General features: G+C 38.3%; 2 protein-coding genes across 11 annotated transcripts in view; one reads left to right on the top strand and one right to left on the bottom strand.

Annotated features, from left to right (window-relative positions):
- The first annotated feature begins 75,857 nt into the window (after positions 1-75,857).
- Positions 75,858-180,082, top strand: MME (membrane metalloendopeptidase). 10 transcript variants are annotated; one of them, XR_005241861.2, is made up of 25 exons: positions 89,461-89,582; positions 91,831-91,877; positions 93,957-94,126; positions 94,858-94,893; positions 124,066-124,227; positions 125,567-125,647; positions 125,746-125,841; positions 125,954-126,072; positions 127,821-127,886; positions 136,381-136,515; positions 138,477-138,578; positions 140,308-140,444; positions 140,554-140,647; positions 141,763-141,891; positions 142,679-142,777; positions 145,444-145,524; positions 146,853-146,956; positions 155,965-156,023; positions 162,455-162,574; positions 164,064-164,197; positions 164,304-164,369; positions 167,989-168,084; positions 168,418-168,494; positions 176,729-177,223; positions 179,383-180,082. XR_005241861.2 is itself a non-coding variant. In XM_008008655.3 (24 exons), exons 3-24 carry the CDS (start codon positions 93,967-93,969, stop codon positions 176,826-176,828), a joined length of 2,253 nt encoding a protein of 750 aa, XP_008006846.1. In that variant the 5' UTR covers positions 75,858-75,974; positions 91,831-91,877; positions 93,957-93,966; the 3' UTR covers positions 176,829-180,082. The 10 variants fall into 10 exon arrangements, 9 of the variants coding, with proteins under 9 accessions (XP_008006846.1, XP_008006849.1, XP_037858612.1 ...); XM_008008655.3 differs by lacking the exon at positions 89,461-89,582 and adding an exon at positions 75,858-75,974 and having other exon boundaries at positions 176,729-180,082; XM_038002684.2 differs by lacking the exons at positions 176,729-177,223; positions 179,383-180,082 and adding an exon at positions 168,651-170,023 and having other exon boundaries at positions 89,460-89,582.
- Positions 180,083-287,639: 107,557 nt separating this feature from the next.
- The window catches only part of STRIT1 (small transmembrane regulator of ion transport 1), a 3,432-nt gene continuing 2,713 nt past the window's right edge, over positions 287,640-288,358 (bottom strand). Inside the window, exons 2-3 of the mRNA XM_038002682.2 lie at positions 288,334-288,358; positions 287,640-288,240 (exon numbers count right to left, since the gene is read on the bottom strand). The exon at positions 288,334-288,358 is cut by the window's right edge and continues 74 nt beyond it. Of these exons, the coding sequence (XP_037858610.1) occupies positions 288,338-288,358 (21 nt within the window). The 3' untranslated portion in view covers positions 287,640-288,240; positions 288,334-288,337. The remainder of the gene's footprint in view (positions 288,241-288,333) is intronic.

Raw genomic sequence — 288,358 nt, 5'->3', positions numbered from 1 at the left:
GATCTTAGATACAGAAAATCCTAAAGTGTCTACCATAAAATTATTAGAACTGATAAATGAATTTATCAGTTGCAGGATATAAAATTAATATATACAAATCAGTAGTGGGCCAGGCACGGAGGCTCATGCCTGTAATCCCAGCAATTTGGGAGACTGAGGTGGGAGGATCACTTGAGGACAGGAGTTCAAGACCAGCCTGGCCAACATGATGAAACCCCATCTCTGCTAAAAATACAAAAATTAGCTGGGTGTGGTGGCAGGTGCCTGTAATCCCAGCTACTCAGGCTAAGGCAGGAGAATTGCTTGAACTCGGGAGGCGGAGGTTGCAGTGAACTGAGATTGTGCCACTGCACTCCAGTCTGGGCAACAGAGTGAGACTCCATCTCAAAAAACAAAACAAAACAAAACAAAAATCAGTAATGTTTCTATACATGAACAAAAAAATAGCTGAAAAAGTAATCAAAAATGCAATTTCGCACTTTGGGAGGCCAAGGTGAGTGAATCACCTGAGGTCAGGAGTTCAAGACCAGCCTGGCCAACATGGTGAAACCCCACCTCTATAAAAATACAAAAAAAAAATTATCCAGGCATGATGGCAGTGCCTGTAATCCCAGCTACTTGGGAGGTTGAGGCGGAAGAATCGCTTGAACCCAGGAGGCGGAGGTTGCAGTGAGCCAAGATCGTGCCATTGCACTCCAGCCTGGGTGACAAGAGTGAAACTCCGTCTCAAAAAAAAAAAAAAAAAAAATGCAATTCCATTTATAATAACTACAATTTAAAAAATAAAATACCTAGGAATAAATTTTACCAAGGAGCTGAAAGACCTCTGCAAGAAAAACTAAAAAAAATAAAAATAAAAATAAATAAATAAATAAATAAATAAATAAATAAATAAAAATAAAAAAATAATAATAATAAAGAAATTAAAGAGGATACAAACAAATGAAAAGACATCCCATGATTATGGATCAGAAGAATCAATACTGTTAAAATGACAATACTACTCAAAGAAATCTACAGATTCAATGAAATCCCTATGAAAATACCAATGACATTCTTTGCAGAAATAGAAAAAAAAATCCTAAAATGTGTATGGAAGCACAAAAGACCCCAAAGATCCAAAGCAACCCTGAGGAAAGATAGCAAAGCTGAAGTTATCATGCTCCCAGACCTCAAAATGTACTACAAAGTATAGCAACCAAACCAGCATTCTACTGACATAAAAACAGATACATAGACCAAAAGAACAGAGTAGAAAACCCAGAGATTAAACCAGTGCTTATAGCCAACTGATATTTGAAAAAGGTGCTAAGAGCCCTCACTTGGGAAAGGACAGTCTGCAAATATATAATGCTGGGAAAACTGGATATTTATATATCTATATATATCTATATATATCAGAAGAATGAAACTAGACCTTCACATTTTACCCTATGCAAAATTCAACTCAAATTGGATCAAAAACTTAAATGTGAGACCCAAAATGATAAAACTCTGGAAGAATACATAGGAGAAATGTTTCAGAACATCGGTCATGGAAAAGATTTTATGAAAAAGACTTCAAAAGCATAGGCAACAAAAGCAAAAATAAACAAATGAGATTATATTAAACCGAAAACCTTCTGCACAGCACAAGGAGCCACCAAAGGAGTGAAAAGACAACCTACAGAATGAGAAAAATATTTGGAAACTACTCATCTGACAGGAGATTGATATTCAGAATATTCAAGGAACACATCTCACCAGGAAAAAAAAGAAAATCCAGTTAACAAATGGGCAAATGATCTGAATAGACATTTCTCAAAAGAAGACAAATGGCCCACAAATATATGAAAAATACTTAACATCACAAATCATCAAGGAAATGCAAATCAAACTATAGTGCAGTATAATCTCATTCCAGTTGGTATGGCTACTATCAAAAAGACAAAAAAAGTGTTGATGAGGATGCAAGGAAAAGGAAACTCTTATATGCTGCTGGTAGGAATGTAAGCTAGTACAACCACTATGGGAACAGTATGGAAGTTCCTCAAGAAACTATAGAACTACCATATCATCCAGCAATTCCACTGCTAGACATTTATGCAAAGGAAAAAAATATTATATCAGTGACATCTGCAGCCCTATGTTTATTGCAGCACTATTCACAATAGTGAAGATATGGAATCAAGCTAGGTGTCCAACAACAGATAAATAAATAAACAATATGTGATATGTGCACAATGGAATAGTATTCCTCCATAAAAAATAATGAAATCTTGTCATTTGCAGAAGTACGAATGGACTGGAAGACATTATGCTAATTGAAATAACCCACGAAGAGACAGTGAGACATTACATGTTCTCAACTCATATGTAGATGCTGAAAAGTTGATTTCATAGAAGTAAAAAAAGTAGAACAGAGGACATCAGAGGTGGGGACAAGTAGGGGAAGGAAGGAATAGAAAAGAGCTGTTAAAGGATAGGTAGGAGAAATATGTTCTAGTGTTCTATAGCATTGTAGGATGACTATAGTTAACAATAACATATTACAAAGTTTCAAATAGCTAGAAGGAGGATATTCACTATTCCCAACATAAAGAAAAAATAAATATTTGAGATGATGGATATGCTAATTACCTTGATCTGATCACTATACATTGCATGTATCAAAATATTGCTATGTACTCCAAAAATATGTATAATTATTATTTGTTAATTTAAAAAATACAATGTCTTTTACAGGGTTAAAGGAATTAAAAGACCTTTAAATAAACATAATTATATTTATAAAAACAAAAAAAAAGAAAAATATTATACCTTATCTCCATTTAAGTGGCCAAAGGGCTTGTTTTTTGGTTTTTTTTCTTTGTTTGTATTTATTGCTTCAATATTTATTTACAAGCCTGAAGTGACACTTGAGGGTAATTATTTCCAGTCACTTGAGGGTAATTATTTCCTTTGTCAATTTACTCTTTTCCTTGATATCGTTTATGAATAGGTCTGAGAAAATACGTAAATGCAGCTATGAGGCTTGGGGCATATAAACTTTATTAATATCGTGTTTTTGTGGGGATTAGTTTCTCCAATTCCATAAGCAACCTTTTAAAGTGTAAGAATGTATAGCATTCCACTCAATGTTTAATGATCAGTTTCCACATTCTTTTTAACAACATATTTGCAATGAAATGAAACCAACCCAGATGTTTTCTTTATGGATAATCAGTAGACAGGCCATGCTCCCTCTTGTTTGATAATACTATCAGGATGTGAAAAATAAATCTTGGCAGAGCTATTGAGATAAATCCTCAAATGAAACTCAGATAAAGGCACATGTAAACTTAGTAACTTTATATCCTTTGCAGGGAAAATAAAACAAATGTAAAAGGATCCAACAAAAAATTTAAGACCAACCATTAAATACAATTTTTTTAAATGAAATTTCAGAAACACTGTCTTCCCAAGTGATTTCTGAAGAAAACGTAATTTAAACATAAATCTCTTTTGATAAGTGGGTAAGTTATAACACTCAGCACTGGAGTTTTAAAATGTTTTTCCACACGTCCTCTGATAAAACAGTTAAGCCTGAAAAAGACCCTATGAGATTTTTTATTGTCAGGTTTATTTATGTATTTATTTATTTATTCATTTATTTATTTTGCTTTGTAGATCCAACACTTACCAAATGTTTTTCTTATAATTAATTTTTAATTATAATTCTTTTACAATGTATTTCTGAAAAGGAAAAGAAGCATCAACCACTAAATACCTGTATTAGTACTCAGGCTGCACACTGGGCCTGGCCCATGAAATCATTTTTTCTCCTAGACCTCTGGGTTTGCGATGGGAGGGGCTGCTATGAAAGTCTCTGACATGACCTGGAGACATCTTCCCCATTGTCTTTGTGATTAACATTTGGCTCCTTGTTACTTATGCAAATTTCTATAGCAGGCTTGAATTTCTCTCCAGAAAATAGATTGTTCTTTTCCATCGCGTTGTCGCTGGGCTGCAAATTTTCAAAAGGTTTATGCTCTACTTCCTCTTGAATTCTATGCCGCTTAGAAATTTCTTCTGCCAGATACCCTAAATCATCCCTCTCAAGTTCGAAGTTCCACAGATCTCTAGGCCAGGGGCAAAATGCTACCCATCTCCTTGCAAAAGCATAACAAGAGCCACCTTTGGTCCAGTTCCCAAGAAGTTTCTCATCCGCATCTGAGACCACCTCAGCCTGGACTTCATTGTCCATATCACTGTCAGCATTCTGGTCAAAACCATTCAACAAGTCTCTAGGAAGTTCCAAACTTTCCAACATTTTCCTGTGTTCTTCTAAGCCCTCCAAATCATTCCAGCCTCTTCCTGTTACCCTGTTCCAAAGTCAATTCCACATTTTTGGGTATTTTTTCAGCAGCTCCCCACTCTCTGTGGTACTAATTCACTGTATTAGCCCATTCGCACACTGCTAATAAAGACATACCCAAGACTGAATAATTTATAAAGGAAAGAGATTTACTTGACTCACAGTTCCGCACAGCTGGGGAGTCCTCAGAAAACTTACAATCATGGCAGAAGGGAAGGCAAACACATCTTTCTTCATGTGGCGGCAGCAAGGAGAAGTAGAAAGAGAAGTCAGGGGAAAGCTTCTTATAAAACCATCAGATCTCATGAGCACTCACTCACTAACATAAGAACAGCATGGACGTAACTGCCCCATGATTCAATTACCTCCAACCGGGTCCCTCCCATGACATGTGGTGATTATGGGAACTACAATTCAAGATGAGATTTGGGTGGGGACACAGACAAACCATATAAATATCATAATTATCCAAATATATCAAAAATACTCAGCTTAAGTCATGGAATGGAGAATTAATGGGTAATATGCCAAATGTCGCCACTTTGTTTGAAGAAGAAGGATTAGATCACCAGTCTATTCCTCATTTCTGTATATTTCTTGAAAAATAAATATTGCAGTGGCTCAGACCTCAGACTTCAAGTCAGACAGCTGTAGATGTAAGTCCTACCTCTGTCACTGAGTACTGTGACATTGGATGAATGTCTACACATCTCCAAGCCTCATCTGCAAATGGAATGCTAATTATAACTCACTTATGAGTTTCTTATAAAAATTTAAAAAACAGAAACATGTAAAATATTTGACCCAAGTTCTGGCATATAGTTCAATAAACTGGCATAAACATTCAATACATGTCACTACTAAAGAGATTTAGTATTTATAAATGCTTTACATGAAGGATAGTTTGAATTGTCTGGGTATGTTCCAAGACTCTAGGTTTCATTCATTAAGAAATATTTAGCATGTCTACTATATATACTAGGTATGTATCTGTGTTGCTATACATCTTTTGTCTAAGTCATTATACATCAAGAATAAAGTTTTTACCAATTTCGCCTTTCTCTTCTCCTCTTTCTTTCACTAGCTTGTGCTTTCCTTTTCTTCTCCTCTTTCTTGGGATAGCAGTTCTGAAAATGCAACACTTGTTGCTATTGAAGAAAAATTTATAGAGAAAAGAAGTCTAAATACAATAACTGTTAGATTCTACCCATCAATGTTTCCAGGAGTCAAAGATTGTTACCCACCCTACCCCCCATACCTTACCATCACTCCAGAAAAATAAACCAATACAAACTGTTATTACCAGTCTGGGCCCTTATGTTAGTCTGCTAGAGCTGCCATAACAAAATACCAAAGACTGAGCAGATTATACCACAGAAAGTTATTTTCTCACAGCTGTGGAGGCTACAAGTCCAAGATTAAAGTACCATCAGTGTTGATTCCTGATGAGGACTCTCTTCATGGTTGATAAACAGCTGCCTTCTCACTGTGCTTTTCCATGATCGTTCTTTGTGAGTGTTTGGTGAGAGAGATCTCTGGTGTCTCTTTCACTTCTTTTTTTTTTGAGACAGACTCTCGCTGTGTTGCCCAGGCTGGAGTGCAATGTCATGATCTTGGCTCACTGCAACCTCTGCATCCCGGGTTCAAGTGATTCTTCTGCCTCAGCCTCCCTAGTAGCTGGGATTACAGGCACACACCACCATGGCTGGCTAATTTTTGTACTTTTAGTAGAGACAGACTTTTGCTGTGTTGGACAGGCTGGTCTTGAATTCCTGACCTCAGGTTATTCACTCGCCTCGACCTCCCAAAGTGGTGAGATTACAGGCATGAGCCACCATGCTGGGCCTTCTCTTTCACTTCTTTTGAGGACGTTAGACCTATCAGATTAAACTACCACACTTACCACTTCATTTAACCTTAATTACTTCTGTAAAGGCCCCATCTCCCAAATACAGTAACATTGAGAGTTAGGGCTTCAACGTATGAATTTGAGGGCAAAACAGTTCAGTTCATAACAGCTTGCTTTTTCCCATTACCAAGAGACCATATAAGTCCTTTCTCCCCCTATATGCAGGCATCTTTTTCGGAAAAGGTGCAGAGGAGGAAAAGGCTCATTCAGGGGAAGAAAGCGATGATAGATGTCTGAAGTGGTTCAAATAACAAATTTATTTTTTGCACCTTTTTAAACAAAAGGTCAGGATATTTTTGGAAACTAAGGCATAACACTGATTTCTCAACTGCTTTCTTTCCCTCTGTCTTAGTCAGTTTGGACTGCTCTAACAAATATACCATAGACTGTGTGTGTGACTTAAACAATAAACATTTATTTCTCATGGTTCTAGGGGCTGGAAGTCCAAGATCAGGATGACAAGTTCTGGCTTGCAGACTGCCTACTTCTCCATGGATACTTACATGGCAAACACAGGGAGCTAGCTAGCTCTCTGGCCTCTTCTTAATATTGCCTCTAAGGACTCCACTTTCATGGCCTAATTACCTCCTTAAAGCCCCATCTCCAAACACCATTACCTTGGGATTAGTCAACATACGACTTTTGAGGGGACACAAACATTCAGTCCATTGCATCCTCTAATGAACTCTTATAGCACTTTCCTGTTTCATAACACCTGTGGTCTCCTACTTTGCAATATTTAGTTGTTTACATGTTTCATTTTTTTTCTAAATATGCAAGTGTCTTGAAAATGAAATCTGTATCCAGTATTTTGTTCCTCATAGTAATTAACAGTGTTACAGAAAGCAACCATCCTGATTCGATGCACTTTGAGTCAGTGGCTACCATATGCCACACCACTGCAGTTTGATGAAAATTTCCTAATAAATACATAAATGAACTTATAAATAAATTATAAAACATTTAAGGATACTTGAAAAGCTGGATGTAATAATATTCTGATCTACCTTTTAGATATTTGTAAAGTATATTTAAATTCATCGTCACTCCTGCCATATATATGAGCAAACATATGGCTCAAAAATATTTTATTTTTGGCTCTACATTACACAGAAGTTTTGCCTGTAAAAATTCTAAATAGTCTCTTTCACAATGAGGGAAGAATTAAATTTAAATTGCCCAGCACTATGCCTGACACATACCCATTGCATGGTAAATATAGTAATTCTATGTACCACTGGATAGCAGATTCCTTGAGGGCAGGAACTGTTTTGTTTTGTTTTGTTTTAGTCTTTGTGGTGGTTGATTTAATGTGTCAACTTGACTGGATCAAGCAATGGGCTAAGCAGATAGCTGGTAAAACATTATTTCTGGGTGTGTATGCGAGGGTATTTCTGGAAGAAATTAGCATTTGAGGCCAGGTGCTGTGGCTCATGCCTGTAATCCCAGCACTTTGGGAGGCTGAGATGGGTGGATCACGAGGTCAAGAGATCGAGACCATCCTGGCCAACATGGTGAAACCCCATCTCTATAAAAAAACAAAAATTAGCTGGGCGTGGTGGCAGGCACCTGTAGTCCCAGCTACTCAGGAGGCTGAGGCAGGAGAATTGCTTGAACCTGGGATGCAGAGGCTGCAGTGAGCCGAGATTGTGCCACTGTACCCCAGCCTGGGCAATAGAGCAAGATTTCGTCTCAAAAAAAAAAAAAAAAAAAAAAAAGAAAGAAAGAAAGAAAAAAGAAAAGAAAAGAAAGAAAGAAATTAACATTTGAATAAGTAGTTTAAGTAAGAAAATTCACCCTCACCAAAGTGGGTGGGCATCTCTTGAGGGACCAAATAAAACAAAAGGATGTCCAGGCACGTTGACTCGTGCCTGTAATCCCAACATTTTGGGAGGCCAAGGCAGGTGGATTACAAGGTCAGGAGATCGAGACCATCCTGGCTAACATGGTGAAAATCTGTCTCTACTAAAAAAATATAAAAAATTGGCCGGGCATGGTGGTGGGTGCCTGTGGTCCCAGCTACTAGGGAGGCTGAGGCAGGAGAATGGCGTGAATTTGGGAGACAGAGCTTGCAGTGAGCTGAGATCACGCCACTGCACTCCAGCCTGGGCGACGGAGCGAAACTCCATCTCAAAAAAAAAAAAAAAAAAAAAAAAAAAGGACAAAAGAAGGGTGATTTTTCTCTCTCTTGGGAAGCTGGGACATTCACCTTCTCATTCCCTTGAACGTCAGTGCTCCTGGTTCTCAGGCCTTCTGACTCTGACTCGGACTTACATTTATGGCTCCCCTGGTTCTCAGGTCTTTGGGCTTGCATCAGAAGTATTTCCTGTTCTTCAATTTCCCAGATGACAAATCGTGGGACTTAGCTTTCATATCCCGTGAGCCAGTCTCATAATAAATTTCTTTCTCTATATCTATTCATGTCCTATTGGTCCTGTTTCTCTGTAGAAACCTAATATAATCCTCATAGCCCCAGAAGTTTGTCTCTAATTTAGCAGTTGTTCAAGAAATATTTATGGAATAGAATAAAACAGAACTGCCATCTGCCTGATTTCTCCTTTTAGAGTAGGAAAACACCACCTGAGTAGAGGATAACTGTGAATATAAAATGAAGCAATTGAAAGAAGCAATTAGGATGACTTGAGCCCAGGAGTTCGAGACCAGCCTGAGCAACATAATGAGACCCCAACTCAACAAAAACAATGTTTTAAATCAGCCAGGTGTGGTGGTGCACACCTGTAGTCCCAGCTACTCAGGAGGCTAAGGTGGGAGGATTGCTTGCTTGAGGAGAGAGGATTGCTTGAGCCTGGGAGGTCAAGGCTATAGTGAGCCATGATTGTGCCACTGCACTCCAGCCTGGGTGACAGAGCAAGACCCTGTCTCAAAAAGAAAAAAGAAGTAATTATTCTTTCTTTGGATGAGAACTGTGTATTCTATACTAGACTCTTACATATTGTCATTTACAAGCTGTCTCTTACGGTCCCAAAGAAATACCAGTTTTCTCTTTCAGAGCCGGGGTTAGCTCTCAAAAGTAGGAGCTAGGTTCCTCAGTGGATCTTCTGGATTTGAGGATAAAGTTTGGAAGTGCTTGGGACCATAGGTACAGGTCTGACTTGAGGACAGTAAACCAAGACAGGGAAGCAGCAACTGCTGTGGGGTGGGGAGAGGGGAGGAAAACAGGACACAGGAAAAACAAGCATAAACCACGAGAGTGGAGTCAGTGATTTAGCAGGACCCAAAGTTTTTATTGAGAAGATTTCCCTAGTTTTGGTTTTGGACAGATTATGTAGGGGCTTGGGGATGCTTAATTAATTATATAGTTCCATTTCCTTTTCATCATCTCACGTTTTTCAAAAGAATGTTTTATGTGTGTCTTTAGAATTGGTGAATGAACGAATCTTATTTTTTTAATACCTGAGATTGTCACTGAAGCATTGTCACACAATTTAGGCTTAAAAGTCTGACAGTGAATTGATCCTAGGTAAGGTGCAGGGCTTTTGTCTTTGAGAAAGCATCAATCAAGAAAACGTCCAGGAGTCACTGGACACAGCACTCTCCTGGAAGCCAGGGGTATAGGAAGATGCTGAGGCCCAGCATGGTCCCAGCAGCATACATTCTACAAGAGGCCAGAGATTTTTTACTTGGCAAAGCTTTAGTCCAGCTTCTTAATCTTCTGTTAGATCCTTCAGTGCACTTCATTGTGAAATCCAGTTTTAGCAAAAACAAACAAACAAACAAAAAAACAAAAAACCCTGCTAAGTCTATTTAGCAAGAACCCCTCAACCTCCATATCTGATCAGGTTCATCATCCTCCACCATCTCCCAGGTGACGTCTGATCACCCTGGCTTGTCTTAAGCAAGAGCCCTGTTGGGCAAGTTTAGCCAAAATCCCCCTTACTTCTGATGTTTCCTGTTAGTAATTTTCTATCCACGGACCTCCACACAGTTCCTTGCCTGTAAATTTCTATTCATTCCTGCTCTATTCAGAGTTGAGCCTAATTGCTCTCCATGACTGCAAGCCCTCATTGCAGTGGTTCCCTACACCTATGGCAATGGTCTTGAATAAATTCTTCCTTACCGTGCTGTTAAAAAAGAGAGAGAGAGAAAATAAAACGGAACTGAATATACTGAAAATATTGCTTAATATACAGCAACCTCTGTGTAACTATTCTCACTTCCTTTTAACAGATTTCCTCACTATTAGCATAATCTTGGACTGATCACAACAGTAGCTGCTTGTATGTATTTAGTCCTTGAAGTACGGCCAGCCTAAATCGAGAAGTACCATAAGTATAAAATACACACAAAATGTCAAAGATTTAGTTCAAAAAATAAACTCAATAGTTTTTAATATTGATTGCATGTTGAAATGACAATATTTTGTATATATTGGGTTAGAGAAAATGCTATTTAATTTTATGTTTCCTTCTCTTTTTTAATGTGGCTACTAGAAAATTTTGAATCTAAGAAGTAGCTAACATGGTATTTACATTGTACAGCACTACTTTGACCTCTTCACAGATGCAGATTATTTTGCCTAAAATTATATTCTACTATCATAGCATGGTTACAATTGTTGTAACCTACTAAAATGTTTAAAACTATATTTATATAGAAATCCTTTGCCTCTTAAACGCTTCTTCACAGGAGTAGAATGGGAATACCAGGTGCAGTTCAAACAATATATTATTTTAGCACCTATTTAAACAAATTATTGAATATTTTAGAAATTCACGGTGTGACATAAAATAGTCCAATTATTGTCACGTGATTTCTGAACAATTACTTCCTTAAAAAGCACCCAGTTGTGGGCCAGAAAAATTATAAATTCTGGCTCAGTGGCCTTAATATGGCATGCATGAATTAGAAACCAGGTATTTTATAATAACTATCTCTAAGAAAAATGAAATTTGGGTTCCTGTAGCAGCAAATTCTTAAGGAATTAAAGAAATAATGTTAAAATAATAAATTTTTATTTAATAAGCTTTTAGATACTGTTTTAGTAAGTTGATATCCACATGAATGGCATTTCAAGGTTGCTGTAAGCACTTGGGTGAAGAAAAAATTAGAATCTTGTATATTTGTTCATTAGAGATAGTGATATGTTTAGGCTTTGTGTCTCCGCCCAAATCTAATCTTAAATTGAAATCCCCATAATTTCTGTGTGTCAAGGAAGAGACCAGATAGGGTGAATTGAATCATGGGGGCAGTTTCGCCCATGCTATTCTCATGATAGTGAGTGAGTTCTCATGAGATCTGATGGTTTTAAAAGGGGCTCTTCATCCTTCACTTGGCACTTCTCCTTCCTGTTGCCTTGTGAAGAAGGTGCCTTGCTTCACCTCCATCTTCCACCATGATTGTAAGTTTCCTGAGGCTTCACTAGCCATGCTGAACTGTGAGTCAATATTTTAAACCTCTTTCCTTTATAAATTACTCACTCTCAGGCAGTTCTTTATAGCAGTATGAAAACAAAATAATACAGTAAATTGGTACCAAGAAAGTGGAGCATAGCTTTAAAGATACTTGAAAATGTGGATGCAACTTTGGAACTGAGTAACAGGCAGAGGTTGGAACAGTTTGGAGGGTTCAAAGGAAGACAGGAACATGTGGGAAAGTTTGGAACTTCGTAGAGACTTGTTGAAGGACTTTGACCAAAATGCTGACAGTAATATGGACAATGAAGTCCAGGCTGAAGTGGTCTCAGATGGAGATGAGAAACTTGTTGGGAAGCAGAGCAAAAGTGACTCTTGCTATGCTATAGCAAAGAGACTGGCAGCAGTTTGCCCCTGCCCTATAGATCTGTGGAACTTTAAATTTGAGAGAGATGATTTAAGGTATCTGGCAGAAGAAATTTCTAAGCGGCAAAGCATTCAAGAGGTGACTTGGGTCCAGCTCTGTCGCCCAGGCTGGAGTGCAGTGGTGCCATCTCAGCTCACTGAGACAACCTCTGTCTCCCAGGTTCAAGAAATTATCCTGCCTCAGCCTCCTGAGGAGCTAGGATTACAGGCACCTGCCACCATACCCAGCTAATTTTTTTATTTATAGTAGAGACAAGGTTTCATCACATTGGCCAGGCTGGTCTTCAACTCCTGGTCTCAACCAATCCACCCACCTCAGTCTCCCAAAGTACTGGGATTACAGGCATGAGCCATTGTGCCCAGCCAACTTGGGTGCTCTTAAAAGTGTTCAGTTTTATGCATTCACAAAGAGACAGTTTGGAATTGGAACTTATGTTTAAAAGGGAAGCAGAGCATAAAAGTTTGGGAAATTTGCAGTGTGATGATACCATAGAAGAAAAAAAAAATCTGAGGAGAAATCCAAGCCACTGCAGAAATTTGCATAAGTAACAAGGAGCCAAATATTATTTGTCAATACATTTGGGGAAAATGTTTCCAGGACAGATCTTCACTATAGCCCCTCTCATCATAGGCCAGGAGGCCCAGGACTAAAAAATGATTTCATGGGCCAGGTCCAGGGACTTGCTGCTTTGTGCAGTCTGGAGACTCAGTTCCCTATGTCCAAGCTGTGGCTAAAAGGGGCCAACATACAGCTCAGGCCATTGCTTCAGAGGGTGTGAGTCCCAAGCCTTGGCAGCTTATAAATGGTATCGGGCCTGTGGGTGCACAGAAGTAAAAAATTGAGTTTTGGGAACATCTGCCTAGATTTCAGAGGATGTACGGAAATGCTTGGATTTCCAGGTAGAGGTGTGCTGCAGGGGTGAAGCCCTCATGGAGAACCTCTGCTAGGGCAGTATGGAAGGGAAATGTGGGGTCAGAGTTCCCACACAGAGTCCCCACTGGGGCACTGCTTAGTGGAGTGGTGAGAAGAGGCCACCATCCTCCAGACCCCAGAATGGCAGATCCACTGACTGCTTGCACTGTGTGCCTGGAAAATCCACAGACACTCAACACCAGCCATGAAAACAGCTGGCACTGGGGCTTGTACCCTGAAAAGCTGCCCAAGGCTGTGGGAACCCACCTCTCACATCAGTGTAACCAGGATGTGAGACATGGAATCAAAGAAGACTATTTTGGAGCTTTAAGATTTGACTGCCCCACTGGATTTCAGACTTGAATATCCCCTTTGTTTTAGTCAATTTCTCCCATTTAAATAGGTGTATTTATCCAACAGCTGTGCCCCCAGTGTATCTAGGAAGTAACTAACTTGCTTTTGATTTTACAGGCTCATAGGTGGAAGGGACTTCCCTTGTCTCAGATGAAACTTTGGACTTGGATTTTTGAGTTAATGCTGGAATGGATTAAGACTTTGGAAGACTGTTGGGAAGGTATGATTGGTTTTGAAATGTGAAAGGGACATGAGATTTTGGAGGGGTCAGAGCAGAATGATAGGGTTAGGCTTTATATCTCCAACCAAATCTCATCTTTAATTGTAATCCCCATAATCCCCACATGTCAAGGGAGAGACCATATAATCCCCACGTGTCAAGGGAGAGACCAGGTGGAGGTAATTGAATCATGGGGACAGTTTTCCCTATGTTGTTCTGGTGACAGTGAGTGAGTTGTCACAAGATCTGATGGTTTTATAAGGGGCTGTTTCTCCTTCACTAGACACTTCTCTTTCCTGCTGCCTTGTGAAGAAGGCACCTTGCTTCCACTTTGCCTTCTGCCACGATAGTAAGTTTCCTGATGCCTCCTCAGCCATGTTGAACCATGAGTCAATTAAACCTCTTTTTTTTTTTTTCATAAATTACCCAGTCTCAGGCAGTTCTTTATAACAGTATGAAAATTGACTAACACAGAGAGTGACCTTCAAAACTCCCTTTATTTACTAAATATATTTCCATATATGTGATGGCTTTCTTTTTAATTTCTGCTGTCAACACTCTGAAAACCACTGACATCAGTTAACCTCAATCATTAGATAAGTAATCTGCATTAAGCACTTCATAATACATTTTTATATTAAATGCAGGAGTCATTTCTTCTTCCATCAGTACTAGTAGGCCACCCACTCCAATTAAATGCAATAATCAAGAAATATTTCTAAGTGGTAATATATATCTCTCTAACAGAGATATAATGATATCTCTTCCTGTGTCATCTGAAAAGGCTTAGATGGAATAAGAAGTTATTCTGTCATGGTTAAAAATGGAAGTTAAGTCTGAGAGGAGTACAAAAGTGAAGATACTAGTGAGACAAAATAATAAGTGCAGGGACCATTTCAAAGTAGAGCAATCATTAGAAGGGCAGAATAAAAGAAGGCACACTTGTCTTTTTTAAAAGAGAATGAAAAAGCATGGGTTCTCAGAGATGAGTTCTTTAACCCCAGACAGCTGTGAGCAATTTGTCAACCACTCTGAAGTGCAGTGTGGAGTCAACCCCAGGGTCTCAGCCACATGCTCCAGGTACTGTTTCCATGAGGCTAAAAGCACAAGAGGATATTCTGTCTCAAGGACATCCTAGCTGTCATTGCAGTCCAAAGAATATCAAAACAACTTAAAAGTAATTCTTACAAATTAAATAAGCTACATTAATAGGGATGCTCGGTGGATAGGAAAAAAATAGATCAGCAAAAGCTACCAAATAAAAGTGTCTACAGTGCAAAAATCACTGACTTTTGCCCTGGCTCTGAATCCTGGCTCCACAATTTACCTTCTCACCTTGGGCAATTCTTTTCACCTCTATTAACCTCAGTTTTCATTCTATAAAATGAAAGTAATATACAGTTTGTCCTCCATATTTGTGGGTTTGCCATCTGTGGATTCAAACAACCACAGATTGACAATATTTGGAGAAAAATAATAATTCCACAAAGTTCCAGAAAGCAAAACTTGAGTTTACCTCATACCAACTACTACAATGAATCCATGGGAATGAAGTGATGTATAGGCATTGTATTAGTTATTATAATTAATCTAGAGATGATTTAAAGTATGAGAGAATACGTGTAGGTTATATGCAAATATTGTGTCATTTTGTATAAGATACTTGAGCATCTGCAAATTTTGATATCTAAGAGCGGTCCTGGAACAAATCCCCCATGAATACCGAGAGATGATTGTACCTAGGATTTAAAGAAATCATGCTACTTAAAGGTTCTAGACTATAATAAGTTCCCCTTTTTTTTCAAGAGGAAGTCTTGTTCTGTCATCCAGGCTGGAGTGCAATGGTACGATCTCAACTGACTGCAACCTCTGAATTCAAGTGACTCTCCTGCCTCAGCCTACCAAGCAACTGGGACTACAGGCACACCCTATCACACCCAGCTAATTTTTGTATTTTTAGTAGAGATGGGTTTTCACCGCGTTGGCCAGGCTTTCAAACCCCTGACCTCAAGTGATCCACCTGCCTCAGCCTTTCAAAGTGCTGGGATTTCAGGCATGAGTCACGGTGCCTGACCACTAGACTATAACAGGTTCTTAATGTATTTATTAGTATCTTGCTACAAAAGGAAACCATATCAATAAATACATTGATTAAGAACTTAGGGAATTGTTTTGCATTCACTCTGACAGTCTTCATGATTTGGTATGGGAGAAATATAATCATCTAGAAACCTTCTGGATTTGTTCTTTGCTCCTCATGTTTCCTTCAATGTCAGTCAGACAAGGACCTGGAACTGGCAGAGCTAGCCAGGAAGGTCAATGTGATATATATATAACAGATATATATATATATATATATATATATATATATATAATGTTCTGAGATTGCCAAGATTTATGGTAAGAACAAATCTTCTATCCATTAAACTGTAAAAAACAAAAAATAAATTTGTGCTGTTGTACCTCAGACTGTAAAAGTTATAGCCACAGTGCATAATAAGTTCTTGGTTAAGATGGAAAAGGCACTAAATTTGTGGTTGGAAGACACTAACAGAAATGTGTTCTGATTTACAGCAACTGGGTTTGGTACTATCTGAGATTGTACCAACTGGGGTTCTTAGAATCCCCGGTGGATGTGGGGCAACTACTATATGAGCAAAAGTCTGAAGTATCCACTAGACTCCAAGCTCCTGGTAGAAACCTGTATTGGTCCATTTTCATACTGGTATAAAGAACTGTGCAAGACTGGGTAATTTATAAAGGAGAGAGATTTAGCTGACTCACAGTTCAGCATGGCTGGGGAAACTTCTAATCATGGCAGAAGGCGAAGAGGAAGCAAGGCACCTTCTTCACAGGGTGGCAGGAAAGAGAAGTGCTTGGCAAAGGAGAAAGGGTCTCTTATAAAACCATCAGATCTTGTGAGAACTCACTCACTATCACGAGAACAGTATGGGGGAAACTGCCCCCATGATTCAATTACCTCCATCTTGTCCCTCCCTTGACACATGGAGATTACGGGGATTATAATTCAAGATGAGGTTTTGAGGGGACACAAAGCCTAACCATATCAGAATCCCAGAGCAGTGTCTGGCTTCAATCACAGATAAGCTAGCTACACCCTTAGAATGCTGGGCTTCACCTCAGCCTCACTTCTGGTGCCAGTTCTGTTGCCCCTGGTTCCACCTAACTCCAATACCTACCCTGTTCATCCAATGCTATCAAGGATAGCCAGCCTTAGAAAATGAAGCTCCAAGGGCCGGGCGCGGTGGCTCAAGCCTGTAATTCCAGCACTTTGGGAGGCCGAGACGGGCGGATCACGAGGTCAGGAGATCGAGACCATCCTGGCTAATACGGTGAAACCCCATCTCTACTAAAAAAAATACAAAAAACTAGCCGGGCGAGGTGGCGGGCGCCTGTAGTCCCAGCTACTCGGGAGGCTCTGAGGCAGGAGAATGGCGTGAACCCGGGAGGCAGAGCTTGCAGTGAGCCGAGATCCGGCCACTGCACTCCAGCCTGGGCGATAGAACAAGACTCCGTCTCAAAAAAAAAAAAAAAAAAAAAAAAGAAAGAAAATGAAGCTCCAGAACACATACTATATTTACTTCAGTTTTTGTTATAAAAGAAGGGGGTGGGAGGGTGTTTAAGAACAGCAATGAAAAAAAAATGCCTTCCTTTATAACTCTGGGTTACATGTCTAAAAATTTGCTAGCAATGAGGAATTAATCTGTGAGAAAGTAACAAAAATACACATTTAACGGAATCTAGTGACATGCACAAAAGCATAATTGTTGCTGATTTATGAGTTTGAGGTCCTTTCTCTTTTCAGCCAGGAAAAACAGTCTCAACAGTTTCTGCCACCCTCCCATACCAAGGTGATTTTTCTGTATCTTCTTTGAAAATGTCAGTAAAATGCTGTAAACTGTTTGTTATATGCAATTGTGTGGAAACTAGATGTGCTGATTATAAAAATGAATAAGCATTTTCTATATGTACATGTGACAAAATGAAGACAAAACCACCTTGGAGTATCTTACACTTTCTCTGATTCTAACAGCCCTGAAAAAGCTCTCAAAGCTCCACAGTTGGTTTTGAATGTCTCCATTATTATTGTGCTATTGGGAGGCACACGTATCAGTTTATCAAGAGTTCTTAGGGCCGGGCATGGTGGCTCCTGCCTATAATTCCAGCACTTTGGGAGGCTGAGGCAGGCGGACCACCTGAGGTCAGGAGTTCCAGATCAGCCTGGCCAAACATGGCAAAACCCCATCTCTACTAAAAATACAAAACAACAACAACAAAAAAAAGTTAGTCGGGTGTGGCGGTGGGTGCCTGTAATCCAGCTACTAGGCTGAAGCAGGACAATCACTTGAACTGGGGAGGCGGAGGTTACAGTGAGTGGAGATCATGCCATTGCACTCCAGCCTGGGCAACAAGAGCACAACTCCTTCTCAAAAAAAAAAAAAAAAAAAAAAAAGGTTCTCATTGCTAGAATGTCAAGAAACAACAGCTATATTGTAGTCTTGATTGTGTGTTTTTTTTGTCACCATCTTTACAAGGCATATGGTAACATTCCTCAAGTTATCCAAACAAAGTCTGATATTGATTAAATACTAAAGTTCCTTACAATTAATGTTCATGAAGCGTGTGGATAAATGATATACATAGTGTGTTCTATGAAAACAAAATCAACAATTTAAGGGGTTTTACTTTTTTTTTAATTTTGAGTTTTGTTTTGCTTTATTGTCTCCATAGGTTAAATTCTTCCCCTCTATGACTTTTATCATAGTTATGCACGAATAACTATGGGTGGAAAGTGGCTTAGTGGAGGAGGGGAGTGATCAAAGGAAATCGAGTAAGCTATGTTGACTTATTTCATTTTAATCTTATTATCTGAAACCTCAAATGGGTAATCAGTAGGACCCTAAAATTTCTTCCAGGTTTCTGTAGAATGTTGTCTCCCAAACTCCCAAGAAAAGTCTTTCAGACCTTCTCTTTTTAAACCTTCCTGATCCTTCCTTCACTGTCAGCTGCTGAGCATACATCATACATCACTCACAGAATGCTTCCTCCAGGTAAATGTCCCCACCAGACCTTCAGACTCCATGCAGGGACTCCCAGCCTCTCCCTCTTCCTTCCGACCTTGTGAAAGGTCAACCCCTCCTCGTGTGCCTGGATTCCATTCCCTCTCACTTCACAGGAATGCTGTTCCTTCATTATCTGTCCTATCTCTGTCCTCACAAGCCTTTCCCTTTCTACCAGCTTATTTTCTTTAGCATAAGAACTTGTCCTAGTGACTCTTTGCTAAAAAACAAACAATCTTTCCCCCCAAAACCCTCCCTTATCTTTGATCTTGGTCTTCAAATCCTCTCCATTCCTGGGCTCCTCTCCTCTCAGTTGCTGACGAGAAATTAGAAGGTAATAACAGGATGATAAGCCTCATCACATTTTGCTGCTCTCCTTCATAACTAAATGTTCTTCTCTTTCCCGCCTCCTTCCATTTGCTTACACACTCACTACCCTACAGAACCTGGCCAATTAGTATAGGTGTCCTTACTGCCAAAACATATAATGGCCATGGCAAAATATATGACTTCTTTTGACGAAAAGAGTCAAACTGTATAAAATATTTGAAGAGATTTATTCTGAGCCAAATATGAGTGACCAATGGCCCATGACAGACCTCAGGAGATCCTGAGAACGTGTGCCCAAAGTGGTTGGGGCTCAGCCTAGTTTTATACATTTAGGGATACATGAGACATCAATCAAATACATGTAAGATATAACATTGGTTTAGTCTGGAAAAGTAGGACAAATCGAGGGGGCAGGAGGGACTCCCAGGTTATAGGTAAATTTTAAAAAGTTCTGATTAGCAATTAGTTTAAAGAGTTAATAAAAAGGAATGCCTGGATTACAATAAGGGGTTGTAGTGACCAAAATTTTATCATGCAGATGAAGTGTCCAGGTAGCAGGCTTCAGAGAATAGATTGTAAATGTTTCTTTTTTTCTTTCTTTCTTTTCTTTTTTTTTTTTTTTTTTTTTTTTTGTGACGGAATCTTGCTGTGTTGCCCAGGCTGGAGTCAGTGGTGTGATCTTGGTTTACTGCAACCTCCACCTCCCAGGTCAGCCTCTGGAGTAGCTGGGACTACAGGCACGCACCACCACACCTGGCTAATTTTTGTATTTTTAGTAACGATGGGGTTTCACCATGTTGACCAAGCTGTTCTCAAACACCTGACCTCGTGATCTGCCCGCCTCAACTTCCCAAAGTGATGGGATTACAGGCGTGAGCCACCATGCCCGGCCCTTGTAAATGTTTCTTACCAGACTTAAGGTCTGTGTTGATGTTAAATGCTGGTGTTTCATGAATTACAAAGGGAGTAGGTTAAAATGAGGCATGTCTGACCCTCCCTTCCTGTCTTGGCCTGAACCAATTTTTCAGGTTCGGAATGCCCTTGCTGAGAGAAGGTGTTCATTCAGATGGTTAGGGGCCATAGAATTTTATTTTTGGTTTACACTTCCCTTCGGTTTACATTTCCTCACCTCCTGACCTAGGCCACAGTAGCACCAAGACTTCCCTGTCCTTTGTGGGGTTTTTTAGTTTTGTTTTTTAGTTGCTTAAAACAACAGTTTATTACTTTCTTTTACAGTTCTGGGGCTAATGGACTCAACTAGGCAGTCCTTGTTCACTATATTTCATGAAGTTGTAAGTAAATCATGACTGTGGCTGGAGTCAGATGAAGGCTTCTTTACTCATACTTTTGGTGCCTGGGCTAGGATGGCAGGGACAGTTAGGGGTTTGTGGGCATCTCTCTCCCTCCCCTGGCCATCTCCTATAACACTCTCGCCTCCAGTGTCCCCAGGTGCCTTCTCCACACGGCTAGCTTGGGCTTCCTCATAGCCCTGGCAGTCTCAGGATAGCTAGGCTTCTTACATGGCAGTCGACTTCCAAGTTGCCTGAATAGAAGCTGCCAGGCTTTTGCTGAGCTAGCGTCCCAAGTCTAAGAATGTCACCATATCACACACTGTTGGCCAAGCAGGTCACTGAAGTTGAGAGAAGGGGAGTTAGACCCTGCCTCCCAAGGAGTCTCCTGCCTCTTCCCACAGTGGGGCTGCTCTTCACTCCAGATACCTGTGGGTTTCACTCCTTGTCACCCCAACACTATTTAAAATGATTCACCCACCTGTGCTCTCCTCCTCCTTCTGCATTTATTTTTCTCCACAATGTTTGTCCCTTCTTCCCACTTGTTGTCCAGTTCCCTCCCCTGGTGTGGACAGACTTTTGTTCATGACAATATGCCAGCACCTAGCAATGTGTCTGCCACACAGTGACTGCTCAGTGAATATGTGTTGAATGAAATGTGTCAGGCATACTTCTAAGGCTTTTATGTATATAGAGTTATTCAATCCTTGCAAAACGCCTATTGAGATAAAGAATACTGTTATTCATGTGATGTTTTTGTTTCTTTTTTGTTTGTTTTTTGATATGGAGTTTCTCTCTTGTTGCCTAGGCTGGAGTGCAACGACACGATCTCGGCTCACTGCAACCTCCGCCTCCCGGGTTCGAGCGATTCTCCTGTTTCAGCCTCCCGAGTGGCTGGGATTACAGGCACATGCCACCACGCCCAGCTAATTTTTGTATTTTTAGTAGATACAAAGTTTCATCATATTGGTCAGGCTGCTCTCGAACTGCTGACCTCAGGTGATCCACCCATCTAGGCCTCCCAAAGTGTTGGGATTACAGGCATGAGCCTCTATGCCCGGCCATTCATGTTTTATGTGGAGAATCAGAGACACATGGAGGCTACTTGTTTTGTTCATAAGCTTGAAAGCCAGGATTCAAACCCAGGCAACTGGGCTCCACTTTCGAATGCTTCTCAGGTTCAACAATCCCTCTTTGCCTTCATCCTACTCATCTCTCAGCAGCACTGGATGCCACCCACTCCCTCCTCCTTAAAACCACAGACTTCCAAGCTAGTTTTCACCTTACCCTTTGACTTCTGTCTTCCTTCCTTTTCCCATGGTGAGTTCATCAGTTCCCAGGAATATGCTGATGAATTCTACTCTCACCATGACATTTCCTGGGAACTTCATGTTTACATACTCAACTCCTGTTGGACATGGCATATCACAGCAATCTCAATCCTAGCGTGTCCACTGCAATCAAAACATGTCCCTTAATCTCTCTTGCCTCAATAAATGACACAACCACCCATGTGTACACTCAAGCGAGACCCTTAAGAGTCATTCTGATATCTTCCTGTCTCTTATTCCCTAGCCACAATATTCAGTCATCAAGCTGTGATGATTCTGTATTCCAGAGAATCTGCACACTTCTTTCAACATCTCTTCTGTGCCAGCTGAGTTCAGGTTACCTTTGCTGCATGCCCAAATTACTGCACAACTCTCTGACTATAGTCTGCCTCCACTCTTTTGCCTCCAAACCATTCATACCACAGTGGAGAGCAAGTGAGAGGCTTTCTTAAGATCTAAATTGTATCTTGTTACTCTTCGTGTAAAAGTCTTCCATGGAACATGAAATCCAAACCCTATGAGCTTCAGGTCACAGAGTTTATTAAAACTTGCCATTGTTTTATTTACTTTGAGGTTCTTATTTGTTTGCTTAGTACCACACTAAAATATAAACCTATGAGAGAAAGATGATTTATTCACTGTTGAGTACTCAGAACTTCTTATCATGACCTCATTGGGAGGGCTCAATAAATATTTTCTGAAAGAGTAATACAAAACTTTAAAATACTACACTTAGAAAGTACCCCGTACACGTTTGAATTTCAAAGTTCGTATTGCATTTGTTGGTCTGCTATAATTATTGGCCACACAGTTAATGTAGTTTAATGAGAATACACACAGTTATATATGGACTAACCCAGCCAGTGTAGCCAGCATAGCAGGTGACCTGTGATACTTTCTTCTGCCCCAACTGAAACATTTATTTTCAAACAGGAAAATATTGATTATCAGAGTTTTGTGAAAATATTGATTTATCATAGTATTATGTGTTTCCCTGCCAATATTTAATGTTTGATATCCATGAAAAGTCCAAAATGACTTATAAGGAGCAAATTACATACAAATATCCATATAGAGAGATAGCAAAATACCAAGCAGTACTAATGCATGCAGGTATAAATGACAGAGATATGTACATGAAATTGAGAAATTTGTTTTGTTTTGTTTTTTGAGACGGAGTTTGGCTCTTGCCTCAGCCTCCTAAGTAGCTAGGATTACAGGCATGTGCCACCACGCTCAACTAATTTTTTTTATTTTTAGTAGAGACGGGGTTTCACCATGTTAGCCAGGCTGGTCCCGAGCTCTCGACCTCAGGTGATCCACCCACCTCAGCTTCCCAAAGTGCTAGGATTATAGGCGTCAGCCATTGCACCGAGCTGAGAAAAGTTTTATTTGAACTAAATTCAAAATACTGAAAGATAGAGTTAACTTTAGGCAAGATACTGGGATCTGAAGAAAAAAACATGATTACCAAGAGTAACATGGTTTACAAAATGGGGATTTGGCCCTACCTAGAAACATTGATTATAAAAGGTATAAAGTGAAATGGGATGCATATTGGAGTGAAAGGAAATTAAATTCTGGGACACTCAAATCACTTAGCCAAAGAGAAAAGTCAATCTGGGAACTGCATAGGCCAAACCTGCCTCCCAGGTTATCCGTTCCTAAAATAGATAGCTACTAAGATAAAAAAAGCTACATACCTCCCTCACAAGAAATTTCCTTCTGGACAAAGGACAGACAAAACTCAAAGTCATCCCTCTGTTCACTGAGATAAATGCACATGTGTTGTCTCCTTTGGAAAGACTAATTAGAAACTCAAAAGATGGATACACAGTACACTGCTCGGGTAATGCGTGAACCAAAATCTCAGAAACCAGCACTAGAGAACTTATCCATGGAATCAAAAGCCACCTGCATCCCCAAAACTATTGAAATAAAAATAAAAATAATTCTTAAAAGAAAAAAAGAAGAAACTCAGAAGAATGCAACTGTTTTTCTCTTACTTACCTATCACCTACAAACCCCTGACTGACTTCAAGCTGTCCTGCCTTTCCAGATGGAACCAACATACACTTTGCATATATTGATTGGTATTTCATGTCTTCCTAAAATGTATAAAACCAAGCTGTGCCCCAACCACCTTGAGCACGTGTCGTCAGGACCTCCCGAGGCTGTGTCACAGGCATATGGCGTTCACTTTTTGGCAAAACAAACATCCTAAGTTGACTGAGACCTGTCTCAAATATTTGGGGTTCACACTGGATACTTTATGTACATTCATCCACACAGGCAGCTGTATAAGTAATATTATCCTTGACCACAAAGACAATGTCGGCTACTTTTTATCTGTCATATTGGATTCGGTAAGTATGGTTTGGTCCCTCACAAAACAGTAAACTCTCTTGTTTCTATGTTGTACCCCAAAGTCCTTGAGGCTCAATAAGTTTACATTGTTTTTTCATTTTTCAAAACCACATTATGAAGTAGAACAGTACTTCCTTTTGTTCTCTATAGTGGTGATTTCTTTCAAGGGTTATACATCACTGGGTCTGTCTGGATTGATGTACAATGCTTACAGTCTGAAATTCTCTGAGAAGTAGACATTATTTCCATATTGTGGTCTACAGTGGATTCCAATTGTTAGTTTTTATTTGCTTACAAGTTATTTCTCCTGACAAAGGCTATATTTAGCTGAACTATGTGATTTGATTTGCAAATCCTCCTCCCTCACACACACATATTTAAGTAATTGTTTCAAACAAAGGTTCACCCTCATCCACTTTGTAAGGCAAGCTGAAGGTATAAGTAAAGTGGGTGTAGCTGTGTTTGTTTCTGCATGTTAAGAAGTCCTTTAATATGAACAGTTAAGCAAATTCCCGTAGGTGAAAATTATTCCTATCATCTGGTTTATGTGTTTGATTTCCTTGCAGTGCAAATAGACAAAGCCCTTCAGAAAGCCACCCACACAGAGTAAAACTGCTATGATAGGGGTCACTACTTCTTTTGTTGTTTTCGGTGACAGTGATTCCAGATGATGGGCATACGCTAAATACAACTCCCCAGTAAATGAAAGTGTGCCATCATGCTAATTGGAACAAACCTGTAGCTCAGTCTAGACCAGCAGAAAAGCTGTTCAGTGAAGCAGCCCTGAACCTAAAGTCAGGAGATGAGAGGGTCTAGCCTGAGTCCTCCCCTTTACTTGCTGGGTGCCAATGCTTAAATAGCTTAACTTCTCTGAGTCTCCTTTGTGAAACTGGGTTATACTTAATGACTTTTATTGTTCCATGTAGTTACTTTTTAAATTCAACAATCAAAACGTTTTAATTACATTGTCTCTTTACATGTTGATAAGTTATTTGGTACTGGGTTTCAAGATGTGTATATCTCTTAGTGAGCAGAATAAGCATATATGTGTGTGTGTATATATATATATATCTCGGATTGTTCTTTTTTTTTCCTTTAATCATACTCCATTTGTTACCCCCAATGCCGTACTTTTTTGTCATCCAAGTCGTTGCTTTTTCTTGCTATATTGTATTAGTTTGCTAAGACTGCTATAACAAAATACTACAGACTGAGTGGCTCTAACAATTGAAATTTATTTTCTCACAGTTCTGAAGTCCAAGATCAAGGTGCCATCAGGGCTGGTTTCTCCTGACATCACTCTCCTTGACTTGTGGATGGCCCTTCTCTTGCTGCTCTTCATATGGCCATCCCTCAGGGCACCCCCACCCCTCGTATTTTTCTGTGTGTCCAAATTTTCTCTTCTTTTAACGACACTGATCATATCGGATTAGGGACCAACCTGATTACCTCTTTTTACCTCTTCAAAGTCCCTATCTTCAAATACAGTCACACTCTGAGTTACTGGGGGTTAGGCTTCAACACATGAGTTTTAGGGAGACAGAATCAGTCCATAGCATATGTAATCTTTTAAAAAATTATTCTTTTGTCTTATTTATTTTTAAAATTTTATTTATTTAAAAATTTCATTTTTGTAAAGATGGAATCTTGTTATGTAGACCAGGCTGATCTCAAACTCTTGGGCTCAAGAGATCCTCCTGCCTCCGTCTCCCAAAGTGCTGGGATTATAGGTATGAGCCACTGCACCAGGCTCAGAGCATATATATTCCAAGTCTTCTTTATATTAATACAGACTTTATCCAATAACATTTTAACATCATTTTAAAACATTTTATACTTTCAATATAATAATCAACATATACTTCTTCTAAACAGACTTTAAATAGTCACCATAATTTTAATGACATGAATCGATGCTTATAGGTCTTCATGAATCCTCCTAGCAGATATGTTCATTTTTTTATACTACAATATTTTCATAATTTATTCTTCCTTCTTTATGATACTTGAAAAAGAAATTTATTAATAGCTAGTCAGTTATGAACCAGCATCCCAGAATTCCTGGTATCATCTCTAGTATGATATAATCATATGATCCCAGTGGATGCCTAATAAACACTTGTTAGATTAATTAATTTGATTCTTTTGACTTATAGGAGACGAAAGGCCAGGAGAAATAGAGATCAGTATCTAGGAATCAAACTACTATTCACTGCATAGCACAGAGTAAAAATTCTCAAAAATTTTACAGCAACAAATGGGAAGGATAAGGCTCTCTGGTACATGTCCCTCTCATTGGTGGATGCACAGTTAAAGACCTCACTCTCAGCCAAGTACAGTGGCTCACGTCTGTAATCCCAACATTTTGGGAGACCAAGGTGGGTGGCTCACCTGAGATCATGAGTTCGAGGCCAGCCTGGCCAACATGGTGAAACCCTGTCTCTACTAAAAATACAAATATTAGCCAGGCGTGGTGGCGAGTGTCTGTAGTCCCAGCTACTTGAGAGGCTGAGGCAGGAGAATCGCTTGAACTTGGGAGGTGGAGGTTGCAGTGAGCCTAGATCTCACCACTGCACTCCAGCCTGGGTGACAGAGTGAGATTCTGTCAAAAACAAAACAAAACAAAACAACAACAACAACAAAAACCCTCACTCTCCTGATGCGGCCTTGTCTTCTGCACATATAAACCCTGTTCCCATTAGGGAAAATTATGGGCATACGGAGAGAATTCTGAAGGCAGTTTTTAGGATCTCCACAGGAATTATTAACAGTGTTAGTGTCTCCCTCCAGGGTTTTCCTGGCCTTTCAGCGATTTGGGGAGCTTGGCAAGAATAGCCTGGCCTACCCCTGCAGAGACCCACTCAACCTCATCGCTAGGCAGGAGTGAAAAGCAGAGTCGGTAGTCTTACTGATGTCAGAATCAAATTGGGGAGAGATTCTGGAGTCCTACATGTAAGAAGACATTTAAGAAATCCTATACCTTGACACAGAATGCTCAAGAAGTTGGGAGATTCCAAGAACAATTGCACTCAGAGGTTGGCAGTATTTAGCAAAGAATGACAGCAGTCTTGCCCTGAGTACTTTTACAGAGCACAGACCCACACTGCTTCAGCTCACTTCCTCTCCACAGCTTCCCAAGACAGGAGACTCAAGAACTCTTACCATGTCCATTTGACAGAGGATGAAGCTAAGGCTCAAAGAAGGTAAGGATTACACATGGTAAATTCAAAGTCACAATGAATAGTTGAGCAATTGCGGAGGATGCAAACCTAGGTCTGATGACTTCCTGTTTTGCCGTGTTTTCCCTAAGTCACGCCTCCTTCCTTGGGTGTCAAGTAGGAACTTGATATGTTTTGCTAATTAGTGAATCACCACCTTGCAACCATGTGTACAGCAACTGGATATCTTTTATCTGGGATGATATTATCTAAACTGTTAGAGCAGAAAACGTTGTGCAATCTCAATAAGACACCATGGTAAAATTTCAGAAAATTTCATTGCCTAAGAGATGTGGGCAGATTTTTTTTCAGAGCAATTGAGTATATTCAAAGATGTCTTCATTAAAATAAGAATATAAAATGTTAAATGTCCATTCCCTGGAAGTGAGAATAGCAGGAATGTAGATCGTAAACCACACATTTTTATATAGTCTGGTAAACTAGCATCAAAACAAAACAAAACAAAAAAACCCAACAAACAAAAAAAGTCTTGGTGTGGACAGAAACAAATAAAAAAAATCACCGAGTCTTTTGACCATCAACTCCCTAATGCTTAACCCAGTGCCTGGAAAAATGAGAGACCAACAATGAATTGGCTGAGGTAAGTTTAACAGTTAAGGACTTCCTAAAGTAATAGCTTCTTGAAAGGTTTCCCTGCTTTCACCTTTGCCCTGTTTCAGTCTCTTCACACCCTGCAATCAAGTAATCCTTGAAGAGTATAAACCTGAGCTTGTAGTTAGCATAGCTCTCCAATGACTCCCATTCTGTCTCACAGCAAATGCCAAGGTCCCTGTAACAGTTTACAAGGCCCTGCAAGATTGGCCTCTCTGTGTCTCTTCAAACTCATTTCCTACTCTCAGCTTTATTTACACCCCTCTATCCACTCTGCCTTTTGCTGTTCCTCCAACATACCAAATGCCAGATGCATAGTCACCCAGGGGCCTTTGTCCCTGAGCTGCTCATCCTCAAGATATTACTCACTGTTCACTTTCTTCAAGGTACACAATTTATAACTGAAACCACTCACTCACATGCTTTCTATTTACCCTCTCTAGTTGACTTTGCGCTGTAATACTTATGACTTTCTACTTCATTATTTATTTATTTTGTTTACTGTCTGTTTTGCCCCCACTTGAATGAGAATTCCATGGGAGCAGGAATTTTTGCTCATTTGGTTGTTTTTCCAGTGCCTGGAACACAAGTACTCAGTAAATATTTGTTGAAAGTAATACAGAGAGGCTGGGAATGGTGGCTCACACCTGTAATCCCAGCATTTTGAAGGCCAAGGCAGGCTGATCACTTGAGGTCAGGAGTTTGAGACCAGCCTGGCCAACATGGTAAAACCCCGTCTCTACTAAAAATACAAAAATTAGGTGGGCATGGTGGTGCACACCCGAAATCCCAGCTACGTGGGAGGCTGAGGCAGGAGAATTGCTTGAACCCAGGAGGCAGAGGTTGTGGTAAGCCAAGATCACGCCACTGCACTCTAGCTTGGGTGACAGAGTGAAACTCTGTCTCAAAAAAAAAAAAAAAGAAAGAAAGTAATACGGAGAAATGTTCTGAACTCAGTAAGATCACAGCTTTTATAGAGTGCCAAAGGAAAAGTTAATGAAGAAGAGAAAGATAAGAAAAAATGTTTTCAGAATAACCTAGAGAGAAATTATTCGGGCTTTAAAGTAAAACTGGAGCTAAATGGAAAAAGAAAGAGTGAGAGAGAAAGAGAGGGAGAAGGAGAGAGGGAAGGAGAAGAGATAGAGAAGGAGGGAGGGAGAAAAGGAGACTTTAAATTAGCTTAACAGGATGTGGCTGGGAGTGGTGGCTCACGCCTGTAATCCCGGCACTTTGGGAGGCTGAGGTGGGCAGATCACCTGAGGTCAGGAGTTTGAAACTAGCTTGGCCAATATGGTGAAACCTCGTCTCTACTGAAAATAAAAATTAGCCAGGCATGGTGGCATATGCCTATAATCCCAGCTACCGGGGAGGCTGAGGCAGGAGAATCACTTGAACCTCGGAGGCAGAAGTTGCAGTGAGCTGAGATCATGCCACTGCACTCCAGCCTGTACAACAGAGCGAGACTCTGTCTCAAAAAAAATAAAAAATAAAAATAAAAATAAAAACAGGGTGCATGCTGAGATACCACACTTCAAAGAGTGTTTTTCAAGGTGTCTCAGCCAGTTCAGGCTACTGTCACTGGCTAAGTATCATAGGCTGGGTGGCTTAAACAATTAAAATTTATTTATCACAGTTCTGGAGCCTGAGAAGTCCAAGATCAAAGTGCCTGCAGATCCAGTGACTGCCATCTTCTTATTCTACATTCACATGGTGGAGAGTAGAAGGAGAGGACACAAGCTCTTGTCACGTGTGTCCGTGTGAAGAGACCACCAACAGGCTTTGTGTGAGCAACAAGGCTGTTTATTTCACCTGGGTGCAGGTGGGCTGAGTCCGAAAATGGAGTCAGCAGAGGGTAGTGGGATTATCATTAGTTCTTACAGGTTTGGAATAGGCATACAAATTACATTCTCAAGGGCAGGGAGAACATTACAAAGTACTTTCTTAAGGGTGGGGGAGAATATATTGTATCAGTTAGGGTGGGGCAGGAACAAATCACAATGGTGGAATGTCATCAGTTAAGGCTATTTTCACTTCTTTTGTGGATCTTCAGTTGCTTCAGGCCATCTGGATGTATACATGCAGGTCACAGGGGATATAATGGCTTAGCTTGGGCTCAGAGGCCTGACAGCTCTCACACCTCTCTTCTTGTAAGGGCACTGACTTAGTCCCTTTGGGTTCCTATCACAAAATGCCAGAAACTGGGTAGTGTACAAACAACAGAAATTTTCATCGTAGACTTCTGGAGGCTGGGAAGTTAAAGATCAAGGCACTGGCAGATTTGATGTCTCATGAAGGCTAATTTTCTGGTTCATAAATGATGACTCCTCACTGTGTCTTCACATGGTGAAAAGAGCGAGGAGGCTCTCTGGGTTCTCTTTTATAAAGGTGTTAATCCCAATTATGAGGGTCAAGTCTCACAAAGACCCCACTTCTCAATATCATCCTCAAAGCCCCACCTCCCAATACCATCATCTTGAGGGCTGGCATTTTAACATATAAATTTGGAGGTGGCAGGGGGAGCACAAATATTTAGACCATGGCAGGCACTAATCTCAACGATGAGGGCCCCACCCTCATGACCTAATTACCTCCTAAAGGTCCTGCCTCCTAATACGAACATTGTGGGAAATAGAATTTCAACATATGAATATTTGAGGGACAGAAACATTGAGGCCAAAGCACAGAGTCTCGTCCATGGAGCCTTACAGATCAGGGAAGGAGTCAAACACAGACTTCAGCCCCCAGATCCATATCTGCCCCTCCGTTTTACATCTTCAATATTTTTAGTTTCTGGGTAAGATTGTATTCTTTTAAACAATGCCTTAGATTAAAAATAATCATAAAAGAGTAAAACTATTACCATAAAGTAAGTTATACAAGGAAATTCTTGAGAGAGATTTGCTGAAGACTACTGATAGAAAAGGTCAGGATCACAGAAAGTGGACTATTCTCTGCCTTCTCTCAACATCTAGGCTTCAGGTTCTAAAGAAGCTTGGGAAAGAGAGCAGAGCTAAGGCAAAGAAAAAGAACATGTTCTTTAGGGAAATGTGTAACTGAACTTGGTGTTGAGGTGGCCTGGATGATGAACAAGGGCTGGAAGTAGCAACAAAGAAAAGCTCTCTTCCAAAGACCGTTTGAACTTTTATTTGTGGAAGTGACTGTGCTGCGCAGTGAGTTTACAATTTCAGAGGACACCGAGATAAGAACACAAAGGCATTCTTGGAAATAACTCAGAAAACAAGAGTGGAGGATATGGGGAATGTGGTGGGTATACAAAAGTCTTGTAGTTTTTAGTGTTGGGAACAGTGGTGTGGCCTCCTTACTGAGTGATATTATACATGCTTTCATCCACAGTTCCTGTCTCATAAATCCCATAGCCCTTGTTATAATGTTGAGGTATCTTAGGCCTCAGAAACTGGCCTCAAAAGATAGGATCTCTCTCTCTCTCTGACACTTCCCTGCCCTCCTTTTATGTGCCTGAGGCAGGACTATTATCTGATTTTGGGTCATAAGACCCTCATTCCAGATAGCGTTCTGCCCCATACCCTGGGAGAAGGAATGCTCCACAGACAGGCCAAGAAGAATCTGAACAGACAGGCCTTGCTGGGTTTTCCCACTCGGCCTATGGCCTATTAGTACTAAATTATACCTCTTTGTCCAATCACGTTTCAACGTGATTGTTAATCATGCTTATCCAATGAAGTCTTCATAAAAGGTCCAAGAAGACAGGGTTTGGGGCCTTCTGGATAACTGAACACGTGGAGGTTTACAAGAAACTGAGTAAGAATTTATCCACGTGCCGGAAGGGTGGTGCACCCCAACTCCACAAACACGAAAGCCTCTGTGTCCAGGATCCTTCCAGACCTCACCTTTGCATCCCTTCATCTGGGTATTTATTTGTATCCTTTAAAATATCTTTGTAATAAACTGGTAAATATGTTTCCCTGAGTTCTGTGAGCCACTCTAGCAAACTAATTGAACCCCAAGAAAGGGCTGTAGGGACCCCAGTGGAAGCTTATTGGTCAGAAATTCTGGAGATTGGACTTGTGACTGGGTGTCTGAACTGGGTGGGGGAAGTCTTGGGGACAGAGTCCTCAACCTGGGGATCCAAGGCTATCTCCAGGTAGATAGTATCAGAATTGAATTAGAGGAAATCCAGTTGGTATCTTCTGCTTCATGTGTGGGGGAAAAACCCACATACATTTGGCCATAGAAGTCTGTGTCAAGGCCAGGTGCGGTGGCTTATGCCTGTAATCCCAACACTTTAGGAGGCTGAGGCGGGTGGATCACTTGGGGTCAGGAGTTCAAGACCAGCCTGGCTAACATGGTGAAACCCTGTCTCTACTCCAAATACAAAAATTAACCGGGCATGGTGGCAGGCACCTGTAATCCCAGCTACACAGGAGGCTGAGGCAGGAGAATCACTTGAACCCAGGAGGTGGAGGTTGCAATGAGCTGAGATGGCACCATTGCCCTGGGCAACAAGAGTGAAACTCTGTCTCCACAAAAAAAAAAAAAAAGAAGTATGTGTCGGTTGTTGTGGTGAGATCAGAAAAAAACACCCAGTGAGTGTTGTTTTTCCCACATTCCCGCTGAGTATGACGAATGTTTGTTGATGGTTATCACTGGAGATTGAAAACTGGGATTCCTTTTTCACCAGGAATTGGTGCCTGACATGGCTAGGGATACGCCGTGATGGATTTGTGACTTGCTCCTCTGAAAGCTGGCCCAAGGGTATACAGCATATGAATGTGGGGGAGTTTACACTACACAGGCTCTTGGCTGTAAGTAGTTCAGTTTCATTTTTTTAATTTATTACTAACTGCTTAACTTTAGTTGAAGCCTGAGAATCTTATCTACGCTGATACAACTTATGCTGTTATCATTTCACTTTATGCAGCTCTGAATCCACTCCCATGCCCCAACTTGAGGCTTAATTTGGTGTATGTAATGATTTATGTTGTTTTGACAAGAATAATAAATAGAGCTGGCAGTTTGAAGAGAGGACAATAAAGATGTAAATAAAGAAGGGGATTAATGCCATTCAACTTTAGCTTTATATATTGATATCATTTTACTTTTTCTGCTATATTATAACTGATATTATCAACATGTGTCTATTTTATTGATACTTTTTGCACTGATCTTGCCCTGATTTGGTCATTTTTGGTGAACAATTTTAGAAATATGAGCATAGCATAGAAAAAGGGACATCTGTCATAGAGATACATTTCCTATAAAGGTGCACACTTATATGCACATAAAATTATATATGAATGCAGGAAATGTCTACAATGAAAAATAAAAATGGTCCTGCCTATGGTAGAATTACTGCTGCAGGAAGTAGAGGGGAATTGCAGTGATATCTTTGGAAGCATGGGAAGGACCATCAATCAACTCAAAACCATGCCACATGAAAAATATCTGAAAAAGTGTGATTTTTCAACTTGGAGAGAATAGACCCACTGAACTTAATAGCTGTTTCCAAATATGTGAAGTCTGTCTCGCGGAAAGATCAGACTTGTTAGGTAGGGCCCCGGGGCAGATAGTGAGGGATGCATCTTCCTGAAAAGTGGATCAGAGTATTTGCAACACTCAAACCTCTTACTCTTACTCTAACTCTGAGAGAAAACCACCACCCAGGGTGCAGCCCAGCCTTTGCCACTATATGCCTGCCAACGGAGAGGAAACATAAAGCATCTACTCAGCCAACTGTGCCAGTGACCAGAGATAAACTCTGACGGATTTGTGCATTATTCTTCTAAACTTGGTGTCAGGCTGCACAGTAAATAAATTCTGGAGAATGCGGGGGAAATTTGTAGGCAAAAGTAGAGAAAAATTACAGATCACTTTGGGAGGCCAAGGTGGGTGGATCACTTGGGGTCAGGAATTCAAGACCAGCCTGACCCACATGGTGTAACCCTATCTCTACAAAAATACAAAAATTAGCTGAGTGTCATGGCGGGCAGGTGTAATCCCAGCTACTTGGGAGGCTGAACCAGGAGAATCTCTTGAACCCAAAATTTGGAGATTGCAGTGAGCCAAGACAGTGCCATTGCACTCCAGCCTGGGAGACAGAGCGAGACCCTGCCTCAAAAAAAAAAAAAAAAAAAAGTAGAGACAAAGTAGATACCAAGTGGTATCAGATTTTTTTTCTTTTTTTTTTTTTTTTTTTTGAGACAGAGTTTCACTTCACCACCCAGGCTGGAGTGCAACGGCACAATCTCAGCTCACTGCAACCTCTGCCTCCTGGGTTCAAGCAATTCTCTCTTGCCTCAGCCTCCCAAGTAGCTGGGACTACAGGTGCCTGCCTCCACACTCAGTTAATTTTTGTATTTTTTGTACAGATGGAGTTTCACCAGGTTGGCCAGGCTGGTCTTCAACTCCTGACCTCAAGTGATCTGCGTGGTGTCAGATTTTTGCAGAGACTAATAGATATCAGGTATCAGGTTTTAGCAAACCATTGAAATATTAATAATCCCCCCAAAAAAACCAAGCATAGAAAGAAAGCACAGATTCTTCCCCTCTTTTGCCAGTGTAGCCATGGACATTTTAACAGCAGTTACATTGATCTGTTCTGCTATAGGCGTGCTCCATGGATTTCCTTGGGAAAATGAAGCAAACAGGATCGAATGCTTAGGGTTTGTTTGTTTGTCTGTTTGTTAGTCTGTTTGTTGGGGTAGGGGTGGGGGGGGTTGCGGGTGGAGTTGTTTTAAGGAACACTTCCAGCTCAGTGTCCATCTATCTATTCACTGAGGCCATCACAACTTGTCAGTCAGAAAACAAATGGGTTAAAAGAATGAACTCCGGAGCCAAGGTTCTAGGGTTTAAATCCCACTTCTACCACTGATTGGCTTTTTTATTGTTATTATCACTAGTCCCTCAAGGTCAAAGACAGAGTTAGACCACTACTTCCCTGTAAGAAAAATAAGCCTCGGCCTAGCGCAGTGGCTCACACCTGTAATCCCAGCACTTTGGGAGGTGGAGGCGGGTGGATCACCTGAAGTCAGGAATTCAAGATTAGCTTGGGCAACATGGTGAAATCTCGTCTCTACTAAAATTGCAAAACTTAGCTGGGTGTGGTGGCGCGTGCCTGTCATCCCAGCTACTTGGGAGCCTGAGGCATGAGAATCCCTTGAACCTGGGAGGCAGATGTTGTAATGAGCCGAGATCGTGTCATTGGACTCCAGCCTGGGCAACAGTGAGACTCTGTCCCCCTCCCCCATCTCCCCCAGAAAAGAAAGAAAGAAAGAAAAAGAAGCCTCTTAAGTCATACCCTCATCCAACTATCCTGGTATCTGGGTGTGGCTCTTGGTAAATAAAGCTGTAGAAACACAAATGTCCAAAAGCAGGTTGATGATGTTTCCTAACTTCTTTTTCCTTTATGTCTTTAAACAAGAGTTTACAATAGATTTGCTACTTTATTCTATCCATCTACTCAGACAGTAATAATAGTTTTAACAAGCATTGATTCAAATGTTAAATTACCCAATAGATCTATTAGCCTGGGTATTTTGCAAGTACCTCAACTTCAACATCCCAGAAACTGAAGTCTCAGTCTTCTCTTTGCATTTCTAATATTTGTCAACATACTTAGACATTTCCAAAATCATTTTTGGTTTGGCAATGCTACCCTGCTAAATTTTTCTCAAATCCATCTCTTCCTTGAACTCATTTCAGAACTGCCCTGGGTCAGGGCTTCTTGATATATTGCCTGGATTCCTGCTCTAATCTCTCAATGCTTCCTGTCTCTCTCTTTTCTTCTATGTAACACTTCCCTCATCTACACAAGCATAAAGAGGAGCTTTCTAAAATGCAGATCTGATCTTACACTCCTATTTCTTATAAAGTCTAAAGCCCTGGGCAAGGTTTCTATGGTTCTTCATGGTTCCAGTTTATCTTTCCAGTCCTGCTCACTCCCTGTTGTGCTTGTTCAGCCTTGAAGGCTATTAGCGGATTTCTCCCAACCACCTTCCCTGCCCTCAGCACATACAGAGTGCCAGGGCCCTTCTGAACCTTTGCTCATGCTACTTGCTTTACCTGAGTGCTCTTTCTCCTTTCCCTGATCTGAAAACCTCTATTCAATCTTAAAGGCCCAGCTCAAATATTACTGTTGTTAAATTTCTTTGTGTTAGGATTTCTTCCACAGAATCCCTTAACACTGGGCTTAGATAGCATTTTACCATTTTAATAGCATTAGTGGTATAGCTGGCTAAAAGGCAACAGATTAAACACAGAAGTGGTTTACTCTGACAATTAGGTGCTTTTTAAACTATATGATTTATAGTTTTACGCATTTTAACCTTCGCAGCTAGCCCAATCCTAAGCATATAATAGGTACTCAAAAGGTTTGTTGACTGAATAAATGAAATAAATCTTTTACCTCAAATATATTAATATTTTTACTTTTCATCAGTACAATCAAATAGATATGTACATTTTTGCCTTGTTTTATCTGTTTACTAATTTCTAGCAATCTATTCATGCATGGGTAAATGTAACCCTAAAAAGATAATTCTGTCTTCTTTTTAAAATGGCAATGGACTCAGTGAAAGGAAAGGGGTGAGGACCATCATTTATTCATTCATTTGATGCCTGTTATCGTGCACCTTTCTAGGCTCTGGAGATTCATTGAAACAGTCAACATTTCTACTCTCCAGGATCTTCTCTTCTATAAAGATAGGACAGAAAAGAAACAAGTAAACAGACAAACAAGGTAATTGTGTTCCATGGTAAGGACTAAGAGAACCATAAAATGGATTAATGTGGCACAACCTAATTAGGAATGGGGAATACAAGAGATTGGGTGGTTACCTTGCCAATGAAGTGAGAGTTGAATGTTGAAAGGAGCCAACCATGTCATGATCTGGGGATAGAGAGGACAGTTGGGGTAAAGCCTAAGGACAGGAGTGAGGAAATGGCAGGAGGCAATGTGGCGGCTCATTATTAGCAAGGGGATCACCTGGTGTAGCAGATACTGTATTACCTGCTTTCCATGTTTCTACATTTATGTCTGATTATAACTTCAGAAGGCTATCCACACTTTATAGATGGAGGAACAGATCATCAGAACAAGATAGCAGACTTTTCCAAGTCTTGTATCTTGGAAATGAAAGGCATAATCATTCTAAATGAATTCTGACTGTCTCAAAAGTTTTGGATCAAATATCAGGCTAAAGTAAATTGATGTTTGATAGCATTACATCTTTATTGTCTATTGAAATGTCAACCTAAAGTAATCAAAAGGGTAAGCATTTCTTTTTAAAAAGAGTTCCTTCAAGTCTAAGTTTGCCTCTCTTGGACTTCTAAGGCTTTCTTTTTGTTACTTACAAGTTAGTTTGGGTTACAAAGACTTGATTTTAGTGTTTGAAATTTGATTTCTGGAAGTATGACAAATATCAAAGGTTTAAAACCCTTCCTATCAAAACAGAATCACAGGTTATGGTAAAAAAAAAAAAAAAAAAAAAAAAAAAGGGTCAATCATTTAGCCACAGTGATCATGTAAAGTTTTCACAAAAGATAAAAACTTTTAATCTTTGATAGAAAGGAGATCAAAGTTATTAAACAAAGTCCTAATAAACACAACGTGAGACCAACAGAATCTGTCTCTTCCTCTGTCCAATTTTTTTTGCAGTTCATGCAAAAGGTAAGCACAATTTTTCTTACCATTTTTTGTTAATACTACACAAAAATCTTGTTCAAAGGAGGAAACCAAATTTTACTTTTGTATTAGTGTATTATCAATACTAAAGCCAATTTTAATAAAACCTTAAAAACAAATCCATCCAATCTCAACCAACTTTGACCATATAAGACTTTCATAAATCTTTATGAAAACTTCTTAAAATTTTTTTTGTATTTATTACTTTCTCCAACATTTTAGATCCTTTTAGTTTTGTTTATATCATAGCCCTTTAATTTAAAACAATTTTAAATAACCTCTTAAACTAGACAAATTAATGTTTTACTCAAAAAACACTTTTTTGTGTTTTTGTTTTTTCTAAGAATACCTCTTTTTTATATTTGCAGACAAGACAGTTTTTCCCATATCTAGTATTTAATTATGCATATAATTAATTTAGCTCACAGCCAAGTCAAGGAAGTATCAAAAATATAACAAAATGAACAGGTTCATGACCTTAAAATATCTATTAGAAACAGTGTTACACTGTCTGACCAGTAGACCCTGGCAAAATGTCTGAATTATATTTAATGCTAACAGTTCTGAAGACATTTTCATGTTATTTTGGCAACAATTTTAAAACTAGTTCTACTTGCCAAGATTACTAAAATCATGTGAACCAGAAGGCATTTGAGTTAGTTTCTATTTTTCTGTTAACATATTTATGTACTTAATTTTCCTTTAAGCCAATTAATTAAAGTTCTTTCCCTTATTTTGATAGTGAAATATCACGTACTCATGACATATATAAATATACATATAGGCACACAGACAGAAGTAGATCTTATAGCTTTATAATCTTCTTCATTTACCAACTTTTAAATAGTTTTTCTCTCCCTTTAGACTATCAAGGCCTAAACAATTGTTAGTTAGGCAATCCTCAATTTGCATATCCAAAGACATGATTTTTAGGTGAACATTTACATCCCAAAGGCACAGAAATTAGATCTAAACACGATTATTTGTTCACACAAAAAAGGAAATAGGTGAAGATTCAATCAAGACAAAATTGTTGAGAAAAGTGTCTTAAGAATGGTAAATTACATAAACTTTAAGCCAATGTCTTCTTCACTATAAAAGTTTCTAGTAGTTTAGGTACAGGAGGGAGATGCCCTTACAAATGGAGATTTTTTTTATAAATGTAATTTTTTCTTTTATATAGAATTTCAAAATAGCCAGTTAAATGCCAGAAAGTCATATTTTGGAGACCAATCTACACTTAGGTGGTCTTTTCAGCTTTGCTTTTCTTTTTTTTTTTTTTTGGTTAGATTATTGACTTCAGGGTGTAGCCCTTTAATTGCTAAGGCAAAGAAAGCATTTTCTATATCTGTACTCAGTATAGATAACTCCGAAAAGAAACAAGAATACTTTGCCTGAAGTCCTATCTTTTATAAACACTTTATCCAGCTTTTTTTTCTAGTTTAAACCAAGAGTATTTTTTCAAGTGACTCACAAACCAATACGTCTTAAAGTTTATGACTTTAGCATCTCCAAAGAGGTGCCAAGAAATCCCCACAAGATATAGAATCACCCCAAAGACAGCTCAAAGAAAGCAAAGTTTTGCTAGCTGCAAATGGAGTACACGTCACATTTCTGTCTGGCTATATTTTCTACGATCTCAGCTTGTCAGCTAAGTGCCTATGCATGAAGGTCCAGAAGCCTTGTATGCCCCACAGATGGAGGGACCAGATACGAAAATCTGTCCATGGAAGAGAAAAAAAATCAATAATAAATGGGTACTCCAAAAGATAAAGAGTCATATGAATAATTTAGAACAAATGACACTGGTTCCCTGACAGGGAATTGATCCTGGGTCACAGTCATAGCAGCACAGAATCTTAGCCATAGACTGCAGTTTGGAATGCTTTTCTTTAAGTCCTACAAGGGGATCCAAAGAGGGAACTTTGAGATTTAAAGGATTTTAACTTGTTTCAGATCTGAGTTCAGCTGTAATGTTGCTTAGCTAATCCCTTGAATGTTAACATTTTACAGACATGTTAAGCTTTACATCTTCAAGAGCAGGGCATTTAAAGGGTGTCATCTGATATTGGGTCAATAAATCATTAAGTGTCATTTATTAATTCCAGTTTAGAAAAAAAATTGTTGGATCTGTAGTTTGTAATTTCAGCAGTTTCATTTTCATTCTGTAGCAACTCTGTTTGTTCCCTCTGGTCCAAATTTAAATACATTTTCCCCTTTTGAGAGAAAGAAAAGAGTGCAATATGGAATTCCAAAAATTTGCCTAAGAGATGTGTGGGAGTTGAGGGAACCGGCTGGAAGAGGTAAGTTCAGATCATAGAGGTAGAATAAGGAGCAGTTGGAAATAAAAGGGAGAAAGCTTTGAATGTCTTTTTAAATTTAGAAACAGTTTTAGGCAACCTCTTGTAAAGGAATGACTTTATCAGAATGTCTTTTAGAAGCTTCTAAGTACCATTGAAAAATAGCTCTCTAAGTTGTTTTGTTTTTATTTTATAGCCAGCTTTTGTTTTTATGTTTGTTTGTTTTGTTTTGTTTTTGAGATGGAGTTTCACTCTTGCCGCCCAGGCTGGAGTGCAGTGGAGCGATCTCGGCTCACTGCGACCTCTGCCTCCCGGGTTCAAGTGATTTTCCTGCCTCAGCCTCCCCAGTAGCTGGGATTACAGGTGTCTGCCACCACACTCGGCTACTTTTTTGTATTTTTAGTAGAGACAGGGTTTCACCATGTTGGGCAGGCTGGTCTCAAACTCCTAACCTCAGATGATCCATCCGCTTTGACTTCCCAAAGTGCTGGGATAACAGGCATGAGCCATCGCGCCCAGTCATCAGCTTTGGTTTTTAATTAAACATGCAGATAAACGAACGTAGGTATTTCCAAGGTACCCCATTTTCACTATTTTAGTTTGGGGTCTTCACAGCTTAAGTAAAACCATTTTTCTAGATATTGATGGGAGGTAACACCATAAATATTATACATAAATCTAACTGTAGTTTTTAAAGATAGATCTCTCCTTTAGAAGTACAATAGTCCATAATTTAGATTTTCCTTTTGAATGTCCAAAAAGATCTTGTAGGAGAAATTTTGGTCATTCAAGGAGAAAGATTAGATTTGTCAACTGAATCAAGTTTCAGAATCTGACCAGTTTTAAAGATTGCAAATTTTCCCTTAAGCCACAATTATTTCACTTTTTGTTTTTAAAAAGAAGTTGTTTCTTCTTGACCAAATTTCATACAACAGAAAATGTTGCAAACTCTAACAAGAAAGTCATTCAAAACCTCAGTAAAAATTGAAAATCCCAATCTGCAGTCAGCAAAATCTCTAGAAAACAACCAATGAAGCTCCTATCTTAAAAGCAGAACTTCAATTCCAACTCCATTGATTGTGAATTAGGTTGCTTGAATACAGTCTGAATCTCAAATCAAAATCAGGGAGATTTGAAATCTGAAAGGAGCCTCAACAGATGCCCACTGGTTCTGGCAAGGTCAGATGAACAAAAACCATTCATGCTGGGACCAAGTCTCTAACTGTGGGCAAAATGACAGGGATCACAGGAAGCTTGCTTCTGGTCCCCCTGCATCACCAAAATGTCAACCTAAAATAATCAAAAGGTTCAGAATCTAGTTTAAAGAGAGTTTATTCAAACACAAAACTTGAGGATAGACTATACGAGAAGAACAGATTACAAAAAATGGAAGTCAATGTTTTGGAGCCCAGAAGTTTGGAATCACTTATATGGACAAAGCTAGAGAAGTTTAACAGAATTTCAACATCTTTCTATGTAAGTCTTAATGCATAGTTACAATGATCTAATTAGTTGAGGTGGTCTTTTTCTTTTGGAAAAGGCATATTTAACATTCCATACTGAAGATGTAGCTGTCATGGAATCTTGTGTGGCATCTGGTCTGAGTTAGGTACAGGACAATAAAGGAGACAGTTAATCTATAACAAAGAACTGTGATTGGAAGAGGGGAGATCTGGCTTCTGTCTCTTTTAGTCATTTACAGAACAAGAACGTTAAAGAAGAGAGTTAAGCTATAATCTAAGAAGCAGAATTGCAAACATGCTATGTGACTCAGGCTCCAGGGCTTAACTTCCTCTTTGGCAGCATAAATTTAGTGTGTCCTGAAATTTTATTTTATTTCACAATAAACTGCTGTGAACATGATAAGAAGCAAATACAGTGAAATTCCTTAATATATTGCTGATGTTAGAATAGACAATATTGCCCACCTTCAAGTTTAAATCTATTATATTAAGCTTTTCTTTATGTGCAAGTTGTATGTTTCAAAAGCTGTTTTCTATTCATTTAAAACTATGATAGAAACTATGTAACAACAAGCTTCATTATAATGGAATTTTAATAGATCAAATAAAAATGCCTATTGGTATAAATACTAATAAAATTAAAACTCATGGTTAGATGAGAATATCAACTACTTGAATTTTTTACAGTTTACAGATAAAATAAGAGAGGCTTCAATGTTAAAAGGCAACATTTGTTGGCTAAACATTGTTTTCTATTTGATGTTAAAACAGTCTATCAGTTCTTCAAGGCTGAACTAGCAGATTAAACAAATAAGAAAATGCATTCACCAAGCAAATAGGGCATGTCAAAAGAGCAGGCAGTTTGTAGTGAATACAATAAATATATACCTTTGTTTTATTAAAAAAAAAAATTTAGTCCATTAGGGGTCAGTAACCACCAAAAGCCTAAATAAAATGTTGATAAAAATCCCATATAAATTTATTCCCTTGGACCAGAATAAACTTGAGGCAATATAGAATTCAATTACACCTACACTGGGAGACATTCCTTAAACCTAAGATACTAATAGGTTCAAAATTAGAGTATCATTCTCAATTAATATACGCAGCACCCTAGGTCAATTGCCTTAAGAAATTAGGCCACAGATTTTTAAAGTGTACACAGGGAAAAAGACTACCTCCAAAATCCTTTCTAAGAAGCATGCCTTCCTCCTCAACTTAACAATAAGACGTGAGTTTTGAAGACCTGATCTGTACACAAGATTAAAATAGAAATCCTTTACCTATATAGCAAGTACCAGAGCACTGTAGCCACAGTTTTCAAAGAGGATTTGGGTGGGTGTGTTTTCTGATCATCGAAGAAACTTACCACCAGTACATTTCTGAGTCCTAGGATGTACTTTGGTTGTTTTCTGAGATTTATTTCCCTCCAAGTATGCTTTTTCTGTGCAAGTGGAGATTCCCTGGCAATAATAAATAATTTACTTTATGCCCAAAAACCTCAACTTGATTTTAGGAGCAAGAGATTGGAAGTGATGTTTTTCTGGCCTTATGCAGTATCTCTCACTTTAGAAGAGGTACAGAGCCTTATTAACAAGGAAGAAAACAATTTACAGGGTTTTTTTGAACATGCCTTCAAGATCTGTGAATGATTAGATTTCAGAATGTTAAGAGGGAATATGATGCAATTGAGATTTTTATAAAGCACAAATGAAGGATAACTGGGTGTTTCATTTCGAAATAAACCCCTTAGGGTCTTAATAAAATATGTAGCAGTCATTACTTGATATACTCACTGCCTCTTCTGCCCCTTCCTAACAAAACTGGAAAAAGTTTAAAGAACTTCAACTTTATTTTACCCCGTGGGTCCTTGTCTGTTGGTCAGTTTGGAAATAAAGCCTAAAAAAACAACCAAAGAAAGTTTGAATTTACATCCAGGATAACAAACGAGTTTCATGTTTCCTGACAAATTCAATCAATTAGTGGTGGTGCCTGGAGTTCTGTGTTGAGCAGAATGACAAAGTACATTGGCTCAGTGAGAAAGAAGCCACGATGGATTATTTATGTTTACCATAGACTCAGGAAGGGAATGAACCAGCACTCATACTATGATTGGCAAAATCTGATAAAGACATTCAAAGAAATAATGGAGATGGAATATTTGTTTTAGAAATCATGATGGAGAAAAAATAAAACTTTCATACCAAAAAGGGAGAAAAGGGAAAATATGTGTGTGTGTGTTTTCCATGTAATGCTTCTAGAGCAGAGCCATTCATATATTCATTAAGTACATATTTATTTAGTGCTTATTTAATAATACTATAATGTCTGTAATATAAATATAAAATATTTCATATTTAATGTACTTACCTATAAAGCACATTAAATATAAAATATAAATTATATATTATATATAAATAGTAAAATAATAAATATGTATTGAGTGCATCATTCCAAGGTGATAAGAAACAAATTTCCCACCCTATTATCATCCATGTGATGAAAAATCAAAAAGCAATTGAACAAGTTAACATATTCTGGGGGTTATAATGGCTGAGAATGTTTTTTTAAAAAGCAAAGAAAGTGAACAGAGATTATGGAGTGAGTGATTTCATACGAAATGGTCGGGGAAGGCGTCTCTAAGAAGGTGGCATTTGAAGAGAACCTGAAAGAAGTAAGTGGCAGAGCTATGTAGATGGGGGCAGGTACCCAGTTCAGGAAGGAGTGATCTGGAAGTATCCTTGACATGTTTAAGTTCAGTATAGCTGGCCTATAGAGAACATTAGGGAAAGTGGAGGAGATAAGGTGAGAGAAGAAGTGGAGGGGAGAGGCTGCACCGGGGAGCAGATGATGAGGGGCCTACCCTCATTGGCCATTGTAAGAGAAGTGTCTCTTATTTTGAAACTAGAAAGTTGCCAGTGGAGAGTTCTGAGCAGAGCAATAACATGGGTGACTTGGCTGCTGTTGAGAAAAACTGTGGCATAAAAGGGAAAGGGACAAAAGTAAAAGAAAATACACCACTCAGGAGGCTGCTGCAATAATCCAGGCAAAAATGATGGTACCTTGAACCAGCATAGTTGTGGTGGAGGTGAAGAGAAGGGATCATATTCAGAATATATTGTGAAGGTAAAGCAGATGGAAATTGCTAATGCATTGGAGGTGAGATGTGAGAGAAAGAGAAGAGTCCAGGAAGATTCCAATATTTACGGCCTGTGCAACTAGTAAAATAGTTGTGTCATATGTTGAGATAAGCAGAATTGTGAGAGCAGCATTTTCAGTGAAATCACTACTTAATCTTTGAATCCGTTAGATTCTTTTTAATGTTTTAAATCAAATTTATTACATATAATTCACAAACAATAAAACATACCAATTTAAAATGTTCAGTTTGATAAGTTTTAACAGTTTTATGCTTTTATGTAACCATCACTGAAATCAAGATATAGAATTTTTTTATTAACCCCAACATTTGTCTTGAGTCCTACCCCAGTCAATTACCCAGCCATCACAGGCTCCAGGCAGCAACTGATCTGACTTTTGTCTCTATACCTTAAATTGGTATCTTCTAGCATTTCATATACATGTGATCATACAGTATGTAATTCTTTGGGTTGACTTCTTTCACTCAGAGTAATATTTTCAAGATTTTATATATGTTATGTGTATCAGTAGTTCATTTCTTTTATTATTATTTTTTTAGTATTGAGTTGTAAGAGTTCTTTCTATATCCTGGATATTCCTCCCTTGTCAAATACATGTATAACAAATATTTTTCTCCTAGTCTGTGGCTTGTCTTTTCTTTTGAATAGTAGAACTTTTAATTTTGTTGAAGTTTAATTCTTCAAATTTCTTCTGTGGTTTGTGTATTTAATTTTCAAAAAAGTTTTTTGCCTATCCTAAGTTTGCAAAATCTTTCTCCTATGCCTTCTTCTAGAAGTTTTACAGTTTCAGTTTTAAGTTTAGCTCTATGATTCATTTCAAGTTAGTTTTTGTACATGGTGCGAAGCTTAATTTTTTCCAAATGAGTATCTTCTCCAACACAATTTGTTAAAAAGAATTTACTTTCCTCATTGAATTGTCTCGGCACCTTTTTAAAAAGTCCATTGACCATAGATGTCAAGGTGTATTTCTGGACTCTCTTCTGCTGAATTCATCTGTATGTGTGTTTGTCATGCAGTACTGCACTGTCCTGAAGACTATAGCTTTATAGCAAGACTTGCTTTGACCCTCTAGTAAGTGGCAATGACTTATTGTTTTTACTAATACCTGGGTTTCCTTACCATCCATGGATTGTCTTCTCAGCTCTTTTACTATTTAAATGCACTAAGTTCTCTTTGTTGTAAAAACTGGAAGGGGTTTATGTTTTTCAGGTTAAATCTGATCAATAGAAACTCTCACAAAATTGCTAGGTAGGTACTAACAATTTTAATTATCCTCACTTTAGAGGAGGAAATTGACGTACAAAGAAATTAAGCAATTTGCCCTGTTGAAAGAGCCACAAAATGGTGGGGGCAAGATTCAAAGCCAGGCAGTCTAGCTCCAGAGCTTGTGCCTCTAAGCATCATTGTATATATGATATTCAAACTGAGTGAAATCACAGAGAATGGGGGTATGAAGAGGTCAGTAGACTGAGCCCAGGGGAACTCAATTGTTTAGGGCTCAGAAAGATGAGGAAGAGCTAACAAAGGAGGCTATAAAGAAGCACTGAGTGAAGGACGACAACCACGAGAAGGAATTGTCCTAGAAACCAGTGAAGAAAGTGTTTCAAGAGAAAGGACATGATTAACTATGCCAAATGCTGCTAGAAGGTCAAATTATGTGAGCATTGGGAAAACATTGGATTTGGCAACGGAGGTCACTGATGTTCTTGATAGGACCAGTTTTGGTAGAATTGTGGGAGAAGAGTTAGCTCAATTAGAGTGAGTTCAAGAGTAAATAAAAGGAGAGGAAATGGAGACAATGAGTATACACCACTTTTTAGCTGTGTATGTGTTGGGGAATAGGTGACAGCTGTGGGTAGGGAGGGGAGAGATGAAGTCAGGTATGTGTAATGAAACAGATGGTCTAATGAAAGAGAAAATATTGATGATGCAAACGTTGAAGACAGAATATCACACACTTTGAAGTGTTTCCAAACACATAGTTTGCTACATAGTGCCATATGTTTTTCAGTGATAAGAACATGGAGTGTAATTCCCCTTCCCACAAGAATGTTACATCACCCATATCAGATCTACATATGTGAGTTATTGGCCTCAAGTACTAGACTCCAAAATGTTTATAAAACCAAGGTTTTGGACAAACATATTGAGAGCTTAGGCCATGGCAGGACTATACTCTGTCAGCGCCTCTCTGAAGACTGAGAGCCCAGGGTGTGGCAGGACTACTCTCTGCCAGCTTCAAGCTACTCTCTGAAACCTTGCCCACCAACCCTGGCACTGCTCACTAGTGTCTAGGACCTTGCTGGTCATTGCAGATCCACACTGTGTTTGTCAAACTGTCTCTTCCAAGAACGGTACACCTCATAGAAAGGTACACCTCAAACTTTGATTACATTTTCAATCTACATAGGCTTGCTTCTAAGCTTATTGAGCAATTAGACTTTAATAATTGGATTCTAAATGAAATTAGAACTCATGATGTAGTTAATATATAGTAGTCTCCCTTTATCCTTGAGGAATATGCTCCAAGACCACCAGTGGACACCTAAAACTGCAGATAGTACTGAACCCTGTGTATACCATGCACAAACTTCTTTTTTCTTCTTTACAATTTCATGTATAGAAGACTCATGCTTACCATAGATCTTAGCAACCTCAGCATACATTTTTTTTTCTTTCCTTATTAAGTTGACAACTTTCCCCTTTTCACTTAAAGGTAGCACTTTATGACCTCTCTTTTGAACATCTGGGTTGCCTACGTCACTACTCTTGTGCTTTGGGACATGATTAAGTGAAATACAGGTACCTCATTTATTGAGTGTATTCCCGGTGATATTCATTCTCATTATTCTCCTCTACTTTGAGCATTGTGTGGAGGAATAAAAAAGAACTTCATTGTATGGCAACAAACCATGTGATTCATAAAACCACACTGTGATCTTCTTATTTTAACCACACAAAACACCCCAATTTGGGCAGGACCCAAATTCATGCCGAGACAAATGAGGAAGGGGGCCAGACCCAGTGCCAAGAGGCAGAGTCAAGTGCAAGAGGAGGAAAAATAGCCCATTCGTAATGGTAGGATAAGGCAGAGGATATAGGAGCAAGGTGGTTTGACAGACGTTGTGGTGGGAAGGTGTGAAAGTCCTCCTCTAGTGGCTTCTATTTTCTTGGGAAAATAAGAAGTTAGCTCATCGGTTGAGAGTGAAGAGAAGCAAGAAAGTTGTGGAGGCTTAACTAAAGTGGAAAAGGTATGAATTAGGAGACTGGAAATTAAATAGGTCAGGGGTATATTGTAGAATTGTCCAGTGGCAGCACTAGAGACTTGTTTGGGTTAAAAATCGCAAATTTAAACTGAGATTCAGTCAGCTGAAACTGAATAAGTACCTTTAATTTTCTAAATGGCCATTTTTTTTTTTCTAATAACATAGTTGGAAAAGAATAATAAGACAGATACTTGAATTTTAAAAACTGACCAAAGGAATCTCCATAAAATTTGCCAGTTAATCATGGTAGTGTATCAAAGATAATTTTCTGATTTTGTTAATTTCACTGCAATTATGTAAGAGAACTCCTGGATTTTAGAAAACAAACAATGAGGCATTTAGAGGAAAAAAGTATAATCATGTGTGCATCTTACTCTTAAATGATTTAGAAAAAAAAGTAAGTATAAAATGAAATATATGTACATTTTTTCCTTCCCCGTTTTATTACAATATAATTAACAAATGAAAATTATATATATTTATTGTATACAACATGATGTGCATACACCTTTTGAAATGACTAAATAAAACTGATTAATATAATTTTGAAACAAAGATAAATTTTTTTAACAAAATGCACATGTAAAAATAAAAGTCAGGGGAATATGTCCCTTATGACATTGAATACTTTAAACCCTGCTATACTGAGAGAAACAAAGCAAGACAAATCATACTAAAAACAAAGGAGAGGAACAAGCAAAATGAGTTTTTTCCAAGGCTACCTGGATAAATTCTTATACAGACTATTCAGTCTGTAAAGGGGGTGGTGGAAGGGGAGGTTGATTGGCTTAATGCAAGATTTCTTACCTTTAGCACTCTTGACATTTTATGGTCAGATAACTCTCTGTTATGAAGGTTGTCTGTGCATTGTAGGTAGGTCAGATGGTTAGCATCACCTCTGGCTGCTACCTCCTACACACCAGTAGCAAACCTTCTCAAGTTGTCGAAACCAAACACGTGCCCAGACATTTTCAAACATTCCTTGAAACAATATCACCCCAGGTAAGAACTGATGCCTGAACAGACACTTGCCTATGATGTCTATTTTTGGAATTTTAGAAGCTGTGATTAAATATATGTTTACATATACATACATACACACATACATATGTATATAAAATACACAAACATGTATTTATGTATCTATATTTACATATTATGCATTTATGTGTATGCATGTATACTTATACATATAGAAAAGGAGATAGAGAAAAACTGAGACAGAGAGAGAGTGAAAAAGGACACAGTAGATGTAATAAATGTTAATATTTGGGAAAATATGGTTTGAAAGTATCCAGGATTTGTTTATACTATTTTTGAAAATTTTCCATAAGTTCAAAATAATATCAAAAATGACCGGCCTATATTTGAAGTAAAATGCATTTGGAAAACTACTAAAGTCTTAAATTGTATTATCTTGATTCTCCCATATAACCTTATACTGTCATGATTCAGAAAATTTAAGAAACTATTACTCAGAATTTATATTTGAGAAAAAAAGTCAAGGCAAGACTGATGCTAGTTTATTTTCAATTTGTAGCTCAAACCATTAGAGAAAATCTGTCACTGAGATATAAATTTATATTATGAAGAAAGAACATAAATATACTGGTTGTTATATAGACTCTCTATATGTGCATTTTCCTCAAGATTCTCCCACACAACAAAGAACATCTTTCTCATCACAAAATTCTAGGAACCATCATTGATTTTTCTCCCTCACTCTCCACATCTAGTTCATCAGTAAGTGTTGTTGATTTAATCCCTCATATCCCTACTGAACCCCTCCCTTCTCTTTGTCTCTATAATCATCAGTCTGGTCCATGTCACCATGTCACTCCCCTGTAGACCTGTTTTCATTATTGCCCCTTCCCCCAATCCATCTACACAGCAACGAAGGTCATCTATTTAATATCACTCTTGTTTAAATGCTTAAATGTTCAGGTGTGCTAGAATTTTACAACATTGCACCTGTAGTCAACGATAATGTATGGTTCACTTAAAAATTTGTTCAAAGGGTGGATTTCATGATAGGTGCTATTACCATAATAAAACACAATTAACAAAGAAAAGAAAGCTATGGGGCATTTATTATAATACAAAGCTGGTTTACATCTTTAAAAATCTATTTTAAAGATTTTTTTCTTTAAAAATCTATTTTAAAGATTTTTTTCTTTAAAAATCTATTTTAAAAGGATTTTTCCATAAGATTAATAAAGCTAAGAAGAAAGATCAATCAAGACAGGAAATTGCCACTTTAATCTTGAAGATGGTGGTTCATATTTTCTTGCAGGGTATTTCGAGCATAGCATCTTACCAAAATCCCTTTTGGAAATTGTCATAAAACTCCAGGGTCTCTATTTAAATAGAAGTGCACAATGAAGTGGCTTAGAGAAATTAATGAAAACAATGAAGAAAGAGTTCAATTTTAATAGAAGATAAAGAGATAGAGTGGAGAGAAAGGCAGAAGATGAAAACTTTAAATTCTTATGTACCATACTTTAAATATCAAAGACCCAAGATCTGTATATGAACCTAAGTTCCTGAAAGGTATGGACATTTAGAGACAGAAAAGGAGATTGTCAGTAGCACGGTAATGTCTCAAATCTGGGACGAAAACTCTAAATGTCTCTAAGCTTTTATTGAATCACAAAGAAACTTCCCTGAGATTGGACTTTGTCATTTTATAAAAACTCTATGTAGCCTTTAAAGATTATTTTAACAAAAGAATATTTCAATTTAGGGTTTTAGAGAAATTAGCCAAATGGAGATGACGGTCTGAATGACCACGTTTTCTTCCATTTTCACTGAGATAACGTGCACAAACACTCAGGAACTCAGAGCTTTTCCCAATGCCTCTTTGAAATTTTCCCATTGTATAGATTTTGAACAATTGATGCAAACTAGTTTCTGACAATTTTTATAATGGAATTTCTTCCATCGGCTGAGTCAATTGTTTCTGTGTGTCTAGCTAATTGCTTTTTTATTTTAAGTGATATGGACCCACAATTTAAAAAAACCAGTAAGACAGAAACATATAATGAAAAGAAAATGTCTTTTCCTGTCATGCCCAGTCTTTCTTCTGAAAGGTAAGCAATTGAGAAGAGTTTCTTATAGATCCGTCAGGGAGTAGGAGAAAAGCACAGGCGTGTACACACACGTTTATACATATAGTGCATAACATTTTACACAAATTGCACTATATGCCAAAGACTGTTTGAATCTTTACATTTTTCAATTTGAATAACTTGCTAAGTTACCTTTCCCGGAGGTTGTGTATTTTATTTTTCTGCCAGTAGTGTATGAATGCATCTATTTCTTCATGCCCTCCCCACCATTGGATGTTAACAAACTTTTTGAATTGTGTTAATCTGAAAAGTGAAAAACATCAATTTGCTTTCATTGACTTTAATTATGAATGAAACTATCTTTTCACGTTTTTGACCATTTACATTTCTTTTTCTGCCAAGTGTTTATCATCTTTGCCTATTTTCTGCTGCATTTTATCTTAAGAGGCCATTCATGTAAATCCCGTGTAAATTTAGAAAAATTACCAGTGGTAGGTTATATATATATCACATTTGTAAGTATAGAAAAATCACCATTTGTAGGTTATGAACACTTTTCCAATATACTCACTTTTTTTGTTTTTTTAATTTTATTTTTTACAAAATTATGCTTAGAGTCTTTTCGTGGTATAATTTTCAACATTTTTTACCTTTTTCTTTATGGCTTTGGTGTTTTGTGCCCTTCTTAGAAGGTCCTCCCTATAACAAAATTTATGTATAAGTTTATCCAACTTTTCTTACTGTAAGTTTATAATGTTATTTTAAAATTTTTGATATACCCAGATATTACTTTAATATTAGTATTAGATAGGAATCAACTTTAGTTTTCGAAACTTCTAGCAAATTTTTGCAGTATTTCTTATGAACCTTTCTTCCTTCCTTCCTTTCTCTCTCTCTCTCTCTCATCTTTCTCTCCTCTATCTTTCTTTCTTTCTTTCTCTTTCTCTCTTTCTTTCCCTCCCTCCCTCCCTCCCTCCCTCCCTCCCTCCCTCCCTTCCTTCCTTCCTTCCTTCCTTCCTTCCTTCCTTCCTTCCTTCTTTCCTCCCTTCTTCCCTTCCTCCCTTCCTTCCTTTCTTTCTGTCTGTCTTTGAGACGGAGTTTCTCTATGTTGCCCAGGCTGGAATGCAATGGTGTGATCTCGGCTCACTGCAACCTCCACCTCCCAGGTTCCAGTGATTCTCCTGCCTCAGTCTTCCCGAGTAGCTGGGATTACAGGCATGCGCCACCATGCCCAACTAATTTTGTATTTTTAGTAGAGATGGGGTTTCTCCATGTTGGTCAGGTTGGTCTCGAACTCCCGACCACAGGTGACCCGCTCACCTTGGCCTTACAAAGTGCTTGGATTACAGGCATGAGCCACTGCATCCAGCCTTACGAACCTATTTTTCTTCACTGATTTGCCAACTTCATAATATATTAATTTCCCGTAAATAATTGTATCTATTACTGGACCCTTTATTATGTTTCCTAGGTATAATTATTTTATAGTACCAAATTCTTTTAGGTATTTTTACTTGATTAGACATTCTATTATCTGATAGACAAGTCTTCTGCTGTTAACTTTTCTGTTTCAAAATTGTCCTTGCTATACTTTCATGTTTACTTTTACGAATTTATTCTGTTAATATTTTGTCTAATTCATCCCCCCAAGCTTCTGTTATTTTAATGAGACTTTAGCATTAATTGCTAGCTTTGCAATGTTGACTTTACCTATTCATAAGCCAGCTTCCATTTTATCAATCTCAATGAAGTTAAAAATGTAGTCATAACAGTTTTATAAATTTTATACATTCCTCATTAAGTGTTTTTCTGTTACAACTATTATACATGGAATATTTTCTGCCTCTTTCTTTTTTCTTTTTTCTTTTTTTTTTTGAAACAGGGTCTCACTTTGTCACTTGGGCTGGAGTGCAGTGGTGCAATTTCAGCTCACTGCAACCTCTGCCTCCCGGGTTCAAGCGATTCTTCTGCCTCAGCCACCTGAGTAGCTGGGATTACAGGTGCACGCCAGGACACCCGGCTAATTTTTGTATTATTAGTAGAGATGGGGTTTCACCATATTGGCTAGGCCGATCTTGAACTCCTGATCTCAGACGATACACCTGCCTCGGCCTCCCAGAGTACTGAGAGATTACAGGTGTCAGCCACCACACTTGACTTTCGTTTTTCTCACATTTATTGTTTACTACTAGAGCAGCTTCTTTACTGTTAAGAAAGATTTATATTATTATTATTTTTTTAAATTTTTATTTATTTATTTTGAGACGGAGTCTCGCTCTTGTCGCCCAGGCTGGAGTGCAAGGGCACAATCTCAGTTCACTGCAACCTCCGCCTCCTGGGTTCAAGCGATTCTCCTGCCTCAGCCTCCTGAGTATCTTCTCAATTGAAATGTTTAAAGTATTTCTCCATTAAGCAGTTTCATTATGCTGGATTTTTGTCAAATATCTTCAACATCTATTGGGTTGGGATATTTTCCCCCTGTTAGTCCAATATTATGAAAAATTATATTAGTTTAATTTGCTAGCATGTAAATATAGTTGCATTCTTAGGATGAACTGCACTTGACCAAGAAGTAGAATTTCTTAATTGATCCACTTAATGCTATTTACAAATGTTTTAAATACATGCATATAAATAGTGTAAGTGAACTTGGTCTGTAATTTTTTTTTTTTTTTTTTTTTTTTGGTGGGAAGTCAAATTTTAGTATCTTTTTCTGCTCAAGTACATAGTTGAAAACTTTTCTTCTTTCTCTGTTCACTGAGATATTTTAAATCAGGTTGGAATTATCCATGAATTATCACTGCCCATGAAAACCTTTAAACTGATTTTTCAGAAAGTAGTACTTCTATGTTTTCTGCAAATTTCGTTTGATTTCTTTTTTATAAAAATACTTTTTTTTTTTTTTTTTTTTTTTTAAGACGGAGTCTCGCTCTGTCACCAGGCTGGAGTGTAATGGCAAAGTCTTGGCTCACTGCAATCTCTGTTTCCTGGGTTCAGGTGATTCGCCTGCCCCAGCCTCCTGAGTAGCTGGGACTACAGGCGCCTGCCACCACACCTGGCTAATTTTTGTGTTTTAGTAAAGACAGTGTTTCACCATGTTGGCCAGGATGGTCTCGATCTCCTGACCTCATGATCTGCCCGCCTCAGCCTCCCAAAGTTCTGGGATTACAGGCGTGAGCCACTGCGCCCGGCCTATAAAACTACTTTTAAGTGAAAGTATAAATGTCTAGGTAGTTGTGGTTTGGATCTTTCAAAATTAATTATTATTATTATTATTTCTTTTTGGTTTTGAGACAGAGTCTCACTCTGTCGCCCAGGCTGGTATCAATAGACTCTGTGGTGATCATCTCTTTTTTATTCTTGATCTTGATGGTTTATCTCCTTTTCTTCTTGATCACTACCTGAGAATGTCAATTTTGTTGGTCTTTTCAGTGAATCAATCTTTGGTTTTGTTAATTTTCTCTAGTCCGTTTTCTATTTTGTTGATTTCTGTTCTCATCTTTAATATTTTCTTTCTTCAACTGACTATGTATAATTTGCTCTTTTTCTAGCTTCTTAAGGTGGGATATTAGGCATTGACGTGAAATATTTCTTCTTTTCTAATACGAACATTTGAAAGTATGAGTTTCCATCTAAGTAAAGTGTTAAATTTATCTGTTCATTATGATTCAGTCAAAATTGTTTTCTTTTTTTTTTTTTTTTTTGAGACGGAGTCTCGCTCTGTCGCCCAGGCTGGAGTGCAGTGGCCGGATCTCAGCTCACTGCAAGCTCCGCCTCCCGGGTTCACGCCATTCTCCTGCCTCAGCCTCCCGAGTAGCTGGGACTACAGGCGCCCGCCACCTCGCCCGGCTAGTTTTTTGTATTTTTTTTTTAGTAGAGACGGGGTTTCACCGTGTTAGCCAGGATGGTCTCGATCTCCTGACCTCGTGATCCGCCCGTCTCGGCTTCCCAAAGTGCTGGGATTACAGGCTTGTGCCACCGCGCCCGGCCCAAAATTGTTTTCTAATTTTCCATATTCTCTATAATATTCTTTGAGTTCATCCTGTTTGGAGTTTGCTGAGCTTCTACAGTCTATAAATTTATGTCTTTCACCACATTTGGGAAATTTTAGCCATATTTTCTTCAACTAGCTTTTGTGCCTCTATTTCTTGCACTAACTCTCTAAGACTCCTATCCATGCGTGTTAGACTTTTTAATATTGTCCTATGTGTCCCTGAGAGCTGAGAGTTTTTTCCAACTTGTTTTCTCTTTATTCTTCAGGTCGGATAATTTCTTTCAACTTATCTTCAAGTTTACTGACTGGTTCCTCTGTCATCTCCTTGCAACTTGTGAACCTAACTATCCAGTAAGACTTTGAAAATTTGAATAAATTATACAGTCATGTGCCACATAATGACATTTCAATCATCAACAGATTGCATATATGAGGGTGACCCATGAGGTGATAATGGAGATAAAAGTTCACACTGCTGGCTGGGAGTGATGGCTCATGCCTGTAATACCAGCACTTTGGGAGGCCAAGGTGGATGGATCGCCTGAGGTGATGAGTTCAAGACCAGCCTGGCCAACATGGTGAAAAACCATCTCTACTAAAAATACAAAAAAATTAGCTGGGCATGGTGGAGGGCACCTGTAATCTCAGTTATTCAGGAGGCTGAGGCAAGAGAATCGCTTGAACCCAGGAGGTGGAGATTGCAGTGAACCGAGATTGTACCACTGCCCTCCAGCCTGGGCGACAAGAGCGAGACTTTATCTCAAAAAAAGAAAAAGAAAAAAAGTTCCTATTGCCTAGTGATATTTTAATTATCCTGACCCTGTGTAGGCCTAGGGTTAATATGTGTGTTTGTGTGTTAATTTTTAATAAAAAATTTAAAAAGTAAAAATAAGTAAACAGTTGTAAAAATAGAAAAAAGTTTGTTCTAAAGAAAAATAATTTTTGTACAATTGTACAGTGTTTTGTGTTTTAAGCTAAATGTTATTACAAAAGAGTCAAATAATTTTAATTTAAAAATTTATAAAGTAGAAAAGTTACAGTAAGCTAAGGTTAATTTATTACTGAAGAAAGAAACTTGTTTATATAACTTTAGTGTGTACAGTGATTATAAAGTCTACAGTAATGTATAATAATGTCCTAGGCCTTCACAATCACTCACCACTCACTCACTGACTCACCCAGAGAAATTTTCAGTCCTGCCATTTCCATTCAAGGTATGTATCCTATACAGGTATTCCATTTATTATTCTTTATACCGTATTTTCACTAGACCTTTCCTATGGTTATACATGTGTAGGTAAATAAATACTTGCATTGTTTTACCACTGTCTGTAGTATTTAATAGAGTATTTTACCACTGTCTATAGTATTTAATAGAGTAACATGCTGTACAGCTGGTAACCTAGGAGCAACAGGGTATCCTATATGGCCTAGGTGTCTAGTAAGCTATACCATCTAGGTTTGTGTAAGTACACTCTACGGTGTTCACACAACAACAAAAATCACCTAACAACACATTTCCCAGAACATACCCTGTTGTTAAAGCAAAGCATAATGGTGCTTATCACCTCTAAAATTTCTATTTGGTTCTTTTGAAAAAGACAAGTCTCTACATGTCTCATGAGACTTTCTCTCATTTCATTTTTTTCAGGAGTGTTCTCTCTACAACATGTTGCCTTAGTTATATTAGCTGCATTAAAGTGTCTGATAGTTCCAGTATCCAGGAAGAACTCAAGGATGACAAGAGTTCATTGTCTTTTCTCCTGATGATTAGACACACGTTCTTGGTTCTCTGTACATAGGATAACTTTTTAAATTCTGTCCTTAACATTGTAAAAGACGGGTTGTGTAGACTATGGTTTCTGTTGTAAGCATCTGTAGAAGCCAGTCTGATTCAGGCAGTAAGATCTGTCTCATTTCTGTGGGTGGTAATTCGAATTTCAGTTCCATGTTCGGAGCCTTTGTTAATCTGTTGTAGGTGTTGCTCATGTATTTATGGTTCATGGATTAGTATGAGGGAGTTTTGAGCAGTCCAGTTTTCATTTCAGTTATTTTATCCATCGTTTAGGTCTTTCCTGAGTAGGCTTTATTCCAGTGAGCATTATTCCTGAGTTAAAGCGAGAGACTAGTGCATGGAGATCAAACTCAGTCCCATTTTGAAACCTCTGTTATGTGCTAATTTGGTCTGACTTGTATATGCATAGATCAGGAGTTAGGTGGAAACCTGTGTAGGTTCACATACAGAATTAGAAAATTTCTCTAGCTTTCTCCTTCCTAACAATTTCCCCCTAACTCAATTCAGCTTGTGAAGTCCCTTTTTCCTGGTTTCTATGGGGCCTGCTCTTAGAGCAGAGTCACAAAGGAAAAATCAATTAACAAATGGGTAACTCACTCAATGTGGAACACATCATTCAGTTTTTGCTTTCTTTTACAATCTGTCTTCTTTTGTCTCTTTTCAGCGTAATTCAGAATTTTTATTTGTTGTTCAGAGTTTAGTATTGGGAGAAATGGGTTGTAGTGAGATTATTTTCTGAGATTTTGGCATTTAATGGTACCTTTCATACTTAAATGACAACAGAGCTTGAATACTGTTTTTATTAATTCATTTCATCAGAGCTCTAGAGACATTGCATCACTGTAAAATTAGAGGGAGTCTGACACTACCTGCATATCATTTTTTTACACCTGGATCCTCATAAAATTCTTCGTCCTTGAAGTTTAGAAAAGAATATTCTTGATGATGAACATTCTCCATCAGTTTTTCTTAGTACATGGTAGGCCTCTTAATCTGTGGTTTCAGTTCTTCCTTTTCGTGTAAAAATACTAATTATTTTGTCTTTGAATATTTTTCTCTATTCTAGTGCTTGGTTTATCTTATTCATGCATACTGAAGATCTTCATATAGAATTATTGTTTGCTCTCCATATCTTTTACATTGCCTCTAATTGTTTTAATCTCTGTCTGTCTCTTTCATATCAAATCACTGTTATTATCCCAAATCTTTCCTCCACTTCAAAAACTCTGTTTTTAACATGTTTAACTTAATTCTTACTAATTCTAATTTATTCATTAGTTCTGTGTTAAGCACCCCCAGTTTGGTGCCTTAACCCTGAAATCTCCCATTTTATTTCTTTTTATTGCTCCATTATTTTATTTTTTATTTCAATTTTACTGAATATGTTCTTCTTAATTTTTCTGTGGTCAGATCTCTCATGTACGTATAGTGGATTGAATAGTGTTACCCCAAAATGTATGTCTGGAAACCCAGAATATGACCTTATTTAGAAACAGTCTTTACAGATTTATTCAAGCTAATAATTGAGATAAGAGTATGCTGGATTAGGATGGACCCCATGTCCCAAGAGAGTACCCTTATAAGAAACAGAAAAGGTCAAACAGAAATTCTCAGAGAACAAAGCCATGTAAAGATCAATATACAGACTGGAGTGATATATTCACAAGCCAAGGAAGGCCAAGGATTGCCAGAAACCACCAGAAGCTAGGAGAGAGGTACAGAACAGAGGAAGTGGCTTTGGAATTAGGAAATGAGTAGAGGCTGGAAGAATTTTTGAGGCACTTTGTTGAAAAAGAAGTTTAGAGTGCCTTGAAGAGATGCTTGGTGGAAATATGAATGTTAAAGGCAATTCTGCTGAGGACTCAGATAGAAGTAAGGAGCATGGTAGAGAGATCTCCTATCATCTTAGTATATCTATCTATCTATCTATCTATCTATCTATCTATCTATCTATCTTTCTATCTATCTATCTATCTAGAGAGAGAGAGAGAGAGAGAGAAAACAGAATGTTGGTAGAAATATAAGCAAAAGGATGTTTCCGGTGTAATCTCAGAAGGAAATGTGAGGTATGTTATCAAAAAATGAAGAAAGAAAATTCTTGTTATAAGGTGACAGAAATTGTTTTTACCTTATTTTATTATTTTAACTTTTGTTTAAGGTTCAGGGATACACTTGCAGGTTTGTTATATACATAAACTCGTGTCACAAGGGTTTGGTTTACAGATTATTTCATCACCCAGATACTAAGCACAGTACCCAATAGGTATTTTTTCTGATCTTGTTCCTCCTCAGACCCTCCACTTTCAAGTAGACCCCAGTAACTAGCATTCTCCTCTTTGTGTCCATGTATTCTGGTTGTTAACTCCCAGTTATAAGTTAGAACATGTTGTATTTGGTTTTTTGTTCCTGCATTAGTTTGCTTAGGATAATGGCTTCCAGCTTTATTCGTGTTGCCGCAAAGGACACGATTTCATTCTTTTATATGGCTGCATCATATTCCATGTTATATATGTGCCACCTTTTCTTTATCAAGTCTACCATTAATGGCCATTTAGGTTGATTCTGTGTCTTTGCTATTATAAATAGTGTTGTGATGAACATATGCATGCATGTGTCTTTAAGACAGAATAATCTATATTCCTTTGGGTATGTACCCAATAATGGGATTGCTGGATGGAATGGTAATTCTGTTTAGTTCTTTAAGGAATTGCCACATTGGTTTCCGTGATGCATGAATTGATTAACACTCCCATCAGGAGTGTGTAAGTGTTCCCTTTTGCCTGCAATCTCGCCATTATGTTATTTTTTTTTGTTTTTAATAATAACTATTCTGACTCACGTGAGATGGTATGCCATTATGGTTTTGATTTACATTTCTCTAATGATTAGTGACATTGGGTGTTTTTTCGTATGCTTCTTAGTTGCATGTATGTTTTCTTTTGAAAAAATGTTTGTTGATGTCTTTGCTCACTTTTAATAGTGTTGTTTGGTTTTTGCTTGTAAATTTGTTTAAGTTCCTTATAGACTCTGGATGTTAGAACTTTGTCAGATGCATAGTTTGTTAATATTTTATCCCATTCTCTAGTTGTCTGCTTACTCTGTTAATAGTTTCTTTTACTGTGCAGAAGCTCTTTAGTTTAATTGAATCCCATTTGTCAACGTTTGCTTGTGTTGCAACTGCTTTTGGGGTCTTCATCATGAAATTTTTGCTGGTTGCTACGAGGTGACAGAAGTCTTGAGTGAATTGTGTTCTATAGTTGGGCAGAAAGCAAAACACATAAGTGATTAACTTGGATGTTTGAGCTGAGGATATTTCTAAGCAAAGTGTGGGAGGTTCAGCCTTATTTCTCCTTGCTGCTTGTAGAAAAATGTGGCAGAAAAGACATAAATTGAAAAAGAAACTGTTAAGCAAAAGAAACCAGAGTTTGATGATTTGGAAAATTCTCAGCCTATCAAATAGCATGCTCTGGAAGTAAGAACATTCTGAACAACATTTTGCTGAAAAGATCACATGTGTAACTCAATAATCAGATCAACCTTCTCAGCAGAATCCAAAAATTTAGATGACATTATTCAAGAAAATGTCTGTGGAGGACTCTTGTTCAATAGCATGGACTGCCATGAATTCCACGGGAAATCAACAAGGCTTTTCAGAATGCTACACTAGCAGAAACACTCTGTAATAGTTTATTTTCACACTGCTTTAAGACATACCTGAAACTGGGTAATTTATAAAGAAAATAAGTTTAATTGACTCACCATTCTGCACGGCAAGAGAAGCCTCAGGAAAATTATGATCACAGTGGAAAGCAAAACAGGCACATCTTACATGTGAGAGGCAGGTGAGAGAAATGAGTGCCAAGCAAAGGGGACACTCCTCATAAACCCATCAGATCTCATTAGAACTAACTCACTGTCATGAGAACAGCATGAGGGTAACTACCCCCATGATTTAATTACCTCCCATAGGGTTCCTCCCATGACACATGGTATTATGGGAACTACAATTCAAGATGAGATTTGGGTGGGGATACAAAGCCTAACCATATCATTCTGTCTCTGACCAAATCTCATGTCCTCACATTTCAAAACATAATCATGCCTTCCCAACAGCCCCCCAAAGTCTTAACTCATTCCAGCATTAACTCAAAAGTCCAAATCCAAAGTCTTATCTGAGACAAGGCAAGTCCCTTCTGCCTAAGAGCCTATAAAATTAAGAGCAAATTAGTTACTTCCTAGATACAATGATGGTTCAGGCATTGGATAAATACACCTGTTACAAATAAGATAAATTGGCCAAAACAAAGAGGTTATAGGCCCCATAGAAATCTGAAATCCAATAGGGCTGTTATTCAACCTTAATGTTCCAAAATAATCTCCTTTGACTCCACATCTCATATCCAGGTTATGCTGATGTAAGAGGTGGGCTTCCACAGCCTGGGGCAGCTCCACCTGTGGCTTTCCAGGATACAGTCCCCCATCCTGGCTGTTTTCACAAGCTGGCATTGAATGCCTGTGGCTTTTCCAGGTGCAGAGTGTAAACTGTCAGTGGATCTCCCATTCTGGGGTCTGCAAGATGGCAGCCCTCTTCTCACAGCTCTACTGAGCAGTGTCTCTGTGGGGACTTTGTGTGGGAGCTCCAACCCCACATTTCCCTTCTGCACTGCCCTAGAAGAAGTTCTCTATGTGTACACCTCTGCCTGGGTATCCTGGCATTTCTGTCCATCCTCTGAAATCTAGACAGAGGTTCTCAAAGCTCATTTCTTATCTTCTGTGTACCTACAGAACAAACACCATGTGGAAGCCAAGTCTTGGAGCTTACACTCTCTGAAGTAATGACCTGAGCTGTATCTTGGCCCCTTTTAGCCACAACTGGAGCTGAAGTAGCTGGGATGCAGGGTACCATGTATTGAGGCTGCACAGGGCAGGGGGTTGCCCTGGGTCCAGCCCATGAAACCATTTTTTCCTCCTAGGCCCCTGGACCTGTGATAGAAGGGGCTGTCATGAAGGCCTTTCACATGCCATGGAGACATTTTCCCCATTGTCTTGGTGATTAACAGTCAGCTCCTTATTATTTATGCAAATTACTGCAGCAGGCTTAAATTTCTCCCCAGAAAATGGGTTTTCCTTTCCTGTTTTATCATCGGGCTGCAAATTTTCCAAACTTTTATGCTCTGCCTTCTGTTGAATACTTTGCTGCTTAGAAATTTCTTCCACCAGGTACTCTAAATCATCTCTCTCAAGTTCAAAGTTCCACAGATCTCTAGGGCAGGAGTGAAATGCCACTAATCTCTTTGCATAGAAAGAGTGACCTTTACTCCAGTTCCCAACAAGTTCATCATTGCCATCTGAGACCACCTCAGCGTAGATTTTGCTGTTGATATTACTATCAACTTTTTGGTTAAAGCCATTCAACAAGTCACTAGGAATTTCCAAACTTTCCCACATTTTCCTATCTTCCTCTGAGCCCACCAAACAGTTCCAATCTCTGCCCATTACCCACTTCCAAAGTCACTTCTGCATTTTTGGGTATCTTCACAGCAGCACCCATTCTCTGTGATACCAATTTACTGTTTTAGTCTGTTTTCGTGCTGCTTTAAAGACATACTCAAGACTGGGTAATTTACAAAGAAAAAAGGTTTAATTGACACAGTTCTGCATGTCTAGGGAGGCCTCAGAAAACTTACAATCATGACAGAAGATGAAACAGGCACGTCTTACATGGTGGCAGGCGAGATAAGTGAGTATGGAGTGAAGGAGAAGCCCCTTATAAAACCATCAGATCGCTTGAGTACTTATTCACTATGAGAACAACATGAAGATAACTGCCCCAGTTATTCAATTACCTCCCATAGAGTCCTTCCCATGACATGTGGGGATTATGGAAATTACAATTCAAGATGAGATTTGGGTGGGGGCACAGTAAAACCATATCATACTACCAGCCTGGACTGAAAGGGGCAGAGATAAGACAAAATGAAAGAAGGCCACCAGATTTATGGGATTCTAGCAAGAAATGGGCTGATAGAGCTATTCAGTTGCAAATATTTGCTCATCTTTAAGAGAAAGGAAGAATTACTCTGAGGGCAGAACCACAGATATAAATATAAAGGCCAGAGACAGCAGGGTGACTACCATGGGCCCAGAAAACAGAGGATCAAGTCTCAGAGGATCATTTTCAGGCCTTGAGCCGAATGCAGTTTGTCCTGCCAATTTTTACACTTGCTTGAAACCAATAACCCTTTTATAACTTCCAATTTCTCCCTATGGAAATGAAAATGTTTATCCTATGCCTGTCCCAGTGGTCCACAGATGGAGAGGATTGCTAAGAATTGCCAGCAATCACCAGAAGCTATTCTCCAAAACTGTGAGAGAATAAATTTATGTTGTTGTGTTACCCAGTTTGTGGTAATTTGTTTCAGCAGCCCTAGTACACTAGTACAGTGTAGAATTTACTTTTATTTCTTTGCATTAATTTTCTTATATGATGGATTTCAACTATTGGATTTTTTAGGACTATGTGTCCTTCTTTAATCATTTTTATTTTAGTGCTTTTTATGTAGGCTTTATGCCATTCCTTTTTGCCTTAATTATTTTTCATTTGTTCTATTAAGACCTTCTGTTTGCTCCTAGATAATTTTGGAATATTCTTCCTTTCATGTTACTGAGAGGAATTTTTTATCCTTCACAGTTTCAATATGAGTATTTTTATATTTCTGATTTAGCATGAAGAGGAAGAGTGAAGTCAGGCTATGGACAATCACAGATAGATTACCTTGCCTGCGCACTCTCACATATAATTTTGTTAAAAGCTCACGGTATGAGAAAAATGGCTAGACTGGGTACAGTGGCTCACACCTGCAATCTCAGCACTTTGGGAGGCCGAGGCTGGTGGATCACCGAGGTCAGGAGTTCAAGACCAGCCTGGTCATCATGGCAAAACCCTGTCTCTACAAAAAGTACGAAAATTAGCTGGGCATAGTGGCTCACCCCTATAGTCTCAGCTACTCAGAAGGCTAAGGCTGGAGAATCGCTTGAACCTAGGAGGCAGAGGTTGCAGTGAGCCAAGATCATACCATTGCACTCTAGCCTGGGCAACAAGAGTGAAACTTCGTCTCAAAAACAAAAACAAAAGCAAACAAACAAAACAAAACAAAAGGCTAAAGACTTCAGTGAGTACCTCACAAGAGCATATCCAAATGACTGATTAACATATGACTAAAAAACACTGAGTTTCCAGGGTTCTAGAACAATACTAAATGTCATTGATTGCTGGCATAAATTAGTTAACCACCTTGAAAAATTGTTTGGAACATCTATCTATATGTATGGTAATATATCGTGTGTATGCTCTATGAACCAGCAATTAAACTTCCAGATGAATACTCAACAGAGGTGTATTTATGTGTTTACAAAAAGACATGTAAAATATGTTCATAGCATTTCCAAACTGAAAGCTGATCAAAGAACTCAACTGTAAAATGGAAAAAAACAAAAACAAAAACAAACATTGTATGCTCACGCAATGGAATACATACAGTAATAAGAATGGACAAACTAAAACTACACACAGCAATATATTAAATCTCACAAACATAATATTGAGCAAAAAAGAGATTTAAAAAATCTATTGTATTGGCCGGGTGTGGTGGCTCATGCCTATAATCCCAGCACTTTGGGAGGCCAAGGCAGACAGATCACTTGAGGTCAGGAGTTCAAGGCCAGCTTGGCCCAACATGGTGAAACCCCGTCTCTACAAAAATATAAAAATCAGCTAGGCATGATGGCATGCGCCTGTTATCTCAGCTACTCAGGAGGCTGAGGCAGGAGAATGGCTTGAACCTGGGAGGTGGAGATTGCAGTGAGCCGAGATTGTGCCATTGCACTCTAGCCTGGGTGACAGAGCAAGACTCCATCTCAAAAATATATATATATATATATATGTGTGTGTGTGTGTATATATATATAATTCCTCCATTTACATAAATTTCAAAAACAGGCAGAACTAATCTGTGAAATTAAAAGTTAGGATAATGGTTATTCTTGGGAGAGGTGGATAATGACTAGAAAGGAGCCCAAAGAGGTCCCTGAGGCACTAGCCGTGTTCTGTTTCCTGATGTGATTGCTAGTTATGCAGATGTTTAAACTTTGTGAATATTAATTGAGATGTATACTTATGACTTATTCATTTTTCTAATTGTATGCTATGACTCAACATTATAGGGTTGAATTATAGGGTTTTTTATTATTTTAAGTTCAGTGCCTTTAATTTACTCCTTCAGGTTAGGCTATTGTTTGTTTGTTTGTTTTTATTTTAACTGCTCTTAGGATGTAGCTCGTTAATTCGCTTACCATCACTCACCAACTGCCACTATCAACCCCATCCCACCTAGTTTTTCTTTTCTGTTTTTAACTACAAATTGTTGGTTCATAGAAAGGGAATTTGAATTCCACCTGCAGCACTCCAAATGCCTCTTCCCTCGGATAATGTTGTTTTATTTCCTCTTCTAGCATCCTTTATACTAGATCTCTGAACAGATCTAAAGATCAATTGATTTAGATGATTGTCATAATTTTTCAGACTTCTTTACTCAGCTTGCCCCGCCGTAGTGAGCGCTGATAGACTTGCCAGCCTCTGGTGCATTGGTAGGGAGTGAGTTACAAAATACTCTCAAAGTGTTTGATGTGTTTTCCCCAAGCTGACCAGATATTTCTGGCACTCGTTTTTTTCGTTTGTTTGTTTGTTTGTTTGTTTTCAAATTGTGGTGACTTTAAGAGGGAGGAGAAGAGAGAAGTAAAGGGAATGGAGATCAATGACATTTTTTAGGATTTAATTCATCTCCTCTCCCCATACTGTTTACAGGATGAGTGGGGGAGGAAATCTTCACTATGCCTGCCACATTTTGCTTCTCTTTTCCTGTCTTGCTTATATATCTATACATTTGATTCTTGCTGCCATACTAAATTATTTTTTTGTACATCTTATAGTTGTTGTTTTAAGCTTATTATTTATTTATTTTTGAAGAGAAAGGTCTATGATACAACTTTTTTCCACTATCTTTCCCCAGAAAGCACAGGACAAGTTTCTCTAAGAGCTATTACATATTCTAAGGTATACCAGTGGAGAGTCTATACAAAAACAAACAAACAGCAACAAAAATCAAAACAAAAAAGCCCTTGTATATACCCCTATAAATAATGATAATAATAATAAATGCATACAGTAAGTCAAAAATTTTAATGAACACTCACACGATATTTGACCCAAGGTGTTATATAGTAGAATTCGATCAGTTCGGATCCAGAAGTAAGATGAACATCTCCCACTCCTCAAAAGACAATTAAGCACTGCGTATTTTCTCCTTGAAGGTAATGACAGTATCTTATTTACTATTCCCTGCCCTAACCTCTACCACTAAGACTGTGGACAAAGTCCAGTTCTTAATAAATATTTGTGACTGAAGAACTTAATGGATGAATAAGAATGTTGTCTTAACAAATAAAATATAAACATAGCATGTTAATGTTAGAAAAAAGAGAAAAACAGAAAACGTCTCTTTACCATTCCTTTACACTTTTTAAAGCAATTTGATAGCATTGTGCCAAAGAATTAATACGCATTTAACTTAATAATTTAGAAAAAGAAAAACCTAAGGAAAAAATATTAAAAACGCAGCATTGGAATTGAATGTATAATAAAGAAATAAATAAGCTGAGAAAACCATAAACTGACTCTCAAATTAACAAATAAATAGATTTTAAGCCTCACCAGGAAAGGATTGAAAACTAAAGCTCCACATTGATATATTTGAAAAATCCTAATAGTTTGCCAATAGTAAATGTAATTTCGTAGTAAAACACCCATTTCCAAAACTACTTCATGAAGAATAAGAATCTGTGAACTTGTCGAAGTATTCTCTCACCCAAGGCACAGGTTCCAAATGATTTCATAACTGAGTTATTTTAAATTCTCAAGGAATAAAAAATTCTTCTTCCTCTTAACTATTTCCAGGTTATAGAAAAAGAAGGATCGGCCAGATGTGGTGGCTCATGCCTGTAATCCCAGCACTGTGGGATGCCAAGGTGAGAGAGGTCAGGAGTTTGAGACCAGGCTGGCCAACACGACAAAACCATGTCTTGGTGGTGTATGCCTGTAATCCCAGCTACTCAAGAGGCTGAGGCTGGAGAATCACTTGAAGCCGGCGGGCAGAGGTTTCAGTCAGTGAGCCAAGATCACACCACTGCACTCCAGCTTGGGCTACAAAGTAAAATTCTGTCTCAAAAAAAAAAAAAAAAAAAAAAAGGATCACTTTTAAGTGCACTTTATAAGGTTAGCATATTGATATCAAAACCTGTCCATAATGACATCAATGATATTTATAAAGAGCTTTCTGTATACCAAGAACATTGTAAGTGTTCTAGAAATATATATCTATTTATTCCACATAATACTTACAAGACTGAGCATTTCTCTCATCTTACAGATGAGAAAACTTAGAGAAGTTAAATAACTTCTCCAGGATTCCACAATTAGTAAACAGTGGGAGATGGAAACTAGGTAACTTGCATCGAGGAGATAAGCTATTAACCACTATTTTGTATGTTTCCCATAGAAAATGGAAACTATAGGCCTATTTCATTTATGAAGGATGATGCCACCATCTGAGATAATTTACTAGAAAGTTTATTTCAAAAGTATGTTAAATGAAAAAAAAGGAAACACATCTAAATCATGATGAAAGTAGGGTTTATTCAAGAAAATTAAAAATAGATTAATATCATTAGAACTATATAACTCTTAAATTCCCTTTTGAATTTTATGTAGCCTAATTAATCAGAAAAGATACACACACACACACACACGTATGGAACAGAAATTATCATTACTCATAAACAACATAATAAACACACAAATAAAATGAAAAAGAAATTAAACAATATGATAATTTGGTACATGGGTTGCTAAGTAGATTTTGTTGGGCAGGCAACTAAACCCAGAGTCTCAAAGTAGGAGTTGTTAATCAGTTGACTACTCTTTTGAACAATAACAATAAGGGTAGAAGGTGGCCACAAATACTTTACTTGCCACTTAAAATTACTTTGGCCTACTCAGTCATAGATTACTGACTCTAGGAATAGATCTTCATACCTGCCCTTTGGGAGACTGGGAACAAGAATAACATGCTGAGAGGTTGCAGCAAAATTACGATTTCACAGCTGTGAGACAGCCACTTTGATCTGCAAATGTCCTCCCTTTGGGCTTGCTGAAAGCTGAAACCCCATTATTAAAGATCCTTCTTGCTGGCTGGAAGTTTTCATACTGTGTTAAATGAAATACTTATGGTTAAGATGGTTTACTAACTTTCAAAAGGCATTTCTATCTTAGGACAGGTAATTAAGGGTAAACATACTGGTTTCTCTGGTCCTTAGTTTACTCATTTGTAAAATGCAGCAGTTTGAACAAGATAACTCACATTTTCTTCCAACTCTAACACTTCATGATCCTAGAGTCCTCACAGTCTTCCCTGTAAGTAGGTGCTTACTGTTGAGATGGAGCAGAAGTTCTGAGGCCCTCATGATATCAAGAAGGTGCAAAATGGTGAGAGTGGGGAGGTGTAAGGGCAAGATTCAGGGAGGGTGTCTCACTTTAGGCTGCAATAACAGAATACCATTTCTCACCACAAAGAATTGCCACAATAATTATTTTGTGGCTTCAACAACAAATATTTATTTCTCACTGTTCTGAAGGGTGGAAGTCTGTAATCATAGTGCCAGCATGGTCAGGTTCTTAGTGAGGGCCCTTTTTTCCTAGTTATGTTCTCACCTGGATTTTCTTGGTGAGTACCTGCAGAAAGACAAACAGAGAGAAAGCACTTTTGCTCTATTCTCTTTTTCTTCTTATAAGGACACAATCCCATCATGGAGACTCCACCCTCGTAACCTCACTTAATTACTTTCCTAAGACCCCACCTCCTAACAATATCCCTTTGGAGTTTTGGTTTCACTGTATTAGTTTTGGGTGGATGCAAACATCAGAGGGCTAAAGACAAATTCTAAATCTTTCAGAACTTTGAAGTATATACATTATCAAATGATCATTTGCATGTAACACTTTTAAAAAGTGTATCAAGTTAAAAGCAGCTGTATAAATTAAAAATATCAAGCATTCTTTACTCAGCTTTATTCTGGGACAGGAAGTCACAGAGAGGAAAGCTAAGACTTTAACAACCACATTAAAAACTTGTATTTGTTACTGATGTATATAAATAAAATTAATTTTTATAGTGACTTTGTATATCTCAACCTTACTAGATTTACTTATTAATTCTAACAATTTATCTGTATGTAGATTCCTTTTTTTTTTTTTTTTTTTTGAGACAGAGTCTTGCTCTGTTGCCCAGGCTGGAGTGAAGTGGCACAATTTTGGCTCACTGCAAGCTCTGCCTCATGGGTTCAGGTAATTCTTGTGACTCAGCCCCCTGAGTAGCTGGGATTATAGGCATCTGCCACACTCCCATTTAACTCTTGTATTTTCAGTAGATAAACGGTTTTGTCATGTTGGCCAGGCTGGTTTCGAACTCCTGGCTTCAAGTGATCTGTCCACCTCAGCCTCCCAAAGTGCTCGGATTACAGGCATGAGCCACCATGCCAGGCCAGTCATCTACTCTGTATGTTCTTTTACATTTTCTAGGTACATGTCATATTATTTGCAAATAACAGCAGTTTTATTTTCTTCTTTCCAAACCCTTTAACATTTTGATTTCTATGTATTGACTTACCACTCTAGCTAGAATTTCCTATTCAAAGTTGAATAGGAAGGGTGCTAAATAGCATCCTTGCCTCATCCTTGCCATTGTAATTCTATTGTTTTCTATATTTAATATTAATTTATATGTACCTATTTATTTACCTTTGCACTGTTCTTTCTGAAATTTCACCTGCATTCTTTTTTATCTGCAAGAACACCCTTTAATATTTCTCTTGGTTTGGATCTGTCGGCAACAAATGCTATTTAGTTTATGTTTATCCTTCAAAAACATATTTTTTCAAAATTTTGAAGGCTATCTTTTTATTGTCTTTGGACATCATTCTTCCTGTTGGAAATTCAGCTACCAGCCTTATTTTTACTTCTATGAGTTCAAGATTGTTCTTCCTTCATTACCAGCAAGAGGCAAACCTAATGCTCTGTGTTGAAATATAATATCAAACTAAACTTAGAATTATTTCACATTATTTTACATACAATTTCTAGCATTCAATCAAAACTAACAAGGCATACGAGAATAAAAAAGAATGGAAACAAAACTTTGGGGAAACAATAGGCAATAGAAGCAGGCAAGTATCCAGAAATAATGATATTATTGGAATACATTTTAAAATAATTATGCTTATTATGTTCTGAGACATAAAAGGCAAGCTTGAAAATATTGACACACAATGGAAACTTTAAAAAGGAAATAACTGGCTGGGTATGGTGTTTCACACCTGTTATCCGAGGCCCACGGATCACAAGGTGAGGAGTTAGAGACCAGCCTGGCCAACATGGTGAAACCCTGTCTCTGCTAAAAAAACAAAAATTAGCTGGGAGTGGTGGCACGTGCCTGTAATCCCAGCTACTCTGAAGGCTGGGGCAGGAGAATCGCTTGAACCGGGGAGGTGGAGGTTGCAGTGAGCCACGATCATGCCACTGTACTCCAGCCTGGGACAGAGTGAGACTCTGTCTCAAAAAAAAAAAGAAAGGAAAGAACTAAATCAAAACTAAATATATAATTAATAACTTTATTAATTATATAAATATATGTTATATATTTATGTTATAGAAATATGTTATATATTATATAGTTTGTAATGTATAATATTTATATATTATATATCATATGTAATGATATATAATATAAATTATATTATATATGATATATCATATATAATGATATATAGTATATATCATATGTAATGATATCTCATATATAATATATGAGATATATAACATATATCATATGTAAGATACATAATATATTATGATTATATACTATATATAATATATAATTATTATATAATAATATGCTAATATATAATATATAATTATATATAATATGGATGATAATACTATATATTATATAATTATACAATATGTGTATATAATCATATATCATATCATATATCAATCATATCAATTGTATTATATAATCATATAATCAATTATATTATGTATAATATTAGATATATAATTATATTTCATATATTAAGCACTATAATTTATGATATATAATAAATTATATATAACATTATATATTATTTATATATTATATATTTTGAACATACAATTATATTGAAATTATGTGCTAAAAAACATAAAATTATTCCAAGCCTAGTATGATCTTCCTCCACAGAGGATTTACGTTAGCTTTTTGCTAGTGATGAAAGACTAATAATCTCGGATTTCCTTAGTTCAATTTTAGGGATATGTACATTTAAGCTGGAATTCCATTTCTAGAAAAGACACGTTGCTTTCACTATACCCTATTCCTTAAGGCATGACCCTTTGGGGTTTTAAGAAAAAACAATGAGGGCCTTACAAGTCCTTTTCCTATTGGAAGGACCTAGGCTTCATTTTTTTTTTCCTTCTAGTGCTGTAAAGCTGTCAAAAGCACTGCTCCTTTTCCAGCTCTCACACGTCTCCAGGAATTGACAGATGACCGTAGAGAAAAAGTGCTCCAAATGGAGGTCTCACCACTTAAGTTTCCTTTTTCTCATGGATCTTGACCTCAGGTTTCATCACTATTTTATCATGTCCTTTCTTTTTTAAAAAAATCGTATCATATCATATCATATCATATTTTTTTAATCATGTCATATCTTTTCTTTTCTTTTCTTTTTTTTTTTTTTTTGCACAGTGGAGTTTTGTCATGAGTTGTGTAGTCCGCTATTACTCTTAAACACTTCTCTTTAATTCAAACTCCTTAGGTCTCGTGGTAATATATATTTTTTAAGTTTTCTCAACAATGATGTGGCTAGATAAAAGTTACTGACAAAGTGATCACAGAAATACCTTATAACTTTCAGCTTAAAAGAAGTCAAAAAATTTTAAATTATATTTCTATTTCCCAAAGTGTCTTAGTCCATTTTTTGCTGCTATAACAGAATACCACAGACTGAATAATTTATGAGAAAGAGAAATTTACTTTCTCACATTTCTGGAGGCTGGGAAGTCTAAGCTCAATGTGCTGGCACCTGAGGACCTTCTTGCTGCATCAGAACATGTTGGAGGGGCAAAGATAGAGTGAGAGAGAGAGAGAGAGAGAGAGAGAGAGAGAGAGGCTGAACTCATCTTTTTATAAGGAACCTACTCCCATGATAACATTAATCCACTCATAAGGACAGAGCCCACATGGCCTAATCACCTTTCAAAGGTCCCACTTTTTAACATCAGCACACAAGCCTTCCCCACTTAAACTTTGTTAAACTTTGGGAGACATATTCACACCATAGCATCAAGGTATAAATTGTGTAGAAATATTTATTTTTCAGGCACGATAAAATGATTTTTTGTTTATCATATGACTAATTTTCTTATGCTAACTGATCTTAGAAAATTTTTTACCATATCATTGTCTTACAAAGGATGCAATTGTTGACTGGCAAAGGCAACTAAAGCATAAAATAATCTTTAAGAGAAAGTTATTCAGAATCACATTTTATCATATGATGACCTGCTTCCTGTCAGATGGTTAGAATCTAATAGTTAAAAGTAAAGTCTTTAGCAACAAAAATGCCTATATTTGAATTCTAGACTTGTCACTTGTTGGGGCAAATTAATCTCTCCCACCCTTAGTTTCCTCATGTGTAAAATGGAAATAGCAGTAGTATATACTTAATCAGAGATATTTTGGGAAACATTGCTTAGGAATGATTTATTTAGCACAATGCTTGGTATGTAGTAAATATGTTATAAAGAGTATTCTTTAGGCCGGGCGCGGTGGCTCAAGCCTGTAATCCCAGCACTTTGGGAGGCCGAGACGGGCGGATCATGAGGTCAGGAGATCGAGACCATCCTGGCTAACACGGTGAAACCCCGTCTCTACTAAAAAAATACAAAAAACTAGCCGGGCGAGGTGGCGGGCGCCTGTAGTCCCAGCTACTCGGGAGGCTGAGGCAGGAGAATGGTGTAAACCTGGGAGGCGGAGCTTACAGTGAGCTGAGATCCGGTCACTGTGCTCCAGCCTGGGCGACAGAGCGAGACTCCGTCTCAAAAAAAAAAAAAAAAAGAGTATTCTTTATTAGCCATTATACTAGACTGCAATTTCTCAATCTTGGCTCTATTATTGACATTTTGGACTGGACAACTCTTTTCTAGTCAGGGGCAGGGGATGTCCTGTATATAATATGTCCAAAAGCACCTTGGCTTCTATTCATTAGCTGCCAGTAGCATCCCCTCAATGTGACAATCAAAAATGTCTACAGACATTGCAAAATTTTCCCCTTGAGAACCTCTGTGCCAGACCATTATATATAGAGAGAATAGTCATCATACTCAAATGGAAAGAATGTTAAATTTGGAATTAAAATACCTCAGTTAATTTTCTAGATATTCCCTTTATTAGTTCTATGAAATTCAGAAAATTCTTTGATAATTCTTCATCTCAGTTTCCCCACTATGCATCTATACCTATATACAGACACATCTCATTTTTTACACTTTGCTTTATTGCACTTCAAGATAGGGCATTTTTTACAAATTGAAAGTTTTTGGCAATCCTGTGTCAGGCAAGTCTATCAGCATCATTTTTCCAACAGTATGTGTTTACTTCATGTCTCTGTGTTAGCAATTTTAGCAATAAAGATTTCTTAATTAAGGTATGTACTTTTTTTTAGAGATAATGCTGTTGCTCATTTAATAGACCACAGTGTAGTATAAACATACTCTTATATACACTAAGAAACCAAAAAAACTGTGTGACTCATTTTATTATAATATTCACTTTATTGCTATGGTCTGAAACTGAGCCTCCAATATCTCTGAGGTATACCTGAATGCATATATAAGCACATATGTTACATAAATGTGAGTGTGTGTGTGTGTATATATATAGTGTATATAGGTGGTAGTTTTTCTTACACTGAAAAAGATCACAACTAAATAAACAGTAAATAAAAGCTCTATAAACTTTCTCAAAATTTCATTGGCCTGGTAAAGAAAAAAATAAACATTGTCTGTCAACAGACGGCCAATAACCCACACTCCAATTTTGAGTCCTACAGAAACAGAAAATTGGCCATCACATAACCTTTTACAGTTGAATTTTACTAGGAAGTTAGATCCTTGAGTCAGTGGGTAGACAAAAATCATGTAGAGCCAAAATAACCCTTGAAAACTCATTAGGAAGGTGCTAAATTGGAAAGTTATAACATACCTCTCAGTAATTAAAAATATATATCTAGTGTTCTGTCCCATATTTGAATAGATAGCTGTTTCTTTCAATGAGCACCAGATGAAGGGTTTGGCTCATCCCTAGGGAACAATTTTGTGTTTTTGTTTTAAAAATATATTTAGGGCCGGGAGCGGTGGCCCATGCCTGTAATCCCAGCACTTTGGGAGGCCGAGGCAGGTGGAACACCTGCGGTCAGGAGTTCAAGGCCAGCCTGGCCAACACGGCAAAACCTTGTCTCTACTAAAAATGCAAAAATTAGCCAGGCATGGTGGTGGGCACCTGTAATCCCAGCTACTCAGGAGGCTGAGATAGGAGAATCGCTTGAATCCGGGAGGTGGAGTTTGCAGTGAGCTGAGATCATGCTAATACACTTCAGTCTGGGCAACAGAGTGAGACTCTGTCTCAAAAAAAATTATACATATATAATATAACATATATATATATGCACTGTTATAACCCTCTGATTTGCAAAATATTCAATAATGAAGGCACAAGAGAGGACAGCCGTGCAGTCACAAAGGCAGAGATTGGGTGACTCATTAAGTGAGGCTAAGGATAAAAGGTTTATGTCTCATTTCTCTTGTTGGTTCTGAGACATATATGAAATGTGTGAAATAATGAGGAATATAACACACTGTTTGTGTATATGTTATTTATTGAACTGCACATATCATGTCGTATTTAGGTAACTCAATTATGTTGATGAGACTCTTCTGAATACTCTTTCACTCCTTCATGCCTGTGAACATGCTGTTACCTTCACTTGGAAAACTTTCCCTTCGGTCTACTTAATGAGCTCCTAGATATGTTATTAATTTTCCAGGGATGCTGCAACAAAGTGCAACTGGTGCTTAAAACAAGAAAAATATATTGTCTCACCATTCCAGAGACTAGAAGTCTGAAATCAAGGTGCTGGCAGAACTGTGCTCTCTAAGACTTTCTAAGGGAGAAACCTTCCTTGACTCTTCTGGCTTCTGGTGTTTGTCATCAACCTTTGGCGTCGCTTGACTTGTAAGTGCATCACTCAATCTTTGCTTCTGTGATCACATGGCCATATTCTCCCTGAGAGAAATAGTGTCTCTGTTTCTGTGTGTCTTCTCTTCATCTTACAAGGATACTAGTCATACTGCACAAGGGCCAACCTACCCCAGTATGACCTTTTCTTAGATAATTCCATCTGTGACAATCTCGTTTCCAAATTAGATCACATGATTCCAGGAAGGACACGAATTTTGCAAGGACACTATTCAACCCAATAAAGTATCCTTTGGCAGTTTCCTCAAAGACAGTCTCATTTCTGAAGTGTATGTGTGTGTGTGTGTGTGTTTTCTTTTAACCTACCACTTTGGACATTCTTTCATCAAGACACATATAGCTGTAGCTACTGTTTCTCTCTCTTCCTCTCTCCCTTACTAGACTAAGACTTAAGAAAAGGCAGCATTCTATTTATCTCTATGTCTTAAGGACCTACCAGAATGGCTAGCATATGTGTGTACTTAGTAAACATTTATGAAATAAAATGAATAAATTTCCTTTCCCTTAAGTCCTAAAGACCCTACAGATATGAAGACAAATGGGGACACCTCCCCCAGCACCAGCTATAGAAAAGTGGAACAGGATATAGTCACACTCAGCTTTCAACAAATAGCAGCTTATAGTTGTCTTTAACTTTTCTTGAAATCTATATGAATAAAGTGAAATTTTGTCTCTTTATCTGCTAGTACATAACAACAAAAACAGTTGCATAATAGATTCTTAGCAAGCACAAAGGTTAAGTTTTGGATTGCTTAACTTAAAACATGAGTTAGATGACTTACGCTCATGTGGAGCCCTGGGAGGTGCCTGAAATAGACAGGCGGTCAGTCACCCTCCAGAGCAGGCCCAGCTGAGGTAAAGTGAGAGGGTGGTGACTAATTAGGAGAAGCATTTCATACATAGTATGACACTGTGGTCATAAAAGACAGTGCTTTCAAATACGGGCTCAAGTTGTTGAGATATACACTGATGTTCCAGATTGTTGTAGTTTCTGTGCAGTGGAGCTGCTTCTCACATAGTCAGTTCCATGAACTGCTTTTCAGGGTGAGTAGGACGGGGATTTAATTATTTAAGTAATTCAGGAGTGTTTCACTATTCACTTAACAGAGCAAAGGGCTGTTAGACCAGGATGATATTCTAGATGTCGTCTAGTCCAATTTTCATTTATATAGAAGTGAAGCTAAGGTTTACAGTTAAATAAATATTCTACAGTCCAAAAATTAATTTTTAAAGAGCACTTAATGACAGAAAATTAGCATGTTATAGTACTTTTTTTTTAAGTATGTAACATTATGACAATCTAATTTTAAAAATGTGTATGAGCTTAGAAAAAGATTGAAAGAATATACAGTAAAAGGAAATAATCATAGATGTGAATATGCATGATTATTGTCCTCTTTTTTTTTTTTTTTGGAAGTTTCCTGTTTTCCATAAATAAGTAATGAGTTGCTCTAGTTGATTCCAGGGCTGGTTTCCTAAACTTGTTTGCTCACTCTCTCCTTGCCTGCTCATTGCCATCTCCTCAACCCAATGGTGAAGGCACCTCCTAGTAAACCCTAGTTTTCCATGGAGTAAGTATAGTTTGAAAATAATTGGGCTAAACATTAAATAATTTTTCCCCAAATTGAGTCATTTGTGTATTATGGTAACAACTTTCGATGAATCTGAATATCAATAGAATATTACTTATGTAATATGTTTTCTATCAATTAACTCATTTCCTTTAACTAAAATACATGGTGTAATGACATTTTATATCGCTGTCACTGGCTGACTGACTGAAAATCTATGTCACTTACTAAAAAAGTAAATACAATGAAAAAATACAAACAAAAAATCCTAGCTTGGTACTCTCAACTGCTGAAGACTTGAGACTAAGGACTGCTCTCTGTTGACAAAAGTGATCAACTATTATCACAGAGATGTTACACAAACATAATTTCCAAGTTGAGACTTTTTTCTTTACATAAGAAAATGAATCTAAAGAGAAGTCAAAATAGAATACCATTCTTATAGTGAGATTTATCCTTACATAATAACTCTGTATACCCCTACAACCATCTCACCTACTACCATTAGAACTCATAGCATGTTTTAGAACTCACTTATTTAGAGACTATAGAGGAACCATGAGTAATAAGGCAGAATATTTAGGCTGGATTCATATAATGTATTTTCTGGATGTAGATAATGTTGAAGAAAGCTATGCTTTCCCTGTGCTTGCAAATGATTCTCCCAGAGACTTTATTTGTAGTTATTATTCCAACAATTATTTGGAAGAAAACATGGGCAATTAAAAAAAAAAAAGTCTCATTCAAAGATAAAATAGAGAGACTTTTGTATGTTTTAAAAATTTGTATAACAGAGTTAGCTTTTGCAATTTATTTTCCTTTTTTTTTTTTTTTTTTTTGAGACTGATTCTTACTCTGTTTGGAGGGCAATGGTATGATCTTGGCTCACTGCAACGTCCTCCTCCCAGGTTCAAGCAATTCTCCTGCCTCAGCCTCCCGAGTAGCTGGAATTACAGGTGCGTGCCACCATGTCTGGCTAATTTTTGTATTTTTAGTCGAGACGGGGTTTCACCATGTTGGTCAGGCTGGTCTTGAACTCCTGACCTCGTGATCTGCCCACCTCGGCCTCTCAAAGTGCTGGGATAACAGGTGGTCTTGAACTCCTGACTTCATGATCTGCCCACCTCGGCCTCCCAAAGTGCTGGGATTACAGGCGTGAGCCACAGCGCCTGGCCCTTATTTTCCTTTTAAAATACTTTTCAAACACTCACCAGACAAGATATATGGATAACGAATAGACAGATGAAAAGATACTTGACATCATTAGTCATTAAGGAAATGCAAATTAAAACCACGATACACTATCATACACCAATTATAATGGCTAAAACTAAAAAGATTGACTGTACCAAGTGTTAACAAGAATGTGGGGCAAATGGAATGCTTATACAGTACTGGTGTGAAAAATGCTACAACCACTTTGGAAAATAGTTTGGCAGTCTGTTAAACAGTTAAACTTTACTGTCATATGATTCAGCTATTGCACTCCTAGATATTTACCTAGGAAAAGTGAAAGCATATGTTTCTATAAAGATTTAAAAATGAATTTACATAGCAACTTTATTTGTAATGGCCCCAAGCTATAAATTATACAAATTTCTATCAACAAGTGAATTGATAAACTAAGGTATATCCATTCAATGGAATGCTATTCAATAATAAAAAAGAATGAACTACTGCTACTACATGAATGAATATCAGCATAATTATGCTGAATGTAAAAAGGCAAAAAGTAGTATATACTGTGTAATTACATCTACATAAAATTCTAGAAAATGCAAACTAGTATACAAATGGTATACTAACAGAGAGGCAATCAATGGTTGCCTGAGAATAAGAGATAGGTAGGGAAGGGCAGCAGAGAGAGATTACCAAGGCACAAGAGTTACTTTTGGAAGGTGATGGATAAATTTATTATCTCAATGGGATGACTCTTTCGTAGGCATATGCATAATAAATGTCACATTTTATTAAATTATACACTTAAATATGTGCAGTTTATTGTTATGTCAATTATGCATTAATAACTGTTGAAGCCAAAATAATTCCTCCCAAAACTTGAATATTTTAGGCTGGTCTGACACGGTCACTGGTGTTACGGTATCAGCCACTTTTTTTTTTGTTTCTATACTTTTAACTACATTTCCCATTCTAACAGGCTTAGCACATGTAAAGTAGCACAAGTTTTATTAAATTAGGCTTAGCCGGCATAAAATCTGAAAATACAGAATTTTGCAGTTTCTGAACATCTGAGTGAGTAAAATATTCTGAGTTTCTATTTAATCGACCAGGAAAAAATGTGAACAATGAATTGAGATAAAGAAGAGATGAAATAGTGTCTTTCTAAGGATAATGTTCAAAATATTAGTATAATAATCCAGGAAAAATAAGAGAATAAAATTTCTGCTGGCTAATGTTGGCTTTGGAAATAAAATGTAGGGAAAAGGATTCAGGAGATCCTGTGGAGATCAAAATGCTGAGATTTGTAAATTCATTGTTTGTTGGGGAGTAACAAAGTACTCATCAAAGGCCACTGGGATGTGTCAAGCCTAGATGAACTAGAACAAGGCTGAGCCTGTAAAGTACATAAGTTCATGAGAGTATGGGTTTGTGAAGTATTCTACAAATGAAAGGAAAAGTGGGGAATACGTTGGACTAATTGTTGTAGGTTTGGGAGTTGTCTGCCATGAGATCAGAGTTGAAATAATGATATGCATAAAAACAGTCAAGCAAGAATTCCTAGAAAGAGAGAGATGAAAGGACAAGAAAAGATGCTTTATTTAGTAGGCAAATGGAGGACAAAGAGGAGGGAGAGACCAGCACAATGTTGTAGAAGCTAGAAGAACTGGAAGTTCAAGAAATAGATGTATTAAAGATTAAGAAATGTCATCAGGCTAGAAATAATGGAGAAAATTAAAGATGCTTTCAGTGAGAAGGATGAAAGAATTGATCAGCTTGGGGCAACTCAGAGTTAAGAGAGGTTTGTTAAGGCCCAGAATGACTGAGCTCACAAGTGAATGACTTGGAGGGAAGATGAACGTACCAGTAATTGAACAGCACTAACCTGGCCCTTTTTCTCTGAGACAACTTCAAATAATATTATTCATATCATTCCTTGCTATAATATGAAATTGTGCCTTAGCAATTTATTGGTGATATTACAGGAAGAGAAACATTGTACTTTATGGAGAATCCTCCTTACTTTTATTAATACCTATTTAAGTAGTGACTGGATAAATTAATATCACTCTGAATTCCTTAGCAGGAAGAAACTCACTGGGTTTCAAATGAGTAAAAAGCAATACCATCAAATTAATGAACTAGGAATAGGCTCCATTACCTTCAGCTATTTTAATACCCTAGTACTCAACAAGAATGTGACTCCCTCGCCCTTGTCCCTGTGATGTCGGTTGATGTCAGCAGAAGGACCTTATTGAGAACTACTTCCCTACCCAGCTCCAGAAGCAACAGGAAATGGGCATAACCACAGGGAACAGGAAGAGATTGTTTTCCCTTTGGAATGGAACTGCTGCCTCTACCAATAACCACTAGATAAGACAGGTGGACAAGGCAAAGAGACAACAACTCTCCTGTAAGAATACAGTTAGTGTGATAGAGACAAAAGCAAGACAATCACATTGTTTAATGTTTTTGGAGCTATTTTTCAATTATATACAACATCGTACTAGTCAAATGGGCCCTCTTAACGCTTTTATTTCTTTAATTTTTCTGGCCTAGTTTTAAAATTTGCAGTGCATTAATATGCATTGAATACGCTTTTGTGAAATAACATCCTAAATCACTATACTTGAAAAGATTTCTTACACTAAAAGCATCTTGTAACAAGGAGCAGTTCGTTTCTTTAGGACTTGGCATTGAGATATTTTAAACATTGTAATGAAAGCATACAACAGAAGCCACTATGTACATACATCTGCATAAACAGATCAGGATGAGTTTTTAAAAGTGTTCTTTTTGCTTGGACTTAAAGGATCTAGGTAAATACAATAATCTGAATTGGTAAGAATCTTTGTGGTAAGAATGACCAGCTGATAAAAAAGATTAAGAATAATGGGGTTCAAGATAAACTTTATCTTTGCAAAAGAATTGGTATGGTATAAAGCATAAATAAATAAAGCGCGGAACATAAAAGTCTAACATTTAGATATTTCTGTTTCACCTGGCACTTTTCCTGGAAGCATTATGGATCCAAGAGAAGTTGGGAATTGATTACATTTGGAATATGATTATTTCAAGTTAAGACACAAACTTTCCCACTCAGGAGTTGCTTAGAAGACGCATTTCTTCTTCTTGCTTGTCCTAGTTTTGATTATTTGGAATCAGCACCTCTGCCAAACATCAGAGTCAGAACGAACCAGATTTAAAGGTTAATCATGCCAAAATTGAACAGCTGTCCCCCTGAGAAAAATCTGGGCTGTTTGGGTTTATTCCTGTGGCTGCTACTGTGTAGTATTCAATACCCTGCTCTCGCCCCCAGAGTCAGGGCCACAGCTGTCCACAGGAAATGCATCAGAGAGGTCTAATGTGAATGAATCATATGCACATGTTCCTTGGTATGTGGTGATAGGTAAACCAAAGGCTCAAAATCAGCCCTCCCTCCAGGTCAGAATTGGTTCCAGGTTTGTGAATGCAAAGTATCCACACAAGTTGTGCTGTGAAACTACCCTCCTTTCCCCTTTCTCTATGTATTGCCAGTAAAGGAATTTTAGTGTGTTGCTGGGATGAAACACATAATCATCTTGGTGACATGAGGGGATGAGCATATCTCTGTAACTGAGCTTAGACACATCATACGCGTGGCAGGTGCAGCATGTCTGGGAGGGACTTTCATGCCCCACTGCATCAGCACATGGAACAGTGTAGCCAGGCAATAGGCCCAATTCCATGTTTGGAAATTTAATTTTCAGTCACTCAGCTATAGTCAGTTGAAAAACTGCTTAGTGAGTGACTGTTTTCAAATAATCGTTTGGTAATCATAGGGTATTTTTTCTTGAATGAAATTTGAAGGTATAATATTTCTGAGTCTTATTTGTCCCATCATCACAATTAATTATTGCATTTGGCATGTAACAAATATTTAGATGTTTTACCAAATTGTCAGGAGCAGCAAATATCCCATTGTATGACAGTAATGTTACAATTTCAACATGATGTCCATCATCCTAGCCACAACTCACCACCACCACTATCAGATGTTCCCTATCTCAGTAAAGTGGCAGATCTATCCAGTTGCCTGATACTATAGTAGTCATTCTGGATTCTTTCTTCTTTACCTTCAATATGAAAAAGTCGCTAAGTCCTATGGATTTACCTCAAAAATCTATCCAATTGCCTTAGATCACTTATTTATTTTTAAAACATCTCTCATAAGAATCACTGTCCGAGCCCTTTAACAGATCTCCTTGCCTCCATCCTTTCCCATTCTCCTCATTCCCATCAATGCAACATAGGCATTATAACGGACACTCCGACCTTATTGCTCCATTGCACAAAATTCCACCATGCCAAAAAGAGTAAACACTTTTCTATCACATGCAAATCTACTGTAAATGCTTGTTTGCATTTTTCTTACCCACTAAACTGTCGATTCCCTGATTACATAATCATTACATCTTCTGTTTTCTTTGTATCTGTAATAGTCTACACAGAGTTTTCTTGCTTTTTCATTCAACATTATTTTTCTCATTTGTTTAGCTGCAACTGGTTATTTTGTATTCTGTGTAGTTTAGCTGCAGTTGGTTTGTTTGGTTGGTTGGTTGGTTTGTTGGTTTGTTTAGGGCAGTTGGTTATTTTGTATTCTGTGTAGTATTCTATTTTATGAATGTATTACCATTATCTATCCATTCTCTTATCAATGGACTTTTGTATTGTTTCTACTTTTTTGAAAATTATTATAGACCACACTGCTACAGAATCTTACACATATCTGCAGGTTTTTTCTGAGACTGTGCACCTAAAGGTAAATTTGTTGGGCTGTAAGTCATGTGTTTCTTTAACAATTCTGGATAATATAAATGTTTTCTAAAATGGTTTACTGAAAGTTTACCAAAGTTTAGTTTTTTAAAAACTATGTTGGCCTATCAAAACTTTTATTAGCCTATAAAATGTAATGTTTAGAGTTATCGTTTCCATGGAAATCAATAGGCTCTCTCCCAGAAAAAGTTCATTTGCATGATTTTAAACAAGAATCATTTGTATTGTTGTGTTTCCTACAAATTGCTAAACTAATCCATTTTCATCACTATCTATTTCCAACAAGGACAACTTTTTCCAAGTTGTGGAATAGCTTGGTCAATGAAAAGTCAACCGAAGGTGCATATCCCAATAGAATCACATAATCTCTGGAGGATCCACTGGCCAGGAATCTGCAAACTACAACCAGTCAGCCAAATCCAACAGTGGTCAGTGGCCCATTTCAGAGCCTACAAACTAAAAATGATGTTACATTTTTAAGAACAAACAGACATTAAAATGAAGAATAAATAGAAATGACCACAGCACAGGAGATGCACAGTCTCATGAATTAATAAGTAAATGCCAGCTAGAACTCCAAATAAAACCAAGTCTTATTCACCTGACTTGTTATATACCACTAATAAGAATATCAATTTAGACACTAGTCAGTGCATAAAGTCTACTAAGCCTTGTACCTTACATTAGTTTGTTGTAAATAGAATGTTTTAAACAACAGTAGTGGGTAATAATAAAACACAATGGCATTAATTTTAGAAAAGAATATGAATTTGTACAATCTGCCAAAAGAGGAAAAAAAAAAAAAAACAGTGTCCTTGTAAAGAACAAAACCAATTATTCGCTGTCTTTTCAGTAGGATTCTGAGCATTGGCTAGCACAAAGGCAGTGAAACTTGCTCTGTATCAAGCCAGATAATAAATATTTTAGGCTCTAAGGATGATTTAGGTCTCTGTTGCATATTCTTTTCTTCCCTTTTTTTTTACAACCCCTCATTTAGGATATATCTATGTATTTATATCAATGCCAGTGTATCTGTCTACCTATAGGACTGTAGATGGGTCTTTTAAGGTTATGTTTTCTCATTTGTTTCTCTTGTAAAAATGCAATTAATTTTTTATTATTCATCTTATATCCAGAAATCATATTACTCTCTTATAAATATGAGTAAAATTTTATAGATTACTTTGATTTTCCAGTATTGATAATCGTACTACATAATTTACCATTATTTAATTAGTTCTGTCTTCTTTTCTATTCACTTCCCTTCATCTCTCCTTCCTTTTCCTCTCTCTCTCTCTCTCAATCTTTTTCCAACTACACCATCCAGGCCTTCTAACCCAATACTTACTATTGAACTCATATTTAATTTTAATATTGAAAGTAAAAGAAAGCTATCTTTGGTCATTTTTATGTACTACTGCATTCAGTTCACTTTCTTAGGATTTGTTGTTTTCGTTTTCTAACTTTCCAAGTTATATGCTCACCTCATTAAATTTTAGCTTTTTCCCTCTAAAATAAAATTATTTAAGGCTACAAATTTTCTGCTATTGATAGATACCTCGATTGACATATATTGTTAAGGAATATTTTTATTGCATTCAGTTATAGGTTTCTTCACTTCAATCATGATTTGCTCTTGCTCTTTATGTGTGTGTGTGTTTTCTTTCTTTCTCTTTCTTTCTTTCCTTCCTTCCTTCCTTCCTTCCTTCCTTCCTTCCTTCCTTCCTTCCTTCCTTCCTTCCTCCTTCCCTCCCTTCCTCCCTCCCTCCTTTCTTTCTTTTTTTTTTTTTTTTTCCAGAGTCGTACTCTGTGACCCAGGCTGGAGTGCAGTGGTGTGATCTTGGCTCACTGCAATCTCTGCTTCCCTCATTCAAGTGATTCTCCTGCCTCAGCTTCCTGAGTAGCTAGGATTACAGGCGCGTGCCACCACACCTATCAAATTTTTGTATTTGTAGTAGAGGGGGTGGTTTCTCCATGTTGGCCAGGCTGGTCTCAAACTCCTGACCTCAGGTGATCCTCCCGCCTCAGCTTCCCAAAGTGCTGGGAATACAGGCATGAGCTACCACGCCTGTCCAATTTATGCGTTATTTTAAGGCGTTTGTGTGCATTGTTTAACAATTTCTAGATGTATATGTGGTTTTATTTTTATTTAATCATGTTAAGGTCCAAAAATGTGTTATGAAAAGTCTTCAAGATTCACTGAAGCTTATTTAATAGTTTGGCATATAATCAACGTTTATAAATATTTCATAGGTGCTTAAAAAATGTATAGTCTCCAATTCTTAAGTGAAATATTCTATATATTTCTATTGGATTATCTTTTAATATTGTTATCCAGATCTTCTATATCCTTACTGATTTGTGCACTTGATTTATCAAATATTGAGAAAAGTGTATTAAAATCACCCAGTAACTTTGGCGATTTTACCCTTTTAATTCTTACATTATTTTTGTAATATATACTTAAAATTTATGCTACTAAATGTAATCAAGCTTAGAATTTTATCATCCTGCTGAATTGATTGCTCTCTTTTTTTGGTAAAATTTTAGTTTTATTACAATCTTGCTATACCAGCAATCCTTCAGTTATATTTGTTTGATGTATTTTTTACATTATTTTACTTTCAACTATTCTATAGCCTTATGTTTTAGATGTGTCTCTTTCAAACAGAAGGCAGCTGGATTTTGTTCATTTGTTTGTTTTATGCCAATCTGTCTTCTAACTGGAGAATTTGGTTCAATTATATTCATTGCAATTAATATATTTTGATTTATTTCTAGCATTTTATGTTATACTTCCTATATTTTCTTCTCTAATGCTTTTTCTTTTTCTGTCCTCCTTTAGATTGACTTATGTTTAATTTTGTTTTTCTCTTTCTGCAAAACTTGACCTCATGCACTGTATTTTTATCTTTTTAGTGGTTATATTAGTACTTTTTACATACATAATTAACCTAATGAAGTCTAAAGTATACAATTAATCAATATCATTATCCTTCTTTCCAACAATGTAAGTAAGGACTTCATTTTATTTATTTAGCCAGCGTCTCACTATGTTGCTCAGGCTGGTCTCAAACTTGGGCTCAAGTGCTTTTCCTGCCTCAGCCTCCTGAGTAGCTAGGACTACAGGTGCACATCACCAGGCCTGATTGAGTAAAGACTTTCGAGTGCTTTAATTGTAATTAAACTCTCCCAACTTACACACCCCTGTTGTCTGGTTTTTTAGTTGATCTTTTTTATCACCTTTTTTTTATTTTTGTTAATGTTTGCTTAGATTTATTTATGTTGTTACTATATTCTTTGCTTATCATTCTTTCTCGCATATCAGATCTTCCATAAACTATTACTTTGCTTCATAAATTCATTCTCAAGAAGTTCTTTTGGTTAGAGTCAGTTGTGGTAAGTTTTTCAGTTTTTATTTCGAACAGTCTAGCTGGGACTGCTTTACCATAAATCTTTAACCTGGAAATACTCAGGCTACACAATTGGTATAAATTCTGGCCCTGCATCCATCTGAAGTCTAGCTGAATCATGAATTCTTACAGAAAGTTTTTGTTGTAAGTTTACCAGCCTGAATCAGGACTGAAAAAAGCAAATATATTTATGTTTCTTGTGGGAGAGTAGGGGTAAGGAGTAGGAGCTGGGGCTGTTTCATTTTTTGTTAGCCCACCTTTTCACTTTACTCTGAACTAGGCTTTGTATGAAGTCCCTTGGCGCTTGCAAGTTCTGTTAAAGTGAAAGCTCTCGGTCACTGAAGTCCAGTGAGGCCTCCTGAAATGGATAGATACTACCAGGACATCCATATCCTTCCTGATTTTTTTGTCTGTGTTACAGGAAAGACATCTTGATCTCCCAAAAGAGGGTTCTTGGACCTCCTGCAAGAAAGAATTCAGGATGAATCCGCAAAGTGAAATCAAGTTTATTAGGAAAGTAAAGGAATAAAGAATGGCTACTCTATAGGCAGAGCAGCAGCATAGGCCGCTTGACTGAGTATACTTACAGTTATTTCTTCATTGTGTGCCAAACAAGGGGTAGATTATTCATGAGTTTTCAGGGAAAGGGGCAGAGATTTCCTGGAACTGAGGATCCTCTCCCCTTTTTAGACTATGTAGGTTAACTTCTGGATGTTGCTATGGTATATGTAAACGGTCATGGCACTGGTGGTAGTGTCTTTTAGCATGGTAATACATTATCATTCACAAACAATGAGCAGTGAGGACCACCAGTGGTCACTTTTGTGGCCATCTTGGTTTTGGTGGGTTTTGACTGACTTCTTTACAGTATCCTGTTTTATCAGCACCATCTTTGTTACCTATATCTTGTGCCAACCGACCTTCTATCTCATCCTATGACTAAGAATGTCTCACCTCCTAGGAGTTCAGTCCAGCAGGTCTCAGCCTTATTTTACCTAGCCCCTATTCAAGATGAAGTTGCTCTGGTCCAAATGCCTCTGACAGCTCCCTTTGTTTTTGGCTTCTAAGGTTTTCCTTTACTTGCCTCCTGGCTCAATGGTGCATATAAAAATGCACTATTGCATTTTGAAAGGACTTAAAAAAACTTCATCAAGCATTTGTGTCACACTGGTGGTTTTTAAGGATCTATTCTGCATATTGCTAGAACCAATGCATTCCATTCTTAATAACTTACGTGTGGTCACCAGGAGGACTACCTTTTCCTCCATTCCTATAAGTAGCCAAACTGAGTGATCTTGGACCACCTCAGTAAGCCTCAGTTTTCTAAATTTACTTACTGTAAATACTTGAGGACTCTTTATTAGATCCCTTAAAAATTTTATCTCAAACTTGCATAAACTTCTGGGAGGAGATTTAGCATTCTTGATTTAAAAACAAACAAACAACAACAACAACAACAAAAACCCCTAAGTTTCTAATGAACTTGAATGAAATCAAGATATTGTAAGGCAGGTGTGGGTAGTACAAGCCTGTAATCCAAGCTACTCAAGAGGCTGAGGTTGAAGGATTGCTTGAGCCCAGAGTTAGAGACCAGCCTGGGCAACACAGTGAGACTCTCATCTAAAAACAAAACAAAACAAAACCGAAAGAAAAGAGAAAAAGAAAAAAGATTTGTTCTGGGAAAACAGTTAACAATCCATACTGTGGACTATCAGCTGAAAGTCAGTCTAAAAATAACTTTAAGTAGGCATTGTTTTTTCTTTTGTCATACATTCTAAGTAAATCCTCCCCCCCCCCCCCCGCTTTTTTTTTTTTCCTTTAAAATGTCCTCACCGCCAGGCATGGTAGCTAACACCTGTAATTCCAGCACTTTGGGAGACCGAGGTGTGCGGATCACTTGAGGCCAGGAGTTTGAGACCAGCCTGGCCAACATGGAGAAATCCCGAAACTAAAAGTACACACATACACACACACACATAAAATAAGCTGGGTGTGGTGGCACGTGCCTGTATTTCCAGCTGCTCAGGAGGCTGAGGCAGGCGAATCGCTTGAACCCAGGAGGCAGAGGTTGCAGTGGGTGGAGATCACACCACTGCACTCCAGTCTGGGCGACAGCGCCAGACTCTGTAGGAAAATAAATAAATGAATAAATTCCCGTTGAGATGCTTTCCAGGGCGCTAGTCAAGCCCCATATTCTTATTTGTGGGAGTGAAAACACCAATATTTCAGGATTGTTGTGAGGACTAAGTAAGATGCACAGAGAAAGCGTAAATAGTCGTGAATAGCACTTGTTAGGTCTACACACTCCATTTTTCTCTATATTAATATAATTATTTAGAGATTGGCTAGCTTTTTGGGGAAATGTCTCTCCATTGTATTCCACTTATCTCATTAGCATGAACTACCTTTTCTCCTTGCTTTTCAGCTTTCTCTCCTATGAAAAAGATGGAAAATGTTTTAGTACAAGGGGACCCTCTCAAGCAGTAAATCATTTTGATATTAAAAACAGATAATTGCAAACCCAGTTTTACTTCAGTATGAGTTCCGCAGGGGAGTGTGAGTGTGTGTGTGTGTGTGTGTGTGTGTCTGTAATTACATGTGATTCAAAAGAGGAAAGGGATCAGTATTAAAGGTACTTGTATACTAGAAGCAAAAAAAAAAAAAAAGGAAGTTTAGTTCCTCTGAGCTCCTTGTTAATTATAGCTGCTAAAGGTAGCTTTTACAAAGAAACTGCCTTTGTGCCAAAAGTATTTATTTCCTTGTTTGTATTTGTCCCTTTGAGGAGGAATCGCTGTGTCTTGAGTAAAAGGGGTGCTTTGCTTGCCTGCATTAAACTGATGAGGGTCCAGGCGCATGATGGATGATTTCAGTAGGTAGAGCAGACACATTTTAGTTTATTTCTCTCTTTCTCACTCCCCACACTCAACCTCCGATGTACACACGTTACAAGATTCCCTGGAGTCAGGAGGTGGGAGCGGAGAGTTTCAGTACAGATCTTGACATCAGAGTATTCTGACCAAGAAAAAGAAAGAGGGAAGCGAGGTGGAGAAAGCAGGAGCAAGGAAAGAAAGAAGGAAAAGCGGAAGGACAGTAAGAAAAAAGAAAACGAAGGAGGGAGGGAGGGAGGGAGGAAATTTAAGTGAAGAAGGAAGAAAGCTTGGATTCAGGGAGGAAAGGGAGCGAGAAAGAGTGCGAAAGAAGAGCGTGAGAAGAGGCAAGCATTACAGTCTCCGGTCCACAGGAGAGAGATGGAGCCCTCATCAGCACTAGAGAATCCCAAAGAGCCAGTGTATTGTTTTCTTGAAAGCCCCGAAGCTAAGCAATTCCGAAAATGTTTAGCAAAGCCCTTTGGGGAATGGTGAGATGAGGGGTAGGAAGGATAGGACATTCTCATTGCCACCGCCCGCCCCGCCCCCCCCCCCCCCCCCCCCGTCTCCCCGGCCCCCTCACATGAAGTGACTGGATTTGGGAGACCTAGCGGAAACCTTCAGGTCACCCAGGGAACTGCTCCTCTCGCTGGTCCTGCAGCGGCGAGGCGGGGTGGCGGGGGGCGGGGGGGGCCGTGAGAGCGCCGAGACGCGCGGGGCGCGGAGATGTGCAAGTGGCGAAGCTTGACCGAGCGCAGACTGGAGCAGCCGCCTAACTCCTGGCGCAGGATCTACTGAGAGGTCACGGTGAGTCTCTGCGGGTGCGGGTAGGAGGGATGCCCAGGTGCCTCGACGCCCCCTGGCCCGGGAGGAGGCGGGTCCGGAACCTCCCCCTAGTCCGGCCTCACCCCGGAGCCCGCGCGCCTTGGGCGGATGCACCGACTGAGCGGCGCTCGGCGGGGCTCCCAGCCCGCCACTGCCACCCGGCCCCGCGCGCTCATTGGTCGGGATGTGTCGGCTCAGCAGCCTCCAACTTCTCCCGAATCCCACTGGTGAGTCCCAGGAGAGCGAGCTGAGGGAGAAAGGTCCAAAGGGCGCGAGCGCCCAGGGCGCTGGGAGCCCGTGGGACGGGCACGGGGAGGGCAGAGCCAGCCCAGAGGAGCTGCTGCCGGGAGGTGCGCTGAGCAGGGTCCGCAGCTAAGGTCCGGCGCGATCCGAGCGCCCAGGACCCTAAGGCGGTGGAGGAGGCGTGCCCTGGGAAGGAGCAGCTACTGGGACCTGAAGAGTGAGGGGAGGGAGAGGGGCCCGGAGGTTGACCTGGAGGAGGGCTCTGGAAGTCACGTCAGGTTGGCTCTTCAGGTTCATTTCCATAGTTCCCTGCGGCCTCTGCCTCGGGGAGTTATGTTTGGTTACCGAGATCCGCGCTACCAGATTGCACCGGGGCTGATTTGGGGGCTGGGAATTTGCCATTCTGCTGTACAGACACTGAATTTTTTTTTTTTTTAAAAGCAAGGTTTGTTTTCATTTTGGTTTCTGTCGGATTTTCTCATTTGTAACTCACTTTTCTATTTTTACTTTTCTTAACCGGAAGATCTTTTCATTATCCCACCTCTTCATCTTGCTTTTAACCTGATTTCCTATTATATAATTTATGCTTAAATCTCACAAGGGTTGGTCGGTGCGGGGTTAGGGTGTCCTTTTGTAGATGAAAGTTTAAGACTTCTTACTTAACTGGTTTCAATCTATTTGTATTGTTTCAAAATAAGGGTAATTGCAACCAAATATCCCTCTTTAGCCTCTTGATCAAGTCGAATTACAATATTATTAAACTGAAAACTAGTACCTGACTTGCAGCGTCAGCATTTGGAAACTGCTTATCGGCAAATCGACTGTATGAAGGCGTGTAACTTCATTCCCTGCCATTTTTGTGGGTTCCAGCACTTTAAAAAATTGGTAATTTTTTGGACTTAACGCTGTGTCTTTGGTTGTAGAGCAGCACTAACCAGGAGAGTAACATGGTTGGCACTTTGTGTCCAGAACTCCGTATTTCAGGCTGGGAAACACCTAATTAATGTCTGGGAAACAAGAAGATGATTTATCCTGAGTACCTCTGTCCTCAGCTTCTGCAGACACAGTCTAAATATGCAAACTGTTTCTCCTTCTTCCTGTGCCTCAGTTTCCATAATACAAACTGTAATTGCAAAGCACAGCTTCAGGAACCTGCAGATATAAGTTAATGTTATAATGTGCTATGAAGATGAAAATTGCTTAGCTAAGTCTAAGCCTGTAAGTCTATGAGATTTACTTTTTAACAAATCGGTTATTCAGGTTTCCTGCTTTGACTATCTGATATAGTTATGCTTATGCTCAACTGGTATAAGAATTGCTGCTTTACATTGCTTTGAAATTCAGCTTACACTTAAAATAGTAATTTATTCTCTTGGTAATGTCGAGCTGAAGTTTGTAGGTTCTTGTTATCTTACACCTCCTAATTCTCTATTCTCGTCTGTGGCAGTGTCCACTTTTTCGTTTAAACTTTTTATTTAACACATCTTCAGTTGAAGTGAAATATTTTAAGAATACAGGTATGTTTTTGCATACCCTGCTTTATATGGGACTACAAGCATCAACTTTGTGTGTTTTTTTTGTTTTGTTTTTTTTATTCTTTTGTTTACTTGTCCCCCTTACTCTTCTCTTAAATGGGATTAGGTGTGGTTAAGTTGGATATTCAGGTATCTGGGGGTTAGTCATATGTTCCACAGTGAGATTCCAGATACTGTCCCCTGATTTCTTAAAGAAAAATAGTGAACCTTCCAGAATTAACTGGAAATGAATGACAAAGTTAATTAGGAGATTAAACTTGCATCATTTCTGCTTGCGCTCAATGCTTTTGAAAAAACGCTACTAAGAGCAAAAGACTTCCTTTAAGAATTTACAGAGCATTTACAAGAGGGGGAGACGTAGGAACACCTTGTAGATTATTCAAAGATTATATTGTTTTGATGCAGCTTCTCTCACTGTCTTCATTTCTCTGTAACTGTTTCTGCAAACTTAGGTGCTGAACCATTAAGAGCCCAGCTGCTTCAGTACTCAGTCTTAAAGGTAAGGAGAAGCCAAGGAAAAGTAACTTACAGGGAGAAACAAATGCTTATCCACTAGTTTTACTACACCACAAGGCATGGAGTTGCCACAGAGCACCTGTAGTTTAGCCCTGAGGCTGCCCTGGTTCACCTCTTCACTTTACAGGGACACAGACTGCCATTTCTAAGGAAGAACTAAAAACACAAACAACAAAAAACGTCATTTTGTACCAATAAAACATTTCTCTACATTGCCTTCTGAAATATACAGGGGGAACAATATTCAGGAAAGAGAAATACTTTAGCAAATGTGCTTAATATTCAGATGTTCTTTAGGACAGTCATGAAACATGGGGAGACTGGGAGACTTATTATTGTTTACCTCTCTGTAAGGTGTCCAAAGTATTATTAAATTTGTTCCCATCTTTTCTTTGCCCAACCAATACACTATTAAAATAGGACTATAATCAATGCAATTCCATATCATAACCCCAGGGGTGGTGAGACTAAGCCAGCATGCCTTACATAACCATTAAGTAAGACATTTTAACCTTCAGATACATTACATTCCACTTTTATTGAGCAGACAGTTTTCATTGTCTAATAAAATGTTTTTATTTGATAGTCTGTCCTTGCTTATAGCCTCATGTAATCAAGGGGACAGCATGTTTAAGACTTTGTATCCAGAACCTTAAGGTCTAGTTGTGGTTCGCTTATTAATAATTCACTGGGAAGGGTAATTTCTAGTTTTCTGCTGGGTCTCCCCACCACACTTCAAATGTAAAATATGTTTCTTCTTTCTCCTATGCCTCAGTTTCCACAAAACACACCCTTAGAGAATGGTGCGTATTCAACAAAGATCTTTAACTGTAAGAGCATTTCTGAGCCATCCCTGCATCCAGGGACCAAATTCTCAGAGCAGTTTGTATTGAGCTATAAACAGCTAATCTGTCAGTTTAAGATGTTCTTTTATACAGTCATACAGCAAAATGGAAATTGTGTGTTCTAATCCTTGGAGACGGACTGATAAACTGTCACTAGGCCCCTGATAAAGTTTAATATTTAGGCTTATACCCCCTTAATTTTCCCCCTAAATTTCTGCAATAAGATCTAAATTAGCTTTTACTGCATGATGATACAGCTTTATTTTGAACAATGACCGAGTGTGTTCTTTCCAAAGAATATTGACTAGTTGTGTAGTCTTGAACACGTTGTCTGACTTCTCTGTGCCCCAGTTTCCCAATTCTTTATTCTCTTCTGTGGCAGTGTCCACTTTGTGGTTTAAAGTTGTTAACACATCTCCAGTTGAGGTGAAAGATTTTAAGAATACAGGTATGTTTTTGCATACCCTGCTTTACACAGGACTACAAGTATCAACTTGGTAACTTTTTGTATTATTGTGTTTACTTGTCCCCTTTACTCCCCTCTTAAATGGGATTGGGTGTGGTTAAGCTGGATATTCAGGTATCTTTTGGTACAGTGAGTGACCATTTTCAGAAAGTTGTCTAACCAGTTAATAGATACCAGTATCAGTAGTAGTAGTAGTAATTTTGAACTGTAAAAATAAAAGTTGTCTTTATGACTAAAATAAACTACCTCATGTGTTCATTCCTTTTGGTGTTTATCTATATTAATATTTCAAATTATTGCTTAGTCAAAACCTCAAGGTATTAGTCATTGGTTTTTGAGTTTATAAAGGAAGCCACTGGAGCAAGATATAAAATTAACCTTTGATGTTAGTCCAGAGTTCAAAAAGGTAAGTTTAAAGCTTTCTTAATGGTGGTATAGCAATTATTTGCTTATAAACTGCTGAATTAATCCTACTTGAGTATTTAACCAAGTCTTACTGTCTAATTTTGCTGAGATTTTCAGTGATATATCAAAACAAAACAAAACAACAGCAACAAAAAACAGAAAGTTGTGACTGAGACCTGTCGAATTCATTTGACTCTATAATCTTTGCATTCAGCAACAAAATTTTGACTTCTCAACAGCAAAAACATATTTCTATTTTAAAATGACTGAACTTTTTACTTTTATCCAGTCACATTACGCGTTTGGACATTTTCTTTTTTATCATTAGCATTTTCATTTTTTGCAGATTTTAGGTGATGGGCAGATCAGAAAGTCAGATGGATATAACTGATATCAACACTCCAAAGCCAAAGAAGAAACAGCGATGGACTCCACTGGAGATCAGCCTCTCGGTCCTTGTCCTGCTCCTCACCATCATAGCTGTGACAATGATCGCGCTCTATGCAACCTACGATGGTGAGTTACTCCCACACCTGTGCATCCATAAATGCAAAAGAGAAGGAAATCTTCCTCCATGCTTTTACCGTCTATCTAACAAATGTGTTAGGGATAGAGGCACTTAAAGACTGACAAAGAGATTCATTTAAAAAATGTAACATCAGTATGTCAAAACAATTAACTTGGAAGTACAGTGCCTTTTATGTTTGAGCTAAGTTATTAATTGCAAGTATATTTAGTGTGCTCATGCTTACTTATGAGGAATCTCAGGTATGGTTTTATTTGATTAAAATATACACAATTTTATGGCCAACTTTAGTAATAGTCATTAGTCAGTTTTTGTTATGTCATTGAAATTCTAAAGGGCTTCACAGGAATTTAACAAATTTAATTTGAGTCTTGGAAGTTTTTCAAAACTAGGATTAAAAAAGATTGATTGTTTAATGGTTAAAAAAAAATGATTACCAAGCAAAAACAACTGATTATTTCAATGTAATAGGCCTAGAGCTTAGTTGGTAGAGAAGATATAATAACACATTTTTCTTCATAATCAAAATTTTAAATTTAGATTTTACCTATTTTATTTTCTTATATTTTTTCTAACCACTGGCAATGATGTATAATGCTCAGTTTTTAGTTCTTGCTTTAAGAAATTGCTTATTTAATCGACAGTTTCTAAAAGAACAAAAGAAAAACAAATTTAAAAATGTGCGTTGCCAGTATTTATGCATATTCTCTCCTTTTTCTAGATGGTATTTGCAAGTCATCCGACTGCATAAAATCAGGTAAGAAATGGTTTTTACATGTAATAGTTACACAACTGATGTATAATATTGAAAATTAAATGCTAATCTTACTTTGCTTTGTTTACACTTTTATTCATTATAGATCAATTATTTATGTGTCTGGCTCTATAATCAAGGGAAATAAAATTATATTTAAGTAGTAGATTAATTAACTTGTCTACTGTGAAAAATATGTTACTATTTGCAACCCTGGGCTGTATAGCAGGGCAATAGAAAACTATTTCTCTATTTGTATGGAGCTTGCCATGCAGTTGAAGAAAGAAAATGAACACATATGAAATGGTAAGCGTTGTATCATTGTGTTAAATTTCTCAATGCACCTCACTAGGTGGGTGAGAAGAAGGGAGTGAGATGTAGCATGTAAATCTAGATGGAGAAGTTAAAATTTGGGAAGAAACTTCTTTTTTTTTTTTTTGAGACAGGGTCTCACTCTGTCGCCCAGGCTGGAGTGCAGTGACATGATCTCAGTTCACTGCAACCTCTGCCTCCCAGGTTCAAGGGATTCTCCTCCCTCAGCCTCCCGAGTAGCTGGGACTATAGGTGCCCACCACCACGCCTGGCTAATTTTTGTATTTTTAGTAGAGACGGGGTTTCACAATATTGGTCAGGCTGGTCTCGAACTCCTGACCTCAGGTGATCTGCCTGCCTTGGCCTCCCAAAGTGCTGGGATTACAGGCATGAGCCATTGCAGCCAGCCTTAAATTTGGGAAGAACCTTGAAGTAGGGCTGGAATTTAGATGTGGCAGTGCAGAAGAGGGAATTCCAAACACAATAGAAATAAACTACGTTATTGAGAAGTAGTAAAAATGTACGCTTGATAGAAGGGCGCATTGTGGAGAACCTTGAAAATCCATGTTTAGCCTTCATATTGTAATACAGGAGAAACAGATATTTTTGAACAGAGGAGTGACCAGGCCAAAGGTGAAAGATGATTCCGGGAATGTGAGGTTGGATGGATTGAGTGAAAAGGAGGGCAGGCAGGTGGGGGCTGCGTCTGTACTCCAAGTGTAAGCTAAAGAGGTTGGCCTGTGGTGAGATAAGAGTGCTATTGAGATAGTACAGAGGGAGAATTGGGTGACTCAATAGAACTGACTTGCTAAATAAAATGAATGAGTTGAGAATGATGCCAAGTTTTAAAACCCAAGGGACTAAAGAGAATGGTGGCAGCCCACCCAGAAAGAAAGAGGTCACAAGGTGGATGTGGATGTGTTTGGTCTAAGCCATGGGTAACAGCCCCATGAGAATAGACAGCAGGAAGGTAGAGGTGAGGTTCAAGAAGTTGGAATATGAATTTGGGATCTGTCAGTTTAAGAGTGATAGTGGAAGCCTTGGGAGTATTTGAGTTCTCAATAGAAGAGAAGAGGTTCAAGGGCTAAACTTAAGACAACATCAGTGATTAGAAGAGAAGAAAAATAAGTCAGAGCAGAAAACAGAGAAGTGTATGGAGCTATATAAACCCCAGCAATTAGAGTGTGGTGAAAATGGAAGTATTTCTTCTTTCATCAAGAAGAAGGAAGGTGGTAGCTGAGGGCAGCACCCTGGGATATGAACACAATGTTTGTGGCCTTTAACAAGAGATTCTAAACCTCCTTTCTAACATCTACGTGTCTTATAAGAGATAAATAAACTGCCCCAAATAATTTGAACCATTTTCTGCTGGATTTTTAAAAAAAATTTATTTATGTATGTATGTATGTATGTATGTATTTATTTATTTATTTTTTGAGGCAGAGTCTTGCTCTGTCACCCAGGCTGGAGTGTAGTGGTGTGATCACAGCTCACTGTAACTTTGATCTCCTGGGCTCAAGGCATCCTCCCACCTGAGCCTCCTGAGTAGCCGGGACTATAGGCATCTGCCACCATTCCTGGCTACGTTTTTTTTTTGTTTTGTTTTTGTTTTTTTAAGTTTTTTTTTGTAGAGACAGGGTCTCTCTATGTTGCCCAGGCTTGGTTTTGAACTCCTGAGATCAAGCAATCCTCCTACTTGTCTTCCCAAAATGCTGGGATTACAGGCATGAGCCACTGCACCCAGCCTTGGATATTCTTTACATGATTTTTTGTTATTCACTGAACTTTGCAAAAGAATGACGGGAAAATATCTGACAATTCTAGGTTATAGTCTAATGTTCTGAATCTATGCTCTTTGCTCTTTTTTTTTTGTATTGTTTTTTGATGTTTTTATTTGCTCTGGGTCACAAGTGCAATGGCCAGACACCCTGAGATGTGATGTGGGGAGCGTGAGGGAAAGTTGATTTAGATGTTAGCCATTTGCTCCTCAACATGGTACATTTTTCTCACAAATAAAGTTTCTTTATTCCCCAAGGAAATGACTGCACAGGTACCTTGGCTGGGGGATCTCCGTGGCCATATGGGAAAGTCAGCATGTGTCCAAGTTGTCAAAGTTAACATTTACTTCCTCCCCGGATCCTCCTATGCTTCCTCTCTCTACCAGCTACCCTATTACATGCTCAGGCTGTCCTGTTTTGGGAAACTTCCACTTACATATTGACTACTGAGGATTAATTCGTCTGTCTGCAATATACTTGACATGTCTGTCTCTTTGGTATCTTAATCTATAGCTCTCTTCTCTCACTATTTTTCTTTTTTCTCTTCTTTTCCTTGAATTTTATTTTCGAAGAAACTGGATTTTTTGACTAGGTAGGCATGTTTTTATAAACGACAAGTGATTTTGCCTCAGAGATCTAGGCAGGTTTTTCTTCCCAAGGAGCAATGTGACATTCAGAATCTGGAATCTTAAATGTGACTTAATGTTTAGAGGTATGGTTTTTAAATAGTGTTTGGCAAGTCTCAACTCACTAAAATGTATTTAACCTGTATCCTTTAATTGCAGCTTAGAAATCAAACCAAATGTATAACACCTTGCAGAATGTATTTTGGCAGAGAAATGTAAACAATAGAAATAACTTCAGTGGGAAACAAGGTTGCTGTATAGCTGTGTATTTTTCTTCATTCTGCTCTGTTGGTTCACAAGCCATTAGAATACTTGTTCACATTGGTAGTTACTGTTCTTCCTAGGAGAATAAATAAGATGACACACACCCTCATGGATACACTCTTCATACTCACACACACACACACACAGAGTCTTCTGCTGGTTAGGAAATCTTTTCTGCCACAGAAAAATACAACTATTTCTTTTAGAAGTCGTTGCAAATTAGGAAAACCCTAGAGGAAATCTTGGACAAAAGCAAGTATTGAAGAAGAGTGACAAGAGTAGAATAGATGGAAAGAAAAAGAAATAAGAAAAGAGAAGGCTGGGCGTGATGGCTCACGCCTATAATCCCAGCACTTTGGGAGGCTGAGGCGGGCAGATCACCTGAGGTTGGGAGTTCAAGACCGGCCTGACCAACATGGAGAAATCCCATCTCTACTAAAAACACAAAATTAGCCGGCTGTGGTGGTACATGCCTGTAGCCAAAGCTATTCAGGAGGCTGAGGCAGGAGAATCACTTGAACCCGGGAGGCAGAGGTTGCGGTGAGCCAAGATAGCGCCATTGCACCATAGCCTGGGCAACAAGAGTGAAATTCCATTTGCGGAAAAAAAAAAAAAAAGAAAGAAAGAAAGAAATACGAAAAGAGAGATGTTGAAAAAAATATAAAATATCTTACTAGCAAGTCTATAGGTCACTTTAAGAGAGTGGGGGGTTCAAACCTGAGCTCAGAAATTCTTGAGAATGGGAAAACGAAGTATTGACACTCCGGGTGCTTACATTATGTGAAAGATGGCCCCAACTTGAACCTTTCTCCCAGTGGAAAGGAATATCACAGCAAATGGACTTTTCTCTTCGATCCTTTGAAGTCAAGGAATAGAAGTCAAGCCATACCAAGACAGAAGTAAAATATTGCAGAAGGCTGTTTCAAATCTGTTTGGTGTTACGTATTTTAAATCTGAACATCTAGGATTTAAATATTTATGATGTACATAAAATAATGTTTATGTATACTTTAAATTAACTTGCCTGTATGTGTAATGCTTCAGTATAAAAGATTACACCAGACCTAAAGTAAAACAAATACCATTTAAGAAATAACATCTTAAGGCGGAGATCAAAATGCTTCAAAGTATTATTCATCACTTATTTACCCTATAAGGTTGTCAAAAACTTAGAGTTATAGAACTTGTATGTGATTTTGCAGACTTTTCCATATAAATCTAAATCCTGAAACTGACTTCCATTGCATTGTAACCTTCCTAACTCAGCTTTCAAGGAATCTTATGCTTTAAATCAGGGTTTCTCAACTCACTATTGATATTTTTGTGCTGGAATTATTCTTTGTTGTGGGTGTTATTCTGTGTATTATAGGATATTTAGCAGCATCCCTGGCCTCTACCAACTAGATGTCCAGTAGCAGTCTTCTCCTAGTTGTGACAACCAAAAAATGTCTCTAGCCATTACTAAATGTTCCCTGCAGGCAGCACAGTCACTTGTGACTGGGTATCCCTGGTTTAAATGGTCTCAAGATGTTATCAATGTTTCCCTCTTAATGGTAGGCAGGATAATGGCCTTTCAAAGATATTCACATCCAATTTCCAGAGCCTCTGAATATATTGCCTTACATGACAACATGCCTGTAATTCCAGCACTTTGGGAGGCCAAGGCGGGTGGATCACTTGAGGTCAGGAGTTCAAGACCAGCCTGGCCAACATGGTGAAACCCCATCTCTACTAAAAATTCAAAAATCCGGGCATGGTGGCACGCGCCTGTAATCCCAGAGGGAGGAGAATTGCTTGAACCCGGGAGGCAAAGGTTGCAGCAAGCCAAGATTGCACCACTGCACTCCAGCCTGGACGACAAAGCAAGACTCCAAAAGAAAAAAAAAAAAAGACAACAGAGATTTGAGGGGTCCGCAAAAGCATATGTTAGAAGTGTGGTCCTAAATTATCCAGAGACCAGGGTAGCCAAGTTAAGATGTGATTGATACGGTTTACTAGAGGGAGTGGGACCACCTCCACCTGTGTAGTCATGCAGGTTGTACACTGCACATTTGTGGATGGCAGCCTTCACAGACAGGCTTGTGGAACATGAAGACCTGGATGAAACACCTCTCAGAACTGTCCACTCCTTTTATTTTAATTCTGCATGTATCAAGAAAATTTTTGATGATTATTTAATTATTAATACAAGGAGAGGTAGCATTCTGTTACTTGAAAGATATTTTCAGTATGGTGAGATAATGCACAGCAGTCCCCCTCTTATCCTCTGAGGATCCCCAAGACCTCAGTGGATGCCTGACACTGGACTGAACCAGTACTGAACCCTATATATGGTATATTTTTTTCTATATATATACCTATGATATAGTTGAATTTATAAATTAGACATAGAGATTAATAACAATAATTAATAAAAAATAGAACAATTATGACACTATTCCAGCATCACTATTCTTATGGTTTGGGGTCATTAAGTAAAATAGGGTTACTTGAACACAAACACTATCATCTTACAATAGTTGATATGATAATAATGGAGAAGGCTCCTTCATGACTTTCATCACGCTACTCAGAATGGTGCGTGATTTAAGACATATGAGTTGTCTGTTTCTGGAATTTTCTATTTAATATATTGGACGGTAGTTGACCTTCGGTAACTGAAACCATGGAAAGTGAAACCACAGATAAGGGGGAGACTACTGTACGCACATGCTGATTTAATGATCAGATTTGTGTGCTTTGAGCTATGACCTTTGAACTGAAATGAAACTTGCAAATGTCTGCAAGGGCCACATCATGGTGATGCCCTAGGTGATGTATCTTGGCAACAGCTGGCCTTTCCTGGCTGCAACAAGGCATCTCTGCCTTCTTGCCTGTTAACACCTTGAAACCTCCATGATGAAAAACAGCACAATTAGGTAAATACAGGAAGTACTGATGGCTAACTCATGGGGGCTGCTGGCCCTGTAGCAGCCTTTTAGTGTAGGAAATGAGGCTGTTTCATTATGTGATTAAGTTTGGAAAAAATCCTTCATGGAATAAGAAAGCAGCAGACATCTTAGTATGAAGACCACTGAAGCACACCTTTGTTAATTTAAATGTGGCCTGTGACAATCTGTTTTGGGTGGCTTCCCTGGCACAATTCTCTTGAAAATGGTATAGGGATATTACCTTACATTTATCCAGTCAAAATTAGCATCTTTCAATCAGATCCTTTCCAAGAAAGGGAATCAATTATATGATAAATATACAAATGTATAACATGTGTTTTTTACTCTCCAGGGAAATTTTAAGGAAGTAGTACATCATCATTTTTTAATGGATGGTCAAGAAATTGAAAACATACATTAGTTGAATTAAGCAGTTGAAGGGAAAGAAAATTAGCAATGCCTGGTAAGCTAAGTGGTACTCCAAAGATTTGTTTTATAGCTTCGGAAATTATCTACATGTAAAGGGGGTGGATACAAACTAGCTTAGGTTGGGGTGAGAACCCTGGTTTGACATTTAACGTTTTACAATAAGAGACATAGAAAGATTCCTCTGTAGTTGAAGGATCCTGCTTTGTCCTACTCATAAGCAAATCCCTGGGGTAGCAAGGTGCTTTCTGGTAAACCTTTGATATAATATGAAGCTCAGGTTGATAAAATAGATTAATTGAAGTAAATTGAAAAATACAGAATTTTAAAAACCGTAAGAAGAATGTTGCACAAGCTTTTGAATCCTGTAAATTTTCATTCTTTAAGACCATTCAGAAAAGGAGATTTTGTCGGGGGCTGGTAGTGACTTGTTTTGATCCTATTTCTGAACTGACTGAAAACTAGAATACATTCTTTCTGTTCAAAACATCCTAGAAGGGCCACATATTAGTCAGCTCTTCTCCAGAGAACAGAACCAATGGTCTATATATATAAAGTCTCAATATCGAAAGGCCCAAGAACCTGGAGTTCTGATGTCTGATAACAGGAGAAGGTGGATGTCCCAGTTCCAGAAAAAACAGAATTTCCTCTCCCGCTGCCTTTTGTTTTATCTAGGCCTTCAGCGGATTGGATGATGCTCAGCCACAATGGCGGTTGAGTGTGGATCTTCTCTACTCCGTCCACTGATTCAGATGCCACTCTCTTCCATAAACACCCTCACGGATGCACCCAGAAATAATGCTTTAGAAATAATGCTTTACCAGCTATCTGGGTATCTCTTAACCTGGTCAAGCTGACACCTAAAATTAACCACCACAGGCTACAATGAAAAAGATAGTTCCAACTGTGAGTGAGGATGTGGAGAAACTGAACTGTCACTCATTAATGGTGGGAATGTAAATTTTAGTACACCTGGATCAACATGTTAGAAACATTTTGGAAAACAGTTCGACAGTTTTTACAAGACGTTAAATGTATACTTTCCAGACAACCCAGCAATTCTAGTCCTAGGTACTACTTAAAGTAAATGAAAACACATATCATCACAAGGACTTCTTTGTGATTGTTCATTACAGCATTATTTATAAAAGCCAAAATATGGAAACATTCCAAATGTGTATAAACAGGTGAATAAACAAAATGCCATATAGCTATGAACTATGATACCACACAGCAATAAAAAGGAGCAAACTACTGTTATGTGCAATGGTATAGATGAACATCAAAAACATGATGCTAAGTGAAATAAGCCAGACACAAACTGCATATTGTAAAATTCAATTTTATATGAAATTTTAGAAGAGGCAATTATAGGGGCAGAAGACAAATATTGATTGCCTGAGGCTGGAGATGAAGCAGGCATTGGCTGCAAATGGGCATAAGGGGACTTCTTGGGGTAATGGAAGTGTTCTAAAATTGGACTGTGACAGATTCTCAGCCTTTTGGCTAAAGATGAAGTGTAAATTGGATTGTGGTGATGGTTGCACAACTATATAAATTTACCGAAAATTAATCAGGTGAACTTTATGGTATACCAATTAATAACCCAACGCTGTTAAAAAAAAAAAAGCAAACAAAAATTCACCTTCATTCTTTCCCCTATCTCGCCAATGTCCATTTTTACAGTTATCTCATGTTTTGATCTTATGCTTGCTATTGTATGTTGAGTCCATTGAGCTCCATTTTTGCAGTTTAAATGATTATATGTAGTTTTCAATGTCTACTAAATCTTCCCTAAATAAACTCAAGCTTTTTAGTTTAAGTGAACCTCTATTATTTAATTATATTAGCATTATATTGATGAAAAATCTCTGGAAATAGTAAATCAATTGGGAAGTTAAAATTATTTCAGGATTAGGAGTTGGAAGCCCTGTTTTTACCCCCTGGGGTTTCATTTACAGAGGAAGTCAAAGACATATATGTCCAAGTGTACCAGCCATCTGGATCAAAGCCAGACCACTTGGTCTACCACAGAGCAGTTAGCAGTTCCTGCTTCTGGAAAAATGTGTTTGTTTTTCACACGGGTGCTGTGAGATGTTTCCCTTTCACCTTAACTGATAGAAAGCCAAGAACCAAGACAGGCGCGGTGGCTCATGTCTATAATCCCAGCACTTTGGGAGGCTGAGGCAGGTGACTCACGAGGTCAAGAGTTCACCACCAGCCTGGCCAAGATGGTGAAACCCTGTCTCTACTAAAAATACGAAAATTAGTTGGGCGTGGTGGCGGGCGCCTGTAATTCCAGCTACTCGGGAGGCTGAGGCACAAGAATTGCTTGAATCCGGGGGGCGGAGTTTGCAGTGAGCTGAGATCTTGCCACTGCACTCCAGCCTGGGTGACAGAGTGAGACTCTGTCTCAAAAAAAAAAGAAAGTCAAGAGCCAAATTTGAATTTAACTTGAAATTATAGGACTTCTTTGTATAAACTTGCTTCATCAGCTTTTTTCCTGTTCCACTTTTCTTTCTCATACAATGTATATTAGTTTATTTTATGGATCCCTCTAAAGCCACTTTGAATTATTTTAGGAAGAATGTAGGTTAATAATTAGATGAATAGAATATAAATTCCAGCAACAGATATGTGCAGGAGAAGGGCTGTTAAATTATAAACTTTATTTCAAAGAGATGCAAGTGTTATGAGTAACTGAGGTACAATTTTTAGAAGCTTACTGCTTCTTTTTCCACTAAGCCAACTTTTAGCATGGGAGATCTGGGATGTAAGTTTTGGCCCCATCCTGTGTTATTGGTATGTGATCCTAATTAAGTCAGTTCAGCTTTCTGCATTTCATTTTCGTTATCTACAAAATTGGAATTACAAGTGTCTCCTTTTACAGGGAAACAGCAAAGACTAACGACAGCCTATTTCATGTTACACGTCCTTCAGGGAGATACACCATAGGTATAATGCACAGATATGATTCATATAACATCTTAGTTCATGAAAATTACAAATACACTATTTAAAATTTTTTTATTGAGAATCAAATAAAAATCAAATCAAAAGGCAGCATATTTTTAAAAAGGAAGTTGTAGCCAGAGAGAGTGAGAGAGAATGCGGTACATTTTACATATTCTCAAATAAAAATGTGTCATCCTTTATTAACATTTTCTTTGATTGCTGTGCTCTGTCTTAGCATGGGGGTGACAGTTCAGGCTTTGAATCAATTAGAATGAGCACGATCAGAAATGAACACTTGAATCTGTGTTTCCTGTAAAGAAAAACGTACCAACAGGGACACCTTAGTTTGCAAACCTAGCTAATCTGCACTCACCCTTGCCATTACCCCTTTTCTCACCTCTGATTAATCCCTAAAAGTAAATAAGTCAGAGGCCTGCATCAGGAGAATGACTAGATCCTTGGTATTCAATGCGTGGTCCGTGGACCAACAACAGCAGCAGCTGCTGAGAATGTGCAAAAATGCAGAGTCTCAGGCCCCGCCTCAGACCTACTGAATGTGCAGCTGCACTTTCAGTAGCCTCTTCAGGTGATCTGTTTGCACAATAAAGTTGAGAAGCACTGAAGAATCGTGATTTTCATATATGGCTGCTTATTACAATGATTTGGGAAGCTTTTGAAACGTACCCATACTACTAAACCTTCTATTCTTCCTGGGCACACAAAATTTCCATTTCTTCAGTGGAGTAGTTTCTGTTATGTGTTAGGAGGAAAAGCAATTTAAGTAAATGAATAGATGTTAAGGGATATAGGAATTGCCTGGATATTTGCATTTTTTAAAAGAAGGTACATATTGACCAACTGATTGCTTTAACAGGTTCAATTTCAGACTGTGTGCTCAGTGAAGACTTTAAGTTAGAGAGGAGAGACATCGAGCCTGATTTTCTGCTAATCATAGAGAAGCTGAACCTGGAATGCCTTCCTAAATTTCCCCAGTGTGATGCAGGCATGATATTTCTGTCGAGACAGTAGAACAACTTTTTTCCTCTTCCATTCATTTATTCATTTATCTATTCATTAGTTAATTAATTTATTTTTTAAATTTTATTTTTCATTGTTTTTTAGAGGCAAGGTCTCCTTGTGTTGCCCAGGCTGACCTCAAGCTCCTGGGCTCGAGCAATCCACACGCCTCAGCCTCCCCAAGCAGCTGGGACTACAGGCACATGCCACCATACCTGGCATCCATTTTTTTTTCCCACAAAAGCATTAATCAAGCACTTTCAAATATTCAACACTAGACATTGGAAATATGAACTAAAATACCCCCTGCCCTCAGGAAAATGATAATCTGGTCAGTGTGACAGACATAAACAAAATTACCATATTGTTTGATAAGTGCTATGATGGTGATTAGAAGATTTGTGTGCTACAGGTGCTCTGAGAGAGGAGCACTTAACCAGAGTGGGTCTAGGAGTGGGCAGCTAAAGTGATAGCAGTGAGGCCAGGAAAGCAGTCCCACATCACCCACTAAGTTCTGAAGAGCTAGATTGCCCAACCAATGGGAGCAGGGGAGAGCATGTGCATAGGCTGTAGGCAAGATGGAGGCAAGAGCTCAGGGAGTTTAGGACCTACTAGTTGTTCATGATGGCTGGGATGTAGAAGCTAGCAAGACATGATACTAGAGAAGTAACCAGGGCCCAGGTCACAAAGGGTCTTATATGCCATGATAAATGGGTTACATTATCTCCTGACGTTTATAGAAAATGAATAAAATGAAAATGCCGCAGAGGGCATCTACGGGATTTTAAATAGGGGTGTGGCATTGTCAAGCAAGATTGGCTGCTATCTATCTCACGCCGAGTAAAGTGGAGGCAAAGATTTACCCAAACAAGGGAATAACATTTCAGTGGCCCTGGTATGTGAGAGAGCTTGGCAAGATTGAGAAACTGAAAGAATATCTGTAAGGCTGTCATAGAGGGTGTGTATGAAGATATGAGAGTGAAGGCAAGAAGAAGTGTTCACTGTTGGCAAAAGAAATAAGCAGGAGTTGAATTTGGTAGTCTGTGTTAAAGTGAATGCACTTCCTTCTAGTAGCCCTGGGAAGTCACAGAAGGAAGGGTTTTAAATGATGCATGACTTTGTCAGAATTATTGAGAAAGATCACTGACTAAAAATAAAGAATGGCTCTGGGCAGGAAATTGGGCTACTGCACTTATTTGGATGAGTATTATGGTTGCCTGGATTTGAATGGCAACAGTTTTTGTTGTTGTCGCTTGCTGTTGTTTGTTTGTTTTGAGACAGGGTCTCACTTTGTCTGCCAGGCTGGAGTTCAGTGGCACAATCACAGCTCACTGCAGCCTCAACTTCCCCATACTCAGGCGATCCTCCCACCTCAGCCTCCTGAGTAGCTAGGATTATAGGCACGCACCACCATACCCCGTAAGTTTTGTAATTTTCTGTAGACATGGGGTTTCACCATGTTGCCCAGGCTGAGAAATGGATAGATTTGAGAAGTATTTACTGGGAAGTAGAATGCATAAGGCACAGTGTTTCTGTAAGTAGGTGAGGTTGTGAAGGGGAAGTGAGGAAAAGGTAACTCAAGTTTCTGGCTTGGTAAATTGGGTGATAAGTCAGCCATTCACCAAGCTAGGGAACACTGAAGCAGAGCTTATTGGGTAATAGACTGGGACCAATGCAGTGAAGAGTTCACTTTGAGATAGTTTAAACTTGAGATACTGTACGTATTCGATGTGGTAGAGTTCAGGGAAAATGGTGTTGGAAATAAAGATTCAGGGGTCATCAGCATGTGGATGATACGGTTGAGATTTCCTAGGGAGGAAATGGAGAAGAGAACCCATAATTGCATCACATAAAGCAACATTTAAAAATGAGAAGAGGAAGAAACTCCAAAAGAAACCGAGAAGAAGTAATCAGAGAGGTAGAAGGAAAATCAGCAAAGTGTAAAATCACCAAAGCAAATGGAAGAGCAGATGTCAAAAATTAGAGTGAGATCATTGGAATTAAGCACAGCTGAGAGGTTGAGTAGGCTAAATGTTGAAACAGAGAGGAAGACATTGAAGATTCAGGTGACGATCAGGTGGAAAATAGATGGATTTTGTCCATGGCGAAGTAAAAGAGGATGTATATCCAGAGAAAAGAATATAGGATAATTCTGAGATAAAGGATGGCCTCCTCCTTCCCCTTTTGTTTAATACTAGGGAGAAAGAAACCAAGAGGGCTGAAATGCAAATATGTTTGGAGGCTGGGAGAGACAGGAAGTTGAATGGGTCATGATCCGTTGCCTCTGTGAAGTAACAAGCAAAAATCTCCCCCTGGGAGTGAGCTGATAGAGAAAGTAAGGAGAGTATGAAGACTGGAAAGGTTCCATGTGAGGAGTGGGCCGTGCACACAGAGTTGATGACTCTGTTGAAGTGGAAGGCTGTAATTTGAAATGGCATTAAACCAGGCAGTTGTGGGATTTCTCCAGCATCACCGATAATAGCTTCAACAGATATTGTCAGCACTGTTGTAGATGCTAAGGATACCTAGCACCTAAACACAGAGTGAACAACACAATGTCCCTGCTCACAGGAGATTACAGTAGTAAAGGAGACAGTAAATAAACACACACAGGCATATAAAAACATTATTAGACTAGAACTGGAAGGGAGAAGGAAGGCAGCTGGATCAATTCAGGGTAGGCTCATTTGCAGGGGACAAGGGAATGAAATACTTTGGTGAGATGATGTTTTCAGTACCACAGGATGTACTGGATAGAAGATATAAAACAAAGGTAAAGTAAAAACAGAGAGCTGGCCGGGTGCGGTGGCTCACGCCTGTAATCCCAGCACTTTGGGAAGCCAAGGCGGGCAGATCACCAGGTCAGGAGATCAAGACTATCCTGGCTAACATGGTGAAACCCTGTCTCCTAAAAATACAAAAAAATTAGCTGAGTGTGGTGGCACCTGCTTGTAGTCCCAGCTACTCGGGAGGCTGAGGCAGGAGAATCGCTTGAACCCAGGAGGCGGAGGTTGCAATGAGCCAAGATCGCGCCACTGCACTCCAACCTGGGTGGCAGAGTGAGACTCCACCTCAAAAAAAAAAAAAAAAGAAAAGGAACAAGAAAAAATGGATGGGGTGAGAGTTCTCAGTGAAGTCGAAGAGCAGGTGTAGAGGGAATAAAGAAATGAAAAAAAACAAAAAAAACAAAAAGCACTTCTAAGAATCAAATGATTCTTATTGGAGATGGGGGTTACTCCTGATGAATGTTTCAGAGGTACAATTGTTCTGGGTGATGAGAGCATTAAGATGTCGTCATGAAAATGTGTGGACCAATGTGAAGTGAAGGTGAAAGTTAGGAGAGTTCAGATGGTTAAGAAATTCTTAAGCTAGAGTGTAGCAGAGGTTGTCCACAAGGTCTCTGATGTTACATATCAAGATGGTAGAACTTATGTGGAAGGACAGACTGCACAAGGTGCCACAGTCTTAAGCAGAGATGAATGCCTCTGGAGTCAGTAGAAGACAGAGATAAAGTAGGTGAGACTGGGATGATCGGCTGGAAGAAGCCTAAATAAGCAGAGTGGAGAGTAAGGGTTTGGCTATCGCACAAAGTTACAGAAAACTAGTTTTGCTTTTCCATCTTGGGACAAGGTGGAGGGATATGCCACCTGATGAGATTAGTTCATATGGGTTAGTATTTTCAGTATACGTGTTGTCATATGTAATTATCACTCAAAAGGGTAAGCAGCAACTAAGAAGAAGAGGTGCTGGAGGGCCACCTGTCTGGCATATAGTGTGGGATTCCATTTGACAGAATTACAAATGAATTCATTTTTACTCGTTTTTATCTTTTCACTATCCTAGATAAAAACTCAAAATGAATCCATGAGTTCTTATCTTAAAACAATATGTTTTGTTTAAACATTTCTCAGCGGTGTAATCTTCTTTTAATCTTCCATTTCTTCAATCCAGAGGAGTTCAACTACAGTGCCTTCACTGTGAAGCTAATGAAAAGGGAGTTGGTCCACTGCATAGACTAGACTAGATGATCGTGAAGTTAAATTGAAGTCACTGAGCAGGTACCCAATAGCCAGCAGTGGATTTGTTTCTCTGCGCTTGATGCTTAAGTAAAAACGAGCAAGCCAAGTATAAAATGGTGGATGTGGCCCAGGCCATATCGTCTAAGGAAGTTTGTTTTGTTAATCAAGGCTTCCCTGAACTTCAAAGAAATTCTTATTTAAATAACTCCAAATCATTAAAGACTTCTAATAAGATGTATTTGAGGATCCGGTAGTTACTTAAAAATACTCCCAGAAAAGAAAGCTTTTGTTACATTCTTTGGCTTAATTTACTGGAGTAATGAAATTAGCTGAATGAAATTAGGATGTTTCTGATACTTCTGCCAGTTTGACACTAAATGAATTATTTTCAAAACACATGTATGTAGCAATTAATGATATTACTAACTTAGAAGCCAAGAAGCAAAATAGTAATAACTGTGTTTGTGACAGAAAAATAATTTTAATAATGTTTGAATGAATCAAATATACAAATAGTACTGTGATACAATATACACACAATCATTAACTCAACTATGCATTACTCACAGCACTGTAGATAGTAGTCTAGCAAGGATCTGACAATATGTTCAGAAGAAATGATGCAAAGGAAATCTTGAAAGTTGCCTTAAAGAAACTCATATCATGCAAATATGGATCTTTTAATAGCTACTATAAAATAGTAGAACTGAGTGCTGTGGCACACACCTGTAGTCCAACTACTCAGGAGGCTGAGGCAGTAGGATCACTTGAGCCCAGGAGTTGGAGATTAGCCTGGGCAACGTAGCAAGACCCCATCTCCAATCAATCAATCAATCAATCAATCAATCAATCAAGAAGTTAGTAGCAATGGGTGCTATGAAACTTTTTGATGTAGCTTGGATATTTGTCCTCACCCAAATCTCATGTTGAAATAATCCTCAATGTTGGAGGTGGAGCCTGTGGGAGGTATTTATTATGGGGGCAGATCCCTAATGACTTGGTGCTGTCTTTGCAATAGTGAATGAGTTTTCATGAGATCTGGTTGCTTATAAGTGTGTGCACCTCACCACCCACTCTCTTCCTCCCATTCTTGCCATGTGAGATGCCTGCTCCTCTTTCACCTTCTCTCATAGGTAAAAGCTCCCCTGAGGCTTCCCAGAAAGGAGATGCTGGTGTTATGCTTCCTGTACAGCCTGTAGAGCCATGAGCCAATTAAACCTCTTTCCTTTATAAATTACTCAGTCTCCGTCATTTCTTTATAGCATTGCAAGAACAGCCTAATACACTTTGCGTGGTGCATGTCAACCATGGTAATAAAGTGAAAACAAAGAAGTGGGAAGCTTTGAAAAGTTGACAAATTGGTTGAGCTCCATATGGAACTCCAGCTGTAGGATCAGTCCCATTCCAGGCCCAGTTGCTCTCTGGGGCCAAGGTCAGTAGCTCAAACATTCTACGTCCAGTCAGCCCTACTCCTGGTGATCTGCCTGTGACCCCAGCTCTAGTAAATGGGTTTCTGCCTTTTCCCTTGGGGATCTCACTCCTGGCTCATTCCCCACTTCTAGAAAATGAGTTTCTTTTTTTCTTTTCTGTCTTCTGGGACTGAAATCTAGCTTACCTCTTAACCTCATGACCTTTTGCCAGACCGTGGAGAACTGAAGTTTCCTCGGATCAACACACACTGTCTGCTGGTTATAGCTCCCTCCTCACAGCTGCCTTGGGTGCCCTCCCTGTGTGGCTTCTTTCTGTTGCTTGTAGCTAGGAACTTCTTCTGTTGATGATCCTTTATAGTCTGACGAAACCAGGATTCAATCTCACTGGGCTGGTCAAACCACTTCTACCAGAGCCCAGTTTATGTGAATGAAGAATGTTTTACATGGAAAAAAAGTTTCTTCATTTACTGAGGAAGGAACAGCTTCACTGATTTTGTATGCCAACACAGACAGCCAAGGATCCTGCTTGTCCTTCACCTATCAGCCATCACACTTATTAATTTTCAAAACCTAGGAAGGGAGGAATTGGTCTTTTGTTTATTTAGTAAAAGAAAATCTAATTATATGTTAAAAGCTGAAAAAATTTTAGGTCTTGCCTATTTGACTTTAAAATGAGCAATAAACGTCGTTTTTTATTCAGGGATAGTAGCAGGAAAAAGAAGCTAGTATCAGAATGTTTTAAGATTCTGATACAGTGCATGTGCGGGTTTTACTTTACAAATAGCAGATGGAGATGATTTACTATAAGAAGATGTAATTAATTGAGAATGAAGGATCCTTTTGGAGTGTCCATTATGGACTAGTCATTGTGCTAGGGGTAGGAATTAGAATCCTTTCCGTGGGTGGGGGTATGCTTAAAATTATTGCTTTTGTACTCTATGGATTACCTTGAAATATACTTTGAGTCATTTCTCAAAAATTGTGCGTACTTTACTGATCTGATAACTCATTGCACTGTTGCTCTGAGGCTCCATCCCCTCACCTAACCAGTGGTCATCCATTTTGCAGTCCACAAGAGCCCTGTCTGAATTCATGGAAAGAACTTGCTCGCACTTGGGCTTGATAAAGCATAAGTCAATTTGGCAGGGCATGTGTTAACAAGATGATTTAGAACTTTGCAACCAGCCAGAACCATAAAGACAGCTTGGAATAAAACTAAAGTTGTTCCCATGAGATGCCCATGATGAGGGCTTCTAAGGCAAGGCTGCCATTTTCTGCAGCCTCAGCAAGAATGAGGTCTCTTTCCCATGATCATTTCCCTCCCCTTCACTGGGCAGGGTGACAAAGACCAGGCCTCTGCTCCCACCAGTCAACAACAGGCAGGGCTCCCAGCATGCCAAAACTTGAGTCCTACCTCTTCCTCCTTTATCCGTTCTTCAGAGGGTAGCCTACCTGTCCACACCTGCAGAGAGTCACTCTGCATGCCAGTCCTCTTTCAGTTGCCTCTTTTGTCAAAAGCGTCACCTACTTTCTCTGCCTGGGACACAGCTCAGAACCTGACTCAAATATTTGTTGAATGGCCAGAGGAATGATTGAATTGCTCCTCTCTCCTCTGCCTTCGACTGGTAACTCCTCCTTCATTCCCAGAGCACCCTATACACTTTACCTATAACTCATAACCCACTTCTTATCAGTTGTTCAGTCTGGTTTTTGTCCACTAAAATGTAAGTTTTGACTGTTTCTATTTTATTCATTATTCTATTTCTAGCACCCAGCAGTGTATAAGTTATCAATAAATATTGATTGAATAAATATACTCTCAGGTTCCTTATCTTGAAGTCACAAAAGTATTGATGCCTATACAAGGTGACTTGTAAGCACACCTGATACACAAATATAGCTGCAGCAAGGAAACATTTTCAGTCTAGTTAGGTCCTGCTTATGTAAGTCAGATTTCTCAGTTCAATATTTCTGTATCAAGCCTCCTAGGTTTAGCCTCTTTCTGTCTGATCCATCTTCTTTGCTAGCAATAAAGTCAATTACTCTCTTCTCAGTTGTCTAATTCACCTTGCTAATTCTACCCTCCTAAGCTAGAACTAGGTTAATGAGGAAACAGTTTCTGGATATGTTTCTCTTTCCTACTATTTTTCTGTTTAAGGGAGAATCTCAACGAATTTTCCACTTGGGTAAGCATTTCCAGCTCTCTAGGAGCAAAGTCTCCATCAGTCTGGTTTTTCTTTTCCAACTCTGGTTTGTTCTGAATTCCTCCCTTCTCAATAATTCATTTCTTCTTTATTTCAATACTCTGTGTTCTTGTCTTGAACACCATTCTTTAGCTAAGTGTTGCTGTTCTTCAACAACCACCATCCTCTAAAACTCCTCTGTCCCTGCTCACTTCATTCATAACACATGAATTCAAATTCCTAGCCAGCTCACGCATACATGCATAAACTCATTTATGGAAGGACATGACAAGTGACTCCTTACCTCTAGGTTAGGAGGAGCTTTACTTATCAACTGACTGAAGTAGGAGCTTTACTTGTCAACTGAACACTGAGTAGGTTTGAGAATTGAAAATAAGACCTGAGCATCACAAAACAACCTTTCGTATCTAGATATAGTGACCATGTAGGAGTTCACACACATTATAAAAGTCTTGTTTAAGATGAAACCCTGCAAGCTCTGTGAGGGCAGGGATTATGTCTGTTTATCACACCATGGTATGTTCAGTTCCTAATAGTGTCAGGTATATAGAGGCCGTCAATATTTGTTGAAATTAAATGAAAAGTTTCAGTCTTTTCATGCTTCACAAGAAGAAAACCTTTTGGAGAAAGCAAATGATTTAACATAATCTTCTGGATCTTCTATGATAGAAAATAGCTATTTACTCAGTAAAAAATATAAACACGTGAAGCCGAACACTGCCTTGTGCCAATCAAATGTTTGGTTTATTAATACTTACTCAATTTATTAGTGCTCTCTAGACAAGAGCCTTTTTAGAATTTGATATCATTTTAGGCAGCATTCAAGAAGCACCATCAACTCAGCTTGTCCTCTGGCTGTTGTCTTTTTATACCACTCCCTAACCAAAATTGATGCAAAGGCAGGATGCTTTGAGTTACTCTCAGTAATTACATATTATTGAAGTTGGCTGGTTATTCTTGACCAACAGTATGATCCAAAATAACACAATGTTTAAACAGGAGGAACATGGGTGTGGAACCCCAGTGCTGCCTCTTCAGAGATGTCTGCCAGGGTGCAGGGAACTTGGGATCTACCTGAAGAGTGTTACTAAGGGAACAATGGAGCCTTTTCATGACCTTCTATAGCTTTAGTTTAAAAAAGGAACATTATCGTCATTTGCTAACATTATAATCAACAGCAGATCTCTGATAACTCATTTAAGTGATATATTGTATTTAAATTACAGTATAATCCGTAATAGCTTCTTGCCAACAGAGTCTTTCAGGATTCAAAATGCAAATTGCACCTGAAAAAGAAAAATTATTTTTAGGCTTATGGCACTTTAACTTAACTGTAACACAGAGTACTTTTTATTATTATTATTAATAGAATGTGTTTCGGTTGCAAATTCTGGAGGAATCCCTACAGGAAAATAATTGCCAGTCCTCCCTTGGCTCTGAGCCATTCATTGAAATGGGCTATGAGATAAGACTGAAGAATTTCACTAATTTCGGGAGTGCCAACTGAAGATTATTATTGTGAATCCATTAGACATGAGATTTCTGCGATTATCTCAATGAGTTCTAAAATCCAGGGCCAAATGAGGTGAAAAAAAATTTATACGATTATATACATGTTATAGAGCAATTAAAATTTTAATTGGGTGTCAAGAAAAACAGTGGTTGCTCTATAACTTAATTTGGGTTCTCTCTGCCTCTCTGTAGAGTTTCTGAAAATTTTTAAATGTTATTTGGAGTTAAAGCAGAATGATACTGTGGAAAAAGCATCAGCTTAAAATTAGACCTAGGCTCAGCTTTAGATGAATTCCTTAAATTTGTATTGGTGACCTTGAGTTTGTAACCACCCTATACCTAGATTTTCTTAAAATAGGAGTAATATGTCCTACTTTATAAAGCAGTTCTAAGGAAGAAAAATGATTAAAACCCAAGGCAGTTTCACATACTATAAGATCCCAGATGCTGGCCACCAGGCTACTTGAGTTCAAACCACACCATTATCCTTTGCCAACTATGTGAACTTGGACACAAATTACTTACCCTCAATTTCTATACTTGGAAAATGGGGACACAAATATAGTTACCATACAGGGTTAAAAGAAAACAAACATTAAAGAATGCATTTAAAAAACAGCCAGCATGAAGCTGGCACTTGGTGTTTGACATATGTCAAGTGTTAGTCTCTATTGTTATTATTATTATTACATTTAAGAATCTTTGGCTAAACCTAAATGAAAATCCTATAATTTACATTGTATATTTAAATCTGATAGTGAATTTATCTGATAGCAAGTGGATTCCAGGTTGATTATTCATATGTTTGTGCCTATGTGTGTGTATGCATATTTGTTGTATGTGTAAGACCTATGCATTTAAGGTAAATTAGTCACATGTATATATGAAATATAGTTATAAACTAATTACTCCTCAAACTAGAGCAGCAAAAATAGGTCTCGTTACTTGAGAGTACAGCTGTGCAGAGTAAATTTACTACACTTGGAAACTTCTTTCATATCTGCTTATGTAAGTCTGTGGCTAGTTTCTGAACAGTTGTATAGTGATGGTTTCTTGGTACTCACCAATTAGACAAGCTAAGTCATGACCTTGGCTTTCTTGGAACGTAACCAGTGGTTGACAGGGAGTGTTTGAGTTAAATGATAAACTAGCAGTCCAGATTACACTGAGCATCTGGTATCCCCCACTTTCCATCTTTCTTCAACCAAGGCATCACAAAAGCAATTTGGGGGCAGGGATTTTCATTTAAAAATGAAGAGTGGATTGTGGAAGCATCCTGGGTGTTTGTAATGAAAGCCATTTGGTTTTTATTAGTATTAGAGTCTATGTGCTTGCTAGTTTTCAGTCATTTTCTCTTCAAGAATGGTCCCCTAGATTCCAGTTTTCACATTGCTGCCTTTTGAATGGAATCCTTTGTGACCCATTGTGATTACATTGCATTTTCCTTGTGTTCTTTTAAAAAGTTCTGACTTTCTCTGAATTTTGGTTGGGGGGATGGTGGGAGGAGGGTGGCAGCAAGGGAATGGGGTCAATTGTACTTTCAGAATGTTGTCAAAAGAGATTTTTAAATTGTCAAAAAGTGTCTAGAAGTAATATCAAGCTTAGTGTCTGCTAATAAAGCAAGCATTTACAACAGAAAGTTCGGTCAAAAATGGGTGTCGTAAGGTCTTTACAAAAGAGCATTTGCTCCTGAGTGCCCCAACGTTTCTCTGACCTCTGTTGGACACTTCTAGAACAGTTATAAATCGGGCTAATTATAATGATGTTAGGATACTGGTGTTGTGTGTTTGGGGTTAGGAAGCTGAGAGCTTAAACAATTTGAAGAGAACAAGCTGAAAACAGTTTTGTTCATATATCATTCCCTAAACCTTAATTCAGTGCAGATTAAGAATAATCAATGGGCCGGGCGCGGTGGCTCATGCCTGTAATCCCAGCACTTTGGGAGGCCGAGGCAGGCGGATCACGAGGTCAGGAATTTGAGACCAGCCTGGCCAACATGGTGAATCCCCGTCTCTACTAACATACAAAAATTAGCTGGGCGTGGCGGTGGGCGCCTGTAATCCCAGCTACTCGGAAGGCTGAGGCAGGAGAATTGATTGAGGCTGAGGCAGGAGAATTGCTTGAACCTGGGAGGTGGAGGTTGCAGTGAGCCGCGATTGCGCCATTGCACTCTAGCCTAGGCGACAGAGTGAGACTCTGTCTCAAAACACAAAAACAACAAAAAAAATAGTCACTAGAGGAATTTTGTCACGGCACCAGGGGTATTTACGTGGTATGTATGTTGTAAATAGATGCCTAACCTATTTAAAATGTGGCTAATCTATAGTGACCAAGAGTTTTTAAAATAGAGTAGTAATTGAGAAAGAAATTATTTGTATCTTTTTCCCACTTAGTTTTCTTTCCTGTTTTGTACATTTTTCTAGATGCTTCAAAAGACCCAAAGTAAAAAGGAATACAAGCACAGTCATTACTCATTATTTGTGGATTCTGTGTTTGCTAATTCGCCTACTACCTAAAATGTATTTATTACCCCCAAATCACTACTTGCAGCTTTCTCACAGTCATTTACAGACATGCACAGACTAGTGAAAAATCTTTGAGTCTTTCTACACAAATGTACTCAGCTGAGGTTGAACAAGGGAACCATAGACAAGGATCCTTTTTGTAGTCCATTTAGTCAACATTTTTTGCATTTTTGTGATTTTTGGTGATGATTTCACTGTTAAAATGGTCCACAACCATAGTGTAGAAGTGCTATCTAGTGTTTTGAAACACAAGAAGGCTGTGATATACCTTACAGAGAAAATACATGCAATGGATAAACATTGTTCAGGCATCAGTTATAGTGCTGTTGGTGTGAGCTAAATGTTAGTGAATCAACGAAATATATTAAATAAGGTGTCTTTGAACAGAAACACACATAAAACAAGGCTATGTATTAATCATCTGTGTGACCAGAAGCTCACAGGAACCTAATCTTGTATTTTCTCCTAGGGTCATTGATTCAGTATTCACTAATTCAGTGTAGTAGTGACTTTATATAGAATAAAACTCATACAAATAACTAGAATAAACCACACTTGTTTTTTAATTCCTGTGAAATAATTCATATGGGAAACCATCAACAAACTGCTACATAATGACGAACGTTAAAAAGGTTAAACCCGGCCAGGCATCCCACTACTCGGGAGACTGAGGCAGGAGAATGGCGTGAACCCAGGAGGCGGAGGTTGCACTGAGCATAGATCGCACCACTGCACTCCAGCCTGGGGGACAAAAGTGAGATTTCATCTCAAAAAAAAAAAAAAAAAAAAAAAAATTAAAGCCATATAAATGTTCTACAGCATAAAACTTTACGCTATCTATTTTGTTCATCTGCTGTTTGTGACTATCATATTTATGTCAACTTTCCCCTGTTTTATTGACAATTTTCCCAGGAGCACTTGACAATGTAGAAATTTCTTTAAACCCTCCCCCTTCTCCACCAGAAAACAAGCCTCCAGGGAATGTACATATATAAATATTTAAATAGTTGTTGTGTGTAGTGCCCCAAATCCTATTTTCAGTTAACAAACTATTGGTAATGTTGGAAAGCAAGGCATGCAGATAAGAAAGGGGAGATCTTGTGGCTTGGAGGCCATTCAAAGGCAGACTTAAGATTGCCTCTTCTTAAGGGAGATATGTAGTGGGGTCCTGTGTAACTGGAATTTCACCATGTCTAATCATGTCTAGCAGACCAATGGAATGCTGTGCCTCAAGTTTCTTCTGAGAGGCCTATGAGCCTCCTGAGATATCAACAAAAGTGTTCCTTGGCCATCAGAAGAGAGAAGTGATTTTGAATATAGTACAGTTTTGCTGTTATAATCACTCCAAAACCAGGCCTGTTGGTGCTTGTGGTTCTTCAGAGAGGAGGCCATGGGGGCAAAATTCAAGAGACCTGTTTACCTGTAGGCACAAGAGCCCTGCTCAAGACTTGAGACAATGAAAGACGAGGAAGGGAGGTATTTTCCCTGCATCATCCAGCTTCAGCACCCAGCAGAAAGTGGATCATGGATGGGGACTGGGTAGGAGGCCGTGGAGGCTAAAGTCGGTGGAGCAGAGTGGAAGCCTTGGGGTCATGGGCTTATGCATGAGACACATGTGAGGTTCCTTGCAACACTTTGCCAGCCAATTATAAGAGACTGAAGTCACTGCAAAACATAGATTGCCATGGTGTAAGCCAGTTTGCATTTGCAGACTGAAAAGGTAAAAGGAAATATTCCTACTTCAAGTAAGTATGGGACTATACTTTTTTGATATTGGATCTGTTGGTCCTCATTTCCATGTTTCTCTATTGTCTAATGTGGTGGTTCCCCCTCACTGCACATTAGACCAACTCTAGAAAATCTTAAAAAAATGTCTGGACCCACTCCAAAGATTCTGATTAAATTGTCAGGAGTAGATCCCGGGCATCCATGTGTCTAAAAGGCTTCTCAGATCATTCACGTGTTTAGCCAGGGTTGACAAGTACTGCCCTAAAACATGTTGCTGAGATTTTTCACACCCCATTTTCCAGTGTGCTCCAAAGATAACTTAGGCAGGAGCTCTGCTACATGTCCACTTCAAAAAGATGCACCCCTGAATGGGCCTTTGAGTGCATCCACCTAGAGTGACCTGCATGCCACTTTCCTGTCTGGTTACTCCACTGTGAAAAATTCATCTGCGGACTCTCCAGGTCCTCGTGCTGTACATTGTCCTGCCTTTCTCCCAGCACGAATTGTTGGTGATAAGTCCGACAGTGGGGAGGCTGTGGCTGCAGAGTGGCAGGAAAGAGAGGAAGTAAAGGAGAAGGCAGGGCAAAGGAAGAGTAAAAGGGTACTTGGAAAGGAGTGGAAAGGAGGGCCATGCAAGGCGCTGCTTCTCACATGCTCCCCACCAGCCATCTGCATCCAAAGCAGGAGGGAAGAGTGTGGGCTCAGAGCCATACACACTTAAGTGCAAGCCTTGGGGCCCCATAATTTACTAGCAGCTTGATCTTGGAAAAATTACTTAATCTTGTACAACTAAAAAGTGGTGGAGCTCTGGGATTCAAAACTGGTCTGTATGGCTTAAAAGAGCCCAAACGTTCTTCCCAGTGTATGCTACATCTCCCAATCCATACACACACAATAGACTTTTCAGTGAGGAATACAGTAATTAATAACTTCCCAGATGGCAGTTGAACTTGTTTTTAAATTCCTATAGTCAAATAAGTTGGGGGAATGTTACAAGAAGATTAGTTGGAAAGAAAATGGTGTCATTTATTATCAGCTCAAAACATTCAGAATTGTCATTTGTAAGAAATAAGCTCATTATTAATAGAAGATTACTTTTCTTGTCTTTGTGTGACCATTTTCTTAAATTAAAAATAAACTTTTTTCCCTTATTGCAAAAGAAATGCATGTTCATCTAATACAAATTGGAAAATAAAGATAAGCAAATAATACAAAATTAAACACACTCTTAATCCCTCTGCCCGGATCTAACTGCTGTAAATATGTTAGTATATATCCTTCTAGATTTTCTGTGCTTTTTTACAGATTTTGAAAAATCATAGTATACGTTCTTTCACTTTAAACGTCTGGTCAACAACATTCCATGTCAATACATTTGCCTTTACTACATTATTTTTTATATCTGCTTATTAAGTTGAATAATTTTGTCTGATTTTAAACCACATTTGTTTACTGAGATGTCAGAGACCCACAGATAAGGAAACATCTGAAGAGCCCAGGTGTGGCTATGTGGAGAGGCTGAGTAATTCAAAACAAAGTGCAAAACATAAAAACAATTACAACCAGTTTGACAGTTGTACGTCTGTTTCCTATGGCCTCTACCCACCAGTGTACCGCAGACTTCAAAGAAAAGTCAGCACAGAGGAGGTCCAGAGGATAAGGTGCAAAACAAGAATCAAACCCACGATAAGAGATTAAAGGAAGGTTGATCAAAGACCCAGCATAAAAGTGCTAGCCCATGACTTGACTTGGCCCATGGCCCCAAAATATTCATCAGAACAGAGAGCTCTCTTTGAAGCGATTGGATGCATCCATGCTCAGACAAGCTCTCTGGTCCAAGGGAAATTTAAAGAGTGGCCCTGGAAGGAGTTAGCAGGGTTCCCTCTTCCTCCCTCTGCTCTGCACATCCCTCACAAACTGAACGTTATTTCTTTGGTTTGTTGTGCAGATGCCAGTAGTTCAACTCCACTTTTTGCCTCCTGGGAGATGTGAGAAGTACAGTTGCATTTACAGGATGGAGAATTTGCACTCATGATCAGAGACCTGAAACCTCCAGCCGTCTTTTTTATTCAGAGTGTTTAAGGACAGGTGGTATTTCCAAATAGGCAGTAGGACTTGTTCATGACTCTCCTTGTTCATTCTGCTTGTTCATTACTTGTTCACTACTTTTCTGAGTAGAGTTTATTGCTCTGTGGTATCGTGACGGAAGCCATTCATTTCCCATGAAAGGGGAAGAAAACAGAAGTGCCCCCTCCTGGAATAACCTTCACAACATTCAGCTTAAATGTTTTTAAGGATCTTAAAAGAGAAGAGTTATGTATTGCTAAGTGTGTTCTTAGAATGTCTGTAGTTAGCACTTCTTTCAGGCTCTAGTTTTCTGGTTTTTCACTTTGCTTAATAATCTTCTATGTATTTAGAATCTTTAATTTTCACCTTTCCCATTACCATATTTTTACTTTCTTCAAAGTTCAAGGAAATTGCTTTTTCTCTCTACCTTTTTTAGATCAGTTTCCTAGCCTTTAACTGAGGTATTAAAGTTGGAGTTCTTACTGGCAAGTCTTGGATTAAGCACAGTGTTAGGCTCTGTGAGAGAGAAAATGCATTTTCTGTTTTCACAGAGCCACAGTCCAGGTGAGGAGATAATGAGTTTGCATGCAAAAAAGGAATATGTTGTGAGCTGATACAGACTTTTCTCAGGCCAGTCTTTCATAAAGAAGGAGTACTTGGAATGGGCTTTGAAAATGCCTGAAATTCCAAAATGAAATAATATGAAAGAGTATTTATTAGTACATGTTGGGACTGGATAATATGGTCAAAGTTACAGAGGCAGAAAACCATAAGGTGTCTAAGAGAAACTGAATACACTCATTTAACTCTGACGGATGGCTCATCTGAGAAAGTAGCAAAGGAGAAGCTTCATTAGTTCTATTAGTGTTACAATGTGCTATGGAATCTGGATTTTATTATGATTGCAAAATGATGGTGTTGAAAATTTTGGAGTGGAAAATGACATTCTCAAGTATTTTGAGAACATGACTCTGCCTGTGGAGTACAGAATGGACGTGGGTAGGAAGAGGCCTGGAGCCACAACTTGGTCAAAAGTGCACAGAGTCTGAGAGAAAGACTTGAAACAGAATGGAAACAATGGGAAGGATGAAATGGACTCTGGAGGCAGTGAACTGAGAACTGATCTGACCTCTGTGACGAGGTGAGAGGAGGGGAGTGATGGGCTGTAAGAGAAGATGGTAAGAAGACTCATAGATGATTCAGTCACAAATAAACATAATTGCACCCCTACTACCTAGGTGCTAGGTGATACAAAGAGACTAATCACATCAACAAAATAGTTAGGTAGACAGAGTAGGTATTTACAGTGAAAAACTCAAAGTAGACTCATCTAAACATTGAAGACAGAGTGAGGCAATGAGCTCTCAGGAGTTGGGAGAAATATTCCTTGAAGTTTTGAGTCACAGAAACATCAGGGAAGAGATGGAACATGAGCTGAACATTGAACGACAGGTAGAATTTGGAAAGAATGACAAGGGCAATCAAAGCTGTGGGATGAGGAGGTTAAAGCAAAGGCACAGGACTAAGAAAACACAGGGATCGTTTTGACACATTGACGAGGTCCATCTGTTTGGAACAGAGTTTGCGTAAAACACCAAAAGAGGAAAAGGGGAAGAAGGTAGGGTGATCCATTTAATCTGGTAAAGGTTTAGAAACCAAGTGTAAGATTTTATTTTTACTTCTGAGACAGAGTCTTTCTCTGTCACCTAGGCTGGAGTGCAGTGATGCGATCTTGTTTCACTGCAACCTCCACCCGCTGAGTTCAAGCGATTCTCCTGCTTTAGCCTCCTGAGTAGCTGGGACTACAGGTGTCTGCCACCATGGGCAGACAATTTTTGTATTTTTAGTACAGTTTGGGTTTCACCATGTTGGCCAGGCTGGTATCAAACTCCCAAAGTGCTGGCATTACAGGCATGAGCCACTGTGCCTGGCCAAGAGTTTATAATTTAACCTGGGAAATGTCAAGCCACTGACATTTTTCAGCGAGGTTGTGGCCAGTGTAAAAGAGTCTTTTGGGAAGTTTGGTTTGTGAAAGATGGGTAGAATATATCAAGATGAAGAACTGGGTGACTTCTAGTCAAAAAGGAATGATGATGTAAACCAGTTACCAATCAGAATGAGAGGTATGGAAGAGGGGCAAAGGAATTACCAGTAAACCAAGGGGAAATGGAAATACAGTTTTACCCAAGGTTTCAAACCCAGGAGTCTATGATAGCAATGTGCCGTATACTAAGGCATAAAAATCATGAGAGGACTGGCTTGGTAACAGTCCTGAGCGTTTTGTATTAAATAGCTGGGTCCTGAGGTTCCAGCCAGATAAGCAAACATTCTGAAAAGGTGGTTCAAAGTGGGGGCTTGACGCTCAGCTGGAAACCATATTTACCATACCAAGTTTAAAAAATCCACACAATTCAGCAGTTGTTCGAAGTTTTTAATTAATTAATTGATTCAGAAAGTGAAATAGTCTCCAAAGCTCATCTGAGAGCTCTGTTCTCTTGATACAGATGAATTCTCAGTTGCTCTTTTGTTTTCATTCCAAAACAGTTCAACTTGTATGAGACTGAAAGTGGGGAGGGCAGGAGCAGAATTTTCTCTGTTCCAGGTATAGACATTATGGGTATTGGGCCATATTCTCATCTTCATTGGTAATAATTCCTGTTTCATACATCTTTCTATCAATTGCAGCTCTTAGCAGAGTCAGCATCTTGATTGTAAATACTCAGTGTTGGTTGATTTGCATTTTCATCATAGTCCTGAAAGATAAAAGTGGACCTAAGAAAAACTAATAAGCTTACAGCGAGTTTTATAATGACAGACTCTATATAAACAAATGCAAATTGGATGTCAAATCTGAATTACAAAATTTATTTGAGCAAGGTCCAGGAAGTAATAACAGTAGCTTCAGATCCTTTCTAAAATGATAAAAATTCATTAACAATCTTCCATGGCTTGGAGTCTCAGAGACATTCAAAAGTCACAGCACTTTGAAGAGCAGAGTTGGCAACTAAAGTTATCAGAGTGAAGAATGACATATTAACCTCAGGCGCAGGATAGCCAACTCAGAGTAGACCTCTACTCTTTGTTCTTCTGAGATAGGAACTAGCCAGAAAACTTAGTGATTCGGGGGTGGGGTGGCAAGACTGTGGGACCCAGGGTAGAAGGACCCACACAGTTCAAAATAAAACGAACCAACTATAGGGAAGGAAAAGAGAACTATGCACAGATAGTATTCCTCATCCACCTGAATTGACTTATATAAAAAAGAAAACGGAGCATACGACAAATGGATGCAATCAAAAGGGAGCAATAAGCCTTTTTCTCCTTTTAAGCTTCTTAAGAAATGAACCCATCATTTTATCTAGAGTTTTCTCTGCTCTTGCAGCTGCTCGACTGATCCAAAACATGGATGCCACCGCTGAGCCTTGTGCAGACTTTTTCCAGTATGCCTGCGGAGGCTGGTTGAAACGCAATGTCATTCCTGAGACTAGCTCCCGTTACGGCAACTTTGACATTTTGAGAGATGAACTAGAAGTCGTTTTGAAAGGTTAGTAGAGAGTGTGTCTGTGGATCAAAGATTTCTCTCTTAATATGTTCATTTTTTAAATATACAATCGTTAGCCATTACAAGGAATGTCACAGACGATTAAAAAGTTAATAATCCTTCCAGGATTTATGTGCCACCACCGAGTCACTTTGGTAGGGGCAGACACTGAAATTAATATGCTGATATCTCTTAGCATTCCTGTTTTCATTTGTAGGTATGCAAATGATAAAGCTGTATCATCCCTAGAGATGGCAGGTTTGGTTTTTGTTTGTTCGTTTGTTCGTTCGTTTGTTTTTTGAGATGGAATTTTGCTCTTGTCACCCAGGCTGAAGCGCAATGATGCTATTTCAGCTCACTGCCACCTCTGCCTCCCAGGTTTAAGCTATTCTCCTACCTTAGCCTCCCAAGTAGCTGAGATTATAGGCACCTGCCATTACACCCAGCCAATTTTTGTATTTTTAGTAGAGACGGGGTTTCACCACTTTGGCCAAGCTGGTCTTGAACTCCTGACCTCAGTTGATCCACCAGCCTTGGCCTCCCAAAGTGCTGGGATTACAGGCGTGAGCCACTATACCCAGCCAAGATGGTAGTTTTATGTCATTTTACAGAAGAAGAAAAAATTAAATGATTGGCGCAGAAACCTACTTTTGTAGTCTCCCTACCCAAACCCTGTGTTAAAGTCACTGTAAGATGTTACCAAGATTTGCCTTCCCAGCATAGGTAGATTCTAACCTGGCTAAGACTGTCTCCCTGGGAAGTTAAGAAATCTAGACAAGTCCCTCCTATCCTCTGTTCTGTGTTCTCCTCTCTTCTAGAAGTTATTTTGTAGAAGAACAATTTTTGCTACTTTTTAACATTGAAACAAGTAGGACAATTCAATTCATTCATTTGGAGCATGAACAGTACAGTCACACAAAGATAATTATTTTCTAGCCTTCAAAAGAACTATTCATACTAAATTCCAAATTCCTCTGTGTTATTGTTTTCTTTTTAATCTCAATTTCAAGAAAAGTAACTGTTACCTATGGCAGAGCAGTATGCATCACTGTTCATAAAAAAAAAGATAATCTAGTCAAAAGGACTTTCATCTAAATTGGCTGATTAAACTGACTCCCAGTTCTGTGCTAGGACTGATAATCTGGTAAGGGGTTTGGTTTTTCCTATAAGGTTTTGCAACTTGGGTGAGGAAATGAATGTACCTCCAGAAAAGCGAGTTTTTTTTTTTTCTTTTTAACTGAACTCCCCTTGCAAATGTTAATTACTGCAAATGAACAATTATGCTTGCATAGTGCAAGTAAGCAATTATGTTGATGCATTGTATTAAATGCCCTTATTTCAGATGTCCTTCAAGAACCCAAAACTGAAGATATAGTAGCAGTGCAGAAAGCAAAAACATTGTACAGGTCTTGTATAAATGAATGTAAGTGCTCTTCATTTGATTTCGTGAGGAGTATGCATATATTGGTGCCAAACTATGCCTAGATTTCTAACTGAATTTATGTTTGTTGTTTTCAAAAGCTGCTATTGATAGCAGAGGTGGAGAACCTCTTCTGAAACTGTTACCAGATATATATGGGTGGCCAGTAGCAACAGAAAACTGGGAGCAAAAATATGGTAAGGCAATTTTCCTACTTAAAAAAATAATTTCCACGTAAAATCTATATTACTATAATATCGTTAATGAACTAAAGCTTCTAAAGATATATTTTATCTTTTATTGCTTTAGGTGCTTCTTGGACAGCTGAAAAAGCTATTGCACAACTGAATTCTAAATATGGGAAAAAAGTCCTTATTAATTTGTTTGTTGGCACTGATGATAAGAATTCTGTGAATCATGTAATTCATGTAAGTTTGTGTGGCAAATAACTAAAGTTACTTTTAAATTGTAATAAAACTCCCACATACATTGTTGTTATTGATATTTAGAAATAATGCTATTTTCAATTGAATTGAATAAGCAAGGAGGTAGTATATTCATGCTCTGTCCCTAGTACCTGGAGTCTCAATTTTGAAAGTATTTTCTTAGTGCTGTGTTTTAGACATTCACCTCTTGCTTCTGCTACCTCTGTTTTAGATACCTCTCCCTTCACAAAACAAATGATAAGAAGGGCTCCAGGCCTCTCCTATTCAGAAAAAGTTCCTAATTTCTTTTTATGGTACTTGAAAGGAGCATGCTTTGGTTTATAGAAGTAATGCAGGTCTGGAAACCAAAAAATAATAATTGCTTTCAAAAAGAACATAGAAAAGGGATTTTAAACATAATGTTTTTCCTCACTAAAGAATATCTGTACTTTTTTCTCAACTAAAGGTAAAAAAAATGCCTTTCTTTTAAAATGGATTTATTGAATTTTTAAAAATGTAAACAATTTGGTTTAGATATTACCTAAGACTAGATTAATGAATATGTTTGGAATGTACTGAAAAATTTAGAGTTTCTCTTTCCTCCCTTTTTTTTTCTTGGTTTCCTGTATAAGGAATTATACCAAAAATTGCAGGTTACCGAATCACCTAATCATATCTGTGTCACTATTGCATAAACCTTTATGGTCATTTGTATTAAAATCATGAAAGGAATTGAACCCAAATCTCCTGCAGGGGACTCTTTCCCTTCTGAAACTTTCTCCTTGCAGGATCACCTTGAGGGCCAGGGCATGGGGACGGATCAGGGCCCTTCAGGTGGAGATATCTTCTGGCTCTTTCCATACCAGTTCTTTGGGTTTTGTTTCTTTTGTATTGGCCTAGGCCCTCCACAGCTGCTAGGATTCTCTCTTTAACCCAGAAATGCTCTGTTTCACCTCCACACTCATGTTGCCATGCAGTGAGTAAGAAACAATCTCGCAAAGCTGCAAGTATGCCCAGGTAGCTCTCACTTGGGTATTATAGATGGACCAGACACATTAGCGCAGAACTGAGTTTCATCTTTCATACCCTTAACTGCTATCTGGGTCTACTGAGGTTCTTCTGAGCAGAGCAGCTTTGGGGAGAACCATGGAGAAGTTGCCTCCATTCCCTTAGGGTAGAGAATCTTAAAAAACATTTTCTGGCACAAGTTACATAAGCTAAACGGTTCTGGAGTTACCTTAGAGGTTTTCCACTTCTCTTCCCTTTCTCCCCATCCATCCAAATCAACTTGAAGACTATTAACCCACTCCCTCCAATGAAAGGGGATCCCAACTAAGGGTGGGAGCAGATGAAAATGTTCCGGGGGAGCACATTAGAATTTCCGGAAGCTGGGAAATCTGTGAATATGTAATTTAGAAATCTCCACGTCCTGGAATCTAACATGTTTTTGTTCACTTGTACCTTCTGCTCTGCATTAAAAATCCCTCCCAGTAAATCTTTTGTTCACTTTCTTTTGTTTTCCTTAAATATCTGCAGCACAGTCCTCCAGATGATCTAACTGCCCATTAATATAACACTTACAGGTAGTGTAGAAACCATTTCCTAACTAGGTATTTACTCAGTGTCTGATGGTTACCCCTATAAACAGCAAGAGTAGGATCTGTCACATACATAGATAGGCATGCTTGTATTTTTCTAACTTTTCTATATTCGCTGAATGATTTATTTTCTTTCATGTGTATTTTTTATAGATTGACCAACCTCGACTTGGCCTCCCTTCTAGAGATTACTATGAATGCACTGGAATCTATAAAGAGGTAAAAAGAAAAAGAAAATAACCAAAACCAAACTACAGAACCATCTGGTGTAAACCTATAAGTAACGAACAAGGCCAAAATCAAATTTAGCCCTCTGATATTTTTCATTCATGACAGGGACTTACAATCACACATAATAGTGAGCTGTCTGTGATAGAATGAACATTCTCAGTAGAATGAATGAAGGTATTTTACAAAACTAGGAAACTTGAAATTCCTTATTTGTATCTTGGTTTTTAGTATTTAAAACATATGATCTATTTTGAAAATTAATTTAAAGTATTTTCATCCACCTGTAAACTGCATTATTTAAAAAATGAGCAGATTTATCATGGTCTAGGGTGGTGCTGGTGAGGACCAGAGGGTCAGTGAGAGATACACTATGTAGCATCCTTCTGGAACCATCTGATTTGACTTTCAGAGAACTATGCAGGTAGTGGCACTGGGCTCAGACAAACTTTTGCAGCTACCTTGTGACTCTAACATTGGCCAGGTAGCCAGTGGGCATCGTATCCCATAGTGGACGTTTGGATGTTCTGGAGTGCTTTTTTTTGTCTCACAACCTTGTCTCCCTTGGGCTGATGTTCACGTGCTCTTTTTTTTTTTTTTTTTTTGAGATGGAGTCTTGCTCTGTCGTGTCACCCAGGCTAGAGTGCAGTGGTATGATCTTGACTCACTGTAGCCTCCGCCTCCCTGGTTCAAGCAATTCTCCCAGCCTCAGCCTCTCGATTACCTGGGATTACAGGCGACTGCCACCACACCCAGCTAATTTTTGTACTTTTAGTAGAGACGGAGTTTCACCATCTTGGCCAGTGTGATCTCAAACTCCTGACCTTGTGATCCACCTGCCTCGGCCTCCCAAAGTGCTGAGATTACAGGTATGGGCCGTGGCCCACGTGCTCTTCTCGCAGAAGTAAGGAACAACAGGAGACAAAACTAGTAATCTTACACATTATTAGATATGGGGGAAAGGTGTTGGTTCTACAAAGGTTTTTCTTATAATTATTTTGTAGCTCAAAAGTAAATTATCTTTGATGATCCTAATGTCTCACAGTGTAGTGATGTGACTAAAATTACATTTTATTTTAAATTACTAGCTAAATATGTTTATGATTGGCATTTATTTTGCCTAATTATGAAGTTCAAATAATATGGAATGAATTCACTGTAAGGTATCTTTTTGAATGACTGCACAACACTGAAATGAAGAAAAAGATCTGTTATCAAAGGCTACAATTAATAGCACAGATAAATACATGGGTGTGGGATATTTGGGTTCAGTACAATCTAGTTACTGTGTGGGGTACAGCTACTGGCTTTAAGAGCTATGCAGCTGCTTTCTGTTACAGATTTGAAAGTGATTGAGGAATTTTGTTTCACTATTGTACATTTTTATCACCATCAACTGGAATGCTTTTCATATTTAGGATTGTGTTCTCATATCAAATTTTTCAAATCCTACAATAATACTATTTTTTACATTTTAATATTTCTGATATTAAGGTATACCTGGCGGTCAGTGTATATATTTAAGGCAGTAAAAGTTTTTTTTTTTTTTAAGTGTTAAGATGTTGTATTTATGCATTTTATACTCAATGCTATCCCATAATCTCAGACAGGTCGCAAACTGGCAGTCTTTGGCTCGAATACGATATAAGAAGCATTTTTGTTTAACCTGTAGTGTTTTTTTTTTTTTTTTTAAATTTTGAATTAGTTGCCAATATTTTACAAAATTGAAAGATTTCATTTGAGAATCCAGATTTCTTAGTAAATCAGTAGAATTTGAGCCCCTAGCTTGCATTCTTATATGGCAGCAATTGGCCAGAGTGGTGTTGTGGTTGCTCCTTTTAGAAAGGGCATTTGTTGGCTGTGCACGGTGGCTCATGCCTGTAATCCCAGCACTTTGGGAGGCTGAGGCGGGCGGATCACCCGAGGTCGGGAGATCGAGACCAGCCTGACCAACATGGAGAAACCCCATCTCTACTAAAAATACAAAATTAGCCCGGCGTGATGACCCATGCCTGTAATCCCAGCTACTTGGGAACTTGGGAGGCTGAGGCAGGAGAATCACTTGAACCCAGGAAGTAAAGATTGCAGTGAGCCAAGATCACACCATTGGACTCTAGCCTGGGCAACAAGAGCGAAACTCCGTCTCAAAAAAAAAAAAAAAAAAAAAAGAAAAGAAAGGGCATTTGTTCCAGGTTTGAACAGTCCTCATCAACATGATTCATTGATTTATATTGACTTCTCAGCTCCTGTAGGCACTTGATTTTGCATATTAGTCTGGTCTTGGCTAAACCACAGCAGTAAAAATACAAATACAGTAGCTCAGACAAGAGAGAAGTTTACTTCTATCTGTCATGCCAGTCCAGAAGTAGACAGGCCGTCTAGATGAGGCAGGAAGCTCTGCTCCATGGGAATGTCTGGGAGCCAGCTTTCTTTGATTTTGTTGCTCTCACATCAGCCTCCTCTGGTGTTTTTCTTAGTCTATTTGGTCAAAGTTGGTTCGCCAGTGCCCTATTCACATGTCAAGCCACAGGAAAAAGAAAAGAGGGAAGTGGTAGACAAATAGTTAACTTTTATGTAAATGGTGCAAAACTTGCATACTTTCCATTGATTAAAACATTGTCATGTGGCCACAACTAAATATAAAGGAGGCAGGAAAATGTAGTCTTGAGCAGAATGGCTCTGTCTGTGCCTTGTTAAAACTTGGTTGGCAGAGAGGAAGGTCGTATCATTTAAAAGATGAGGAGCACATATACCAATGTCATTTAGCAGACTCTGCCACAGTTTACATCCACTGATCTAGGAAATACTGTATTTGTGGTCAAATAACATAGTGGTGATCAAATCTAGAATTAGTGATATGTTTATAGAGTTTATGGGTGAGAAATCTGAGGCTCAGAACTTTGCCCTCAACTCTCAGCAAAACAGTAGTATAGTGGCAAACTTTGCTCCTTCTGTCTTCTTCATTCCATTATATTATTACAATCTCTTAAGAGTTGGTACTTCATACTAGTAGAGTTCTTTGAATGAGCAAATGATAGAGGAAACTCACCTGCACTGGCACTTACAACCTGGAAGTTATTCTCAGCTTAAATCAGGTGCTCTTCAACAATCTGAATCAGACTAGCAAACACGCACCATGCTTGCTGCCTCGCTCCTCTTCCACAACTATGTACTTTTGGTGACATCCTTCTTTCCTGCTAACCTGAGATCTTAGAATTCTTCTCAAGGCAGTGCTCCAAGCTGTAAGCAATCTCCTTTCAGTGGAAGGGAGTTGCATATAAAATAAAAGCTACATGTTTTCCCAGAAATGGGTAATTATCTGAATATTTCTGCACCCTCTCCCTCTTTTTACATCCATTCTTTTGGGCATGGAGGTGAGAGTGTGTGTTGTTACAGTAAGAATTCCAATGTTATCTTTATTTTTCTCATGATATTTTCTACTATCTCCTAATCCCTACCACCTGCAATCCCTCAGTTTCCCCTGCATCTCTAGCAAGTTATCAAATAAAAGTTAATTCTAATTTTTCCACTACTCTGCTATCTTTGAAAGATGTCAACCACCTTAAGTATTTCTGTCTTGTGTCTTATTGCTTCATGAACAAAAAATGGTGAGAAGTGTAGAACAACAAGTTTACCTTCAGTAGAGGAGTTATAAATCTGGAAGAAATGTTAATGTCAGTGTATCATTGGACTTCAATGATTTTCTCCCTTATAGGCTTTTATATATGCTTTTCCCTTTGCCTAGAACTTGCCCCCCACACACACCACCTGCCCACACTCTTTCCTCTAATATAGTTTTCCTGGCACCCAGGTTTCTGTATACTTCTTATTTAACATCTTTTTTTTTCCCCTATAAAACTGTAAATTAAATGGAAACAATGCTGTGTCTCGTTGCCCTTTGCTCTTTTTCTGATACCTACCTCAGTTTCTGGTCCTTAAATACTACAGAATCAGTGAATGAATGATTGAGGGGGAAGACGGCAGGGAAGAGAGGAAACAAAAGAAAGAAGAACCCAATCTTCTGGAAGCCCTTCTTATTTCCTTCCCTTGATTCTGGGAAACATGAGCTTTAGGGCATCAACAGCTAATAGCATACATTTCTTGAGCATTTTACAAACTCTGTGTTCTCTTGCCTTTTTTCAATCCCCAGTTATTTCTTTGCTAAACTCAGTTTGCTGAGGTGTATTTATACAATCAATGGGTATCATGCACTTGCAATTTACATTATTTTATTGAAGATAACTAAGAGAAGTTTTGAGAATTGGCATAGGGTCACCAGCTTTTTTTGTCAAAGAAAGATGTTTTTAGACCAGAGAAGTCTGGCTTCCTTGCACATCGCTTTAGCCTATAATTTTAAAACTTTAGTGTGGGGCCTATCTTCTGCAGATATGCCTCAGAGGCTGAGGATCAGGGAAGGTCACATTCCCTCGTCAGTCAAAAGTACTCTAATCATAGGTCTCCTTAATCAGATTATTAACTCAGCCCATTTCCCCAGGTCTTCTTTGATCTTTCCTTCCAGGATAACCCAGGTCATCCAGAGGAATCATCTTCCGTAATCTTAAAACCGAACTTCTTATCAACTATGAAAATAGCCCCTATAATTACTAAGACAGATCATTTCACTTTACAGAAATCCTTTTTTTTTTTTTTTTGCTTTGGATACCCGCATAATGGAACTTTTGTGTTGTAATATTTGACTATTATTACAATCTAGAAAGGAAAAGTGATATGGAACAGTTGCATCATCTCAGAAAGGGGCCCACATTCACCGTGTCTGCCATTCCTAACAAACTGTTCTCAAAATATTCTCGTCAAGGAGCCTCTTGTGATATATCTTTGTTAAAGAGGTAGAACCTGAGTTCTGAGGTATTCTGATTATCTGAAGAGATTACTTAATGACACACTGCTACCTCAATGAACAGAGTAGTGAGATTCAAAACAATTCTATTCCTTACAGGGGTACAAATTTCTATGCTAGGAAAACAATACGAAAGAGACACATGGCCCAGAAACATAACCATGCCCATTCACAAAATTTTTAAATGGAACCAACCAGCCCCCTCATGTGAGAAAGTTCTTATATATTGATTCACTGAGAGGAATGAGGACCTTATTTTTTTTAAGGAATCACCCACCTTTAGAAGAGTCTGAACTCTTTATTGGGGGCGAATTGGAATTGGTCTCAAAGCTTCCCTTTCTCTACCTTCTTAGCGTATCAAGAGCGATTGTTATCTTACTTTGTTCTCCTTCATAAAGAAATCTGAAGGTTAGGAATCCAAACTATTTGAGCATAATTAGATAATAGATATGTTTATGCTCTGTACTGATGTTTGTCTGAGAAGGAGAAATAAGTGAGGTTAGTGGTTTCCAACCCTAAGGACTACTTTGCGTGTGCCACTTACAGGGCTCTGTGCAGAAACACCTCACATATACACACACCTCACAAAAGCCACTATGATTTATTTTACTTGTGTGTTTATACAGCAACAAAATATTTCTTTGAGTAGAGCATTTCAGGACTAAAAGAAAAGTGAGAAAACCACTGGGGCTAGAGTTTGAAAGCATAAGGAGGTGGGGAAGGAACTGGAGAGTAGAAGCTACAGGGTATACTGCTGCCGGGCATGGCTAGGGAGGAGAAGCCAGAGTTGTAAAGAAGTTTAGAGCCTTCACAAAATCTGGGGTTCATAAAATTGGAGACATTTTAGGGACGAGGATAGAGGACTTGGAACATGGGCATGATGGACTGAAGCCAGAAAGTGATGACCCAGAGTCTGTGCGCCTAGATCAGAAAAGCCAGGAGAAGTCTCCAAATTGTACGTACCTGGGAAAGAGCACAGGCTGAGATTGGCCATCCTGTAGATGAGCAGGTGCAAGCTCGAACGGAGACAACAACACGGGATTTTCTTTGTCCACCTACCCAATGTACAAGCTGAGAGAAACTGTTCAGGACTTGAGCTAAGAATAGAAGTTCCGAGGAAATAGGAAGTGAGAGAATCTTAATATATTTACAATTTAACTTCAGTGTTTTTTAATTCAACAGATCTTCATTGAGCTTATGCTATGTGACAAATACTTTTCTAGGCAGTAGCAATTCCAAGGAAACAAGGTCCTTGTTCTCATGAAACTCATGTCCTAATGGGAAGAGATAAACAATCAATAACCAAGTAAATAATTTAAGGAAATGAGACAAATCGTGAGTGTTATTAAGAAAATAAATCAAGGTGATAGAATAACAAGTCACTTGGGTAAGGCATGGGTGATTCAATTTGGCTTGCTTAAACCATCTCTGCCTGCTGTTTGTAGAATGTGTTTCAATGGAAGCAGAGAGATCAGAGAAGGCCACATGGTAATTCACGTGAAAGATGATGATGGACTCAGATGGTGGCAAGTCAGGTAGAGAAATCTGAGCAGACCTGAGATAATTTTGTGTAGGTGGCTCTATCATTATATTGAAACAGTTTGTGTATTTTAAACTGCTCGGCCAATATGTGCCTCGGTGATACGTGGCGGAGCTTGTCTCACTGCATAACACAGCTATGACATGATAAGACAGAGCTTGCAAGGGAAACTGCTGACCTTGCTTTGTCCTTTCTGGGCACTAGGTGACTGAGAGTCAGAAGGTTTCACTCAGTTCAGTTACCTGTGTTTAAGAAAACAAAAGGGAGCTTTTAAACATGAGATTTAGTGAATATGACAGAGAATTTTTGAGATCAACTGACCTCAGTTTGTAAAAAGAACTAGAATCAGCCCCCCAAGCATGCAATAAACCTTAGAAGTTATACAAGAAGTTGTACAAATCTTCAGGTTCTTATTAAAAACCTGATGAAAGCCGCAAATGGTTCCTATACTGGTCTGAGTTCGGGTCCTCTTAGGCCCCATGTTCCTCCTGCTCTAGCGTCCTGCTTGACTATTTTTTATTTCCAGTGCCCAGAAATGGCTGCGTGACTATGTTTGCAGTCTGTCGGAGGGAAGCAGGCCTCTGAGGTAGTGAGCATAGTACCCGATAGTTAGTGTTTCAACCCTTGCTCCACTCTCCCTCCACCCGCTGGTAATCCTCAGCATCTATTATTGCCATCTCTATGTCCATAAGTACCCAACATTTAGATGTACCTTTGCACTCACAGTGAATATAAGGATGACCCTTTCACTTCTAACTGTTCAGTAAGCATGTAAAATATTCTTAAAACTGTGGAAATGTTAAAGCACATTATAGCACACTTTATAGCCTTTCTTTGTATTTACCCTGCAAACAAGTCTTTGAAGCATAGAAATCTCACCTATCCATAATCACAATTGACTGCTTTACTAAATTTTAAAATGAGGTGGAATCGTAATGTATTTTAGTTGCCAATAGGTAATAATGGCTAAAAAATAGCAATTGGTTCAAACCTAACGAAAGTGGAACTCTATTTCCTAGTGTTCTTTCACTACGAACTTGAATAAGGCATTTACATGTTCTGTAAAAGGTTAGTTATACAACTATTCTGTAGTTTAGCAAGTTAAGATATATGTGAAGATAAAATATAAAGAATTTGAGTTATTAGAAGAAAACTAATATCTAAATCTGTGGTATCTTATAGTGAAAGTTTACAGTAACAGGAGCTATTTATGGAATTAAAACCTACAGGTGTGTATTGGTGGAGCTCCTGACAACACAGCTTCATAAAAAAGAAACTGCTTGACTCAAGGAGATAGATAAAAAGATGTCTGATTTTATTATATGAGTTTATGGTCATTTTTCCATGAATAGTTGAGAAAATGATTATATATGAGCACAGAAAATCTGAGAAAAAGAGATTTGGTAAAGAAATAAATTATTATGACTGGGCACGGTGGCTCATGCCTGTAATCCCAGCACTTTGGGAGACCAAGGCAGGCGGATCAGAAGATCAAGAGTTTCAGGCCAGCCTGAAATCCTGTCTCTACTGAAAATACAAAAAAATTAGCTGGGTGTGGTGTGGTGGGCGCCTGTAATCCCAGCTACTTGGGAGACTGAGGCATGAGAATCACTTGAACCCTAGAGGTGGAGGTTGCAGTGAGCTGAGATAACGCCACTGCACTCCAGTCTGGGCAACAGTGCAAAACTCCGTCTCAATAAAAAATAAAATTTAAAAAGAAACGTATTATTGTTCATAGAAAAAATTAGTGTATGTTATTGCTTATCAAGTGTTTTGCAACTCATTCTAATTAAGACAAAATAACTTTATTGAAAATTGAAAATTACAAAGTCTCCATAACCAAGTGGTTATACATTACTTAGTACTTTCAAAGTGATACCTCATTGCTCTCCTTTAAGCTCTAATTCAAAGATATATTGACTGTCTAAGAATCTGTGCAGGTCATTTCTTTAATATTTAGAAAAGGATTTTTATTTTACTAAGGTTATCTATTACCAAAGATTAATATTGAAATGAAAATAAATTTTAAGTACCATGATGAATATTTCGAGCTTCTCCAACAGTTTAGTGCTATTTATTTCTTGCAGGCTTGTACAGCATATGTGGATTTTATGATTTCTGTGGCCAGATTGATTCGTCAGGAAGAAAGATTGCCCATCGATGAAAACCAGCTTGCTTTGGAAATGAATAAAGTTATGGAATTGGAAAAAGAAATTGCCAATGTAAAACGCATTTTTTTTTCTGATATACCGAATAATGTCAACCGCTTTTTTTTTCTTTCCCCTCTCTATCATACTTTAAGAGTAAAAGGTACAGCACTTTAACAAAGTAGTAAAAATGCATGGCTTGGTAATAGATCATTGACTTCAAAAGGACCATTGAAACTAAAGAATTTTATAGTAAACTGGGTTCCTGACATTTAAAAGACACACTAAATTGGACAAATATTAAACTAGAAACACTTAATTGCCTGTTATAAGTGGATTTCATCAGAATTCTACCATTTATAGTCAAACTGTTGTTAGATGCCCTTCAGACTCAGGGCAAATGCAAAGCTGTTTTAGTTTAGATATGTATAGAATGTTACTTTATTTTAAAGTTTAAAGTGATCACAGAGATTGTCTCTATTTCTTTGCTAAGAAGTATTAAACCCCTGAATATAGCCATGTGGCAATGTGATACCACTGAGTTCAAATTGTCAGGCTGCTGAGCTGACAGAGGATAAGACAATAATTTCGCAACAAAGCCCAAGGAGTGTATTCCTGAATTTCTTCTGGCTCTAGGTCAACCCTTGGAGTCTGAGTTGGCACTTTCTTCCCTGATGATTCTTTGATAGGGCACTGCAGTCTCTGAGTATAAACAGCATCCAGGTTATTGATTAAACCCATGGTCAGAGTCAGTCTAGGACCCACAGAGTTCTCTTTGTCATTACAAACAACAACCTGCATCCCTGACTCCCTGTACTTGCCCCTGCCATGTAAGCTCATCAGAATCTTGAAGAGTCAAGATCATGGAGGGCAATTTTAACTTTCCTGGGGCTATGTGAAACCAAAAATCTCCTATCAGAACCAGGCTGTTCTTGGAGGGGCCACTGAATGAATGGCATTTGAATGGGTTACATGTGGTTCTGTGTTGGAAACAGACTTGTTAGAGGAGAAATGTTTCCTGCTCTGAGTTTTTGCCACTTGCACCTTCCCAGACCATGCTCTCCTTTGACCAGCATCAGCTCTGTAGTTGTTGTGTCTTATCTCAGCATTATGTGTCTATATTTTCAGTCTCGTATTAGACTCTCGTATTAGACTGGTATGAGGCCTTAGCCATTATTGAATCATTTATGCATCTCTGACAAAATCCAGCATAGTATTGCACGTAGGACATGTTCAATAAATAATTGTTTTCATTACATGAATAGGTAAGTGACCTAAAGCGGAAACTGGAGCCATAGTCACTGAGAAATAATTGCAATTTTAAACCTTTACCTTTTGTCTCTTCTCACTTAAAATTGCTTTTCCTTATTTCAGCCACTAGTTGGGGAGTTGTTATTGCAATTTTTTTTTTAAATTCAGTGAAAGAAATAAAATTGGATGCTGCTGCATGTAGAGCACTAAACTGGTCTGGCAGGGTGGGAGAACGGTCACAAAGGAAGGTCCACGATGTTGCCACTCTCAGATAACTTGCAACCAAATTGTGCTCTGTACCAGGAATTTTCTGTGTTACTTGCCATAAATTCTTGTAGAAAAAGTGGCACCTATTTTTCCTTGCTAAATTTTAACTAGGACACTGAATGGTAATGGTGAAAATGGGAGAAAGAGTAAGAGAGAAATTGGAGATGACTATATCAAAGAAAGTTAAAATATGAAACATTCACAGATATAACTGAACTAGCCTTTAGCCATAGCTCATAAATATTGCTTATATGGCTTGGCAGTTGTCAAAATGTAGAAAGATTTTTTTAAAAATTTTAAACTTGACACCACAGCCAAATCTCAATAATTCTTAATAAATATACTCCAAAAATCTCTTACATTTCACTTTTTTTGAAATGACAAAACAAACTACAAAAACAAGTACAGAATAAGACTTAAATTATGTTATATCTATCCCATATTTTACCCTCAAATATAGTTATATTTTTCTAAAGAATTCTTAATTCTAAAATAGTGATTAAAAATTAAATCCATAGGCTACGGCTAAACCTGAAGATCGAAATGATCCGATGCTGCTTTATAACAAGATGACATTGGCCCAGCTCCAAAGTAACTTTTCATTAGAGATCAATGGGAAGGTAAGTGGTAAGTTTTTTGTGCTCTCTTATTGTGCCATTTTCTAAATTATAACATTGAAATACTCTTTCTAAAATTCATCAAGTTTTTATTTATTGAAATAAATGGGACTTCAATTCTTTTTTTTTTTTTTTTTTTTTTTTTTTTTTGAGACAGGGTTCTGTTGCCCAGGCTGGAGTACAGTGACACAATCTTGGCTCACTGCAACCTCCACCTCCTAGGCTCAAGCAATTCTCCTGCCTCAGCCTCCCAAGTAGCTGGGATTACAGGCATGCACCATCACACCTGGTTAATTCCTGTATTTTTAGTAGAGATGAGGTTTGGCCAATCTGGTCTCGAACTCCTGAGCTCAAGTGATCCGCCTGCCACAGCCTCCCAAAGTGTTAGGATTATAGGTGTGAGATACTTCTCTCAGCTGGTAAAATTCCTTTTAAGGCAGCAATACAATACTAGAAACTCCCATAGGAAAGGGTTTGGAAAATACTAAAACTGAACATCTTTCTGAGAGGCCATTATATAGTCATCAGACTTGGACAGTCACACAATAAAAGCACTAGATTTCCTTTTAACTCTGAAAAAGGATAATTTATTCATAGAACTTCCCATGTTCTCATCAAGGCCATCTACAGAGATATTCAGAACAATAATTCAGAAATAGAACACAAATAAAAAGAAAATCTCTCTCATAGATTCCATTTATAAACAGCAATTGACTTCTTTTTCCTTACCTAGTATCCAGTAATCTCTTTTTGTGGCTGAATTTATTCTTGTGTATTAGTTGATGCACACAGCCAAGAAATGAAGCAACATCTATGGGAAAATCTACAAACTACCACATGCAGCGATGACATTCTCTTTGGCACTAATTCTAGTTAACAAGGACTTTTCCAAAGGCATAAATTATTGAGTTAGATGTCTTACATATATTTTTTAATATAATAAGTGTTTAATAAATATGTTTTGAAAGAACGACCTAAATCACCAAAGGAAATGAAGAAAAGTGCATAGCATAGCACCCCATACTCAGTAGGTGATGTGTGCTTGTGTTTGTGTGTGTGAAATACAGCCTAAGATATTGATAGTCTTAAACATTATCAATTCTCATTTATAAAGACAAGATTTCATCTTTTGGCAACTCCAAACTTAGCTTCTGAAGTGTAAACATGCCATGCCTCTAGAGCCAATATTGATAATTGAAAAGATGCTGTTTTCTTTGACTTCATAACATCACTGTACCACTGCTATAACAGTATGTTTTCATCTGTAATAGAATTTCCACTGAGATGTGTTACTGTGTTTGAATGGTTTATTAATATCCATTTTTAAAAGATAAACACTTTATACATGTTTCCATTTTTGCATCAACCAAAAAAGCTTTATTTTTAAATTTAAATTTAAATTCTATTTTTATTTCTGTATTGGTTAGACAAAGAAGATGACATTAAGCCTAATTTCTAGGTATATGTTCCCTAAGCTTAAAGGCTTTGTTTTTACTCTTAAATGGTTGGTTTAATTATTCTATGTAAATAATCATTTAAAGAACTAGTTTTTATTTAAAAACTAATTGAAACAGTTGAGGAAGAATCCCAAGTGAATATCAAACTGATCAATGTGATAATTATGTGATGCAACTGACACCCTTTAATGTCCAACCCTCTAACTATAACTGAATCTTGGAACCAAGGAGAGAAATACACAATTTCTGAATGTTTCATGCCTGCTTTTTTCCAGCCATTCAGCTGGTTAAATTTCACAAATGAAATCATGTCAACTGTGAATATTAGTATTACAAATGAGGAAGATGTGGTTGTTTATGCTCCAGAATATTTAACCAAACTTAAGCCCATTCTTACCAAATATTCTGCCAGGTAGGTATGTCACAGTCCCCGTGTCTTCAAAGTTTGTATTTCATATCACTCTTCAGAAGCTTTGCAGCCTCATCTTTTCTGTTGCTGGGTGGTGGTTTTTTTTATACAGAGATCTTCAAAATTTAATGTCCTGGAGATTCATAATGGATCTTGTAAGCAGCCTCAGCCGAACCTACAAGGAGTCCAGAAATGCCTTCCGCAAGGTGAAGAAAAAATCTCTTTTCTTAAGACTTAAAACATAAAGTGATACATGGTTATGAAGGCTTGCCATGTACACTGCTAGGACATGGTGAACTTTGCGAAGGGATAAAATGCCAAAGTTGGTTATCTTGCAGATATTTAGGATATGTTGCCAAGGAAGATAAGTCTTCATGGGCTTCACCATCTTATGATGGTCTGTGTGGCACCATGATTGCATTGTCCTGTAAGGAGTCACATTTGGTTATTTAACCAGTTCGTGAAATAATACCATCTTGATTTTTGTTGTTGTTGTTGTTATTGTGTTAAAAGTAATTTCAGGGTTATCTATTTTAATTAACTTGATTTTCAGGTGCTCATTGCACACTGGACATATACACAGATGGACTATATTGATGTGGGTGGTCTATTGAAAGTACCCCTACCTGGAGTTAAATAAGACCTTTTCTTAGCCTATACCTCTGTTATTTAAACCATCACCATTTTGGTACTATGGTGAGGGGAGTAGGCAGTAGAGGTTGAGGAAGGAGAGACTCCAGCAAACATGTTACTTGGAGTCTTGGAAAGAAAATAACATTGATTGATTAAAATTTCCAGTTTTTATCTTCAAAAATAAAATATAGACATCTTTTTAAATTAAAGAATGCAAAAATGGTATTATGCTGAATCTCCCTTGCTTAGGTTATCCTGTTATTGTTAAATATATACACATACAGGTTCTGTAAGTACTCAGAGTTCAGCTAAAACCTTTAAAAGCAGTAATGTGTTTTCTCATATACTATATTTCCCCCATTAGATTTATTGAATATGACTTCACATTTATGTTTGTACAGTGGTTACAATGTTGTATTTTTTTCTAATGCTTTCTACAATGATATTAACTTGTAATAGCAAAAAGTTCTACTGGGGCATCTACTGAAAATATACCTAGTTTTCAGATCATATATAAGTAAACAATCCATTTGGATTAGATTTCATCATAGGCTAGGAACATGTGCCTTGTGAGGAGAAGTGATGAATATTTCAAGAACTTAGACAAGACATTCGTGGAATGTGTGCTCTTAACATGCTCCAGACCTTTCCTTCTGGTCAAATGCCATTTCCTTTTCCTCTTCCATAGGCCCTTTATGGTACAACCTCAGAAACAGCAACTTGGAGACGTTGTGCAAACTATGTCAATGGGAATATGGAAAATGCTGTGGGGAGGCTTTATGTGGAAGCAGCATTTGCTGGAGAGAGTAAACACGTGGTAATGTTTTCAGAATGATACATTGTCAGTTATATAGGACACTATCAGTTTGTTCACATTGATGAGCGATTACAGTTCTCCATCATGTGGCTAAAATTTTATTAATTTAGGCAGAGAACCTCTGAATCATAATATGCCATTGTTTCCCAATAAATCTTCCCTTGCCTTCCCCAAGAGTCTAGTTATGTTTCTGCTCCTAATACTGTCTAGTCCAAAACCAGCTCACCATTTTCCAGAGGCAGTGTATTTGGAGTACCCAGTAACATGTTCTATTTATATAGTCATTTATAAACTCTTCTATTATCAAAATTGCCCCAAAATTAGTATTTTCTTAAAAACATAGAAAGTAAAACAGGATTCATTTGGAGTGTAAGAAATGTGCTTTATTTTTCATTGTTAAGAAAATGAAGACCATGGAACTTAATGGTATGGTGAAAGAGTTTGTTGAAATGTTACTTTATGCTTAGCTAAACCACTAATGGTAATGATAACCCTAATATTTTATGTTAGTTCTTCCAGTATGATAGTGAAACCATTACATTCTGAAAATGATTTTTACCTTATTGCATATATTAAGACCTATTTAATCAAGAGTGTTGATAATAGCAATATTGCTTTTAAAATATAATGGTCCCATATATTTGTTAGCTTAGGTCACAGTTTGTCTATAAATTTACATTTATTAACATATTAAGTCATACAAAGATAGCATGTAGCTCTATTTTTAAAAATCTGTGTTACAAAGAATGAATTAATGACCTCTATTTGTCTTCTGTTCTGATTTGAGGTTGAGGATTTGATTGCACAGATCCGAGAAGTTTTTATTCAGACTTTAGATGATCTCACTTGGATGGATGCTGAGACCAAAAAGAGAGCTGAAGAAAAGGTAAAGAGCAAGCAGCTAACCAGCAAAGAAAAATCTGGATAGGAAAAATTAACTTTAAAAACATTTAGGAAAAAAAATATAATCAAAGATTGCATAAAAACTTGTAAGCTCTTTCAATATGTAATATTTCCCAAAAGAGTTTTTGTGGATAAAGATGTATCTCTACAATTTGAATCTTTTATCTCTGCAACCAATACTCTAGCAAGGTGAAAATGTTAAGTTTCTGTTCAAGCAAATGTAAGGTGGTGCATTATAAGGTCTATAATTAAAGAGATGTTGAAGAAGCTTTTTGGTAACTATTCCTGCCTGCCCATAAGGTGCAGCTTTTATTGAGACTTTTACTCTCTTGCATAAGAATAAGTCTAAGATTTCTCACGAAATCTTAGGTTTAAATTTACTGTGATCATTTGTCTTTATAATTACATAACAACTAGGGGGAATATGTCCTGTGAAAACTGTGAACATGCTTTATGAGCAACATTCGCATGCATCCTGACGAATCTCTGTAGTTAGGGTGGCAGAAAAAGCAGACTCTTTGGATTGATAGAGGAGACCATAATAAATGTATTTTAATAAGATAATCAACCTCTGGTCTAGTTTTCTTTTAGAATTAAATCACATGGAAGGATTATCTTCTTTCAGCTCTCAAAGAGCCCTGAGTGGGTTAGGCCTAGAACCTCAGCCCCCAGTATTGCTATTTTTCCATCACTCTGGCCAGCTCTTCAGACATTCAGGTTGGATTTGCTCCTTTCATGTCACAGCTGTGCATGACATGGTTCTGCTTGGTAAAGCCAGTTGGATTGTTCTGGATCAGCATTTCCAAAGTGGTGTCACAAAATACTGAACATGCAAGTTGTCCACAAGAGGCTCATGGTCAAAAGAGTTTAGTATACAATTCTCGTAGGAAGGCTTCCCTCATCTCACCCGAGGCTAGGTTACATGCTTCTAGGGTGTGATTTTATCATACTTGGGAGTTAATATTTATTTCACTGCTTATCATTGCTGTTTACAATAAGCTCTTTATGGGTGGGGGTGGGGGAACAGAAAATATTGCCTAGCATTATATCCTCAGTCCTTTACAACATACGTGGCCTTTGGAAGACCCTTGAAATATGTTGAATGAATAAATTGATAAATTAATTTCCCATCTTGGACATTTATAATAACTTATGATTCTAACCTTATAATCTAACCCATTTTTAATTGTAAGAAGTCCTGCAATAAAGAAACTTGCTTAATGTTTTTGCTACAGTATTTACTCAAAGTAATTGACAATGAATTTTTTTTTGTGTACTAGTTTATATTTTCTGTAGAATTTGTATCCTTTAGTACACTCTTTAAGGAAACGTCTTACAGGAAATAAAGTATCACTGAGTGGGGGCTGGTTTGTCATGACTGATGGCAAACCTACAAGAAAATGGGTTTGGCTTCAGTTACTTCAGTGATACATATGAGGTCTGATCCACTGACTGGGGAAACCCTGGGCTCATGTAACAGATTTATGATAAAACCACATCCATTTGATGGCAAACCATGTAACTCAGAGATACAGGCTAAACTCCTCATGAAAATTTTAAATTGATTAAATTATTTAAGAGTGATATGAAATGGTAGAATCAGAAGTCAAATATCACTGAGAAAACCAAGATAGAAATAAAACAAAAATAGAAATAGCAAGTAGTAAACAAGTGATAATGAAATAATAAAATAAGTAAAGTAAACCATTTTAAAATAATTTAAAATGAACTTTAGAAATAGTGGTAAATAGGCCGGGTGCAGTGGCTCACTGATGTAATCCCAGCACTTTGGGAGGCCAAGGCAGGCAGATTGCTTGAGCCCAGGAGTTTCAGACTAGCCTGGGCAATGTGGCAAAATGCTGTCTCTACAAACAGTACAAAAATTATCTGGGCGTGGTGGTGCATATTTGGGAGGCTGAAATGGGAAGATCACTTGAGCCCAGGAGGTAGAGGTTGCAGTGAGCCCTGATTGCACCACTGCACTTCAGCCTGGGCAACAGAGCAAGACCTTGTCTCAAAAGAAAAAAAAAAAAAAGAAAGAAAGATAGTAGTAAATACATGATAAATATGAGCTGCAATAACAAGGAAAACTCTGTTTTCCACTTACCTAATTAATGTCATTTATTGAACTTGAGAAGATAGGTACACTGACTTTGGAGAATAAAGGAGAACATAAAAACTCCAGGAACCAATATTTAGGAATAATATTAGCAGTAAACCTATAAGCCCATATTTGTTTTCTCAGCCAAATCAATGAGGCAGAAAGATAATTATAACCTGCTAGAATGGAAGCTCTAAATATTACTCCTTCTAAAAACTTGTAAAAATAAAAAAGCCTTTGAGAGAAAAAGTTCATAAAACTACAAAATATGTGGAACAATGAGTTTTGTCAGTTTTCATGTTGGTTTTCTTGAGAAAGCTGCAGCCTGTAAGGATAAGGCATTAGAAACTCAATTTCAGACCCAATTTTCCTTTGTTCTTGAATCTCCCAGGAAAGATCTATTGCAAAGTTCTCTGTTTAAGAATGTCAGACACTCGTTTTATGAACAGTATGGATCAAGTTATTCAATTGCTAGTCATGGACAGATTGTAAGTGTGTATCTGAAAGTTACATAATCATCTTCACATTCAATATTATAATTTTCATAGGCTTTAGCAATTAAAGAAAGGATCGGCTATCCTGATGACATTGTTTCAAATGATAACAAACTGAATAATGAGTACCTCGAGGTAAGTCTCTATAAAGACTCTGGACTACTGATACTTAGGGCTGATAGTAGTGTCATTTTTAGCTATGGGGTACCTGAAATTATGTGAAGTAGCCTAAAACCACAGGTCATATTGTATAAAGCCTTCAACACTGGCAACGCTGGTGCCAGAATGATATTTGTTTTAGCCTTTTTGTTTTCATTAGCCAGGACTATATTTGGTTATTGTTCATTTGGTTTCCATATATTCCATTTTAAGAACAGTGAGTAAAATCTGGTGTCCTTTAAAGAGTATCAAGGAAGGATAGACATCAAGGTGGTGAACAACAGGGAAGCTCCTTATCACGTTTTACACAGGCTTCAAGTTTTCCTCCACCTTCTAAGTTTTCCTCTACTAGATAAACCAGTTCATGCCTACTGTATTTTAAAAACAAAACAAAACAAACCCTGAGATTTGAGAACTGAAAACTATTTTGTTCTGCCCTGGTAATGTAACAGCTAAAAGAGCAGAGAGTTGCTTAAAGTCACTACAGTGCTGATTTCAGACTCAACTGAAAGTCCTGTTGCTAACTTTGTGGTCACCACAACTCCATGATACCTTGGTGACAGCGAGGTGATCCTTGCCCACGTCCTGGGATGACAGTAATTCCTCATTCATTGATTACTAGTCTAGCATGGGGATTTGCAAGCCATAGTGCCTTCTTCTCTCTTTCCATTTGCAGAAGAAACTTGACTTTCTCTTTTAAATGATCTGGTTACAGTTGGAAGCCCCAGGGGTCCTTATAGCAGGAGTGTAGTGGCTAGGAACATAGACTCAAAACCAAGTTCCTTGATTCCAGATCCCAGTTCCACCACTCATTTAAACTTAGGCAAGTGACTAAGTTGTATCTCAGTTTCCTTGACTTTAAAATGGGGATAGGAGCCCTTAGTTCATCAGTATTAAATGAGCATAATATTAGATTCTATTAGTATAACAGAATTGAATGAGTATAATGTATAATTTGAAGAACTTAGAATAGTACTTGGCACATGGTAAGTACTAAAGAAGAATGTATTATCCATATGTGTTATGTGAAGATTAATGTCATTAATGTGAGGTTTGTTTGACACTTGATTTCATTTGATTATCGTAAAATAATAGACTTAATTTGTGATTTGGCTGGAGTACTGACTTGTGATATACTTAATAGAATTAGGTTAACTGGAACTACATCCTTTTTTGGTAAGTTTTTTAATGCTCTCTGTTAACTTTATTGACTGATGTAATTTAAGAAAATCCCTATGTTTTTTAGCAAAAATTTTGAAGATATTGGTTTTAATATTTCTCCCCAAATCTTTTATATGATATAGTTGAACTACAAAGAAGATGAATACTTCGAGAACATAATTCAAAATCTGAAATTCAGCCAAAGTAAACAACTAAAGAAGCTCCGAGAAAAGGTGGACAAAGACGAGTGCGTATATTCTCGTTTCTAACGTGCTCATTTAGAAGCAGGTCTTTCCCTCCTTTCTTTGTTGGATTAAGTGAAAGAGCCTCAGTTAGAAAAATATTAAAAAGTAGAAAGTCCTCTTTTTATTGAGAACTTCTAAAAGCATCTAATTATGGTATACTAAAGATATGGGTCAAGAATTTAACCAGATTAAAATACCTTTTTCATTAAGGTATCCTCAAATTTACATTTCTTTAGTTTCGCCTTATATCATTGCCTGTCAGCTCAATTTTATTTGTGAACAAGATTCTCAAAAACACCTTAGTTTAAGTAAGCCAATTCATTGCTCCTTTGAGCCTTCTCTTAGGCCTTACTCTGTGTCCAGAATTTTCTTCTGCTGACAGCCCCCTTTTTTCTATCAGTCAATCCCACAACTCCATCCCCTTCATAGATAGTTAATGTAAGACTTTTCTAATCCTGTGGTAGTCAAATAGGAGATACTGGGAACAATTCTTATTCACAGTCTTCTTATGCTCTGAATCTCTGCTTGTTAGTGACATCAGTACTTCATAGTATTAGTTTAGAGTTTATTTTTTCTATTAAATAGATATATCTAACATATTTATCAGCATGTGTGTTTATGCCCCTAAATTCCTAGAACCACTTATGTTGACTTTTTCTCCCTAGGCTCCTAGCCCCTAGAGAATAGGGGCTATTCTTTTTGACCATAAAGTCTCAGCATCTAGCATACTGAAGAATCTCAGTTAAAACTAAATTAATGACCTAGCGAGCAAGTGAAAAATAAATATACTGACTTGATTTGTGTGGTAACTAACACAATAACATGCCAAAGAGGTGCTTGTTTCATTCATGCATTCATTTATCCTTTCATGCATTTATTAACATTTTGGAACATGAAGTCCAGGTGTCACTGGGTACTAGGAGAATCAAAGGTGAACTTTGAGTACATTACGAGAGCAGAAGATAGACAAGACATAATGTAATAAACAGCACCACCAGGAGGGAAATGTCATGCCAAGCAAAGTACAAAGTGCTGTGGGCTTATTTGATGATAAGACTGTTCCGTTCTCAGTAAACCAAGTACAGGTTGGACAAAACTAATAAAATGCCAATACATTTCAGTAATAAATCTAACTCAGCTGCTAAAATAAAAATGGTCACATCTGACTGGACCCAGTGGCTCACGTCTGTAATCCTAACACTTTGGGAGGTCGAGGCAGGTAGATCATGGGTCAGGAGTTCGAGACCAGCCTGGCCAACATGGCCAAACCCTGTCTCTACTGAAAATACAAAAATTAGCCAGGCATGGTGCCATGCGCCTATAATGTCAGCTACTCGGGAGGCTGAGGCAAGAAAATCACTTGAACCCAGGAGGTGGAGGTTGCAGTGAGCCAAGATGGCACCACTGCAGTCTAGCCTGAGCCACAGAGAGACACTCCATCTCAAAGAAAAAAAAAAAATGATCACATCCAAACATTTCACTATCATGGCTGGTGAAGATATACAACATCATCTTTAACAAATTCAAGAAATTGAGGAAGTCAAGAAGTCTGCATGTGAGACACCTGAATTAATCATTTAGCTAAAAGGCCCTCCCTCTGCTCTTATGAGTGGCTGGCACCTGCAAAGGGCAGGGATTTACTTTTTTTTTTTTTTTTAAGATTGAGTCTCACTCTGTCACCCAGGCTAGAGTGCAGTGGCACCATCTCGGCTCACTGCAGCCTCCGCCTCCCAGGTTCAAGTGATTCTCCTGCCCCAGCCTCCCGAGTAGCTGGGATTACAGGCGTACACCACCATGCCCAGCTAATTTTTGTATTTTTAGTAGAGATGGGATTTCACCATGTTGGCCAGGCTGGTCTCGAACTCCTGACCTCAGATGATCCACCCGCCTCGGCCTCCTAAAGGGATTTAAATTTTAAAAGCTCTTGCTTCATGTGGTTTCTGATGCCTAGTATGTGTTTCCAAAAAAATCTCAAACATTATGTCTTAAGGATTTAGCGCCAGTTGGTAAAGAATTTTAAACATGTCATTATAACATAGAGATAGTGCTGAATTGGGAATGTAATACCCTTTGGTTACTTAGTAATATTTCTAAAATATTTACTTCCAGTAACATGAATTTTCTCATTTAGAGTTCATAGAGCAAACGTAAATCTCTAAAGAAAAAGATGTACAAGAACAAAACAAAATGAGTCTCTTGTTGTTTTTAGACTTGATGTTATTTTGTTAGTTTCTCAGGACAGAACTTTCTGTGATGTAATTGTGATGGGTGTTGCTAGTGTTTGTGAATCATAACTGTTGAGCACTGGAGTTAACTTCTTGTAAAGTACAAAGAGGAATCTCATTGCTGCGTCTCTCTTGCTGTTCTGCATCAAAATGAAAGCATACTGACATTGACAGGAGCCAAGTCAATAAACATTTACTGAGCAGCTAGCCTGTGCAGAGCACTGTGCTAAACAAAGTAGACGATAAAGAGAGCAACATGTTGCCCTTTAGTCAGGAGGCTATGATCTTAAGGGGTAGGTGATTAAAAATTAAATCTGATGAAAGGCAAGGTTTGGTTGGTGCTATTACCAGGAAACGAAGTGCTAGAACAGCACTTTTTTCAAACCACAAACCTTTACTTATTAGTAAAACACAATTTTTCAAACCACAATTAAACTTTTACTTATTAGTAAAATATTCTCTGGAACCAATATATCAGCATTTACATTAATATTGAGGTGAACACAGAATTCACTAAAAACAAAACAAAAATGATTGGCTCGTTTCTGTCTTCCCCTTGGTTGCTTCAAGCGTAGTGTTTTTTTGTTTTGTTTTTTTTCTAATCTGGTCCAACTGGATGGTGGCACACCTCTGAAATAAGTGGAACCCCTAAAGCTGGAAGCTCAACATCTGTAACTCCATGGTACATGGAGAAAGTTCCTGAAAGGCCAACACCACCAAAAATGGCAGAGCAGTTGGCACCCTGGGAAGTGGCGCTGGAGTTTTGCCACCGCAATGAGTGCCTAACTAATACTCTTTTAGTATTCCAGTTCTGCCATTCACTACTTGTGGCCTTTTAAAAGCCCTGCGGTTTCCTTATTTATAAAGTGAGTAGGCTGTGCTAGACTGTAGAATGTGTCTAAGGTTCTTTCTGGCACTGAAATTCTGTGGACCTTACTGTGAAGTTTTCATAAGAGCCAGGAAGTTTTCCTCCTTGGATCCTCCACATCAAATGACCCAAGGGAAAAAAACACAATCTTGAGCAGCAGAGAAATACCTCACTTCTTTCTAAAATATCCCTTCTAATTTTTCCACTTCACCAATGTTTCGAGAACCAGCCTTCTTTCTAACTAAGTTCTGTATAGTTCCACTTGAATATCAAAGGAAAAATAATTATGCAGAACTTATATGGGTAAATATGATGGCCCAGCAGCGGAAAGTTGAGAGTCTGTCCAGGGTGGGCAGGCAGAGCACCGGACACTTGAGACAAATGACTCTCCATAAATGTAGACAGAGATAATTTGTAAAAAAGATTATTTGACTCAGCAAATGTTAGCCAGAAAGAAGAGATACGCTAAACTTGAACAAGTCACTTTAATTTCCCAGGGCAGTATCTGCCATGGCATCCTCATGTTCTGCACATGTTGCAACAGATGAAAATTTTAGATTTTTACCTTTTATGCTTCCATTAAGCCAACAGAGTCTTTGCAGATTTTCAGTGTGTTTTGGGGTTGTAAGCAAAATATGTTTTATTGGCAAAAAGATTTCTGCTTTTTAGTCAGCATTTGATGAGGAATTCTGTTTTGTTTTGTTTTGTTTTCCAGAGGGGGAAGGGGAATTAGAAAAGGAAGCTGAATAATTTAAAGGTTGAAATTTTAGGTAGTTCTTTTTTAAAAACAAAACAAAACAAAAATATCGTCTCCAAACAATACAATTAAAAGTTCCTAAACTTCCATTTAAACTGAAAGAACTTTGCAAAAGAATTCTGATGCATTTATTTCAGGGTCATCTCTTGAAAGGACAACATTCAGCGGTACACAGTTTCTGATAGCCACCACTCTCTACGACGTGCGTAGCAACAGTGCCCTCTGCCCTCCTAGAGTCACAGGATGAAATGGGTCAGCACTCCAGGAGTTTGGAGGACCCAGTGATATACCAAGGCCCAAAGAGCTGAGTGCTTACTGTGCTCCCACCACTGGTCTTAGCCATAGGATTCAATTAACAACAAAACATGGAATATTCCTGCCTTCATGGAATTACCTTCTAATGAGCTAGGTAGACAATAGTCATATGTCAAGTTATGTAAGTACTGAGGGTTATATAGTGTGGAATAGGTTTCACCTCTTTCCTGGAAGTTCTCAGAATTACTTTAAATCAGGAGAAAAGTCACCAAAGAAAATTCTGACAGAAACTCACCAAAGTGTCTCCAAAATTAGGAATCTCTCCGAATTTAGCATACCAAGTGTGTGTGCACATATATGTGCATGTACACATATATAAGGCTAGCAAAGACTAAAAAGATTGTGCCTTGTTGCCAAACAGAACTACACACAAACAACTGGTAACATCTGGGAAAGAAGTAGTAATTTTCCATTACCTTTCATTGAAAGAGAAGTGGCTTCTCCCAGTTTAGTGTCAGAATGAGAGTGCTAGCCTCAGACAGATTCAGGTAAGTCACCGGAGGACTTCAGTTATGTTAACAACCAGTATGCAGCAATAGAAGTTCTTTGGTCCTACTGTGCTTTTGCCTTTGGGTAAAAAGTTACACTTAGGGATCATTGGGAAGAGCCTGTGCTGTGGCGTCAGGGGGTAAGGGGAGTAGACCTGAGTCAGAAGTCCTGCTTTGCCTCCTAACCTCTGAACCTAGATTTTTTTCCTTTATAATCTGGTGATAATAACTTCATTTTTGTCTTGCATGGTTGTGTTGTACATTGTGTAATGCACCTGGCACATAACTTCGGTGCTTATTAAATAGTAACCAGTGTGACATAGTAGTAAGAAATGATCACCTTCATTTTTAAAGAGGATGGGAAGAAAATGGCATTAATCCCTGTAATGAAATTGTGTATATGGTGCAGATCAACAACTTAGGAGTAGGAGATTTGATTGGAAGCTGAGCAGGTTCCTATTCTTCTTAGTTTAAATATGATTTTCCCAGTTATATAATGTAGTTTGTAAGTGTATTAGGAAAGAGTTTAATAACCATATTGTGCCTCAGTTTCTATACCTGCAAATATATGGATGGTTTGAAAGATGAATAAAAGTATATGGAAAACTTCAAAGTCTTGATAAGAGAATATTGATAAATGTAAAGGATTAGAGTGATTATTGTGATTACAAGATAAGAATTCTTTCCACCCAGGGGACTGGAGGAAGACACAGAAAAACTATCGTATTGCACTGCTGATTTCAAAGGAGTTGCTTTGAGACTACTAAATGCTGAGAAATTGAACACTGGCAGTAAAGGCTCACTAATAATTTCGTTGTTTTCAGTTTTTAAGTTACACGAGAGTGGGTGAAAAAAAATTTATTCTAGGTGCTTTTGCAATCTAGTGGGCTTATTATAACCAAAAGGCTATCGGATCAGTCTGTTGTCTTCTGCTCTCCTTCCCAGCTATAAAAATGATTTCTTCACACTTTCCTCAGCACTCAGTTTCTTCAGGGCAATAAGAGATAGAAGAGAAACACCTGGTTCCTCTGTCAAGTATATTTCAGTTCTATTCCCCACCCACATTGTTAGCTCAGCTTTGAGGGCCGTACTGCTTCTAGTGGCCCCTCTTTGTTTTACTGCCGAATGCCCCCAAACTAGAATAAGCTTACCTGACAAAATTACATCTCATAAATTAAAAATAAGGTTTCTTCCTTCCTGCTTCCCCCCTCTTCACTTTTTATCACATACATCCCCACATTCGTACACATACAAACCACCAGAGAAAAGATGAGAAATGGGAGAAGAGAGTGGTTCATCTCTCAAGTCTGATACTTCTCTGTGGAGGCTGTTAGTGTTTGACCTCCACACTTTAAAGATATCTTCAGGTAACCTACACTATTATTTTAGGGCAAGAATCACCACCTTTTCACTCTCTCTTTGTGAATTTTCTCTTCTCTGTGCTGCCAGTCAGGGTCACATTTGGGCTGCATTCAAACCAAAAGAATTTAGAGTTTTTGTTACATCACTGTTTAGCTGGCTGTGTTAATTTAACTTTTGTATTAAGATTGATAGATATTTTGTGATTGATCACAAATATTAGACATTCAGTCTATAGTTGTTATCATCACCTTATTTAAGATGTAATGGTCTAATCACAGTACTTCCAGTTCTGATTATTACCAGGGAAAAAATGTCCTGAGCTTTTGGTAATTCCCCAGACTGGTTTGAGGGCACATCAAGAAAGATCTCAAAGAAGAAAAGGCAAATCCTATAAGCTAGTGCTATGTAAACCCAACACCATAATTCTAATTTTATTTGAATGTTCAGTGGTCATAAATAGCTACCTATTTTCTTTAAGGTATAATTCACAGTGGACATTTTAATAAGCAAAACTATCCCTGCTGGAAATTTGCAAACATAAATCAAAATGCAATCTTAAAGCCCTTAACGTAATGTAACAGGAGAGCAGAAAAGCACTAAAACAAAAGGTATGACATTTAGTTCTACAAAAGCGATAGACACAAGATGGATAATATATAAACTTCATTCATTCGTGTCCCACTTTTGTGATCTATTGTTGTCTGAAAAACTAATTTCATGTATCTTGTTCCTCTCCTCCGTAATAACAATTTAAAAACAATTTGGATTGGCACCTTTTCTATTTCAGTATTAGGATTTCTGACTAGTCCAGAGCCAAAAAATATGCAACTGTTATTTGTAATTACCTGTAAAAGCCCATGTAGAATTCACTGTCACTAAACCAGAAGTTTGCAGTTGAGAAACTGAACCCTAGAACCCCTGTGACGTAGATAGCTGTTAAATTAACTTTTATAGCAATTAAAATTTTAATAGCTATAAGCTGTTTACGTAAAAAATTTGCTGCCGTGTTTGCCATGAAAATGTCGGGGACACATCAGAATTACGTTTTTCCAATCGTGCAAGGAACAATGTTTCCCCCTAGGAGTAGTAAGAGCACATTTTCCATTTTGACCTTCTTGCCAGACAGCCTGGAATCATATCTGAACCTGAATTACAGTAACTGTCTGAATATATATAAACATAGTCATCATATATTTCCTAATCATGACTTTTGCTTATTTTCTTTTATAATACTTCACAGTCACATAAATTGCAATCTATTTGTTCTACATAGTTTCTGATCTCTCAATTCTAGTCTAATATCCCTGGGTTTACACATACATGCTTTTCTTGTGAGTCACCACAAATTACGTGGGAAGCAAATAGAGTTTAATTAAAATAAATAAAATTATATTGTTGTAATCATCAACGTGCAAGAAATATTAAAATACTGATGACTCGGCTGTGATTAAATTAAGGAGGGCTGATATTATCAGTCCCCCCCATCCTGTTTAAAAATGCTTTCTCGATTTAAAACAACAGCAATAACAAACTAAGGAAGAAACACGTTGATCAATCATTCTTCCCCATCTCCAAGCTTATTTTCTTCCTAAAGAAAAATTCACAGAAATGTTAACTAGATTTTTTTAAAATCCCAAACCCTTTAGATAAAAAAGTCTTAATCAGGTTGTTGTAGACAAAATCCATTCTTTGAATTTATCAATCAGTAGATATATATTGCCCTCTGCTCCTTATTTTTAAGAGATCAAAATAAAATTCACTTCTGTCATCCCAAAATAGTTACTGACATTGTAAGTAAAGTGACATTGTAACTAAAGCAGACTTTGTACAGCTCACCTGGCAGAGCAGGGTTTAGAAACAGTTCTGATGTAACCTCATTGTACTAATTACTGTACACCCCTTCTGTGAGTAGGATAATTGCCATTCTAACAGTTGTCATGAAAGTAGAACAACTGCAGTGAAGCCATTAGATGATGATGTATGACTGCCTTAAATGTATGCATGTGTGCTGACATTTAAGAGGTTATCTGAAGTCAAGCAGTATCCATTTTTCCAATGAGCAAATAACGATACATGTAATAGCCTAAGATGAGAACTTTAGTCCTGTTGCACAAAATTTCTTAACACATAATTATTAATATATAGTCTTCATAACATCTGAGCAGAGAGACATGGGAACTTTGGCTCCTATCCTCGTCCCTCAAATTATCATCTGGGAACCATTTGTTTTCCGTTTTCTCATTCAGCCTATAGTTATTTATGCATTTTTCTCATCTCCTCAACTAAACTAGAGTCTCCTGAAGTCAGGAACTGTATTTTATAAAATCTCTAGGCTCTATACAGAGCCTTAGACATAGTATAGACAGACAGAGAAACTGACAACTCTACTTAAGAATCACCCGGGTTTCGTTTTAAAGTCATACAAAAATATATCTTTGCTCAATTAGCTGGAATGTTGTATTTTTTGAAGATACTTTTAAAGGGCAATAATCAGAGACATATTACTCTGACACAACTGCTTGAGATATCTTAGTTCCCAAAAAGGTTCTTTGTAAACCAGGAATTAACTATTCTTCATATACTTGAATCTGAAATTTCAATGACCCACACTTCAGTATTCTGTCATCTGCTCCAGAATGGTTGTCATAGTTACCTAGTATCAGGAACATAAAGCTAAATAAATTTCAATACAATATTAACCCATTGCAATTTCTGAAGTGATACATTTTAATAGGTTTTGCAACATCAGAGGCCTCCAAAAAAATCCATGCAAATAAAACAAAAGATTACAGACTTGGATATATGCTGATGTTTTTCAAGAAATAGAAATGCCTTCAAATGAGCTCTCACCTAGTGAACTAATTTTAATTTGTTGATCATGTTTCAAACAGAAAGTTAAGATTCATCTAGGAATAGTAATATTGCTTTAATTGTGTGAGTGAGTTGAAACAGATAATGCGGTATCATTTGTAATGAGTTCTTATGTTTTCTACAGGTGGATAAGTGGAGCAGCTGTAGTCAATGCATTTTACTCTTCAGGAAGAAATCAGATAGGTAAGGTGTATTCTTAAATGATTATTTAATATTTCTCTATTGTTCCCAACCTGTAGCGCATTGTATGACCAATTACAATACCTCTAAACAAGCACAGCCGAGGCTGAGTTATTGATCTATTGAATACATTTCTTGAAAGTAAATGCATCCGTGTACCTTTTTTCACCATAATGGGAAACTTCAGATTAGTACAAATCATGTTAAGTAGTTTTGTTTCTGTTACAATTTTCCTATTTGTATCTAAAATGGTTTATCTTCTTTCTAAATATTTTTATTTTATTTCTAAGTACCTTTTAAAGATCCCTTGAATATATCTATATAAAGTCATATTGACTTTAGGACTTATTAAGCATTAGCTTCTAAAAATGGTTTAAGGTTTCCAGAGCCAACTTTTCACAGATCTAGTCCTCCTGGCAATTCTGTATGCTGCCTCTGTGAGAGATGATCCTATTCTATGTCATCTCCATTCAGGAAGGCTCCAAGGGCTTTAGAGAGTTGGAATCTCAATTATATTAGATTGAATCATATGAAATTGTATTTACCTGGCCACAATTGATCAAAAAAAGAAAAAAATTTCATATGTTCACTTATTGTTACAGACATATACTTAGATTAATACACGAATAAATTATCATATATGATGAATAACTGAATGACATATTATGACAAAAATATTTCCTCTTCCTGGGAAGGCCTGGACATCTTTGAGCATACATTGGATCACATATATCACTTATCACATACATTGGCTCATTTTATTTTCAAGGGGTTTTTAGCATTAGAAAGTGACTCAGTACTGCCAGAAATATTCTAAACAAATAGTAGAGCAAGCTTCTGCAGGTGCACTCAGTTCTCCAGGTGCACTCAGTCCTGCCCTTCCTTTCTAAACGTGGTCTAATTAAGAGAGAAGATAACCTCATCATTATTCTAAACCATTCTTCTTGTATCTCAGAATCTGTTGTAAGCCTCATTTTTATTGAATTCTATTACCAATTAGTTTAGAAATTATAAAAAGTTTTACAAGATATTTATCATTGGCTTAAAAAAAAACCTTAAAATAAATTGTATATTTTTATGTTAAAGTTTGATTATACCTTTCCCCATTGCTTTCAACTCTAAAAAGAGTTAGGTTAAGAAGTTATCTATATTTTCTTCTAGTATTTTTATGATTTCTATTTTTGGAATAAAACCTTAATCCATCTGGAATTTACTTTGGTACATGACCTGAAACTGAATTATATAAAGTAACCAGAAAAGAGTATTTTGTATAACATATAAACAATAAGTAGGATATGTTTACCTGGATTAAAATTACTTAGCTCAAAGTCTAAGCTAATGTTTTCTGGCTAGGGAAATGATTGCCCCATTCAAGACCAGAACCTGCTTAATAATCAACTCATCAGAACCTATGAAGTCAGTCCTTTATAATATATTATTTGAAACCATTCAGATCTTGTTTTAAAATGCCTTTATCTCTAGAGTCTTCACTTGAAGCCCTCTTTTTAATATTCAGTAGTTCTGTCAGTGTCTAGTTCATTGGGTCCTGAGACAAACAGAATAGTTAACTTTCAATGGAATCCCAAGTCAAAGCAAGGCAACTTAGACCCCTTAGTGCTGCATTAGAGCAGACTAAGGGATGCAGCTTCATTTCAGTCCAGCCCAGGGAGGACCCTGGATCCTATTGGACCTGGTGCTGATGCATCCTCAGTAGGACCACTCTGGCATGTTCAGTCCTTCAGCCCTTCTCTAGAGTAGGCTCAAGCATTTATGCCAAGACAGGACCTTGTTTGATTCTGAATTACCCCAAGTCCCTGGAGGTGGCTCAAAATTGGCCCACTTCAGAGATTCCCCTATCAGAGAAGAGTTGAAAATATTTTCATTTTGAGTATAATGTCCTGAAACCAAAGAAGCATACAGAAAAAGGAAAAGGAAGGTAAAAGTGGCCCAATAGTGGTTTATTTCACAAAATAGACAATAATCCTCTGGCAAATCAAAAACTAGCTATAATAACAATTCTGAATTATATAAAAAAGATCTTTTCCAAGATCCTTAAAATAAGGATCCAATGGAAATATAAAATAAGAAAACTTGTTAACTTCTTTTCATATGCTTGTCTGCTTCTTGAACAGCAAAGAGGAGAAATCCTTGAAATGTATACCTTTTTTCTTTGACAATTTAAATCTTCAAAGTAGGGATTGTCTTACCTAAAAATAGTTGAAGAGTCAAATCTACATCTTTTTTCTTGATAGGAATGTGTATGTGGTCTGGGTGCAGTGGCTCATGTCTATAATCCCAGCACGTTGGGAGGGTAAGGTGGGTGGATCACCTGAGGTCAAGAGTTCGAGACCAGCCTGGCCAACATGGTGAAACCCCATCTCCACTAAAAATACAAAAATTAGCCCACTGTGGTGGTGGTTGCCTGTAATCCCAGCTACTCAGAAGGCTGAGGCACGAGAATCGCTTGAACCCAAACACAGGTTGCAATGAGCTGAGATCACGCCACTGCACTCCAGCCTGGGTGACAAAGCAAAACTGTGTCTCAAAAAAAAAAACAAAAAGAAAAGAAAAACAAATGTGTATATGAATATAAATACACAAATACATACCTATATACATGTCTTCTTCAACACCGTCTTAATGGATTTGGGATAATGTCCATTATAAAATTAGGATTGGTATAGAATAGCATGTGCCACCATAAGTGAGTCCCTTCCTCCACACACACACATAGACATACAAATACTCCAGATTAGATTGCATACACTTTCTCATGGGATTGGTCATTTTATGTTGTTATGTTAAAAAAAGCACTTGTTTTGTTATATAGAGACTTACTCATATCAATAATTTCTACTTCTTAATTCAGTTTTCACCATTTTGTTAGAACTCACACATGTAGACTATATTCGAAGTTGTATGCATTCCTACCTCTTCATATCAACAAAAAAAGTCAATTTCCAAGAAAGAAGGCAAACTAAAAGTGCTTAATCCACTGTTCCTCTTCCTTGCATGTTTACTTCATGGAGCTCTAGAAGGCCTCCATACCATGACATTAGGAAAGCTGCATTTCAATATTTTGTCATATGGTTCTCTGTAAGTTCTAGGTGCTGTTCAGTCATCGTATTAAACCTTAAAATCTCAGTCAAGGAAATGATTGAATGTATTCTCCTTTTCCGTTAAAATTGCAGAATTTTTAAATCATTTTTTTTTTTAATTTCTCAAATATTTAAGTTCTTTAGTGTGTTCAGCCTGTGTTGAATATAAAGACCTTGAGATAGTTAAATGTTCTAAATTGCCTTACTTATTCTTAGGAGTTTTATTTTCAGACTTGAAAATTAAGACAGTTTCCAAACATATTATTACTCCATTTAATATAAAAAGAATGTTTTGGCTATGCATGGTGGCTCATGCCTATAATCCCAGTACTTTAGAAAGCTGAGGTGAGCTGATTGCTTGAGCTAAGTAGTTGATACTGGCCTGGGCAACACGGTAAAACTCTGTCTCTACCAAAAACTACAAAAAAAATTAACTGAGCATGGTGGTGCACGCCTGTGGTCTCAGCTACTTGAGAGGCTGAGGTGGGAAGATTTCTTGAGCCTGAAAGGTGGAGGTTGCAGTGAGCCAAGGTCACACCACTGCACTTCAGCCTGGGTAACAGAGTAAGACCCTGTGTCAAAAAAAAAAAAAAAAAAGTTTAATTAATTTGCACCAAAAACAATTACTCAATTGCTGCCTTAGGCTTTATATGAAATATTACAAAATTGAATTGCTAGCAGCCTTCAAAAAATAAAGTTGTGTCGGGGAGGCAAAAAAAAAAAAAAAAAAAAAAAAAAGGCGGGGGAAAGAGGAGACACAGTCTTTGCTTCATGGCCCAATGGCTTATTTAATTAACTAACTTGTTGACAATCGTGAACATAAAAAATGCACAACTAAGCAGTTGGTTATAAACAACAGTTGTGACACCTACTAGGTAACAGCAGTAAGGCTAATGGGGAAAATCCTCCTTACAGAGATTTAGCTGACAAAGTAAAAAAGGAGGTCATAATTAGCAAAGTTGAACTTGAAGACTAAGATTTAATAAGAACCATAAAAGTCTTATCACTTGCCTGAAGGATGGCATATCGGGGCATGATTAAAGCAGCAGGATCTTTATAGTTAATATTTAGTCTTGATAGCACGTTTCATAACAGCATTTTATATAATGGGTGGATTTTAATCAAAGTACATAGTGTGGGAGATAGCATTCACTTTAAGTTAATAAAGTACTGCACATAATTTTTATACTTTAGGCTAAAAATAATTTCATGGCTCCGTTTAGCTCAGGCTGCTACACGTGAGGTATAACTTTCATCAAAATTCTCTAAGGACAAAAGTACTTTTTTGTTGTTGTGTCATTGGAATGTTATGGCAACTTTCCAAATTTTTGTAGAGGTCTGGAGAGCAATTAAATTGCTCAGATACTTTGAAGTCTTCTCTGTATATATCTAATATTTATCCCTGAAGCCCAGGCGAGGTTATATTGTGTTCAGTCCACCTGAAAGACAAAGAAATAACGTGCTACTCTGTGTTAACTGGATCTTAAAAATCTTAAGGTCAGGGCCCTTCTTTTATATTCTTAATGTCCTGCATAGCAATGACCCAGGGCTTTGCACTTAATAGGTGTTGATACTGAAGGTTTTTTTTTATTATTACAGAAAATAATGTTTCAGTTATTCAGTGGATACTAGAGTTTTAAGCCATTAAAGATGGAATTACTAAACTATGAACATTTAATTAATTTAATTTTAATTTCTTTCTAAAGTCAAAGATTAATGACTTCTAAATAACATGACCCAAAATTTTATTAAACAGAGGAAGTATATTCCAAGGGAAGATAATCTCTATCTTTTATTAGTATTTAAGACATATTATTAGTATATTTCAGGAATAATGAAATATATTTCATCAGAGTTTATATTATAAGAGGATACGGGATATGATGGAAGTGGAGAGGGGAGAGGACCTTGGAGCCATAGGCCAGAAAGATGTGTTTAGCTAGCGAGCAATGGTAAGCCTTCCAAAGACTTTTAGCAGGAGAGTGATGATGCCCAGATTTGTCTTTAATCTGGCTGCAGGATAGTTTCAGAGAGTAGATTCGATTTAGAATAGATTACAGTTGGGTGAGACAGAAAGTGGGAGACTGATCAGGAAATTCAGTCATTCCTGAGACAAGGAATGAGAGTATGTGTGGACAGTAATACTGACAGGAGGAGATAAAGATGCTCCTGAAAGCCACCTCACCCAGCCTCTGCCTAAGCAGACTTGTAAAAGACTGTAAAAGAAAGGAGGCATCTAAGATAAATAGAAACATTTACTTTTGCTGATAGAGACCCTTCAAGTGCCATTAGCAGAAAAAATACAGAGTGAGGGCCTAGAGGGGAAAATGAATTTGATGTTTGACACATTAAATATAACACGTTTGTGAGACATCTGAATGGAGGAAGTTAGCAAGTTAATGCAGATGTCAGAGAAGACATATTGAAAACTACTATTCATTTATTAATTTACTAGACTCTTGGACACATTAGTAAGTTAGGGTGATCATTCATTTATTTATCATTGATTATTCATTGATTCAACACATTTCCTGAGCACCGCTAATGTTCCAGGTATTATTCTAGTTTTAAGTATTGTTCAATTTTAGGCATTTAGATAATGAACTAGAAAAATGTATGAAATTAAAACATAAACAAATGTATGTACAGACACACAAATCTCTGGTCTCCAAGGGCTAATACTTGAGGACCTGGAGTAGGATTGGGGCAGACAGGAAAAGGAAGGACTGTGATCATAAAGAAACAAATAGAATATGAGGTAGTCATAAGTGCCTTGATGAAAATAAGGTAAGGTTATGTGATAGAGGTATACCTCTATCTAATTGAGGGGCAATGTTTATTTAAGATATTATTGTAGATGGATACAATTTCTTCGATAACATTAAAAATAATACTGGTGTTATTGAGTAACTATTTCTTCCAAGTATTTATAAGGGGGAAAGAACCTTCTGAAAGAAGGTTACTAGTTCCCTTTGCTCCAAACTCCTTAGAGCACAAAACAATCTTAAAAGAGATTGTAAAGTGAATCATGATGATAAATCACAGATTATAGCCCCACTCCAGGGCGAACTCTGTTGTCATCCATAATAAAATGCCTGCATTGGCTTCTATTACAGAAGATTTTTGTATATAACTAAGTGAAACTGACATTGTGAACAGCAGCTTAGCCAGCACAAAGCCAACCCCAAGCCTGCCATCACTTAATAATGCCATGGTGGCATGCACCTGTAGTCCCAGCTACTCAGGAGGCTGAGGAGGGAGGACTGTCTCTAAGAAAATAAAACTTTTTTAAAAATTATGCCACAAATAATCTCTAACTATCTTCTCTCCTTGTAGTCTTCCCAGCCGGCATTCTGCAGCCCCCCTTCTTTAGTGCCCAGCAGTCCAACTCATTGAACTATGGGGGCATCGGCATGGTCATAGGACACGAAATCACCCATGGCTTTGATGACAATGGTAAAGTGCAGTTGACATTTTCCTTTGGCTAAGGTATATGCTCATAAATTTGATTAAGAGCTATTATAATTTATTACTACAAAGCTACATTTATTCAAACATGTATCATTTCTCTAATTTTCACCACACTTTCAATTTTCCCTTTAAATTGTTGCTTAAAGAGATCAAAAAAATTCTCATAGTGAGGTGAGCAATGTGTACTTTACACTCTGGCAGAATGAAGCAAATATTCCTATTGGGAAAATACTATGGTGTTTGTCAGCAGCAGTGATAATGCTTGGTCTTAGTTTCCTGATTGTATATGACGTGTCTTGTCATACTCTTAAAAGACAGGCTGCATGTATATGTCTTAAAATCAGATGTAAAATCAGAAAATATTGTCTCTGCAAGTGCTCATAAGACTCTTAAGTTGCTTTGGGTCAGAGACTTTTTTTTTTTTTTTTCATCTTGTACCTACTACCTAGTTCAAGTCTTTGCAAACAGGCACTTAAATGCCACCCTAAATGGCAAAATCAATTTAGAGTTTCAATCAAAGCGGAATTCCTGAGAGGAATAAAGACATGAAATAGTAAAGAGACATGAAATAGTAGAGTTAAATCTATGACAAATTTCGTTCACAAATGGAAAGAAAGTAGAAAGAGAACAATAAAGAGAAAATAATCCCCATTTTAGAGAGCCAGAGAAAGAAAAAGAGACAGGAAGGTTAGAATTCTTAGAAAGACTTACTAAGTGTCTATTAACTCAAACTATGCAACAGTCTTTACAGGTAGGTTCTAATACTGTTTCTGTTTTCCAAGTGGAAAAAAATAAAAGCACATGAAAGATGTGCCCAAAGATACAAAGATAGGAACTAGTGGAACCAGGAGGTGTGTTCAAGTAGGTTGGCTGCATAGCCCTTTTCTTAATCACTACATCATAGACAAATATGAAAAAGACAGTAATATTAAGTGTCAAAACACGTGATACATATAAATGCAATTGGAGCTCAAAAGGGAGAAAGATCGATGTAGTTTATGGTTGGCAGGGAAGCTAAAGGAGAAAAAGACTTGTGTGTGTGCTCGAGGTAGAGGCAAACTATGAGCCCACAGTGTCCTATGAAGGGCCCAGGAATATAAAAATGCCAGAATAAAAATGTTGACCATTTAAAAAATCTCAAAATATCAAACTAAACAGACTTGGGTCAGGTAAAAACCATTCAACAGAACGAGGCATAACTTCAAGAATATTTTGTCTGGCGGCCTCTTCTGAGATACCAAGAGCCAAATGGGTGAAATGTCTGGGTCATTGCTGAGACACATCAGCAAAGAAAGCTCTGGCAGTCCAGGCTTTGCCAACTCTGTGATGAGGAGGGATGACAGTTTCTCTCATTGTCTGCCTAATTTAATGTTCTGTCACACAGCAGTATTTCAGTCCTTGCACTTTGAATTAAAGATATCTTATAATTCTTATTGCAATGAGTTCCCATTTTACTTAAATAAATATGTTATAGGCAGAAACTTTAACAAAGATGGAGACCTCGTTGACTGGTGGACTCAACAGTCTGCAAGTAACTTTAAAGAGCAATCCCAGTGCATGGTGTATCAGTATGGAAACTTTTCCTGGGACCTGGCAGGTGGACAGCACGTATGTCATTAGCATTTTCTTGAAAAGTTTTAGACACGTTCAATCTTAAGTGTATTACTGGTGTTTTTTTTTTTAAACAATCCTAATAAAGTGTCTTTTTTAACAGCTCAATGGAATTAATACACTGGGAGAAAACATTGCTGATAATGGAGGTATTGGTCAAGCATACAGAGTAAGTAAAAAGATTTTCTTTCCATTTTAGTGATTTAGAGTGTTTCTCATATTTAATAATTCATTTACAACCTTTTGCAAAAAAAGAAACTCATATAATATAAGCAATAAAAGATGAATAGAAAATGGAAAAAAATATGAGGAGAAAGAGTTGTGAATATGCTAACCATAAGGGTCAATACATTGATGTGACAGAGCTGAACACTTAAGTTTGCAAAGAGACAACAAGAAAAGAAAACATGGAATATTATATCAGCTGAAATGAGCAGATAGCAGGTTCACAAAGGAGGCAACATTTTTCTAAGAAATAATATCTGAAATAATTTTTTTAGAAGAGATGTCCCATAAGAAGGATTATTTCAGGGTCATTGACCAATATAAGAAACAGGACCTTCAGTTTTGTTGCAGGTGAAGTAGCATTTGGGAACAAAAATCAATGTAAATCACAGGCATATTAAACCATAGTTCACATATAATACAGTAAGGGACTGATGTGGTATGGTTCCAGCACATGGCCTGGTAGTCAATCACACTATTATACACAGAAGACTATTATCAGTGGAGCATCGCTTAGAATCCCATTTAGCCTTCCATTCATTCTTGCGTTCAATACATATTTATTGAGGCTTAATAGGTTTGGCACTGTTCTAAGAGCTGGAGATAATGCAGTGAATGCTTTATAAAAGGTCATTATTTGAGGATCTGAGCAAGGGTTAAAAAAGAATCTAGTAGATGCCATGTGCATAAGAAAAAGCAGGGAATTTCATAAAAGGGTGGAGGAATGATGGTCTAGGAAGCAACAAAGAGGAATGAGGATGATTTTGAGTGTTTTTCTCAACTATGAAATAGCCCATATGTAGGAGAACGAGCAGCGTCTACTTGAGATGTCACAAGGAACAAGTTGTTGCTAGGCTAGAACTAGTTTTCTCTAAGACAAGGATGGATGGAATGATCCGTGGAGAAAATGAGGATGTAGAATCATTTGTTCATTATAGAAATGTTTGGATTAGAGTGGAGGAGGAGAAAATCGATGGTTGGGTTACGGAAGGGGAACACCAGAGAAGTAGAGGAAGAGGTGACTGATGGGGCGTGCAGTTTGGCAGTGACCAGAGATGATCAGAGTGTGAAGCTTGGAAGATTAAGTCAGCTACAGGTTTCCAAAAGAATAAGTCCAGCCAGTTCCAGGGGCATGGTAGATTGCTGCTGCTTTGAATGCTTAGCAATTTTTTTACTCAATGCCAGACACTTTGCATTTTATCTTTTTTTTTTTTTTTTTTTTTTTTTTTTGAGATAGAGTCTCATTCTGTTGCCCAGGCTGGAGTGCAGTGGCATGATCTTGGCTCACTGCAACCTCTGCCTCCTGGGTTCGAGCGATTCTCCTGCCTCAGCCTCCCAAGTAATTGGGATTACAGGCGTGTGCCACCATGCCTGGCTAATTTTTGTATTTGTAGTAGAGATGGGATTTTGCCATGTTGGCCAGGCTGGTCTCAAACTCCTGAACATCAAGCGATCCACCTGCCTTGGCCTCCTAAAGAGCTAGGAATACAGGCGTGAGCCACTGTGCCTGACAACATTTTACTTCTTTGGGTGCTGGATGTTCTTTTGTTCCTATACATATTCTCTTGCCCAGGCTGGAGTGCAGTGGCCGGATCTCAGCTCACTGCAAGCTCCGCCTCCCGGGTTTATGCCATTCTCCTGCCTCAGCCTCCCGAGTAGCTGGGACTACAGGCGCCCGCCACCTCGCCCAGCTAGTTTTTTGTATTTTTAGTAGAGACAGGGTTTCACTGTGTTAGCCAGGATGATCTCGATCTCCTGACCTCATGATCTGCCCGTCTCGGCCTCCCAAAGTGCTGGGATTACAGGCATGAGCCACTGCACCTGGCCTGTTCCTATACATATTCTTGAGCTTTATTCTAGGATACAGTTAAATTCCTGGAAAATGGTTTGATCCTTTTGGGTCTTGCTTTTGTAATATTTGTTGAGATGGGGGCAGTGTTCAGTCTAGGCACATTATTCTCAACTGCTGAGATTCACTCTGTGAATCTTGGGGGTTTCCATTCTTGTCCTGTGTAAGTACCATAAATTGTTATCTCCAGTCCTTTTGGGATATTGTTTTCCTGGCATTGAGTATTTTGCTCACACACATCTTCAGATCAAGACTAAGCTGAATGCTTGAGGATAGCCATCTGTAATCTCTGAAGTTCTCTTTTTGTGTAGCTTTCTCCTCTTTAGTAACCTGTTCTTGGTGTCCCTGAACTCTCAGCTCCTTCTCCTCAATTCAAGGAGTCTCCCCAGCTCTGACTGGTTTTCTCCTACGATGTGGCCTGAAAACTCTCAGGACAATAAGCTCAGCAGTGATAGGACTCACTGAGAGTAATGTTTAACATCTCTCAGGGGTCATTCTCCTTTTGCCTGATGTTCAGTGTTACGCAAACCATTATTTTAAATATTTTGTTCGTCATTTAGTTGTTTCAGCAAGAAGTTAAATCCAGTCCCTATCACTCCATCTTGACTGGAAGTGGAAGGCACTGGCACTCAATATTCGCATGGTGATTCTAATACACAGCCAGATTGAGAATCACTGCTGTAAAATCCAGCCAAAGTTGGGATTGATAGTACTTCCATGGAGATCCTTACCTAGAGCAAGTACAGAATTGTAACGATTATGCAAATGACAATTTTGCAAATATTTTATTACATTGAAAATATGTAAATTCTTAACATGTAATACCTTGCCTCCTGCTAGATTGCAAGCTCTTTAAGAGGGAGCAGGTGCAAGCCTTTCCCATGTCCCCAGCGTTGTTAGTTACATAGTAGAGGTTCAGTAAGTCTATGTTGATGGTAAGTGGCAGAAATGAAATATATCTTCTGCTCATCTAGTTGGTCACCTTCCTTTGCATTAAATTGGAAATGACACATCTCAGAACGATTATTGTGAATTCCTTTTAAAAGTTTATTTAGTAGAGGAAAACTCATTTTTTTCAGTAGTGCGCATAAATCTTTAAGAATTAAGAGCACTTTTTGACATTCAAATTACCTAAATATTTTCCTTGAAATGTACCTGAGGCTTTGTCCATTTTGTCCTGTCTTCAAAAGATGAGAATAGTTGCATTTTAGTGTCCTCAGACTCATAGGAGACTAGGCCTCTAAGGGATCTCAAGAGAACCCTTTGACTTGGCAAGAGTCACTCGAACTTAGTCTTGTGAGTCTATTTTGCTAAGAGAGTGGTAACTAAGTTAAATGTAGCAATTGTAGACTTCCTTGGCAATTCATTTGTCCTGGCTGGTCTTATTCATCAATTTATAAAACAACATTTAGATAAGTTTTTCATCACTTATGTAGGTCATCCATTCATTCAATTGGCATTTATTGATCATCTAACATGTACCAGGCTCTTGTCCTCTACTAATCAGTATCTTGTTCTTTTCAGAGCATTTGTAAATAAATTTGATTTGCCTTTCTAATCCATAAAATAGCTGTAGGTTACCATAACTAAATGTATTATTAGGGTGATTTTAATATAAAATATTAAGTACTTGGTGACAAGATCTTTTACATAGGTTTATATATATAACCTTAGAAATTATAATTATTGTTTTTCTATTTTATCAACTGCCTAGGCCTATCAGAATTATGTTAAAAAGAATGGTGAAGAAAAATTACTTCCTGGACTTGACCTAAATCACAAACAACTATTCTTCTTGAACTTTGCACAGGTATTGTGTCTTTCTTGATTGATAGATATGAAAACCATTCTGAGTTGTAATTTCACAGTAAGTTAGATGTCACATGCTGCATTCTCTTGTTTTAATCAATTGTGGCAGAGCATTTGACTTGATTCACTTCATTGTTTATAATAGACTGTTGGATCATATTAATGATAAATAACTATGTTCCTGGTTGCCTTTCATTGAACATTATTTGAAGAGAGAATGGTTGAGGAATGCAGAATTCCAATTTGATTTTTCTCCCTCCCCTCAACTTGCTCAAACAAATAATCCTTGATTGAACCTGAGTACATGCTTTGCTTTTCCTATTCCTATCTCTAGGTGTGGTGTGGAACCTATAGGCCAGAGTATGCAGTCAACTCCATTAAAACAGATGTGCACAGTCCAGGCAATTTCAGGTGCGTGGGTATGAACAGCAATCAAGGTGCTCTTATATTGGGTCCATTGCTTCCGCATTTGGAATTTAGACTTTTCTAACTCTGATTCTTTTACACTGGGAAATTCAGTGCTTTTGTTTTTTTTTGTTTGTTTGTTTGTTTGTTTGTTTGTCACAGATAGGATCGAGAGAACACATTAGAGCATTCTACATAAGCATCACCTTGGCCGCTCTCTTTCTTCGAATCTACAATAATTATAATTCCTCAGAATGTATGAGGCCCAGGGCTTGATCTATTCCAACAAAGATGTTGTCTCAGAACAATGGCTCAATTTAAAGCTAGCACAAAGACATTTCTAAGAGGCTGTGAATGGTTTAGGCCCAGACCCAATGAGCTCCAAATTGCGAAGAAAAATTTCAACATAAAGGAAAAATTCCTACTAATTAATTAGAGGTTTTTCAATATGGAATAACATTATTCCCAAAGCTTCAGGACAGAGTACATTGAAGCAGAGGTCAGAACAGCCCATCAAGGATGTGAGAGAAAAATGCTCTACAGGGTAGAAAATTGTTTGTATATTTAAGTTTTTATTGTTGTTCTGGTTCCAAAGATCCCTCATCGACTATTTTTCATTCATAACAATAGAAGTGTGTGTGCGTATGTGTGTGTGTATTTTAAGGGTAAATGGAATGCCAACATTTTGTCAAGGAAATTATTATTTTTCTCTGGAGGTAAGGAGATTTTCTTGGCAAGATCTAGAAGAAGTTAAAGTTCTTCCCAAATTAGAAAATCTAAGAGAACAATGATTGAAGAGAGTCCTTCTAACCAACATTTGAATGTTAAATCGCAGATCCTATGTATTTGTTTAAGAACTGAATTCCTAATGCTACCCCTTTCCCATGTGCTAGAACACTTAGTCACTCATTTGCTGATCAACGACGCCTCTCAGGCAAGAAAGTTTAAAAAAAAAAAAAACCTAAAAAATTTGTAGGGTAGTTGGAAAATGGAATTTGAGAACAAAAGAGAACTAATGGGCTAAATTTCAAAAGCTCTACATAAAATGAATGTAAGCATACTGCCCAGATCATTTACTCTTGGGAAAAAACACATTCAATTATAGAGAAAAACACATTCAGTTATGAAACAATAAAGTAGCTCATTTAAAAATTAAAGAATTTACTCAGCTTGTTAGTATCATCATTGTCATCATCAACATCATCATCATCATCTAGTATTTGCCTTAACATTTCTTTCAATATTCATTCACTCAATAATTGCTTATAGGCCGGGCGCGGTGGCTCAAGCCTGTAATCCCAGCACTTTGGGAGGCCAAGACGGGCGGATCACCAGGTCAGAAGATCGAGACCATCCTGGCTAATACGGTGAAACCCCGTCTCTACTAAAAAAATGCAAAAAACTAGCCGGGCGAGGTGGCGGGCGCCTGTAGTCCCAGCTACTCGGGAGGCTGAAGCAGGAGAATGGCGTGAACCTGGGAGGCGGAGCTTGCAGTGAGCTGAGATCCGGCCACTGCACTCCAGCCTGGGCGACAGAGCGAGACTCCGTCTCAAAAAAAAAATAAAATAAAATAAAAAAATAAAAAAAAATTGCTTATGGTATGCCTATTATCTCTGTAATCCAAACTAAGTTTAGTTCTGCTAAGATATTCAAATTAACTGTTTTATAGGTAATGAGCAACGAAAGTGACTGGATTAATTCCCATTGTGGTTTATTCAAGAAACTTTTAATTTTTTTAAAGTTGTCTTTTTCTTTACTAAAGTGAACTTAAGCTTTATAGTAAGAAACACTTGAGTTCCAACTATGGCTTCACTATTTACAAGCGTTAATGTAACCTCTGTGTCTCAGTTTCTTGATATGTAAAATGAGGATTAAATTATCATGAGAATTGCTAGAGGATTAACGTTAATATAAATGAAGAGCCTATGTTGTGTGTGTGTGTTTGAAAATTCATACTAGGATTATTTGTAGACAAGAGTTATGAATAGAATAAGAATTCTTATGTATTTTGCAATAGTTCCCTATCAGTCAAGGCCTTTTCGGTGCTCATTTCTTATGTTCTGCACATTTCAGAATGTTAGTAACTGATCAGTGGTTAAGTAAAACGTAGATAAGTATATAACTGTTTTCTAGCTCCAATTTTAAACTGAAAACAATATTTTGCTATAAATAAGTTAAATTATGTGTATATTTAAGTTTTTATTGTTGTTCTGGTTCCAAAGATCCCTCATCGACTATTTTTCATTCATAGCAATTGTGTGTGTGTGTGTGTGTGTGTGTGTATGTGTTTTAAGGGTAAATGGAATGCCAACCTTTTGTCAAGGAAATTATTATTTTCTCTGGAGGTAAGGAAATTTTCTTGGCAAAAGGTTGAGCTTACATTTAGTTTTGGAAACAGACCACTTCCTGGCTGTACAAAGTAAAACATATTTTTTAAAGAACTTTAAAAACTAATAGATACCGAGTTGCTATTTAAGAATTGTGCTTGGTGGTTATATAGAAATATTTCTGAATTAGATATTTGTAACCTTATATTTAAACAGCCATAGTATTAAAACAAAAGGCAAAATACGCTTGATACAAAGCTGCATCTATAAAACCGTATTTGCTATGTCTAACCTATTGTTGTTTTACTCTTCCTGATTAAAGCTTTATTTATGTTCTTTAAAATAAACTTTAGAAGTTAAGGTATAAGAATCTAATTCTAAGGATACCAGCTAGCATTTATAAGCTCATACAAACCACCATACAACCGAATGTGTCAAGGGTTTGCCCTGCATATCTCCATAAACTAAAACAGATGTCCATAAAAATCTAGGTGAATTTCAGTAATATTATTGTAATACCTAGTATATCTACCTTCCTCAGAGAATGAGAGGTTGCAAATTAAGTTTTGATAGGTAAAATTTGTCTCTTTTAAGTATTAACATTTTTATCTTAACAACTGGATTAAAATTTCTTTATTAAAAATATATTTCTGCCTTCCTACCTTAAAACAATATCCTGAAAAAAAAACCTAACCTTTTAAAAAATTTTGATGGCACAGACTACTTTATGATTATTAGTTATGCTTTTACTGTTTATTAATTTATTCTGTGGAGCTATTTATTCTTATATCAATTGTGATGCTTTTTGATTTATTTTGGCTTTTTATTAGGGTTTTTCTGTGTGTTTGTTTCTTTCCTAGTTTTCTTTCCTGTTATTGTATTGCCTGCCTTTAGTTCCCTAATTCCTCCATTTTGATTAGCTCAGAAAACATGTGGTTAAAATTAAATGGTATTTAAGCCAACAACATTTTTCTTTTAGTAGTGTAGAAAGTGAATCTATAATTTAAATATTGACTTCATTTTGGAAGTCCAGTTTATGGTTAACCATCTATCGTCATTTCAGGGAATGGTTATTATAATAATTATATGTAATCTATAAATATGTTTCTAAAATTATTTAGATGTAATTTTCTATGCGATACGTAAGGGTCTGATAATTTTGTAAAGCAAGTCCAAATAGACAAACTGATTTAAGTGCTTAGATTGCTCAACCTTATCTTCCAGTCAGGAAGAAAGGGCACTTTTTAGAACTGACACCACTAGCAAAGTAAGAAATGTTTTTCAAAGCTTAATTTCTAATATTTTTGAAGGAATATTTTGTCTAGTGTTTTATATAGACATGTTCAACTAATAAGGCTATTTTGTTCCTTCATAACTCTGTAATTTAGCAGGCTAATAAGCCCTCTTTGAAATTCTTATATTTCTTCCATTTCCCTTCAATATTAGCATTGGTTCCTGATATTTCATAGATATCAGTATAGATTTTAGTGAGTTTTGTAGAATTTATATTGGCCCCTCCAATCTTTAGCTGATAACTAGAAATCTATTCCAGCATTAATTTCTTTATGAATGTATAGCAGAACATACACTCATCAATATGACTTTGCTTTGAAAGAACCATAAAAATTAGTTAATGATAAAGATTGGATAGCTTATTCCTGAATGAAACCAGTTAACTTTGTAGCTAAGTCATTCATTTACAAGAATTAACAAAAGGTTGTCCGAGGACCCATTAATTGCACACAGTGATTCAGAAGTCCAGTTGTAGTACGCAAGAATAGTCAGATAGTATATAAAGTCCATTCTGGGTCACAATGCCAAATCTCTTAGATGTTTTTAATACAAGTAATTGTTTGCCAAGGGAAAAAACATCAGCAGTACAATAACTTATTTTACATAATAAAGTAAACATTTCAAGGAAATCACCTTAAGAAATCATCAATAAAAGTTTTATCATCTTCTGTTATTAGAAACAAGTACACAGTTTTATACAGCATGAAATTCATGTACATATCTTCTAATAACAGAAGATAATTCATGTAATACGATCTCACTCTTGAAAAAAGATGTATTTTATTAATAATGTATTCACTTTTCAAAATAGATTATCTAGGCCTGGTACAGTCACTCACGCCTGTTAATTCCAGCACTTTGGGAGGCCAAGGAGGGAGGATCACTTGAGCTCAGGAGTTCAAGACCAACCTGGGTGACATAGTGGGACGTCGTCTCTATTAAAAACAAAAAAATTGCCCAGGTCTGGTGGTACATGCCTGTAGTCCCAGCTACTTGGGAGGCTGAGGCAGGAGGATCACTGGAACTCAGGAGGTCAAGGCTGCAGTGAGTCATGATCGCACCACTGCACGCCAGCCTGAGTGACAGAGGGAGACCCTATCTCAGAAAAAAATAGATGATCTGTTCAAAGATTTGATGTCATCAACACCAAACATTAACTAAGAAAGTAAGTGAAGCCCTCGTGTGGTGTTGACCTATTTAGGATCAAATTAAGTAGAGTCTTTGCATGGAGAGAGGATGGGCAGAGCGGGCGTGGAGAGCTGAGTGCACAGCAGGCTGAGTGTTTCTGCAGTGCCCACTCTCCGCAGTGTTGTCTGAAGACTTTTCTTTGAGGTGTTTTTTTGTTTGTTGTTTTAACTTAATTTTGAGATTTATAAATATAAATCCTAAAAATACTTTTTAAAAAAATATAAAATTAAGTAGTGGGTTTCGACATTTTTACTGAAGTACTTGTTCCCATATGATTAAATCTAAGACAGAAGAATCCTTTGGAAAAAAATTAATAAAATAAAAACAAAAACTTCCAGCTCTTCCAGTCAATGACTCGTGGCTTACCTGGTCAACCAGGGAGCTTGCTCCCCAGTGTGAGGAATGCCCAGGATGTCAGGATGACTGTCTTTAGCCAGTATCTAGGCATCCTGAATTGGGAAGAAGGTTGCATGAATACATCAAAACTCCTCTGTAACATAAAGAATCCTTGAGTTCCACAACCTGAAAGACTAAAGACCAATGCAAATTCCTAATTTCTAAGCTCTTTTGATTCCTACACAGTCACTTTTGACTACATTATAGAAGTGAATTTTTTTTTGGTTTATGAACAATGGAAATTTATTTCTCACGGTTCTGGAGACTGGAAGTCTAAGATCAGGGTGCCAGCATGATCGGGTTCTGGTGAGGGCCGTCTTCTGGTTTGCAAACTGCAGACTTCTCCTTGTACTCTCACATGGTCCAAAGAGTGAATGTGTTTTTCAGTATTTCAGATGTAAGAAATGGACATTTTTTTTAATCAAGTTAAGCCAAACTCTGAGCTCTTAGACCAAGCTAGGAGGTGAGCCATTTACTTTCAGTGACTTTTCAATGTGCTCTTTCAGGGTTATTCTGGAATCTGAAATCATCACACAGGCATAGAAATCAGAGAATAGTTTCCATCTTCAGTCCACCATGGTCACTGCTGACATCCGTGCAGTCCAAATCCTCCCAGTCAGTGTTTCCATTTCCTTCCAATGCTCATGAGCTCCAGAGCCTTCACTCTTCAGGTCCAGGTTCTCCAACAACCATACGCCATGCTATCAGAGGGACTCTCAGAGCCATGCTCAGAGCGGGAAGCATCTCCTTGTCATTCACACAACCTGCCTTTACTGGAACTCACCCCGTTCTTGGGAAGGCCAATCATCTCCCTGTCAAATGGACTAACATATAAATTCCCCAGCTCCTGGCTCCACTTCACAACCTCAGGAGATTATTTTCATTTTTAAGACTCCTCTAAGGGTCCTAAAAAACGAACAACTAAAAAAGGTTACATCCTCCATGAAAGATAGGGGAGTTGTGGTGGAGAGGAATAGAGAAGTTAGTTGATGCATTGATGGGTGACATATTAGAAAGTCAGACTTACAAAAAATCCACATGGATCTCTATTTTCTGGAATGAGGAAAAAGAAAGAAAATGCTTTCTTTCTCTTCCTGTTGGTCCATAATATCAAACAACAGAAACACTAAGTAGTGTTTTTCTTCCTGATGCCCTATTGCTTCTCTACAGGTAATCACTGTGACCAACCAGGTCACAGGTTCATTCATTCAGTATGTACTGGGTCCTGTGCTGGACTTTGGGGGCACAGCAGGGAGCAAGACGTACACAGTACAGCATCTTCCCTCAGTATCTGTGGGGGATTGGTTCCCCTCCCTGCAGATACCAAAATTTGTGGATGCTCAACTTCTTGATATAAAAGGTGTAGTATTTACATATAACCTATACACCTTCTCCCTCCTGTACTTTGTCACCTCTAGATTACTTATAATACCTAATACAATGTAAATGCTGTGTAAATATTTGTTATACTGCATTCTTTAGGGATTAATGATAAGGAAAATAAGTCCATACGTGTTCAGTACAGACACAATATTTCCCCCACGTATGTTCAGCCACATTTGGTTGAATCCACAGATGTGGAACTCAAGGATACAAAGGCCGTATTTTGCCCTCATAGAAATTAGTCTAGTGGGTGTGTCAGGAAGTAAAAAAGGAGAACAAATCATTGTAAATGTGGTAAGTGCTTTGATAGGGATAGTCCCTGCGAGAGGAGTTAGTTTAGATGGCATTCAAAGAAGGGGTCCAAGGAGGGTATATTTAAGCAAAGGCATGAAGGCTGAGGAGTTAGCCATGTACTGACTGCTGAGCAACTTTCCAGGGAGTGGGACCTGCAGGTAGCAGGAGGCCCTGAAGAAGGACAGGGTTTGGCTGGTCTGAGGAATTGAAGGAAGGTCAGCATAGCTTGAGCCTAAGGAGGAACAGGAAGAGAAATGTACCACGAGGTGGCTAGAGAGGAGACTGGAGCCATCAGGAGGGCATTGAAGGCCATGAACAGGAGTGTAAATTTCCTTCAAGTCCATAGAAGGCTTTAAGTAAGAGATTATGGAATCTGATTTAAATTTCAAAGGTCATTCTGACTGTGGTGTGGAGAATGGTTGGAGGAGAGAGAAGTGCTAAGATGTACATACGGTAGTACACCTGCCACATAGGGAGAGCTCCGTAAATCAAAATGGACTCACCTGTCACTTGTGCCTAGTCCTTGCACCACTCCAGTCCACTTGTCTCTGGGCACCTCCTCCCAACCCAAGCAAGCATGGTGGGCTGGCCTCAGCAGGAAGAGAAGGGAAGGAGGTGGTTCAGGGTTCAGGGTGGGTGTGAAAACATCCCCTCTGCATCAATGTACTGACCCATCTCTCCCCTCAAATGCTGCTAGGTGCAGATAGTGAACTGGACTGTGTTGTTTTTGCCCACTGGGGTCAGAGATAAGAGGAAAGTGGCATTTTGCCAGCCCTTTCCAGTTATTCAGGCTGAATTCAGTTTCTGATATTCAAGGAGCCCTTTTGGAAAAAGGAAAATTATCCTCTATCAAATCAACAAAAAATATCTATTTAAAGTCTATTATGTTTAAGTCATTATGTGAGTCCTTTCAAGACATTTACCGTGAGAGGTCATGATTATATTCTTTGACCAAACTCTTATTATAATACAACTCCAAATAACTGCATTTTCAAATGTGAATTATTCATTTGTTTTACAAACACACATAATGCTTATAAATTACTAACTCTCCATGACAACCTTAAGATGCATGTTCTATTGTGCAGACACCAAGGTACAAAGAAGCTTCATAAGCAGGATTCAAGCCATGTAGTCTGTCTCCCAAATCTGTGCTTTTAACTCCTGTACTTTGTTACCTCTCCATTTAAAAATTCTGTTCATGAGAAGGCACTGACTCGTTGTACCAGGTTATTTTAAGTTTAACTTCAAACTCCAAATTCATTCACTTGACCTGCAGGGGGAAATGCTGCAGAGCTCCAGTGTGGTATGGACATGAGTATCAAATGCTGATGGTGACTTTTTTTGTTTGTTTCAAAGGATTATTGGGACTTTGCAGAACTCTGCAGAGTTTTCAGAAGCCTTTCACTGCCGCAAGAATTCATACATGAATCCAGAAAAGAAATGCCGGGTTTGGTGATCTTCAAAAGAAGCAGTGCAGCCCTCGGCTAGACTTGCCAACACCACAGAAATGGGGAACTCTCTAACTGAGAGAAAATGGGCCCTAGGGGTCACTGTACTGACTTGGGGGTGATTAACAGAGAGGGGAGTTCACAATACAAGTAACATTAGGTTGTTCTAGAAAGGGTGTGGAGGGAGGAAGGGGGTCTGAGGTCTATCAAGTCAATCACTTCTCACTGTGTAAATAATGCTTAATTTCTAAAGATAATATTACTGTTTATTTCTGTTTCTCATATGGTCTACCAATTTGCTGATGTCCCTAGAAAACAATGCAGAACCTTTGAGGTAGACCAGGATTTCGAATCCAAAGGGAAAAGAAGATGTGGAAGAATACAGTTAGGCACCAGAAGAACAGTAGGTGACACTATAGTTTCAAGCACATTGCCTAACTACTAGTTTTTACTTTTATTTGCAACATTTACAGTCCTTCAAAACCCTTCCAAAGAATTCTTATACACATTGGGGCCTTGGAGCTTATACAGTTTTAAACTCATTTTTGCCATACATCAGTTATTCATTCTGTGATCATTTATTTGAAGCACTCTTAGAGCAAAAAATGAATGTCTAAAATTGTTTTTTGTTGTACCTGCTTTGACTGATACTGAGGTTCTTAAGGGTTCCTGCAATTTTCTAAGCAATTTCTTGCTCTCTCTATCTCTCAAAACTTGGTATTTTTAAGAGATTTATATAAATGTAAAAATAATAATTTTTATATTTAATTATTAACTACATTTATGAGTAACTATTATTATAGGTAATCAATGAATATTGAAGCTTCAGCTTAAAATAAATAGTTGTGAACCAGGATCTGTAAAGTGATATGCAGATGAAAATTTGAGACTATTTAAACTTATAAATCATATTGATGAAAAGCTTTAAGCACAAACTTTAGGGTAAAAATTGCCATTGGACAGTTGTCTAGAGATATATATACTTGTGGTTTTCAAATTGGACTTTCAAAACTAAATCTGTCCCTTAGAGTATCTCTGATAAAAGGGCAAATCTGCATCTATGTAGCTCTGTGTCTCCTGTCTTTTCAGGTTTGTCATCAGATGGAAATATTTTGATAATAAATTGAAATTGTGAACTCATTACTCCCTAAGACTTTGTGACAGGTGTCTAACTTTAGAAGTGCATTTCCGAATAGAAATGGGAGACCTCTGATGGACCTTCTAGAATTCTAAGTCACAAAGAGTTCTGGAAAAGAACTGTTTAGTGTATGATAGGAATTCATCTTTTGAGGCTTCTATTCCTCTCTTTTGCTGTTCTATTGACTATTTTAGTTTATTACCAGATTAAGATTTTACAAAAGAGGTGCACTTCCAAAATTCTTACTTTTCCTAACAAAAGACGAAAGCAGGGCTTTTCTATCTAAATAATGAGTATTAGTTCCTGCCTCTTGAAAAATGCCCATTTGCCTTTAAAAAAAAGTTACAGAAATACTATAACATAGGTATGTAAATTGCATAAAGCATAAGTATACAGTTCAATAAACTTAACTTTAACTGAACAGTGACCCTGTAGCCAGCACCTGTAAGAAACAGAGCAGTACTAGCACTCTAGAAGCACCTCCTTGTCACTTTATTTCTCCCAGAACGAGAACTGTCCTGACTTCTAATATCATTCACTAGCTTTGCCTGGTTTTGTCTTTTATACAGATAGAATCAATCAGTATGTATTCTTTTGTGCCTGGCTTCTTTCTCTCAGCCTTAACATTTGTGAAATTCCTCTGTATTGTTGTGCTGATTGTGGATCTCATTCTCATTGCAGAATAATGTTCTATTGTGGAACTTATTACAATTTGTTTGTCCTATTGTTGATGGGCACTTGAGAACTTTCCAGTTTGGCGCTATTACAAATAGTGCAACTATGAATGTACTGCTTGTTACCATCTTACTTGAGCCTTCAGTGGACTTATTTCTTCAAGTCCTTCCAAAAATTATTATAAGCATTGAAATTATAGTTTCAGGCCAACTGTGGATACCCTTACCCTTTCCTCCTTTATCACAACCACCATTATAATGGCTAATTTCAAGTATACTTATATCCATATTTCCTTAAAGTAAATTTAAAACTTACCTAAGTGATATTTGTAGTTGAAGTAATAGGAGCTTCCAGCTCTAATAAAACAGCTATCTCTTAACTTATTTTATTTCCATGATGTCAGAGCAGGTGAAGAGCCAGAAGTGAAGAGTGACTAGTACAAATCATAAAAAGCCACTAGACTCTTCACTGTTAGCTTTTTAAAACATCAGGCTCGCATCCCTATGAAGGAACAACTCTCCGGTGCCTGGATCTCCTCTGTCTATAAATATAAGATTTTCTGGGCCTAAAGGATAGATCAAAGTCAAAATAGCAATACCTCCCTATCCCTAACACATCCAGACACCATGAATTTTACATGGTACTCTTGTTGAATTCTATAGGGCCTTCTGATGTCTCTAAAACACTACCTATTCTTTAGAGTTGTCACATCAAATAAGACATATCTCTAATCCCATCCATAAATCCAGGTCTACTATGGCTGAGTTCTGGTCAAAGAAAGAAGGTTTAGAAGCTGAGACACAAAGGATTGGGAGCTGATGAAACTCACAAATGACAATAGGAAGAAGCTCTCGACAATTCCTGTTGAGAAAGAGTCTGCCTCCATGCCAGAGTTCGAGTGGATTGTAGGTGCAAGGTGGAAAGGATGCTGTCCAAAGAAAAGAGTCCTTGTTCCAGCCCTATTCTGCCACTCCTGACAGGGTGACCTTGGGTATTTGCTGTATTCTTTTGGGCCTCTGCTCCTCTCACCTAAAAAACAAGAAAATTAGATTATATCAGTGGTTCTCAGCAAGAGAAGGAGTATGTGTCCAATGCTGCCTTCCCATGAATCTCTCCCAGTTATGAATCAGTGGGCAGGATAATCTGAAAATTCCCATTTAAGTGTCTGAGTCGAGTTAGACAAAATTTTAGTCCAAATAACAAGTACCAAAGTTTTATCAAGTTTGGGTCTATGCTGCTGTTACTATTAACCATTTAAGTGGGGCAAAACCTTGCTAATTTTCTCAAAAGCATTTATCATTCCTGTTGCCACAGATGGAGTTCTCAAGCTAAAAGGTATTTGTTATTTTGGAAAGAAGAAAGACTCTATTCTCAAAGTTTGCTAATCAGAAATTTTTATCAGTTTCAAGTCTCAAAAATACAAAATAAAAACAAACATTTTTAATACTATTGCTTTTATGCCTAGTCAATTCTGTTCCAAACTGCCAACTCCTGTGTAAATCTCTACCCCATTTATGTCTTGAAAAAATATTAAGATTAAATAGAGCTTTTATCTCTGTAATCTTGTACTTCTCGCTAGCTTCAAATTGAATTTTTAGAAAATGAATGATACAAACTTTGTATCCAATATGTCCTTGTTTTCCCCACCCTTTTTCAGAGATCACCATGATTTTCTGATTGGATTTTTTTTCAAAAGTTAAGTGAAATGGCCATCAAATGTTATAGGGAGTCACTAGCATAATCAGATGACTTAGGCAAAAGCCAAAAGTAAGTGTCTTTGTCCACAGTCTCTAGGCTGAAGAACTTGACCATTTGGTTGGTCAGGTGGAGAGAGGAGTCACATCTGACTGGTGTCAAAGTGGCACATGTTTATCTTATTCTAATCTTTTATCTAACAATGTTTTCTTAATTTCTGCTTCTTTGTATTTTGCATTTCCTCTAAAACAGTGAGAAACACTACTTTCATTTTCAACCTCACAGACAAAATGTTGTGTTTCTGTTTTGCTTGACAAAACAGATCTTCTCAGTTGTACAAAGGAAGTCTGTCAGGAAAATAATCATTGGCTCTTGCCAGAAATAATGATGAGTTTCCAACTTGGGAAGTATAGAAAGACTGGAAAGCCTAATGTTTATGATAAATTTTTATACTCTGGATTTTCCTTCTACTCAGAAACTAACAATTTTGCAGGTATTAGGCATATTAGCATCCCATTTCACTCTTATAAATACACTTGATAGAATCTGCAACCTGACATTTATGCTATATCCAGGAAGACAAATGGAGTCAAGTATCTGTATTATCGTTTTACCTTGGTGTAAATCCTTCTTACGTGCTATGAATGCTCTATGTCCTCTGACATACTGCATCAGAGATGTAATGCTAAGATGTATTGCAGCTTTATAATACCAAAGAAATAGGGATTCAAACACTAACTAGGGCTGGGTGCAATGCCTCACACCTGTAATCCTAGCACTTTGGGAGTCTGAGGCAGGAAGATTGCTTGAGCCCAGGAATTCGAGACTAGCATGGGTAACACAAGGAGACCCCATCTCTACAAAAAGTAAAATACAAAATTAGCCAGGCATAGTGGCACATGCCTGTGGCCCCAGCTACTCAAGAGGCTGAGGTGGAAGGATCACTTAAGCCCAGAAGGTCAAAGCTGTAATGAGCCGTGATTATGCCACTGCACTCCAGCCTAGGCAACAGAGCAATACTGTCTCAAAAAAAAAGCGAGAAAACCTAACCAGCAGAAAATATTTAGATGTAGTAAGTGAAAATACAAAAAGGGCACAATGTTGAGTATGCATTATCATATCAACTATGTTAAAATATTATTCTATAGAAAAAGAGTTGGAAGAATATATGCCAAAAATTAACCGGGACTATCTCCTGGTGGTAGTATTATAAGTGGTTCTTATTTTCCTTTTTTGGTTTTCTACATTTTAAATTTTTCTGTAATAGGAAAATGTTACTCCTAAAAAGTCATTTTAAAAATGTTATTTGGAAGGAAAAAGAAAAGGAATATGAAAGGGAGGGGAGTGAGGGGGAAATTGACCCAAAAAGAAAAATAAAACCTCCCTGAATAAAAGGGTTGTTCATTCTTTAAGGACATATTCAGTTTGATGTCTCAGACATCTTAGACCCAAGGAACCTGGTGAAGTAGATTTTGTTCAAGAGCTTGCTGCCCCCAGGACAGGCCAGATCTGTTTATAAAGTAACTTTGACACACACTGTATAACACAGAATGGAGGAAGTTGCTGGACCTTTCTCTGAGACTTAAAGTGCCTCTGTGAGAACAAAGCATGTAATCTAGAGGAGGTTTTGGGCTTTTTCTAAAAATGCTAAAAGGTTGACTGATCCACCACCTTCTCCCACCTGGTCCTTCACACCTCCCCAACGCGCCCAAAACCCCAGCATTTGCCAAACCTGACCCAGATGAGGATACAGTGTATGGCTGTGAAACACAAACTGGTAGATTATGCAGTAATTAGATCTAAATGCTTCACCTGGTAGGCACCACAATTCACCTGGTGGTCAGCTGCTAAAATTTAGAGGTTGAATAGGGAGGAAACAATGGGATACAGCTAATCCCAGGTGACTCACTGCTTAAATATGCTTAAATTTGATAAGACTTTAGTTGCAAATGTGAAAGTCAAAATCATGCTAAATAAGCCAAAACTAGAGTTTTTTTGACCCACCTTACCAAATATGGGGTGAGCGTGAGTAACTGGGCCTTCTTTCCCTACTTTATTGTTGCAGACTTGCTTTCTCTAAAGTAAAGTCATGATGGTCAGTCACACTCAGGCTCGGAGATTCTCCATTTCCTCTCCAAGAGAAGGACAGATTTCTTATCACAGTACGCATTTGACAAATCCTAGAGAAAAACCGATTGGCTTATTTTGGAAACATGGCCATCCCTGTGGACAATGCATGAGGAATTGGGGAGGTTGTAGAAATTATAATCTTTCATCTCCTATGGAGCCAAAGAAGGACAATTTCTCAAAACAAGAAAAGCACCATTCCAAGAAGAAGAAGAGAAAGAAGAAGAAGAAGAAGCAGAAAAGAAGAAGAAGACATTAAAAACACCAGTAATTACCAGATAATTCTCAAAAGCTTCACAAAACATTTTGGGTTGGATTATATTGTGCGTATTACTCTTAGAATAAATGTTATCTTTTCATTTTGTTTAATCAAAAAGAAGACATTATACCGTTTAGTTAGATTTAATATTTAAGAAAATGAAGTTATTAATAAAGAAGAGTAGGAAGGAAGAGCAATGATACTATTTATTGTGAGCTGGGCACATAATTTAGGTTGTTTGCATAAAGTGTTCATTTAATATAGCTAACCTGTGAGGCTAACGTTAGTATTCCCATTTCTTTCCTTTTTTTTTTTTTGAGACGGAATTTTGCTCTTTGCCCCAGGCTGGAGTGCAATGGCAGGATCTCAGCTCACTGCAACCTCCACCTTCTGGTTTCAAGCGATTCTCCTGCCTCAGCCTCCTGAGTAGCTGGGATTACAGGTGCCCACCACCAAGCCTGGCTAATTTTTGTATTTTTAGTAGAGACAGGGTTTCACCATGTTGGCCAGGATGGTCTTGAACTCCTGACCTCGTGATCTCAAAGTTCTGGGATTACAGGCGTGAGCCACTCTGCCCAGCCAGTACCCCCATTTCGTGGATGGTAAATTTAAGTTTCAGAGAGTTTAACTGATATATCCAGATTCACACAGAAAATGACAAGACCGGGGATGAAACCAAGTTATATTGAAGTGCAAAGTCTATGTAAATTTACTATCAAATCTGTACCTCAGTATAAAATTCACTTAATCCTATCAAAATCAACTCATTGGCCGGGCACGGTGGCTCATGCCTGTAATCCCAGCACTTTGGGATGCTAAGGCGGGTGATCACGAGGTCAGGAGAGCGAGACCATCCTGGCTAACACAGTGAAACCCCGTCTCTACTAAAAATACAAAAAATTAACCGGGCATGGTGGTGGGCGCCTTTAGTCCCAGCTACTCGGGAGGTTGAGGCAGGAGAATGGCATGAACCCGGGAGGCAGAGCATGCAGTGAGCCAAGATTGTGCCACTGCACTCCAGCCTGGGTGACAGAGCAAGACTCCATCTTAAAAAAAAATAAAAAATAATAAAAAAAAAACCACACACAAAATTAGCCGGGCATGGTGGCCAACACCTGTAGTCCCAGCTACTCTGGAAGCTGAGTCAGGAGAATGGTGTGAACCCAGGAGGCAGAGCATGCAGTGAGCCAAGATTGTGCCACTGCACTCCAGCCTGGGTGACAGAGCAAGACTCTGTTTAAAGAAAAAAAAAAAAAAATCAACTGATTACTTATAGCTAATAAAACGTAGTATATTTTTAAATTTCTTTATAATCTCCTATTTTAAAAGAAATAATGCATATTAAGTATTTTAAGTAATTATATCAATAAACATTTATTAATCATCTGATATGTTCAAGATACTATATTGGAAACACAAAATTAGAAAAGAAAAGCAAGATAAAGCAATATTGTTTAGCCAGTACTGTACTTCTCTACTACATGTGCTCACTTATTCATTGCTGAAACGTTGAGCATTATTTATGTGTAGTGCACTATACTAGATCCATTAGAAGATAAATGAAAACAATTGTCCTTTTAATATAGTAGAGACACTAAAAATGTACACACACATATTACACAGCTAAACATATGGTATGCCAAGAGATATAGAGAAAACAAAATTTGAAAATTGAGGAGAATTTCCTTTCCTATCATGGCGAAAACATCCTGGATGGGATAGAATGTAACTTGCATTTGACAGTATGGCTGGGATTATGGCAATTAAAGCAGAACCTAAGGAAATATTTTGGCCTAAGAGTATCTCACATGCAAGATTAGACAACAAAATAGTAAGAACCCCACAATTACTCTGTAGCAGTGCTAACTCTGAAAGAACATAGCAATGGGACCTATGCACTCTGAGTCTGTTGACACAGTTATTCATTATTTAAAGTTGCCTTTTTGATGCCTGTACCAAGAAGAGCCTTCCTGATGTATTTGAACATCTTATGCTACTCTCAAAGTTTATTCATGATCATTCTATTGTGAAAGATGCCTTGAGCATTTCTTGGCATTTTGCTAGAAGCGTGATACCGTAACATTTCATCCTATTCCTGAGAATGTAGAACTCTCCTTTTATTTCAGCCCTGTTGCTAATTCATTGCACTGAGCAAATAACTAACTTCTCTGCATTTCTATTGTCTCAGAATTAAAATCATAGTTAGGATCAAGGCCTTGTGAAAATCATAAGGCAGACAGGTAGCATTTTGCAAATCACACTTTTTGAGAATGGTGAGAGATATCAGAGTGCACAGGAAATAGAGAACAGTGTTGTGAAACATCTGAATCCAGAGAGAGTCAGACAGACCCAGGGACACAGAAGGTCAAAGCAAAGACCCTCCAAATGTCTATAAGCATTTGACTCCTCAATTTCCTCCTCTGCAAAATGGCCATAATCACTTGCACCTCTTTGGGAAGGATACTGTACCGGTTGCCAACGAATTATATTTGCAACTGCATTAAAATTTAAGACCTTTATTCTTACCTCTGACTTTTCCCTGGCATCAATTAAGCTCTATGGATCTGTAAAAATCAGGGCTTTTGGCTAAAAGACCAGGATTTTATTTTTTGTCTTTTTACCATATTATCTTTCATGTTGCTTTCAGGAATCACTTGCTTGATCCCTTTTGAATCATTTTTCTCACTAGACACTCTTGAAACAGAAAAGGCACAAAAAGTGCAATCCTTTAAATAGTAAGAGATTTCTTCAAAAGTTAAAAAAGAGAGAGCAGGAATATACTCAAAACAAAATTGAAGTGGTTTTTTGTTTTATTTTTTTATTTTTTTATTTTTTTTTTAATTTGAGACAGAGTCTTGCTCTGTCACCCAGGCTGGAGTGCAGTGTTGCAATCTTGGCTCACTGCAACCTCTGCCTTCCAGGTTCAAGCAATTCTTCTGCCTCACCCTCAGGTAGGATTACAGATATGCACCATCACACCCGGCTAATTTTTGTATTTTTAGTAGAGACAGGTTTTCACTATGTTGGCCAGGCTGGGTCTCAAACTCCTGACCTCAAGCGATCTGCCCGCCTCGGCCTTCCAAAGTGCTGGGATTACAGGTGTAAGCCAAGCACCTGGTCCAAAACTGAAGTTTTGAGCAAGATGCTAATTTTGGGGAAAACAGTTTATAGCATTATGCAGATATCTTCACTTTGCTCAAAAAATGTCATTGGCCCAGAGACCTTAGGAAAGTCATTTAACTCCTTTGAAACTTAGTTTGCTCAGAAAGGAACTATGAAAATGTAAACACATTTTTGCCATTTAGGTGTGTTGTAGGCAGAGTAATGATCCCCCAAGGATGTTCATGTGCTAATTCCCAAAAGTTATGAATATGTCAGAGTATATTGCAAAGGGGAGCTAAAGGTTGCAGATGGAAGAAAGGTTGCTAATCAGCTGGCATTAAGAAGATGAGAGTCGGCTGGATTATGCAGGTGGATAATAACCCAATGTAATAAGGGTTCTCAAAAGTAGAAGAGGTAAGCAGAAGAGCAAGTCAGAAGTGATGTGATGTGAGGAGGGCTTGACCTGCTCTGGCTGACGTTGAGGATAGAGAAGAAGGGTCACAGGCCAAGGAATAAAGACAGCGTGTAGAGGCTGAAAAAGGCAAGGAAATTGATTCTCTTCTGGAGCCCACAGAAAGGACCGCAGTCCTTCTGACACCACTGTTTTGGCTCAGTGAGACCACGTCAGATTTCTGACCTACAGAACTGTAAGATAAGTTTGTGTTGTTGGGGACCACTAAGTTTACGGTAATTTGTTATAGCAGCTATAGAAAACACATAGTATAAGTAATTATTTGGCAAATAATACTTCAGAATTATTTAAACATTTTGAAAAGAATTCTAATCTCACATATTCTGGTGGTAAAGTATATGCAACTATAAAAATTTTATCTCAAACTACTTACTGTTCTTCACTTAGCTGTTTTTAAATGGTGACTATAGGGATACAACATCAATTTGAGATAACTAGCGATGAGTTGGTATTATTTTAAATTAAAATTAGTGGTCATAATTGATTCACTCATTCAAAGACTAAAACATTGGTCTTTATAAAGTAAACGTAATTAATCATACAGAGAGGTTAGGTATTTGGCAGTTAACAAGCCTTGCCTATCACCCACCTTTCGTCCCAGCATGCAAACTAATTAACCACTGAGAGGACTTTCCCTGTATAAGCACTAATATGTCAGGAAAATATTTATGGCTTTATCCACTAAAGTAGCTAAAATATAAATTGTTTAGGCAAAGCTTTGAGAAAATAGAAACTTGGGACCATAGAAATACTAATCATAAGGCAGCCTTCAGATTTTACTTCACTTGGCACACTGTATTTTCCTGAAAGTTATTTATATGTATTATTTTTACCTTAGGCAAGCTAATAATGAATTGCTGTGTTCTAAGGAACTTCAGCACTTCAACTTTAAAGAGCATGTCATTAAAAAGATATATATATTCCAAGCGCTTAAACATTATGAATAAAGAAGGATGGTCACACTGGCAAGTGTGTGCTGTCCCTGCAACAACATAAAGAACGTTGCTGGTTTTTAAGTGTACAGCATCTGTAAGTTCTATATTTACATTGCTCAGGGCTTCCTCGACCTTTGAGTTCTGCAGATAGCAAAGTACATGAACAAAGCCCAGCCCACAATGTGCCGGAGCCAGCCTCAACAGTTCATGAGAGCTGATTGCTAAATTTTCAGAAATCCCATGAGCTAGCCGATGTCATACTGGTAGCTTGAAATCAGCCAACACTATAAGTCAGGTTTGGTTGGCTTATTTTTCCTGGAGAATCAGCTGTTCAGCATTTGCACTTTAGAAAGGCAATTTACAGTCCAGGAAGTGAAACCAGGGTCATCATCTAAAGCATATACAATATAGGGGACTTCTTATCTTAGTTAGAGTAGACTTGCATATTTGTAGCTTTTCGGACAGATGGCTAAAATTTTCTTATTCTTACAAAATTGGTATGCTAAAGGAACTTTCCAACAGATGAAAGTCAAGTATCTTGAGGAAGAGGTGCCTTTTTCTACTTCACACAATGGCAATGTGTGTTAATGCTAACCTGAGGGGTTAACCTAAGTCAGTGCTAAAGACTGAATGTTTATGTCCCCCAAATTCATGTGAAACCTAATTCTTAAAGAGGCAATATTACAAGGTAGCACCTTTGGGAGGCGATTAGATCAAGAGAGTGGAACCTCCATGTTTGAGATGAGTGTCCTTGTAAAAGAGACCCCAGAGAGATCCCTGGCCCTTTCTGCCATGTGAAAAAACAGTGAAAAGACAGCCATCCATGAATCAGGATGAAGGTCCTCACCAGACACTGAATCTACTGGTGCTGTGATCTTGGACTTTCCAGCCTACAGAACTGTGAGAAATTTCTGTTGTTTCTAAGATACTTAGTCTACAATTTTCTGTAGTAGTAGCCTGAACTGACTTAAGATTATCAGAATAAATAGAATATGATATAGGATTCAATAATGATAGAAGTGATGAATTACATTTACCTATGAATATTTGCAAAGTCTTTAGTAAAATGTGTCATTGAGGTAGGTTTTAAAGATGGACAGGTTTTTTTTCCCAAGAGTGAATGGTAGCATGGGAATTCCAAGAGAAGAATACAACCTGAATCAACATTCGCAATTGGGTCAGTTCTTTGAGTCAGTCGGGTTATCCCAAACTAAAAAAAGAGTTATTTTTCAAGGTAGTTCAGAGCCAAACTGGGGGCATCTAGCATTCAAACTAAGAAGTTTTAATTTTGGAAGTGCATTTGAAATTTTAAAGCCATATTTTCTGCCAAAAAGAGGATTGCACTAACATGAAAATAGAGACCTGGTAGACAACACAAGAGCAGACTTCATGTCTATTTTTTCACCATTGAAACTTCAGGACTTGTTACAGCACCAAGCATATTTTAGCACTCTTTCTTTTTTTCTGTTTGGGAACTACAAGGTGAGTTTATGCCATTGTCCTTAATGATTTTACCACAAAACACACCTGTTGAAATATCTTCAGCATATCCAACTAAGCCAACCCCCGAACCATCTCTTGAGTCATTTTATAAAACGATTTTTGTATCCTTTCCTCTGATAAAACATCTTGCCAGATTAAAATGCTAAGAAACAAAATTAGTGATAAGAACATAATTAGAAAAATTGTTGACAAAAGTCTAGAACACGAGAAACTTAGTTAATAGTATGGTTCTCATTTTGTCACAGAGCTGTGAATCAGCAGTAGCAAATGGTACTCAAAGTGAGATCAAGGCAGAAAAGAAACTGAAGTTGAATGAAATGAGATGCTTTCGTGAAGAGGCCTATTTTATTTCAGCCTCAAGATTGCCTGTTCCTGAATAGAAAGGGTGCTACACTGGCACCCTTCCCTCTTCTGGGAATCCTGGCAAATCAGCGACAGGACAAGTATGGTGGGGCAGTAAGGATAACTGGCTTGAATCTCTACCTGATGAGGACTCAAGCACTAGATGAAACAGATCAAGAGCACTAACTGTGAGGTCCGTATTTATAAAACGATAAACAGAGATGGTAAAGAAAGTGTCACAGTATATGTCAAACAATCTATCTTAACTCGCATCATCACGTAGAGACAAATTCCAGACCCTGTTAAGCTCCTCTCAAATACTTTTGAGTCCTACATGGCCCACACGTAAGTCCCATATCAAACCAAGTTTAGGGCCCTTGACTGCTAAAGAATTCCCTGCTTCCCGCTCCAGTCTTCTGCAAAGATTTCCTCTGTCAATGCCAATTCCTAATGCAGCAGTTATGCTCCAGTGCCCACAAAGGGGCCTACTGCTGCCAATCTACACCAAAGGGACAGCCACAGCTACCTGTCCCTGGTGATATATCTCTGAGCATGCTGATGCCAGACATTGATGGCATTGTCATCTGACCCAAGGGCACTATCACTTGTTACTGCCAAAGATACCAGCATAGAATCTTTCCATTGCATCAACTACTAGATTATTGAAATCTCATGTTCCCACATCTGACAGCTTTTTATGGGGGGAGGGGAACATAGCTCTGTCTATCATGTTTCTGTTTGCTGACTTCTTCACGTAGGACTCAAATTTGAACTTATGGTGACATTCCAAGTGACAGACAATGCAGTGAGCTTAGAATCTTTTCCTTCCCAAACCAAACTTTTGAATTTCAACTCACTTCTCTTAGGTTAAATTATCTCCTATGAGGCTCCTCACCTCATTCTAAAATTCCTACTGAGATGCCTCGGCCCCTAGACAGGGCTGATACTCAGCTGGTACATGCCTAGGTAGGTGTGCCATCTGTCCACAGCTGGCACCTATTCTGATTGGCTGGTGTGAAATATTCTGGCTAGTTGCCTATCTCCAGGCCTACCTCAGCCCTAGGGTAAACACAGTGGAGGCTCACAGAATTGTACTTTTAAAAATATCAGAGGAAAATGTTTTCCATGCCTTAGTTTCTTAATACTGAGAAAAATATGATTGCTACATCATATTAAAGGTATTGATTGTTATTTGAGGAGATGTCAGTGCTTCTCACTTACAGATGAATACACTGCAGTATAGTACAGAATATGACAAAACGGATTCCTTCTGATACTGAAGCATGACCTGAAGGTCCCAAAGTGGTTTGTCAGGTAAAAACTACTAAATGTGTCTCAGCATCCATTCTCTTTTTTTTTTTTTTTTTTTTTTTATCACAGAATTCTCCAGTTTTATCTGAGCACATAGCCAACCTGGCTAGAGACTTCATTTTCCAGCCAGGAGTGGACATGTGATTAGAATAGAATATGAGGTGAAGCTATATATACTACCTGGGTCACATCATTTAGAAATGAAGTTACTTGAACTGCAAGGTGCAGTCTGGACTTGACAAATGTGGTGCTGATGAGCCAGCCTCAAGCTGGGATGGTAAAGTAACAAGACAGAAAACACCTGGGTCACTGGTCACTCTCACTGTTGACCTATTCTGGACTGTCCAGAGAGAAATAAACTCCTGTCTTATATGAGTTTGACTTGTTAACTTTGAGTTTTTTTGTTTTTGTTTTTTTGGTGGAGGAGGAATGTCTCTTTGTTACAGCAGCTTAGTCTGTGTGCTGACAAATGCAAAGAGCTATCAGTCTCTGGAAGAAGTAAACAAATGTTTAAATATGTGTATAGGAATGACCAGAGAAATGCATGATAGAACTCCAGGGACTGTGTAGTCATCATGGAAATAACATTTATTGGGTAGAAAAACTGTAGGCTTAAACTTTAGATGTTAAATGCTAAAAGTTAGATGCTAAATGACATTCTGGAAATCTACCCAATTCAGGGTTTAAAGACAAAAGAGAATTATGTTACAATCATTTCCTAATGATGTCCTCTGTAGCCACTTCTCTCATATGACCTTCCAGCCAATCATAGGAGAATGAATGAATGAGTTACATTTTTAAAGTTGTTGGATTTGTTGGGGGCAATTAATACTGGCTACTAAAACACACACTCCCAAAATTTAAAAACAAAATAAAAGTTTTGTTCTCCCTCACACAAAGTCCTATGCAACTAGGCAGGTTTCCTGGAAGGCTCTTCTCTAACCTGTGACCCCACTATCTGGGCTCCTTCTAGTTTTTTTTTGTTTTTAAAACAGGATCTCACTCTGTTACCCAGGTTGGAGTGCAGTGGCATGATAACGGCTCACTGCAGCTTCAACACCCAGGGCTCAAGCAATCCTCCTACCTAACCCCCAAGTAGCTAGGGCCACAGGCACGTGCCACCACACCTGGGTAATTTTTAATTTTTTCTAGAGATAGTTTTCCCTATGTTACCAAGGCTGGTCTCAAACTCCTGAGCTCAAACAATCCTCCTCCGCTGGCCTCCCAGAGCTCTGGGATTACAGGTGTGAGCCACCATGCCCACCTTCTAGTATTTTTACTTACCATCTTGAAATTATTTTCTTCCCAACATTTCAGTGGAGGGAGGCGGTAGAGAGGGAGCCTGGGGAAGACACAGAGCACATTGAGCCTGAACCTGCAAGAGAGGGCCCAAATTTTCACATGATTTCATTGATCAGAACTAGTCACGTTCAAGACTGGGAAATGTAGAGAGTTCATAAATATTCATAAATGTTCTGTCTCTTCCACAGCAGTTATTTTGCCTGCTCTAAAAAGCAACATCCTTAAACATTGGTTGTAATTTATTGTCCTTTTAACTGCTGCTGTCTGTGCTTCTGCATTGCAGTTCTGTAACTGCTGCTTTCTGCGGTTAAGTACGCCCTTAAATGTAGTGTCTAACATATGCCAGAGTTAGGAAGGATCCAGAGCAGTCCTCATTCTGCAATGTTGTTCCTAATTTTATGAGAGTTAAGAGATTAAAATTTATTTTCTCATTACATTTGAGATCCTTGGTGAAATGCTAAAATTGCATTCTTAGTTCCAACCCAGAGTTTTAGTTGGCCTTATCAAGATATAGCTATAAACTGTTGTATGATGGGCCAGGAGATAGATGTGTGCACTCACTCAGGCTGTGTGTCCTTAACTGGCTGAGCAGATTTGGGAGAGTCACCCTCTCTGGACTCCATGTCCTCATCTGGGAGCCAATAAGCCAGCAAAACACTGAAACTAGAGAGGATGGAGTTGAACTAGGTGATTCCTGAGGTGTCTGTCCCACCTAACAGTCAGTGGATCTCTAATTTTAAACTTTACGTCTTAGAAACCAGGGCTTTTGAAGAGCTCTCTAGTACCTTGTACATTTTTACTTTCAGATGCTCTATCCTATTTCATATTAAACATTGAAATGTACACAGATCCCACATGAAATATGGTTTATGTATAACTATACAAAAGTTTTCATATGTTGGAGCCAACAACCTTTTCAAGTCTAAACTTTTTTACTGATCTTAACACTGTGCCTAGAGGGCTTAATGATACATTAATCCTCCAAAGAACCATTCTACAGATTCTCACAAAATGGGTTTCAGTACAGCTCAGTGTGTTCCACAGTGCAGAACTCCTACGAACTGAAACAGATGTTAAAACACTTTATCCCTAAGAAGCAGTGACCACACAAGTCACTACCCCCTCACTTGGGAAAACAAGAGAGCTGGAACAAGGATTGGCAGAAAGGGCAACCTAATGTGACAAATAAATCCAAAGCTATTTGAGCAATGTGGGCCCACAGCCTGATGGCTCATACACACTCTCAGAACATGATCGTGGAGAAACTGGGTGTGTTTAAAACAGTTAAAAGATCTGAAAGGAAATTTTATATTGTGTGAGAACATTATTTAAGTAGTTGAGCTGCAAGAAAATGGGAAGCAGATACCATAAAAATTAAAAATTGCATGGGGTATTAGCCTAAATGGTCTCTGATCTGAACAAATTCAGCAAGTTGAACACTTCCTAGCAAAGTTTAGGCAGCTTGTTCAATCAACATGCCACACTACCCTTCCAGAGAGAATTGTTGCTAACGTTTAGATTGGCTGTATTACCCAGAAGGGCAATCCAGCTGGAGACATTACTGAGGGACTTGTGAAAAGAGCAACACTTCTTCAAAAGGACTTTCTCTCCAGGAACCTTCTGCCTCTGAGCAGAGAACAGGAAAATCATGGCCTGTAAAGCTGCCTCAGCCCAGCCAGGTAAGTCCCCGCTTACACTGTTCCCTTCCTAGGATTCTACCTCTTCCTTGATGAGTCATCTTGGGGTCAGTCAGTGCAGATAATCTGAACTGATGTTGACTTTGACAATCCAAGAAAGTCTTGTTAATAGGCTTTACTGACATGCAATGTCAAAATACGATCACATTTGTGGCCATGCAGTCTTCCAAAATGTCTCCCACCATGGGCTAATCTGGTGGCTAACAGGCCAATGTATCACTTAGGTCTTCAAAAGGAAGACAGAGACTGCTTCTATCTTGACACTAATAGAACTGGGTATTTATGCAATAAATGCCGGCAAGATACCAGCTTTGTTAAAAAATATAAAACAGACATAATAATCCCTTTGTTTGTCTGAATGCCTGTGGCTTATGAACCTTGAAGAACAAACTTAGAATTACTTGACATTCCCAGTTTTGAACATTATGACTTTTTATTTAACTCTAAGATCACAAATAAACTTGTCATGTAAGGCCAGTATTAAAAGTTAGTGAAAACTATTTAAAAACCATGGCTCATTCTAAAATCAACTGCATTTGGCAAGTATCTCACTAATTACAAGGATTACTTTTGTAATTTGGAGTTAGGCCAAGCCATTAAGATAGTCTATACAAAACAGTCCAGGCTAATAAAGTAGCCCAAAAGTTAAGATGAACTCAAAATGAGGAGACCAGTTGCCTAACACCTGGTAGTTAATAAAAACTGAAATCAAATGGTAAGAATAGCCAGAGGAATGGTTGAAGCATGTAAAGATGACTATTTACAGACAACGAAGGAACCCTGCAAAAAAGGGAAAGAATTCAAGTTTCCTGAGCTAATGAAGTCTATTTCAAACAATTCAAGTATAAATCACAGAAAATCTTAGCACCAACACTTAACTTGAATTTGATGGAGGTAGGTAAAAGTAGAAACTCTATGCCCCATTTATAAGTATACATGGAAAAATTGACGATTAAAAATGTAAATAATCTTACCGTTATTTTTTTACTAACAATTTCCAAAGGAAATAAAACAGAATTGGAAGGAAGGAGGTCTGTCCTGAAAAAAGACATGACCTTGAGCAAGTTCTTCAACTTCACATGCTTCCATTTCTCATCTAAATTGAGGGACTGGGACTAGATGATGTCTAAAATCTGTCCAGCTCTAACACTGTTTTTCACGAAAACACTTTTGAAGCCTCAGCATGACTAAATGAAGGGAGCGATATGTTACTGTGAAGAATAAGAACAAGAGCTTGAGGGGAGCACATGCTTGCTTTATTTCTTACCATTGAATTAGGTCCACCATGCCTAAATTCAATGCTTTCTCCTAATTTCCATAACAGGACATTGTTACTCATGCCTGCTAAATAACATGGCTGCCTTCAGGATATTGTACAAACTCCCCTACTCATTTTTCAATGTGCTCTGCTTTGAGGTGTATTTTTCATGGGATACCCACAACAAAAACATTTACCTTTGCCTTATCACAATAATCACGGTTTAAGGAGCAAAGTTTAATTTTTTTTCTCCATCGGGACCAGTTCTAAGGCATTTAATGAAGTGGGTCCTTGGAGCCTTACCCTCTTTGCCCATAGCTTTGATAGCATCCTTTCCTCAAGTTCCCTACCTTTGGCTTCCCTAGACCTCACATCCAGGAACCTGCCTGTGGGGGCAGTTCCCCGCATACAGAAGCACAGGCTTCCCATGGGAGGAAAAGATAAGCTTTTCAAAGGCGGACCGCAATGCCCGGCACAGGATCGGAGCTTGATAAATACTAAGTAAACGACTCAAAGCATTTTGGACCTAACAACTCTGACCTCATATTTTCTCAAGACTGCTCACTTATCTAATAAACAGTCCCAGCCCTCAAGAGCCATTGGATGCTCATATGTCCATGTGACAATCTCCTAGGTCAGGGGAAAGCATTGAAAAAGGAGCTGCTGAGACCAAATGCCTTTACCCTAAATTCCAGGACTCAAAATAGGAAGTGGAAGAGCAGTTCAGAATTCTTCAGGTTTACAGTATATATTTTCCATACTGCAACCTCATCCTTCAGTGACTTATCTTTAAAAATTACAGTGTGGAGATGTAAAATTTTCACTTACTTAAAGTCAGTAGTATGGGCAATTTTAAGACTTAATGGACAGAATGAAGAAGAATGGAAAAAGGAGCAGGAGAAAAGGGAAGTCCTTTTTTTGAGCTCTGCGAAATTACAGGTACACTTCTGGGTACTTACGTAGGGTAAGCCTCAAGCTATTAGATCTTCCCTTTACAAAGAAAACGAGGTTTGCTGAAGTTGGTTTGCTCAAACAGGATTCCTTAGCCGGAAAAATAGCAGAGCAAGGACTGAAATCTAGTTCTTTTGTTGTTGTTATTGCTATTTATCTCTTTCAAAAAAGCGTTTCTATTTGTGCTTTACTCAGGTATAACATAGCAATCAAAGGAATCACAGTAAATCTGTATTCCCATAGCTCATGAAGCATTCAGTTTCTCTCCACTAGACAGACCCTTGTAGTAGTCTGTACCTTTGGAGCCTAACTCAACGTTCCCGAGAAATTTCTACTTCTTATTCACCTTACTTTACACTATTGCTTGACAATAATAGGCAACTGTTATGATTTAAATTGTGTCCTTCCAAAAGACGTTGAAGTCCTAACCCACAGTGCCTGTGAATGTGACCATGTTTGGAAATAGAATCTTTGCAGATAAAGCGAGGTCATTAGGTAGCCCCTAACCCAGTATAACTTGTGTCTTTATAAGAAGGGGAAATTTGGGGATGGGCACGGTGGCTTACGCCTGTAATCCTAGCACTTTGGGAGGCCAAGGCGGGCAGATCACGAGGTCAGGAGTTCGAGACCAGCCTGACCAACATGGTGAAATACCGTCTCTACTAAAAAAAATACAAAAATTAGCCGGGCGTGGTGGTGGGCCCCTGTAATCCCAGCTACTCAGGAGACTGAGGCAGAAGAATCGATTGAACCTGGGAGGTGGAGGTTGCAGTGAGTGGAGATCACGCCACTGCACTCCAGCCTGGGCAACAGAGCAACACTCTGTCTTAAATAAATAAATAAATAAATAAATAAATAAATAAATAAATAGAAGGGGAAATTTGGACACTAAGACAGACATGCACGCAGGGAGAATGCCCACATGAAGATGAAGGCAGAGATTGGGAAACCAAGTCAGGAAACACCAAAGACTGTCAGCAAACCACCGGAAGAAGCTAGGTGAGAGGCATGGAACAGATGCTTCCTCACAGCCTTGCCGACACCTGGATCTTGGACTTCTAGCTTCCAGAACCCTGAGATAATTTTCTGTTGTTTAAGCCACCATGTTTGTTGTACAGCAGCCCGAGGAAATTCAGACAGCCACCATTTAGCAAGCACTAAGACATGGGCAAAAGCAAATCGCTGCAAATCACGTAACACAAAATTATTCCGAAAAATAAAAAATTCAGAAGGCAAAAGTAATACAATCTTTGATCAATATTTATTCTACTCTGATCACTACTGTATTTAGAAAATGCGGCCATCAGACATAACCAAGTGTTTTAATTACATGAATTGCTTACAATATAAAAGCTTTTAGAATGGTAAGTAATTTTAATGCTTCCTAGAACTGTATTTTTCCAAGATTCAAGCCTATGATATTGACAAATGTATTTTTAATTCACAGAGGAAATGTTATTGCTCAGAAACCTAAAGATGTTTAACTAATACAACTCAGTCATAAATTTCAGCTCAGTGCAGGCAGGTCGTGATTCTGATGATCTAAGGAGTGAACAGTGACAGGCTTCAGAGATACATTTTCCTAGAACCTTCAGCACTAGCCTCCAACAGCCCAATCCTGGTCATGCTTTCATATGCATTTTCAGTTTGCTTTAAAAAGCACAAAGGGAATAGAATTCAAACAGCATAGAAAATAAGATTGTGTTTTAGTCAACCCAATTCAATTTGTTGGCAAATATTGAACTTCGTTTGTGAATTACATAGAAAATTGCCAGAGAACTGAGGTAACCGTTCTTCCACTGTGTATCACATGAAGTTAGTTGGCACCAAGAAAAGAAAAAGAGAACACGATCATAGCTTATATAGATCAGCACATTCTGTAGATATTTTTCATCAGTCATCAAACACCACATTTTTTCTGGCCCCAGCTCATTGGAATACATTATTCAAGAAACTATTTAAAAATTAACTGAGAGACTATTAAATTTTTATTTGTTCAACAAATACTTATTTTCCTTCTAGTGTGGGACAGGCACTGTCCTAGGACACCATGATAAACAAAACTGATACAATTTCTGCCCTCATGAAAACTACCCTTGAGCTCGCACAAACTTTTGTTTGGTACAAAGGGAGTGCTTAGAAATTTAATATTCCCACAAGAAGTTTATGGTGTATTGTAATGGCCAGTCCTACATGGATCTCTCAACTGACAATATAACATACAACACAGGATTAATGACCCAATAGTGACATTAATAATTATATCTAAGTTAAGTAAAGAAGATTATTGTTTGAAACAGAAAAATCCTTTTGCTTTCCTGCCTGGAACCCCTTTCTTCTAGGAAGTGGCCCATTCCCCATTCAACATCCATGACTAAAGCAGAGGCAGCTATGTTTCAATGTGACCCTGCCCCCAGAACTATACACATCCCCTGCAATTATTGCTGATGTAACATGGATTATGATAACTGCTAAGACCGAAGTGAAACTCGGAAGCAGCTAAAGTTTTCCTATCCCTTGAAATCTAGAGAAGATTGACATAAATCCCCCTTTTTTCCCCTGACTCATGAGCACCTGCAGCCTTGACTTTCTGCTTTGTCAACTTCTTATTTTTAACTCTATGCTTTTTTAGTGTATATTTATTTCCACTACTTTTAAACCAAATGTGCCTCTCCAAAATAAATAAAATAACTACGTTTTCACGAGACTGTTGAATGTGCGGCATACTTCACTGAAAGCTTTAGAAATACAGATGGGATGCACAATATAAGGATACAAATGCCCTGTTGTAAGTCTTTAAGCTGCTCTGCCATGTTACTCAATATTTTTCCCAGTTCCCTCTACTCACTAATTTCTATTCATTTCTCATTCACAACCATTGGACCATTTATTTTATTGCCAGATCTTTTGCTAACATGTTACTTATTTGGGGGATTATGAAGACCTTTTCCCAAACAAAGATGATTTCTTTCCTAAGAATAATTCTGTTACCTGGTAATGAGATTTTTTTTTTTCTCCACTACAGACTATTTGTCAAGTACTTTAGGTAAAATATGAAAAGGAAATAGTCATGTTGAGAAGGCTTAAGTGAGGAAGCAACAGTTAGTTGGGTTTTCAAGGACTAACAAGCTCCTTCAGGCTCATTAAAAAATGAGACGAGGGGTGTCCTGAGTGGAAGGCATCACATAAGAAAGCATAGAGCAATGTAAGAATACAGAGCAGGGGGCAGGAGACTTAAGTGATAATTCAGGCATCTCCCAAGTAGAACTCTGGGTCAAATTGAAAAGGTGCTTTTTAGTGAGAGAGGGAGAGCTCTATAAAATGGTCTTGAAAAAAGCATAGATGAATGCATAGAAGTAAGGCTTTATTATGGATCCCCAAAAGTGTTTGCTCATCATGAAATGAAGAATCTTTGTTTCAAGATATCAGCTTTAGAACTTTGTATCAATTCAATGACACATGTTAGGTACTTAGTATGTGATAGGCACACTGTTAAGAATCCGGGATACAAGATAAATAAATGCTCTGAAAACTAATGTACTGGGAAGAATCTAGTGCAAAACTTTCTACCCAGGGTACTAGGAAGGCTATAACACCTGTATCTATAAATGCTTCAAGATATTGATCTCTTCAGTCTTTGGGACAACTAGGAGGAAACTTCAGTAGCCGGAATCTATATCTCTCTCCAGCCACAAGCACACCTTTTCATTGACATCAATGTGCAACGCAAACATCGCATGCTGTGGATACCATTAAGAAGCACTGGCAGAGAATTATGATGCCATTGCACAAGTCCAGATGAGCTGAATCAGGCTGCAGCTGTGGTGATGGTAAAGAGCACATGGACTTGGGAGCTACTTATGAGGCAGAATCAACAGATATTGCTAATTGAGTTCTTGTAGGAGGTAAGGATGAGGGAGAGGACAATGGATTCAGCACGAGAGGTGTTTAGAAGGATGGGCTTCTACAATGTGCCATCCATCAGGGAGGAGTAGAGAAAGGTTTGGAAAAGCTTGCTCTGGTAACACCTTCCCGCCCCACATATTTCTCGCCTTAAAGAGTTTAAAACGTGATCAAAAAAATCTAACACTGACTACCACTTGGGACCCCTTCCATGTTGTGGAAGCTTTGTACTGTCACTCTGCTCAGTAAAGCCTACAGCTTTTTTCTCTCAGTCAAAAAATAAAAATAAAAATAATAAAATGGTTGAATCTGGTTCTTAGGGGAGAGATTTTATAGCCAAGAACTGGTGAGAAATTCTGAACTGCAATCATTCATTTTCTTTAAACTTTTCCCTTGAAACTCCCTAAAATATGAATTTGACATAGTCTTAGCAGTATCTCAGAAGGGGACGTCAGAATTGGGATTTTTATAGGACTTTCAGGTCGAAGCTCAAGTTGCTTAAGGTGAGGGTGGGGCTTTCAAAGTGAGGAACTGATTGGGATTCAGCAAAGTCTGTGACATAATAGTTTAAGATTGATGGGTCCAGCAAGGCAAGGGTCTTAAAGCCAATCTTGATATGTAAACAGTGATAAGCAAGAATTTGCCCAGATGAGCAGACTGTTGTCTCCAATTAGTTGATATGTAGGAATTGCCTGAAACAAATAGAAAAGTTATTTATTTGTTACAGTATTTCTTCCCAAGACAAAATTTTCCCGAAACAAACAACAAAATCATGTTGACTTAGATTATCTATAGTTTTGTTGTCATAGACAGTCTCCGTTATCACGCTCAACTTTCCAAAAAATGTTGTTTTATGTCTATGCCAAACTAGGATGAAACTTAGCTACTATGTCTAGTTACCAGACCTCCACATCCATCTAAGACAAGAACTCCCTCAAGCAAATCCTGAGTAAACACACACACCTCTACTCCACTCCTGACTGCGAACATGGATTTTTGCAGTAAGGTAATGACTAAGAATGAGTGCTTTGTAAGTGGTGATGTGGATTGAAAACACAAAGGAAATTAAAGACAGCAGGATTTTTTGTTTTGTTTTGTTTTGTTTTCTTTGAGTTGGAGTTTTGCTCTTGTCGTCCAGGCTGGAGTGCAATGGCACAATCTCAGCTCACTGCAGCTTCTGCCTCCCAGGTTCAAACGATTCTCCTGCCTCAGCCTCCCGAGTAGCTGGGATCACAGGTGCCCGCCACCACACCCAGCTAATTTTTGTATTTTTAGTAGAGATGGGGTTTTGCCATGCTAGCCAGGCTGGTCTTGAACTACTGACCTCAGATGATCCACAGGCTTCGGCCTCCCAAAGTGCTGGGATTACAGGTGTAAGCCACTGTGCCTGGCCAAAGACAGCAGATTTTAAGGGTTGGTCATTTTAACAGGTTGCAAGGCTGCTAGAGAAAATTATATAATACAGACTGCACGGTTCCTAACATCACGTGAGCTCTCAAAGCTATCTGAAATCTTTCTATATTTTCTTAATAGGTTTATTTCTCAATTTCCATGAAAGGAACTTCATGCATTCTCCAGTTTCCTCACAACTCTAAATCAACTCCCCCCTTTTACTCCCAGCATATGACCTTGGTTACTATTTCAAAGATAAAAGAGAATCAAGTGGATTTAGACTAAAGTTGAGTTACTGCCATCTAAGTTAAAACTTTCTGCCAGATGTGGAGACCCTCACCTGTGATCCAAGCACTTTGGGAGGCCAAGGCAGGAGGTTTGCTTGAGTCTAGGAGTTTGAGACCAGCCTGGGTAACACAGTAGACTCCATCTGTATAAAAAGTAAAAACAAATAAAGTAGGTGGAGGGAGGGAGGAGGGATAGCATTAGGAGATATACTTAATGTAAATGATGAGTTACTGGGTGCAGCACACCAACATGGCACATGTATACATATGTAACAAACCTGCACGTTGTGCATGTGTACCCTAGAACATAAAGTATAATAATAACAAAATAAAAATAAATAAAATCCCCCCCCAAAGTTAAAATGTACAAGTATCTGCATTTATCCTTTTCTACTTGTCTCCTACTGAATTGGAGGAGATAGCATTCCTCCTCCTTTATCTGAAGCTTCCTCATCTCCTCAAGTGTATTGCTCTATTAATTATCTCCACACTTCTATGTATACTCTTTTTCTTCTTAATTGAATCTCTGTCTTCTGGTTATCTTTTGGCCAGTTTGTCACTTCTTTCAATTTCTTCTTCAGCCACCTAATCCTTTGACTATTTTGTAAATACTTGTCCTCCTCACAGTTCTGTCCAAAAGTGTCTTTTCTTCTTATTCTCTGTGCTCTTCTTTCATAATCTTCTCTCTATGTATGCCTTGAACTGCCACCTGGGACTCTCAACTTTATGTCATCTGTACAGTTCTCTCTCTAGAGCTCTACTCTATGCATTTGAGTATGCATGTTTAATTGGCCATTGTCCTTTCATATGAAACTCAATGTGTCTAAAATGGAACCAGATACTTTTCCCTTGGAATCGGCCTCTCTTCGTATCTTTGAGAAGGATGCTATCATTCATGCCATTACACCCAATACCTGGCTGTCTTTTTTACTCCTTTTCTGTCATCAATTCCCATATTCGATCAATCACTAAATTCTGAATTCTATGGATATCTCCTACATGTGTGCATGTCACCATTTCACTGACTCTTCCCTAGTTTAAACCAATATTGTATGGGTTGCTGCAACCACCTTTCATTATCCATCCGTATCCCTTCTAATGTATTCTACACATGCAGTCCTGCATATAACTCTTAATGTCTCTTTGTTTCTCTTTGATACGCTATATAATTCTAACCAGAGTTTATTAGGCATTATTTGATCTATCTTTTCTGAATAATTTCTTTTATAGCCACATCCTTTTGTGGTGTGTGTGTGTGTGTGTGTATATACACACACACACACACACACATATACCATATATATATGGTATATATATAAAAACACACACACACACACACACACACCACATATATAGACATCCAGGACAATGTTATAGCAAACATCCAGTGCAGTTCAGATGGTCAATAATATTTGTTGAATAAATAGTTGCATAATGAAATCCTATATTTTTTGGTCTCTTTAGATGGCTCTACTCTCTGATATTCTCTTACCTTAAAGAAAATCTAGGACAGGTAATCTAGGACAAGTCTAATCCCTCAAAGAAGTTACAGCTCTTTCATCCTAACATGTCTTCCATATTAGCATCTCAACTCAAAGCATTTTCTGTCAAAGGATCTGGCAGATCTCCCAGATATCAATGTTTAAATCAAGGCAAGGTCTAGCTTCTCTCTGTCTTCATTTTTGTCACTGTTATCCCTCAGTAGTTTGTCCCATCCCCTTTCTTTCTTTTCTAGTGCATCTGGGTTTTGTATTTTTTAATTTTTACTTTTATAAAGTTAAATCTGTGTGTCACTTATAAAGTCAAATAGTTTCACAAAACTTGTTAAGTAAAACAGCAATCCCCAGCCCTATAACCTGTTTCCCACACTCCAGAGCAACCATTTACAAAATGTTTAGCTTTCTAAACGGTATGCTTGAACTGCTACTTTTTGACATTTTTTTTTTATTGTTTTACTTTAAGTTCTAGGGTACATGTGCACAATGTGCAGATTTGTTACATATGTATACATGTGCCATCTTGGTGTGCTGCACCCATTAACTCGTCATTTACGTTAGGTATATCTCCTAATGCTATTCTTCCCCTCTACCCCCTCCCCACAATAGGACTCAGTGTGTGATGTTCCCATTCCTGTGTCCAAGTGATCTCATTGTTCAATTCCTGAGTGAGAACATGAGGTATTTGGTTTTCTGTTCTTGCAATAGTTTGCTGAGAATGATGGTTTCCAGCTGCATCCATGTCCCTACAAAGGACATAAGCTCATCCTTTTTTATGGTTGCATAGTATTCCATGGTGTATATGTGCCACATTTTCTTAATCCAATCTGTCACTGATGGACATTTGGGTTGGTTCCAAGTCTTTGCTATTGTGAATAGTGCCACAATAAACATACATGTGCATGTGTCTTTATAGTAGCATGACTTATAATCCTTTGGGTATATACCCAGTAATGGGATGGCTGGGTCAAATGATATTGCTAGTGCTAGATCCTTGAGGAATCGCCATACTGTTTTCCACAATGGTTGAACTGGTTTACAGTCCCACCAACAGTGTAAAAGTGTTCCTGTTTCTCCACATCCTCTCCAGCACCTGTTGTTTCTTGATTTTTTTAATGATTGCCATTCTAACTGTTGTGAGATGGTATCTCATTGTGGTTTTGATTTGCATTTCTCTGATGGCAAGTGATGATGAGCATTTTTTCATGTGTCTGTTGGCTGTAAGAATGTCTTTTTTTGAGAAGTGTCTGTTCATATCCTTTGCCCACTTTTTGATGGGGTTGTTTGGTTTTTTCTTGTAAATTTGATTGAGTTCTTTGTAGGTTCTGGATATTAGCCCTTTGTCAGATGAGTAGATTGCAAAAATTTTCTCCCATTCTGTAGGTTGCCTGTTCACTCTGATGGTAGTTTCTTTGGTGTGCAGAAGCTCTTTAGTTTAATGAGATCCCATTTGTCAATTTTGGCTTTTGTTGCCATTGCTTTTGGTGTTTTAGACATGAAGTCCTTGCCCATGCCTATGTCCTGAATGGTATTACCTAGGTTTTCTTCTAGGGTTTTTATGGTATTAGGTCTAACATTTAAGTCTCTAATCCATCTTGAATTAATTTTCATATAAGGAGTAAGGAAAGGATCCATTTTCAGCTTTCTACTTATGGCTAGCCAATTTTTCCAGCACCATTTATTGAATAGGGAATCCTTTCTCCATTTCTTGTTTTTGTCAGGTTTGTCAAAGTTCAGATGGCTGTAGATGTGTGGTATTATTTCTGAGGGCTCTGTTCTGTTCCATTGGTCTATATCTCTGTTTTGGTACCAGTACCATGCTGTTTTGGTTACTGTAGCCTCATAGTATAGTTTCAAGTCAGGTAGCGTGATGTCTCCAGCTTTGTTCTTTTGGCTTAGGATTGTCTTGGCAATGTGAGGTCTTTTTTGGTTCCATATGAACTTTAAAGCAGTTTTTTCCCATTCTGTGAAGAAAGTCATTGGTAGCTTAATGGGGATGGCATTGAATCTATAAATTACCTTGGGCAGTATGGCCATTTTCACAATATTGATTCTTCCTATCCATGAGCATGGTATGTTCTTCCATTTGTTTGTGTCCTTTTTTATTTCATTGAGCAGTGGTTTGTAGTTCTCCTTGAAGAGGTCCTTCACATCCCTTGTAAGTTGGATTCCTAGGTGTTTTATTGTCTTTGAAGCTGTTGTGAATGGGAGTTCATTCATGATTTGGCTCTCTGTTTGTCTGTTATTGGTGTATAAGAATGCTTGTGATTTTTGCCCACTGATTTTGTATCCTGAGACTTTGTTGAAGTTTCCTATCAACTTAAGGAGATTTTGGCCTGAGAAGAAGGGGTTTTCTAAATATACAATCATGTCATCTGCAAACAGGGATGATTTGACTTCTTCTTTTGCTAACTGAATACCCTTTATATCTTTCTCTTGCCTGATTGCCCTAGCCAGAACTTCCAACACTATGTTGAATAAGAGTGGTGAGAGAGGGCATCCCTGTCTTGTGCCAGTTTTCAAAGGGAATGCTTCCAGTTTTTGCCCATTCAGTATGATATTGACTGTGGGTTTGTCATAAATAGCTCTTATTATTTTGAGTTATGTTCCATCAATACCAAATTTATTGAGTTTTTAGCATGAAGGGCTGTTGAATTTTGTCAAAGGCCTTTTCTGCATCTATTGAGATAATCATGTGCTTTTTGTCTTTGGTTCTGTTTATATGCTGGATTACATTTATTGATTTGCGTATGTTGAACCAGCTTTGCATCCCACTTGATCATAGTGGATAAGCTTATTTTTGACCATTATCTATTGACTTCCCACCATGGAAGAAGAGGATTAACTCTTACACACACACACACACACACACCCCATTACACACATGTACACTTCCTTTCCCCCTCTTCTTCAATAGTCAAACCCTTTCCACAATTGAGACATGTAGTCAGCTCAGAGAACTTTTCCTTTCCTGCATATATTTTTGCTTCCATGGAGTTAGTAATTTTCTTGCTTTAAAATTTGTTTGGTTTGCTATATACTCCTGATTAGTTCAACCCCAAACTCTCCACTAATTGTCTAAAGCTCCTCTCTATACTTTGCAGTAGACATTATACCATTTTCATCAATTGGAAGAAATTTCTCGCGGAGTTTTCCTCCCTACTTTATTCTAGATGGATTGCACCCTGTTCTTAGTGCAAAATATTTGCCCCAGAATCTTTTTTCCTATCATCACGGGGATTCTTTTCCTGGCTCTTGTTTCTCCATGTTTACCTTGAATACACCTAACCTGGAAAATTAAAAAAAAAAAAAATAACCTGGGAAGCTAAAAAACCCTGATGCCCAGGTTTCATCACAGACTAATTAACTCAGAACATTTTGAGACAGAATGCATCAAAGCACTACAGTCGATTCCAATGAATAGCTAATGATAAAAACCACTAGTCCATCTAAATCTTTCTTTGGGTACTTTCTAATTTTGGTACAACACATCCTCCAGAAGCTCTGAGAAAGAGCACATAAGAACAAATTTAGAGACTTTGCTTTTCTAAACATGCTTTTATTTTATTCTCCATTTGACTTATAACTTAACTAATATAGAATTCATACTGAAAAATATTTTTCCCTCCAAAGTTGTGATGGCATTGCTCCACTGTCTTCTAGCTTTCAATATTACTTTTGAGAAATTAGAAGACATTCTGATTCGTGATCTTTTGCATATAATCTGTGTTTTTCTCTCCCAATGTTTATGGGATCTTTCTCTTGCCCCAGCATTCTAAAAAATTTTTTAATGATTGCCATAGTTGAGTCTATTTTTGCCAATTTTCTTGCATATTCATAGCCCCTTCTAATCTTGTAGCTTGAGTCTTTTAATTCAGGGAAATTTTCATAAATTTCTCCATTAATGACGACTTCTTTTTCTTCTTCTTCTTCTTCTTCTTCTTCTTCTTCTTCTTCTTCTTCTTCTTCTTCTTCTTCTTCTTCTTCTTCTTCTTCCTCTCTCTCTCTCTCTCTTTCTCTCTTTCTCTCTCTCTACTCTCCCTCTCTCTCCTCTCTTCAATCCTGGAACTCATTTTTTAGACATTGAATCTTCTTAATCAATACTCTTCTTGACTCCTATGCTGTTATTTTCCCTCCTGGTTTCCATTTCTTTTTCTTTCTTTTCTTTTCTTTTTTTCTTCTTTGAGACAGTATCTGGATCTGTCACCCAGGCTTGAATGCAGTGGTATGATCATGGCTCAGTGCAGCCTTGACCTTCTGGGCTCAAGCAGTCTACCTGTAAACCAAAAAGTATGAGACAGGTCTCAATCAATTTAGCTTATTTTCCCAATATTAAGCACATGCCTAGAAGAAAGGAACGCAGAATCACAAAAACAGTCTGTAGTCTGTGACTTTCTCCAAAGATGATTGAGGATTTCAATATTTAAAGGGGAAAAGTGAGCTGGAAGGGAAAGAGGGAGGTGTGGTTACACTACTGAATCCATATGTTGCAGGAGAAAAGGTGCAGGTATTGGAATTGTGTATTCATCTGGCACTCAATAAATTGGCACTTTACATAACATAAGGTAAACATAGAGAAGCTACCTGTGGAGATATCTAACCTCGTTTCTGTAACTATCTGCTTAGGAACAAAACGAAAGGCAGTTTCTTGCATGACTCAGCTTTCAGCTTAATTTTTACCTGTTGGCACAGTGAATTGAGGTCCTGAGATTTTATTTTCCTTTCACACACCTCAGCCTCCTGGGTAACTTGGATGATAGACGTGCACCACCTGCCTGAGTCTCACTTTCCATTTCTAAGTCTTTTTGGTCTATATTATGGGCTGATGTGTCGTCTCTCCCCTCCCACCCCAATTCATATGTTGAAGTCCTAACCTTAAATACCTCAGAAGGTGGTATTTGAAGATAGGGTCTTTAAAGAGGTAATAAAGTTAAAAGGAGGTCATTAGGGTGGGCTTAATCTGATATGACTGTGTCTTTATAAGAAGGGAAATTTGGGCACAATCACACACAGCAGAGGGGATGGGGATGCCATCTGAACATGAAGATAACCACCTTCAAGGCAAGGGGAGAAACCTTCAAAGGAACCAATCTTCTTAATACCTTGGTCTCAGACTTCGAGCCTCCAGATCTGTGAGAAAATAAATTTCTATTACTGAAGCAACACAGTCTGTGGCACTGCATTATTGCAGCCTTAGCAAACGAATACAGTTTGCTTTATAGGAACTTTTCTCAACTTGATTTTCCAACATTAATCTTAAATTTTTCTTACATTAGCTTTCACATTATTTATGTTTAAGGTTCTTTTCTGTTCTCTGAATGTTCCTTTTGTAATAGCACATTGCTCATGCTTCAAGGACACAATATCTTTTCTTGTCTCACCCAGGATGTTAAAGGTAGTTTTCCTCTTCATGTTTTCATGTTTCTGCATAGTTTTGGTTTCCTCTAAGTTGTCTATTTTGTGTATATGTGTTTGTTTTAGTTTTTATCTTTCATGGTAAAGGTTTTCTTCAGGTATCTGACTGTCTGCTCATATTTAAGAGTAAGGCTATTTTTTTTCAAAAGCTGATTTGACAGTCTGCCTGGTGGATGGGGTTATTGACTGTGATCTCATGCCCTTTGTTCTTTAACCCAAGGGGTTGAAAACTGGCAACCCACAGGCTGAGTCTGAAACGAACGTGCCTGTGTTTTGTTTTTCAAGTAGATTTGGATTCCTTTAACTAAGTGTGTTACATTTAACTACCCATGAACCCTACAAATGCTTTTTGATTGCAGCTAATTTAAGGTTTAAAATTTTTACCTAACATTTTTTTTTCTTTTGTTATAGAGACAGGGCCTTCCTGTGTTGCCCAGGCTAGAATGAAACTTCTGGTTTCAAGTAATCCTTCCACCTCAGCCTCCCCAAGTGCTGGGATTACAGGCATGAGCCACCACACCAAACCCCTAACATTTTTTGCTACCAGTCAAAATCTTCCTTATGCTTTAACACAAGCTCAGATGCTTCTTCCTCTGTGACACCTTCTCTAATCCTCCCAGGCAAAGTTCAACTCTGCCTACTCTGGGCTCCACCACGTTTCATATCCCCATTAGAGCCCTCACCACAGTCTTCCTCATTGTGAGAGATATTTGATGTGTATGTGGGACACCCCATAAGACTATGAATATTGTCTTCTTTGGCGAAAGGACTCTTTCAGACATGTTATTATCTCATACAGCAGCTTTGGTAAATGCTCAATAAAAGGTTTCTTAAAAACCTTCATGCTCAATCGGGCAGGGTTTGAAGGAAGGAAAAGACAGGGAAGCATGATTTGATTATCTTCCTAGAATGCAACTGCTTGAGTATTTGATTGTTAAAATCAGGGACTACAGTTTTTCCACCAAAGTAAGCAGCATGCCAGGCCAAACGACAATGTGGCTTTAATATACTTTCAGATGATCACACAGAATATAATCTGTTTCACATGATTGAACATTTCTCAAGCTGGAACAACAGAAAGAAGGAAAAACAAAACCACAACATATCTAAATGAAGAAATATTTCTGCATTTGAATAGGCAAGTTTTTCTCATTTGTGATTATCTGCTCTTTCAGGACTCAAAGCAGCTAAAGCAAAAATCTTGGCACATCTGCCAAAGTGCCTATGTCAAGAAATCATAGTTCGTGGTAAATGTTTTGAAAACAATTTTCAGGTATCTGAGGCCTTAGCATTTCTGCTACTTTTGTTTCACCCTGGCCTTAATTGTGAAGTATCTTTCGTGTTCCTAAGAAGCATGGATTTTTGCCATGCGTTGCTTCCATTTCCATTTAAAGTTCCACGACACAATCCACATTCTCCCATCCTTTACTGAAGTAGACTTTTTCTTTTTTATTCAGCTACTCATGGTGGCCCAATTAAGCAAGATTAGTTAACTCTTTGTTCCTATTAATCTTTCCTTCCCAGCATGATTTGAACATTGTGGTTTTTTAATTATTGAGAAAGCCCTGGGAGTTACCAAATTCATTCATGTGAACAGTAAACAAAGTATGTTTGGATTCACACAAATTTATGACTCTGGAGAGACCTTGAAGAACCAGATGGATTTTAAGCACTGTGTCTCCTAGTTCTACTCTTAAACTGGATATGGTGATTAAGGGCAGACTGTGGTACAGGTGGCCTGGATTCCCATCTAGCCACTGCTACATACAACTGGGTGGCCTTGGGAATTATTTAGTGTCTCTATAAGCCCTAGACACCATCAGTGAAATGAACAAAATAATTGCATCTACTTCAGAAGATTTTTGTGAAGATCAAACAGAATAATACGCTTGGCACACCTTATGCAAATATTAGTTGCTATTTTTTTTTAATTAATGAGAGCAACAAGACTGAAACAGGGTACTATACAAATTAACTGAAAGAAAAATTGTCCATAGTTTTAGAGATTTGTTAGACTTCTATACCTGCCAAATACAAGGCTAAAATAAATGTGTTGAATTAAATGAAAATATTCAGAACTTTATGTTTAAACAAATAGTTTTTACTACAACATCTGGGAACAAGAGTTATAAAGGAATTGGAAGCAGATGACTTCTAAATCTTTTATTTTATAACGACAACCTTACAAGTAAAGCAATAAACTACCAGCTCAAAACCAGTTTTTCAAGAATCTTTTGTTTTCATTAGAAGCCTAGATTTAATGGATCCAAAATTCAAACGTCCCCTGCCTCCCAACAGTGTATATCATGGTTCAACGCAGAGGTCAGCCCACTCAGAGTAAGGGGCCCAGATGAAAATGACAAAGACCACTGATAACCCAAACTGGACAAAGCAATAAACCTTTGCCTAAGAGAGAATTCACTTAACAGCTGTTATTTTGGGAGGGGTGAGTGGGGTCAGGGTTAAAGAAAAGCAATATTTTTAAGGTAGGTGTACTTTACAAAATGTACTTTGCTTTTGGTGTGTTCATTTTGTTTGGTCAAAGTTGGTGGTGAGTTTACATATACCATATGCAATAACCTGTGTTGGTTTTCCTAAGTATTGGGATAAACTACTTTATTAAATTAAATCTGAATTAGTTTTTCCTTAACTGTCATCCACAGAACATTGTTCCTTAACTATTAATAAATATGCTAGATGAAAGTATAATAGCAGAAATAAGTTTAAAATAGAGGTGTTCACTATGTGTATTTATCAGTTCATCCAATTTTTTACATTAGCACACAAAAAACTCTAACATAGTCTATAGTGGGGCCAGGTACAATGGCTCACGCCTATAATCCCAGCACTTTGGGAGGCCGAGGAGGATAGACCACGAGGTCGGGAGTTCAAGACCAGACTGACCAACATGGTGAAACCTCGTCTCTACTAAAAATACAAAAATTAACCAGGCATGGTGGCGAGTGCCTGTAATCCCAGCTACTCAGGAGACTGAGGCAGAAGAATCGATTGAACCTGGGAGGCAGAGGTTGCAGTGAGCTAAGATCACGCCACTGCATTTGAGCCTGGCAGACAGAGCAAGACTCCGTCTCAAAACAAAAACAAAACAAAACAGAAAAGATAGTTATAGTGAAGAAGTCTATTTTGGTTTCCTTAATCCAGGAATCATTTGAAGCCAAAATCCAGTTTTCCCAGCATACTTTTTTAGCATTTTAGGAAACACAGTTTGCAGAATTCCAATGTGGGAATACATTGTTTACATTTGGTCAAGGCCTAACTTGCAATTCATTGAAAAGCTGTCAGGCTGAAAACTGTCAGGGTTCTACATATTAATGATAATAATAATCATTATGATAATAATTAATGATAATAATAATTAGGGAAAATGCTTCTTCCTCACTCCCTACCTTTTTTCCCATGAGGAGGATTTCTCTTCAATACCTCTGGCCTCTTGTCCCATCCTTGACTCCTTCCCTTGGGGAAGAGATTTTATTAGGGAGCAGTCATTGGCCAATGCTTCCCAGTAGAGTAGAAGTTATGTATCAAAAGTGGAAGCAACAAAAGACATCAAGCCTCTTCTCTTTCCTCTGCATCTGGACCAAGGGTAATTAGTAACCTGAGTTAAGTGCTCCTCTAAAGCAAAATTTCCATCAGGTAAGCTGTTCCAAGACTGACAATGGGGACAGGCAGTTAGCAAGCCCATTTCGTTGGTCAAACTAAGTTGTGTCTTGCAACCTAGACCTTATCTTTGATAATGGTGATATTTTAGTTCTCCATGGGATAATTCTGTTTTAACTGGTTCAGAAATTGGGAAACAAAATGAAGTGTTATTTTGGACCTCCTTTCAAAACCTCAATAGCATGTACCATTAATTCTGCATGATCCTTTTAATGTATTATCTCATTTAATACTCACAACAACCTATAAAAGTAGACACTAGTATATCCTTATTTTAAAAATGAGAAAATTGAAAGAAAAGTTAAGTAACTTACCAGAGGTGACTTACCAGAGATGACTGATTTTGGCATTCATATAACACGCAGATTACTTAATTGTACTCTAATTAGTGCATCTTATACGTTTTTTTTGGTTTTGTTTTGTTTTGTTTTTTTACTTCTCAATTCCTCCTCTATTGCATATACTGATCGATCAATCTCAGTTATATGGAATGATGAAGATAGAAAACATAACCTTGGTCAATGAGTAAGATATTCTAGTAAGGTCTAAATCAGAAATTTCAAATGGACAGCAGCCCACAGATATGTTTCATTTGGCTCCCAAATTGTTAAAGATTTGTATTAGTTATTAATATAAAATATAAATTTAGAGCTTCTCTCAAAAAATGTAAAGATCTGGGTAGCTATGAGCTGGAGCTGAAGAGCTGTAGTCCTCTTTGGATGGGGCATGTGTGGCACAGTCACCTTGGACCCACTGTGTCATTTGATTTAACTACTTTGCCTTTATGTGCTCTTGTAAACATTCAATTTGTAACCCTAATGCCAGGTAGGTGGCCTCCTACTCCTACCCATTAATTCCTGTGGAACACCAGGGTCTTTGCAAGAATTCTGGAGGCTGGATGTCAACGTTTGTGACCAGGCCACTAACTGAATAGTATGTGTCTTGAAGTGCAACAGCTGAGATATGAGTGGCAGCTCTTCAGAGTGGTGCACCATTGAGTGTGGGTACTTACTTCAATCCCTGAAGGAAAAATGTTCAAGTTGCACCCTGTAGAGACTTCAGGCAGTGAGAAGAGCAGTTGGCCTGTCAGAGGTCTGTGTCCACTACACACTTGGTCTGGATCTGCTTTAGGTATAAGATATCTGTGTAAATGTTCTTAAATTATGAGCTTCTGACCAGGTGTGGTGGCTCACACATGTAATCCTAGCACTTTGGGAGGCCGAGGTGGATCACCTGAGGTCAGAAGTTTGAGACCAGCCTGGCCAACATGGCAAGACCCTGTCTCTAGTAAAAATACAAAAATTAGGCAAGCATAGTGGTGCATGCCTGTAATTCCAGCTATTCAGGAGGCTGAGGCAGGAGAACGGCTTGAACTCAGGAGGCGGAGGTTGCAGTGAGCCAAGATCATGCCACTGCACTCCAGCCTGGGTGACAGAGTGAGATTCCATTTCAAAAAAAAAAAAAAATTATGAGCCTTCTGGGCACTAAAAATGTTGTGAAACTATTGCCCTTGAGCTTTCTATGTTTTCACCTCCAATAGTGACCTTTCTTTCTGTATCAGTGTCTTTTATGTGGTAGTTGCTTAGTAAAAGATTGTTAAATGAGCAAATGAATAGATTGTGAATTCTAGGGGTGGATTATTGTCCCTCCTTTAAGAAATGTTTATTTGACCAAGTTATAAATGCCTCACTGAGGTCTCTTTCCACCCGGCTGTTAGGATCTGTTCCTCATTCTCATCCTCATCTCATCACCAGGATGAGCAAAGCCTTCTCCCATTAAGGTTAGGTATTACCTCTTCCAGAGGATTTTACATTCAAAGGATTCTATAGTAGTAACATGAAACATCTATCTCCTTTTGCAGGGATATCAAGCATCAGAAAGCAGGTAGAGTCAACATTTGTATTTGTGGGGCAGCCTGAAATCCTTCAGGATACTTTTCTTACTCTAAAATGAGGTTTTATGAACCTGAATTTAAAAGCAAAAAAAAAAAAAAAATTGAGTGCAGATTTTCAAAAAACCATGACCTATTTAAACATGCACAACCACCAAATCACAGTATATTAGCTGGAGTTGAAAATAATGTTAGAACAAAATCACCAAATACAATTTTCTGTCAGGGAGATCACTGCATTGAAATGCCACCTGTGCCTGAATATTGTAAATATCAATTTGTGGAATGACTGTACAATGTTAAGTACAGTGCATTCTTGAAAAAGTTGATCATTGAAAAGTTAACATGGAATTTTAATAAGAGAAATACTTAAATTGTTCTTTAGTGTAACCTAAACCTATTGGAGAGACATGCTCTGAGAGTAATGGCAAAGTAACACCATTTTTTTTTTTTATTTTACTTTAAGTTCTGGGATACCTGTGCAGAATGTGCAGGTTTGTTACATAGGTATACATGTGCCATGGTGATTTGCTGCAACTATCAACCCGTCATCTAGGTTTTAAGCCCTGCATGCATTAGGTATTTGTCCTAATGCTCTCCCTCCCCTTGCCCTGGCCCCCGAACAGGCCCAAGAGTGTGATGTTCCCCTCGTTGTGTCCATGTGTTCTCATTGTTCAACTCCCACTTGTGAGTGACAACATGCATCGCTTGGTTTTCTGTTCCTGTATTAATTTGCTGAGAATGATGGTTTCCTGCTTCATCCATGTCCCTGCAAAGGACACGAACTCATCCTCTTTTATGACTGCATAGTATTCCATGATGGCAAAGTAACACCTTTTTAAATGTGTACTTTCTGATTAGCAATGTTCACTCTCATTTTATTAGAATTGGCTTACATTTATTATGTGATTGGGCTGAAAGTTTATATGCAAATATTTAATAGTCACGTGATCAGAAATGCCTCCTAAGCTGCCAAAGGTTCTGAAATAATCTAAGTAACTCAAACCAGAGAGATTTTTTACGTTGGGATTTCTTAAAGAATGTGCCATTCAGGACATTCAAATATTCAGTGAATAGACTTTCTCAGATGTTACTACTTACTGATAGCCATTTTAAAGTTGGAAATAGGCTGGATGCAGTGGCTCACACCTGTAATTCCAGAACTTTGGGAGGCTGAGGCAGGAGAATAGCTTGAGCTCAGGAGTTGAAGGCCAGCCTGGGAAACATGGTGAGCCACAGTCTCTACAAAAAAATTTAAAACCTAGCCAGGCTTGGTGGCACTCATCTGTAGTCCCAGATGCTCAGGAGGCTGAGATGGGAGGACTGCTTGAGCTCAGGAGTTTGAGACCTCCTCTCTCCACCAAAAAAAAAAAATTAACAATTAGCCAGGCATTGTGGTGTGCACCTGTAGTTCCAGCTACTCAGGAGGTTGAGGCAGAAGGATTGCCTGAGCCTGGGACATTGAGCCTGCAGTGAACTATGACTGGGTGATTACACTCACCTGGGAAACAGTGAAACCCCATCTTTAAATTAAAAAAAAAAAATTCTTAAATAAAGTTGAAAATATCATAATAGTAATTAACACAAACATGGGGTCTGAATAGCATTATTTTAAAGTGCACTAGACTTGGACAGCTATAGAAAAACAGCGGGGCAGTTCCTAAAGGTTAAAGGCCCGGGAAATTCAAAGAAATTTGTTATTCATCTTCCTTTAATAGAGGGGAAATCAGCCTCAAATAAGCATTCAGCTAGGGATCTATTAGACTATACTGAGCGCTGGCTCTTGAAGAGAGCATGGGTAGAGCGTTCCCATCACGGGGTAGCCCCCTACTTACAGTCAGGACAGACATTAGCTGACCCAAACAGCCTTTCCAACACTCTTCTCACTTCCTGCTTCTACTACAAAGGCTGGCAAAGCTAAATACTCACTTTCTCGACCCACTCCACCTTGCGTTTAGGAACGGCCAAGTGACACAGTTTAGACCAATGAGGCAACAGAAAGTGTTGTGTAGGATTTGGGCAAAGTGATTTTTTAATATCTTTTTCTTATAAAAGCAGTGGTTGCACCCATTTTCTCCTTTTCATTTCCCTTGTCTGGGCCTTTGGAAGCAATTTTGTGACTTTGAATCTCCTAAGCAATGCCAGAGGCTCCTTCCTCGTGGTTACAGCACTGTGAAAATGTTTATCTGCAGCCAAAATACGTGGTTGAAGAATAGTAACACCTTTTCTTTGTGGGTTTTAGCCTATTTGAAATAACATTTCAGTAGATGGATTTCTCTGTCTCAGGGAAAAAAAAAAAAAGTCTTTCAACACTCTGCTTGAGGTAGCATGGCTGGTCCGCCTCTCACCCTGGAAAAATGCATCTGAAGGTCCCTGCAGTTCATACATCACACAGTCTTCTTCAGGAGTTTTCCTCTTGTGGTTAGTGTGTGATTTCCTATAGTTCCCTTCACTTTCACCTGAACAAAACGTTATTTTGATTTATGACACTATTCATCTAAGATCTACCCATTCTTACTTTTTCACAGAGGCTTTATAATTTTTTTTATATCTTAGATAGGAAATATAGTCATCTGGTTCATAATGAAACAGTACAGAAATTAATACAGTAAAAAGTCTTCTTCTCATTGTTAGGTCCAAGTGTTAAAAAATATTGTCAGATATTCCTCTTTTCAGTGAAACTATTAGCCACATGGTAATTGCAAAACAAAGAAAAAGATGTCTCAAGCCTACCAATCCCTGAATCTAATTTGTTCCCCTTATCTTCAACCATTTTATTAGTGTTTTATTTATCACAGAGATTTTTTTTTTAGTTTCAAGATGTTTATTTTGAAAAATACACTTGTTTATATGTATGCATCTTTATATCTAGTAGCTAGTCAGTATTTATTCTTTATTGTCATCTCTTGTATGTTGACAGTATCTAGTTGACATCAATTCTCTTTTAGACCTCATGCCCAACACTTCTTTTCTTTTTTTTTTAACTTCCAACTTATATCTTAAGTTCAGGGGTACACGTGCAGGGGTACATATGCAGATTTGTTACATGGGTAAACGTATCACAAAGATTTTAAATTCAAATACAAGATAATGCGAATGTGCGCTCTCCTTTCTTTCCTACACAAAGGTTAGCCTACACAAGTTGCTCTGCACCTTGGCTTTCTTTGTGTAACCATATATCTTGGAGCCATTCCATATCGGTGCATGGTGTCCACATGTTTCTAGTGGCAAAGTAGTACTCCCTTTCTTGAAGGTCCATGAGCTACTTAACCTGTCTTCTGTCTTCTTTTGCTGGACACTTGGAGCATTTCCAAGAAACACTGCTATAACAACCTCATACATACATCATCTTGCACAAGGGATGGAATAGCCATAGGATAAATACCCAGAAGTGACCTTGCTAAGTCAAAGGGTACATGCAGTTGTGTTACCAGAAAGGGGTCCCGATCCAGACCCCAAAGGGTTCTTGGTTCTTGTACAAGAAAGAATTCAAGGCAAATTCAGAGCAAAGTGAAAGCAAGTTTATTGAGAAAATAAAGGAATAAAAGAATGACTACCCGATAGGCAGAGCAGCCCCCAGGGCAGCAGATTGCCCATTTTTATGGTTATTTCTCAATTGTATGCTAAAGGAGTGGATTATTCATGTCTCCCCCTTTTAGACCATATAGGGCAACTTCCTCACGTTGCCATGGCATTTGTAAATTGTCATGTCGCTGGTGGGAGTGTAGCAGCTAGGATGACCAGAGGTCGCTTTGGTTGCCATCTTGGTTTTGGTGGGTTTTAGCCAGCTCCTTTACTGTAACCTGTTTTACCGGCAAGGTCTTTATGACCTGTATCTTGTATTGACTTCCTGTGTCATCCTGTGACTTAGAATGCCTAACGGTCTGGGAATGCAGTTCAGCAGGTCTTAGCCTAATTTTACGTAGCCCCTATTCAAGATGGCATTGCCCTGGTTCAAACGCTTCTGACACTAGTAATTTTGATCATTGGTGTCAAATTGCTCTCCACAGGAGTTGTACCAATTTATATTCCCACTAGCAACATATAAATGTACCTGAAGGGAAACTTTTAGATTTTACCAATTCACTATGTGAGAGATGGTATCTTGATATAGTTTTAATATGGATTTATTTTATTATGAGGAATAAACATTTTTAATGTAATTTCATTTCCTTTTACATTCTGGAATACATGTGCAGGACATGCAAGTTTTTTTATTATTATACTTTAAGTTCTAGGGTACATGTGCACAATGTGCAGGTTTGTTACATATGTATACATCTGCCATGTTGGTGTGCTGCACCCATTAACTCGTCATTTACATTAGGTATCTCTCCTAATGCTATCCCTCCCCCCTCCCCCTACCCCACAACAGGCCCCAGTGTGTGATGTTCCACTTCCTGTGTCCAAGTGTTCTCATTGTTCAATTCCCACCTGTGAGTGAGAACATGTGGTGTTTGGTTTTCTGTTCTTGTGATAGTTTGCTGAGAATGATAGTTTCCAGCTGCATCCATGTCCCTACAAAGGACATAAACTCATCCTTTTTTATGGCTGCATAGTATTCCATGGTGCATAAGTGCCACATTTCCTTAATCCAGTCTGACATTGATGGACATTTGGGTTGGTTCCAAGTCTTTGCTATTGTGAATAGTGCCGCAGTAAACATACGTGTGCATGTGTCTTTATAGCAGCATGATTTATAATCCTCTGGGTATGCACCCAGCAATGGGATGGCTAGGTCAAATGGTATTGCTAGTTCTAGATCCTTGAGGAATTGCCACACTGTCTTCCACAATGGTTGAACTAGTTTACAATCCCACCAACATTGTAAAAGTGTTCCTATTTCTCCACATCCTCTCCAGCACCTGTTGTTTCCTGACTTTTTAATGATCACCTTTCTAACTGGTGTGAGATGGTATCTCATTGTGGTTTTGATTTGCATTTCTCTGATGGCTAGTGATGATGAGCATCTTTCATGTGTCTGTTGGCGGAATAAGTACTTTCTTTTGAGAAGTGTCTGTTCATATCCTTTGCCCACTTTTTGATGGGATTGTTTGTCTTTTTCTTGTAAATTTGTTTGAATTCTTTGTAGGTTCTGGATATTAGCCCTTTGTCAGATTAGTAGCTTGCAAATATTTTCTCCCATTCTGTAGGTTGCCTGTTCACTCTGATGGTAGTTTCTTTTGCTGTGCAGAAGCTCTTTAGTTTAATTAGATCCCATTTGTCAATTTTGACTTTTGTTGCCACTGCTTTTGGTGTTTTAGACACGAAGTCCTTGCCCATGCCTAAGGACATGCAGGTTTGTTACATAGGTAAACGTGTGCCATGGTGGTTTGCTGCACCTATCAACCCATCACCTAGGTGTGAAGCCCCACATTCATTGGCTATTTATCCTGATGCTCTTCCTCCACTGTCCCTAACAACAGGCCCCAGTGTGTAATGTTCCCCTCCCTGTGTCCATGTGTTTCCATTGTTCAGCTCCCACTTACTGGTGAGAATTTGCGGTGTTTGGTTTTCTGTTCCCGTGTTAATTTGTTGAGGATAATGACTCAGTTCCATCCATGTCCCTGCAGAGGACATGAGCCCATTCCTTTTTATGGCTGCATAGTATTCCATGGTGGTTATGTACCACATTTTCTTTATCCAGTCTACCATTGATGGGCTTTTTCGTTGATTCCATGTCTCTGCTATTGTGAACAGTGCTGCAATGAGCATATGCATGCTCGTATCTTTATAATATAGAATTATTTATATTTCTCTGGGTATATATCCATATTGGGTTTGGTGGATCAAATGCTATTTCTGGTTCTAGGTCTTTGAGGAATCACCACACTGTCTTCCACAATGGTTAAACTAATTTACATTCCCACCAACAGTGTAAAAGCATTCCTATTTCTTCACAGCCTCACCAACATCTGTTTCTTGATTTTTTAATAATTACCCTTCTGACTGGCATGAGATGGTATCTCATTGTGGTTTTGATTTACATTTATCTAATAATCAACGATGTTAAGCTTTTTATCACATGTTTGTTGGCCGCATAAATGTCATCTTTGGAGACGTGTCTGTTCCTGTCCTTTGCCTAGTTTTTAATGGGGTTGTTTGTTTTGTTTTGTTTCGTTTTCCTTGTAAATTTATTTAACTTCTTTATAGATTCTGGATATTAGACCTTTGTCAGATGGATAGATTGAAAAAATTTTCTCCCATTCTGTAGGTTGTCTGTTCACTCTGATGAGAGTTTCTTTTATTGTGAGAAACTCTTGAGTTTAATTAGATCCTGTTTGTCAATTTTTGTTTTTGTTGCAATTGCTTTTGACACTTTCATCATGAAATCTTTGCCATACCTATGGGAACTACAATTCAAGATGAGATCTGGGTGGGGACACAACCAAACCATATCAAATGGGGAAAGGATTCCCTATTCCACAAATAGTGCTGGGAGAACAGGCTAGCCATATGCAGGACACTGAAACTAGACCACTTCCTTATCCCTTATACAAAAATTAACTCAAGATTGATTAAAGACTTACATGTAAAACCCCCAAAAATCCTAGAAGAATATCTGGGCAATACCATTCCGGACATAGGCAAGGGAAAGATTTATCAGAGATCAGATGGCTGTAGATGTATGGTCTTATTTCTGAGAACCCTATTCTGTTCCATTGGTCTGTGTGTCTGTTTTGTACCAGTACCATGCTGTTTTGATAACTGTGGCCTTGTAGTATAGTTTGAAGTCAGGTAGCATGATGTCTCCAGCCTTGTTCTTTTGGCTTAGGATTGTCTTAGCAATGTGAGGTCTTTTTTGGTTCCATATGAACTTTAAAGCAGTTTTTTCCAATTCTGTGAAGAAAGTCGTTGGTAGCTTAATGGGGATGGCATTGAATCTATAAATTACCTTACGCAGTATGGCCATTTTCACAATATTGATTCTTCCTATCCATGAGCATGGAATGTTTTCTATGTGTTAGTGTCCTCTCTTATTTCCTTGAGCAGTGGTTTGTAGTTCTTCTCGAAGAGCTCCTTCACTTCCCTTGTTAGCTGTATTCCTAGGTACTTTATTCTCTTTGTAGGAATTCTGAATCGGAGTTCCTTCATGATTTGGTTCTCTGCTTGCCTATTGCTGGTGTATAGAAATGCTTGTGATTTTTGCACATTGATTTTGTATCCTGAGATTTTGCTGAAGTTGCTTATCAGCTTAAGAAGCTTTTGGACTGAGATGATGAGGTTTTCTAGATACAGGATCATGTCATCTGAAAACAGAGACAGTTTGACTTCCTCTCTTCCTATTCGAATATGCTTTATTTCTTTCTCTTGCCTTATTGCTCCGACCAGAATTTCCAATAGTATGTTGAATAGGAGTGGTGAGAGAGAGCACCTTTGTCTTGTGCTGGTTTTCAAGGGGAATGTTTCCAGCTTTTGCCCATTCAGTATGATATTGGCTATGCGTTTGTCATAAATGGCTCTTATTACTTTGAGTTATGATCCTTCAATACCTAGTTTATTCAGCATTTTTAACATGAAGAAGTGTTGAATTTTATTGCAAGCCTTTTCAGTGCCTATTGAGATAATACGTGATTTTTGTCTTTAGTTCTGTTTATGTGATGAATTACATTTCTTGATTTGTGTATATTGAACAAGTCTTGCATCCTGGGGATGAAGCTTACTTGATCGTGGTGGATAAGCAGTTTTTTTGTTTGTTTGTCGTGTGTGTGTGTGTGTGTGTGTGTGTGTGTGTGTGTTGCTGAATTTGGTTTGCCAGTATTTTATTATTTTATTGAGGATTTTTGCATCGGTGTTCATCAGGGATACTGACCTGAAGTTTTCTTTTTTTATTGTATCCCTGCCAGGTTTTGGTATCAGGATGATGCCGGCCTCATAGAATTAGTTACAGAGAAGTCCCTCCTTTTCAATTGTTTGGAATAGTTTCAGAAGGAATGGAACTAGCTCCTCTTTGTGCCTCTGAAAGAATTCAACTGTAAACCTATCTGGTCCTGGTCATTTTTTTGGTTGGTAGGCTATATATTACTGCCTCCGTTTCAGAACTTGTTATTTGTGTATTCAAGGATTCAGCTTCTTCTTTGTTCAGTCTTGGGAGGTTGTATGTGTCCAAGAATGTATCCTTTTTTTCTAGCTTTCCTACTTCAATTGCATAGGGGTGTTTATAGTATTCTCTAATGGTTGTTTGTGTTTCTGAGGGGTCAGTGGTGATATCTCCTTTATCACTTTTCATTGTGTCTATTTGATTCTTCTCTTTTTTCTTCTTTATTAGTCTAGCTAGTGGTTATCTATGTTATTAATTTTTCCAAAAAACTGTCTCCTAGATTCATTGACTTTTTTTTTTTGAAGGTTTTTTGTGTCTCTATCTCCTTCAGTTCTGCTCTGATCATGGTTATTTCTTGTGTTCTGCTAGCTTTGGGATTTGTTTGCTTTTGGTTCTCTAGTTCCTTTATTAACAGTTGTGATGTTAGGGTGTCAATTTGTTATCTGTCTAGCTTTTTGATGTGGACATTTAGTGCTATAAATAAACTCTGCTTTACCTGCATCCCAGAGATTCTGGTTTTGAGTGAGTTTCTTAATCTTGAATTCTAATTTGATTGTGCTGTGGTCTGAGAGACTGTTATGATTTCAGCTCTATTGCATTTGCTGAGTGTTTTACTTCTAATTGTGTGATTGATTTTAGAGTAAGTGCCATGTGGTGCCTAGAAGAATGTATATCTATTGTTTTGTGGTGGGGAGTTTTGTAGCTATATATGAGATCCACTTAATCCAGAGCTGAGTTCAAGTCCTGAATATCCTTGTTAATTTTCTGTCTTGATGATCTGTCTAATATTGACAGTGGGGCCTTACACTCTCCCCCTATTATTGTGTGGGAGCCTAAGCCTCTTTCTAAGTCTCTAAGAACTTGTTTTATGAATCCAGGCACCCCTGTATTGGGTACATATATATTTAGGATAGTTAGCTCTTCTTGTTAAATTGATCCCTTTACCTTTATGTAATGCCCTTCTTTGTCTTTTTTGATCTTTGTTGGTTTAAAGTCTGTTTAATCAGAAACTAGGATCGCAACCCCTGCTTTTTTTCTGCTTTCCATTTGCTTAGTGCATTTTCCTCAATCCCTTTATTTTGAGCCTATGTATGTTGTTGCATGTGAGATGGGTCTCTTGAATACAGCACACTGATGGGTCTTAACTCTATCTAGCTTGTCATTCTGTGTCTTTTAATTGGAGCATTTAGCCCATTTACATTTAAGGTTAATATTACTTGTGAATTTCATTCTGTCATCATGATGCTGGCTATTTATTTTGCAGACGTGTTGATGTAGTTGCTTCATAGTGTCATTGGTGTTTATACTTCAGTGTGTTTTTGCAGTGGCTGGTAATGGTTTTTCCTTTTCACATTTAGTGCTTCCTTCAGGAGCTCTTGCAAGGCAAGCCTGGTGGTGATGAATTCCCTCAGAATTTGCTTGCCTGAAAAGGATTTTATTTCTCCTTCACTTATAAAGCTTAGTTTGCCTGGATATAAAATTCTAGGTTGAAAATTCTTTTCTTTAAGAATGTGCTTAATATTGGCCCCCAAACTCTTCTGGCCTGTAGGGTTTCCACTGAGAGGTCTGCTGCTAGTGTGATGGGCTTCCCTTTGTAGGTGACCTGGCCTTTTTCTCTGGCTGCCCATAACATTTTTCCCTTCATTTCTACATTGGAGAATCTGATGATTATTTGTCTTGGGGTTGATCTTCTCATGATGTATCTTACTGGGGTTCTCTGGACTTACTGAATTTGAATGTTGGCCTATCTTGTTAGCTTTGGAAGTTCTCCTGGATGATATCCTGAAGTTAATTTTCCAACTTAGTTCCATTCTTCCTGTCTTCCCGTCTCTTTCAGGTACCCCAATCAGTCATAGATTCAGTCTTTTTACATAATCCCATAGTCCTTGGAGGTTTTGTTCATTCCTTTTTCCTATTTTTTCTCTAATCTTGTCTGCCTTTCTTATTTCAGCAAGATAGTCTTCAAGCTCTGAAATTCTTTCCTCTGCCTGATCTATGGAGTTATTGATACTTGTGGTTGCATTGGGAAGTTCTTGTGTTGTGTTTTTCAGCTCCATCAGGTAATTTATGTTTCTCTCTAAACTGGTTAACAGTTCCTGTAATGTTTTATCATGGTTCTTAGCTTCTTTGCATTGGGTTCGAACAAGTTCTTTTAGCTCAGCAAAGTTCATTATTACCCACTTTCTGAAGCCCACTTCTGTCAATTAATCGTTTTCAGACTCCACCCAGTTATATGCCCCTGCTGGAGAGATGTTATGATCATTTGAAGGAAAAGAGACACTCTGACTTTTTGAGTTTTCAGCATTTTTTTTGTTGTTGATTCTTTTCTATCATTGTGAGTTTACCCAGCTTCGATCTTTGAGGTTGCTGACCTTTGGATGGAGTTTTTGTGGGGATTATTTTGTTGATGCTGTTGCTGCTTTCTGTTTGTTTTACTTTTAAGTTGGGGCCCTCTTCCCTAGGACTGCTGCTGTTTGCTGGGGGTCCACTCCAGACCCTATTCACCTGGGTCCCTCCTGCACCTGGAGGTGTCACCAGTAGAGACTGCAGAACAACAAAGAGGGCTGCCTGCTTTTCCTCTGGGATCTCTGTCCCAGAGCAGCACCAACCTGATGACAGCAGGAATGCTCCTGTATAAGGTGTCTGGCTTTCCCTGTTGGGGGGCTCTCACCCAGTCAGGAGGCACAGGATCTAGGACTTGCTTAATGAAGCACTCTGACTGCCCCTTGGCAGAGACAGTGAGCTGCACTGGGTGCAATTCCACTTGTCTGAACTGCCTGGATTCCCCAGAGCCAGTAGCGGGAAAAATTAAGTTTGCTGATCCAGGGAGACTGCAGCTGCTCCTTTCCCCAGGGGCTCGGTCCCAGGGAGATCAGAATTCTGTCCCTAAAATTCTGACTGGAGTTGCTGAAACTCCTGCAGGGAGGCCCTGCCCAGTGAGGAAGGATGGGTCAGGGTCTGGCCTAAAGAGGTAGTCTGGCCATGATCTGCCACAGCTACTGTGCTGCACTGTGAGGAATTCCTCCTGGTTCTAAACCACCCAGTATCCCTGGGACAGGCAGGGGAAAAATGGCAGATTGGAGTTGCAGTGATGGCTGCCGCCCCTCCCCTGGGGAGCTCAGTTGTCTTAGGCAGCAGGCAGACACAGTGATGATGGCGGCCCCTGCCCCGGAGACCTCAGGAGTCTTAGACAGTCTCCAACCAAGTGGCCACTAAGAATCTGCACAGCTCTGGGCTTGGGACCCAAGGCCCTGGTGGCATGGGCTCACGAGGGGGATCTCCTGATCTGCGAGTTGCACAGATATGTGGGAAAAGCATGGTTTCCCCGGCAGGTTAGCATGATCACTCACCACCTCCCTTAGCTGGGGGTGGCAGTTCCCTTGTTCCGTGCAACTCCTAGGTGGACCGTGGCACCACCCTGCATTTCCTCACTCTTCATGGCTTGTGCCAACTGCCTAGTCAGTCTCAGTGAGAGAACCTTGATACCTCAGTTGTCAACGCAGGATTCACTCGCCGTTTTCCTTCTTCTCAGTGGGCGCTTCCAACCACAGCTGTTTCTAGTCAGCCATCTTGGCATCTCCCTGAATAAACATCTTTTCATACATTTTAGGGGCCATCTATATTTATTTTTTCTATACGTGTTCATTTATTTGGTTAATTTTAAAAAATTATATATATTTTTTAATATAAAGAAGCTCTATACACATTAGGGATATTAATTCTCATTTATAAATAAACAGGATTTTTCCCCAGTTTGTTCTTTGTTTTTTAAACATATTTCTGGTGAGGTTTTTTTTGTGGGGTTGGGGGTTCATACAGAGATTTTTGGTTTTTACTTAGTTAATCTTTTATGGCATCTGAAATTTGAGTCATGGAAAGAATTTTCTTGTTCAAATCTTATAACTTATTCAGTGTTCTTTCAGTAATCATATGGTTTCATTTTTTATACTTAAATATTTGATCCATTTAAAATTTATACCAGTAGACAATGTGAGAGATTAAATTTATTTTTTTCCAGTTAGTTACACAATTATATCGATACCTATTAATGAGAAATCCATATTTTTAGGGTATTTAAGTCCGAACTTTAAATGTCTGGCTAAATGTAGTGGAGTTTCATTATTTTCTAAGTTAAAATTCATAAAAGAAAGGAGTTAGGTACCTATTGGTTTGTACACAATCCACTTAAAGACAAGAATGAAAAATTTAATTTTGCTCTTGAGATCCTATCTTTAGATAAATAGACTGGAATTGGTATAGAAAGTTATGCCAGAAGAATGTTAGATTATGTTAAAGGAATATTGCTGTGGCTTTTTATTATTTTCCTTTTATAGATTTAAGGCCAGTGATTAGCAAAGATTATACACGGTACTCAAAGGAAAATGATGTATTTAATTATAAGTGAATGAACAATCTAAAATGTAATTTGATACAATTCTGGCTCAATGACATTTCCAGACCCCACCTTTAATCTAATGAATCAAAATATTAGGAGCTGGGACTAGGGTATCTATTTTTATAACAATTTCTCAGATGGTAGTAATAAAGGCGGTCCACATATCTAGGAACCTCTGACTTCTGGCCTGGAAAAAGAAAAGTCAGAAATCAAGTTTAGAACTACAGGGGCTAGAAGAAATGTGAAAACATGATCCAGCCCAACCCACTGTCTTTATTCTAACTAAAAGAGACAAATATGTCTAGTATCCAAAAGTCTCAGCAATCCACAAATGCCATCACAAGCTCAAAGTCATCAGCCCAACAAGCTTAAAATACAAGCAATTATTTGCTCAGATTTCTTCAATTGGGGCAGAATTTGGTGAGAACTCATTTTTGTTCCACATGGTATTGATTGGGAACATTTATGCAACTCCTATTGGGATTAGAAAGCCCAGGTTGACCTCTACATGTGACCTCATCATTCAACAGTCCAGCCCAATCTTCCTCCTCGGTGGCCGGATACCAAGAGTGAGTACTCCAAGAAGGAGTAAAGCAAAGCTGATGATCCTCTCAAGAGCTTGGACTGGAACTGGCAAGGCTTCACTTCCATCACATTCTATTAGTTAAAACAAATCATAAGGCCAGCCCAGATTAAAGAGAAAGAGAAAGAACCCCCACCTCTTCAAAAACTCTGTGGCCATAATAATTCATTAATGGCCTTCCTTTAAAGTTGGGCCACTATCCCCTTCTTTAAACACCAGCCTCCATACACTATATTCTCTCAAGACAAGCCTACTATGATTTCTTGATGGATCTAAACTTGCAAAACAAAGATTTCCAGGCCTTGAAAGACAAAAACCTTCTAATGCAATCTGCCTGCCTTCCTCTAAGCAAGGGAGCCTGCAATTCCAGACAGAGGCTTCTTAGGAGAGAGAAGTGTCCTTTAGGAAATGAGAAAACAGCAGCAAAAAGTTAAGAAATTTATTATTTCAATAACTTCCCCAGTTATGGTCACATTAGTTTTTAAATTTAGTCTCCTTTGAATTCTCTTTTGTAATTTGGTATAGATCTAGGAAAACAAAACCTAATGATGTTTATAAAGTCATATTTTGATAGTTTCAACCTCGCTGATATTCAAACAGACTCTATCATACCTTTTAAAAGCAGCATAAAAATAATTGAGTTGGCCCTTAACTCCTCCCCTTCTTAGTGTTTAAGAAAAAGGTATGGGTAGTCATTAGCACAGAAATTTAGCTCAAAATAGCTCAAGCAAAAAGGAAATTCTTGGTTCCTAAGTCTGGGAAATTAGGGTTAGGTCTGATTTAAAGTGTAGCTGGATATAGGTGTTCAAACATTGCCATCGCAGCCCTTTGTTTCCTTTCTCTTGGCTGTAGTTGTCAATCAGCTGGTTTCATTCACTCCTGCATGAGAGGAGCTTCCTCTATATAACTGGAAAGATAGTTGCCAGCAGCCTAACATCATTTTCTTCAAGCTTAGCCACTCTCAGGAAAAAACAACTTCTCTTCCCAGCCTAATAACACTCCCAAGGAAGTCTTTAGTTTTACAATTTAGGTGGCATGTTCACCTTTGGAGGGTAGTGTAGTAGAGAGAATAGTTACTCCCTGAAGGTGTCCACATTCTAATCTCTACAACCTATGAATTTGTTAGTTTACACAGCAAAAGGGACTTTGCAGATGTGATTAAATTAAAGACCATGAGATGGGAAGATTATCTTGGATTATCCAGGTGGATTCAATATAATCACAAGGGTCCTTATGAGAAAAATGCAGGAGACATCAAAAAGAGGAGGTGACATGATAAGGGAAATAGAGACAGAGATTGTAGTGATGTACTTTGAAGATGAAAGAAGGAGGCCCAGGCCAAGGATACAGATGGTCTATAGAAGCAGGAAAAGCCAAGGAAACAGATTCTCTGCTACAGCCTCCAGAAGAGACCAGCTGACACCTAGAGTTTAGCCCAGTAAAGCTGAATTTAGACTCCAGCCTCTAGAACTATAAAAGAATACATTTTTATTTTCTTAAGTCACTAAGTTTGTGGTGATTTGTTACAGCAACATAAAACTAATCAAGGGGTTTCCTGCTTTGGCTCACTTTAGTTTTCAAACTTTGATCTCTAGTCAAGGAAGAGGGTAGAGTTGGCCAGCGATGGTGGAAGTGAGAGTACATGATTGATGGTATAGCCAAGACCCAGAAATTCAGACCACATAAAATCTCCTCACAGTGAAATTCCTTTGTCATAAGAGGAAGGAGATAGGAAAGAAGGCTTAATAAATAAAATTAACAAGGAAGCAACTCCACAAACAATAATTACTGTAGTCTAATGCTACTCAAAAGTAAAAATGCTGAATCAGGTGGAAAAGAAAAGTAAGCAAGGAAAGGACATTAGGGCTTACAACTGGGCTGAATAGTCAATAATCCATAGCTGCAACAGCAAATATTTTCCAGCTCTAATGTCCTGAAAGACAGAGAATTGTGAAGATAAGCACATGTCTTAGAAACAGTAATATCTAGACTCAAATCTACTACTAAGAGCTGGTATTTTTATCTTGGTTTTCGACAACAAAGTGAAAGGGCTGGTTCTTCATAAACTCTTCCACAAATAATCCCTAGTGTCATAGAAGAGAAGAAGTAAATGAATGGACACAGAGAATCTGGGAGCTTCACAAGGAACCCTATGCCCAGGAAAATTTTCTTCATTTAAAATTCAGGCAATTTGCTTTAATATAAAAATAATATATTAAAGTCCTGCAAGTTAAATTACTTTTTTCTATTCTCAAATATTTGAGTTAATTGATGCTCCAGAAAGGTTTATCCGTTTTACTCTAGCTTCAGATATTCTGATTTCTATGACTTATGTGGCATGCATACCCCAATTATGGTACTAGGATCGGGTCCCTGCTAGACTTCCAATACTAAGATAATCATCATAGGTCTGCTGTCCCCATTGTCACTCAGTTGGCACATGAGATGGGAGAAGCATTATCAGCAACAGTAAGAGCTTAATTGTGTTGATGAAGAAGCTGCTGCCAGGCTTCCATCAGAAGATACTTCAGAGCAACACAAAAGGAGGGTTGAAGATTTTGTGGTTTTAAAATATGCCTGCAGCTTCTTCGACACTCCTTCCATTAAGTTCTGGTGTTCTATAGCACTGGAGGATAACTATAGTTAACATATATTTTATATAGTTTCAAATAGAGAGATGGAGGATATTGAATGCTACCAACACAAAGAAATGATAAATGTTTGAGATGATGGAAATGCTAATTACTCTGATATGATCACTGCACATTGTATGTATCAAAACATCTCTATGTATCCCACAAATATGTATAATTATTTGTGTCAATTAAAAAAACAAAATGGAAAAAAGAAGATTCTATGTCTCCTTCCACCAAAACAGGGCATTTTTGTAAGAAACTTCAAAGAAACTTTATAAGAAACCATGAAACTTCTGAAGTTAAATTGGAAAAGACAATACAGCTTCCACCTGGCTCTCTCCTTCTTGGGATGCTTGCCTGTAGTACCCAGCTGCCATAGTGTGAGGAAATCCAAGCCACATGAAGAGGTAGCATATAATGTTCTAGCTAATGCCCCCCACTAAGATTACTGCTCATAGCCAGCATTCACTGCCAGATATGTAAGCGAGGAAGCCTTTGAGAGGATTCCAGTAGCGGTAATTGTTGAGAAAGCCTTTGTGATGACCCCAGACCCAGTCACTGCCTGATTGCACCCACAGAAAGACCTTGAGCAAGAACAGCTTAACTTAGTCCAGTCGGCTTACAGAGCCAAGAGAGGTAATAATAAATTGTTGTTGTTTTACACCACTAAGTTTATGCAGCAATAGATATCCAAAACAAGGGTAGTATCTGTAGGACTGAATCACTGGATAGGGAAAAGGATGCAATATGCAGCTCAGGTAACATAACCTTCACGTGTCCAGGACCCAGATTTTACCACAGCACCTCTGATGCCACATTCCATGTTGGATTGCAATGTGACTGCTTACTTCTCCACCCCTGTCTGGAGGATGGTAAGTATGTTATAAATGTATAGGGGAAATGGAGTGAGAAGATGGCAGAGGCAGGGATCTGACCCCAAATCATAAGAACAACAATCCCAGGTATCTACTAAACTCTTTTATAGTTGAATTTGATGAACAGCTCCAAGTAGTGCAATGTGGCCTGGAGGTGTTGGTGGTGATGCCGTTTCTCACATTGGGATATAGAAAACAACAGGGTGTGTGTGTATATATGTGTGTATATATGTATATATACACACACACACACACATAGATATATGATCTAGACACAAAGGGATCTAATGCAGTCTAAAATAAAATGTTATATTACACATAAATGTATCATGGAGAAGGCAAAATTACCGTGAATTTTTAAGAAACAGACAAAAAATATTCATCCTCGCAGTGGCATCATACATGCCATAAGTCCCTGGCACCTCAGAGGTAGGTATGCACTGTCCTCAGCGGTGAAGAGTGCAGAGTATAAGAAATCTTCAGTTGGGAGGGACAGCATTAGGAGAAATACCTAATGTAAACGACGAGTTGATGGGTGCAGCAAACCAACATGGTACATGTGTACCTATGTAACAAACCTGCACGTTGTGCACATGTACCCTAGAACTTAAAGTATAATAAAGAAAAAGAAAGAAATTTTCATTTAAAATATTAACAAAAATGTTTTTGTTATAATGTCTTCCTGTACCATAGGTCAAAAATTGGTAGCCTAAGGCCTAATCTGCAGATGTGTCTTATATGAACCACAGAGTAATTTGTTTCATTACAACTTGAATTGATGGCCAGTATTTAAGACTCAGGGGTTTCATTTGCTATGTTGACTTTCTGGCTTCTGGTGAAAAAAAAAAAAAAAAAAAAAAAAACTGAAAGAGCTGGCAACCTTGAGACCACATCCTCATGTGACCACAACAGCTGGTGCAGGCTTCTACTTCCCCATTCGGATTAAAGACCTGGTCCCACACCACCAACCAGACCTGTGGACAACTTCTGTTGTCCATGCTACCTGCCTGGCCCTAGGAAATATTGGAATGTGTGCCCCTGTTCCAGACTGACACTGAATCACTTGGGTCATTTTCCGGTATTTAACACTGTCTTCTCTAACTTCAATGTTTCAAATTTTCAAGACACCAGCCTTCACAGTCAGATCCAGAAATTGAGTCTTATCTGCCCAAGTCACAAATCACAGAACCACAGAGCTGGAATGGTGTCACCTTTCTGATCACGGTGTAGGAGTCTGAAGGCTGCCACAGAATCACAGGGATCAGAAAGAGCCCCAAGTTCACCTGACTTACACTTGAGGAAAGAATCAGAATTAAAATACACATCTTCCCCAAATACAGAGTCCAAGGAAAATCAGGCAAAGAGAGAACACAAGAAGGTTAGACCAGGTTATTTTAGAGCCTGCCCTCCTATCACAGGACACAGACTCCATCCCACAGTTGGGAAAGGGGAAAAGAGGATCCCAAATGTCTTTAGATTCTGGCAAGAATAAGTGGGCGTAGCCTCTTCACTAGGACAAGCCAGAAAATGGATCCCAAATTTCCGTAGCACTCTGTGTGTGTGGTTGTCACTGTATCCACCTCAGGGGCTGTGAACATTCACCATGAGTCATGGTTTTGTTTTCTGGGCTCAGTAGCCTGTGGTCTGGCAGGAATCAAGGTCTGTGATTTTGCAACAGCTGTTCATGTCACCTGGAAAGGCAACTGAGCAAGCAGTGGGATAATTTTTATCAGCTCATGAGCACTGGCTTTGCCTGCCAAAAGGCCATGTTTCTCAGCTAGAAAATTATATTCTTATCTGGAACTTGTATAGACTCTTAAATGCCTTAAATGCCAGGATCTAAATTCTTACTTTATGCTACATAGTCCTAAATTATTCTCACAGTCTCTAATTCAAATTAAAGGCATACTAACTCCTAAAGGGCATAACTATAACATCTTTTCAGATGCTACCATAACTTGGAGAGAATATTCACCAAATAGGGTGGAGATGGAGCCTCATTCTATCTCTTTAACTTAAAATTACTTTCTTAAAATGACTTTCTGATGGCATCAGGAGCAGCCGTCCTGTTCTCTATTTAGGACTTTAATACATAAACTTCTCTCAAGCAACTGTTCCAAGCTCGTTCATGTTACCTTTTAGCTCTGGTCTTTCCAGATCTCATTTTTGGCCCATCTTCTGGGCAAGTCTCCCTAGCCCATGATCTTGCATTTGCCTTTCTCTGGGCCCCTTCCAGCTTCTCTATGGAGAGAGGCACAATGTCCTTTGGACTGCAGCCAAGGGAGAAACACTGACTCCATGATGACCACAGGCACTGCCTGTTCCCTGAAAACAGCACATAGCAGTGACAGAAGGATGCCAGGGGGACTGCTCACTCCCTTCTTGCTCTGGGAACCTCTACTAACATGCGTGGGATAATAAAACCAGCTAATTTTATCAGCAGGTGTCACATAAAAACTGACCAACATACTTAACTAGCAGGTCAACGATCTAAACCATAGTCAAGTCTGAAAGATGATTAAGTGAAAATCTAACAAATCTGTCAGTAACACTAATTGGGAACTCATCAAGATTTTCTAATCGAAATGCCTTCAAAACAACGTTATTATTTTGAAAGCAGTCTGATGGTGACAGAGGGAGGTTTCAAGGCAAAAAGTATTTACATGTGTGGAATATGAAAGAAGAGTGGTGTGCAATCTTTTATTTAGGTCATTATCTAATAAGATTATCTATCTACTGTTTCCCGATTCAAAAATAGTGTCAACAGAAAATTCTAGATACAATGTATTGCAATCAATGTGTGTGGTTGTCATTTTTTGATATGCAATAATCTACTTTTAATACTGCTTCTTGGTCTCATCCACTCTAGGCCTGTTATTGCAAAGTACTGACTCCAACACTTTCTTTTTCTTTTTCTAATTACTATCGCTATTGTTTTTTACTTTTATTTTAGGTGCAGGGGCACATGTGCACCTGTTTGTTGTATAGATAAACTGTGTGTTGCAGGGATTTTGGTGTACAGATTATTTCATCGCCCATGTGTTCAGCATAGTACCTGACGGGTTTTTCAATCCTCGCTCTCCTCCCACCTTCCACCCTCAAGTAGGCCCAGATGTCTGTTGTTCCCTTTTTTGTGTCCATATGTACTCAGTGTTTAGCTCCCACTTATAAATAAGAACACGCAATATTTGGTTTTCTGCTCCCATGTTAGTTTACTTAGCATAATGGCTTCTAGCTCCATCCACGTTGCTGTGTGGGACATGCTCTCATTCTTTTCACAGTTGCATAGTATTTCATGGCATGTAAGTACCACATTTTCTTTATCCAGTTTACCACTGATGGGCATTTCAGTTGATCCCATGTCTTTGCTATTGTAAATAGCTATTGTAAATAGCATGTGCTGCAACGAACATACATATGCCTGTGTGTTTATGGCAGAAAAATTTATATTCCTTTGGGTATAAACCCAATAATGGGATTGATGAGTCAAATGATAGTTCTGTTTTTAGTGCTTTGAGAAATCACCTAACTGCTTTCCACAATAGCTGCACTAATTTACATTCCCTCCAGCAGTGCAGATGCATTCCCTTTTCTCCACAACCTCATCAACATCTGTTCTTTTTTAACTCTTTTTAGTAGTCATTCTGAATGGCATGAGATGGTATATCATCATGGTTTTGATGTGCATTTCTCTAATGATTAGTGATGCTGAGCATTTATTCATATGCTGTTGGCCACATGTATGTCTTCTTCTGAAGTGTCTGTTCATGCCCTTTGCCCACTTTTTAATGGAGTTGTTTGTTTTCTGCTTGTAAATTTGTTTAAGTTCTTCATAAATTCTGTCTATTAGACCTTTGTTGGATGCACAGTTTGCAAGTATTTTCTCCCATTCTATAGGTTGTTTTCTGTCTCTGTTGATACAGAAATATTCTTGTTGATATTTTCTTTCATTGTGCAGAAGCTCTTTGTCAATTTTTGTTTTTATTGCAATTGCTCTTGGCATCTTTATCATGCAATCTTTGCCAGGTCCTATGTTCAAAATGGTATTTCCTAGGTTACCTTCCAGGATTTTTATAGTTTTACATCTTACATTTAAGTCTTCAATCCATTTGAATTGCTTTTTGTATATGGTGACAGAGGGAGGTTTCAGAAAGGGTCTGGTTTCAAACTTCTGCATATGGCTAGTTAGTTATCCCAGCACCATTTATTGACTCCCCATTGCTTTTGTTTTCAATTTTGTTGGAGATCAGATGGTTGTAGGTATGACATTATTCTTGGGCTCTCTATTCTGTTCCACTGGTCTATGTGTCTGTTTTTGTACCACTACCATGCTGTTTTGATTATTATAGACTTGTAATATAGTATGAAGTTTGGTAATGTGATGCCTCCAGCTTTCTTCTTTTTGCTTAGGATTACCCTGGCTATTTGGGCTCTTTTTGGGTTCAATATGAATTTTTAATTTTTTTCTATTTCTGTGAAAAATGTCACTGGTAGTTTGATGGGAATAGCATTGAATCTGTAAATTGCTTGGGCAGTATGGCCATTTTAATGATATCGATTCTTCTTATCCGTGGAATATTTTTCCATTTGTTTATGCCATCTCTGATTTCTTTGACCTGTGTTTTATAATTCTCATTGTAGAGCTCTTTCACCTCCCTGCTTAGCTGTATTCCTATGTATTTTATTCTTTTTGTGGTTATTGTGAATAGGATTGCAGTTTTGATTTGGCTCTCAAAATGGATGTTGTTGGTGTAGGAATGCTACTGACTTTTGTACATTGATTTTGTATACCGAAACTTTGATGAAGTTGTTTATCAGATGAATGATCTTTTAGGAAAAGACTGGGGTTTTCCAGGTATGGAATCATGTTATTTGCAAACAGAAACTGTTTGTCTTCCCCTCCTTCTGTTTGGATGTCTTTTATTTCTTTCTCTTGCCTGATTGCTCTGGCTAAGACTTCAATACTATGTTGAATAGTACTAGTGAGAGAAGGCATCCTTGTCTTGTTCCAGTTTTCAAGGAGAATGCTCCCACCTTTTACTCATTCAGTATAATGTTGGCTGTAGGTTTGTCATAGATGGCTTCTATTATTTTCAAGTATGTTCCATTAGTGTCTAGTTTGTTGAGGGTTTTTAACAAGAAGGGATGCTGAATTTTATCAAAATACTTTTGTGTATCCACCCTATTGAGATGGTCATGTGATTTTGTTTTTAGTTCTGTTTATGTAATGAATCACATTTATTAATTTGCATATGTTGAACCAACCTTGCATCCCAGGGATAAAGCCTACATGACTATGGTGGGATAGCTTTTTGATATTCTGCTGAATTCTGTTTACTATTATTTTGTTGAATATTTTTGCATCTATGTTCATCAGGGATATTGGCCTGAAGTTTTTGTTATTACTGTTGTGTCTCTGTCAGGTTTAGGTATCAGGATGATGCTGGCCTCATAGAATGAGTTGAGGAGGATTCCTATCTGCACAATTTTTGGAATAGTTTCAGTAGGAATGGTACCAGCTCTTCTTTACACATATGGTAGCATTCAGCTGTGAATCCATCTGGTCCTAGGCATTTTCTCATTAGTACACTTTTTATTCAATTTCAGAATTCATTATCAATCTGTTCAGGGATTTAATTTCTTTCTGGTTCAGTCTGGAGAGGTTGTATGTTTCCTGGAATTTATCAATTTCTTCAAGGTTTTCTAACTTGTGTGCATAAAGATGTTCAAAGTAGTCTCTGAGGGTTTTCCATATATCTGTGGGGTGAATGGTAACATCACCTTTGTCATTTCTGACTATGTTCATTTAGTTTTCCTTTCTTTTTTTCTTTATTAGTCTAGCTAGAGGTCTACCTGAGTTATTATTAAAAATCTAACTTCTGGATTCATTGATCTTTTGTATGTTTTTTTGTGTCTCAATTTCCTTCAATTCAGCTCTGATTTTGGTTATTTCTTGTCTTCTGCTAGCTTTGGTGCTGGTTTCATCTCGTTTCTCTAGTTCCTCTAGTTGTGACACTAGGTTGCTAATTTGAGATCTTTCTAAATTTTCGATGTGTGCTATAAACTTCCCTCTTAACACTGTTTTGTCTGTGTCCCAGAGACCCTGTTATGCTGTAACTTTGTTCTCATTAGTCTCAAATAATTTGATTTCTGCTTTAATTTCATTATTTATTTAATTTCATTTCATTATTTATTTAATTTCATTATTTGCCAAGTAGTCATTCAGCAGCTCATTGTTCAACTTTCATATAATTGTATGATTTTGAGCAATTTACTTAGCATTTGCTTTTATTATGCTGTGGTCTGAGAGTCTGGTTGATATGATTTGGGGTTTTCTTAATTTGCTGAGGATTGTTTTATGCCAGATTGCATGATTGATTTTAGAATATGTGCCATGTGCAGATGAGAACAATTGTGTTGTTTTGGGGTGGAGAGTTCTATAGATGTCTATTAGTTCCATTTGGTCAAGTATCAAGTCTAGTCCCGATTATCTTCGTTGTTATCTGTCTGATACTCCTCAGTGGGGTTTTAAAGGTCCTCACTGTTACTGTGTAGTTAATCTAAGTCTCTTCATAGGTCGCAGAGAACTTGCTTTATGAATCTGAGTGCTCCTATTTGGGTGTGTATATATTTAGGATAGGTCTTATTATTGAATTGAGCCCTTTACCGTTATGTAATTCCCTTTTTGGTCTTTTTTGCTCTTTGTTAGTTTAAAGTCTGCTTTGTCTGAAATTAGAACAGTAATCCCTGCTTTTTACTGTTTTCCATTTGCTTGGTAGATTTTTCTCCACCCTTTACTTTGAGTCTGTTGATTTGCTTGCATGTGAGATGGGTATCTTGAAGACAGCATATCATTGGGTTTTGCTTCTTTATCCAACTTGTCCTTCTGTGTCTTAATTGGGACATTTAGCCAGTTCACATTCAAGATTAGTATCGATATGTGCAGATTTGATCCTGTCATTGTGTTGTTAGCTGGTTATTAGGCAGATTTGTTGGTGTGGTTGCTTTATAGTGTCACTGGTCTATCTATTTAAGTGTGTTTTTGTAATGGCCAGTAACAAACTTTCCCTTCCATATTTAGCACCTCCTCTGTACCACTTTTAAGGCAGGTCTGATAGCAAAGAATTCCCTCAGCATTTGCTTCTCTGAAAAAGGTCTTATTTTGCCTTAGCTTATGAAGCTTAGTTTGGCAAAATATGAAATTCTTGGCTGGAAATTTTTTTTTTAAGAATGCTCAATATAGGCCTCCAATATTTTCTAGTTTGTAAGGTTTCTGCAGAAAGATCTGATGTTAGCCTGATTAGGTTCCCTTTATAGGTGACCTGCCCCTTCTCTGTAGCTACCTTCAAAATTTTTTCTTTCATTTTGACTTGGAGAATCTGATAATTGTGTCTTGGGGATGTTCTTCTTGTGTAGTATTTCACAAGTGTTCACTGCATTTCCTGAATTTGAATGTTGGCCTCTCTTGCAAAGTTGAGGGAATGTTCGTGAGTGATATCCTGAAATACATTTTCCAATTTGCTTGCTTTCTCTTCCTCCCTTTCAGGGACACCAATTAGTCATATCTTGGGTCTCTTTACATAATCCCATATTTCTCAGAAGTTTTGGTCATTCTTGTTTATTATTTGTTCTTTATTTTTGTCTGACTGAGTTATTTCAGAGAGCCAGTCTTCAAGTTCTGAGATTCTTTCTTTAGCTTGTTTGATTCTGCTGTTAATATTTGCAGTTGCATCCTAAAATCCTTGAAGTAAGTTTTTCAGCTCTATCAGATTAGTTTGTTTCTTTCTTAAAATGATCATTTCATCTTTCATGTCCTGTATCATTTCACTGTATTCCTTAGAATGCTCGGATTGGGTTTTGACTTTCTTCTGAATCTTGATGATCTTAATTTCTATCCATATTCTGAATTCTATTTCTGTCACTTCAGCCATTTCAGCCTGGTTAAGAACCACTGCTAGGGAACTAGTGCAGTTGTTTAGAGGTAAGAAGACACTCTAGCTTTTTGAGTTGCCAGAGTTCTTGTGCTGCTTTTTTCTCATCTTTGTGGGCTGATGTTCCTTCAATCTTTGAAGTTGTTGTCCTTTGGATTTTTTTAAAATCCTCTTTGACATCTTTGGGAGTTTGATTATGGTATAAGGTAAGTTCAGTTAACTGGCTTCATTTCTGGAGGATTTTAGGGGGCCAAACCTCAGCTCAGAACTCCTGAGATGCATACTCTAACTTTTAGGGGCTGGTATCAGGCCCCTGGCTTTGTTCTGTGGCCCCCCCTCAAGGTTAGGATCTTGCTGCCCTGGAGAGACTAAGGTGCTCTCAGACTGCTGGTCATGATACTCTAATAATTGGTGCCATCCAAAGCCCCTTTTTTTGTTGTTTGTTTGTTTGTTTGTTTGTTTGAGACGGAGTCTCGCTCTGTCTCCCAGGCTGGAGTGTAGCGGCCGGATCTCAGCTCACTGTAAGCTCCGCCTCCCAGGTTCACGCCATTCTCCTGCCTCGGCCTCCTGAGTAGCTGGAACTACAGGCGCCCGCCACCTCGCCCGGCTAGTTTTTTGTATTTTTTAGTAGAGATTGGGTTTCACCGTGTTAGCCAGGATGGTCTCGATCTCCTGACTTCGTGATCCACCCGTCTCGGCCTCCCAAAGTGCTGGGATTACAGGCTTGAGCCACCGCGCCCAGCCCCAAAGCACTTTTTTGGGCACTGGCAGCAAGATCCATCCTCATTCTCATGTGCTATCAGCAGTGGCAGCACACTGGTGTATATTCTCATAGACTGAAGCAGAGCACTGATTGCCACAAAGGTGCTGGCCTCTGTGTGGGCATTCACGGTGGTGGTGGTGGTGGTGGTGGTGGTGGCATGACAAAGGGCACAGGAGTCACCAGCATCCCTACAGCCAGCAGCAGTGTCATTGTGAAGGTAGGGCTTTGGCAGGCACAGAGATGATGGTCTCTGTGCATGCAATCACACCAGCAGCAATGCAGCTCAGGACAGGGAGTGGGGCTACTGGTCTCTTTTTGTGAATTCCCCATTGACAATGGTGTCACGGTAGGAGGGTAGGGTCCATTCATGGCAGCAGCAGTGGCATGTTGTGGTGCACACATGCACACATGCACCAGTGGGGAAGAGGAGGCAAAGTGTGCATGTGCTCCAATCAAGTAATGTGGGGGTTAGCTGTGGGCGAGTGCATGCCAGCAAAACACATGGGGGATGCTGCAGTATGGGGGAGATGGGTTGGCTAGCATGGGTCAGTAGGGGCTGTTCTGCTAGAGATCTCCAATGGTCAGGCATGGTCTGCCAGTGCAGGAGCTGTCATGCAGTTCCCTCAGAGGCACCCTGGCTGGACATCCAAGGCTGCAGTGCAAGCATGTGCACCCAGGCTGGGGCCCCAGAAGAGGCCAGCAGACAGGGGTGCACTTAGGTCAGATTGGCCCCATTCCATGGGCATGATCATCCTGCTCTATTCTGATCCAACAGTTCACATAGGCTGAAGTATCCTAGGGAAGCAAGGCGACCCTTGAGGGATAGGTGCTTCTGGCCATGATCCACTGTAGACACTCCTGCACAAAACCCTCTGAGCTCCTTACCAGCTGGAATTCTGTTCCTACTACCTCTCTAAGCAGCTCTTCCTGCCAACTCAAGTGCCCATGAGGGATGTGGGGTCTCCTGCTGCCAGATTCCCAGAGGTCCATGGTGAGAGTGGGTTGCTCCTTGCCTGCTCAACTCACCCCTTCCCCAGGAGTTGTTGGAGGCCAGGAATGAGTCCCCAAGTGTGATAGCCCAGTCCAGGATTCCCGGCTCCTTGTCCTTCAGCCCAGTGTCTGTGTCCTCCCTCCATTTATTTTCAATGCCTTCTCTCTGAACATCTGCTTGGAATGCACCAGTACTCTGGATTTCCTGGTCCCTTGGTGGCAGATGTTCTTTCTCACTGCATCTAGTCAGCCATCTTGCCTCCCTCACATTTCCATGGGTCAGAAGCTTAACCAGATCTTCTGATCAATGTCCCAAAGGCTACAATCAACGTCTGAGGTACGAAGGTCTTTTTCCAAGCTCACTTTGGCTGGGCTGCCTGCTCCCCATTTCAATGCTGGGTGCCACAGGCTCAGGGCCTCTTGGGCTCTGGGAGGAGATGTAGTGGAAGGCAAGGCCATTATAAGGTCACTCCAGAGTCACCTAGCACTGTTACCACCTCATGGTCTCCAGCATCCAAGGAGAGTGTGGGCAGCTGGAGCCAGGTTCTCCTCCTCCTCCTTCTCCTCCTCTTCTTCCTCCTCCTACTTCTTTTCTTCATTTCCTCCTCCTCCTGCCTATTGCAGAGCAGCAGAAAGCAAAGGAGCTAGAAAAGGCTAAAATCAATTCTTTTTCTGTAACCTTTTTGCTTTGCTTTTATCAAGTTCTTAAGGCTTTCGGTCTTGAGTCCTAGATAAGATGCAAATAATTTTGAAGGGATCATAACTTTTAATATTATCAGTGGATATTTAAGAAAAAAATAAAACCACAGGATAGATTGATTGATAGTTAGTAGAGAATAAAAAGAAGATTCAGGAGAGGCCATGGGGAGGTGAAGAGAGAGAAAGGGGTGGAAAGTGTACATGAGTGTATGTGAGTGTGTGTGTGTGTATGTGTGCATGTGAGGGAGAGAGAGGGCAGGGGAGGGAGGGAGAGAGAGAGAAAGAGTGGAAATTCTATAAAGAAATTGCCACTTCTTCTTCTGTTCAACTATTTCACTATTTTGTCAAAACTTTGCACTGCCTCTAAGGTCTCCTGCAACTCACCCACCCACCCCTCTTACTCCATCGTATTCAACTTCCAAACTAAGAGGAAAGCCCAAGCTGTATGTCCTATGCATCAATCAGGGAAGAGATATTGAGAAGAATAAACAGAGAAACTGTAAGTGGCTGAACACTACACAGGACAAAGAATAATTGCTTGGTTCTAAGATGGGCCTGGCCTGACCAGATCAGGCCACAGTTAGCCTGTTCCCAGGACACTTGGGGGACATTAGTCCCAGAAAGGGAATCATTGCAGCTGATCCTATGAAAAGCCAAGTATGCTTTCCTGATGAAATAGCATGCCAGCAGATTAAGATATTGCTCTGAGACAAAGGGGAACATATGGAAACGATTCTGAGAAGGATAGTCATGATTACCCCGCAGATTGGCCCAGACAACTTAATAATTGTGGGGCCAATGTAGAAGAGGAGCATTTTATTAATATAATTTTTCTTTTTCTTTAACACAATGTCATTCTTTTCAAATTATGCTATGTGGGCCCAACAAAAAGCAGGCAGAAGAAATATTTGCTTTTGATTAAATACATTGTTGGTTTCCTTAGAAAAGGAAATTATCTGCAAAACATAATACATTTTAGTGGATTTATGGAAATTACCTCAGAAATGAAGCTCAGGATAATTTCACACTAGGAATCTCAATTTTTTAAAGAAGAAAGAATAGGCAAGAGTTCAAAAATCTTCTCCATGGTATTGTATGTCTGGAAAAACTTAGCACTTTTAAGAAAAAATGACATGAATAAAGTAATGGTATTAGTACTCCTTTTTTGGAAAAAAATATTCACATGTATGATTTGGAGAGAACATTTGCTTTTGTCAAATGTGTCAGAGCCCTTCATTGGGTGCACTGATACTACTCATCTCAGCCTTCAAGGCAGAATGATTTCTAGTAGAATCATGCCTATGCCAACCAACATTAAGGAGTTATGTGAGTTCCCTTAATATTAGCATATTTCTCTCCCTTAGGAAAGGGTACAGATATGAATGAATGTTTAAAAGAAGGAACCGTGACACATAAACCAGACCATATTCTTGGCTCTGACTTAGAATGAATCATAATATTTGGAGCAATAGCACAGGCATTTGCTAAGTACCCATGCCGACTGGCCTATCAAAAATTGGTTCTTTCCAAATCACACATGTGTATATGTTTTTCCAAAAAAAAAGAAGACTAATACCATTGTTTTATCCATGCCATTTTTCTTAGAAATGTTAAGTTTCACCAGACATACAATATTGTGAAGAATATTTTTCAACTCTTGTCTATCCTTTCCTCTTTAAAAAGTTGAGATCCCTGGTATAAAATTCTCCTGAACTTCATTTTTGAGGTAATTTCTATAAATAAACTAAAATGTATTATGTTTTGCGATATTTTTTCTCTCAACTAAAACATCCATTTTCATCAATATTTGGCAAGAAAATATCTACCTGTTTCATCTTCACTGGTTATTTCCATAAACTGGAAAGAATGACTGTCTAAATGGTAGTTATGTCCCATGAGATGTTTAAGCAAAGGGGAAAAATATACAAAAAAGAATGCCAAATTTTGTCTGGGCCACCAGACTGACAGTAAAAATTTATCATGCTAGAAAGTAATGCCATCGTATCCAAACAGGAGCTGCTGAGATGTTGGTCCATACAGAGGGGACCACAGCCGTTGCCTCCATGAATTCAGATGCCATCTTGTCCTTGGGCTCCAAACCAAATGACATTGTTTAGACTGTACCCTAGAACCAGATATCCCTAAGAAAGCAAATTATTTGGAGAGACCTAACTAGGATTCTAATCTACTTTGGTCAGTGTTACTCGATTTGACATTGAGTGTTGCAGGGTGCTAAACAGAACTTACTTCAAGATGACTAAGGGACCTCAGGTGTTTGAATTCAGAAAAGAGCCACTTTATGGTGGCAGCCAAAAACAAAGTAGATTTCTTGATGTAGGTTCACCCCAAATCCAGCAAAATAAGAACTACGAAACACCAGTTAAAGTATATGAATGGCTTTGATCTAAATAGCAGAAGAAGTAAACTCAGTAAGCATTTGTTATTTTAAAATGCTGAGTCACAGGTTAAAGAAGGGTTTAACATAAACTCATGGTTTGTGGATCCATAATATAACATTAAGAAAAGATGGTGATACTTAGTATACATTTTGTGGTTGATGTCAACAAGGTTAATAATATCCTTCTGTAAAACAGGACTTGTTTCTTAGAACTGCAAAAAGACTGAAAGGTCATATAGTTCAGTCTCCTAATTTTAGAGAGGAAAAAAAAAATGGCCTTTAGAGGCTAAGACTGGAATAAGATCCCACAGTGAGCTAATGACTCAGACTAGGTGCCAGATCAAGGTACTGATTCTCAGTACTAGTACTTTTCTCCAGACCAGTATTTCCCAAATTGTGTACCTCAAATTTCTTGGTGTGATTACACACACACACACACATGCACACATGCATCCTTATCTATCTATATATTTATATATAGATATATAGAGAGCTCCTTTTTTAGTGATTCACAATGCACATTATCATATTAATAATTCTGAGTAATCTTTCAGTAAAGAAATTTGTTTAACTTTACTAAGCTCAATTTTTCCCAAACTTATTTGACCATGAAGCCCTTTTTGCCACTTAATAATTAATTAACATCTCATGAAACTAAATTACGAAATGTCTGCATCAAAACCTCATTTGTATTCTATTTGGTCCACTGGTTCATTTTTTTCAAACTGGTTAATGCAAACTAGAAATATGAGCAGCAAATAAAAACAGATTCTTAAATAAAACCCCAACAGTTTCATTCATTCAACCAACTCATCACAGTAACAGTGAAATCCCAAGGTTATGTGTACTCAGACCAGCTGGCATGGCACAGAGCCAATGGTGATCTCTGTATTTTTGCACATTTGCAAATCAATACAGCATTGGACCACTTTTTGCAAAGGCAGATTGGCCATAACATTAGATGTATACAAACTGATTTAAAGAAAATTTTCTTTGACACTCACAGACTTTTTTTTGTATAAAACAGAAAGTGAGCATCCCATACAACAGAGTTAGGTCTGTAGATTTTTGTTGAATCAAGAGTACACTTAGCTTTAGAGGTGAATCTTTATCTCTAAATAAAATGAAAGGGGGTTCAAGCCAATATCTTATAGAGAGTTATAAAAGATTCATTCTATTTTAAAACCTATTCATCGGTTCCCGTGGCACTGTCATTTCATCTTTGTGAAATGAGAATATTAGGCTGTCAAACTGGTATGGAAATTCTAAAATTCTTAAGTGTTTATATAATCTTCTGGCTTAAGGAAACAGATCTGCAAAGGCATCATTCACGTTTGTCAAATGTGGCAGAGCCTTCTCATGCTACTCATCTCATTCCTCATGGCAGAATGATTTCTAGGAGAATCATGCATATGCCAACTGACATTGAGGAGTCATCTCATTTCCCTTGAGATTAGCATATTTCTCTCTCTCTCTCTCTGTTTGTCTCTGTCTCTCTCTGACACACACACACACACACACACACACACACACGCCTGGAACGTACTTGATAGACTCTAATGATTAATTTTATGTACCAACTTAACTAGAACAAGGGGTGTCCACATCGCTGGCAAAACATTGTTTCTGGGTATGTCTATGAGGATGTTTCTGGAAAACTTTAGCATTTTAATAAGTAGAGTAGACTGAGTAAAGAAGATGCATCCTCTTTGGATAGATGCGGGAGGCATCATCTAATCCATTAAGAGATTGAATAGAACAGAAAGGTAGAGAAAGAGCTAATTTTCTCTCTACCCCGCCCCTTCCTTCCATCCTTGAGCTGGGACATCCAAATTCTCTTGCCCTCAGACATCAGTGCCCCTGGTTCTTGGACCTTTGGACTCCAAGATTTACACTGGTACCTCCTTTCTTGATTTTCAGGCCTTTCCCTACCCCTCCTGGTTCTCAGTCCTTCAGCCTTGAACTGGGAAATAAACTATCAACTCCCCTGGTTCTCAGGCCTTCAGACTTGGAGTACATTACACCATCGGTTTTACTTGTTCTCCAGCTTGGAGATGGCATATCATGGGACTTCTCAGTTTCCATAATCTTGTGAGCAAATTTCCATATTGTGTGTGTGTGTGTGTGTGTGCGTGTGGCATGTGTGTGTACACATATCCTATTGATTCTGTTCTCTAGAGAACCCTGACTGATACAGACTTTGGTACTGATGGTGGTTCTTAAAAAACAGAATCTTTTTTCTGTTTTTCTGAATTGATTTTGGGGTTTCTGGAATTGGCTCTCTAATTAGATTTTAAAATGCTAACGACTCTCTTTCCAGTAGTGGAAAAAAAAAAGGCACTGACAGTTTATGGCATGATCTGGTTATAGAGATATGCAAAATATCTGCCTTGGATACTCCTAATCAACCACCTATAACAAGTAAGGAACTGGGTACTCTGTTAACCTTCTCAGATGGAGGCACAAGACCTTATTTTGTGATTGGCTGAATTACAACACAAGCTGAACTCCCAGCTTCACACAGTGTCTACTATTATAGTGAGGATATTCATTGGGAATAAATAGGATCCTGTAAGTTGAGATGGGAACAGATGGAAAGACACTAATGAAGTTGGGGACGTTGAGTCCTAAATTTGGGTAAATCTTTGCCAGTGGAAGAGGTCTCTTCACCCCCAGCAAAAGCAGCCTCCCCACTAGCCCCCAGTTGTATCAGCCTATCTGCCTCCATCTGAGGGAATTGAGCCTGTACTGCCTGAGGAAATGATAATGGCCTCCCATAAGGCAGTTCCCATTCAAGACAATATAAATTCTCCTCAGGGCCCACTCCTACCGCCCTTTTTTGCTTCTAGAGCTATAACTAGACTCAAGTCCCAACAGACTCATGAGGAGGTATACTACACTCCAAAAGAACTGCTTGTGTTTTCTAATTTATACAAGCAGAAATCAAGGGAAACATATGGGAATGGATATTAAGGGTGTGAAATAAAGGTAGAAGGAGCATAAAATTGGATGAGGCTGACTTCATTGATATAGGCCCACCAAGCAGAGATTCTGCATTTACTGATGCTGCTCAGACAGTAAGAAAGGGCTCTATCTGTCTGGTGGTTGGTGGCTGAAACATGGTTCAAAAGACAGCCCACCTGCCTAATCTCCTTTGCTTTAATGTAGAGGAAGGGATTCAAAGGCTTAGAGAAACTGGAATGTCAGAGTGGATTTGTCATTTAAGACCTAGCTTTTACTAAATTTATTTTGAGAAATAAATTTGTAAGGGGATTCCTAGCATCCTTGAAGACATCTATGATTGTTGTTCTCTGTAGGCCAAACCCTAGAGTGTGAGCTGAAGTCACTCAATTGGAAAACCTAAATGCAATGGAAGTAACTGAATCTCATGTCAGTACTCAACTGCCAGAGGCAAGGTGGCCATAGTCACCATAAAGGACAACAGCAACCAGAATAGTCTGATTCTCAGAGAACTATGAGGATAGCTAGTTAATAATGTGTTCCTAGAAGTGAAATAGATAAAAAGCCTACTAAATTCTTACTTGATCTGTATAAGCAGATAGTGAACAAGTCTAACTCATAAAGACAGAGAGTCACAGCCCTTCAATTAACTCCCAGACTTGAGCCATTTGCAGACCTAGAACTCCTTGAATGAGGAGAGACCAGGTCCCCTCTAAGGAAGAAACCTGGTACACTACCAAAATTTTATACTGTTAATTTTTCTCTCAGCTTTCCCTAAAGTGACCCATGGCCTCTTAAAAGAGTAACTGTGCATTGAAGAAAAAGAAATAATCAGAACTTTGAATAACTGCTGGACAATGGTTCTGAACTAAAGTTGACCTTTGAATGATGTGGGGTCTGGGGTGCTGATCTCTGCACAATTAAAAATCAGCACAAAACTTTTGACTCCCCAAAAACTTAACTACTAGTAGCCTACTATTAACCAGAATCCTTACCAAAACATAATCAATTAACACATATTTTGTATGTGATATGTATCATATACTATATTCTCACATTAAAGCTAGAAAATATGTTATTAAGAAAAATCACAGGGAAGAGAAAATATATTTCCTATTCATTTAAGTAGGAATGGCTCATCATAAAGGCCTCTATCCTCATCATCTTCATGTCAAGTAGACTGAGCAGGAGGAGGAAGAGGAGCAAGTTAGTATTGCTGACTTAGAGGCAGAGGCAGAAGAGAGGAAGGAGGTAGAAGGGGAGGCAGGAGAGGCTGTCATACTTGGCGTAACTTTGAGGAAATACATTGTAATTTCTGACATTTTTTGCTTTTTCAACTCTCTAAAAATGTTTCTATATATCACCAAACCTTCTTTCACTGTTTGCTTTAGGTTCAATGCCCGTAAGAGTCCATGTCATAAAAGAAATCAAAAGCAATCTTGAACAATCAGAATGCTTCTGCCAGATTGTCTCATATAAATTTGTTTCTTGGCATTTCTTCTTTCTTCTATGTCTTCTTCCCCATCATCTGGCACTGATCAAGTCATCTTTTGTTAATTCCTGTGGTGTGTCTATTCACGCTTGAATTTCTTCAAAATCTGTATTTTGAAGGGTTTCTTTATCCCTCATCTTTTTGCCTTATCCACAATCTCTTTCATGGTTTCCTCGATTGGCTCTGTTGTAAATCCTGTAAAGTCATGCACACCTTGGCAGTTTTCTCCAGTAGGAATTTATTTCAGGCTTGATGGCTTTTGTGGCTTTTCTATAACAATGATTGCATCTTTAATGGAGTGATCCTTCCAGACTTTAATGATGTTCTCTTTATCATAAGTTATCTTTCATAGTGTAGACAATTCTTTCCATAGAGTAGCATGTGTGATGAACCTTAAAGTCCTTATGACACTATGATCTAGAGGTTGACTTAGAGATGTTGTCTTCGGGGGCGAGTAGACCACTTTGACACCTTCATTGTCAAACTCATTGGATTGTGGGTGTCCAAGAGCATTGTCTAATATCAAAAGAACTTGCAGACTTCAAGGACAAATAATCAATAAAACCAATCCAGAAAAAGAGTTCTTCTTGTCTAGGTCTTCTTGTTGTACAACCAAAGGCTGCCAGCAGGTGCTTACTTTTTCCCTTCAAGGCTTGAGGGTTAGTGGCTTTCTAGATAAGGGTAGTCTTGATTATAAACCTGACTTCATTTACACAAAACAGTAGAGTTAGCCTATTCCTCCTTGTCTTAAATCCTGGTTCTTACTTATCTTTCTTTCTAATACATGTTCTTTGTGGCTTTTTTTCCTACAATAAGACTTTTGGTCTGCATTTAAAAGCTGTTCAGGCAGATACCCTTTCTCTTCAGTGATTTTCGTAATTACTTCTGGGAACTTGTCTGCTGCCTCTTGGTTGGCAGAAGCTGCTTTTTCTGTTATCTTGACTTTTTTGAAAGCCAAACTGCTTTCTAAAATTATCAAACCATCCTTTGTTGGTTTAATTTCTCCAGCTTTACATCCTTCACCTTTGCTTTAAATTTTCATGTAATGACTTTGCTTTTTCTCAAATCATAGTAGAGTTCATAGATGTGCCTTTCTTGTAGCAATCCTGTATCCACATAAAAACTACATTTTCAATACAAGATAAAAGGGTATTTTTTTTTTTTTTCTTTTTTTTTTTTTTTGAGACAGAGTTTTGCTCTTGTTGCCTAGGCTGGAGTGCAATGGCACAATCTTGGCTTACCGCAACCTCCACCTCCCATATTCAAGTGATTCTCCTGCCTCAGCCTCCTGAGTAGCTGGGATTACAGGCATGCACCACTACTCCCCGCTGATTTTATATTTTTAGTAGAGAGGGTTTCTCCATGTTGGCCAGGCTGGTCTTGAACTCCCGACCTCAGGTTATCCATCTGCCTCAGCCTCCCAAAGTGCTGGGATTACAGGCATGAGCCACTGTACCCGGCCAAAAAATAGTGCAAGGTTTTTATGCATGCTGAAGTAGCTGTAGCAAGGGCTTTATGAATTCTCTCTCTCTCTTTTCCTCTCTTTCTCTCTGTCTCTTTTCCTCTCTCTCTCTCTCTGTCTCTCTTTTTACATTGGTTCTTACACTTGATTACTTTATCTTGAAATGATGAACAACTACAGCTGCAGAACTCAATCTACAGTACATATCAAGTAATTAAATTTTTCTTGTAATGTTATGACTTTTTTCTAGAAGTCCTAGGAGCACTTCTAGCATCACTACTGGCATTTTTTATGGGTCCCATGGTGTTATTCAAAGTCTACAGGATTGTGCTAAAAACAATGAATAACAGGAGAAAACTGTAAGAGATCATTTTTTACTGCAATATGCAATTTACTGGAGAGATAACTGTTTTAATAAGATACAATACTTGAGTTCACCACAATAGCAACAGGAGGTGGCTGCAAAATTATTACAGTGGTATAGTATATACTACAGTTAATATTATGCAGTTATAACATAATACTACGTCTTTATATTTATTTACATTTCTCTCAACTGCTAGTGGCATTGTGTACCGGGTGCCTGTGCATAAGTTTAACTTTTTGTAATAGATCTGTATATATTTTACGGTAGTAAATGATAAAGTATACTGGCATCTACATATATTTTATGAATTCATGACATACTTACATTTTTCTTGATTTTTTTTTTTCTTTTTGAGGTGGAGTCTTGCTCTATTGCCCAGGCTGGAATGCAGTGGTGCGATCTCAGCTCACTGCAGCCTCAGCCTCCTGGTTTCAAGAGATTTTCCTGCCTCAGCCTCCTGAGTATCTGGGATTACAGACATATGCCAGCATGCCCAGCTAATTTTTGTATTTTTAGTAGAGATGGGATTTCACCATGTTGGTCAGACTGGTCTCGAACTCCTGACCTCAAATGACCCACCCACTTCAGCCTCCCGAAGTGTTCTGATTACAGGCTTCAGCCACCATGCCCAGTCTTTTTATTAATTTTTTAAAAATATTTCCAGTCTATGTAGTTTATCTGCAAGTTTATTTCAAATTATTGCAAAACATTTTTAATGCATTAGTTGAAAAAAATCCACATATAGGTGGATTTGTGTAGTTCAAACTCACATAATTCAAGGGTCAACTGTATATTGATTCTGGGAGACCCATAATGTCACTCTAGTAAGAGTAGGTAGGGGCTTACAGAGGTCAGGTGATCAATGTAGTTTTAGCTTAAATCTGTCTCAGAGTGGATCTGGTGGGTCCCAGAACCCATTCTGCGGTTATTTCTTCAAATCCAGACTGCATAATCGGAACAAACATACTTAGCAACTGGCAGAGTCCTCAGATTGGTTTTCTTACCTATTATGGGGGGAAAGGCCAAACAGAAGCCATTAGAACTGTTTCTACCTAGGAAAATGGTAAATCAAAAGAAATACGGCATTCTTGGAGGATTGCAAAGATTAGTGGCACCATTAAGGACTTGAAAGATGCAGGGGTGGTGATTCCCACACATCCTCCTATAATCCTTCCGTTTGACCTGTACAGAAGACAGTTGACAGATCTTGGAGAATTATTGTCAGCTTAACCACGTGGTGATTCCAATTGCAGCTAGTATGCCAGATGTAGTTTCATTGCTAGAGCAAAATAACACATCTCCCTTGGTATCTGGTATGCACCTATTGACATGACAAGTGACTTTTTCTCTATACCTGTCTATAAAGCTCATAAGTAGTAATTTGGTTTCAGCTGGCATGGTCAGTAACCCACCTTCTCTTTTCTACCTTGCAAACTTGGGGGTGTATCAACTCTCCAGCCCTATGTCATTATATAGTTTGCAGGGATCTTGATTGTCTTTCCCTTCCACAAGATATCACTCTGGTCCACTATATTGATGACATTCTGCTGATTGGACCTAGTGTGTGGGAGGCAGCAACTACTCTAGACTTATTGATAAAGCATTTGCATGTCAAAGGGTAGGAAATAAATCTGACTAAAAATCAGCAGCCTTTACCTCAGTTACATTTCTAGGGGTCCAGTGGTATGAGGCATGTCAAGATATCTCTTCCAAGATGGATGAGTTGTTGTACCCGGCCTCATCTACAATAAAAAAACAGACACGATGTTTAGTGGGCCTGCTAGGACTTTGGAAGCAACATATTTCCCACTTCAGTGTGTTACTCTGGTGTACTTACCAAGTGACCTATACAACTGTTAGTTTTTAGTGGGGTCTTGAACAAAAAGAAGATTCTGAAAGGTCCAGGCTGCTGTGCAAGCAGCTCTGCCACTTGGGCCATATGCATCCTTATCTTTAAGTACCATTGTTTCTTAAAGTGGCAGTGGCAGATGAGGATGCTGTTTGGAGCCTTTAGCAGGCCTCCATAGATAAATTACAGATCAGGCCTTCAGGTTTTTGGAACAAGACCCTCCCATCATCTGCAGATAACTACTCTCCTTTTGAGTAACAGCTCTTTTCCTGTTACTGGGTCTTAATAGAAACTGACTGCTTAAACATGGGCCACCATGAGCCCAAGGAACCTGACCTACCTTTGATGAACTGGGTATTAGATGACTCACTAAGTCATAAAGTTACATATGCCCAGCAAAACTGCATTATCAAATAGAAGTGATGTATATGTGATTGGGCCCAAGCAGGGCCTGAAGGCACAAGTAAGTTACATGAGGTAGTGGTCCAAATATTCATGGTCCCCACTCCTGCTACACTGCCTGCACCTGTGCCCTGTACCTACGGCCTCATGGGGATTTCCCTACAATAAGTTAACTGAGGAAGAGAAAACTTGGGCCTAGTTTATAGATGTCTCTGCATGATACACAGGTACTGTCTGAAAGTGGACAGCTTCAGCATTACAGCCCCTTTCTGGGACATCCCTGAAGACAGTGGAGAAGGAAAATGCCCCCCACCCCTGTGGGCAGAACTTCTGGCAGTGCATCTGGTTGTGTACTTTGCTTGGAAGGAGAAACAGCCAGATGTGTGATTATATACTGATTCATGGGCTGTAACCACTGGTTGGACTGGATGAAATTTGGAAGGAACATTGTTGGAAAATTGATTGATAACAAAATTGGAGGAAGAGTGAATAGACCTCTCTGAATGGGCAAGGAAAATGTAAAGATATTTGTGTCTTACGTGAATGCTCACTGAAGGGTGACCCGAGTAGGGTAAGATTTTAACAATCAAGTAGATACGCTGACCCATTCTGTGGATACCAGCCAGCTTCTTTCCTCAGCCACTCCTGTCGTCACCCAATGGGCTCATGAAGAAAGTGGCCATGTTGGTTGGGGTGAAAGCTATGCATGGGCTCAGCCACACAGATTTCCACTGACCACGGTGGATCTGGTTACAGACACCACTGAGTGCTCAATCTGCCAGCAGCTGAGACTCTGATATGGTGTCATTTCCCCAGGGTGATCAGCCAGATACCTGGTGGCAGGCTGATTACATTGAACTGCTTATATCATGGTAGGGACAGCATTTTGTCCTTATTAAAATAAATAATCTAGATACAGATTTTTCCTTCCCTGCATGCAATGCTTCTGTCAACAGTACCATCCCCGGACTTACAGAATACCTTATCATCATGGTATCCTTCATATCACTGCTTTTAACCAAAGAACTCACTTCAAAGCCAAAGAAGTGAAGCAATAGCACTTGCTCTCACAGAATTCACTGATCTTGTTGGAGTAGCTGGCTTGGTAGAACAGTGGAATGGTCTTTTGAAGACTCCATGCCAGCTAGGTGGCAATACCTTGTAGGGCTGGGGGAAGGTTCTCCAAAGTCTGGACATACTCTGAATCATTCTCCAATATATGGTGCTGTCTCTCCAATAGCTAAGATACACGAGTCCAGGAATCAAAGGATGGAAAAGAAAATGACACCACTCACTATTACCCCTACTGGCCCACTAGCAAAATGTTTGCTTCCTGTTCCCATGACGTTATGCTCTGCTGACCTCAAGGTCTTAGTTCTAGAGAGAGGAATGCTTCTACCAGGAGACACAACAATTCTATTGAACTAAAAGTTAAGACTGCCACCTGGCAACTTTGGGCTCCTCATGCCTCGGAGTCAACAGGCCAAAAAGGGAGTTACAGTGTTGGCTGAGGTGATTACTCTGGGCTACCAAGGAAGAACTGACTACCACTCCACAATGGAGGTGAGGAAGAGTATGTCTGGAATACAGGTAAATCCTTAGGGCATCTCTTAATATTACCCCACCCTGTGATTAAGGTCAATGAAAAATACAACAACCCAATCCAGGGAGGACCCTTCAAGAATGAAAGTTTGGATCACCCCAACAGGTGAAGAACCATAACCAGACCAGGTTCTTGCTGAAGGCAAAGAACATACAGAATGAGTACAAGAAGGAAGTTATAAGTACTAGCTGTGACCACAGGACAAGTTACAGAAATAGGGAGTGTAATTGTCATAATTATTTTCTTCTTACTTTGTTATGAATGCATTTCTGTATATATGTGTGTATATATATACATATGCAAATATCTTTGTTTAATTTCCTCTCTTATTCCCTAATTATGTAACATAAGATGTATTCACTTTATATCAGCATTTAAATATTGCAAATTTTACATCACAGTACTTAAGTTACAGGACATCAAGAGAAGAGTAAACATCATTCAAAGACTTTACTACCTCTTCTGGGGAAGGGATTAATGAATTTTTAGCTATACACAGGATAGTTGTATTATGTTAGGAAGAATTATAACCTCATTATTGTGTTTATTTTGAGATCAAATATGGTTTAACGAGATGCTTAAGGATACCAAGTAGACAAGGGATGGGTTTGTGATGCTTGATTTTATGTGTCAACTTGACTGGGCTAAGGGATGTCCATATAGCTAGTAAAATATGATTTCTAGGTATATCCATGAGGGTGTCTCCAGATGACATTAGCATTTAATTCAGCGGACTGAATAAAGAAGATTCACCCTCATCAATGTGGGTAGGTATCCTCCAATCATTGCAGGCCTAGATAAAATAAAAAGGTGGAGAGAAGGTGAATTGTCTTTTTCTCTGAGCTAGGACATGCATCTTCTCTCCTACTCTCCTGATTCTCAGACCTTCTTCCACCTGCACTCTCAGTTTTCAGGCCTTTGACCTCAGACATCACCCGCTATGCTAGAGTCAGGCCTTTGAACTCAGACAGAACTACGCTACTGACTTCCCTGGTTCTCCAGCCTGCAAATGGCATATCATGAGATTTCACAGCCACCACAATCTCACGAGCCAAATCCCATAATAAATTTCCTCATATATATCTATGTATATCCTATTTGTTGTTTCCCTAACTAATATACAGCCCCTTGGGCTTAAAATGTATTAGGACATTTTAATGAACTAGTATGTTAAAATATACTAGTAAATTAGTACATTTAGTAATTTTAGGAGCCTTAAACGCCAGCCTACACAAGATTCTGCCCAAGTTTCCTCTGATACCAATCTGTATTCATTTTGATTCCCCATAGTCCATTCCTCTTGAGAGAACTGCTAATTTAAATAGAAAAGTACCTAAACTCATGTGATTATTGTAGTCTAATATGGTTAAATTACACCCCATGGGATAATTTAAGAGGAAATTACGTTTTTATTTCCAATCAATGGACCAATGTTATGGTTTATTTTAAAACAACAGTTCTTTTGCCTTTGCTTATCTCTTGGTCGATGTTTTTAGACTGAGGTGGAAAAGATTATTTGCTGTAATCTTACCCTTAATATTGCTTTTTTGTACATTTCCATACATATAATTTGTGCTGTGAGAATTAGAGGATAATAAGTTTGTAAATAAGCACTAATTTTCTCTACAGTTTCATAGGAAATGTTTTGAGTCTCAAAGAATTTATAGAATTTACAGCAATTGTCTTTGAGGAGTGATTTCCCTCTGTCTGCCTCATAGAATAGCTGAGATCAACCTTGATTGCCTTTTAAGTTGAGTAAATTGGAGGACAGGCTGCCCAGTATCTTAATTCTTCTAAGACTGCTTGCAACCCACAAAGTGTGAACAGTATGATGACGAATGCTCTTAAGAACAGGTAAAAGTGAAGTTCTTCAAACTAATTTATTATTTTGGAACTAACAAATTAGAATACTTCTCAATAGATACATTGAGTTTACCCATGTCTAAATAATGAATACAAGTTTGGTAATATTTTTACTGTTTTCTGCTGTAAAAGACAGCTATAAAAGTACTAATTTCTATTGAGACTGCAAGAGATATATTATTTGATTCAATAGTTTTGAGATCATGTCCCCACGATTTTTTTCTTTGTTTGTTTGTTTGTTTTTTGTTTTTGTTTTTGTTTTTGTTTTTTGAGACAGAGTCTCTCTCTCCCAGCTGGAGTGCAGTGGCTTGATCTCGGCTCACTGCAAGCTCTGCCTTCTGGGTTCACACCATTCTCCTGCCTCAGCCTCCAGAGTAGCTGGGATTACAGGCACCTGCCACCACGCTCGGCTAATTTTTTGTATTTTTAGTAGAGACGAAGTTTCACTGTGTTAGCCAGGATGATCTCAATCTCCTGACCTCATGATCCACCCACCTCGGCCTCCCAAAGTGCTGAGATTACAGGTGTGAGTCACCGCATCCAGCCTGTCCTCACATTTTAAAATTCATGATATTCTTCCTACTTTTATTCAGTATCCATTTTGAAATTACATCTCCATTTTAAAACATAATCTTTCCAAGTCAGAGTTATTCTGTTTCACTCTTTTGTGTGTGTGTGTGTGACGGAGTCTTGCTCTGTTGCCCCGGCTGGAGTGCAGTGGTGCTATCTCAGCTCACTGCAGCTTCCGCCTCCTGGGTTCAAGTGATTCTCCTGCCTCAGCCTCCCAAGTAGCTGGGATCACAGGGATATGCCACTATATCAGGCAATTTTTTGTATCTTTAGTAGAGACGGAGTTTCACCATGTTGGCCAGGCTGGTCTTGAACTCCTGACCTCGTGATCCGCCCACCTCGGCCTCCCAAAGTGTGGGATTACAGGCATGAACCACCACACCCGGCCTTCTATTTCACTCTTACTAAGCAGCTAAAATCTATTCTTTTTAACTTACTCTCTGTTTCATGTCCCTTTTCTCTACAATTTCTTAATGTTGGATAATGCCAGGACTTAATTGTTGAACATTATGAGTTGCCTCTCTGTCTACACTTACTCCTTTGGTTATCTCATCAGGGCATCAAATGCTGTCTTTATGCTAGTAGCTCCCCAACTTATAGTTTTAGTTCAGTCTTCACTCCAAAATTCCAAACTCCTATACCCAAATTCCTAGTCATCAGGTCTACCTGTATTTCTAATAAAAATCTAAAACTTACCATGTACAAGACTGAATTAATATTCTTTTTTTTTTTTTTTTTTTTTTTTTTTTTTTTGAGACGGAGTCTCGCTCTGTCGCCCAGGCTGGAGTGCAGTGGCGCAATCTCGGCTCACTGCAAGCTCCGCCTCCCGGGTTCACGCCATTCTCCTACCTCAGCCTCCCGAGTAGCTGGGACTACAGGCACCCGCCACTGCGCCCGGCTAATTTTTTTCTATTTTTTAGTAGAGACGGGGTTTCACCATGGTCTCGATCTCCTGACCTTGTGATCCGCCCGCCTCGGCCTCCCAAAGTGCTGGGATTACAGGCGTGAGCCACCGCGCCTGGCCTTGAATTAATATTCTTGAGACTATATTCCTACATTTTTAAATACCTGATAATCTTCCTACTGGTATTCCATATCCATTTTAAAATTACATCTCCATTTTAAAAAAGACCTCACTCTGAAATTCCAAGCTCTTAGTTAACAGCTCTACTTGTATTTCTATAATAATAAAAGTCTAATATTTACCATGTCCAAGACTGAATTCTCGCAAAAGCTACTTTACCTAAGCCTTCCTCTTCTCACTTGGAGTCAGCTTTGTTCTTTCAAGTGTCAAAACCTTAAGTCATCCTGGACTCTTCTCTTTCTCATACTTTACACCCAATCTAACTGGAAATTGAGTTGGTTCTATCATCAAAATTGATCCATATATATATAGATTCCCCATAGTTCATTCCTCTTGAGAGAATACACATATTCCTCTGTGTGTGTGTGTGTGTGTGTGTGTGTGTATATATGTGTACACACACACAGACAGGTGAGTATATAAATAAACATAGTTGCATATATACATGAAGTGGTAGGTGGAAGAATGCCCCCTCTCCAAATATATTTGCATTCTCATCTGGGGCAAATGTGAATATATTACTTTATGTGACAAAAGGGACTTTGCAGATGTGATTAAGTTAAGAGCCTTGAGATGGGGAGATTAACCTGGATTATCTGGGTGGGTCCAACATAATCACAATGGTCCTTAAAAGAGTCGGAGGAGAAGCGACAACTAAAGCAGTGTGTCACAATGATGCAATGGTGATTTGAAGACGCTGTGATGCTGGCTTTGAAATGGAAGAAAGTGTCTGAGTCCAGGAATGCATCCTCTAAAGGGTGGAAAAGGAAAGGAAACAGATTCACTCTTAGAGCCTCCAGAAGTAATGCAATCCTGCCAATGTCTTGATTTTAGCCCACTGAAATTCATTTCAGATGTTTGACCTCCAGAACTGTAAGTTAATAAATTGGTATGGTTTTAAGCCACTAAGTTTGTGGTAATTTGTTACAGAGCATAGGAAACTAACATACTTGGGTTAGTAATATGTATTTATTTCCTAGCTGTGTCACTAGACGGGTCTAGAGGTAATGACATCCCACTAGCAGCAAGTCTACCTAGTGTCTAGATCTTACTCTTTAAGTATCATCCTTCAATAAAAGGTACCAGGGCTTCTTCGGAAAATCAGATCCTAGGGTTGTAAGAGAAGCCTGGAGCATTTTGTAGTGCCAGAAAGTAGGGAAGTGCTCCAAAGAATGGGGGACTGAGGAGGTGGGTACATCACAAAGACACGGGAGCCAATCAAAGAGTTTCCAATGACCAAAGTTAGAACAATCTGACCAAATAAATAAATAAATGACAATAGCATTGGATTCTAACCCAAAAGAAAATAAAATGCATGAGTTCAGACTGATATAAATAAATTATAAAATATATACCAGAGAGAAGGGACAAGTGCTTCTTACAGAAGAATTTCAATTAATTTATGTTGAAGGATTGAGGGAAATAGAAAATCACTAATAGAACACCACAGTAATAATTTCCACAAGCAAGTTCCACCAATTCATGTAAAACTTAAAGAGAAATATGTTATTTGCATAGCTTCAAAGTATCTCCCCCAAAATATTTACTAATTACTATAGTGATTTTATTATATGTCTATGAATACTTTGATACTTCTCTCTCTAAGAGTTCAAGCTTAACTTCCAGCCCCTTGAGTGTGGGCTAGACTTAGTGACCTGCTTCTAAGGAATAGAGTGTGGAAAGAGGAAAATAGCAACATTACAGTAGAGAAAACTGAAAGCACCTTAACCAAATGATCTCAGAATCACTGGCAAGAAGACATGTTGATATCAGGTACCCCCAATATGGTATGATGAAAAGACCCATCATCTCAGTGGTATTTATCCTCAAAATCCATAATCTGACAGCAATTATGAGAAAATATAGACAAACCCAAATTGAAAGGAAGTAAGTCTACAAAATACTTCACCAGTACTTTACAAAAGTGACAAAGTCATGAAAGACAGAATAAGACTGAGACACTCACAGATTGTAGGAAGCCAAAGAGACATAACGGCTGAGATCATGGTGGTGGAACTCTGGTTTGGATCCTGGAACAGAAAAAAGAACACTAAGTGGAAAAGCTGACGCAATATAAATAAAGTCTATAATTCAATTAATGGTATTGTACTATTAATCTCTTAAGTTTTGAAAAATGGACCACATTATGTAAGACATTAACGTCAGGGGAAGCTAGGTAAAGGTAACTTGGGAACTCTCTGCAACTCTTCTAAAATTATTTTGGATGGATGTGGTGGCTCAATCCCCCTGTAATCCTAACATTTTGGAAGGTCAGGGCAGCAGGATTGCTGAGGTCAAGAATTCAGCCTTGGCATTGTAGAAAGACCCCATCTTTACAATAAAGTAAAAATAAAAAGTAGCCAGCATGATGGCACCTTCCAGTAGTCCTAGCTACTCAGGAGGCATAGCCAGGAAGATTGCTTGAACACAGGAGTTTGAGGCTGCAAGGCGCCAGGATTACACCACTGTACTCCAGCCTGGGAAACAGACGCAAACACTGTCTCAAAAAAAAAAAAAAAAAAAAAAAAAAAGAAATAGAAAAAAATTTGAAATAAATAGTTTCAAAAAATCTAGAATTTGACCACTTTTCATCAGTAAAATTGCCTCTTTGGTACAAGCCACCATGATCTTTCTTTTGGTTTATTTCAATAGCTTCCTTGCAGGTCTCTGCTCTGTGCTCCTCACCCACCACCTGTAAGTCTTGAATCTACTCTCCACAAACCAAGTAGAGTTATTCCTTTAAAATGTAAATCAAATTATGTAAGTCTTTTGCTCAAAACCCTGAGCTGGCTCCCTATTTCCATCTAAGCAAAAGCCAAATTCCTTATGGTGACTCACAAGTCCCTAATGATTATTTTTCTCCCATGGTTGCTTTAACTTCATTTCCTACCACCACAGACTTCATTCTCTGGGTTCCCACATGCTGGCCTCCCCGCTATTCCTGGAAAATATAGAAACATAGGTCTTGGATCCATTTGCTTCCATGGCCTGGAGCACATTTTCAGATATCTTCCTGGCCCACTCTCTTACCTCCTTTCCTGGGCAAAGATTTTTATATTGCAAAGAGACCCAAACCTCTGCAATCCAAATCTCTCAACCCTTTGCTGACTTTTCTCCTTCTCAAAGCACGTTTAGTGTTTTCTGTCAATCGGGGTTTTTCCTTTCATGATAATTGTTTGCTATTTGTTTCTCCTGATTAGAATGTAAGCTGCCCTCCATGGGAAAAGAAATCTTTCTTTCTTTTTTTTTTATCCACTGATAATCCCAAGTACCTAGAACAGTATCTGGCACATGGGAAATGCATAACAAATTGTTAAATTGAGTTTAAACGGACACATTAAGGTCCTTGGAGTATGGAACAAGCTTCAAGTGGTGTCAGACTACCTAGAAACTTTCCTACAATTTTTTTCTTTTTCAGTCCATGTGCATTTAAATATAGCCAACACCTCAGGTTTAGAGTGACCAACATTCCTGGTTTACCCCAAAATGAGGCATTTCCAGGAAATACATAAGTTCAGTCTTTGCAAGGGATGCCGCATAACCCCAGTTTTTCAGGAAACTGTCCCATGGCTTGATACTTGCACCCATCATCTCTATAACCACCAGAGAAAGGGGTCATTAAATGCCAGCTCAGAGGATATAACCAGAGAATTGTGCCTAACCCAAATTCTGTTTATTTTTTTTAAATTAATATATAGCATTTTAAATACAGAGATTTCACATTAAAGAGAAGATATTTTCAGCTTCTCTTGAAAAACAGGAAGATCTGGTAATGCTGGTCTCAAGTTCTTCCATGACAAAAATTGTTTCTAAATCTTCAGTCTCCACCTAGCCAGTTTTACTCTTTTCCTCACCTGAGCCCTGAAAACATTTGAATTCGTAGCCCAAACTTTAGCTGAAAGGCAGAACAGAGGAAAAAAAAAATGCTTTAGGAATGAATTCATATTTTGGCTCCACAATTAGTAAATTTTTTAGATAAATGTTTAGAGTTTTATTTACTTGATGTTTGAAAATACCAGAGAATTTCACTGGTATTACAATATAAAGATATGAGTTTTAAAACATATAGGTTATGTTATTTAAAGGAAAGCAATAAAAGAGACCCTATATCTAAATCTTTAATCTTATAGTTTTCAGAAGCCCAAAATAAACAATGTTCATTAAGCTAGAAAGAAAGAAATGTCTATTTTTTTCAGTATGTCTATTTTTGAGGAAAAGGACAGGGGGAATTTATGCTAACCAGAAAGTTATTATCTTCTCTTGGAAGGGGGGAAAAAAACCCTAGAAATGTCATTTTCTTTTCTATGAATCAGATGAAAAGAAATCAGTAACACTTGCATTACTTATATTAACTTTTTATCCAAAAACCCAAGAGTCCTGCAAAATGGTGCTCTTAGATCAAAAAGGTATATATTATGTTAATTTCTCTGCCTCTTCATGCTTTAATTTCTTTTCAATTGGCAGCTGTCTTGGATGTGCTCTTGCATATATTTCTTAGCATAATGCTAAGTGAAATCAGATGAGGAAATAAAATCAAGTCATCATAAAAAGATTTCAAAACCTGCATAAGTCTTTAAACCTTGTTAGAAACCCTACTTTGATTTTCTAAAGTCCGACTCAAAGCAAATAATTTTATCATACTCTACATTTTTATTTTCTTGTATTTACTCTGAGGTTCATATTTAGCTAGAAATATATGCAAGTCCAGCAATCAGAATTAAATAGTATCCCTATGTATTTAATACAAATCATATTCTTGAGATAGGCTTTAAATAATTTCCTTAGTGTAATAGACAATAATATAAACTGAAGGCTATAGTATAAACATGTCTGTTTTGTTTTATCATACAATATTCTTTTAAAGATGAGTTTCAATAGATTTAAGCAGGAAGGGATACACTCTTCATTTGTTAGCATAGTTGTCACTATTCTCTATTTTCTTACATTGGTTTTATATTACCTATGCCACCTTGCTGGCCACAAAGTCTTGTGAGTTTATGACTTATGAATTATTGATGAATGTAGCTACTTGATATTCACCACAACTAAATTAAAATGAGCTTCAGAAAGAGTAAAAGCTATCTGTAATTTTTAACTTAAAAAGAAATCCACGGATTTCAAGAAACAGATATTGTCAAGTTTTTCATAGACACATGACCGAGCTGCGATGATATTTTAGGAAAAGTTAGGGAGGTCACTTGGAAACAGTGTGTATTGGTCAGGGTTCTCCAAAAGCACAGAAAAAATAGGATGGATGGATGGATGGAAGGATGGATGGATGGATGGATGGATGGATGGATGGATGGATGGATGGATGAATGGATGGATGGTGAGATAAAGAGAGACAGAGAGACAATAGAGAGAGAGAGAGAGAGATGGGAGTGATTTATTAGAAGAATTGGCTCACTTAATTATGGAGGTTGAAAGCTCCCACAACAGGCCATCTGCAAACTGGGCAACCTGGGATGTTGGCAGCATGGCTCAGTCCAAGTTTGAAAGCGTTAGAAGCAAGGAAGCCAATGGCATAACGCTCAGCCCAAAGCTGAAGGCCTGCGAAACTGGAGGTGCCATCGGCATATGTTATGGAGTCCAAAGGTCTAAGAGTCTGGAGTTCTGATGTCAGAAAAAGAGTGTCCTGGCTCCAGGAGAAAGAGAAATCCTTTCCTCTTTTTTTTCCAACTGGCCCCCAGCCAAGTGGATGGTGCCTGCCCACATTTTGAGAGCAGATCTCTCCTGCTCAATCCACTGACTCACGCACCAGTCTCCTCAGGAAATGCCCTCACAGACTCACCCAGAAGTAATGCTTTAGCTATCTAGGTATTCCTTATTTAGTCAAGTTGACATGAAATTAATCATGACACAGTGGGTCTCAACCTTGAGCATCAAAATCATCTGAAGAACTTGTCAAAACATGATTGCTGGGCTCTGCCCCCAGAGTTTCTGATTCAGTAGGCCTGGAGCCCAAGTATTTGCATTTCTAACAAGTTCCAAGGTGATGCCAATGTTACTTGTCTAGGGAACAACCTTTGAGAACCTATGAAATAAGAAATACTCAGGGACTTTTAAAAGAAAGAAACTTCTTTGTCACATTTATTTTTCAAGACACACATGCATATCCACACAGATTTTATTTTCTTTGTAAAATGATTGAAAATCTTTTAGATAAAACTTAGCAATATCGTTTGTGTCTGTGTAGTCTCCCAAATCTCACATCAAATTGTAATCCCCAGTGTTGGAGGTGGGGCCTGGTGGGAGGTGATTGGGTCATGGGAGCGGATTTCCCCTTTGGTGCTGATCTCCTGGAAATGAGTTATCTTAAGATCTGGTTGTTTAAACATGTGTGGCACCTCCCCTGTCTCTCTCTCTCTCTCTCTTGCTCCTACTCTGGCCATGTGAAAATGTGCCTGCTTCCCCTTCACTTTCTGCCATGATTGTAAGCTTTCTGAGGCCTCCCCAGCCATGCTTCCTATATAGCCTGTGGAACTGGGAGTCAATTAAACCTCTTTTCTTTGTAAATTACCCAGTCTCATGTATTTCTTTACAGCAGTATGAGAACAAACTAGTATACTTAGAGCAAAAATATCAGTAGCAAATTACTGAGAATCAATAAATAAGATTTAGAGTGACTTCAGGAGATGGGTTAGAAAGGTGGTTTGAGGGAGTAGGTTTTATAAATACAGAGTATGCTGGCTTTAGATAAACCAGTCTCTACCTAAACAATTCTGGACAAAGACGGGGTTTGGGACACTGACAAAGATGATCATACAACAGAGAACTTTGGTCCGGTTGGGACAAAAACATTTTTATCAACTTGCTAATAAGAAAAAAACTGTGTTACCCCACCTCTGTTATGATCTTTTATTAAATGATGGGCCAAACATGAAAAAAAGAGCATAACACATAGTTTTGTCAAAAGTTAATTAACTGCCACAAGATTGATGATTACTGGGCCTTCATGTTTTCATTGTTGTTCAAGTCCTTCTCCAGGCAGTGACCAACTCGATATGCCATTTATCCCAAAGGCAGAGGAATTCTGCCAGATTTTCCAGGGCCAAATATTGAGTAGGACTTTTTCTTTACTGTTTTCTTAGACTAAGACAATGAACCAGAAGGACACTAATGCTTTCATTAGCTGGAATATGGTCTTTAAAAAGAAAAAAGAAAAAAGAGAGAAATTTTAGTTGATAATAGTTGAGCAAAATTGTTTTAGGCAGTAAGTTTAAAATGCTTCTCAGTAGCTAAATTTCTTAAAGTGACATCAGAAGAAAACATGGACATGGTTTAAAATACAACACTGAGCTTTTCCTATACCTGACCCTGGGTCTGCCTTTCTCGAGATAATGCACCACAGAGCCTTGTTTTCTCCCTTGACTCTCCTTTGTTCCTATTACCTGACATGTTTACACACCACACCACACCACTTTTCTTTCTCAAAATTTCTCCTTGTCACTATCCGTGCAATGAAGTTACAAGGATTAATGAACTGTAGCTGCTGCTACCTCTGTTGCTGTTGTTTTTAAACTTCTTTGGATTCCTGGATAAGAGTCACCACTAGAATACCCACAGATTTTATTTTCTCTTTTCTCTAACATGAGTTTATTTAGATGTGGATTTAAAAAAAAAAAAAAAAAACTATATGAAAGAATTACCTTTGTGAGTATTCTTGCATCATATCTAAATGAGGAGCTATAACTCAAAGTCTCTAAACTTGAAGTATTTTTAAGTTATAACTTTCTAGATAGATGTACCAGACAACCCCCAGTGTGAGACTTTTAGAGTTCTCCCATCATCTTCACTATATACCCACCTGCAGTTCACATTCAATCAAGATAGATAGGAAAATAATATATCTTCCTTAGTCTTACTTTAAAAAGGAGAAGAAAGCTATTGAGCACCTCACACCAAGTAGAGCTGCTGACAGTGCCTTAAGTATATGAAGATATAGTCTAATCAGATATAAAAATATAAGCAACAAAGAGATGTACAACAGCATAAATTAGATCTAAACCATTTCTTATAGGAGTACCATGCTCTCACCCTTTCTATCAGGCTTAAATATATACCACTGTGAGATGGTATATGCAACAACAGGAGACTATACAATATAACACATTTATAACATAGTGATTAATATAACATGGTGATGAATAGAGCCTAGTGAATCTCCAGGCTCAAAAGGAGCCTTCCTGGTTTCAAGTCTGACACTGACAAACTGCATGTCTGGAGCTTCTTATTTAACCTCTCTGAACCTCAGTGCAGACATCTTTAAATGGAGATTATAATCACACCTAGTAAAAGGGGACAGCATAGAAGTTAAGTGAGATAACACATGCAAAATGCTTAGAGCAATACCTGGCACATGCTTAGAGACCTGAATCAAGAATTCAAGTTCTGCTGAGCAAGTGACCAGCTGAGAAAGTTTAGGCAAGTGAGCCTCCGTAAGTGTCCTCTCATACATCTGGATATACCTACCTTTCATGAGAATCAAGTGAGATAACATATAAGAAAACACTTTTACAACTGTAATGTGCACCCTATTTTACAAATACATTGAAATCATTTTGGATCGATACCCACTAAGCAGCTAGTAGTGATTACCTCTGGGAAAGAGAGTAGAATTGAAGATAGGTAAAGGGCATTTGAGCTTTTTACTTCATGCTGGATTGCTTAAAATTTTCAGGGAGATGAAGTTCATTTATTACACATTTATCTTTTAATAATAGAATCCTCTTCATATGTTATTCTTATTATTGAGAACTATGCAAGAGTCTAAAAACTTTAACATCCAGGGATTTAGTTTTCTTTCCAGCACCTGTGTGAATATCTCTGTACAGTACTTACAACATAAAACCCCTCAATTCACTATCTGTATCTGCAGATACAGGGAAAGGTTTAAAGTTCCATGTCCTTTTGCTTCTTAGAGAAAGCTTACACTGAGTCAAAATTTAAAAGCTGGAATGAGCCAGTTATATGAATTTGGGTTTTGGGAAAGGGGAGGGCATATATTAGGGTCAAAAGGGGGTCCTATCTAAAACAGAACATGCAACATTGGCTTGAAGCTAGAAATGGAAGCAGGCAATCCAAATATATCTGGCTAAGAACCTTAGTTCCTATGATACAGAGATCTTTTTAAGTCAAGGGACAATATGAGACATGGTGAAGAAAATTATGATCATAATGACTACAACAATCTCTTACATTAGTCTCCGAGCACAGTGTCTAGCACCTATTGAATACTTTTATTGAGCATTCAGTAGGTGCTAGACACTGTGCTAAGAACTTCACACACTTGGTGCATCTCATGAGGCTGTTTTGTTAAAGGTAAATCTCAGGTATCCATTCATTCACTTGACATATATCTATTGGATATCTTCCTGTCATACATAGTGAATCCTACATTGTCACACATCCTACACGAAAATAACTTAAAATCTAGTGTGAAAGTGCAGAGGGAAAAAGGTCTCAGGAGGAACAAAAACCCTGGTTATGTGTGTCTATGTGCACGTGAAGGTATAGGTGGTGAAGGAAATCTTTACCAAGATGTTAATATCTGCAAAAGAAATAATCATCAGAGTAAACAGAAAACCCATAGAATGGGAGAAAATATTGGGAGAATATGCAAAAAAATGGGAGAAAATGCACCTGACAAAGGACTAATATCCAGAATCTACAAGGAACTCAAATTAGCAAGAAAAAAACAAATCCATCAAAAAGTAAGCAAATGACATGAATTGATATTTCTCAAAAGAAGATATACAAATGGCGAACAAACATCAAAAAATGTTCAACATCACTAATCATTAGGGAAATTCAAATTAAAACCACAAAGAAGATATCACCTTACTCCTACAGGAACTGCAGTTATTAAAAAGCCAAAAAACAATAGATAAGTATATATATATTGGTGTGGATGTGGTAAAAAGGGGCCACTTTATATACCTCTGGTGAAAATGTAAATTAGTACAACCTCCATGGAAAACGATACGGAGATGTCTTAAAGAACTAAAAGTAGATCTACCATTTGATCCAGCAATTTCACTATTGTGTATCTACCCAAAGAATAAGAAATCATTATGTCAAAAAGATACCTGCATGCATATGTTTATTGCAGCACAATTCACAATTGCAAAGATATGGAACCAATCTAAGTGCCCATTAACTAATGAGTAGATAAAGAAAATGTGGCATATATACACCATGGAATACTACTCAGCCATAAAAAAGTTCAAAATAATGTCTTTTGTGCAACTTGGATGAAGCTGGAGGTCATTATTCTAAGTGAATGGAAAACCAAATACCGTATGTTCTCACTTACAAGTGGGAGCTAAGCTATAGGTATACAAAGGTGTACAAAGTGATATAATGGACTTTGGAGACTCCGAAGGGGGAGGTTTGAGAGGGTGTGAGGGATAAAAGATACATATTGGGTGCAATATACACTACTTGAATGACTGGTGCACTAGCCTCTCAGATTTTATCACTATACAATTAATCCATGCAACCAAAAACCACTTGTACTTCAAAAGCTATTGAAATGAAGAAAAAAAGTTTAAAGAAGATAATGTCTGAAAACACTGTTCTCTTCAAATTGTTGATCAATTCACTGGTTTTGAAATCAGCTGGGTGGAGGAAGACCTGCATTTTGTTTTAAATGATCACTGAGCCCACCTGTTTGCATCAGGAAACTCTGAGAATCCAATCATGTGGCTTGAGTGGAGGTGTAATCCAAACAGTTCTCAGCATTTTTGCCAACCTGATGGAGCAAGTAAACCCAAGCTTTCTTGCAAAAACCTGAGGAGCCTCCTGGGAGAACTAAACTTTGTCAAAAAAGGAGCCAGGCATGATAATCTTCATGTAGTGATTCTGAGTTCAGTGTGGCAAATGGCACTTGAGTTTATCTGGCCCTGCTCTGGATGTATGTCTGGGTTCTAGGGAGAGAGTAGGATAAGAAAAAAACATTGAAGGGATTATTAGTTAAGCTCTGAGGAGGGGACGCAAGATCCAGAAACCTTTAAATTATCTTTATTAAGGTGATCCCATTACTCCCCAGGGGCAACTGGGATCAACAAAGTGTTGGTTACATATAAATGAGAGTAAGAAAAGAAATGAGACAGAATAGCAAATAAGACAAGAACAAAACACAAAGAAAAAAACAAAATTGAATGAATCTGGCCACATGCTTGAAGAGGCAATAGTAGTCTGACCCAAAGCAATCTATCCATCGAGTTGACACCATTATTGTCAACAGGCTCAAAAACATGCTTGTACCTTTACCAAGATAAATGAGGAATACGTACAATGTCTATAACATGCTGATGAGATTATGTTTATTAGACTAAGAGACTGTGTTTTCTAAGTCAAAATGCATCCTACTCTGAGAACACCTCACATGACAGGGATGAGATAAAATGCATAAGGTACTAGTTTAGGGGTTTTGAGCACATCAATATGCAAATAACCAGAAAGTCTATTTCCATTTGCTCTCCACTTTTAGACCAATTTACAGACAATTTTATTAGTTATTATTGTAACCTATAACAACTAAAAATGGTTTCTCCATGATCCTATTTCACTCAGCATCACGATTCCAATCAATATCCTATTTCCCCTAATATTCATAGGAATAAGTTCCAAAAAAGAACTTCGTTAGATACATATCTGTGTCACTTGGAATTTATAAGGGTCTGTGTGCCCAGCCCAAGAAAATGATTAAAAATATACTTAAATTTTGGTACATAATGACCAAAGTCCTAATCCCTAGAATAGAACTGCCCTTCCAAGAAAATCGCAGGTCTGTGCTCACTCATAATTTGTTGAGATAATTTATAGAAAATTGCATACCCATCTCACTTTTGCAAACTAAGAAACACGTTTAAAAGAGAGTGGAATAAAAATAAAATGTTCATTCTTCTCATTCTCTGAGAAATTACCAACTCAAAAATTATTCTTCTGCTTTCAGTGTTCTTTTCTTTTCCTCTACAGGAACTTTGGGCTAATGTATATTTATGTCTTAAGCAGAACTGCCCTGCCTGTCCAAAATAGAAAAGAAAGAAAAAGGGGGAAGAAATATTTGAGAAACTGCAACAAGCAAAAATAAGGGTTTTGAGTACATATAAATAGAAAATAATGTCTTTGTAAAATAAAAGAGAAATTAAATTTCTTTTATAAGATCTATAAATATATTTTACTTGAATATGTTACTTCAGTTTGTGCACAGGAATCTCTCCTCTAGGATTTTATCCTCTAGGGAGTTTTCTGTGCTCTACCACGCTTGGTAGCTCATGAGGCATTTCATTAGACATTTCAAAATTCATTGGAATGTATCTCTTTCTCCAGGCACAGAGAGAAATAAAAAATTTTCTTTAAGAGGTCTTTATATTTCATATTCTAATACAGGATATACAAAAAGTAATCTTTCTCAGCTCTAACATCTGGTACATTTTTAACCATAGGCATCAACGAAACAAAAAAAAGTTTAAGAAAAATTAACTCATTATAATCACTTTCTCAAATATTTACATGTGCAGTTTGATAGAAGGTAAGTTAAAGATTCTGGAAACTTAAAAACATACAAGAATCTATGCCTGGAAATCTATATGCCATTACGTACCTGAACCTATTGTTTGCAGACTACTAATCATTTATTTGAGATATCCAATCCAATTTTAATTGCCCACAATAGCATCTTTAGAGTCTAAAGTTAAGACATTGACATAATGTATTCAAGAATATCCTAAGGGAAAAGTGAATTCATCATACATTTTATACATATTTATTAGTTGCCTATTTTGAACCATGTTCTGTAAGTCAGGAAGACGAAAAATGAATTCACCTATAAAAAGCTTTAAATGGAATAGGCAAAATATGACTCAGATACATTAAAACATTAGTCATATGATTTGGCTCTGTGTCCCCATCCAAATCTGATCTCGAATTGTAATCCCTATGTGTCAAGGGAGGGACCTGGTGGGAGATGCCTGGATCATGGGCGTGGTTTCTCCCATGCTGTTCTCCTGATAGTGAAGGAGTTCTTATCAGATCTGATGGTTTAAAAGTGGCAGTTTCTCCTGTGCTCTATCTCTCTCTGTCCCTCCTGCCAACTTGTGAAGATGTGCCTTGCTTCCCTTTCGCCTTCTGCCATAATTGTAAGTTTCCTGAGGCCTCCCTGGCCATGCAAAACTGTGAGCCAATTAAACCTCTTTTCATCATAAATTACCTAGTCTCAGTAGTATCTTTATAGCAGAGTGAATTTGTCACTAATACAATTAGTGACAAATTAATATTGTATATTTTATTATACTTTGTATAATTACAAAATATAATGTAATATTATGAAACATAATAAACTTCTAATTTTTTTCTTGCAGAAATAAATAGAAAAGTGGTTGGGACTTACCAACATAAGCTGCCATGATTATTGTCTATATGTATCAGAAATTAATGCTTACACATGCATACGCATTATACGTGTGTTTTTCGAATTTCTGTGATAATAATAAGTCACTTGGGGAATGGGTTTTTCTTTTACTAGGCCCTTTTAAGACCTACTGAAATGAATTTGCAGAGGAACTGGAGAATCTGCATTTTTAACAAATGACTCCTTTGATTCAGATTAGACAGGTTTAGAAAACACTGCAGTCTTCACAACAATGCCATGACAATATTATTATTCCCATTTTATAGTTGAAAAAACTAAGGTTAGAGAGATTAATTAGCTACTTCAAGGACTCCCAAGTTAGGAAAACACAATCTGGCTTCCAAAATTTTTGTTCTTTCCACCGTACTAAGCTTTCTTGGTTCTCTGAGAAAATAATTAGGTGAGATGTAGAAACATGGAATTAAAACACTTATAGAAAAATGTGTTTCTATTGCTGCTTAAAAACAATGTTCTGGAAATAAAATCGTGAAGATGGCAGATAGGAGGCAGGACTAGCTCGCAGCTTTCACTTGGACAGACAGAGCAGCATGTGGAGACTCACATTGTGAACTTTTGCTCCAAGAACTACCACAGAAGCATACCAAGAAAGCCAAGAGAATCCACAGACTCTGAAATAACTGAATCACCATGGCAGGCTCCCTGAGACACCAAAAAACTGTTAAGTCACCTTGCTCTCTCGGCAGGGAGGCTTGTGATCTGGGGCAAGTTCTCAGCCCTGGTCACCGGCTGCCTGGAAATAGACGTGGTGCTGTTGGTGGGGCACGGTGGGAGTGAGACCAGCCTTTAGGACTGTGGCTGCATGGGAGTAGGGTGAGGCCTGTGACTACAGCTTTCCCCCACTTCCCTGGCAACCTGTATGACTCAGGAGAGGCAGCCCTAATTCCCCTAGAAATATAACTCCATTGGACTGAGAACCAAACCCCATCCCCTACAGCAGCCACAGCAAACCCCACCCAAGGAGAGGCTGAGCTCAACCATGCCTATCCCTGCCCCAATCTGGTGGTCCTTCTCTACCTGGCCTGGTAGCCAGAGACAAAGGTCATAATTACTTGGGAGCTCTATGGCCCTGCCCATCACCTGAGAAACCTGAAGACTTAACCAGGCATCCCTAGGGCAAGTTTGCATCCTCCCTATAGGAATGCAGCTATGTACTCTTCAAAGTGCCACCTACTTGCTGCAAGCCAGCCATCACAAAACCAGCACACTAAACAAAAACACAACTGAGAATCCCCCACAGAGTCCACTTCGCTCCCCTGCTATCTCCACCAGAGCAGGCGCTGGTATCCACAGCTGCAAGACCTGAAGATGGATCACATCACAAGATTCTTTGCAGACACTCCCCAGTACCAGTCCAGAGCCTGGTAGCTTGGTAGCTCACTGGGGGCTAGACCCAGAAGAGCAAAAACAATCACTACAGTTTGGTTCTCAGGAAGCCCCATTACTAGGGGAAGAGGGAGAACACCACATCAAAGCAGCACTCCATGGGACAAAAGACGCTGAACAGCAGCCCTTGAATCCCAGATCTTCCCTCTGGCATCGCCTACCCAAATGAGAAGGAACAAGGAAAATAATTCTGGTACTATGATAAAGCAAGGTTCTTTAATACCCCCAAAAGATCATACCAGATCACCAGCAATGGATCCAAACCAAGATAATATCTCTTAATTGCCAGAAAAAGAATTCAGAAGGTTGATTGTTAAGCTAATCAAGGAAGCACCAGAGAGGTGAAGTCCAACCTAAAGAAATCAAAAACATGATATGGGATATGAAAGGAAAATTCTTCAGTGAAATAGATAGCATAAATTTTAAAAATCACAACTTTTGGAAATCAAAAACACACTTAGAGAAATGCAAAATGTACTGGAAAGTCTCAGGAATAGAACTGACCAAGCAGAAGAAAGAATTTCGGAGCTTGAAGACAAGGTTTTCAAATTAACCCAACCCATCAAAGACAAAGAGAAAATAATTTAAAAAAATGAATAAAGCCTCCAAGAAGTTTGGGACTATGTTAAACATCCAAACCTAAGAATAATTGGTATTCCTGAGGAAGAAGAGAAATCTAAGTTTGGAAAACATATTTGAGGGAATAATCAAGGAAAACTTCCCAGCCTTGCTAGAGATCTAGACATGCAAATACAAGAAGCTCGAAGAACACCTGGGAAATTCATTGCAAAAAAATCATTGCCTAGGCACAGTGTCATCAGGTTATCTAAAGTCAAGATGAAAGAATGAATCTTAAGAGCTGTGAGGCAAAAGCATAGGTAACCTATAAAGGAAAACTTTTCAAATTAACAGCAGATTTCTCAGCAGAAACCCTACAAGCTAGAAGGGATTGGAATTCTATTTCTATCCTTCTTAAACAAAACAATTACTAGGCAAGAATTTTGTATCTAGTGTTACTAAGCTTCAGAAACAAAAGAAAGATACAGTCTTTTCCAGACAAACAAATGCTGAGAGAATTCACTACTACTAAGCCATCACTACAAGAACTGCTAAGAAGAGGTCTAAATCTTGAAACAAATTCTTAAACTACACCCAAAAAAACCCCCTTAAAGCATAAATCTCACAGGACCTACATAACAATAACACAATGAAAATAAAGGTATTCAGGCAACAAATAGCAGGATTAATAGAATAGTACCTCACATCTCAATACTAACATTGAATGTAAATGGTCTAAATGTTCCACTTAAAAGATACAGAATTGCAGAATGAATAAGAATTTATCAACCAAGTTTCTGCTCTCATCAGGAGACTCACCTAACACATACAAACTCACATAAAAAGGTAAAGGGGTGGAAAAAGATATTCCATGAAAATGGACACCAAAAGCAAGCAGGAGTAGCTATTCTTATATCAGACGAAACAAATTTTAAAGCAACAGCAGTTAAAAAAGACAAAGAGGCTTGGTGTGGTGGCTCATACCTGTAATCCCAGCACTTTGAGAGGCCAAGGCAGGAGGATCACCTGAGTCAGAAGTTTGAGACCAGCCTGGCCACCATGGTGAAACCCACTCTCTACTAAATATACAAAAATTAGCCAGACATGGTGGCAGGTGCCTGTAATCCCAGCTACCCAGGAGACCGAGGCATGAGAATTGCTTGAACCCAGGAAGTGGAGGTTGCAGTGAGCCGAGATTGCATTGTTGCACTCCAGCCTCAGCAACAAGAGTGAAACTTCATCTCAAAAAAAAACAAAAAAACAAACAACAACAACAACAAAAAACAAAACAAAGAGGGATATTACATAATGATAAAAGGACTAGTCCAACAGGAAAATATCACAATTCTGAATATATATGTGCCTAACACTGGAGCTCCCAAATTTATAAAACAATTATTACTAGACCTAAGAAATGAGAGAGCTGGCAACACAATAATAGTGGGGGACTTTAATACATGACTGACAGCACTAGACAGGCCATCAAGACAGAAAGTAAACAAAGAAACAATTGACCTAAACTATATGCTACAACAAATGAACTTAACAGATATTTACAGAATATTCTACACAACAACTGCAGAATATACATTCTATTTATCAGCCCACGGAATATTCTCCAAGATAGGTAATATGATAGGCCACAAAACAAGTCTCAGTAAATTTAAGAAAATCAAAATTATGTCAAGTATTCCCTCAAACCACAGTGGAATAAAATTGGAAATCAACTCCAAAAGGAACCCTCAAAACCATGCAAATACATGGAAATTAAATAATCTGCTCCTGAATAATCAGTGGGTCAACAATAGAATCAAGATGGAAATTAAAGAATTCTTTGAACTGAATGATGATAGTGGCACAACCTATCAAAACCTCTGGGATATAGCAAAAGTGGTGCTAAGAGGAAAGTTTATACCATTAAATGCCTACATCAAAGGGTCTGAAACAGCACAAAAAGACAATCTAAGGTCAAAACTCACGGAACTGGAGAAACAAGAACAATTCAAACCCAACCCCAGCAGAGGAAAAGAAATAACGAAGATTAGAGCAGAACTAAATGAAACTGAAACAAAAAAAATACAAAAGAAATGAAACAAAAACCTGGTTCTTTGAAAAGATAAATGAAATTAATAGACCATTAGCAAGATGAACCAAGAAAAGAGAGAAGATCCAAACAAGCTCAATTAGAAATGAAATGGGAAGCAATATGACTGATACCACAGAAATACGAAAGATTATTCAAGGCTACTATGACTACCCTTGTGCACATAAACCAGAAAACCTAGAGGAGATGGATAAGTTCCTGAAAGTATACAACCCTTGGAGATTAAACCAGGAAGATGTAGAATCTCTGAACAGACCAGTAACAAGCAGCAAGACTGAAATGGTAATTTTAAAACTGACAACAAAAAAAGTCCAGGGTCAGATGGATTCACAGCTTAATTCTGTCAGATATTCAAAGAAGAATTAGTACCATTCCTGTTTTATAGAGAAAGAGGGAATCCTCCCTAAATCGTTCTATGAAACTAGTATCACCCTAATACCAAAACCACAAAAGGACATAACAACAACAACAAAAATGACGGATCAATATCCTTGATGAATATAGATGTTAAAATTCTCAACAAAATACTAGTGGACCAAATCCAAAAGCATATCAAAAAGATAATCCACTGTGATCAATTTTGTTTTATCCCAGGGATGCAGGGATGGTTCACCATATGTGAGTCAATAAATATGCATCACCACAGAAACAGAATTTTTTAAAATCACGTAATCATCTCAATAGAGGCAGAAAAAGCATTTGACAAAATCCAGCATCCCTTTATAATTAAAACCTTCAGCAAAATTGGCATAGAAGGGACATACCTTAAAGTAATAAAAGCCACAGCCAACATTATACTGAATGGGGAAAAGCTGAAAGCATTTCCCCTGAGAACTGGAACAAGACAAGGATGCCCACTTTCATCACTTCTATTCAACATAGTACTGTAAGTCCTGGCTAGAGCAATCAGACAAGAGAAAGAAATAAAGGGCATCCAAATCAATAAAGATGAAGTCAAACTGTCACTGTTTGCTGATGATAGAACTGTATATCTAGAAAACCATAAAGACTCATCCAAAAAGCTCCTAGACCTGTTAAATAAATTCAGCAAAGTTTCAGGATACAAAATTAATGTGCACAGATCGGTAGTTCTGCTATACACCAACAGTGACCAAACTGAGAATCAAATCAAGAACTCAGTCTCTTTCACAAAAGCTGCAAAAACAATAAAATACGTAGGAATATATCTAACCAAGGAGATGAAAGACCTCTACCAGGAAAACTACAAAACACTGCTGAAAGAAATCATGGATGACACAAACAAATGGAAGCACATCCCATGCTCATGGATGGGTAGAATCAATATTGTGAAAATGGCCACATTGCCAAAAGGAACTTACAAATTCAATGCAATTTCCATTGAAATATCACTGAGGCTAGAGAATAGTGCCTGGAGGCAGGGAACATAAGACTGATCCAGGCTGACTTCCTAGAACTAAATCAAATGGAAGCACTTCATCAATGACAGGAATATGAATGGTTTTGTAAATTCACTTCATCCTCTCCACTTACACAATTTACACTTTGTAACTTCACATTCGTCCTCTCCATTTACATAGATCATACACATCAAGTAACATCCTCTCCATTTACATAGGGTGCATTCTGAGTAAATGACTCTCTAACTTCACTTCATTCTCTTCATTTACACAGAGCATGCACCAAGTAACCAATGGGAAAACTCTAGAAGAGTACTGAAACCCCAGAAAATTCTGTAACTGAGTCTCTTGAGTCCCTGTGCTTAGGCCCATTCCCACCCTGTGGAATGTACTTTCATTTTCAATAAATCTCTGCTTTTGCTTTCCTTGCTTTGTGCATTTTGTCCAATTCTTTGTTCAAGATGCCAAGAATCTGGACACCCTCCACCAGTAATACCATCACCATTCTTCACAGAAGTAGCAAAAAGATTCTAAAATTCATATGGAACCAAAAAAGAGCCTACATAGTCTTGCTTTTTGCAAGACTAAGCAAAAAGAAAAAAATCTGGAGGCATCACATTACCTGACTTCAAGCTAAACTATAAGGTCATAGCCACCAAAACAGCATGGGACTGGTATAAAAATAGGCACATAGACCAATGGAACAGAATAAAGAACTCAGAAAGAAAGCCAAATACTTAGAGCCAACTGATCTTCAACAAAGCAAACAAAAACATAAGGTGTCAAGCACGTTCATGTGAAGAGACCACCAAACAGGCTCTGTGTGGGCAACAAGTCTGTTTATTCACTTGGGTACAAGTGGGCTGAGTCTGAAAAAAAGAGTCAGTGAAGGGAGATAGGAGAGGGGCAGCTTTATAGGGCTTGGGTAGGCAGTGGAAAGTTACAATTAAAGGTGGTTTTCTATTGTTAGTAGGGGAGGAGGTTACAAGGTGCATGGTGGAGAGATCATGGGACTCATTGTCCAGAAGAAGAATGTCACAGGGTTGATTGATCAGTTGGGGCAGGGCAGGAACAAGTCATAATGGTAGAATGTCATGAGGTGGGTTAATTAGTTAAGGCAGGAACTGGCTGCTTTACTTCTATGTGATTTTTGGCTGCTCCAGACTTCTTGGCTCCTGCAGGCTATCTGGATGTATATATGCAGGTCACAGGGGTTATAATGGTTGAGCTTCAGCTCAGAGGCCTGACATTCCTGTCTTTTTATTTATAAAATATAAAGTTATAAGAAAAGATAAAGAAAATATAAGTTTTTACTGAGGGTTATTGGGGTAGGGGTGATGTTTCTCAGGTCTACTTCAGGCATGACTTAGGGGTGGCGTGGACACCCCAAGAAAATTTAATTTTATACTAAGTTGGTCTAGAAAGTTGTTGGGTACAATTTTGTGTGGTTAACAAGGCACCAGTTAGCATATTTTTGAGTTTGGAATTGTCCTAATAGAATTTTTTTTAAATAGCAGTTAAGCATAATAGCTTTAAGGTAGGTGGCAGTGAGGTTTTTAGGCCAAGGAAGGAATAATGTTTTACGTACCAAAGTTCTTTGTCCCCATTTCCCATCATATGAATAGAATTCCCTGTTGTTAAGCCAAAGATCTACTATATTACCCTTTTTCCATAGGTGTGAATGGAAATCTGAATGGAGAAGTGTAATAGTTCTGATTGCAGATCCTATGCAGGAGAGATAATCAATAAAATAATCTTTGTCTCCTGGATTAAGCTGAGGAAGAATGAATTTTCCATGACCTAAGAACCACTTTCTCTGAGTTGGAAAAGAGTGGTAGAGCAGGTTTTCAGAAGAGGAATAGGTGGGGGTGATAGAGGAGACAGAAAAATACTGGCCTTTCGGAGTGAGAGCTGGAATATTTGCAGGTGTGGAGGCATTTGCTATGTCTTTTGCTGTCCTGTCGGCATAGGCATTTCCTTTAGCAATAAGGTCAGTTGGTTCCTGGTAATCTTTCCAATGAATGACCGCAGCCTTCGCAGGCAGGAGAGCAGCCTTAAGGAGAGCCTTTATTGTAGCAGCATTGATAATGGAAGAGCCTTGTTTGGTAAGAAAACCTCTTTCAGCCCAAATGGCAGCATGGTTATGGCAGATGTGGAAAGCATATTTGCAGTCAATGTAAATGTTAATGTACATTCCTTTGGCGAGAGAGAGTGCATAAGTAAAAGAAATCAGTTCAGCTTGTTGGGAAGTAGTGGAGGGAGGAAGTGCAGTAGCTTCGATAATAGAGGTGTGGGACACGACAACATAACTAGCTTTAACTGGCAAGAATTGGTTGGGTTTAGAAGAACTGCCATCAATAAACCAAGTGTGGTCTGGATTTGGGATTGGAAGAATAGAAATATGAAGAAAGGGGGAAGATGCTATGTGTATTAGGGAGATACAGTCATGTGGCTCAGGACTTGTGCTGGGTGCTGAGTGATAAGCTGGGTTGAAATGGGACCTATGGGTAATAGTTACTATTGGGGTTTCAATAAAGAGTGAATAGAGCTGGAGGAGTCGAGGGGCAGACAGTAAGTGTGAAAGGTGTGAGGAGGATATTAATGCTTGAAGGTTGTGAGAACTGTAGAGGGTAAGTGGAGCATAGCTTGTGATTTTGAGGGCCTCTAGAAGTATTAAAGCAGCGGCTGCCACTGCACGTAGACATGAGGGCCAGCCTAGAACTGTAAGGTCAAGTTGTTTGGGTAGAAAGGCTATAGGTCGTGGGCCTGGCTCCTGTGAGAGAACTCCAACAGCACAGCCTTGTATTTCAGCTGTGTGTAAGGAAAAAGTTTGGGACAAGTCAGGGAGTGCTAGTGTGGGAGCTGTTTCTAGGGTCTTTTTGAGAGAATGAGAGGAAGAATGGGTAAAGGACTTAGGGTCTATGGGATCAGCTAAATAACCTTTAGTGAGCTTGTAAAGTGATTTGGTTAGAATGGCAAAGCCTTGTACCCAGAGTCAGAAGTATCCAATAATGCCTGAGAAGGAAAGGAATTGTTGTTTGGTGGTGGGGATTGGGGTCTGGGAGATTAACTGAACACAGTCTGCAGGAAGAACACATGTATGTTGATGGAGGACTATGCCAAGATATGTAATATTAGGGGAAGAAATTTGAGCCTTAGAGGGGGATACTTGGTACCCCTTTGAGTAGAGATGTTGAAGAAGTAGAGTACTGTCCCCCTAGGAAGATTGGTAAGAGGGCTGCAAAGAAGAAATTCATCAACATATTGAATAAGGTGGGAGGCAAACAGGCAGAAAGAAAGTCAGTCATGAGAGAGAGCCTGACCAAAGTAGTGTGGCCTGTCCCTGAAACCTTGGGGTAGGACAGTCCAGGTGAGTTGCTGGGACTGGTGGGTGTCAGGGTCAGTCCAAGTAAAGGTAAAAAGAGGTTGGGAGGAGGGATGTAACGGGATGGTATAGAAGGTATCATTGAGGTTGATAACAGAATAATGAGTTGTGGAAGGGAGTATTGAAGAGAGGAGAGTATAGGGGTTTGGCAAAACAGGATGGATGGGAAGGATAATCTGATTTATGAGGCCTAGGTCTTGAACTAGCCTGTAGGAATTGTCCAGTTTCTGGATGGGTAGGATAGGGGAATTGTAAGGAGAATTTGTAGGCTTTAAAAGGCCATGCTCTAACAGGCTAGTGATAACAGGGTTCAGTCCCTTTAAAGCCCGCTGTGGGATGGGATGGGATACTGGCATAGAGTGGAGTAAGGGTGATTAGGTTTTAATGGAATGGTAAGGGGTGCATGGTTGGTTGTCAAAGAAGTAGAGGTGTCCCATACTCGTGGATTAACGTGGGGAGATACAAGGGGAGGATGCAAAAGAGGCTTTGGGTTGGGAAGAAGGGCGGCAATGAGATATGGCTGTAGTCCAGGAATAGTCAGGGTAGCGGATAATTTTGTTAATACATCTTGACCTAATAAGGCAACTGGGCAGGTGGGGATAACTAAAAAGGAGTGCATAAAAGAATATTGTCCAAGTTGGCACCAAAGTTGGAGAGTTTTAAGAGGTTTAGAAGCCTGGCCGTTGATACCCACAACAGTTATGGGGGCAAGGGAAACAGGCCCTTGAAAAGAAAGTAATGTGGAGTGGGTAGCCCCCATATCAATTAAAAAGGAGATGGACTTACCCTCCACTGTTAGAGTTACCTGAAGCCCGGCATCCGTAATGGTGCAGGAGGCTTCCGAGGCGATGAGGCAGCATCAGTCTTCAGCCGCTAAGCTGAGCAGATCCGGGAAAGAGTCAGAGAGCCTTGCGCCAGAGCTTTAGCGGCTCTGGGAGTGGCTGCTTGGTGAGCTGGGCAGTCTGATTTCCAGTGAGTCCCTGCACAGATGGGATACCACTTGGGAGGAATCCTGGGCTGCGGGCATTCCTTGACCCAATGGCCAGATTCCTAGCACTTGAAGCACGATCCTGAGGGAGGAGGTCCTGTAGGAATATCGCTGTGGCTTACGCGTTTTGAAGTTCCAGTGTGCTGGAGGTGCAGCTGGGTTTTGTCTCTCAGCAGAGGCAAGTAATTGTAACTCAGAAATGCATTGCCTCTTGACTGTCTCTTCTCTATTGTTGTACACCTTGAAGGCAAGGTTAATTAAATCCTGTTGTGGGGTTTAAGGGCTGGAATCTAGCTTTTGGAGGTTTTTTTCTAATGTCAGGAGCAGAGTGAATGGTAAAATACATATTGAGAATAAGGCAGCCTTTTGGCCCCTCTGGGTCTAAGGCCTAAGCATTGATTAATTTGGGAAAGGTCTGATAGAGAAAATGATACATGCACTCTTACAATGCTCTTAGCTCCAGCCACCTTTCAAAGAGGAAATTGTTGGTCAGGTGGGGGAGGATTTGCCTCAGAATGAAATTGTAATCTGGACCAGGCGTGGAAAGGGTACACTATTTAACAAACGGTACGGGGATAATTGGCAAGCCAAGTGTAGAAGAATGAAACTGGATCCTCATCTCTCACCTTATACAAAAACCAACTCAAGATGTATCAAAGACTAAAATCTAAGACCAGAAACCATAAAGATTCTAGAAGATAACATCAGAACAATCCTTCTAGATATTGGCTTAGGAAAAGACTTTGTGACCAAAAACCCAAAAGCAAATGCAACAAAAACAAAGATAAATAGATGGGACTTAATCAAACTAAAAAGTTTCTGCACAGCAAAAGAAATAATCAGCAGAGTTAACAGAGAATCCAAGAATGGGACAAAATCTTCACAATCTATACATCCAACAAAGAACTAATATCCAGAATCTACAAAGAACTCAAACAAATCAGCAAGAAAAAATACAAACAATCCCATCAAAAAGTAGGCTAAGGGCATGAACAGACAATTCTCAAAAGAAGATAAACAAATAGCCGACAAGCATATGGAAAAATGCTCAACATCACTAATTATCAAGGAAGTGCAAGTCAAAACCACAACACGATACCACCTCACTCCTGCAAGAATAGCCATAACCAAACAAAAAATAGTAGATGTTGGCATGGATGTGAAAACAGAACACTTTTACATTTTGGGTGGGAATGTAAACTAGTACAACAACTGTGAAAAAGAGTGGGGATATTCCTTAAAGAACAAAAAGTAGACCTACCATTTGATCCAGCAATCCCACTACTAGGTATCTACCCAGAGGGAAAAAAGTCATTATATGAAAAAGATACTTGCACACACATGTTTATAATAGCACAATTTGCAATTACAAAAATACAGAACCAGCCCAGATGCCCATCAATCAATGAGTGGATAAAGAAAATGTGGTATATGTATATATACCATAGAACACTACTCAGCCATAAAAAGGAATGAAATAATGGTATTTACAGCAAACCAGATGGAATCGGAGACTATTGTTCTAAGTGAAGTAACTTAGGAATGGAAAATCAAACATTGTATGTTCTCACTTATATGTGGAAGCTAAGCTGTGAGGACTCAGAAGCATAAGAACAACACTTTGAACACTTGGGGGAAAGTGTAGGGGTAGCGAGAGATAAAAGACTACACATTGGGTGCAGTGTACACTGCTCAGGTGACGGGTGCATAAAAATCTCAGAAATCACCAGTAAAGAACTTATTCATATAGCCAAACACCACTTGTTTCCTGAAAACCTATTGAAATAAAAAATAAATTTTAAAAAAATGCTATAATCTGTTTTAAAATGATGGAGAATAGAATATTGAGCTCTTAAAATAAGAAAGTCTTTGTCAGAGATACAATAGTAAGATTTATGAGGCTGGGCACAGTGGCTTACACGTGTAATCCCAGCACTTTGGGAGGCCAAGGCTGGCAAATTGCTTGAGGCCAGATGTTTGAGACCTGCCTGGCCAACATGACGAAACCTCTTCTCTACCAAAAACATAAAAGTTAACCAGGCATGGTAGTACATGCCTGTAATCCCAGCTTCTTGGGAGGCTGAGGCACAAGAATTACTTGAACCCAGGAGGCAGAGGTTGCAATGAACTGAGATCATGCCACTGCACTCCAGCCTGGGCAAGAGAGCAAGACTCTGCCTCAAAAAAAAAAAAAAAAAAAAAAAAAAGGATTTGTGGGAAAACTGAAGATTTCTGTGTTTCAGAGGAAGTTGTGCACACATTTGAGCAAGAAATGAGCTAGGCTATAGCCTCAATGAGCTAAAGAAAAGGACCAGTACATGTGGAGAAAAATACTCCAGACTAAAGAAAGGAGAGTTACTCTGACAAACATAGGACATAGGTTGCCATAATATTATGTTTTCTAACCCTGTCTCTCTAAAAACCAAAGAAATCAAAAAAGCTGACTAGTGATGCCAAGTTACGTCAGTAGAAAGAAGTAATAGAAACATCCAGTCTTCCATTACAGAAAACGGTTCCATTAACATTAGAACTATAACACGATCTAACAGTCCCACTACTTGATATATATCCAGAGGAAATAAAAGCAGTATGTCAAAAAGACATCTGTACTCCCATGTTTATTGCAGCATTATTCACAACAGCCACGACATAAAAGCACCCAAAGTGTCTATCAACAGGTGACTGGATAAAAAAAATGTGGTATATAAGGCCGGGCGCGGTGGCTCACGCCTGTAATCCCAGCACTTTGGGAGGCCGAGGCGGGCGGATCGCAAGGGCAGGAGATCCAGACCATCCTGGTTAACACGGTGAAACCCCGTCTCTACTAAAAATACAAACAAATTAGCCGGGCGTAGTGGCGGGTGCCTGTAGTCCCAGCTACTCGGGAGGCTGAGGCAGGAGAATGGTGTGAACCCGGGAGGCGGAGCTTGCAGTGAGCCGAGATTGCGCCACTGCACTCCAGCCTGGGCGACAGAGCGAGACTCCATCTCAAAAAAAAAAAGAAAAGAAAGAAAGAAAGAAAAAAAAAAAAGAAAATGTGGTATATATACACAGTTGTATATTATTCAGCCTTAAAAAGAAGAAAATTTTGTCATTTTTGACAACACAGATGAACCTAGAAGACATTATGCTAAGTGAAATAAATCAGGCACAGAAAGATAAGTACCAAATTATATCACTTACATGTGGATTTTAAATAAAATTGAACTATTTTATTTAACTTTCTAATTGAACTTCTATTTTAAATAAAAATAGAAGCAGAGAATAAAATGGTAGTTGTCAGGGTCTGAGGGAGGAGTGGGTAGGGATTCAAGATGTTGGTCAAAGGATACAAAATTTTAGTTAGACAGGAGACATAAGTTCAGAAGATCCATTGCACAATGCAGTGATTATAGTTAATAACAATGTATCACGTACTTAAAAATTGCTAAGAGAGTGGTTTTGGTTGTTGTCATTGTTGTTTTAGAGATGGGATCTTGCTGTGTTGTCCAGGCTGCAGTGCAGTGGCTATTCACAGGTATGAACATAATGCACCAAAGGCTTAAATTCCTGGCCTCAGGTGATCCTCTTACCTCAGCCTCCTAAGTAGCTAGGACCTATGGGCATGTGCCATTGACTGGGGCAAGAGAGTAGACTTTGATGTTCTCACCACAAAAGGATAATTGTGTGAGATAACGTACATGTTAATTTGATTTAGTCATTCCATAATTTATACATATATTGAAATATCATGTACACCATAAATATTTTTTTGTCCATTAAAATAAATCAATAAATAATAATTTTTTTAAAAAGGGATAAAAGAAAAACTGGTCTTTATCTAGAAAGAAAGCTTAAATATGAGGTCATGTTTTTAACTCCAGGTGAAACTGGAGGCAAGTTGTGAAAAAGCCTAAAGGCTTCAGAAAGTAGGAAACACTTAAGGAGTTACTTAACCCGAGGTGTCTTTTCTGTAGATTTCAGGAAGTCCATAAACACCTTAAATAGTATTGCAATGTTTTATGAACGTTTGGTTTCTGGGAGAGCTTATAGCTTTCACAGATTTCTCATTAAAGTCTATAGCACAAAACAAGCTCAAGTAAATGAAGAGATCATCTTTCCAATTACCTCAAGAAGATTTTTTTTCAAAAGTGGCTGGTCTTGAATCCCTGACAAACCTGTGTAAGCATCAGACAAAGGGATTCAAGGCAGTGGTGTGCTGGTAAATGTTTAGGAGCTGGCGATTCAGCAAAACAAGCCCTAATATATAGTATTTGTTGATTTTTGTGGTGTACATACTCCTCCATGACCAGTTTCAAGCTACAGATGAGACACTGACTAATACAAAATTCCTGAAGCTATTAACAATCAACTTCGAGAAGTCTGTAGGAGTCAACTCCAACAAGACCTCGACTGAAGGTCAGTTAGGTTTTCTCAGGTCTGGAGAAAACTTAAATTAGGACAAGTCATTAAGGAAATGAGTTGAGCCTAATTTTGCACACATTTTCTGCTTACATTTTGTAAATATTTCTCTAAATATATTTAAGAAGCATTTTTGAAGTGTTTAGCCATGTTTAAAAGATCAGAATCAATGAAGAGAGCAAAAGCTTTTTCTAACTTTTCGATGAGGATTAATTTATGTAGAGAAATTAATCAAATGGAAGATAGTGTGAAAGTTATGAGGAAGAAATCAGCTCCCTTCTAGAACAGCAGTTCTCAAAATACAGATCCCAAGGAAGCAGCAGCAGCATTACCTGAAAACTTGTTAGAAATTAATTCATAGGCCTCCACCCCAGATCTGAATCAGAAACTCTGAGAATGATGTCCAGCTATCTGTATCTGTGTTTTAACAAGTTCTCTAGAGGATACTGATGTGCACTAAAGTCTGAGCACCACTTCTCTAAAACAACGGTTCTTAAATTTTAGTGTGCCCAAGTATCCCTGGAGGAATTTGTTAAAATGCAGATTTCTGGTTCCAGTGCACACCTGCTGAATCAGAATCTCCCAGGGTGAGGTTCAGGAACAGCACTATGTTTTATTTTATGTAATTTTGCTTACTTGTATTAGTTACGGTTTGCAACACAGAGTCACTGGGAGGAAAAAGGAAACTTCTTATAAAAATTTTTAAATATTCTGTAATCCCAGCACTTTGGGAGGCCGAGACGGGTGGATCACGAGGTCAGGAGATTGAGACCATCCTGGCTAACACGGTGAAACCCCGTCTCTACTAAAAAATACAAAAAAACTAGCTGGGCAAGGTGGCAGGCGCCTGTAGTCCCAGCTACTCGGGAGGCTGAGGCAGGAGAATGGTGTGAACCCGGGAGGCGGAGCTTGCAGTGAGCCGAGATTGCGCCACTGCACTCCAGCCTGGGCGACAGAGCGAGACTCCGTCTCAAAAAAAAAAAAAAAAAAAAAGAGTTAAATATTCACAAAAGTAGAATAAAGAGTACAATAAATCCTTGTGAGATCATTCGTCTTAAGCAAATGTCAACATTTTGCCTGTCTTATTTAATGTTCCCCACTTCGTTTTTTAGTTTGTTGTCTATAGGAATATTTTAAGGTAAAGATATCCTAATATCTAACCAGCAATTATTTCAGTATTCTCTCTAACAAATAAGAGCCTTTTCTATTCCAAGTCATTATTATAGTGTCTTAGTCCATTTTGTGTTGCTGAAAGAAATACCTGAGATTGGGTCACTTATGAAGAAAAGAGATTTAATAAGCTCATTCCACAGGCTGTATAAGAAGCATGGTGTTGACATCTTGCTCAGCTTACGGTGAGGCTTTTGTGCTGAGTCAAACATGGCAGAGGTCAACAGGTAAGTGGCCATATGTGAAGAGCGGCCAAGCCCAAGGGGCATTCCGGCTTTATTACAACCCACTTTCTAAGGAGCCATCCTAGTCTCGAGAGAGTGACAACTCACTCATTACCAAGAGAAAGACACCAAGCCATTCATGAGGGATCCATCCCTATGACCCAAACACCTGCCACTAGGCCCCACCTCCCTAAATTGCCACACTGGGAATTAAATTTCAGTATGAGATTTGGTGGAGAAAAACAAACCATATTCTAACCCTAACATGTAATGTCTAGAATTAATAACAATTCTTTAATATCACAGACATGCAAAAATGTGTCTTTTGTAGTTGATTCATTTGTTGGCTATCATTTTAAGTCTCTTTTTTTCTATAATAGTTTCTCCCTTCTCACCTCACTTCTTTTTTTTTTTTTTTTTTTTTTTTTTGAGACGGAGTCTCACTCTGTCACCAGACTGGAGTGCAGTGGCATGATCTCAGCTCACTGCAAGCTCCGACTCTCTGGTTCAAGCAATTCTCCTGCCTCAGCCTCCCGAGTAGCTGGGATTACAGGCATGCGCCACCACGCCCAGCTAATTTTTGTGTTTTTAGTAGAGACGGGATTTCACCATGTTGGTCAGGATGGTCTCAGGTGATCCACCTGCCTCGGCCTCCCAAAGTGTTGGGATTACAGGCGTGAGCCACCTCACTTTGTAATGCTAGTTATTTGTTGGAAAAACTGAATTATGTGTCCTTTATAATTTTCCACACTTTGGACTTGGCAGAATATATCTTCATGATTTTGTTTAGAGTAGCCTTAGATAGATCCAGAAACTTGTTCTGCTTCAGGTTCACTTGTTTTGGCAAGAATACTTCATAGGTGGCACTCTACTTTCTACCATCTCCTATCAGAAGGAACACAATGCTGAGTTGTAATATTTTGGGTGATGTTAAATTAATCAGTGGGTTCAGGTATAATCAGACTAATCCATTCGGTATGAAATTGCAGATTACATTGTACATTTTCTGCCCTAGGCTAGGGCAGGGATCCCTGCCTCCTTTGAGTGGAGACTGGACTTACAGACTGGACTCCTTCCTCCCAGCCTTTTCCAGTGGACAGAGTTTGAATAGACTTTTTGTTTTAGAAGAAGAAAAATAATTAGTTTATACTGATATTTGCTATTCAGATTTAATATCACCAATTATTTACTTGAGTTTTATGCTGATGATATTAATTTCAAACCATATCAATATTACCATGAACAAAAAGACTACTGAATATGGTTAAAATTTTTACCCCATAAGAGGTGTACAGTCAAATATGCTATGTTATAAAGATGCATGAAAGATGTCTTTTCTCTGTGTGGTTATGCCACAACTTGATATACTATCAGATCTGCTTTAGTTTGTTTTAAATTTTGAGAAATAATTTTTTTCTTTTTAACTTATAAAATAGCTATATGATTCCAAAAATAAAAACTATAAAACAAGACATATTCAGAGATATCTAGCCTCCATTTGTTTCTCCTCACAATATTTTAATTTCAACAAATACATGTACACATTGGTATATCCCCTTCTTCTCTCATATAAAAAGTAGCACACATTGTCCTATAGCTGGATTCGTCACTTAACACTTTGTCCTGGAGATCTCATCATATCAGTATCTAAAAATCCTTTTCATTCCTTTTTACAACTGCATAAGTACTACATTATGTAGACATACCACAGTTTGTTCAGTTAATCCCCTCTTAAAAGATATTTGGCTTATTTCCAGGTTTTTGCAAAACAGAGTATGCCAGAATAAATAGCTTTGTATATAAGTCATTTTCTATTTTTGCTCATATACCTGTGGAAATTGCCATATTCCTAGAAGAGAGATCGCTGAGTCAAAAATTAAATACGTATATAATTTTGATAGATATGTACCACCAAACATCCCCCAAAATATAGCATTTTGAATTCCCAAAGACAATGGATGAGAATGCCTAATTGCACACAGCCTTACCAACACATATGTTGTCAAACATCTTTATTTTTTTTCCCATCTGATAAGTGAGCGATGATTCCTCAGTGTAGTTTTAATTACATTTCTCTTTTTGCGAACAAGAGGTTAAGTAAGTGTACTTTTACAGTATATGTTCTATGAATTGTCTGTTTTTATCTCTAGCCCATATATATTTTTTTTTTTTGTAGAGATGGAGTCTCTCTCTGTCGCCTAGGCAGGTCTCCAATTCCTGGGCTCAAGGGATCCTCACAAAGTGCTGGGATTACAGGCATGAACCACCGTGCACAGCCTTAGCCAACTTTCTCTATAGTTTTTTCCAGAGGGTAGGGGGGAGAATTTTTTGTAATGTAATTAAATTGATCAAACTTTTTTAATGACATGCATTTTTCATCATAGCTAAACATTTTTCTCACTCAGAATATAGAGAAATTCACTCATAATTTCTTTTTGTCCTGAAGAAATTCTTATGCACACCAAAGTACAGTTTATAATCCAAGTTTGTGAAGTGATGTCAAACATTTCATTGTTTAACATGAGACATTTAATAATCAGTCATGTTCATAGTTTTCTTAATTCTTCTAAATGATGTCAATGTGATATCTTCTTGCCTGAATGACAAAACATTCCATTAGTAAAATAGAAAAAATTGTTTCTGGAGTAATTTAGACTACAAATAAACATTCGATTATTAAAACCCTTACCTTTCTAAGAGAAGACAACATAAAT

This window comes from Chlorocebus sabaeus, chromosome 15 (genome assembly GCF_047675955.1).
Source record: "Chlorocebus sabaeus isolate Y175 chromosome 15, mChlSab1.0.hap1, whole genome shotgun sequence".
NCBI classification, from domain to species: domain Eukaryota; kingdom Metazoa; phylum Chordata; class Mammalia; order Primates; family Cercopithecidae; genus Chlorocebus; species Chlorocebus sabaeus.
Note: the sequence above shows the minus strand (reverse complement) of the source record. Positions and strands in the feature narration are given on the sequence as shown.

Bases quoted from the DNA above. Each gene is read 5' to 3' on its own strand.
- MME (XM_008008655.3), top strand. From the start codon at position 93,967: ATGGGCAGATCAGAAAGTCAGATGGATATAACTGATATCAACACTCCA. The intron at 125,842-125,953 runs GTAAGGCAATTT...TTATTGCTTTAG, and splicing joins AAACTGGGAGCAAAAATATG to GTGCTTCTTGGACAGCTGAA. The intron at 141,892-142,678 runs GTAATGTTTTCA...TTCTGATTTGAG, and splicing joins CTGGAGAGAGTAAACACGTG to GTTGAGGATTTGATTGCACA.